Source organism: Paramormyrops kingsleyae, chromosome 23 (genome assembly GCF_048594095.1).
Source record: "Paramormyrops kingsleyae isolate MSU_618 chromosome 23, PKINGS_0.4, whole genome shotgun sequence".
NCBI classification, from domain to species: Eukaryota; Metazoa; Chordata; class Actinopteri; order Osteoglossiformes; family Mormyridae; genus Paramormyrops; species Paramormyrops kingsleyae.
In genome coordinates this window covers 2,842,561-3,126,578 of record NC_132819.1, presented here as the reverse complement: position 1 = coordinate 3,126,578, position 284,018 = coordinate 2,842,561, and the positions used below count along the sequence as shown (strand labels likewise).

The following is a 284,018-nucleotide window of genomic DNA, read 5'->3' as shown; positions in this document are numbered from 1 at the left end:
ATGGGGCTGTCACGTGATGAATGAACGACTCAAACCCGATGACTGGAGAGATGAACTAATCAATTCTTTTTCCGGCTCAGACTGCCTTGGTTAGCTAATTGGGCTGTCACGTGATGAACGAATGACTTAAACCCGAAAACTTTTCAGATAAGAGGCGAGGTGAGCGAATCATAGACTAAAGACTCAGGTAAACAATGAATTAATATTTTCTGTTTCTTATAGCATTATAGTTTTGTCTTGTTTGTAGTGTGATCAACATTTGTGTAAGCAGTAGATCTGTCCTGCCAAGGAAGATCCGCAGAGACAATATCTGGCAACCAAGTTTATTAGGAATAGACTGAGGGGAGGTCGTGAGCCGTATCCAAGTCGTTGCCAGGGAACAGTAACCAAAGTCCAGTCCGTGATCCGATGCCGTTGTCGAGTAAGGGGAAGCCGAGGGTCGAGAAGCCAGTTGGTCAAGCCAATGACATGGGAGACGAACATGGGGAAGTCCACGGGGGGCGTCACGGGGAGGGTGGTCGGGAAGGAGGGCAGGGCCAGGAAGACGGAACGTAACTAGGGAGACAACGAACAATCAAAGCGCTCAGCATGTACATTACTACAATACGGTATTCCCCTCAGTTTCCGGCAATCATCGCCAGTCACGTGAGGTGGGCGTGACAGAACCCCCCCCCCTGACGGCCGCCTCCTGGAGGCCGCGGACGGGTTGGGGGACGGCCACGAGGCCTCGGGGCCGGGCGGTCTGGGTGTGACCTGTGGAATTGGAGGAGGAGGGAGGGATCCATGATGTCCTTAGCCGGCACCCAGCTTCTTTCCTCCGGGCCAAACCCCTCCCAATCCACGAGGTACTGGAGTTGGCCCCGTCGGCGGCGTGAATCCAGCAGGTCATGCACAGCGTATACTTCGTCACCCAACATGGGAGGCGGTGCGGGGTCCTCGTGGGAGACAGCTGGCGGATGGGCAAGACTATAACAGACAGGCTTGAGCAAAGATACATGAAAGGTGGGATTTATTCGGTACACCCGAGGGAGTTGAAGACGGTACATGACTGGACCTACCCGACCAGCAATCCGAAAAGGGCCGATGAACCTAGGGCCTAGTTTACGCCCTGCAGGAAGACGGAGATTCTTAGTGGCTAACCAGAACTTATCCCCCTCCTGAAAACGGGGTCCTGTTCTACGTTTGCGATCACCATAGAGTTTCATCCGCGTGGCCCCACATTCCAGGAGACGACGAGTTTGCTCCCACACCTCTCTGCCTCGTTGGTACCAGTCATCCAGGGCGGGGACATCGGCAGGTGTGGGGTTCCAAGGGAATAGGGGAGGCTGAAAACCAAGCACACACTGAAAGGGGGTCATACCTGTAACTGAGTGGGGTAAAGAGTTGTGGGCATATTCCGCCTAAGGGAGAAACCGAGACCACTCGCGGGGTTGGGAGCCGCACATGATCTGGAGCATCTTTCCCACCTCTTGGTTGGTACGCTCTGTTTGACCATTCGACTGTGGGTGGTAGGCTGAGGAGAGACTAAGTGAAATGTTCAATCGGGAGCACATGGCCCGGAATACTTTAGAAATAAACTGAGGTCCTCGGTCTGAGACTATATCTTCAGTTAAACCATAATAACGAAAAACTCCTTGTAACAACAGGTCGGCAAGCTCTAAGGAGGATGGTAGTTTGGGAAGTGGTATGAGACGACACATCTTTGAAAAGCGGTCAACAAGGGTTAAAATGGTAGTGTTCCCTCTGGAGAGGGGTAGGTCTGTGATGAAGTCCAATGCTATGTGCGACCAAGGGCGATTGGGAACTGGCAACGGCTTCAAGAGCCCTGAGGGTGAGCCAGAGATGCTCTTACTCTGGGCACATAACGGACAAGCCAGCACGTACCTCTCAGCCTCCTGGCGCCACCCTGGCCACCAGTAGTGCTTTTCAAGGAGGCGAGCAGTGACTTTGACTCCAGGGTGCCCAGACCCCAGGGAGGTGTGCACCCATTGAAGGACTTCGTTGCGCAGCTGGGAGGGTACGAAGGTCTTCTCTGGAGGACATTCGGGAGGCGGGGCAGAGTTACGATTATATTCCAGGAGGCGCTGCTCCAAGTCCCAGGTCACTGTACTCAAGAAACAAGAAGAAGGTAGAATGCGAGACACTGGGTTGGGGTTCTTCTGCGACGGGAAGCAGCTGTGCAACATCCACTTTGATGTTCTTAGCCCCAGGAAGGTAGGTGACCTGAAAGTTAAACCGGGTAAAGAACAGAGCCCAGCGTGCCTGTCAGCGTTCAGCCGTTTAGCCTCGCGGAGATACTGCAAATTACCTGGAAGGGATGCAGTGCCCCTTCCAACCAGTGCCTCCACTCCTCGAGAGCTTGCCTCCTTGGGGTCGGCGGTCCCGCCGGCGGGATCTGACAGAAATTTTGCAAAACCGTTTAAATAACTCCGCCAGTTTTTGTCATATACACATTTTAAAAATACCCTCAGTAACCTTGGATGGTCTACTTTTCAAATATATATAGGTGATACGAATTGAAAGAACAAGAGTGACTGACTTAAGCGTCTGCGTCTCGAAGCGGCTCTGATCGCCCACCCACTTGCAAATCGCGCTATTCGCATGATAATAACATGATAATCCGACAGTTAGTATTGGGTAAAGAAATATGTGAATACGCCCATTGTGACCGAAATAAACAAGAGCACATGTCTGGTTAGTGTTTACACTGATCGGCTACAATATAGCACACGGATACGTCTCTGCCGCTGAAGCTTTGCGCCAGTGTTGCCACTTTCAGCAGCGAAGCTCATACCTGCGTTCATGGCTCAGTGGGCTAAGCCTGTGTGCCTGCAATCACGTGGTCGCCGATTCAAACGCAGCGTATTTAGAACGTGAATAGCGATCTTCCGCTGAGAGCGGTCCTACACGCTCCCGACGCAAGTAAAACAAAGAAAGGTGACACGATTTGCTTTTTGCCTATTTAACCTAATTTTAAAAACTTTAATACTTCTGACAATGGAAGTTTTGAAAAGAAGACAGATAACGGATTTAGTCAGTGTTTTTTTCATGATTCTACATAATGATTTCAGTGAGATATAAACTGAAATACACGAGAAAGATACGCGGTCGATGATGCCCTCGTCCCCAGAGCGTCAATAATAGTCACTGCATCATATTTATCGCTTTCTATATTTATATAGTCACAGTTTTTCATTTTTCATTCCATCTATCAATGAACTGTGAAAGGGATTTTATTGTTGCTACTTTTCTTGCGTTTCAAATTGCCTTTCCAAAGTGATGGGTGTGGGGTGCAGTGACATTCCAGACTGATGGGCCATTGACAGCATGCAAACTACTACAGGTATGAGGACACCTATCTCATCAATATTCATTGTGAAGACCACTGACTTTGAGAAAAAGAGTGTCACTCCAAAGTTCTAACACTTTAGTAATCAAACCATATAAAATTTCTGAATGTCACTTTCACCTATGTGTAGCCAACCCCTGTGTCTATAAGCTTCAGAGCTCAAAAGTCTTACCTAGAAATGTCTATAATGTGATTTTTTACAATTTCTCAGCATGTCTGAAAATAGGTTTTTGAAAACTATATGTTTAAAGTTGATTTTAACAAAAAATAGAATAATAACATTCTAAGAGGTCTCAGATTATTGGTGCTGAGTTTGTGCTAAATAAAAGCAAATGTAACACTTTGGGATAAATGTTTTTTAGATAGGTGAAATATTTTTAAATGTCAAGGCATGTCAGACTACCCCGAAAGTGGAAAAGAGGCCTCAGGCCCCAGGGGGTTAATAGCCAACAATTCCCGATTACCCACATTATAGTTACATTCCGCGTCGGTCAGTTTCTTTGACAGAAATGCACACGGATGACGTTTACCTGACCTGGGATCCTCTTGGGTGAGCACTGCTCCAATGCCTACCTCGGATGCATCCACCTCTACCTGGAATGGTAGCTGAGGGTCAGGTTGTCGTAGGATGGGAGCAGAACAGAATCGTTGCTTCAAATCTTCGAAGTCAAGCATTGCTCCTGGGGTCCACTTCTCCAGGAGAGATAACATAACCGAGGAATTTAATTGTGCTGCAATGAAACTCACATTTCTCACCTTTTACATAGAGTTGATGTTCTCGGAGTCTTTGTAGTACCTGTTTGACATGCCCCACATGTTGGTCCTCTGTATCTGAATAAATCAAGATATCGTCAATATATGTAATCACACAATTATGCAACATATCTCGAAACACTTCATTAATGAAGGACTGAAACACAGAGGGACTATTAGCAAGTCCGTAAGGCATCACGAGATACTCATATTGTCCCGTAGTAGTCATAAACGCTGTCTTCCATTCATCTCCTTTCTTGATCCTAATGAGGTTATAGGCGCTTCTCAGATCTAGCTTTGAAAAAACCCGGGCTGAGCGAAGTTGTTCCAAGGCTGAGGGGATAAGAGGGAGAGGTTCTCTACGCTTTATGGTGACCTTATTGAGCCCTTGATAATCTATACAAGGTCGTAAGCCGCCATCTTTCTTGGGCACGAAAAAGAACCCCGAAGCAAATGGGGAGGTAGAGGGGCGAATAATTCCCTGTTTTAGGGACTCTTGCACATATGTTTTCATGGCCTCCTCTTCAGACGTCCATGAGGTGGAACAGCACCCTCTACAAGATCGATGGCACAATCGGATGTACGATGAGGCGGGAGACCATAGGCTTGTGCTATACTAAAGACATCCTGAAAATCCCTGTAGGGTTTGGGTATACCTGAAAGATCCTCTGGTAGGGGGCTCTCAACAGAGGAGACTCGGCAGGGTAGGGAAAGACATTCCAGAAAACATTCAGATGACCATGCTTGAAACTCTCCGGTTCTCCAATCTATTGCCGGGTTGTGCCATCTTAACCATGGAAATCCTAGAATGATCTTATCTCATATGGAGGGAACAACAAGTAATTGGGTCAGCTCCACATGGAGAACCCCAACCTTTAGGGTTAGTGGTGCTGTGCGGTGAGTAATTAACCCAGAAGGGAGCGGTTCTCCATCCACACCTCGCACCAGCAATGGTTGTGGCATTATCAGGGAATCTGATAATGTTGAGCAAATGCGATATCTAAGAAGTTACCAGCAGCTCCTGAATCCACCAAACCCATACCTTTCACCCCTTTCGTTTCCCAAAAAAGAACAACTGGCACTGTTAACTGTGTCTTGGTAAGGTCTGGCGGAACTAATGTTCTTACCTGAGTCTCTTCAGGGCAGCTTCGGGTGGGACGCTTTGGGCATGCACGCATGAAATGCCCCGTTTCTCCGCAGTAAATGCACAACCCCCGATTGCGGCGTCTCTCACGCTCTTCCGGGGTAAGGGGCGCACGTCCCAAAACCATCGGTTCCGGTTCCGTGGGGTGCGCCAGCGGGGTCAGGTTCATTCCTTTCCGAACGCACCGTTGATCTGTGCTGTTCACGGAGAGCGGTGTCCAGGGTTATGGAGAGGCGCACATATTCCCCGAAGGTCCGGGTGGCTCCCCAACATGTTAGTTCGGCTCGTAATTCCGGGCGAAGAGCGCGATGATAGATTGTTTGTAAACAGTCGGTGGTCCAATCCAAACTGGCTGCCAGGGTTCGAAATTCCAAGGAGAAATCTGCCGCCGAGCGATTTCCCTGACGTAGATCTAAAAGCAAATCTCCAACATTACGCCCTACAGCTGGATGATCAAATATTTCTTTAACTCTCTGGGGTCGAGTATGTCGTCGGCGACATCGCGTACTTTTCGCATCTATTTCAGTTTATATCTCGCTGAAATCTTAATGTAGAATCATGAAAAAAACGCTGGCTAAATCCGTAATCTGTCTTCTTTTCAAAACGTCCATTGTCGGAAGTATTAAAGTTTTTTTAACTAAGTTAAAATCGGCAAAAAAGTAAACCATGTCATCTTACTTTGTTTTACCTGCATCGGGGGCGTGTAGTACCGCTCTCACCCGAAGATCACTATTCACATTATAAATAGCCGCATTAGCGCGTATTCAAATCGAATTCGCATGGTAATTTGATTAACAGCGCAACGGTGAAACGCGATCCAGATACATCCCCTTCAGCGCCATAAAAGGGGGTTGGGGACGTGCCCAGGTGACAATGGCTCATTCATACACATGAAAGTTGCTACATATTCAATGAAAGGAGCCAGAAATAGTGACATGAGTTAGGTTTTTCTTATTTATTTATCCAAATGAATGTTGCATCTACACCATTCAGTCATGTTCATGTAGCCAAGACTTTGGTGATCAGATATCTGGGATCAAAACAAACTGCCAGCATTGCTTACTATGTACTTTTATAATGTTTCTGCAAGTGTTCCAAACTGCATTTTGCAATGTCTATACTTTGATGTCAAATTTCAAACTTAACAAAAATCTGACATATTTACAATATATATTAAAATAAAGATGAGTGTAATGGCAAAACAAATATATAAGAAATAATTTATTTGCCATGAATTAAGTTTATGATATTTGAAGAAATGTGTGATCATGCCCCAGTCAGTGAAAGTGTGTTTCCTACCCCTAGACCCCAAAGGGTTAAAAGCTGTTTGGAAGTCTCGAGCAGAGTGCAGCAGAGGGCTATCCTCGGACCAGAGAGCGGTCACCCAGGTAAGAGCCTTACCACACAGCAGGGATATCACGAAGTGGACGCGATCCTGATCGGAGGGGAACTGGTCCGGGTGATGTTCTATGTATAACCCGCACTGCATTAAGAAGGCTTTGCAGTGATCGGGGTTTCCGTCGTATCGGTTCGGCAGGGCTACCAGTACAACTGAGCGCAGTGGAGAGGTAGGGATCGGTACCGCAGCCGCTCCAGAAAGCTGCAGTTGTCTCACTACATCTGTTAAACGCGAGATCTGAGCCTGCGCCTGCTGAAATTGGTCCTGGACGTCTTGCGGATCCATGTTACTGGCGAGGTATTCTGTCCTGCCAAGGAAGATCCGCAGAGACAATATCTGGCAACCAAGTTTATTAGGAATAGACTGAGGGGAGGTCGTGAGCCGTATCCAAGTCGTTGCCAGGGAACAGTAACCAAAGTCCAGTCCGTGATCCGATGCGGTTAAGCCGAGGGTCAAGAAGCCAGTTGGTCAAGCCGATGACACGGGAGACAAACACGGGGAAGTCCACGGGGTGCGTCACGGGGAGAGTGGTCGGGAAGGAGGGCAGGCAGGAGTCGAGGAAGGAGCGGGCAGGGCCAGGAAGACGGAACGTAACTAGGGAGACAACGAACAATCAAAGCGCTCAGCATGTACATTACTACAATACCTCGCACCAGACTGATGTCAGTGCGAGGTTTAAATACGGTATTCCCCTCAGTTTCCGGCAATCATTGCCAGTCACGTGAGGTGGGCGTGACAAGATGTGTTAGGGAGGTAACAGGTAACATTTTAATTATATTTTGCTAAAATGAACGAAATGACTCGAAAAAAGATTCGTTCATTTTGCTGAACGAGACTAAAAGGTCCGAGTCGGTAAAATGATCCGAACTTCCCATCACTACTTCTGATTGGTTATCCTGTCTCGTCTACATTTGCAGCCAATTCTGCTAATTAACTTGCCGGTGAGGTCTGAGTTTCTATTGCAGGCAATGGCAGATAAGCAAAGGAATGCATTCCATTGCTGAAATATAAAAAACATTTCCGATACATTACGGAAAAAGGCACAAATTTAACTGTGCAATGCAGTGCGTGTTTACCGGCTGTAAAGATGTTGTCGACATCTAATGTACCATCAGTGTTTCAGTCAACATTGTCTTAAATTTTTCTTGCAATTTTATGCAAAACAGAAGACGTGAAGACATACGGATTTGAGAAAATCGTGCGACCTCTTTTGCAAGATCTCCAAACTTTGGAACAGCAAGGTTTGTATGTCCAACAACTTGGAACATTCCTTAAAGCTGATAATCTTGCCGCACATTCCATGGCTGGATTCGTTGAGAACTTTTCAGGCGAGTATTGTTGTCGATTTTGTACAGCTTCTCGTGCAAATTCTCAGACCACTGAAGTGAAGGGAGGTGAATTCAAACTTCGGACTGCAGAAGAGCACCAAGGACACGTGAAACTTGCTACAGAGAAAGATGTAAATGTCATGGGTGTAAAAAAACCATGTGTTTTCAGTGAAAACTTTAGCTACTTTAATGTTACAACAGGCTATCCTCCTGATTTGGCTCATGATCTTTTTGAAGGCAGTTGAGCTAGCAGAGTGCTTTACTGAGTGAGAGGTATGTCTTTAATGTCATGTCAGCTTGCTTGGATGTTGTTATAATTCTAAACTATGATTTGAAGTAGGGATGTCCCAAACAGGTTTTTTTAACCTTGAGTCCGAGTCATTTGATTTTGAGTATCTACCGATACCGAGTCCCGATCCGATACTTCTATAATACATAAAAAAAGAATAAAGAAGAGCGAAGAAACAGATCCAGGATGTTCCTTATTTTTTATTTCATTCATCTTATTTTAACATTCAACAACTCTGTTAACAAACAGAGCACTTCTGTGAGGTAGCTTGAACAATCAAGTAATAAATAACATAAATATCTCCAGACCACAGGCATATTCGCGCTTTCCGCTTCAAGCTGCTTCCGTGTACTAATGCTGCATTCCATTTGCCTCGGGATCTGATTTTCGGATTCCGATATTACGTCACATCCGCTAAAAACTCGGGAAAACCGAGTCGGATACGTTCCATTAGCCACAGAAGTAGCAATACCATGAACCCATATGAAAAAGCAAGATTTTTTGCTTAGCCGGACAACTTGTCGGATTTAAGGTACCTCAGTTTAAATGGCCTTTATCTTCGTTCACTTACAATTAGCCCGAACTACTTTAAATCCGACAAATAATCCAACTAATCATGAAATCCAATTCTAGACCGGTTAATTGGTAGCCATTGTTAGCAATATCACTTGATAACACATTACACGCGGTGCTTCACGTATAAAACTCCGTAGCAACACGTCCACAGATACAGTAAGTTGGACGGTATAGTTTGTGCGACCGATTTAATGAGCCACAAATGAGAAGTAATGCTTAAACAGGATAAAACTACAACTTTCCCTTCTGTTGATAAAGGACACAGCCATCTTGGATTCTGAACTCGGATCCTCTGTGCCTTCCGAGATATATGGCGTTAAATTAGTGCCAAAACTCGCGCGCATAAAAACCACGCGCGCGTATGCGCTCGCGAGCAGAAAACCCATCCTCTCTACGCGCTCGCGTTTGCACAGCACTCGCTTGCTCGCTCGATCGGCGTTACATTAGTGCCAAAAGTCCAACCACGCGCGCGTGTGCGCTCGCGAGCTGAAAACCCATCCTCACTACGCGCTCGCGTTCACTGGACCCCATCTACGCGCTCGCGTCTGCACAGCACTCGCTCGCTCGACAGGATGAATTTTGACACTTTGGAGGCGGGAACAGTGGCTAATGGCTCCGCTTCTTTGATTGGTCTTTTTAACACCCTCAGTCTCCGCCCTCTGAGCCCCTTCTTGGCGGCAGAATCCGGAAGATGTAGGAGAAAGCAGAGGTAAAGTGAACAGTCACCTCGACAATAATGTGGGAAACCGTTTATGGTGATCACGTCTGTCTGGGTGAAATAGATCGCTATAAGCAGATGATGATTATAACCGATTTTTTTCTTTGTGTCTGGCAGTTTGCCATCTAATAGACATTTTATATGATATAATATATTTATCACATATATTTATATATATAATGTGTATATATATAACATGAATATATCGCAATTAAAGTCTCTACTGAATTTTATTGACTTTCAAAATATAGTACAAATGTTTCAAACGCTTTTCAAATTACAGTACTGTACAAATTAAATTATTAATTTGTGTATAATTCAAATACGCTTATTGTACTTTCACTGTTGCATCTCGCTGGCTCGTCTTTGGCAGTTAATCATAAGCTTTGATGAGTATATATTTGTCATTGAGGGAAAATTTCTTTTTTCCCGCCATATTTTCTATATATGCACGGAGCATTAGCCTCAGGTAACTAGCCAGAAGCACACGGGGCTATCAAAGTGATGGTTTAAAAAAAGTAATTTTAATTTTTCCGTATGTTGTCATGTATAAAAATACCCAAAATGAACACTGCGGACTACTTGATTACTATAAGCGAATTATTTAAACAGTATTTATACAGGAATGATTCTGTTCCAAGCTTCTTGATCCATATAAGCCCGGCCTATTCATATGGCTGATACCTGATCCATCTAATGGATCAGTGCATTGAAAGATCTTTTTTATTCTGTTTAGTGCACTTTGAGATGTGTCTAGGTCACATATGACCAAAATATTTTTCTTATTTCAAAAGTGGAAAAAAGTATTGCTACCTCCTCAGATTATGTTCAGTTGTAGCTTTTTAAAATAATGTACCTTGATTTGTGTTTGTTTAAAATTCTATTACCTGCTGCTTACTGGGCCGCTGAAAACGTCTGGCCCAGCTCAATTTCTTGGTTTGAAAATCTGGCCCAACTACTTTCCAGACCTGGACAAGCTCTGCTGAATCATACACTAATGTTATTTTGTTATGTGGGCTGTTGTGATAGGGAGATTTGCAGGATGCTGCACGACGGGTGGTGTCCCTGCTGCAGAATGCCCTGTCTGATCCAGCACCTAGAGACAGTGAGGGTTGTTGTTAGCACCATAATATTGTCTATAAGCAATCTGTTATTTCTTAACAAATTTAATTGTAACGTATTTCATGACACTATATTAAAGCAACAGTGCTGTCAGTAGGAGCTATAAAAAACAGCATATGTTGATGATAGATTAACATTTTATGTAATTGATTATTCAGAGGGTAGTCCTTGTAACATTGGCAGATATGTAGTTTTTTGTGTTTGAAATGATAATGAGTTTCTGCAGATTCTACAAACCAGAGGCACACTGGACAAGGACTTCTACAGCAGAATAACACCTTAGAGCAGAACATGGCAAGGTTTGTCATATTCAGGCAATAGTTTGTGCTGATTTGAATTTTTATGATTATTTCAATGTTAATCTTATATGTAGTGCTTTACATTACCTACATTGCACTACTGTTACACTTTCTCATGTCTTATTTTACTCTTTTATAGATCCTTCCCAGGACTGTTTGGCAAAAAAATGTCAGGCAAAAAGAGACCAAATTCTGCCTTTAATGACTTAAAAAGAAGGCTCAGTGAAATGTTTTCCAGTACAATTTTACATGGTTAACAAATATATGGAGAAGACACCAACAACATCCGACGAATTAAAACTTCTACAGGCCGGGATGGGTCGGAAAACCATCAATGTCCCAGAGGATGCTGACCATTCATGGGTAAATTGTAACAGAATGTCAGGATTTTTTTAAGTCACCATGGCATTTACATGTTCATTTAATTGCATTGGTCACACATTGTACTGAAATGAACATAATCTTCTTAAATAGTTTGATAAAGCTGTTAAAGTTGATGTGTATTTTGATATATTTTTGATGTTATCAAGCTTTGTGAGTTTACTTTTATCATTCACCTCAATGTAAACTAATTTACACTTTGACTAAAAACATTTGCATAGTTGAAGCTGTGTAATTAATAATTGCATTAGTGCTATTTCATACCAGTCAGAGGTAATCTATTGTTATCTTGAGTTACAGTGGACTTTTTATTCGAAATGTAATATTTAATGAAAGTGGTAATACTTTTAATAATTTAGTATTAACCATTACTCATAAGGGGTAGGTTGATGAGCAATGAACTCTTATGCAATGATGCCATGTTTGTAACATATGTCTTTTGGTGTGGGAGGAAATAGGAGTAAATTTTCCTTGACAGATAGATTGCTAATAAAAATAATGTACACGTTATACACTGGTTTTTCTTTAACAAAAGACTTTCATTATATAATGTATACACAGCTGTCCAGAAAACTTGAAGAGAACTACCCTAAAATGGCAGAATTGAAAGGGTCATGGATGTTATTTAAGGCTGTTGGTAAGATATTGAAGCTTCCTGTCTTTATCTGCTGCCTTATGTGCATTGTGTAATGGCAAATTTCATTGATTTTTTTCAGTTGCACAAATAATAAATTGATTTTCTTGTAGGAGGGTCTGGACAAAGAAAATTGTGTATCGTGCCCCCTGAGGCAGAAGGTTATGCAGGTGTTTACCTCAATACAGTTTCATGTGGGAAGTCAACACTGTACATAGTACCACTCCAAGGATCTCTTGATACTTCCCCTCTTCCCTACTCCACAAAGGAGTTTGAAAAAATGCCTAAAGCAACATGCCATACCTGTTCAGTTACCCTGCCAGTCCAGTTACTAGCTGCACATGTGGCATCTTGTGAGAAATTCTCAAATGACACCAAGGAACAGGCAAGGAATATTTTGCTGTTGATTCTAAATTAAGTTGAATAGATCTTTGTTGTCCTGTGGTTCATTTATTATTATTTTTTTCAGACTGAAGATTTTCAGGAGTCCCTAGATAAGAATCCTGCCATGGATGTAATCCTGGAAAACACCCTGGACCATACTCCTACTATTGACTTGTCTGTGACAGTAAGTCTGTTTATGAAAAATGCAAATATAAAGTCAGAAATCTGTTCCAAATTAGTTAGCCTATCCACCCATCAGCCCATCCAACACTTTGGTCCACAGCAACATGTACTCAAACCTGCTGGTTGGATTGTCACAAAATTTAGCACATTTGAACATCTCTGTGTATGTACCTTCTTGATTTGTTTGACTCTTTACTTCACTACCCTCAGGCGACATTTTGGTGTGTACACAGTATTAATGTGTTTATTCATACTCGGGTATATTCTAGACAACCTGTCCCATTTGTGAGCAAATTTACCCCAGTGACTTTCTGGAAGTCCATGCAAGCTTCTGTGGTGAAAGGTATTTCAGTTTCCTCATGCATCATTTTCTGAAGCAAAATGTTTTGTATTGCACTGTTCTTTTATCTTGCCATGCTGGTGACTGTATATCAGTTTTTAGTATGAGTAATGTGTAGCATGTACTCCTACAGAACCTTTGATGAAATGGAGGTCATCGATTTAGATAAAAAAACTGATGGAACAGAGATATGTCCAAAACGATTTAAGGGACATGAAGAGACTAAAAGGTACTTAACAAAGCTTTCTTCTGAAAGTGTGATCAATTTTACACTAATAATATGAAACTTTCCCAAATTATGAAGTGTAATTATTTCTCTTTTCCCAATATTACTATAAGCGTTGCTGATGTTGTCAAAAGCCTTACTGAAAGGGTGGATGAAAATGGCATATTCAGCATTTGTGTTACAAGGGATCAAATGCTTGAAAGAGGCATAAAACAATGGCAGCGCCAGAAAAAATCTTCCCCTAAACATCCCCTCAGAGTTTCTTTTATTGGAGAGGCTGGCATTGACAATGGGGCTCTGAGGAAGGAATTTTTAACTGGTATGTTGTTTTCTTTTTCTTTTTTTCTTTGTTTTGGATCTTCACAATAAATTTTGTGCTTTATGAACTTGCATGACGTGACATTCATCAGTCTTACAAATGTTGTCAAGCATTTAGATGGTTGTTACCTATGTATTTTATGCTTAATGATCTCTATTTCCCTGTTCTAAAAAGAAATGATGGCAGGAATAGAGAAGCGGTTCTTTGATGGAGGGGATAATGGCAAAAACCCTAAGTACTCAATGACAGACCTGGACAAACACAACTTCAAGTGGGTTATAAAAGATATACATTGAAATTACAGCGTAACACTTTTTTATATATCCAATCCATGTTAGGCAAGCATTTCCCACTACGTTCACATGCACACAGATACGCACATTACAAGACATGTATTGATTCAGAAAAGATTAACATTAGTTTGACTACATAAGGAGTTTTCCTCAGATATTCTACAGATCATTGTATTTTTCTCTCACAAGCAACATCACTGTTCACTCTCCTGAAATATAGCTGTCCATTGTGCAGGAATATTTTGTTTATTTTTTGGGGGCGGGGGGGATTGCAGGACTGTTGGAGAGATATTTGCTGTCAGTATTGCACAGGGTGGACCACCTCCAAACTTTTTAATGCAGTGGTGCTACAACTACATATCAACTGGAGAAGTGGATCAGGAAGCAATAAGTGAAAGGGATGTTACAGACCCTGAACTAATACAACTAATAAAAGAGGTAGATCATTTAAATGTGGGGAAAATTGCACTGTGAATCATCATTTCATGTCTAAGTGATGTAAATTGTTCAAGTGTTATGATTATTAATTCCATGCTTTTCTGTCAATGAAGATACTTCATTTCAAAATAAAAATGGACATTTTATTCTCGAAAAATCAGTTGACTCAAACACTAAACTGAACTCATTATGGTGTAGGTGTGAAGTTAAGTGTGGTTTTGTGTCTTTCAAAGATTGAGGCAGCTGACAATACAACCCTAATGGAGTTCACAGACAGGATTTTGTCATGTGGATACACAGGGGCAGTGTCCACCCAAAGAAAAGAAGACATTGTGCGGTAGGACAATTCCTTTAATGTAGGTTCAACTTCTAGATTTGGATTTGTTTTTTTTTATTTAATTATATTTCACTTTTTGTTACAGCTCATTAGTCCTACACTCCACAGTGAGGTTACTTCCCATGCTCCAGCAAATCTGCTCTGGAATGAAACTGTATGGTCTCCTCAGCTTGGTCCACCAAGAAACTGACATCTGCAGACAGCTGTTTGTTCCCGGGTCTTTTTCCAAGGCAATAAATATTGTCCATTGAAATATCTGCATTGAATCATCTAAGAAATATTTTTTTCAAATAAAAATCTGGATGACTTCTATTCTTTCTTTCTTCAATTAAGATGGATTCTGATTTTCTAGTGAAGTCACTATCACCTGTCTTCAGTGAGAAGGGTACAATGAGGCATCAGAGAGAGTCCAAAGTGGTCAACTTTTTGCAGGACTTCATACAGGACTTGGAAGATGAAGGTAAATGATTTGTATACATTAATGTCATACAACAGTAGAGAATGCTAACTTTTCTGATGACATTTCTGTTGCATGATTCACTTTGGAAAACATACAAATGAAATGTATTTGAAAGAATTTATATTTCTTTAGAATTTTTGCAATCATATCACTTCATGCTTGGACAGCAAACAAAGGGAATTGTAAAATCTTATTGACAAGTGACAATGCTTTTAATCATCCTTTATAATAAACTTGGCTAACAATGATTTCTTAAATTACTTTTTCAGAAGAAGAGGGTAAAAATAACAGAGAAGACATGCCTGAAGAGACCAAGAGTGAGGATGAAGACATCATGAAGACAGAAAGACATACCAACAACATGAACATTACTGTAGGCAAGTTCTGCCAGTGGCTGACAGGACTGGGTCATATCCCACTAAGTCATTCAGATAGGGAAGGTTTCAGAATTATCATAGAATTTGACCATGACTGCCAGGTGCGTTATGGGACACATCATAGCATCTGCTATCCTGTAGTTAATGCATGTTCATGCTCAGTCACATTCCCAATAGCACACCTGAGTACATACGTAGAATTCAAAAATATAATCTCACAGGCGATTGTCCATGGCTATGAATTTGGCCGCTGTTAGGAACTGAATGTTCCAGCTCACTTTTTCTTTTTGGTCAGGTCTACTCTAAACACATTACACTTGACAAGTACAAAGATTTACAAATGATGCTGAAATTGATGATTGCAAAGTTAGAGCACAATATTAAGTACAGGATGTATGATTTCATAAACAAAACTTTGTAGTTTTTAGTAGCACTTTATTATGGTTAAGCAGTATATACAGTTTCAATGCATTTTCAGTAATTTTTCTGCTGTTTTTCATGTACATTTTTCTGTAAGGATTCTGAAGCATTTTAAGGATTTCAGTCTATCAGAATAATTGTGCCATGAAATAAAAATGTAAAACAAAGGTTGTGTACAATAATTCAAACAGGACATGTCCAAAGACATAAGTTAACAGACAAAATTCCTTAGCGCGTGAATGACAGTTAAAGAGATGACCTGAACGAAGCAGTGTGTGTTTGTGATGAGTCCAGTGGGAGTGGCAGAACTGAACAGGTTTTTAAGTTTGAGCCTGCAGTCGTTTTATATGCTCATAGCAAACAGTGTATAGCTGTTCATCAGTAATGTTTCGGTCAGTAGGATCAACCAAAGTTTGGAGTTCATTCATCTCCTCCTCAGTCAGAGGGCACTCATATTCAGGCACTACAACACCAGTTTCTGAGTCAAGGCCATCGTAGTCAACAACAGTCTCCCAGTCAATGTCTGGCTCTTGTAGGTCCTATAAATTTATCAGAAGACATAACAAATCATAGCTTTCATGTGGTAACAATACTGTATATTTCAGTTTACTCACAAGATCAACAATTATATGGTTATGATATGTACATTTAAGATAACTCATCATAGAGCATTGCTTATGAAACACATTTAGTATGTGTACTTTGATATTTTGTATTTGGAAACAACCACACTGTAGAAGAAACACTTACCGCAAGGTTCTCAGAATGGACATTAGTGTTTAGCATTTGTGAAATCTCCCAGATCTGTGCTGGACTCCAGTTTCCCTCAGTACGTAGTGAATGGTGGTTCCAGGCTTCAGTGAATATTTCCAAGTCTCTTTTGATTCGTGGAAGAAATGTATAATGTACACAGAATATGTCATGTGTACAGGAGATGTCCAGGAGGTCATTTTCTTCAAGGGACTGTAAAAGGTTGTAGTATTTTGATGACACTGAGATCCACACATCTCGCCATAACCGTTCTATCCTAAGGTTAAAACAAAATAAAATAATTTCCATTAACATGTAGGAAAACATGACATTGTGTCCAAGTCTAGCAGAAAATTAATATAATGGAAAAACTATGTTAGTGCATCACTAATACGTGGTATAATTGCATGCAGCACAAATGTAGCACTAACCAAACACTGTATTTTTTATCTGAAGCTGTTAGTGGGGCCAGCTTCACTTAGCTTAACTAGCGACTCTTATCTTAGCCTTCTTCCACTATCTAGCTAATAACTGCAACAAGTATTTGTGGATTTTCTTCTACAGATCAGCTGTGGTATGAATTGGACGAAAATCCGCGTGATCCACAAGTAGGCAGGAAGTGATCCACAAATCTTTAACTATCCACAAAAATACAGAGCGATTTGTACAACTGAAATGGGTTGTGCACATTTGTGAATGTGGATCACGCAACATTTGTAACTTTGCTCCTATTTATTTGTAGATTTTGTCCAATTCATATTGTCGTTGATCTGTAGAGAGAAATCCACAAATATGAGCTGCAGTTATTAGCTACATATTGGAAGAATGCTAAAATAAGAGTTGTTAGTTAAGCTAGCCCCACTGCAATCAGCACAAAGACCTCACTTTCTTTCGTGCACAGAAATCAAAAGGAATGTGGCTGTAGGTCAATGGCTAAAACACTCCCACTGTGCTTTCATAAACCGGTCAGTACAGATCTAATTTGCGTACTGAAATCTTTCAAATTGTCAGTCTTTCAATTAATAATATGTCATTCATTAAATGTGTCAATAAACAATGAAATAATTTTTTCAATACTAAATTGAATGGACAATAGATTGACACGAAATAATTAAAGATATGTCACAAAAGATCCTCCATAACACTGACCACAAAAGATCCTCCATAACCACTAAAATTTGAACTGCTAGTAACATGTGTATGTGTGTGTATATATATATATATATATATATATATATATATATATATATATAGAATTTTGTGAGATTATGGAAATGTGATGTTACTAATAAATTTTCAAGTTCAAAGTGAATGTCTGGGTAATCAAATAGATAAAACTTCTGGTTCACAAGCTCTCCCCATCTACTTACAGTAGGAGAAAAACAAAGCATAGGGCATTGGCCAAACCAGTTCTATCAACTAATTTATTAGATATGTGCCAAACTGTACATTGTGGGTAATAGTATTCTATATAACTTCTTCATAAACATGTACTGCTTAGGGAATGCAATTATTCCAACTGTTTTTGTTATCAGTCAGCATTTAAATAACCTTACAAACCTGATTCCATACAGATATATTGGAATAAATAAAATGAAATGAAAAAAATATCAGGGATACGCTATGGAAGTAAAGAAATATGAATCATACCTTTGATTGTGCACACTTTTTCCTGAGATGAAGCTGTTCCGATCATTGCCACGGACAGTGAACATAAACCGGGCGATGTCCACATTCTCCACTCCTTGGTCAGCTCTTACCCTGAAATCACAGTAATCATAGTGAGATTAACAGAACAACTAATTTTTGATTATGGCTCTGTAACCTCTTAGATACATCAATACTACCCTCAAGAAGTTATATTAGTGTTGGTAAATGTGATCAAAATTCTTGTTAAATTTAATCAAAAAAATGCAAGCCATTCAAGTCCCCTGACCTAGTCACAACTAAAAATGTGGGGTGCAACAAAAAAGTTCCCACAAGCAAGGACTATGAGTTTCTGTAAGGTGGAATGGTGTGAAATATGTTCCCATACTGCTATTGTCCTGGCAAAGGGAGGGTACATGAAGTAATGAATGTAGAGTTGCCAATATTTCTAAAAAGTTTTCCAATAAATGTATTTTTCATGGCATTTTGCTTTGAGGAAACTGAACAGGTAAATGGCAGTTTTATGTACTTTTTGGAGTGTATTTTCAAACTGGTATAGAGCAAATAGATTTTTAATTGATCTACATTGCCAAGACTTTTAGAGGATACACTAGCTGTGTACCAGTGTAAAGCACACTACCTTGAGGGTAAGCCATGTCGCTGCGTTGCATCCAGGAAGAACTGAAATGCAGTTGATGCACAGTTGTTTGTGGCCACATTCAAGTACAATATCTACAAAAGTAAATAAAGTTTAAACCAATTAAAAGGCATCAAAGATGTATGTGTATACCAAGAAAACAGTGGTCAGACAAATAGGGTAGCTGGTTTATTATTTGTAGGTTATTGCTAAATTTGGCCCCCTTTTCAGTCCTTTGACATAATTAGCCTCTGCCTCCTCATGTTGTGCAGCCCTCCACTGTTACTTTCCTGTTAGCTTGGGGCATAACCACAAAATGACAAAGTCCAGTTAAAGTACAGAAAGACAAAAAGTACTACAAAGTCATTAGTGGGCTGAAACTCATGATTATCAAAGCTTCTAAATGTTTTACAGAATACACAACGTTTATATAGCCAGTGCACAGCATGTGGAATTACTAAGATATTACTAAGTCAGGTACCTTTCTTGAAAAACCATCCACTCCTCCAAATATCACAATGTTGTATCTGTGAAGCGATAAAAAGTATAAAATATTATTTATATTTTAAATGAAATCACAGAAATTGTGTAGATGCATTTAAAAGGGTTAGAGAGGAATCCCCTTTGAGAACTTTCCAAAGGTTTCTTGTCTTTCTTTTCTCTTTTGTTTTGATAGAATTTTTCTTGTATATTTTTTAAAATAAAAACTTCCACTTCAAAAATTTACTGTGAACATACACAATCATCATTGTGCGTGTTAAGTAATCCTTGTGATATGTTGTGCACAGCTAACAAAAAAGAGAAAAATGCAAAACCAAAGGAAGGCTTTCTTTTCTCTTAAAAGTCTGTTTTCTAAACAAACTGAGAGTCAGTTAAGGGGAGTTCATTATCAGTATTGTTGCTGGCATTTCTGAAAATGTTCCAATTTTAGTCAAGTGGCTACTTTTCAAATGCAGTCCCTGGCCAAGATGAAGAGGGGGGGTGACGATTTGTGGTAATAACTATTTCCTGCTGAAAAACACTGGTAAACTATCCACGTCTCTGAATACCTGCGAGTCCTGAGACCTCCATAACACATAGATACAAGTTGCCAGTGTTCATCGGCAGGAAATCTTCTCCAAAGCCCCACCACCACCTCACACCAATTCACCCAGGGCTGTAGTTGAACAAACTTCAAATAAATTTGACATGAATACAAACCGGATCAACTTGTGGTTCGTGTCCACATGTACCAGAGACAAGGGCCCTGGTACAGAGTACACTCTGCGTACTGCACAGCCAAGACTTGTCAACCTTGAGATGATGCCCATGGAATCAACCCTATGCATGGAGGCTGCAACTCTTCTCCACTGAACCCTGTAGCCCATTGACTGCAGCCTCCCTCTGACCATCCTGTAGCCTGCATTTGGTAAATCATTCTTGACAGAAGCAACCAAATTGTCAAGTTCCTCATCACTGATGGAATTATATGTGTCCCTAACACAGAGCTCATACTCTTTCATTCGTCTTAAGATTGTTCTTCTTGAAACACCCATCAGTGTGGCTATGCAAGGCACAGGAAGTTGAGTATGGAGCATTTCCTTCAAACGTTGTTCTTCAATCAAAATTTTGGGTCGTCCATTGGTGGCAGTGACTTCCTGTGTGACGCATGGGGCTGGACGTTCCAGATATCCCCTCACAAGGTCAAAGAGTTCTTGCAAAGCCAGGGTGATAGCAGGAGGTACTTCGATGTGATTAGATAGGGCTTGCAGAAGATACAGCTCCTGACGACAAAGGAACTCCAGGTAATCCAAATTTAGTGGAGTCTCGCTGAATCCCATTTCTATTTTATGCAAAAGACTTTCGAGAAGGTGGTATCTGAGCTGTTCACAGAACAAAATATAATTAATGAGGTGTCAAAATCTTGTCTTTGATACACACACTAGGCCTACCATTCAAAAGTTTTAATTATAAAAATGAAATGTTTTTGTTTTGTGAGGTGCCTGTTCATGTATGATGATGTAGTGGCTGCTCTGTTTGATCGTGGTAAACCTTTTCACAAACAATATAAGTTAAGTAGTATAACATTAGATCTTAGGACCAGAGTCTGTTAAATAAAATCAATGAAAAACACTTACTCAGTGGAGATTAAAATGTAGCAAGCAGACAACTTTATGGCTTTAATAATGAGTGTATTTAGCAGCTACAATGACAAAAGATATTAAAAACCTCTCCATTCTAATGGTAATTTTATAAACATGAATAGATAGCACTTAAGCTGGTTTCGCCTGTAGTGCGCTAACACTAACCCGAGAACTAATATCTGAGGAGCACTCTTCTCAGGATTTGAATTTATTACATTGGGTTTGTTATCTTGTATGGAAAAAGATATGCCTTGTTGTTCATAATGCAATTTACCCTACATTGGCCCATTCCTTTATAAACGGTAAAACGAAGCGGGAAATTCCCACATTATTTTTATTTATTTATTTTTTTTTTTTTTTTTTTTTTTATTGCCCACCACCACCAAATTCCCACATTATGATAGCAGACTGTGCCGGAATAAATAAAATTGCACGAGATACCAGCTATCCCGCATTGAATTTCAAGCTCTGCTTTAATTAAGACACACACACGAATCCAATTACCATCTCGAACGTGGAATATGAAAAAATCTCTGAGAGATGTGAACTCAGTGTAAAACTTACTTGCTCCGACATCATGACAGCGTGAATCCCACATCCACTGGTCAGTTATCTTCATCTTCTACCAAAGCAAATAGCCAATCGTAGTCAATTTTCAAAAAGACCAATCAAAGAAGCGGAGCCATTAGCCACTGTTCCCGCCTCCAAAGTGTCAAAATTCATCCTGTCGAGCGAGCGAGTGCTGTGCAGACGCGAGCGCGTAGATGGGGTCCAGCGAACGCGAGCGCGTAGTGAGGATGGGTTTTCAGCTCGCGAGCGCACACGCGCGCGTGGTTGGACTTTTGGCACTAATGTAACGCCGATCGAGCGAGCGAGCGAGTGCTGTGCAAACGCGAGCGCGTAGAGAGGATGGGTTTTCTGCTCGCGAGCGCATACGCGCGCGTGGTTTTTATGCGCGCGAGTTTTGGCACTAATTTAACGCCATAGATATTTCTCGGATCTCCGAGAAATGGGAGCGCGCATGTCGTCACTTCCGGCTTTGAAACTCGGAATCCGTGTTCCAAGGGCAAATGGAATGCATGAATTATTTTTCCACAAAAAACAAAGCGCATGTTCGCTTGAAAAGTTAACAAATGGACAATGGCTTAAGGAAAACAAGTATCAACTTTAATAAATAAGTAAAACATAAAATACTAACCCTTTTTCCGCACACACGACATCAGGGTAGGATAAAATATTAGGCATGTGCTCCTAGCAGGAAAACATGGCCGCTTTGAGTTGTGCACATGCGCAGTAACAACGGGTAGGACAGCTTGATAGGTAGGACGTTTTGTCAGAACACCTGTTAAACAATAGCGTCTCTGCAACAAAGTGATGTCATGCTGCACGTGTTGCTGTTTCTGTGATGAGTCAAGAGGTCTAACTCTGTGCCACCGCATAACTATAGATGTGTTTAAAAATAATGAGAATATATATACATATTGTCACGATCCGCTCCGTCCGCTCCTAGTGTGTGCCACGCCCCCTCATTATCCACGTGTACTTCCCCAATTGTGCCCAGCTGTTTCCTGTTTCTTTTGCCTTGTTCTCTGTATATCAGTCCACGTCTCCCCTTGTTCCCCAGATCGTGCATTGTATTGTCGTGTATCGTCCGTCCATGTCCGTATTTTGCACATTAAACCCTGCTTACCTGACGTCCTGGCTTGCGCTCCTGCTTCCCTGCTTGCCTCTGTCTCCGATCGTGACACATATATATGTGAGTCCTGATCGGGAGGTAACGTCCGATTCCGATCGAGTATGAAACCACGTGATTTGAAGTACTTTAGATGTAATTCAGGTTTGTTCATTTATAGTAAATGTGTGTTATCTGTGAGTGCTGGTAAAGGAAGTGTATGATGATGTCCTGTCAAAAATTTACCAGCACCCTGATTTCTCTCTCTCTCTTTTTTTTGTTTTGTTTGGAAATTGTACCAGGTATCTGCGGAATTCAGCAGGATTACAACAATTCCTTTGGTGTCCATATTCATGGGTCAGCTTGATCATTTCTCCTCCCAGCTCCTCAAAAATTTCAAAAAGAAAGGAGGAGCAGCCGCACAGAAGATCACAGACATCCTGTCAGTTTTGGATCAGGTATGTTCTCTAAATTCATCATCAATTCTCATAATTCATAATAGGCTAAACTTATATTTCATCCAAATATGATTATTTTGTTATTTTTAACTCATCCTTCATTCAATATTTTTTATACTAAAATTATGGATTAAAAGTTAAAGGTGAATTGTCGTTCTTAGGCTCCAAATATCATGTTTTTTTTTATTTTGAATCATCAATGACTTTCTGCCTCTCATACATTAACAGAGTTGTTTTTGCAACTACAATTAGAACAGCTCAGTCATTCAAGGTTATTGTGTATCCCATGCAGTGCTTCTGATTTGGGACCATTGGTTGATGGACACACTTGACTTTCGTAAAATACAGCAGTGGGATAATTTGCATAATGCTACTTAAATTTAAGACATACAGCAAAAAGTACTAATTCTCATTTCATTTTGATTAGAGCATCACCATTGGAAAAAAAGTGTGAATGCATCCAGAAAGCCGTAGGGTGTACTCACACTAGGCAGTTTGAACTGTGCCCGAGTTCGTTTGACTAGTGTGAATGCTCCGAACCATGCCCGGGCGCGGTTCGTTTAGCCGTCCCTGGCCCACTTGGAAGAGGTGTGCCAGAGCACAGTTCAGTTGTACTCGGGCGCGGTTTGCATGTAGTGTGAGCGCTAACCGTGCTGGAGCACGAAACAGGATGCGTGACGTCACGTTTTTGCGACACTCCAAAACCAACATGGCGGGGAAAGGGTCACATTAGTCTATGGCAGAGGTGCAATGTTTGTTGGAAATTTGGGCAGATGAGAGCATACAAGAACAGCTGGACAAAACGCATAAAAATGATGGGATTATCTTCTTAATTGTGGATACCAAAGAACCACCGAGCAGTGTCGAGACAAGGTTAAAAAACTGCGGGCACAGTATTTAAAGGTACGGGATGCACTCTGTAAATCTTGCAGCTCTGCAGACGAAAAAGATAAATTCCAATGGTATGACGCTGTCGACAGCATAATCGGCAGCAAACCATCTAGCCAACCGAATGTGTTGGAGTCCCATCCGCGAAGATTGCTGGATTCTACGTCATCTGATACGGAGGACACAGGACTGGAGAGATCCCTGAGCTGTGAGTAACGTTAACATACATACCAGTTCCATTTGATAGCTATTCTGTTGATTTAGTATGTGCATGTCCCTAAAGTAAATTATACAAGGTTTTACTACGAATCCAACCAAGAAACCATGGTTACTTTAGTAAAACCTTGGTTTCCACAAATTGACCATGGGTATGCTGATAAAATTGGGTTTTACTACAAAAAGAAAACATTACATTTTCATAAGGGATGTTTGTTTACTGTTATTAAAATTCTTACATTTATGTTTATTTTTCTTTTATTTCAACAGTTACATCACTCAATTCAGATTCAACAATCGCTTCAAACACTGGTGATGAGACACAGGACACAACAGATAAGACTGAACCTGAGACAATACCTTCAGAACAAGGCAAAAAGAGGAAGAGAAAGGTAGAAGTAAGTGACACGATGACTGCCTTTCTAGACATGCAGAAACAACATCATGAAGAATTCATGCAAGGGGAGCACCTGCGTTACCAGAAAGAAAAAGAAATGCTTGATAACTGGATGAAGGCTCAAGTACAGATGAAGGAGCATCGACTGCAACTGCAGAGGGAGGAACACCAAGAAACAAACATGATGTTCCTGCAAACCATGAACAGACTGTTTGATGCCATGATTCCTTCACGCTCTCATCACCATACCTATGCTCACCATCCCTCTCCTCATGCTCCTCCTCCTACACCTCCTCCCGCTACTCCTCCTCCTCAGCTGCAGTATCCGTACCATGCTGAGACATCATCACCCTACTCTGAGGATGATAACTCTACACATGTTTATTGCAACCTGTAAAGGCACAGTTGAACAGGTCCATGTTTTTGTTACTGTGTTTAAAATTAGCATTTTATTATAAGGGTTAAGTTTTTTTTTTAGTTTTTATTAATAACATGTTTGTAATAGGTAAATATGACCAAAAGTTGTTTAATTTTCTGTAGCATATATTTACTATGCACTTTACACTAACACTATGCACTACCTCGAACCTCTACAACATATACCACACACTTCCATAAATTATACACAACACACACTAGGTATAGTTCTCTCAAAACTTTCCATATACACTCACTGGAGTTCACACAAACTTTTTGAATTGTATTGAATAATGACACTCAGGTATGTCTGCAAATTGAAGGAAAGTATACTGCAAGCAAATTTTCATTTTTGAGAAAACTTCTTTCCCAGAAGTGCCTTGATATATAGCACTTTGTATTTGATTTGTTTTCTTATTTTGTTTCACTACTGCACATGGTTGTGTTCTGTGAAGTACTGTTTTTTCCTGTGGGAAGTGCATCTGAGTTTATGAATAAAACATTTTGGGCATTATCTTATGCTTTGCGTGTTATTAGCAAATAACCCCTGCACTGTTCTTGAAATGAACAATATGACTTTATTGACAACAGCACAAAAATAGGTCACATTAAACCAATAAGTGCATACAATAAATATATATGCACTGAATATAGTAGCAGCATGACACAAAAGTATGAAATGAAAACCATCCTCCTGAAATATAAAATCTCTCTCTACAGATTTGAGAAATATGAACACAATGCATCTCTGGTGGCATTTCACCTAGTGGCTGAATTAAGAGGATTCCATCCACTGTTCACATTTTCCTCTTCAGCAGCAATGTCCTCACATTCCTCACCATTTACTTGACAAAAGTTGTGAAGCACGCAACAGGCACTGATAATTGTGTTTATGTTGTCTATGCGGCAATCACACCTCTTCATTAAGCATCTCCACCTTCCTTTCAGGAGGCCAAAAGCCCTTTCCACAGTCATCCGTGCCTTGCTGAGGCGGTTGTTGAAGGTGGTCTGTGCAGGGGTTGTTTGTTGATTTTCTGGATATGATTTCATCAACCATGGCAGTAATGGATATGCAGCATCCCCCAAAATCACCACTGGCATATCTGCTCCTTCAAACCTCTCTGTTATCTGAGGGAACAGGGTATTACTCTGACCCCTCTCAAACAAGGATGAATTTGCAAAAACTCTTGCATCACAAACCTTGCCCGGCCATCCCACATTAATGTCCCAGAACATAAGTCGATGGTCAACCACACCTTGCAGAATAACAGAGTAGAAACCTTTCCGGTTGTAGTAGTCTGCAGAGCTTACAGGCGGAGCTAAAATCTCAATATGAGTGGCGGCGTGTACACACCATGAGGCTCAGTGTCTCTCCAGTTTCTGCAGTTTTGCAGTATTTTTCTTGCTCATCTCGGGTCTGTTCGTGCAGAACTGTAGTGCCTTTACATCGTACACCCGACAGGAGCTTTTGGATATTGGTTTGTATATTCCCGACAGTTTTATTAGCAACTATCGACTCGTCCCTGAGATCGCCAGAACATCCGAGGCAAATCTACTCCTTCAAACCTCTCTGTTATCTGAGGGAACAGGGTATTACTCTGACCCCTCTCAAACAAGGATGAATTTGCAAAAACTCTTGCATCACAAACCTTGCCCGGCCATCCCACATTAATGTCCCAGAACATAAGTCGATGGTCAACCACACCTTGCAGAATAACAGAGTAGAAACCTTTCCGGTTGTAGTAGTCTGCAGAGCTTACAGGTGGAGCTAAAATCTCAATATGAGTGGCGGCGTGTACACACCATGAGGCTCAGTGTCTCTCCAGTTTCTGCAGTTTTGCAGCATTTTTCTTGCTCATCTCGGGTCTGTTCGTGCAGAACTGTAGTGCCTTTACATCGTACACCCGACAGGAGCTTTTGGATATTGGTTTGTATATTCCCGACAGTTTTATTAGCAACTATCGACTCGTCCCTGAGATCGCCAGAACATCCGAGGCTGTGCACCCTACCCGGCCGGGCGGAAGTGCTCGTAGGCAGCGTCGAGACCATAAACAGAGACGAGGGAAGCGCGGAGGACTAAGAGCTAAGCTAAAGCTAACACCACACCGGCTCTCTTTACCCAGCATTTTCCTTGCCAATGTTTGGTCGCTGGTGAACAAAATGGATGAGATTCGACTCCGCATCAACCACAGCAAGAGACTCTGGAACTGCAATGTCATGATTTTCACCGAAACATGGCTAAACAGCGATATATATCGTACAATGCTATTGCTCTAGCTGAGCACCAAACATTCCGGGCAGACAGAACGGCGGATGACTCCGCTAAGACCAGAGGCAGAGGATTGTGCATTTATGTTAACAATGCTTGGTGTACGAACTCTGTTATTATTAGGAGACACTGCTCAGCTAGCCTAGAGTTTCTCATGGTTAAGTGTAGACCGTTTTATCTGCCACGGGAATTCACCTCCACTATTATAACTGCCGCTTACATTCCTCCCGACGCTGATGCCAAGCTTGTTATGAACGAACTTCACGCGGCCATCAGCAAACAACAAACTGGTCAGCCGAAGGCTGCTTTTATTGTTGTGGGGGATTTTAATCACTCCAACTTAAAGACAGTACTCCCGAAATTTCACCAAAACATTTTCTGTCACACCAGAGGAAACAAAACTTTAGACCATGTATACACAAACATGGCTGAAGCCTATTCTGTGACCCCCCTCCCCCACTTGGGACAATCAGACCACCTTTCTCTGTTCCTCACCCCCAAGTATTCACCCCTCATCAACCGTGTGAAGCCATCAGTGAAGACCATCAAAGTGTGGCCAGCGGGGGTAGACTTCACACTCCAGGACCGGTTTCTACACACGGACTGGAGTATGTTTGCTACTCAGGCCACCTGTGGCTCTCACACGAACATAGCCAGCTACACTTCCTCTGTTCTGGATCACATCAACACTACCATAGACAGTGTTTCAAACCAGAAGCAGATCACCATATACCCAAATCAGAAGCAATGGATGAACAGGTAGGTGCGTATCCTGCTACAGGCACGCAACACTGCCTTCAGATCAGGTGATGCACAAGCCTACAGCACTTCCAGGGCTAATCTGAAGAGGGGCATCAAAAAGCCTAAGCACTGCTACAAACTAAAGCTAGAGGAGCACTTCTCAAACTCTGACCCTCGACGCATGTGGCAGGGCATCCAGGCCATCAGTGACTACAAACCCAGCCACTCCACCCCCGCAGCCACTAATATCTCCTTTCTGAATGAGCTTAATGACTTTTATGCTCGCTTCGAGAGAGACAATGAAGAAACTGCCACCAAGATCACCTCCTCAACCGACCACTCACCCATCACACTTACCTCCTCTGATGTCTACACCGCACTGAGCCGGATCAATGCGCGCAAGGCTGCTGGCCCAGACGGTAACCCTGGGCGCGTACTGAGGGCATGTGCAGAGCAGCTCGCTGGGGTATTCACAGACATTTTTAACATGTCCCTTGCCCAAGCAGCTGTACCAGCATGCTTTAAATCTACCTCTATTGTGCCAGTGCCGAAACACTCTAGCCCAACATGCCTGAATGACTACCACCCTGTAGCACTCACACCCATCATTATGAAGTGCTTTGAGCGGTTGGTCCTGACACACCTAAAGGATTTTCTCCAATCCTCACTGGACCCACACCAGTTTGCTTACCGTGGCAACAGGAGCACAGATGATGCAGTCTCCATAGCGCTGCACTCTGTACTCACACACCTGGACAGTGCAAACACCTATGCACGAATGCTGTTTGTTGACTTTAGCTCAGCATTCAATACTGTCTTACCCTCTAAGTTAATCACCAAACTTAGAGACCTGGGCCCCCATGTATAAACGGTGCTTACGCACAAAAATGTTGCGCACGCCCATTTCCATGCTCAGGTCGAGATGTATTTAAAAAGTAAACTTGGAGTACCGCCACGTACATTCTCACGGCAACCCCAGACAAGGCGTACGCAAGTTTCTGCTCGATTTGGCAAACTGGAGGCACCTACTGGCAAAAGAGTGCTACTGCAGTTTCACTGTGTCAGACTCACAATCATGACGCTGACTTTATCAAATACACCGACATTAATTGTATGTTGTTTACAAATGTACGGCAGCTGATTTTTTTAAAATCAATTTGTAACAATAAAACTGTGCAGAAAATGACTGAACTATTACAACTACCATGGCAGCTCTTGCGTTATTGGAAGACATAGCTTATAATGATGATGATGACTGGCTTCTAAGTCGATTAAGATTTCAAAGAGCAATCCTTTTGGAGCTGTGTGCTAAACATTACAGTATTACAAAAGCAGACGATGAGGAATTACGCTATAGGCTACCTGTTCCTTTACAAGTTCTGTCCACTCGTGGGTTCTTAGCCACAGGTGCTTTTCAGCGAGAACTTGTGGACCGATCGGGTATTTCTCAGTCAATTCTGAGTCGCGCCATGCCGGCTGTATGGGACGGCATAATTCGCTTGTCACCCAGATATATAAAATTTCCTTACACTGTGGTTGAACAGGCAAATATTAAAGCGCAATTTGCAGCGATGTCCGGTTTTCCCAACGTAGTCGAAGCTATCGACTGCGCGCACATTGCTATAACCTTCAGTGAACGAATTTGCTTATGTAAATGGAAAGCACTTTCACTCTATTAATGTACTCTATTAATGTATTGGGGGCACCTCTTGTACTGTTGTCTGTAAGAATAAACAAACAGAATAAACGAAAGTAACACCGCATCTGCGCCCTACGCGTTATTCATAAACACGCAAGTAAGGTCAGTTTTAAGGTGAGCGGCCGCTCGTTTTTCCCGCCGTCGATTTTAATGTCCTACCACTTCTTTTTAATTTCGGCCACCGTGCGAATTTCGGAACCAACACTTTAAACTGACTCCGCCACGCTGTGCCACTCCGTAAACTTTCGTTTATTGCTGATGCCACTTATACCACCAAATAATATCACTTTTCTTTTCTCGGTTTCTGTTAACATGACCTCCACTTCGCACTCGCTGAAATACTTCTTTTTCCCTCGTGGTTTATCCATTGTTGTTTAAGAACAACATAGAACAAAGCGGGCGTTTATATAGATTTACATATGCAAATATACATAATTATGGGCGGGTCGGGGGGGGTGGCTGTGGGCTCGTTCACGTACGTAAAATTTCACGCTCATTCGGATTTATAAAAGGAATGTGCGTAGATCTGTGCTTACGCACAGTTTTATGCATCTGGATTTTTTCTTGTTTACGCACATTCCTAGTTTTGTCCGTACGCCATGTTTTAGTGCGAATTCTACGCACGTCGTTATACATGAGGCCCCTGGACATTAATACCTCAATCTGCAACTGGATTATGGATTTTCTGACCAACAGACCTCAGCATGTTAGGTCAGGCCACATCTGCTCCGCTACCGTCACGCTCAACACTGGTGTACTACAGGGCTGTGTGCTGAGCCCCTTCCTTTACTCCCTCTTCACCCACGACTGCAGGCCTGTACAGGGATCCAACACCATCATCAAATTTGCAGATGATACTACGGTGATCGGTCTAATCAGCAACAACGACAAGACTGCCTACAGAGAGGAGATCAAGCACCTGGCCACTTGGTGCACGGACAATAATCTGCTCCTTAACACCACTAAGACCAAGGAGCTCATTGTGGACTTCAGGAAGGGAAGAAGAGGTTCACATGAACCCATTTACATCAACGGGATGGCTGTTGAACCTGTCTCATCCTTCAAGTTCCTGGGGACCCACATTTCAGAGGACCTATCCTGGACCACCAACACCTCTAGCCTGGTCAAGAAGGCTCACCAGCGCCTCTTCTTCTTGAGAACACTTAAGAAGAACCAGCTGTCCTCAGCCACCCTGGTGAACTGTACAATAGAAAGTATCCTAACCAACTGTGTAACAGTTTGGTACGGAAACTGCTCTGTTGCTGAGCGTAAGGCACTGCAGCGGGTGGTGAAAACTGCCCAGCGCATTATAGGGACTCCACTTCCAGCCATTGAGGACATCCAGAAAAAACACTGTATGCGTCGAGCACGCAGTATTCTTAAGGATTACTCTCATCCCGCCCACAAACTGTTTTCTCTCCTGCCTTCCGGTAGGCGCTTCAGGTGTCCCAGGTCAAGAACCAGCAGACTAAGGAACAGCTTCTTTCCCAGAGCGGTCTCCTTATTGAACTCTGCCCCCCACTGACACCTGCCCCCCCTCACACACTCCTATACTCTCTCCATTATCATTGCACTATTTAATTTTTAATGCACTACACTGTACATACATATTTGGAAAGCAATATCCATTGCACAATACAGTTGTAATTTTCTGATTATATATATCTGTAAATGTCTATGTGTAAATTCCTGTTTCTAGAAATAGCAATCTGTATCTAAAAATAGCAATCTGTACATTATGTTCATATCTATCGGCAATTCCTGATCACAGTTAATAGCAACCTGTATATATTGTTCATCTATAAGTAAATTTCTGATTATAGTCACTAGCAATCTGTATATTATGCTCACAGTATATCCATCTGTAAATATTACCCTTACCTTCTCCCTGCACATATCCCATTTAAGTGCACTTATAACTTATACCTTATCCTGCACTCACTGCTTATTGCACTCCTGGTTATTCCTAAACTGCATTTCGTTGCCTTGTACTTGTACATGTGTAATGACAATAAAGTTGAATCTAATCTAATCTAATCAATAGCTCCTCCACATTGTGGGAAGCCCCACCTGCCTACTGTATATATAGGTAGAAACTAAATATATTTTTACAGCTTCGTGATACGAATAGAAAGAACAAGAGTGACTGACTTAACCAGTGGTCACTAAGAGCTGTATTGTCATTAGGGGAAGAAATTGAATACTCCACTTGTCGGTGGTCATATTTTAATAAGGACATGGAAGAATGGCATCCTTGTGGTGCTGCTTGGCAGATGGCTCTCCAAAGCGGCCATGATCGTATAGTGGTCAGTACTCTGCGTTGTGGCCGTAGCAACCCTGGTTCGAATCCGGGTCACGGCAGGTGAAAGGAAAACTGCGCTCTACCAGTTAATACATCATAAAACGGAATTTGCGGCCAGTGGTGGAAATATGACAAAATTCAAAGAGTAATTGGTGACTATGTATAATTCAATAGCGCACAATGGCACGAAGATAAGTTGAATGGATTGATTTCTGTTCCAATGATCCACTCTCGATTTGATTTTTCAAAACCTCGCGCTGTGCAGAATGTAATTGGTTAAGCAATAAGAACCTGGATCCGGGATGTGCCAGTTGCTAATTCGCTGTGGAACTGTCGTCCAGTACCTGTTTTATTACGTTTCAGAAAGCGGCCGATATCTTCCGAAAACAACGAATCAAACGAACAAACCATATCTGCTGAAAAGAGTGCAAGCTTCGTATATTTGAAATGTTGCGTATTAAAAAAAATCTTTTGGCAATGCATTATCATTTGATATAATGGTCATCACATATGAATTGTCCTCTGTGATATTCCATAGGTGGTGACTGTGTAAAATGGCAATGATCTCTCATTACATTAACCAGTGGTCACTAAGAGCTGTATTGTCATTAGGGGAAGAAATTGAATACTCTACTTGTCGGTGGTCATATTTTAATAAGGACATGGAAGAATGGCATCCTTGTGGTGCTGTTTGGCAGATGGCTCTCCAAAGCGGCCGTGATCGTATAGTGGTCAGTACTCTGCATTGTGGCCGCAGCAACCCCGGTTCACGGCAGGTGTATCGCCCGCTCATATTGGGTTTCCATGTGTTTACTTTCAAGTGGCTGCGTGGTTTTCTGGATACGCGCCATAAATGTTACAGGAGTCGTCGCTTTCTCGTCCTGTTTGCCTGTGGTGGTATTGATGTTCGACTTTTGACGGGCAGAATCTCAGTACATTCGAAGTTAGAAGCAAACAAGACGCACCTGAGTAAGGCAAGTCCCAAAGTGCTCATTTTTATGGAGTGAGATCACTGCCAAATATACGAGAGCGCAGATGCATAGCTAAACCGAGCAAAACAGACACTACGAGCGCACACTGCACCTTTGAAACGCCGATACTAGCGCTCGCTTCTCTCAGCCTCGCGCTCGATTCACCGTGTAGCGCTCGCTTCTCAATTTTCTGCTCGGTTCCGAAATCCCCGCGCGCTTCGCAATTTTCTGCTCGTTTTGTAATGAAAACAGCAAATTACGTCAGAGATTCAAGGCGTGGTAGCTGATTTCCGAGAATATCGATTGAAAGCGCGCCATTTCAGTATAGAGGAATCCAGACAAATTGCAAGTGACTTTAACTCTAATTTAAACGCTAATCGTGAGTTATATTTATATGTTACGTATGTAATATGGAAATTCACTGTTACCATAAACACATAATAAGTGATACAGTGATATAAACTTTCACAATGTGGGGCAATTTTAAGCACAAGATCAATGTAGTATTGCGATAGAAATGTAGCGTTGCAGAATATGGATAAGTGTTGTTATCGGCTAACATTGGTCATTTTTTTAGCTTAATATGAGTGATATTGTGACTACAGCTCAGAACTTAATTACTGCAATAAACAGTAATCTACAGACTACACGCCGTACAAATGTGGAACAACAGAGTCAACGATCCACCACATCGCAGAATTCTGCACGACAGCCTTCTGTCTACCAGGAAATGGCTAGGTTGTTATTATTGCTTTTTAAACTTCTATAACTTTGTCCAAATGCAGTATTAAGATTAAGGTTGTTTAATAATTGCTCATTTATGTTTAGGTCATTCCCAGGCTTGTTTCAAAAGGGTGCAAAGGGCAAGGCAAGGTTTACTCCTCAGAAGAGGAAGCTACCTAGGTCGACTCCAGTGTCCTTTTATCTTTTGCCAAAAAACACATCAAAAACACCAAAGGGAACTGATGAATTCAAATTAATTCAAGCTGGACTTCGGAAAAGGACTGTGATACTTAATGATGATATGGATCATGCTGAAGTATGTTTTTATTAATGATACAATGCTAAAATAGTATACATGCTTACATACATACCATATATATTTTACTTGTGACTTGTGACATACATACCATATATATTTTACTTGTGATGATTAGTGTACTAATTATATTTTATATGAAGGTGTCTTCATTGCTGTGTCAAGAATTCCCCAAAATGGAATGTTTGAAAGGAGGCAGGCTACTGTATAAAGCTATAGGTACTGAACAATAACGCACATGCTTAAAATGTGTAAAAGTACAAGTACTGGTTAAATATAATCCTTCAGTCCCTGCGAGCAAATGTGCATGTACAGTATATACATTTGGGTCCATAATCAAGTGCCCACTAGCCCAATACTCTCCCTCCTTCTCTCTCCCTTCTTCCCTCTTCCATCATTTCCTTTTAGGTGGAAGTGGACAGAGACCTCTGTCTGTAATTGCCCCAGAATCAGAGGGCTATACAGGAGGATTGGTCACAAAAGTGAGCTGTGGGGGCAAATCTATCATTTACATAGTACCGCTTCAAGTTGAAATTAACATGACCCCATTGCCTCCAAATGCTGAAGAATTTAAAAAAATGCCTAGAACATTGTGCACTAGGTGCAATGAAGAAATGCCACTGCAGGTCCTGGCTATTCATTACAAGTGCTGTAATACCAACAGTAGTGAAAGTACTTCTGACAATGAAACTACAACTGTGGATGCTGAAGAGTCTAGGAATCAAGCTGTGGTAAACCATTGTGTTTTTAAATACCTAAAAAAAACTTTATGGTAAAATGTCAATGCCCTTTTAAGATACAGTATTGGTGATCTGTAATTCTGTTTGACATAAGGAAAGTGACCATGAAATTGAGTTTGTCGCTGCTGTGCAAAATGGAGATCCATCGAACAAGGTTTGTACATTAACAACTTTAGTAATTTATTTATTTGACTATTATTTCTAGTAGTTCCACTCTTGCACCAGTTATTCAATTAACTGCTATTTACATATTTTTAGACCGAACAGAGTTGCCCAATTTGCCAGGAAAGCTTTCCCCTACATATTCTTGAGGTGCATGCAAATATATGTGGCGAGAGGTAAGCATGATTTAGGATGTATAAATCTATTGCATTTTTTTTTTTTAACAAAGAACAACAGCACATGTTGAAATAAAACATCTACTTTAGATGTTTATTGATGTTAATTGATCTGAATTTTACACATTGACAAACTTTCATATTTTATTTATTAAAGAATGAATGCGTCAAGTAATCTCATTTATTGATTTACTTATTTTATAATGCAGACCTACAGAAATATCAGACAGTTCAGAAGTGGGACAAGAAAGGCTGCAAGAAGCCATGTACTGGCGTTCCCAACCTGAGGTGCTGGAGGATCCCGTCGCCCTGGAACTAGCCACCCGGGGTGCGGACCTCCTCACGGAGGAGCGCCCTCCCGGACAGCAGTACCCGCTCGGGAGGGTAAGCAAATGCCTTCGCCGCCTGTGCGAGCGTCTCACTCAGCAGAGAGACGAGCGCGTCGCCGAGTGTCTAGGCGACGTGTTTGCGGCGGCTCCGCCTTCCGACGCGAACGGTAAAAAGAAGAGGCGAAGGGGAAAAGGGGAAGAAGCCACCCAGACGCTCTTCCTAGGAGCTTGCTCTCTTCTCCCTGCCTGGGACGACATCGCTGCTGCCCGCCTGGCCGGCTTCCATGCGGAGAAGCCACCTCCGCTGGAGGCTTATTTTTTATCGGCCGGAGCGCCTGCGTCTAGGTGGGATACGCGCCGTAAGGGACGCTATTCCTCGGGTCTCGAGAGCCCTTAAAGGGACAACGCCTTCTCGCTCGGCGCCCCTCTTGCCGCCCGTGCCGAATCTACCGGCCGCACTGCCTGCTCCGGACTTGCCGGCTACGCCGTCTGCTGCAGCTGCCGCCTCTCTGCCCGCGGCTCTGCCTGTTGCAGCTGCCGCCGCCTTGCCAGCGGCATCGCCTGTCCTGCCTGACCCGCCTACCCAGCCTGCGGTCCCTGCTGCTGCCGCCGATCTGCCCGCGGCTGTGCCGCCTGCTGCTGCCGCCGATCTGCCCACAGCACTGCCTGTTGCTGCTGCTGCCGCGATGCCAGCAGCACCGCCTGACCCGCCTGTCCTGCCGCACGCCCAAGGCGCCTGCCGAGGCGCCCCCTGCTGGCCGCACGCCCGCGGCCCTGCCTGAGGCCGCCTCTCCCTTCCTGCCCGCGGCCCTGCCTGAGGCCGCCTCTCCCGTCCAGCCCGACTCTCCTGTCCTGGCCTGTTCTGTTTCTCTGTCTTGTTTCCTGTGTCCCGTTGATGTCTTGCTTTTGTCTTTCAGGTTCTGTTCCCTCGTCCCGTCCGTCGCCTCCTCTCGGGCACGCCCGGTGTGCGCGCCTTTGGGGGGGGGTTCTGTCATGATCCACTCCGTCCGCTCCTGATGTGTGCCACGCCCACCTCGTTACCTCGTGTTCAGCCCTGAGTGTGATCACCTGTGTCCTGTTTGGTCTAGCTTGTCTTTTGTATTTAGTCCTCGTCTGAGTCAGTCTTCCCCAGATCTGTCATTGTATTGTCCGTAGATGTCCGTCTTTCGTGGAATAAACCCTATTTACCTTACTTCCTGGCTGCTCTCGCCTGCTTCCTTGCTCGCCTCCAAGCCGAACGTGACACTAATCATCGCAGAAATAAATTTGTAGTTTTTACAATAGGTTTAGATCATTGTATTCAGTTCCATTTTTTTCCATGTCTGTCCATATCTGGAGAGGATTTTAAGTATTTTAGTAGTGCCTTTCATTTATAATATGCTCATATTTTGTTTGGCAGATATATCTGAAATTCAAACCCAATTTTTTGAACCAAGCACTGACCAAAAAGGGAGGAATCCTGTCTACTCAATATCTGCCCGTGACCAGGGCTACTTCAGGTATTCAAAGCTAATTATAGCAGGTAACCATATTGTTACTAATACTTGTTGACTAACTTGATTTTGTGTGTGAATCTTAGGACTTTTGGAGAAATGTTTGCTGTAAGCTTGGCCCAAGGAGGCCCGCCTCCAAATTTTATGCGGAACTGGAGCTATATCTACCTTGCAACTGGAGATTTTGACAGATTAGTCCTTACCTCTGAAGACGTCACAGCTCAAGAATCCAGAGAACTGATTAGTAAGGTACATGTCTAGTTAAAATTTAAACATTGTTATAATTTAAATATTTAATTTGGTTTGGCTATGTATTGAAATAGAGTGATGTTTCAGGTCACACATGCCACCACAGAGGAACTGCCAGACCTTATTGATGACATATTATCCTGTGGATATACAGGTGTCATATGCCTAGGCAAAAAGGATGAAATTTTAAGGTTTGAGTATTTGCTTTTTTAAATATTCAAACAAAATTTCTCATTTTTGTTAATAACTGCTAGGTGATTGTGTATAACACATCTTTTTGTGTGGAGTTTAAGTCAAGGGAGGTGATGTTACACATATAATTCCTTGGTAAGACCCCACCTAGAATACTGTGTGCAGGTTTGGTGATGTGATGGTTACCGAACGGACCCTGTTTCATGGAAGGGGATTTGGCCAAGGAAAATCAGAGTCAGCATGAGAATAAACTAAATTTAATTTCAAGAAACCATTACAAAATACTCCATCCACTAGCCTGCAACGGACAAATTACAACAGTTGCAGAGCCTCTGGGCTCACACGCCACATAACAAAAGAGAAAAAAAACCTCCCCCCATAAGACTAGACAAGCAAACATATAGCAGGTGGCCAGTACCATTTACAAACCATAGTGAACACATAAATCAATTAACCCTCTAGACAATAATAAAAGACTAAGATAAAAGCACACTCTCTTACATATACAGATAAGCAAATTTCCTAAATAAATACAAAACCAATCCATTCCTTATAGCACATGAAAAGACACCATACAGAGGTAGTTTGGTCAAGGCCACCCCTGTCATCCCCCTGGCCATAATGAACATAGACTAGGCCAATTAGGCCCAGAACCAAATAATAAGGCTTTGCTTCCTGAGGGAACCCTTTTGCTGCCAGACTGAAACCAAAACACCCACCGCACCAAATGGTAATCCCTCTTGAACGCTTTCCCTGTGCGGTCACTCTGTGACCGTCACACCCCCCCCCCCCTTCCGGTCTCACGCTGGAAGGCGGGAGAGGAAATCAGCGGTAGCGTTACTCCGGCCAGGAATATGGCGGATAGCGAAACGATATGGCTGCATAGCCAAGTACCAGCGGGTAATGCGGGCATTAGAGTCCCGCATGCGTTCCATCCATTGCAGAGGCTGATGATCTGTCTCCAAAAGGAACTCGCGACCCAGGAGGTAGTACCTGAAGGTGTCAAGAGCCCATTTCACCGCCAGGCACTCCTTCTCAACTGTTGAATACCGGGTCTCCCTTGGATACAGTTTGCGGCTGATGTATGCCACTGGATGCCTCTGGTCCGTTTCCCCTTGGAGAAGCACCGCACCTATACCTGTGTCAGAGGCATCAGTCTGCAACACAAATGGCTCTTTGAAATTAGGACAGTACAATACAGGCTCATTACACAGCACGGTCTGTATGTCCTCAAAAGCCTTCCTGGCATCTTCAGACCACTGCACCTGGACTGGAGAAGTCTTGCGTGTCAAATCTGTAAGGGCAGCTGCCCTAACAGAAAAGTTGGGCACAAATCTTCTGTACCACCCGGCCATTCCCAGAAACGACCGTAATTGGGTCTTAGATTGAGGCAAGGGGCATCTCTGGATAGCCTCCAGCTTCTGCACCTGTGGCTTGATGACCCCCCCCCCCAATCACATAACCCAGGTACTCTGCCTCCCTCTTAGCCATGGCACACTTAGCAGGGTTGATGGTGAGACCTGCAGACTCAATCCTGCCCAGAACATCCTTCACGTGCTGGACATGATCTTCCCATGACGCGCTGTACACAATGACATCATCGAGATATGCCGCCGCGTAGCCATTGGTGCCAGCTAACACCTGGTCCATTAATCTCTGAAATGTGGCTGGGGCCCCATGCAGCCCAAAGGGCATTTTAGAAAAATGAAAGAGTCCCCAGGGTGTCCGAAATGCAGTCAGCTCCTTAACAGGATCACTAAGGGGTACCTGCCAATAACCTTTCGCAAGGTCCAGAGTAGTTACCCATTTGGCAGGTCCTAAAGAGTCAATGAGGTCATCAATTCGAGGGGTTGGATATGAATCAAATTTGGATACAGAATTTAAATACCTGAAATCAACGCAGAACCGGAGGGTCCCATCTTTCTTGGGTACCAACACTACCGGACTGCACCATTCACTTTTTGATCTTTCAATGATACCCATGGCCAGCATCTTATCGACCTCCTCCCTCAATCCAGCAAGGAGCCGTTCAGGGATGCGGTAGCTCATGCGTCGAGGTGCTGCACTCTCACAAAGGGTGATATGGTGGGTTACCAATGTGGTATGCCCTGGCTGCTCCTTAAACAGGGCTGGACCACAAAGACGGTTGATATCCGCTTGCTGAGCAGGGGAGAGATGGCTGAGGTCCAGGGCACCCCCCCTTGGCAAAGGTAGATACTGCTCCTCCACCTCATCCTCCTCTGGCACTCGTCGAATCATGAGTGCCTCAACACCCGAACCTGGTCGTTCCCGCCACTCTTTCAGAAGGTTGATATGCAAGACCCGCCTTGGGTGCTTCCGCCCCTGCCTAACAACCTCATAAGTTGTAGACCCCAACTTCCGAGTGACCTCAAAAGGGCCTTGCCATTTCGCCAACAATTTGCTTGAGTCGCTTGGCAACATCACCAACACCTTGTCACCTTCTGCAAAACTCCGAGAACGAGCCCTCTGATCATAATAAAACTTTTGACGCAGCTGAGCCTGTTCAAGATTTTGCTGTGCCAGTTCCGCCATACCCTTCAATCTTTCTCGCATCTGCAATACATATGAGAGGATGTTCTGCGGCTGTGGCAGGCCTTCATCCTGCATCCAGGTTTCTTTTAATAACGCCAGGGGTCCCCGCACATCACGGCCATACAATAACTCAAAAGGTGAAAATCCCGTCGAAGCCTGTGGGACCTCCCGATAGGCAAAGAGAAGATAGGGGAGCCAGTTGTCCCAATCTGCACCGGTTTCACTAACGAACTTCCGTAACATCTGCTTGAGAGTCTGATTAAACCGCTCGGTCAAACCGTCGGTCTGCGGATGATAGGGTGTGGTCCGTATGCCCTTGATCCCTAACAACCAATAAGCCTGCTTAAGGAGCTTGGACATAAAGTTAGACCCCTGATCAGTAATTATGGCCCTAGGGAACCCCACCCTTGAAAACAACTGCACAAGACAGGTGGCTACCGTCCTGGCCTTCACTGCTTTCAAAGCAAAAACCTCGGGGTACCTAGTGGCATAATCTGTGATGACCAACATAAATCTATTCCCAGTTTTACTGCGCTCCAGGGGACCTACCACATCCATCCCCAACTGCTCAAAAGGTGTCCCCACTACAGGAAGTGGCTCTAAGGGGACCTTTGGGGCACATCTGCTGGTAGTTTTCTGGCATTCAGGACACGTTTGACAGAACTCAGCAATGTCCTTGGCCATATTAGGCCAGTAGAAATAACGGCTGACTCGAGAGATTGTCTTCTGTCTGCCTAAGTGGCCTGCCCAGGGAATAGAATGACCTAGGTCAAGAACTACCCCCCTAACTTCCTGAGGGACTACCATCCTTGCCTCTGCCCCTCCCCCTTTAAACAGCACCCCATTCTTAATAACTAACCCCTGTCTAGGAGTCTCTCCCCCAACCCCACTAAGCTGCTCTGCCTGAGCCTGTTGATATAAGGGCCCAACATCCGAGTCCCGCTGCTGCATTAAACTCATATCCTGGGGAAGCTCTAAAGGAACCTCCAACAGCTCTGGACAAACCTCTTCTTGACCCTCAACTACCCCAAACTGAAACTTCTCCTGTCTCCTATGTCTCTTTGTCTTCCTGGTCTTCCCAGGCTGAGATTCACTGTCTGCATGATAAAAAGGCAACACAGAAAGCAGTACTTCTTCCTCACTCTTCTTGGCCATCGCCCTCGTCACTGTCATATTGCACTCACTGCCACCAGGTACTAAATCAAGCAAAAAGGGAAAGTCCTGCCCCAAAATCATCTGATATGGCAAATTATCCACCACCCCAACCTCCAGTAAGCAAGTCTGTCCCAAGACCTGCACATACACACTTGCAGTTGGATACATTCTCTCCTCCCCATGAACACACTTCAATTGGGTCATTGCAGAGTAGTTCCTTAGCTGTAATGGGACCAAGTCAGAAGACACTAAAGACTGCATACTGCCAGTATCTACCAGTGCCCTAATCTCCCTTCCATTCAGGACTACAGCATGACAATAGAGGGCTACAGGCTTCTTGGGAGAGCCAGGCCTAGGTACTGTACATATACACGATTGGTTAGCTGGGTTATTGGGGCATTTTGGTTTTATGTGTCCTTCCTGTCCACACTGATAACACACTGGTGGTTTGGCACCCCCAGTCTTCAATACAAGCTTCTGTTTGGACGGACCACTCCTATCAGCCACAGACATACCCTCACTGCTGCTCTTCTTCAAAGGTAGAGGCTGCTGGACGGACCTGTTGGAATCTCTATTCCCTCTCCACCGGGCATATGTCCAAGGCCGGGCTTTCTGCCGGGCCGCCACAAAGACGTCCGCCAAAGCAGCAGCAGCAGCAGCAGATGCAGGGTTACGTTCCTTAATCCACACCTGGAGTTCTGGAGAGACCAACCGCAGAAACTGTTCTAAAATAATCATCTCCCCAATCTCCTCTTTGGTCTGGCGTTGTGGCTGAACCCATCTCTGGTACAGATCGCGCAGACGGACGTAAAGCTCCTTTGGGGTCTCCTCTTCGCCCACCTCTGCTCCTCGGAACTGCAACCGATAAGTCTCCTGGTTAATATCATATTTCTCCAAGATAGCCTCCTTCAATAACGCATAACTTAAGGCGTCATCCTGGTCCATACTGACATAAGCAGCCCTAGCCTTGCCCGTCAGGAGGGGCGCTAATCTAACTGCCCAGTCAGTTGTCGGCCACTGACACGCCACAGCAATTCTCTCAAACATCACTAAATAGTGCTCAACATTATCAGTCTCACTCAATCGTTGCAGTCTAGGTTCCATCTCTATCTGGGCTCTAACTTGACTACTTGCCCAAGGTGCACCAGTGGGTGGTACTGGACGGCCCCCCATGGCTGACGTTCTCTCTGGTGCTTCAGACCCACCAGCAGCATTAGCAATAACCCCAGGGTCTGGTGTATTTCTTACATACACCTCCCGCTGTAGGAGGCTGAACTGGTGTTGCAATGATTTCCACCGAGTCTCCTGACGTGCTGCCTCTTGCTCCAGCTGGACATCTCGCGCCTGCTGCCATGCCATATGGCTACGGAACATGTCCCGCAGCTCCTGCAAAGAAGGATCTTCAGCTACACCGGCCAACACGGGTTCCATTTCACCCTCATCTTCACCTCCCATGGCCCCTGTCTCCTGCAGGCCAGTTTTTTTCTCTGCGGTGGTAAGTCTCTTTGGCGCCATGGCATCCACAGTCGAAGGCCAAAATGACGGTGCAAAAAGAGCACTACAAACAAATCACCAGTACCAAAAAAAAAAAAAAAAAAAAAACTCCAAAACTCACTACTGCCCTCTCATGGCCATCCCATTTCTGACACCAGTTGTGATGGTTACCGAACGGACCCTGTTTCATGGAAGGGGATTTGGCCAAGGAAAATCAGAGTCAGCATGAGAATAAACTAAATTTAATTTCAAGAAACCATTACAAAATACTCCATCCACTAGCCTGCAACGGACAAATTACAACAGTTGCAGAGCCTCTGGGCTCACACGCCACATAACAAAAGAGGAAAAAAAAACCTCCCCCCCATAAGACTAGACAAGCAAACATATAGCAGGTGGCCAGTACCATTTACAAACCATAGTGAACACATAAATCAATTAACCCTCTAGACAATAATAAAAGACTAAGATAAAAGCACACTCTCTTACATATACAGATAAGCAAATTTCCTAAATAAATACAAAACCAATCCATTCCTTATAGCACATGAAAAGACACCATACAGAGGTAGTTTGGTCAAGGCCACCCCTGTCATCCCCCTGGCCATAATGAACATAGACTAGGCCAATTAGGCCCAGAACCAAATAATAAGGCTTTGCTTCCTGAGGGAACCCTTTTGCTGCCAGACTGAAACCAAAACACCCACCGCACCAAATGGTAATCCCTCTTGAACGCTTTCCCTGTGCGGTCACTCTGTGACCGTCACAGTCACCATACCTCAAGAAGGACATTGCTGCCTTAGAAAAGGTGCAACGAAGAGCTACGAGAATGATTCCTGGTCTTAGAGGAATGTCTTATGAGGAGAGGTTAGCGGAACTGAATCTGTTTAGCCTTGAGCAAAGGAGACTAAGGGGGGATATGATTCAGGTCTATAAGATTCTAACGGGTCTGAATGCTGTTCAGCCAAATGACTATTTCAATATTAGTCTAAATACTAGAACTCGTGGCCATAAGTGGAAATTAGCGGGAGAACATTTTAAAACAAATTTGAGGAATCACTTCTTTACACAGTGTGTAGTTAGAGTATGGAATAGTCTTCCTGCTAGTGTAGTGGAAGCTAAAACCATGGGTTCCTTTAAATCAGAGCTAGATAAGATTTTAACAACTCTGAGTTATTAGTTAAGTTCTCCCCAAACGAGCTTGATGGGCCGAATGGCCTCCTCTCGTTTGTAAATTTCTTATGTTCTTATGTTTTCAAGTGACAGAGCCAGAGACTACATGTCCTCACATTGAAGCACTGTTTAATTTTTATTTCAGAACCATTGTTCTGCACTATCTTGCTCGACTGCTTCCAATGTTGCAGGATATGCGCAAAGGTTTGCAGCTGTACAACCTTCAAAAGGTGATGGAGCTGGACACTGAGCTTTGCCAGCCCTTGTTTGTTCCACTTGAGGATGACAAGGTAAATAACTTGTTTCCCAAAATAGCAGTTCTTTGTCACCCCTTATTAGAATCCCCATAACATATATAGATACTTTGTTGTTTTTTTAGTCATCCCAGTGCTTGTGCTTTTCTTTTATAGCCTGATGCAGACTTCATTATGGCACACTGCACACCCCACTTGAGCGAGAAAGGGATGATGAGGCATACACTTGAAATGGACATTCTTAACAACTTCCAAGATTTTCTACAGGAGGCAGAAGACAGTGGTAAGAGGCATCCTAGAAATACAAGACCAAGATTATCATTGTTAGTGCTATAAGTAGTGCAACAACTAAAACTTAGTTATTGATGGCACGAGATGTGGGCAGTGGTGGCTTGATGGTTAGGGTAGCGCACTTGTAATTGAAAGATTGCAGGTTCGAATCCCCCACCAGCAAGTCACCACTGAGGTACCTTGAGCAAGGTACCGTCTCCAAGCACTGCTCCCAGGGCGCTGAATTAGTTGCCCCCTGCTATGTCACGAAAGTCACATACTGTATGGGTCAAATGCAGAGGTCACATTTCATTTTTGTGTGCTGTGGTGTGTTGACAATGATCACTGATCTCTAAATTACAAGATGTTGCATTTCTAACAATTTGTGTGAAATACTTATGTAAATACAAATGATTTGTCTATCACTACTTAAAGTTAAAACTGATTGTGATTTATTAAATTATTAGGTGTGGGAACCGCTGCTCCAAAACAATGTGAGCTGATAGTTGAAGGTGAGGAATTGGACACAGAAGGGGAGCCCAATATACGAGGTCTAACAGTTCCAGCAATCCTTCAGTGGCTCACTGGCCAGGCACACAAACCAATACTGCCAAGTGAGAAAAACAGCTTTAAAATTCATATAAAGTTTAACCATGACTGTTACACTGAGCCCCATGCAATCTGCTTTCCAACCGTCACTGCCTGTAGCAACACTATTATGTTCCCAACTGCACATATGAAATCATATGCTGAATTTAGAAATGTAATGGCTCTAGCTCTGCGTTTTGGCAACACTTTTTCAAGAATATAAATCAGTGAATATTGTGTTTGAGGAGATTGGCTGACCAGATGTTGTTCATGTGTTAACCATGTTCCTTTATACAATTTTTGTACACAATATTTGTATGAAAAGAACTAAATCTGAAAAGTTTAACTGATTTAAGAGGCTGCAATCTATTTCATTTATTTCATTGATCAGTTGATCAAATTTGAGCTTAATGTAAAAAAGTATATTCTCAGAATATTTTATACAATTTACACAACATTTTGTATGTAAACTACAGTTATGTACAGTTATGTACATTTTATATTTTAAGTTTCATTAAGTGGCAAGGAATTGCTGTATGTACTGTAGCATATTCAAATAAATGTCCCTGCCGAAGCAATCAGAGGGTGATGTGGGGTCAAATGAAGATTGCAGCTGCTCCATTTCTTGAGGGGTAAATGGGATGTCCAGCTCTGCTACTTCAACTCCAGTGGATGCGTCATATGGAATTCCAGTACTTTCCCAGTCAATGTCATTGAACTCTGCATTCTGTAGTAACAGGTAAAGTACCAGTTAATTGGTGTTAATCGGTGGTTAATGTTATATCATTTTTAATTACTTTTATTACTACCTCTTCAAGATTTTCTTGACTGGTACAGGGGTTTTGCATATGACCCATAACCCATAACTGATTAGGTGTCAGATTTCCCTCTGTACGGAGTGGGTGGTTATCCCATCCTTCTTTGAATGTTACCAGGTCAGTGTTTAGGTGAAGGAGAAAGACATAATGAACACAAAACATGTGAACATTATTGAATCTATCAAGAAGCCCATCCTCTTCCAGACTGTGTAGCACTTCGTAGTAGATCTGTGTCACAGCTGTCCACACATCTCGCCACAATCTTTCGATTCTGGAATATTATTTAGGGAGAAATTGTATTAATGCTAATTTATCACCTCCTAAGACTTTTCCACAGTCATATGTTCCTCTGCATTGTTACCCTTTACCCCCCCCCCCCCTTTATAAATTGTCTGGACCACCACTGGACCATTTCTGAGAAAGCCTTATGTGGATAGTATAATATTCTAAGCAGCAACAGAAGAGCTGGGGTCTACAAAGTTGTACTCAAGCAACAAAACACACCAATGCTTCACAGCCATTTCAGTATCTCTTCTGTGCTGAGAACGTTTCAGCTCCCAAATAATACCTGCTCATTGCTGGTCCTGAGTCTGACTGAAGAGGTAAATTGGGTCTAACATGCAGATAAACAGATGGACTCGAGTCTCACTGTAAACTACAAAACTACACAGTGCACATATATGGTTGCATCAGGGACGGATTACGGACCATGCCAGCGGGGCCGCTGCCCAGGGGCCCTTGGGGTGCAGGGGGCCCGTGGGGCCCCTAGCCCAAAACAATTTGCAACGCTTATCAACAATGTATTTTCGTTTGTCTATTTTAGAGGGCCTACATTCTTTGATCCTCTGCCTACAAGGGCCCCTGACCCTATAGGGCCTCTGATGGAAACATGGAAGGAGGGCGTGTGGCTGCCAAGGGCCCTTGAATTGTGGTGGTTGTGGTGGTGGTGCTGGTGGTGGTGGTGGGGGTGGGGGGGCCCTCGCGAACGTTTTGCCCAGGGGCCCACACAACCCATAATCCGTCCCTGGGTTGCATGTATAAGTGGACAGTAATTGCAGATGCAGGGTAGGTGTCCTTAATACAGTTACCAGCGAGTGTATGTATACATGATTAATTACAATTCTATGCAATTTACATTGGTTATACTTTTATACCTTTGATTGTGGACACTTTTCCCGGACACAAAACTGCCCCGCCCTGTTCCCTGAACTGAAAACATGCAGCGAGCTATTCCAACGTTCTCCACTCCTTCATCACCTCTTACCCTGTAGCATAGCACAGAATTATACACATTTATTTATTATATTTATTTATCTATACATATCACTTACAGCTAACATTACAGGAATGTAAAAAGTTTTATAAATAAAAAAGAAAAGAAATGCACCTTGATGGCCAGCCAGTTTTCTGTACAGCCTCCAAAAAGAAACTGAGAGCAGTGCTTGATTGGTTGTTGTTTGCAGCTTTTAAATACATCATGTAGTAAAATGTTATTTACCAAGTGGTAAGTTATATCATACAGCATTCAGCCTGACAAAAACATACAGTATGTAAGCCTCTCTCTCTCTACCAGATGCAGTCTTATACAACAGTCCCTACTAGGGCTGGGTATTGTGACCAATTCGGCGATTCGATTCGATTCTTATTTTTATGGTTTTGATTTGATTTCGATTTTGATTCGATATCGATTAGCTATCAATATTTCATTTAAAAAGTTAGTTTTGCAGACATGGGATCCATATTTTGATATAAATGCTGGTAACTGAAACTCTCCTACTGAAATACACATCTACATTAATAATAGGGTGCACACAGTTGTTTATTTTAAACAACTTTTATTTTAAATGAACACTGTAACAAGAAGTCATAAATATGTGTATCCATTGTACACCATGTAAACAAACTGCAAAATGCACATTACTGTAAAAAAATAAAAAGACAACAGTGCAACAGTGAAATCTATTAAGAACTTCAAACATGTTTAAGAAATAAAACATTTTTCTAAATTCAAAACGTTCAAAACAGGCCCATCATAAAGCCCTTGTCTGCGTATACAAAACATTCTAACTGTCCATAAAACTAACAGTTCTGAACTACAGCCTAATCATTTTTGATCACCAGATTTTTCTGCAAAAAAAGCAGCTGATCAACATGTTCTGATCTAAGGCAGCTCCTTTGTGCTGTGATTAGATCACCAGTGGTTGAGAAAACTCTCTCAGCAGGAACACTAGTTCTGGGCACACAAAGATACCGCTTTGCTTGTTGTGCTAGACGAGGATACTCTTCTGCATGCATCTTCCACCAGATTAGTGGATTTTCAGAGAGTAGAACAGGTTTGACTTCCCTGTACCTTGCCACTTCCTCTTTTACCATTTCAGTCACAGTTTTCTTTGATGCTGAGGCTTCTTCTTTGTACACTGGTCCAAGGGGATCCATCAGAGCAGATGTCTTTGGCTTCTTGGGGGATGTGGGAGCTTCTGCATCTCTCACATCATTCTGTTGAACAGTGTTCCATCAGTTCCTTGCTGCATAAAGATAAAACAATTAAAAAGTTACATGTAAAATATAATTATTATAATAATAAATTATCACAAAGAAAATATCATTTAGAAGTTCTGATCAAAATGAACCAAAAACACTAATTTGTCTCAACACTGGTACAACTTACATTCAGTGTTTTCATTTGCTCCAGACAAACAATGTCCCTCATCAGCCTTAAAAAATGTGTTGTCACGGTCCTCTTCAGACAAGAAGGGAAGGGCCTTAAAACGAGGATTTAGTGCTGATACTGTATACAATGTGGCCTTCAGGCCAGCATATCTTAAAGAGATCCACATTATTTTAATCACTTTTTGTCATATGCAGTTATACATTCATAAGTTGTTTTAATCTATGTATGGTTGTAAATGTATTTAATGCATGTAATCTACATTTAGTTTATATAGAGTTTATAAATCAACAATACTAAAGAATAAAAAAGTTCTATAAACATACTTTGACATTAGGTTGTCATGCATAGTGGATTTAACATCCTTGATGATTATGGAGTCGCTGGGTGCAATTCTCATCTCCTGTAACAGCTGTGCATGCAGGGGACCAATGACTGATAAAGTTGGTGAGCATTCCTCAGACATGACTAGTGTGGCAGCTTTCATGGGATTCAGAGCCTTCACTACATCTTCTATTGCCGTTATGTCACCTTCTGACAAAGTGCAAAGATCTTTCTCATTTCTGCGAACCTCAGGTGAGAGCAGCGCTGCGGATATGGCTGGCTGCTGTTCTAGGAACCGTTCTAGCATCTCCAGTGCGCTGTTCCACCGAGTTACGACGTCAGTCTTCAGCTTATGCGAGGGTAGGTCCAGTAGCTTTTGTTTGACTTTCAGAGTATGGCTCACGATGCAGCTTCGATGAAAAAAGGCACTGACTCGTCTCACTTTGCCAAGCAATTGAGTCACTTTTGGAAGTTTAAGTGCTGCTTGCGATGCTAAGTTCAGCGTGTGTGCATAGCAACCGACATGAAGCACATTCATTAGCTCCGCCGCTCTGACCATATTCGCTGCATTGTCGGTAACCAGAGGCGGTTCTTTCTGGGTAATATTCCACTCATGTAAGGCCTCATCCAACAGTGCTGCGATGTTACTTGCTGTGTGACTGGTGTGGACAGCCCGGGTTTGCAAAACATGCGACACGAGTGTCCAGTCACTTGCAATATAGTGACATGTTATGGTGACATACGAGACAGTCGCCCTTGATGTCCAGCTGTCACACGTAAGGGCAACTCGTTCTGCTGACTGGAGAGATGCTGCGACATTTGTCTTAACTTCTGCATACTTTTTCGGGATTACCATTTCACTGAGGCACTTGCGCGTTACCATCACGTAGCGTGGTTCCAAAACTTTAATAAGATTTTGAAAACCCTCGTTCTCAACGATATTGTAGGGGCGTAAATCCTTGCAAATCAGCATGGCAATGGCCTCTGTTATTTTCTTAGCGCGAGGTGAATCTGACTGTAGTTTGCAAGCAAACGCAACATCTAGCCGTTGCTGCCCAGAATCAGAAAAACCAAACAGCTTGTCAGCGTGTCGTCTGGACAGGTGGTTTCGTAGGTTTGTTGTGTTGTTGCAGAATCTTAGCTCTTGCGGGCACAACTTGCAAACGACGGTAGTTTTGTCGAACTCATCTTTACCGTCACTGCCTTTGAACATGAAATACTTCCATACCTCAGACTTTAATTTCGCCGGGGCTGGCTTCAATTAGCTGTCGTGACCTACCGCCATGATGATCCTCTGTTTTTTTTTTTGTTTTTTTAGTGGAGCAATTCGAAAGATGGTGACACCTTCAGGACAAGAGGTGAATATTCATATCCTCGTACGTGAAGCACGCGCATTAAGAATCGATTCAGGGATTTCCCGAATCGATATCGTTGCGTTAAACTGAAGATCGATTAAAATCGGAAAATCGATATTTTTTACCCAGCCCTAGTCCCTACTCTGGGAAATTACGTTTTTTTTTTTACTTCAACATGTTGGAAATAATAAAACATAAAATTATGGCACACAAAAAATCATTTCAACTGATCCACTGTCATTTCTTCTGCCAAAGAGGGTGTTACTAACCAAGTGTTCAAACTTTGCACAAAGTAACACTGACTTTTGTACAAAGGTGCTATATTTATGGATGGATGGAAGTTATATTACCTTAATTTCATTTGAAAATTTTATAATACTGTTGCCCTGGTCAAATTTGCGTAAGGCTGTATAATATAACAACAAACTCAATTAGTAATAAAGTATTCTTTAAATACCTTTCTGGAGTACCCATCCACTCCACCAAATATGTTAAGTATGTTGTACCTTTAGGGGAAATAACATTTTGCTGAGTAATTGATTTTACCTTTTACTCAATCATTGGTAACTATATTTTTGAGTTAAGTTTAGTGTTATTGTAGCACTTCTGGGAAATTTTTGCAAGTCATGCATTAAGGATTAACATAAAAGCAAACCCACCTGATTAATTTATGGTTAGTGTCCACATGGACTAGGGAGAGTGGTCTGCGGACACAGTATTGCCTTCTTACTATGCATCCTATCTGGGTCATCCTGGCTAAGACCCCAACAGAATCTACCCTGTGCATTGCAGCTTTAATTCGCTCCCACTGAATACGATGACCTTCAGCCTGCAAACAGCCTTTGACTAGTCTATAGCCAGCATGTGGTAGATGTGCTTTAATAGTAGTAATTTTGCCATCAAGTTCTTGGTCTGACATAGTACTATACAGTGTCTTGGTTGAAATGCCACATTCTTTCATTCTTCTGAAAATTGTTCTCTGACTGAGCTCAAGTAAATTAGCTATGCAGCTGACAGGTAAAGGGATTTCAAAAAGACATGTTAAAAAAGCTGCAGAGAAAGCAAACTTAGGTCGCCCTCTTTCCCCTTGCTCCAATGTAAAAACTACAGGATATCTCTCATTTTCAATGCCTGCACGCACAAGCCCATGTAGCTGTACAAGACCATCTCTTATGGCCGTTCTAATATACTGTGTCGCAGAATTTCCTAAACAGTTGAAACAGATAACAGAATATCAGTGCAAGTTATCAAGCTTGGTACTTAGCTCGAACAAACATCAACTCCGTAACATTAAATAGTTGTATATAACCGGATAAATAATGAAATAAAGTAATGTAGTAAATAAAGTTTACTTCTAGTAAACATTGAAGTCCGCCTTAAAATTAATGACAGAAAAGGATTGAAAACACTGCAGTTTTACCTGTTCCATAACATCCACTTTCAATTGATATTCTCGGAAATCGGCTACCACGCCTTGAATCTCTGACGTAATTTCCTGTTTTAATTGCAAGAGCGCCTGGCTGCAGACACTGTAGGTGTGGAGCTCCACACTAAGCGGAAACACGTCACCTCCACACTAAGCGGAAACACGTCATCTCCTCCACGGTAGGCGGAAACACGTGATCTGCATAGATTCAGTGGAAACCGCGCAAGTGGATCGTAAAGGTTGGTACAGAGTCATTCATATACAAATGTGCTGTTAGTAATTTAGTAATTCTAGTAATCAACTAGTCTGCTTAAACTGATCATGTTGGCACTTTGTATGCGTAACAACATGGAATATTTAAAACGAAGGACATTTTTAAACTTGTTTTTTTTTGTCGTGCTCCATGGCAGAGAAACACACCGATGTTTGTTTCCTGGCCCTGGTTTAAGTAAGAGAGCTGGCTTAAGGGCTTCTGTGAGCGACATGACCAAAAATATCTCTAAACCACATTTTGCATTAGAATGAGTTATTGTTGGAATATAGTGGTCAGTTTCAAATGCATTTGTTTTTTGTTTCCTATTGAACAAATTCACTTCACTACTTTTCATTGTCTGTAACATCAATGTACATTGTTCCATTTACTGCATATTGCGCTTTATTCATGTCTCTCATTCCACCTGCATCGACGTTGTAAAGTGCTTCAGAAAGAGATTTATATATTTATAAATACTTCTATTCTTTATTCTTTTCTCTAATGCTTTTTTATTGCCCAGTTTTTAGTTGGCCTTTGTTAAATTGTATGTGTTGTATGTCAATACATACGTATGTCACAATTAAAAGTCTTGTAAAGTATCTTTTTGTATAGATCTTTCTCCCCAAATCTTCATTTGGTTCTTTCATGTTATTCTGCTAAATCGTTATCACGAAGCACAGTGGTTTTAAACAGTAATTGTTACCAGTGTAACATTGAGAAATCACTATTACATGCTAAGTGTAATGTGTTATTTCTGCTAAAACCTGAACTGGTTTCTTTTTTTTTTACATCCAAAATGTATTTGATCTCATAATTTCAACTTAATCTGTTGTCTAGTACCGTTTCTCTGCTCCCTCAATGTGGTCAGTAGAATAAGGGTCTCGGCACTTTGAAGAACATACAGTAGCATAAAGTAGCATCAAAATAGTTCAAATGTGTATATGGTGTTCATTATTTTATTTATGCTTTTGTTAACATGTACACTCTGTTAGATAAATTGATTGCATTCTATACAACTACGTTTAAATGACATGTGTTTTTTTTTTCTCTCTTACAGACAAAATTATATGCCGGTGCAGGCTGCCATGTAGGAGGACAGGACACTTTCACTGCCCTGTCTGTAACAGGACAATCATACGGCGCTGGGATATGGCAAGGCATTTATTATCATGTCAGCATTCTTCAATACCAAGTCAGCCACCACTGTCAGGACTGCTCCCCGCTGCACTCCCCGAGGAGCCCCGTCTCCCTCCCGCTGCACTCCCCGAGGAGCCCCGTCTCCCTCCCGCTGCACTCCCCGAGGAGCCCCGTCACCCTCCCGCTGCACTCTGTCCAGTGTCTAAACAGTCTTCTGAACCTTTGGTAGAACATTCATATGCTCTTCCCTCTGTGCTTAATGAAACTGTGGCTTATGGGAAGTCAATAAGAATGAAATGCCCTCACTGTGGTCTTAGTCTTCTTAAAAAAAACTTAAAGGCTCACATGATGAGGAGGCATTCAAGCAGATCACTGGATGTTTACCTGGCTTGTCATCTGCAGTGTGTTTGTGTAGATGAGACTACTGGCTTATTTGCTGTGCAGAGAACTGGCCATGGGTTTTCTGTGCCAGTTCTCGTTCAGAGGAAAACATGGGGGAGATCTCACAATGTCAGATGTGAGCTGGAGGAATGTCAGCAATATCAGTTGCTGGCTCAGCGGAGCGGACTAGGCTACAGTTTATGTGAGCACATTCGCTCACTAGATTACTGTAGAGAAACTGTGAAAGGTATTTCTTCAAGCTATTTTGATGGAAATGGTGGTTCTGAAATTCTTCGGAGAGGACAAGGCTGCGGCATGCTTAAGGAGACAGAAAGCTGCCCAGATGACAAATGTTCCACTTTGTGTGAGGGTAGATTTTGGTGGATCCTCCTCACAGATATGTTTCTCTGTACTTGAGCCTGAAATACACAGTTTCTGCCGTCTTGGCAGAATATTTGTGACTTACAATGCTCAGAGGAATACCTGGCATTGTGCTTGTGCAAAGCCACGGATATCATGCCCTCATAAAAGCATTGCTAAATGGCATCTCTTTCAGACAGAGAGAGACCTCTTCCAGTCAAATGTGCCATCATCAGGCCCCCCATCACTGATGACTCAGGAGGGTTCTTCCTGTGAGGACAATGCTGCTGCGGTATATCCGCTATATATTTAAAGAGAAAAAAATTCTTCAATCTCTTCCAGAAGATGTCATGTCACAGAAAATGGAACATCAGAGACAGCTCATTCCTTTTGAAACTCTGTGCCAGCTGTGCCCAGACTACCCTAAACTTGACGAGGCTGTTCTAATTACTAATAAAGCAAGGATTGTCAGCATGATGGGAATGATTGAGAGTAAGTTGTAATGAATCAGATTAAATCTCAGTGTGGAATTATGACTTATAATTGCTCCTATACTAATGTTTTGAAAATAATGTGGTTTGTCTTTAACAGATGTTTCAACATACCATAGATTGTGTCCTCAGTGCCACATGGTGTACAAATCAACGATGCTGTCTTTAGATGAGAGTTTCACACATTAATAGGGTTTTCAAAATCTAGTGTTTAACATAAAGCAGCATTAAAAATCAGTTTATAAATTATGCCAACCTGAAAATAAAACTGAAATTGCTATATATGACACACTTTAACCAACTGCGAGCATGTGACTGTACTTTTACATTTTGTTGTGTCCAGGCCGTGTTCCTAAGGCCGTGTTCCTAAGGCCGTGTTCCTAAGGCTTGTACTTAAAGTTGGTGCTATTAGCAAATAGCATTTCACACCCATCATGATGATGTCTGTTAACTTGTGAATGTAATTGTCTTGGAAAAAAGGAATCTTACAGTGAAGATCTTTCCAGGGCAGTGGTCAGAAAAAAATAGGTTTGACTTGAAGGTATGTAATGGTGTGAGTGTATGGTGAATTACATGAATTACGCTAGTCGTCTTTTAAGGGATTTTATTAATGAACCTTTATTTTCTCTGTAATAAAGGATTTTCCGAGCCAAGACTTTGGAATTGACTGTGGGATCTTCATGCTAATGGTTATTTTTCTGTTATTAAGTTTTCCTTGAGATCCATACAAAAGTTAAATTAAGCTCCAAAACAATGTAATTTTTATTTTTTGTCCCAAACAGTCTGCTCTCTACGTGGCACTGGATGCACCATTTGATTATACTATAGTAAGTATCTTATTTCATTTGAGAGCAATGGAGTCTTGAATCTTTTGAAAGTTGTTAAACATGTTTCATATTGATATTTTACAGTCAGACATGCCCTACTTGCGGAAATGGTGGTGCTTGCTGTTGATGGAGAACTTTGATCTCAGGAGGTATTTATATTTTGGCTTCTGTGCTATATTGTCTCAAGGTTTAGACACATTAACAATATCAAAATTTTCTGTTAAGCTATGGCAAGCTTTTTGCACACTGGAGAGAGGACGCCAAAGCTGTGCTTCAAGGACAACATGTGCCCATTTTCAGACTGAAAAAGCGCAAGTTACCGGAAGTCAGTCAGGTCAGTATTCACTTTAAACATTAGTGTAATTAAATGGTTAGTGACTTGACTCACTGTTAAAATAACCATTCTGCTTCAGAGAATATCTAAGTTTTTATCCCCATTTGCTTGACACAGGAGCCAGCAGTTGTTCAAGATCTGCATACTGCTGTGCAGTGGGTTGTCCAAAATAAGGCGCTTTTCCATGAACACGTAACCATGCCAAAATATCTGTCCTTAAATAAAGTGGACCAGCAGAGAGTCTTAAGAGAGATGCTGGAGGAAGAAGACACTGAAGCAAGGGACTTCTTCATCTTTGTTTTTCAGTGTGCGGAGGACATGGAGGTCTTTCTACAGGCATGTGTTGACGAGCAGGGGCTAAGGGTCAATGCTATGTTTGAAAAATAATGGACGGAGGAAGGCACTGGCTGTTTGTTTTTTTCAATGTAAATAAAAAGTTACAATTAAACTTATTTCAAAATTTTGTTCACTTGTTTCCATGTTCATACTTATAGTTGAACTTTATTGATCCCCATGGGGAAATTATACTACTAGAATTTAAAATAAAAGATTACAGTACAAATGTAACAGCATTGTTTATACTTGTAACATTAAAAAGCTTAGTTGTTATTAACAGTAATGTATTAGCTTATAATCAATAATATTTTTATACATTTTACGAATTAAAAACACTTAATTAGAACCATGTTTATTTCTCAGCATCATCAACAGTAACAAAAACGCAGTTTAGTTTTCGCTGTCAAAGTCGATTGTTCTTAATTTGTCTATTTTAAGTACATCCTATATTTTTTAAACCTTTTATTCCAATATATTGCAATACGGGATACAACACAAAAACATTTCTCGTGTGACGTAACTGTGTTCAAATTTGAAGTCACGTGTTTCCGCTTACTGTGGAGCTAAACGTGTTTCCGCCTACTGTGGAGCTCCACAGTGTCTGCAGCCAGACCCTTCTCCAAACTCCACACACAGAGATGAGAATCCCAGGCCCGAATGTGTGCGCCGAGGAGGCTACCCATTTTGTCATTACGCTGTATTATTGCTCATACTGTATGCTTACCGTGAAGACATGAACATCAGTGACACTACCGTTAAAATTGTTATTGTAATAATATAATAATTTAATTTTGGTTTTGAAATACATTTTGAAACCATTTTACATCTCATTATATAGTAGTTATTTAATAGTTGATTTACTTGATTTGGTGATTAAACAAACTACATCTTGATGTTTCCATAAATATTTTTATTTCAGAAATGTTTTTTTTTGTCAATGAACAATAATTAATAATTAACAATAATTAATGTTTAACATTAACTGTTAGAATATTTTGGTAACACCTTTGCAAACATTCAAGTAAATGTATAAAAGACCAAAGTGCTTTGAAATGTGCACCATCTACGATACAGTATTAATTAAGCAATCAAAATGTATCGAGTCTTGCTGACAGCCCGAATGGTCATTTGGGTAGTAGAATTTCACAGTATAGAGCAATATATTTCAACCATTTTTGAGCCACAGCACATTTTTTTACACTGAAAAAAATCCCCCAGCACACCACCAACCAAATATGTTACAAAATGACACTATTGTAGCCTAGTAATGAGAAAATAGTCTCTCAATTTATTTATACTCGCTCAGTGTGAAACCTGAACCTGTTTGGATGAACACAAAGCTGATATCCTGGCAGGAATTGAAGACAGACACACAAAGCTCTTCCTCAGCAGCTCTCAGTCTCTGTTATTAGTTTTTATGAGTCAGGCTTGAAAAGCTCAGCTCACACAGATATGTCGTGAGAAATGGAGTAATGTTGAAATAGCTTTGTTTGTTTAGAATACATCACCATTACAGCACAGACACTCGATAATGGCATTTATAATGGCATTATTTGCAAATAATAATTTTCAAAAAAGTTTTTTAGACCAATTAAGTGAAATTGGATAATTTCCCACGGTACACCTTACACTAGTGTGCCGTGGCACAGTGGTTGAAAATCACTGGTATAGAGTATAGACTGACTGCTATAGTAATTTACAATATAAGAAAAGAACAACAATTACTTTACTCAGTGTACTATGGCAGTGTATTGAATATGATACTAAGATGATACAGAGACATGCATTACATAGTAAATGCTGAGGGGCACTATAGCTGAAAAGGTGTAAGTGATAAGAGGAAACGAAAACTGCGTTCTACCAGTTAATACATCATAAATCGGAATTTGCGGCCAGTGGTGGAAATGTGGCAAAATTCAAAGAGTAATTGGTGACTATGTATAATTCATTAGCGCACAATGGCACAAAGATTAGTTGAATGAATGGATTGATTTCTGTTCCGATGAAGCACTCTCGCTTTGATTTTTCAAAAACTTCGCGCTGTGCAGAATGTAATTGGTTAAGCAATAAGAACCTGGATCCGGGATGTGCCAATTATAAATTCGGTGTGGAACTGTCGTCCAGTACCTGTTTTTTTACATTTCAGAAAGCGGCCGATATCTTCCGAAAACAACGAATCAAACGAACAAACCAAATCTGCTGAAAAGAGTGCAAGCTTCGTATATTTGAAATGTTGCTTATTAAAAAAAATCTTTTGGCAATGCATTATCATTTGATATAATGGTCATCACATATGAATTGTACTCTGTGATATTCCATAGGTGGTGACTGTGTAAAATGGCAATGATCTCTTATTACATTAACCAGTGGTCACTAAGAGCTGTATTGTCATTAGGGGAAGAAATTGAATACTCCACTTGTCGGTGGTCATATTTTAATAAGGACATGGAAGAATGGCATCCTTGTAGTGCTATTTGGCAGATGGTTCTCCAAAGTGGCCGTGATCGTATAGTGGTCAGTACTCTGCGTTGTGGTCGCAGCAACGCCGGTTTGAATCCGGGTCACGGCAGGTGTATCGCCCACTCATATTGGGTTTCCATGCGTTTACTTCCAAGTGGCTACGTGGTTTTCTGGATACGCGCCATAAATGTTACAGGAGTCGTCGCTTTCTCATCCTGTGTAGATGTGCGTATATAGACCACAGACACGCACCAGCTGTGTAGCGATTAGTCTGGTTCCTTTATTCAGTACCCGCACAATCCAATTCCTTTCTTTTTACTTCCCTATCCCAGCCTGCACTCGCCACTGATGTCACTTCCTAAATAGGGATGGTTTTCGTGGTATCAGTAACCAATCTACATCCCCCTTCTTGAAGACTGAATAACGTGGGGGTTCCATATGCATAGACTCCCAACAAATGTTAGAAGGGTGAAACATGCCAACAGGACCATCGCAACTCAAGTGGAGAAGTAGGAACACATATATGTCACAAAAGTAACAACTCATAGAATACAACAGTTAACAACTCAAGCACACATTAGCGTGCCACGGTTCAAGAGTAGACCATGTAGTCCTTGTATCTTGGGTTGGGTTTCGATACTCTCCCCGAGCGTGTGATGACTACAGGTTCATCTGCCTGCACCACTGCTGGTTCAACAATAGCGGCCCTTGTGTCTGGTGGGGGCTCTGCAGTGGTCGATGAAGATCCAGCGACAGCAGGAGGGACGAAACTCTCAGGTGTTTGGAGGAGGCAGCACCTGTTTCTCACATACGTAGCATCTCCATCCCGGACCTGGTAGCTGTTAGGCTGCCGCGCTCGTCCAAGTACTGTTGCTAATCTGTCATATCCTCTGTATGTTTGCACTCGTACTGTTTGTCCTGTGTGCAACGGGACCAGCGGTCTGGCTGATCGATCATAGTGTGCTTTTCCCCTATATCTGGCCTGCATTAGAGCCGCCTGAACTTGAGTTTCTACCTTGGGGACATACATGACCTTGGTCATGGGAATGAGTGCCTTGGTGCGCCGAGAAAGCAGACGTTGGGCTGGCGATGCCAGTCCATCCCTTGCAGTGTTGCGTAGGTTCAGCAGAGCTGCATACATGTCTGTGCCATCACGTGTGCATTTCTCCAGCAGGTGTTTAGCTGAGCGCACGGCTCTCTCAGCTAGGCCATTCGATTGGGGATGGTAAGGACTGCTGGTGACATGGCAAAAGTCCCATTCCTTGGCAAATTCCTGGAACACCCTACTTGTGAATGAAGTAGCGTTGTCAGTCATTAGTTGTTGTGGGGCCCCATGTGTGGCGAAGTGGCGTTTAAGTTTGTTTATCAAGGTGGCACTGGTTGTGTTAGGGAGTTGGTCTATCTCGAACCAGCCAGAGTAGGAATCAACCAATGCAAGGTAAGCTTTTACTTTCTTTTAGCCCGGCGTTGCTGTACACGCGCTATTCGCGCTTGAACTTTACCCAGTTGTCGGCAATGTTTTCATCAAAGACGAGCGGGTCAATACGGCGTAGTCCCTGAGCCATGGTTCGTAGTAGCTGTCTTCTGACACCATGTAGATGTGCGTATATAGACCACAGACACGCACCAGCTGTGTAGCGATTAGTCTGGTTCCTTTATTCAGTACCCGCACAATCCAATTCCTTTCTTTTTACTTCCCTATCCCAGCCTGCACTCGCCACTGATGTCACTTCCTAAATAGGGATGGTTTTCGTGGTATCAGCAACCAATCTACATCCTGTTTGCCTGTGGTGGTATTGATGTTCGACTTGATGGGCAGAATCTCAGTACATTGGAAATTAGAAGCAAACAAGATGCACCTGAGTGTAACCTTGGGCTGCAAGGTTACGCAAGAACCAGACTACACCACCCACCCAAGGCCCTGCCCCTTAGGATGTATAATTAACCCCCAGAACATCCACCCGCAGCCACCTTGCATGAACACAGAGACGCATATCCCAGAATTAAAAAGTTTATTAACACAATATTTAAAACCTCCAAGCCGATAAACAATTATCAGCATATAACACCACTAAAACCAGAACATGACAAATAGGGGTTGAGAGCAAAACCCAGGCACTGGTGGCCCAGCTCTATAATCCTGCCTTGACCCCTTAGCCAGCCAGGGAAGGTGCTTACCTGGAGGAAAAAGGAAAGAGGAAACGCCACACACATACACACCAAGGACTCACATATCCAAGTGGGAGTTAACACCAAAAATCACAGCAAACCACATCCTGGAGTTAGTACCTATAATTCACCCCACATTCACTCCATGCAGTGCAGGAAACAACCTCCAGCTCCCAAACTCCAGCACCACATTCACTGGCTCTATAGATGGGGAAACGGTCAATAAAATACCCTCAAGACCCCCACCCACTATACCAGCCAGTACCCAGTTAGCCCTGATAACCACCCCTTATTCACAAGCATACCAGTACAACCCACATAATCTTACAAAACAATCAAAACAGCAGTGACAGTCTCCTGAGCAGCAGCATAAGCCCAGATACTTGTCACCCCGCACCCATCCTGGCACCGCAGCCCGGACCCGGAACCAACCGCTCACCACAATTCCCGTCGCTCACAGGAGTGTCACAGCAACAATCGGACCACCCCCCCGCACCGGCTTCCACCGCTTTTATCCACGCCGATCCTAATTAATTGCATGCGCGGCTGTTTCTCCCCGATTAAAACTTCGTTGTGGAACACCCCCAATTATCTGCTGAACAGCCTCTCGTGCATGCAACCCGATAAGGGATCCGTGGGTGACGTCATCCCTAGCAATCACCGGTTACATTCTACCCCCTCCACTTGAATCGACGTCCCGTCGATCCCACTCCCGTAACCCCACGGAAGACAAACAAGTCAATCCCCGGAAACCCTAAGACTCACATCCAAAGGCCCCCGAAGTTGCAGCCCCAATGCTAGTGCTCACCATAGAGACTGGAAGGCGATGCGGATTAGAATGTTGCCCCGCCGTTACCTGAGTACTCCGGCGCAGGGCTCCAGCCCCAATCATGGTAGATTGACCATCAAGGGACCAAACACATGCTCCTGCACCTGGTCTGAGGTCCTCAGCCCCAAGGTCAACTTCCTGTACCCCAGTAGAACAGGGCCTAGGCAGTGCCCTTGTTGACTCCACCTCAGATACCCCTGGCAAAGGCACGATCACCCCCGAAACTGACCCTTCATCATGATCAGCCATGTCCGGCCGGCCAAGATCCCCATCCACTGGTCCCCTGGATTCTTCCATGGGCCCCCGGGTAAGATGCTTGCTCAACAAAACACCCTTTATCATGGTCCGGTGTACCTGCTGTACCTGTTCCAAATCCTGAATGGGTGCCACGGTATACACTACTCCTCCAGGAGCAGGCGCTCGCAACAATTGGTACACCACTGGGGACCAAACATCCTGGATTTTATTACGGCCCCGCACTGAATGGTTACGCAGACACACCAATTCACCCACCTCCAATGGTGCACACAGTGCCCTTGAGTCATGCCTTGCTTTCCGATGGTCGGCTGCACGTCTCAACTTCCCCCGGACGCTACTGAAAGCCACCTCTGATGTTCCTGCACTAGGGGTGTGCAAAGCAGCCGGTATTTGTATCTGTATTTGTATTTGTTGAGGGGGGAAAAGTATTTGTATTTGTATTCGTATTCGAGTAAAATTCAAAATAGGCGTAAAAATCCAGTTTTTTTGCGTTGCACTTATAATTTACGCTATAGTGTAAGTATTCTTTAATTATAATTATGGATATGCAGTAGACAGAGTAACTTAAACGTACCATATACTGTAACTCCTACAAGTGCATACAATTCGACACAACTACACAAGCATTGTTTTAACCTTTTTAACCAAACGTTAACGTTACTCTGTCAACAGCCTATTGTCTAAATTACCGAGCTAACAGAGCTACGTAAACAGAGCGAACATGAGAGCACCTGACTGCAGACGTCAATAATGCAGCGTAATGGAATAATCTCCCGATCAAACTCCGCTTCCGGAAAGTTATAAACTGCCTCCGGAACCCAGTTAAGGTACAAAAATCTATTCAACAAAAATAGTGATACAGTTAAGTCTTTTTTTCGCTCAGCCGAGCCTTCTCTGTTGCTGTGTGGAGCAGCCTGTGTCAGTCACCTCTTTTACTCCCCTCCCCGACTCCTGAACTCACTCACTCATCCGGGCATGCACTGCGGTCTCAAGAGGAAACGCAGCTTTTTAATATAAAGTTTTTCTTGTTCCCGAATACAAATATTTTTTAAAGTATTTGTTCGAAATAAGTATTCGTAAAAAACACATTATTTGTGCCTTTCCGAATACCGTATTCGGGTTCGGCTCCACCCCTATCCTGCACCCACTCACACATAGTACCCCTCCACGGTTCTGACCTACCCAAAAGAAAATCCACTGGTAACTGAGGTTCCTGGCCAAACATCAGAAAGTGTGGAGACTCACCAGTAGTCTGATGTGGGGTTGTGTTATAACTAAACACCAGCTGTGGAAGATACTGTGGCCAGTGGCTCTTCTGTTCTGTCGACAGGATACGTAATAAGTTATGCATTGTGCGATTGAAGCGCTCGCACTGACCATTCCCTTGTGGATGATAAGGGGTAGTGCGAGTCTTCTGGATATTATACAAATCACACAACTGACGGACAATCGCACTCTCGAAACACCGACCCTGATCGGAATGGAGCCTTGCTGGAACTCCAAAACGATAGAACCATTCCCTAAGGAGAACACCAGCCACAGTAGAAGCTCGCTGGTCCCGAGTGGGTATAACCTGGGTGAACTTGGAAAACACATCAGTTAATACCAACACCTGTTCCAACCCATCCCTAGAGGGCTCCAGAAACGAGAAGTCTATGGCTAACACTTCATTTGGCCTATTTGCCAACAAATGGCCCATCGGAGCCCGTCCCTGTGTCTGGGAAGATTTAGCGAGTGTACAACGCTCACATTGTTCACACCATTCCCTAATGTCCTTTGCCATCCCTGGCCACAAACACCTCTGGCGGACCAAATCCGCTGTCCGCTCATTGCCCTGATGTCCCTGGGCGTCATGCAACTGGTGCAAAACCTCTTTCATTAAAGATGCCGGGAGCAGGAATTGCAACCACCCTTCTCCCCCATCAGGCCTAAAGACCCTACGGTGCAGGAGACCATCTGCCACTATGAGGCGGTCCCACTCCCGCAACAACATTCGTGTGGCTGGCGGCAACCCCTCTCGTTCTCCTCGACTCTGCTTACACCCTGCCACCCAAAAAGGAAGAACAGCACTAATGATAGGATCCATCTCCTGAAGCTTCCTCAACTCAGCCGAGGAACGCTGCGGGAGCACTATTATAGCCGACTGCGTCACTGGTGGCACCCTTCCCGACATGGCCTCCTGTAGGGGAGATGGCAACACCCCCTCCGGGAAAACTGATACCAAACGCTCGGAATTAGACTCTAGTCGTTGCCGTGACAGAGCATCAGCATTGCCATTAGTTCTATCAGGCCTATAGCGAACCGAAAAATTAAATGCTGCCAGTTCAGCCACCCACCTCTGCTCAGTTGCCCCTAATTTAGCAGTACTCATGTCTTAAAGGATTGTTATCAGTCCATACTACACACTGTTGGCCCCATAAATATTCCCGGAATTTATCTGTCATTGCCCACTTCAACCCCAAAAATTCCAGCTTCATAGAGCTGTACTTCCTCTCAGCTGGGTTGAGGCTCCGGCTAGCATACGCCACAGGACGCACCTTTCCCTCCTGCTCTTGTGAGAGCACAGCCCCCAGTCCATGATGACTAGCGTCCACCTCCAAAATAAAAGGCAGAGAAAAATTTGCAAAAGCCAGAGTCGGGGCATTAACAATTCGTACCTTCAGCTGCTGAAAGCTCTCCTCGCATCCTTCTGGCCACACCTCCTCCAAACTCGACCTCTGGCCCCTACGACCCCTACCCCCACCTTGTTCTGCTACCAAGCGATGTAGGGGGGCCGCCAGTCTTGCAAATGCCTCTACGAAACGCCGATAATAACTGCCGAAACCCAGGAAAGACCGCAATTCCTGGATATTCCTCGGCCTAGGCCAGTTTGCTACTGCAGACACCTTCTCTGGGTCAGTAGAGATGCCGTCACAGGAGATACGATGGCCAAGGTAGCGCACCTCCTTCCTAAAAAAACAACACTTCTCCAAATTAGCCTTCACTCCCTCCCTCTGTAATCGTCCCAACACCAACTCCAAGCGCTTCAAATGTTCACCTGCATCAGAGGAAAAGATGATAATGTCATCCAAGTACAACCATAATGACTGCCCATTCTGGTCCCCAAATATCCGCTCCATCAATCGCTGGAACGTACTAGGCGCATTACACAACCCAAAGGGCATTTGATTAAATTCAAATAACCCAAAGGGGGTACAAAAAGCTGTCTTAGGACGATCACTCTCCGTAACAGGGATTTGATGGTATCCGCTGGACAAATCAATGGTTGAAAACCACTGAGCCCCAGATAAAGAATCTAGCGTCTCCTCAATACGAGGCAGAGGGAATGCATCCCTACGAGTTTTGCTGTTCAACTGCCGATAATCCACACACATCCTCAAGCGGCCATCTTTCTTTTTCACCAGCACAATAGGAGAGGCAAAGGGGCTACAACTCTCTCGGATAACTTGGCTATCTAACAGTTGATGAATATGAGCCCTCACAGCCTCATAGTCCGACGGGGGGATACGTCTAAACCTTTGTCTCACAGGCTTATCATCCATAAGGGGAATATCGTGTGACAGGAGCGTAGTACATCCCAAGTCACTCTCCGATGACGAAAACACTCCAGCATATTGCCTCAACAAACCCCTAACACTTTCCTGCTCCAATGAAGGTAATGCTGACAGATCAAGTCCCTGAATTTGCTCCAACACTGGATGGTAACCACCCATATGGGCATTCATAGAAAGGGCTACCCCACTAGGGCGGTCCACGGCACTATGGAAAATTTTTAATTTAATTAAAACCCACCTCCACAAGTTTAAATATGTTCTATCAGATGTAGTAAAGATATGATGTAAATATGGAGCAAATTGAACTACATTTAGAGGTCGCTCAAGGTCCCACAAGTTTGTTGTGGACTCAGATTAAGACAATTTGCCAAAATTCCAGGGTAAAATCAAATGAAAAAATTATCATCTCTTTAATTGCAAGCTCATTGGGTAAAACTGGTGATTAGAAACACCATTCGTAATTAAATAGCTATTCATTGTTGTGTTTTCATACTAACTATCAGCCAGGTTTGAAATTGTTAATTTGGTATTGCGCAAAAACATGCAAATTGTACTATTGAGTTAAAACTTCGTCACAGTATAGTGAATAGTGATTATTTACTGATCTTTGCTAAATCTGAAGTTTTCATCAGTGGCTGTGAGTTATTTTAAGACACTTTAGGACAGTAATGGCACAAACTAGAAGCAGTGCTGAAGTTTGGCTGCTAGGAAAGGGTACAGATGGATGCGATGCGGATACAGTACGATGGATGGCAAAAGCAATCTACAGTCTCAAGTTGTTATTGTTCCAGCATCAGTTCACTTTGACTAGCAAAGAGAAAAACAGTGTGAAGGAGCTAGCCATTTTCATGAGCCTTGTCTATGTCCGGTTTTGGCATGAAGCTCCCCTTGCTAGACAGGCACCACTGAATGACATGCAGCTTCTGGAGTCGCTTATGACTTATCCAAACAAAACAATTGCGAAGGCTGCCAGAGATACATTTAGTCGACACCTTTGGTACTTCTCAGAGATTCTCGTTGGGCTGTCTTTCTTCGATGACAGAATTGGGGCAGATGTGAGAACACAGATGGTGGCAAACCTCCAAATTCCGGTGTCCGATGAGTCCGTGAAACGTCTTGACAGTCCACCCGAGCCATTGTCAGCCAATGGTTTAGCGAGTTGTGTAACACAAAGGACTGCTGCAATCTTTGATGTACTGTCATTAAATGGGAAGATGAAGGCGCAAAATTTCTTGGCTAAGGACCCAAGAGAATGGAATGACGACCCTTCGTACCAGGAACTTCAAGTAGCAGCGTCAAAAATGAAGGTCGTGAATGATTGTGCAGAGAGAGCCATTGCATTGATGCAGCAATACAATTCATCCCTGACCAAGAACGAGGAGCAGAAGCAGTATCTCCTACGTTTGGTTGAAAGACACAGAAAGAAATATCCAACCTGCGACCCTTCTGAAAACGGAGTCGGGACAGCAACAGTGCGACACTGATGATAAAGAACATTAGAACGTTATGGGACAATATATAACAGTAAGAGTCCAGACAACCTGAATCCAAGATAGTATCAGCTAATTTGACATGTTTCTTCTGTTCTTTTTCACTCATGGAAATTCTAATTCTGTTTACTGCATGTCTTCCTTGTTTTATTGCATACAATTACACAATACAATATAGCTGTTGCAGTGTTGCATTACTACCAGCTTGAGCGACCTCTAAATAATGACCAATCATAATAAAATTTGGCAGACACATTTGTAATAAGGGGAAGAATAAAATTAGGGTTGTGGAGGGAAAGCTGTGTGAAGTTGTTAATTTTGGACCACCCTACTACCCCACCCAAGGTACTCTCTTCCCCAGGGAGCTGATTTACCGGCCCCAACCTCTCGGTCACCCCGGGAGGCAGACTTACTACTTGGGCCTGTGTCACTATACCCACTGGACAGCGCGGATAAAGAATGGCCATGGTTTTATTGATGTTCAAAATAGGAACATACACAGTCCCCTTATATATTCTGAGGAAGGCTGGAAGGGGCAACAAACTACTTGGGAGCTGCCGAGCTGCACTGGGGGGTTCAAATAACACTTCCCCTAAAGCTCCACCCAACTTCTCGGCGCAGGTTGCTGCAACAAACTTAACTGTTCCCCTAGGTATATAGACAGCCTTTCGGCCTCTTACTTTTGCCAGTCCCGTGGGGTGAGGGTCATTAACCCTTTGGGGTCTAGGGGTAGGAAACACACTTTCACTGACTGGGGCATGATCACACATTTCTTCAAATATCATAAACTTAATTCATGGCAAATAAATTATTTCTTATATATTTGTTTTGCCATTACACTCATCTTTATTTTAATATATATTGTAAATATGTCAGATTTTTGTTAAGTTTGAAATTTGACATCAAAGTATAGACATTGCAAAATGCAGTTTGGAACACTTGCAGAAACATTATAAAAGTACATAGTAAGCAATGCTGGCAGTTTGTTTTGATCCCAGATATCTGATCACCAAAGTCTTGGCTACATGAAGATGACTAAATGGTGTAGATGCAACATTCATTTGGATAAATAAATAAGAAAAACCTAACTCATGTCACTATTTCTGGCTCCTTTCATTGAATATGTAGCAACTTTCATGTGTATGAATGAGCCATTGTCACCTGGCCACGTCCCCAACCCCCTTTTATGGCGCTGAAGGGGATGTATCTGGATCGCGTTTCACCGTTGCGCTGTTAATCAAATTACCATGCGAATGCGATTTGAATACGCGCTAATGCGGCTATTTAGAATGTGAATAGCGATCTTCAGGTGAGAGCGGCACTACACGCCCCCGATGCAGGTAAAACAAAGTAAGATGACATGGTTTACTTTTCTGCCGATTTAACCTAATTAAAAAAACTTTAATACTAGACGTTTTGAAAAGAAGACAGATTACGGATTTAGCCAGCGTTTTTTTCATGATTCTACATTAAGATTTCAGCGAGATATAAACTGAAATAGACGCGAAAAGTACGCGATGTCGCCGACGACATACTCGACCCCAGAGAGTTAACTTGAGCTTGCTGGCAGAACTGGAACACCTCCCTCCACCGTTGAACCTCTGGACCAAGGGTGGAACCATCAAAAAGGGCTGAACCATGCTGGATAAATAATTCAGTATAGCATTCCCTGATCACATTCATTCCCAGCACCCCTGGTGTATTAGAACCATGCGGCCCAGGAGGATCCCTAACCACCAACCAGCCTCTCTTTGGTAGATGTTTACCCAAAACCTCAACTGCCAACTCAACATAACCCACATATGGTATTTCAAGACCATTTGCTGCCTGTAAATGCAACCAATTACAATCTTTCAGTTGGCCCTGCATGCGCTCCCGGAAGAGACTCTCTGGTAGGGTTGACACCATTGACCCTGTATCTAATAAACACTTCACCCCTACCCCCCCCACTTTAACAGTTACAGTAGGGCACTGACCTACCAACAAGGAAATGGCCTGACTTACCGGGGTAGGCCGACTAGAGCCAATGTTGCCCCCTTCCATTGAGTGGCTCAGCGCATTGGAGGGGCCTAGTTTTCCGGCGGCTGGGATGTAATACCGGCTTGACCAGCAGATACCCGAAGACCTGGCAACTCAACCCGTTCATTGTCACACTCCCGTGCATAGTGGCCTGGCTGCTGACACCTACGACAAATAACAGTACCAGAGCGACTCTGGCCCATCGGCCGCTGCGAAACTGATAGGGCAGAAACACTTTTGGTCTGGAAATTCAATTGCTCCTGGTGTTTTAGCAACATCCTCTTTAGCTCGGCTAACTCTACACCAGTGGGCCCGGGAGGTAAAGGCTCAACCTTAGGCGAGGGTTAAGTGTAATGCATAGCACACAGCGAGGGCACAGAATAACTCCTACCCCTCCCACATTCACTGGGCCTCCCCTCCCGCTCCCATCGGATGGATCAAGCATGGACAGCTGGGGGGCCTGGCGAACAAAGCGCTTCAACTCCCTACACAGAGCTGGGTCATACACATACTCCACAAACTGATCACGCAACAACATATCAGAATTAGGGACAGAATCAGGAGCACATTGCGACACTTTATCCATCAAGGAACAAAGAGCATGAGAATATTCCTGTAATGATTCTCCCTCCTGTTTACGTGAAAAGAAACCCTCCTGTAACTCAACATAGGACTAAACACAACCATACAATTCCTTCAAAATAATGGCTATTACAGCAGGGTCCTCCCTTTCAGCCCTACTCCAATACCGAATTTCAGCCTTAGCCTCCCCATCTAGATGATCATACATAAAATAAGCTTCCTCCAATCCATTCAGATATCGGGCCCTCACGCTGGCCTTTACCTCCTCCAACCATTCATCCACCCCAATCCCAAAAGTTCCCCGAAACACTGGGCCCCTCCGCTCCCTAGATATATACAACCGTTCTATCCCAGTGTTAACCAAATGCCCTTCAGTCCTTGCCGTTGAACCGCTAGTGCTGGGCTGTATCGGGGCACACTCCCGCCGAAGATGTTCATTCTCGGCCTGCAGCTGTTGCACCAAGTCCTTGACTCCCTGAACCTCTTCAGACATGGCTCCTCTCCACAAACACACTGCAGAATATGAATCAATTCCAGCCCCAGCCAGTACAGGTAATACCCGTCGATGGGCCACTGCTGTTTTGCCTACCAATCAAATCAATCCAACAAACAAAACACACCAAAAACTGGGATACTTGTCTCTGGTAAGAAAATGCGGATCCTGCCGACTGTGCCAGATTGTAACCTTGGGCTGCAAGGGTTACGCAAGAACCAGACTACGCCACCCAAGGCCCTGCCCCTTAGGATGTATAATTAACCCCCAGAACTTCCACCCGCAGCCACCTTGCATGAACACAGAGACGCATATCCCAGAATTAAAACAGTTTATTAACACAATATTTGAAACCTCCAAGCCGATAAACAATTATCAGCATATAACACCACTAAAACCAGAACATGACAAATAGGGGTTGAGAGCAAAACCCAGGCACTGGCACCTTAGCCAGCCAGGGAAGGTGCTTACCTGGAGGAAAAAGGAAAGAGGAAACGCCACACACATACACACCAAGGACTCACATATGGTAAATGGTAAATGGACTGCATTTATATAGCGCTTTAACGAGTACCAAAGCGCTTTACAGTTATGCCTCACATTCACCCAACCACACTCACATTCACACACCGGTGGCGGAGGCTGCCATGCAAGGCGCCAACCAGCTCACCGGGAGCAATTTGGGGTTCAGTGTCTTGCTCAAGGACACTTCGATGGAGTCAGGAGGACCCAGGGCTTGAACCTGCAACCCTCCGGTTGCCGAACGGTAGCGCTACCTCCTGCACCACCATCGCCCAAGTGGGAGTTAACACCAAAAATCACAGCAAACCACATCCTGGAGTTAGTACCTATAATTCACCCCACATTCACTCCATGCAGTGCAGGAAACAACCTCCAGCTCCCAAACTCCAGCACCACATTCACTGGCTCTATAGATGGGGAAACGATCAATAAAATACCCTCAAGACCCCCACCCACTATACCAGCCAGTACCCAGTTAGCCCTGGTAACCACCCCTTATTCACAACCATACCAGTACAACCCACATAATCATACTAAACAATCAAAACAGGCAAAACAGCAGTGACAGTCTCCTGAGCAGCAGCATAAACCCAGATACTTGTCACCCAGCACCCAGCCTTGCCTCGCAGCTCAGACCCGGTGTTCCGGGCAATTCAGTTTCCCTATGTTTCCCCTTGAAATGCGCGTTCACGATCTAATTTGAAATCAATACGCTAGATGGCAGACTTCCGAGAATTTCAATCCTGGTTTTGAAGCCTTTCTATATACATAAGTATTCCATTCACCATACACGTTTTAAACGTCAAGTGACCACGATTGTATTTCTTTCCTGTTTATATATCATTGTGTATTATACCACATTTACAATAAATTAAAAAAGACATACGTTAATAAACAGCTGTCATGAAATGCTCGTATCGTCTTGGAAGAATTTGCTTCTATAACACGATTGCTATGAACCAACACATAAATAATGACTCGTATAAATAGATTTACACTGCTCATAATCCAAACTATCATATTGATCTACATACAGAAGTTCGTGATACTGGATTTTAATTTTTTTTTTTCTATTATTATTGATTATTATTAAGTACTGATTGGTTACACTGAGCTGTCTATGCATCCATGTGATACTGGCAGTGAAATACTCTCCAATGTACCACTCTCACTGATAATATACAGGGGAAACCAATCTGCCCAGTGGCCAGGCAAAATGGTTCCCCCCTGCTATAAGGTATAAGCAGTAATTCCCACGCACTATATTATCAAAGACAAATGCAATATTACAGTTGTTTTACTATGTACAATCATTTATTCTTGAACATATTTTTTAAACTTTGAGATTTGAACATCTGAACAACACACAAAAACAAAAATATCTTTTAAATTAAAAAAATATGTATAGCATCTTGAATGTCTTAGACCTTTTTATTCACACAACATAAAAAATCCAGGTCTGTTGACTGAAAATAAAGAAAAACAACATAGTATCTTGAATGTTTAGACCTGTTTTTCAATGCAACACAAAAACATCCATCTCCGCTGAATTAAAATAATATATATATATATATATATATATATATATATATATATATATATATATATATATATATATATATATATATCTCTTCAGGTTTGCAGTCCTTTTAATGTACATAACACACACACAAAAACAATGGCCCGCTGAATTAAAATAAATAAATAAGTAAATAAATAGACAGATAAATAAATAAATAACACAACATAAAGCAACACTCTGGTCTGTTTAATTTAAATAAATAAAATTCCAAAATAATACGCTGAATTGTTCAGGCCTTTTTATTAACACCAGCCACAAAAAAAGTCCAGGTCTGTTGATGGGCTGCCAGCACAAGACAGATGGAACCACTTGTCGCATCCATTACAGGCAATCTGGGTGAAAGTAGAAATTATTGACATAGAAAAAATAATTTAAAAAACATCGTAGCTCATATAATTTGAACTTTTTTGGGTCAACCTCAGTGACATCCTAATAGAAGCAGATCTATGCTGAAAATAGTTATTTGTTAGCAAAATGCTGACAGGAACCATTGTTATGGTTATACTAATGTCTTTCATATAAGTACCTAATTAGCAGCAGTTCCATGGCACATATAAATAAATTAAAACTGAACATTTTAAGTGTGAAGAAAAATGTCCTATTCTTAGATAAGCTAAAAGAAAAGCTGTTAGTAATGTAGTTATCAGTCTTTGTGTCCAGTATTACTGAGTAAAATGTAAAGTGAATATATCAATTCTGCCATACCCATGAGTTGTCGCCATTTATTTCACCACAGGTACAACAGACTTCGCTCAAGTCATCTGTTATGTGCAACAAGAAATACAATTATTCGTAGTACAATATTGAAAGCATTCAGTGCGTGTGCTTATTTTTTCACCTTGGAAGAAGCAGCAGATTACTTTACAGTTATCACCAGAAAAACAATTATTTACATGTTTGCAGCATATGCAATAAAAAATGTATGCTACAACAGATAGCCAGACTGACTGAGATACAATCTTGACAGTATTTACCTGATTCTGCCAGAACACATCTTGCGATTTCTTTCCTGAATCCGTCAATAGTCTTGTGTGAATTGCAAAACCACAAAGGGATGCCTTTCAGTAGTCGTTCTGCAAACTGGCAAGATTACGTCATTAGTAAGGCTTCTCTTCTAGACAAAATGCATACCTGAGTACTTTCTTCTTACCTTACACACAAATACTCCACAAGATGTTCCATCCTTCTGTAAGGAGTGTGGAGATGTGTCACACCTCCAGTGTGACACATTGCAGCCTTTATTCCTCATAAAGGCTCTGTAAAAAAGAAAAAAAACTCAACTTTTTTATACCTGGCATGAGTAAGTAAAGTAATTTCAGTCTCAAATTGTGTAAAGAATTTGCTGGAACTCATACATTTGAAAGTAAGCACTTCTTGATTAAATTTGACACATGACCTAAACATTTTCCATGCTGTATCACCAGTTCTGTCATGAGGTTTGCCTAATATGTCTTTTCCCTTACTGCACCAGAAATGTTAAGAAGAAGACTCCTCATGCCCTGCCTCAACATTTACAGCATTTAGCTGATGCTCTTATCTAAAGTGACATACATTCTGTGATTATAAGGAGGGTCTCCCTGAATTAAATAAGGGTTGCTCAGGGCCACAATGACTGGTATGGGAATCAAACTTAGATAGTTGCCTGCTTTAACCATTAGACTATTTCCAGCAACAAATAAAAGAAGATGTATTTGTGTGACAGGATATATGCCAAATATTTTTAGTAAATGAATTTCATTTCCTGGCCTCTAGGTTCTTATGGTACAACGTAGCTCATCTTTCTTACCTTGTGGCATCAAGACACTTTGATATCTTGGCCTTTGACTCTCCCATTGAATCCAAAAGAACTGTTTTTTTGAGGGATGGATACATAGCCTAAAAGAAAAAAAACAAAACATGGTATATCTGAATAATTTGTTAAATAAATTGAGCTAAATGATTCTGTTTAATAAATTCATTCATATTTAATCATGCAAACTTTAAGCATAATCATTACAAGTCATTATACTTACAGCAAGACTCCAGTGTCCATGTTCACCTATAACCCCAAGAATGATTTCGAATTGGGTAGGGTCCCACTAAATAAAAGAGACAATGCATTTTATATACACTAGTTTAATATTCTATTCTATCTAGTCCAACACATTTCATAACATTGAACAGGATATCAGGTCATTCAAAACATGTAAATGATTGGAAATTTACCTTTCTAAGGATATTATATGATTGTCGCCATACTTTTCTCATGGCAAATGAATCAATCAGGAAAGCCTTTTCCTCTTTCTCCTGGTTGTTCTTCCTCACCATAGCATATATGTATGCATTTATAACCTTTGAGACAATTTAAAATATTCACATAAAAGCGACAGATTTCAGTTAATTCTGTTGCCCAAAATAGTTCAAATAAATGTCCTAACCTCACTCTCTAGTTCTCTTCCAGGTGCCAAACGTGCAATGTCAAAACTGAACACTTTGTAGGCCCCAATTCTGGACAATATCACACATCTATTGTCAGTCGAACTGGTTGACCAAGCCTGTTCAATGCCTAAAAAATAAGTTACATAAAAGTTAGACATGCGAGTCTGTAGATAACATATAATAATATAGAACATTTCAAGAAAAACTTTATTGAACACCAGATAAAGATGTTGTTTTCAAAGAATGCTTTGTCTACTTACTCTTATCAAATTTGGAGAGAGACGATCCAGGAGAATGAAGGCTGAGGTCTGCGGGTCCAGCAGAGGGAGGGTTGAGGTCTGCGGGTCCAGCAGAGGGAGGGCTGAGGTCTGCGGGTCCAGCAGAGGGAGGGTTGAGGTCTGCGGGTCCAGCAGAGGGACTGCTTGGGTCTCCAAGTTCAGTAGAGGGAGGGCTTGGGTCTGCAGGTCCTTCAGAGTGAAAGCTTGGGTATGTGCTTTTATCTACTGGACCCACAGAAGCACCAGAGGGATATAGTCTATGTGGGACACGTGGACTGTCTTCCATGTAATGGATCAAGTGATCCAGGTTTATTTTGCTAAATTTGATCCCTTGGTCATTAATCAAGTCAGCATTCTTTCCTTGAATTTCTGTTATTTTAAATGGCCCAAGAAGATCTGGATCTAATTTTCCTCCCTTTCTTTGCTGACTTCTTATGTTTTTCCTGAGCACTTTATCCCCCACTTTAAAATTATGAGATGTCATACCCCTATGTTGGTCCGTTTTGGCTTTTATTTTTTGTCTTGATGCTTTCATATTTTTTTTGACCACTTCAAAGACCTTTTCCTGCAGCTGAAGAGCAGGGTTGACAGCCTCAATCTGAATGGCTTGCTCCACTGTTTCATTGACCTTTATTAAATGCATAAGACATAACGAAATTAAAAAGAAGATATTTTTGCATAAATGTAACTTTTAAAATAAACTGAATATGTACTCACTTCGAATGTTTGTGGGACCTCCGAAAAGTATCGTGCTTCCCTTCCAAAAAGCAAATAGTAAGGGGAGTATTGAGTTGTAAGTTGCTTTTTGGTTCTTATGCTGAATGTAACGGCATCCAGATAGCGATCCCATTGGTTTGGTTCACCTTGACAAAGCTTTGCCAAAGCCCTGATTAACACAACATTAACAGTTAATTAATATAAGAATTAAGTAATATAACATGATGAATGTCATGTACAGTACATACACATATACATACACCGGTTCACAAATCCACAGTTCGGATCATATCATGGTTTTGGGGCACAGTTCGGTTCACTCACAACACACACACACACCTCTGTATGGTCCCATTCATTTTTTCAACCAAACCATTGGTCTGGGGATGGTATGGAGAACAAAAACTCCGGTCGATTCCAAAGATGCTGCAGACTTCTTTGTTGACCTAGTTAAGAATATATATGTTAATTTTTTTCGATTCATAATAAATACTATGATCTGCAAAATAAATTACCACTAAATGTAGATTGAGGTTACTTTGATGTTAAGTAAACACCAACGATTAGAACGGGATCAGCATTTCACACTAAAGTATAATCTTTAATAACTTGTTAAGAACAAGTATATATAGCCATGGAAAAAATTTAGAGACCACTTCACTTTTCTTCGTGTTCATTGCTTTTACAATTTGTTGGAGTGTGTCTGTATAAAATGTAAATGTTACTATTGTTCTATACACTATTGACCACACCCAGTTCAAAATTGCAAATTTAAAAAAAGGTTTGGAAAAAATAATAAATAGCAAATGTATATAATGTATTATACTTAGGAAATGACAAACTAAACAACACTCATACATATATATATAAATATCTAACCTTGTTTACAAATTCCCTTCCCTGATCTGTCAGAATCCTTTTTGGTGCACCAAATCTGTAGCAAAAGTTCACTATGCACATAGTGACATCTTCAGCATTTTTCGATTGCAGTGGAAATGTTTCCACCCACTTCGTGAAATAATCTATCAGCACACATATGTACTGGTTTCCCCTGTCCGTCATGGCCAATTTGCCCACAAGATCCATGCCAATTAACTCCCATGGTTCAGTTACCTGTCAGACAAAATGTCATATATCAAAAAATATATCAGTTGTTCAATTTAAAAGTCATCCAACATACTAATCAAAAATCAAATAATGAAGACTTACAATGATGGGTGTGTGCTCTTCTATGGATTTGACAGTCTTCTTTGATTGACATTCTGAGCATTGTTTAATCTGTAGTTAGAAAAAGAACATCTATTATGTTATTAAGAGAAAACATATTAGAAATAAAAATAGTGAATTATAGTGCATTCCTGAATTAATTCAGTAAAGTGCCATAGGTTGTTATACATTGCACGCAAAGTATTGAATGAAGCTCTAAGTTCAGGATTAATAACATACTTTTGTTGTTACTCTATGTAAAAGACTAAAAATAATATTAACAGTAATACAATGAATAACCCAAACTGATATTAATAATAACATCAAAACACAGATTAATTTAAGCACCTTGCAAGACATTTTTCCTTATGTCAGAAGGTCACGATGAAGTGTTTAAACTATGGTTTTGTAAGCTGTAGCATTACTGTACATGATTCATAAATGCTATTATTGATTCATTTTAGCCTGTGTGTAGTAATTACTTTTTATTGGTGGGTGGTAATGAACAATATTTAGTCCAACTTTTACACTTGTCTGTGATGATTTAAAAACTGTGCAGTATCACAGTGCAGTTATTTTTTGTCAGTGGGACAAGATAACTGTTAATATAATAATGTACAAGAAAAAAAGAACTAACCCAGTTTCGAATATCAACTGTCATCCCAGGCCAATAATATCTATTGCAAATGGCGTCTTCGGTTTTATCCTTTCCACCGTTTCCACCTGTTGCACTAGCATGAAACTCCCTGAAAACAGTCTGCCTCGTCAGCGCCTTTCACAACCTTTACTAAATGTTCTTGACCCGTTTCCTTGTGTCGATTATAAAACAGGGCTCCATCTGTAGATTGGAAAAAAAAGACTAAATGATGATTTGTAATTAATTTATGATTTGTGATTCTACCGTACAGCACAACAGACCTATGAACTCTATCAAGGGATTATGTTTACCTTGCATGGGTGTCGCTGCCATTAAATCTGAGGGGGACGTGTCCCCCCCACATTTAAGTTAAAATATTAGTTCACCCAGACCCCCCGCCAGTGTGTCCCCGCCACATTCAAAATGTTTCTGACGCCCCTGCTTCCTCGTACAACATATTTCCGTGCTCGGCGCCGAATAACAAATTTTTCTGCCTTGCTTAATTGCTTGGGATAATTCCCCGTAGAGATGTAAGTCAATAAAATCTCGAATTGTACTGGATCCATCTTCCAGAAATGCTGCGCAGCACACAAAAACACAAGCCTAATGTTGTGCACCTTTTCGATATCTCGGGCCTATTTGCAGCATATGTATTAGTGCGTCGGTGAATCACGTTCTAAGAAGCGCAGTTAAAGCGCAGTGAAAAAACGTGTGTTACAATGTTACCATTCTATCAAAAATGTAAAAAAACATTTATGTCACTTGGTTAAATACATTATCAAAATTAAATTGCACATATCTGGCAATGGTGTATGCAGGGTTCCTGATTTTAGAATAATGTAAAATATATATGTAAATAGTACACTGTAACTGGCGCATTAGAATCAATGTTTATGTGTTACAGTTGTATATAAATTAGTGCCGATATAACTGTCAGTATCACATGGACCTATAGACAGTTCAGTGTGCTCAATATAGTGCCCGGGAATTACTGCTTATACCTTATACCAGGGGGGAACCATTTTGCCTGGCCACTGGGCAAATCGGTTTCCCCTGTATATTAGCAATGAGAGTGGTACATTGGAGAGTATTTCACTGCCAGTATCACATGGACCTATAGACAGATCAGTGTGCTCAATATAGTGCCTGGGAATTACTGCTTATACCTTATAGCAGGGGGGAACAATTTTGCCTGGCCACTGGGCAAATCGGTTTCCCCTGTATATTAGCAGTGAGAGTGGTACATTGGAGAGTATTTCACTGTCAGTATAACATAGACCAATAGATAGATCAGTGTGCTCAATATAGTGCCTGGGAATTACTGCTTATACCTTATAGCAGGGGGGAACAATTTTGCCTGGCCACTGGGCAAATCGGTTTCCCCTGTATATTAGCAGTGAGAGTGGTACATTGGAGAGTATTTCACTGTCAGTATAACATGGACCTATAGCCAGATCAGTGTGCTCAATATAGTGCCTGGGAATTACTGCTTATACCTTATAGCAGGGGGGAACCATTTTGCCTGGCCACTGGGCAAATCGGTTTCCCCTGTATATTAGCAGTGAGAGTGGTACATTGGAGAGTATTTCACTGCCAGTATCACATGGACCTATAGCCAGATCAGTGTGCTCAATATAGTGCCTGGGAATTACTGATTATACCTTATAGCAGGGGGGAACCATTTTGCCTGGCCACTGGGCAAATTGGTTTCCCCTGTATATTAGCAGTGAGAGTGCTAGGGGAAACATAGGGAAACTGAATTGCCCGGAACACCTGTTCCAACCGCTCACCACAATTCCCGTCGCTCACAGGAGTGTCACAGCAACAATCGGACCACCCCCCCCCCCATACCGGTGTTCTGTCATTTCATCCTACTTATTGAAACGTCCTACATAAGGCTACTACGCATGCGCACTGCCATATTTTTTTTTCGTGGCTACACGCCCATAAATGCATGCTACCATCGCGCACCTCTCGAAGTTTTGTGGAAGTAGTTGAAGGAAAACACGGTAACTACAGCACCAAATACTTTTTTTCATATTTGTGTAACTGTAATTGAAACATGTAAACGATTATATAATACTGTGTAGTGTTAATTTCGTCACCTATTTTTAATTTAGTCTTAGTCTTGTGCCAAATGTCCTTGGTGGACAGTCACAGTTAGGAGCAGCAAAATACGGAAAAAAAACAAAAAACTGTGCTCTGCATATTAGCAATTATGTAAGTTGCTAAACGGCGGTAGCAAGGATGCTTTTGGGAAATGCACCAAATATACGCACAGTATAAACTACACGCTTAAACCCAAACTAAGATGTACACTGTACAATATACATGCACACTATGCAATTTAGAATGCACCAAAAAATTGCTCGTTTTCATAAAGTTGAAATGACATGAGTAACATTGCACATTCTCATCAGATTATCACCTCATCAGATTATCCTACCACCAGTGTTTTGCCCTCCATCCATCCATCCATCCATCCATTATCCAAACCGCTTATCCTTACTGGGTCGCGGGGGGTCCGGTGCCTATCCTGGAAGCCACGGGCACGAGGCAGGGAACAACCCTGGATGGGGGGCCAGCCCATCGCAGGGCATACTCATACACCAGTCACTCACACATGCACACCTATGGGCAATTTGGCAACTCCAATCAGCCTCAGCATGTCTTTGGACTGTGGGGGGAAACCGGAGTACCCGGAGGAAACCCCACGACGACATGGGGAGAACATGCAAACTCCACACACATGTGACCCAGGCGGAGACTCGAACCCGGGTCCTGGAGGTGTGAGGCAACAGTGCTAACCACTGCACCACCATGCCACCCCGTGTTTTACCCTTTATATGATTATGACACTTTATTGTCCATAAATCACAGGTAGCATGTTCTGATAGCTCAGAAACACCCATCAGATTATCCTACCATCAGTGTATTACCCTTTATATGATTAATTATGACACTATATTGTCTATAAATCACAGGTAGCATGTTCTGATAGCTCAGAAACACCAATCAGATTATCCTACCATCAGTGTTTCACCCTTTATATGATTAATTTTGACATTATTGTCTATAAATCACAGGTAGCATGTTCTGACAGCTGAGAAACACCAATCAGATTATCCTACCACCAGTGTTTTACCCTTTATATGATTAATTATGACACTATTGTCTATAAATCACAGGTAGCATGTTCTGACAGCTCAGAAACACCCATCAGATTATCCTACCATCAGTGTTTTACCTTTTAACTCATTGCATGTGGTCTTTATTGGACTTTGCCATAATGTAATAAAAAATATACAAGATAAGATGAGATAATCCTTTATTAGTCCCACAAGTAGGAAATTGTTTTGTCACGGCAGAAAGTGGACAGTGCAAAAAGCAGCAAAGTTTAAAAAAAGAATAGAAGAAAAATAAAACACAAAAACCAACAGTATTTAAAAAAAATGTACACTATACACTCTGGAAACATAAATATAAAATATATACATGTATGTATGTGTATTTTGTGAATAGTTTATAATATATGGCCTGATTCTTTGTTATTCTTTGTTTGAAAATTGTATTATGTTTATACTAACAAGCAAAAACTGTTTATATTTTAGTTATGGAAGACAAGTGGAATGCCGTATATGACTACCTTTCTTTGGGAAAATATCCTCTGGGATATGATAAAGCCCAAAGACAAAATCTGCATAGATATGCATCGAAGTTCAAAATCAAAGGTTAGTCTCATTATGGTAACATTATAGTTTTTCTCTTAACATTGACATTAATTATGTTTGTCTTTTTATGTAGACGGAGATCTCCTCTATAGTAACAGAAGGGTGGTAAAGGAAAAACAAGAGGCAAGAAGGCTGTTTGAGGAGTTTCATTCTGCCCCAATTGGTGGACATACAGGCATTATAAAAACAAGAGTGGCCATGTGTTCGAGATTTTACTGGCAAGGCATGTCAGTAGACATAGAAAACTGGGTATGTTAAATGTACTCTACCCTGAAAATAATTACACGAGCAACATACTCATAATCATGTTTAAATACATTTGGTTTAAGGTTTTGGCATGTGACAGTTGTCAGAGAGTAGGAAAACCTCTGGCTGATGTGCAGCCACTGCAGTGTATCAAGGTAAACGCCTTCAAAACATCAAATTAATAGCAGCTAGCTAATGTATGATCTGTATGCGTTAATGCAAGTTATTGCTTTGATAGGTGTCTGAGGTTTGGGAGCTTATTGGGATTGATATTACTGGACCCCATCCAAAAACAACAGATGGATTCCAGTACATATTAACGGCAACAGACTACTTTTCAAAATGGGTTGAGGCCTTTCCCTTAAAGACCAAGTCTGCTGCTGAAGTTACAAGACATCTGTGCACACTTATATACAGACATGGATGCCCTAAACGAATCCTTTCAGACCAGGGTAGAGAATTTGTAAATGAAGTAAGTTGGATGGTTAATGTAAATATATTTGTTCAGTTGCCTTAAAGTATATTTGTTCATATATTATATATATTGTTAATTACTTTTATCTTCATATAGCTCAACCAAAGGCTTTGTGAAATGCTTAGCATAGAAAGGAGCGTCACAGCAGCATACCATCCGCAGACAAACGGTTTGGATGAAAAAACCAATGACAACATCAAAAGGTATATAAAATAATTGTCACATACACACATATATGTATGTGTGTGTGTATATACACACACATACATATACATACATATATATATATATATATATATATATATATATATATATATATATATATATGTGTGTGTGTGCCAAATGTTGTGGTCACACCAGAGGAGCTGAATTAACCACACTGAAAAAAATAATTAGCTGATTTTACTCAAAAATATAGTGCACCATTTTTGCACCCTTGTTTTTAAGTATACTCTACATAAAATTTTAGGTAACTTTTACTTAGAAAACTTAAACTGACACTACCAAAGAATATGTATTCAATTTAATGTCTTTACTTAAAAATTTATATTTCTCCAGCCAATGAAATTAAGCAGGTTCATTTAGATTTCCTTAATATTTAAAGATACATTTGAGTAACAATCTGAGTTATTACTATTACCACCATAACTACTACTTTAATGACTACTGCTACTACTTAAAATAGCAGGTGAATGTTAACATGGAAAATAATTTTAAACATCACAACACAAAGTCTTCAACTTCAAATCTGTATTAATTTATTTTCTGAAAATACAAAATGGTATACAGTACAGCCTTTCCTTTAGCAGCCAATGAAATTAAATGGTGAAAATTTTTTTTTAATACCATTTCAATACCATTTTTCTTATAACTCAAAACAAAAATGTTACCGTTCTGGTACATAAGTATGTCTGCAACTGAAACACAAACTTGCAATGTAGTAAAATCCCTTTAATGACTGCCCACTGAAAACCTCTTACGTTTTTGGAAGAATTCAAATGTGTATCTCAGTGGCTTGGGAAAGCTCAGATTAATCACATACATCAGGCCAAGAAGGATGACACGTGCATTTGGGACACTTGTAATCCTGCCATCACCTGTGTCCCCTCAAACAATCCCTGTCTCTAACGGACTGAATTCTGCAAAGCCCCCTTTGCTTACAATCTTCAGAGTGTGGTGTTTCAGGTCATCAGGGTTCAGGTCGCCATGAGTATCCTGAAATAAACAAACATAATGAACAGCTTTATTATATGATAACATTGCTAAGCCAAAAATCTAATTCAATGGGAATGCAATACAAATCTGCGCAGATTCAATAGCAGTAGCCATAGCGTTTTTAGTGGAATCTGCTTCCTTCATTCACTCGACAAATGTTGTTTGCATGTCTAACGTTTAAAATTAAAGTAAAAGTTATACAGCCGGTGTTCTGGGAATCCATCCTACCCGACAAACCATCCTACCCGTCGTTTCTGCGCATGCGTGCGTATGCGCACATCAGGAAATGCCATTTTCTGAGATCCGCCCGTAATTCCATGCTACTCCGTTTTTATATTTGGAAAATAGGTAAGTTTTAGTACATTACTGACGTGGATACTTGATTCATTTTAAGCCATTGTGAATGTTTGTTCATTTCAACCTGGTGTTCATTTTGTTGGCCTTTAATATTGGTCCTAATTGGACACATTTGATGTTATCGAGAAAGTTAGCAACTTTGCAGTTGTTTCTTGCTGAGTGAGAAGACTATTGTATTCTAATTAATTAATATGTGTATGATATATTAAGCCTATTTAGGTCATGTGGTTATTTAATACATTGAATTATGTACATTGTTTGCTGCACATATTGAAGCTCAAAAGAAAATGTCTATTTACATTCGTAGATATGGAGGAGAAATGGGAAGAGATTTCCCTGTTAATTTCTGCTGGGTCCTACCCTATAGAATATGACAAGGCACAGAGGCAAAACCTCAGAAGATATGCCTCAAAATTCAGCCTGAAGGGTGAGTAATTTATTGTTAATACTAACAACTCATATATTTGGTTAAATACATTTGTAAATTTTTTTTTCTGTAGATGGAGAACTCTTTTTTGGAAGTCGAAGAGTAGTGAAAACCAAGGATGATGCCAGGAGGATCTTTCAGGAGTTTCATTCATGTCCAATTGGAGGACACACTGGCATACACAAAACACTATCTGCCATGTGTTCCAGATTTTACTGGTTTGGCATGACAGTTGACATTAAAAATTGGGTATGTATTACCTGTTTGTATTGTAGTTAAATAGTGTTTAAAATGAGTGAATTGTTTTTTATAGCAGTTAAAAGACGAACTGTACACTAGCAAATTCTAAATAAATATGTGTAAATAATTAGTTACATTAATAACCTGCAGAGAATATTGCATTAAGTAATTTTATTAAATCATGTTGAACATTTATGTGATCTCCATAAATATTTTACCTTAAAGATTCAGGAATGTGACCAGTGTCAAAAAGTTGGGAAACCACTGACTGCTGTGCAACCGTTGCAGTGCATTGAGGTAAATAGTTTTAGCTTAATAATAGAAATGTTAATGCATACATTATACAAATTATCCTTTTGTCCTTGATAGGTGTCTGATGTGTGGGAACTAATTGGAATTGATCTTACTGGACCTCTTCCAAAAACTTCCAACGGCTTCCAGTACATTCTCACTGCAACCGACTACTTTTCTAAATGGGTCGAGGCTTTTCCATTAAAAAGTAAATCTGCATCTGAGGTAGCCCAGCACTTATGTGCCATTATATATAGACATGGCTGCCCCAAAAGGATTTTGTCGGACCAAGGCAGAGAGTTTGTGAATGAAGTAAGTGTTAAATTATATTTTAGTTACCTTTTTTACTTGACCTCCCTGGGGTCAATGTTTTTGTGTGCTTGAATGTGTATAAGAACCTTGTTTTTGTCTCTTGAAGCTCAACTCTGGTCTTTGCAAGCTGTTGAAAATTGAGAGAAGTGTCACAGCAGCATACCACCCACAGACAAATGGCCTCGATGAAAAGACCAACGACAACATAAAAAGGTATGCCTAATATTTGTATGTAACTGTTTTAATAAAATTTATATTATTAAAACTTAATTGTTACTTAACTTTAATTAAGTCATTTCAATACTTCAAATTAAAGTTTCATTACTGTGTTTACATATTTCTTTGCCTGCATTTAGAGCCCTCCGAAAATTGGTAAATGACCAGCAGAATAACTGGGATGTGTATCTAGATGCCACACTGTTTTCACTGAGGTCAAAAATACACACCACAACAAAACACACACCGTTTTTTTTGATGTATGGAAGAGAAGCAATATTTCCATCGGAAGTTCCAGTTGAAGTACTGGTGAGTGTTTGAGTGCTTTCTATGTCAGAACTAGGAATATAAACAAATGAAATTGTATTTTTCTTAAATGGTTTGAGAATCAGATTTAATCTTTCTGCTTTTAATTGCTAATTCCTATAAAATTTTAGATTTCCAACATCAATTTGCCACAGGAAACAAGATACAGTGACTATGTACAGTCTAAAAGTGACACGCAAAGTGTAGTTAAAAAAACTGCACAAGAAAACATTGCAAAGTCCCAAGACAAGCAAAAGGGTGCATATGCCAAGCGGGTCCTGAAAAAGTACAAAAATGTTGTGTACAATGTGGGAGATGAAGTTCTTCTTCTGAACATGAGGAAACGTGGAAGAAAAGGAGGAAGACTTGAACCTGATTTTTCAGGTCCCTACACAATTGAAGACATCTGTGGCAAATGTGTTAGACTGAAAAATGCTGAGGGAATTACTTTAAACACTCATTACAGTATTGACCACATTAAGCCATATAGAAGAAGCCACCAGGTCAGCTCAACTCCAACTCAGCCTGTAAAGAGTAGCCCAACTTTTAATATACCTCCTTGCAGTCCTACAGTCGACCCTCAGGATCATCAATTGCTGCAAGTTAACAGACCCTCTGTTATACAGTGGGCACCCAAAACAGCTGAGGTAAAATCAACACAAGCACCAGAGCAGCTTGTACCAGTGACCCCCCAGAAACTAAGCACGCAAGAAAAAGGTGGCATAGCTAAAAGTCTCATTCTGACCGGTTGGTCATTTGTTGCCAGTTTGGCTAGTTGGAATGTTTTATTTACTTCTATCTTGCTACTTGACCTGTTGGTCAAATTTTGGCTTTCTGATTTACAGAAAGCCACTCCCCTCTGGCATGTTTATTGTGTTGGCCCGTTGGCCCTCTGGCATGTTTATTGTGTTGGCCCGTTGGCCCTTGTCTGCTTGTGGCCCGTTGGCCCTCGACCCAGATTTTCAACAGGAAACTCTTATTACTAAACAAACCTATCATATGTTTTGTTTTTAGTGAAGTGGCTTTGGGCTGCAAAAGACACTGGGCGTGTGGAGGCAGTCGTAGGACCATACAAATTGTATGACTCTTCATTTCGCACGCTGGAGGACAGTGGGTGGCTTTCTGATGAGGTAAGCGTTAGGTAAGTTATCATTTATGATGCTGGTGGTGGTGTGTATAGTGTATAAATAATCTTTTTAATTTTTTTTTTTATCAATACAGGTCGTTGACGCATACCTGCACTGCCTCATTAGGAAACAAAAGGCAAGTAAGAATTATGTATGCCCAGATATTTCCGAAATTTTTTTTTGATTGTTTTCTAACTTTTTTAAATGCTTGCATTTTTCAGAAACCTGTGCATCAGTTATCTTGCGTTGTTGCAACCTCACTGTTTTCTGGGCAGTTTAAAAGTGTCAGCAAGGTAACTTGGATGTTGTATAGGTAGTACATTACATAAATGAATCCAAACCTTTATAAACTTGCTTAAAAAAATTCCACAGATGATGTTTCCAGCTGAGGACATTTGGTTGTGCCCACTGAACTTCGGTGCACACTGGATCCTTGTGGTACGTGTTCACACTTCATGTGATTATTTTTCAAGCGGCATACTTTTGTTTTGAAAATGTTTATAATTGATAATGTTTACTTAAGTGAGTTTAATAAAAAAAATTAAATACAACTTTTATTTTAGGTTGTCACAATGTCCTCCAAATCTGTACTGCTGTTAGACCCCCTCGGAAATGAAGGTGTATATGAAAGGAAAATTATGCGTAACTGGAGGTATTCATCATACTATAATAACGTTTTTTCTAGAACAAAATGCTGGCTGGATTAAAAACTGCTTTTCTTTATTAGGAATTTTCTGAGGATGAAAGGGATGGAAGACTCCCGAGTGGAGTGGAAAATGCAGACTCTGCAACACAACAAGCAGCAAGACTCCAGCAGTTGTGGAGTTTTAGTGTTCAAGGTACTTATTAAGCAATTGTATTTAATTATGGCTAACTAGAATTAAGATAATAACTTACGATGAATAAATTACAGTTTGCAGAACACTACCTTCTGAGTGGAGAGGTCACTAAGGTGCTGTGTAGTCCAGAAGCCATTGGTCTGCAGCGTACAGAAATAGCTTGCGAACTGCTAGAACATCAAGGTATGCTCAGCCATGTCCTTTTGTATTACAAGTAGTTGCAATTTAAAAAACTGTTTGGTTAAACACCAATGTGTTTCTAGGTAATGCTGAGGACTATTGTGTGGTTTGTTCCATGCTGGAAGTTGATGCTGATTCCAGTCTGATTGAAATGGTAAAACAAAATGAACACCAAAAATGCATAATGGTCATTATTTTCTAATCATATTTATAATGTTAGTTAACACACTCACATATACTATAACCCCCCTGCCCCTTCTCCCTCTTCAGGTGCAGTGTGACTTTTGTCGCAGATGGGCACATTTCGGATGTGCTCAATATAATAGAAGCCAGTTGAACTACATGTGTGTCAAATGTACATAATTTATTAAGAATACTGTTTCTTTTCCCCATCTTTCTCCTTGTGTGCTGTTGTATGTGTAAATATTATATATATCTGTAAATATGTATTATATGTATCTGTAAATATGTTCAGTAAATATGCTGTAAATCAGTCTAATGGATGAAGTTCATTGTCAAAGTTTGTACATTAAGGTGTTCCAATCACTTCCATGGCAACAGGTGTAAAACTTCAAGCACCTTGGCATGCAGACTGCTTCTACAAACAAGTGGCAAACCGTCCTACCTATATGGATATGAGCTTGAAGCATACTCTGACAGGTAAAATAAAGTGGCAAACCGTCCTACCTATATGAATATGAGCTGGAAGCATACTCTGACAGGTAAAATTAAGTGGCAAACCGTCCTACCTATATGAAAATGAGCTTGAAGCATACTCTGACAGGTAAAATTAAGTGGCAAACCGTCCTACCTATATGAAAATGAGCTTGAAGCATACTCTGACAGGTAAAATAAAGTGGCAAACCGTCCTACCTATATGGATATGAGCTGGAAGCATACTCTGACAGGTAAAATAAAGTGGCAAACCGTCCTACCTATATGGATATGAGCTTGAAGCATACTCTGACAGGTAAAATTAAGTGGCAAACCGTCCTACCTATATGGATATGAGCTTGAAGCATACTCTGACAGGTAAAATTAAGTGGCAAACCGTCCTACCTATATGGATATGAGCTGGAAGCATACTCTGACAGGTAAAATTAAGTGGCAAACCGTCCTACCTATTTAAATTGATGCTTGACAGCAGAAATGTGCATAAACTACATCCGGTAGGACGGTTTGCCAAAGTAGGATGGTTTGTCAGACGTAACCGTTAAATTATCCTACCGGTAGGATGGTTTGCCAAAGTAGGACGGTTTGTCAGAACACCGGCTAACTAGCAGAAGCATTAAGTAAGTGCAGGTTACCAGTGATTGATTGGCACGCACAGCTAATGCTTATGATTAAAATTAAAACATGTTAACGATATTCGTGTTAGTAGCTGGAAGGTCAGTTTAAATACTATTCAAATATCAACTCGACTATATTAAACAATTCGGTCTTTACTAATTTTAGTGACTCAGGTCGCTGCGAGTTTATGTTGCTCTTAAATCCTGGTCGGCACAGCATTTTTATCAGCGCGGTATACACGAGTTATAGCAAATAATTAAATCAATTCTAAAAACTGATCCGACTTTGAATTTACAGTTACAGTTAAACCGATTTTAATTTACAAGCCAGTAGCTCAAGCTACCTTATATTTCCCGCCGAGTCAGCCAACTGCAGACAAATTCTGTGCAGTGAAAATACCTTTTTAGTGTAGATGCACACTAACATATAATATGCATGCTTATTTTTAAAATCAAAATCCCTTCTTTACCTTAAACACGTCAAAATGAAGAGTCAGTCTGCTCTTACCTGTAAAATCATTCGTTGGTAAGCATGTCATCCAAACGTTTTCTTCGCCCTAACTTTCTGTGACGTGTAACCCCAAGAAGCCTCAAATTTATTAGTAGCGTTTACACAAAATTTTGAGTGTAATAAAAATCCCAAATATTGGGCTACACATACTCGTTTAATTAAATACATTTAATAAAATGGCATTTTAGGCAAAATCTACTCATTTTAAAGAGCTAAGATTACTAAAGTCAAGAATCATTTTTTTCAGTGCATGCTTGTGACAAAAAGAGAAGTGAAAGTGTAAGATTAAAAATCTTGCTATTCTTATTGATATTACTACAATTTTTATGTTTAATTCTTTCTCCTTTTTAATTCAGATTTTAGTTTTTTCTTTTTTTCCCCCTAAAGGTCTCTCTGGTATATCTTCTGAACTTGTCCTTTTTAATTTTGTATGACAAGTTTATTCTCTGACCTAGTGTACGATAAGGTAGCTTGAGAACAAAGATGGCGTGTTCTGTTTCTTTAATACTCGCCGTTGCTTATGCCCATAAATTACCTGTCATCCTAACTGTCATTGTCTTCCATTTTTTCCCTTTTTACATTTTAGAGCTCTGAAGAAAATTGTGAACAAGCAACAGAATGACTGGGACGTCTTTTTGGAGGCTACTCTATTTTCACTGAGGTCTAAGATGCACACCACCACAAAGGTCTCACCATTCCGATTGATGTACGGAAGAGAGGCTGTGTTCCCTTCGGAAGTCCCTCCTGAATTGCCAGTGAGTTCTTCCCATAAATTAGTTAGTTTTCTTTTTCATACATTTCTATTAAATTGTTTCATAATAAATAATGTTTTTATTTTAAACTTATAAAACCACTTTTTGAAAAGAGTATGTCACTACATCCATGTGGCCATCCAGCCACAAACATCTCAACAGATCATTTACTGGATGAAAAAAATAACATGTATAGAATTATTCTTATTACAGTGCATGCTCTTTTATTCTTTTTATATTTCTTTGTTTAAAGAAATAGGCATGGAAGCTAAAGGTACCATAACAAACTGTTGGTTTTTTGGTTGACCAGTTGGTCATTTGTTCCAAGTTCCAAGCCTGCCCCACGTGTTCATCTTTTGAGTAGTGGCATTACAATAGGGAAAGAGGAGTTGACCCGGGACACTCTGGAGAGACTATGTCTCTCAGGTGGCCCGGGAACGATTCGAAATCCTCCCAGAAAAGCTAGAGGAAATGTCTAGGGAGCGGGAAGTCTGGGCATCTCTACTAAGGCTGCTGCCCCCTGATAAGCAGCAGAAGATGAATGAATGAATGGCTGTATGCAGAATAATAATGGTTAGTGTCGTGTGTAGTTACCTGGCAAAGGCTTATCTTGAGTCAGGACAAAAATTAGATTAAATTTTCTTTTCATTACACATCTTTAAATACAGGGTAACAAGATACATTTTAGCATCTATTCAGAAGTGCAAAGAGCATATATTCATTCATCTTCTACCCCTTAGTCCCTGTAGGGGTCGGGGGGCTGGAGCCTATCCCAGTTATGGGTGAAGGTGGGGTTCACCCAGGACAGTCGCCAGCACGTCACAAGGCCACACACATAGACAAGCAATCATACACACTCACACCTAGGGGCAATTAAGTGTGTTCAGTTAACCTATCCCCAATTAACACATGTCTTTGGCATGTGGGAGGAAACCGGTGTACCCAGAGGAAACCCATGCAGGCACGGGGAGAACATGCAAACTCCACACAGGGTGAACCTGCACCCGACCTCCTTGCTGTGAGGTGGGGATAAATTAGCATTAATATACAATAAACCACTGCTTTTCTGGCTATACTGGCATCCCTGACAGTCAGTTAATTTCATACTGTCATGAATGTTGGTTAGCGAACAGCTTGGTAAGTTGTCACATCATGAACAAATTGTCTAAAAAAAAGAACTACAACTCCTTTTACAGTAAAGAAGCTTTGGGCTGCAGAGGATGATGGTCGAGTAGAAGCAGTTGTTGGTCCCTATAAGCTACATGATACCTCGATTCGAACACTGCAAGGCACTGAGTGGCTGGCTGATGAGGTAAGTGTGTTATACAGATCACAATTCATTTCACAATGACCGCACGAAGGGGTTCGCATGCTGTTATAAGCTGTCTAGTTTTGGAGAATCGGTGCCTCCTACTGCCTCATCTTGTCTTATGATATCATTGCCAAGCCTGCTCAAGCTACCATGTTTTAAATTCGGATATGCTTTCTGTCCACAATAATTGTGTATTTGCCATTTCTATAGGTTGCACCGATATGACAAAAGTTCTGCCCTCTCACCAACAAGGCTCTTTTTGTCTGCAGAACTGTCACTCACTCTATATTTTGTTTTTCACCGGTCTTCTGCTGCTGCGCATGAAAATCATAATTCGGTTGTTTGATGTGATCATTACCTGAATTTCATTCAAATTTTCTTTAATACAGGTTATCGATGCATATCTGTCCCACTTCTTGGAAAATGTACAGGTAAAAGTATATTTCATGCTTTGTTATTAAAATACTCTATATAATCTATAATACTCTGTATTATGAAGATCATTTCCCCTAGACACCTGTACACCAGCTTTGTGCAGTGATTGCATCATCATTGTTTGCTGGGCAGTTCCTTAGTCTCAAAAAGGTAATTTGGCTGAAGGCTTCTATTTTTTATCAAGATGTATGAATTATAATGATTGAGAACCATCACTAACTATTGCACTTGTTATGCAGATGAAATGGCCTGTTCAGGACATTTGGTTGTGCCCCGTGAATTTTCGAGCACATTGGATTCTTGTGGTGTGTGCCTTAATTACTAAACTATTATGAGAAAAAAAGTGTATATGATAGTTAAAATACAAGCATATATATTATTTATTGAAACACAAACTGTTCACTCTAACTGCCAAAGATTTATGTTTTGAAGATTGTGAGAATGTCCCAAAAAACCCTTCTGCTGATTGACCCTTTTGGTAATGAAGGCTATTATGAAAGGAAAGTTCTGCGGAACTGGAGGTACCATTTATAAATTCTGTACTCTTAATTATGTGATTTGTTAAAATCAGCTTTGGAGTGTCATATTCTTACTTCTTTTAATAATCTTTAGAAATTTTTTGAAGATGAGAGGATTTGATGCCCAAAAAGGACAGTGGTGTGTACAGACCTTGCAACACCAAAAGCAGCTTGATGGCAGCAGTTGTGGGGTTCTCATATTGCGGGTAATCATGTGGGTTTTTTTCCTTGTGGATCAATATAACTACATTTGCATTAACTAAAATTGATATTAATATTTGCAGTTTGCTGTGGATTACCTTTTGAGAGGGAACATTTCTGAGGTGCAAACAACTGAGGAAGCTGTGAGGTCTGCACGACTTGAAATAGCGTGTGAACTACTTGAATGTAAAGGTGAGGCAGACTAGTGTCCTGGAAAGTGAATGGTGATTTACCAATGTTTCACTGTCTGAGTGTGCAGATGTTTCTTACATTTCATTGCAAAGTACAAAAGCATTTTTATATTTCTAAACATTACATTTCTAGTGAAAGTTTTGTAGTTATGATTATGTGATTATGTAAGAGAGCAGTTTCCAGGCAAAAATACATTGAAGGTTCCTGGGTTTTGAAAAAATTACAACATTGTTAACAACGTGTGACAGCTAACGGTTCCAGAAGAACCCTGGCTCTTTCTGCAATATGCTGAGTAAAACCTACAAACTTCTTTTGAATTGTGAGGGAAATTTATCTAAGAATCATTCACTAAAGAAAAGAAGTCTATCTTTCAGAGATCATACTTTTGAGCATGTGTATGATTTTAGGATTCAGTGGCTTTGTATTATAATTTGATAATTATGGAATTTAATAAATTTATTACCTATGCATTCTCTCCTCTGAATCTGTTTTTAGGAAATGCAGCAGACTACTGTGTGATTTGTTCCATGCTGGACTCAGATCAAGATCACAGCTTCATTGAAATGGTAAAATTTTCACATTAAACTTGATAACTTTGGGCATTTGAGGACATATTGTTAAGATATTGGATTCGCTTTCAATATTTACATCTTATAACTCTAATTACACCTTTCCAGGTGCAGTGTGACGTGTGCCAGAGATGGGCACATTTTAAATGTGCTACATATGAACCAGAACTTGATGGCAACTATTCGTGCAAGAAATGTATGCACCATTGAACACCTTTTACAAGTGCACTTTTGTACTTAAAAAAAAAAAAACATTTTTATTGTTTTACTGGTTAACAACTTTGTTTGATATATTTAAATTTAACTTAAACTTGGGTTTTAATGCTTTTCATTTTGTTAACAATGTTGAATTTTTCTATTGAATAGTTTGTATTAAATGGTGAAAGTGCATCGAGTCTAAGCTTGTTCAAGTCTGAATTTATAACAATGCTTTTTTTAAGTTGTCAAGAAACACCATAATTCATGTTCTGGATTTTGATAATGTGTTAAGATTTTGAAAGATTGCCCACCCTTACTCAAAGACACCCGGAGCCATGAGAGCAAGTAGAGCTAGTGAATATGACTATATTTATCATTACTGTAATTTTCCTCAAATATATACTTTTCCCAATACATCATATCGTCATTACTTCAGGAACACAGAAGTTTATTGCATATTTTATTGCAAAGACAGCATAATTAGCCATAGTTCATTTACTGCTGTGCAGTAATTACATTGAATTAACAGCATTTGTAGTTGAATTGTGAAAATGTCACATGTATTTTCCTGTGGTGCCCACCCCTATTGAAAAATGGTTACATCCATCAGAACATCAGTGTTTTATCTTGAATTATGACTCTTTACTGTTCATGAACCACAGGTACCATGTTCTGATGGGTGTTTCTGAGCTATCAGAACATGCTACCTGTGGTTTATGGACAATAAAGTGTCATAATTAATCATACAAAGAGTAAAACACTGATGGTAGGATAATCTGATGGGTGTTTCTGAGCTGTCAGAACATGCTACCTGTGATTTATAGACAATATAGTGTCATAATTAATCATATAAAGGGTAATACACTGATGGTAGGATAATCTGATGGGTGTTTCTCAGCTATCAGAACATGCTACCTGTGATTTATAGACAAAGTGTCATAATTAATCATATAAAGGGTAAAACACTGATGGTAGGATAATCTGATAGGTGTTTCTGAGCTATCAGAACATGCTACCTGTGATTTATAGACAATACAGTGTCACAATTAATCATATAAAGGGTAAAACACTGATGGTAGGATAATCTGATGGGTGTTTCTGAGCTATCAGAACATGCTACCTGTGATTTATAGACAATACAGTGTCACAATTAATCATATAAAGGGTAAAACACTGATGGTAGGATAATCTGATGGGTGTTTCTGAGCTATCAGAACATGCTGCCTGTGATTTATAGACAGTATAATAGTATAATTATGATATAAACAAGTTACGCATCGCATTTGTAGAGCTTGCTGAAACTAGGCAACACCCCCAGTAGGATTTTTTGATAGCGCAGCAAAAACCGATAGATATCACTATAAAAACATGCTGCGGTAGGAAAATCTGACAAGGTAGGACAATCTGACAGAACACCTGTTTCCACCGCTTTTTTCCACGCCGATCCTAATTAATTGCGTGCGCGGCTGTTTCTCCCCGATTAAAACTTCGTTGCGGAACACCCCCAATTATCTGCTGAACAGCCTCTCGTGCATGCAACCCGATACGGGATCCGTGGGTGACGTCATCCCTAGCAATCACCGGTTACATGAGTAAGGCAAGTCCCGAAGTGCTCATTTTCATCACTATAGCTGAAAAGGTGTAAGTGATAAGAGGAAAGGAAAACTGCGTTCTACCAGTTAATACATCATAAAACGGAATTTGCGGCCAGTGGTGGACATATGGCAAAATTCAAAGAGTAATTGGTGACTATGTATAATTCATTAGCGCACAATGGCACAAAGATTAGTTGAATGAATGGATTGATTTCTGTTCCGATGAACCGCTCTCGATTTGATTTTTCAAAACCTCGCGCTGTGCAGAATGTAATTGGTCAAGCAATAAGAACCTGGATCCGGGATGTGCCAGTTATAAATTCGGTGTGGAACTGTCGTCCAGTACCTGTTTTATTACATTTCAGAAAGCGGCCGATATCTTCCGAAAACAACGAATCAAACGAACAAACCATATCTGCTGAAAAGAGTGTAAGCTCCGTATATTTGAAATGTTGCGAATTAAAAAATTTTTTTTGGCAATGCATTATCATTTGATATAATGGTCATCACATATGAATAGTCCTCTGTGATATTCCATAGGTGGTGACTGTGTAAAATGGCAATGATCTCTTATTACATTAACCAGTGGTCATTAAGAGCTGTATTGTCATTAGGAGAAGAAATTGAATACTCCACTTGTCGGTGGTCATATTTTAATAAGGACACGGATGAATGGCATCCTTGTGGTGCTGGATGGCTAATGACTGTCCAAAGCGGCCGAGACCGTATAGTGGTCAGTACTCTGCGTTGTGGTCGCAGCAACACCGGTTCGAATCCGGGTCACGACTTTTGACGGGCAGAATCTCAGTACATTCGAAATTAGAAGCAAACAAGATGCACTTGAGTACGGCAAGTCCCGAAGTGCTCATTTTCATCACTATAGCTGAACACGTGTAAATGATAAGGGGAAACGAAAACTACGTTCTACCAGTTAATACATCATAAAACGAAATTTGCGGCAGTGGTGGAAATAGGGCAAAATTCAAAGAGTAATTGGTGACTATGTATAATTCATTAGCGCACAATGGCACAAAGATTAGTTGAATGAATGGATTGATTTCTGTTCCGATGAACTGCTCTGGATTTGATTTTTCAAAACCTCGCGCTGTGCAGAATGTAATTGGTTAAGCAATAAGAACCTGGATCCTGGATGTGCCAGTTGCTAATTCGCTGTGGAACTGTCGTCCAGTAGGGTGATTTAAGGGTGATTGGGACATAAGGTTGAATGGGACAGTATAGCCATACAGATTTTATTTTTTTGCCTGATGAGTGAAAATATATGTTTTTTTTGGCCAAGTCCTTTCTTTGAGACTATTTAATCAATATTGCATGCCCTCATTGGTGTGACATCATCTCACTGGGCGGGGCAAGCCTCAAACAGGGAGTTGATGCTGCAGCACATGAGGTGAGGAAATGACATAAGCTTTTGCTAGTTTTCATAATAAGGTAATAAAATTGTTATATCTAAAATATAACAGAAACCTTTGATGGAAACATGAATATGATGTACTACTGCAACAAAATTAGTAAAAAGTTTGTTAATATCATGTTTTAATTTTTAGTATTAGGTGGGTTTTATTTTGTCCCATCCACCCAAACGCAATTTGGGTGGATGGGACAGCATGGTTTTGGGTGATTGGGACAGTGCTAAAAAGCTATGCTAATCAAGAAAAAGATTAAGCTTTATATAGAAAATCATTGTGTATGCTCTGTATGCCTCCTCATTTGTGCAACCCCTAATCAACCACAAAAATCTTACAGTAGTACACCGTATTCATGTTGCGGCCGATATCTTCCGAAAACAACGAATCAAACGAACAAACCATATCTGCTGAAAAGAGTGCAAGCTTCTTATAGTTGAAATGTTGCGTATTGAAAAAAATCTTTTGGCAATACATTATCATTTGATATAATGGTCATCACATATGAATTGTACTCTGTGATATTCCATAGGTGGTGACTGTGTAAAATGGCAATGATCTCTTATTACATTAACCAGTGGTCACTTAGAGCTGTATTGTCATTAGGGGAAGAAAATGAATACTCCACTTGTCGGTGGTCATTTTAATAAGGACATGGATGAATGGCATCCTTGTGGTGTTGTTTGGCTAATGACTGTCCAAAGCGGCCGTGATCGTATAGTGGTCAGTACTCTGCGTTGTGGTCGCAGCAACCCCGGTTCGAATCCGGGTCACGGCAGGTGTATCGCCCACTCATATTGGATTTCAATGCATTTACTTCCAAGTGGATGCGTGGTTTTCTGGATACGCGCCACAAATGTTACAGGAGTCTTCGCGTTCTCATCCTGTTTACCTGTGGTGATATTGATGTTGGACTTTTGACGGGCAGAATCTCAGTACTTTGGAAATTAGAAGCAAACAAGATGCACCTGAGTAAGGCAAGTCCCGAAGTGCTCATTGTCATCACTATAGCTGAAAAGGTGTAAGTGACAAGAGGAAAGAAAAACTGCGTTCTACCTGTTAATACATCATAAAACGGAATTTGCGGCCAGTGGTGGACATATGGCAAAATTCAAAGAGTAATTGGTGACTATGTATAATTCATTAGCGCACAATGGCACGAAGATAAGTTGTATGAATGGATTGATGTCTGTTCCGATGATCCAATCTCGCTTTGATTTTTCAAAACCTCGCGCTGTGCAGAATGTAATTGATTCAGCAATAAGAAGCTGGATCCGGGATGTGCCAGTTATAAATTCGGTATGGAACTGTCGTCCAGCACCTGTTTTTTTACATTTCAGAAAGCGGCCGATATCTTCCGAAAACAACGAATCAAACGAACAAACCATATCTGCTGAAAAGAGTACAAGCTTCTTATAGTTGAAATGTTGCGTATTGAAAAAAATCTTTTGGCAATACATTATCATTTGATATAATGGTCATCACATATGAATTGTACTCTGTGATATTCCATAGGTGGTGACTGTGTAAAATGGGAATGATCTCTTATTACATTAACCAGTGGTCACTAAGAGCTGTATTGTCATTAGGGGAAGAAAATGAATACTCCACTTGTCGGTGGTCATTTTAGTAAGGACATGGATGAATGGCATCCTTGTGGTGTTGTTTGGCTAATGACTGTCCAAAGCGGCCGTGATCGTATAGTGGTTAGTACTCTGCGTTGTGGCCGCAGCAACCCCGGTTCGAATCCGGGTCACGGCAGGTGTATCGCCCACTCATATTAGATTTCAATGCATTTACTTCCAAGTGGATGCGTGGTTTTCTGGATACGCGCCACAAATGTTACAGGAGTCTTCGCGTTCTCATCCTGTTTACCTGTGGTGATATTGATGTTGGGCTTTTGACAGGCAGAATCTCAGTACTTTGGAAATTAGAAGCAAACAAGATGCACCTGAGTAAGGCAAGTCCCGAAGTGCTCATTGTCATCACTATAGCTGAAAAGGTGTAAGTGACAAGAGGAAAGAAAAACTGCGTTCTACCAGTTAATACATCATAAAACGGAATTTGCGGCCAGTGGTGGACATATGGCAAAATTCAAATAGTAATTGGTGACTATGTATAATTCATTAGCGCACAATGGCACGAAGATAAGTTGTATGAATGGATTGATTTCTGTTCCGATGATCCAATCTCGCTTTGATTTTTCAAAACCTCGCGCTGTGCAGAATGTAATTGATTCAGCAATAAGAAGCTGGATCCGGGATGTGCCAGTTATAAATTCGGTATGGAACTGTCGTCCAGCACCTGTTTTTTTACATTTCAGAAAGCGGCCGATATCTTCCGAAAACAACGAATCAAACGAACAAACCATATCTGCTGAAAAGAGTGCAAGCTTCTTATAGTTGAAATGTTGCGTATTGAAAAAAATCTTTTGGCAATACATTATCATTTGATATAATGGTCATCACATATGAATTGTACTCTGTGATATTCCATAGGTGGTGACTGTGTAAAATGGCAATGATCTCTTATTACATTAACCAGTGGTCACTTAGAGCTGTATTGTCATTAGGGGAAGAAAATGAATACTCCACTTGTCGGTGGTCATTTTAATAAGGACATGGATGAATGGCATCCTTGTGGTGTTGTTTGGCTAATGACTGTCCAAAGCGGCCGTGATCGTATAGTGGTCAGTACTCTGCGTTGTGGTCGCAGCAACTCCGGTTCGAATCCGGGTCACGGCAGGTGTATCGCCCACTCATATTGGATTTCAATGCATTTACTTCCAAGTGGATGCGTGGTTTTCTGGATACGCGCCACAAATGTTACAGGAGTCTTCGCGTTCTCATCCTGTTTACCTGTGGTGATATTGATGTTGGACTTTTGACGGGCAGAATCTCAGTACTTTGGAAATTAGAAGCAAACAAGATGCACCTGAGTAAGGCAAGTCCCGAAGTGCTCATTGTCATCACTATAGCTGAAAAGGTGTAAGTGACAAGAGGAAAGAAAAACTGCGTTCTACCTGTTAATACATCATAAAACGGAATTTGCGGCCAGTGGTGGACATATGGCAAAATTCAAAGAGTAATTGGTGACTATGTATAATTCATTAGCGCACAATGGCACGAAGATAAGTTGTATGAATGGATTGATGTCTGTTCCGATGATCCAATCTCGCTTTGATTTTTCAAAACCTCGCGCTGTGCAGAATGTAATTGATTCAGCAATAAGAAGCTGGATCCGGGATGTGCCAGTTATAAATTCGGTATGGAACTGTCGTCCAGCACCTGTTTTTTTACATTTCAGAAAGCGGCCGATATCTTCCGAAAACAACGAATCAAACGAACAAACCATATCTGCTGAAAAGAGTACAAGCTTCTTATAGTTGAAATGTTGCGTATTGAAAAAAATCTTTTGGCAATACATTATCATTTGATATAATGGTCATCACATATGAATTGTACTCTGTGATATTCCATAGGTGGTGACTGTGTAAAATGGGAATGATCTCTTATTACATTAACCAGTGGTCACTAAGAGCTGTATTGTCATTAGGGGAAGAAAATGAATACTCCACTTGTCGGTGGTCATTTTAGTAAGGACATGGATGAATGGCATCCTTGTGGTGTTGTTTGGCTAATGACTGTCCAAAGCGGCCGTGATCGTATAGTGGTTAGTACTCTGCGTTGTGGCCGCAGCAACCCCGGTTCGAATCCGGGTCACGGCAGGTGTATCGCCCACTCATATTAGATTTCAATGCATTTACTTCCAAGTGGATGCGTGGTTTTCTGGATACGCGCCACAAATGTTACAGGAGTCTTCGCGTTCTCATCCTGTTTACCTGTGGTGATATTGATGTTGGGCTTTTGACAGGCAGAATCTCAGTACTTTGGAAATTAGAAGCAAACAAGATGCACCTGAGTAAGGCAAGTCCCGAAGTGCTCATTGTCATCACTATAGCTGAAAAGGTGTAAGTGACAAGAGGAAAGAAAAACTGCGTTCTACCAGTTAATACATCATAAAACGGAATTTGCGGCCAGTGGTGGACATATGGCAAAATTCAAATAGTAATTGGTGACTATGTATAATTCATTAGCGCACAATGGCACGAAGATAAGTTGTATGAATGGATTGATTTCTGTTCCGATGATCCAATCTCGCTTTGATTTTTCAAAACCTCGCGCTGTGCAGAATGTAATTGATTCAGCAATAAGAAGCTGGATCCGGGATGTGCCAGTTATAAATTCGGTATGGAACTGTCGTCCAGCACCTGTTTTTTTACATTTCAGAAAGCGGCCGATATCTTCCGAAAACAACGAATCAAACGAACAAACCATATCTGCTGAAAAGAGTGCAAGCTTCTTATAGTTGAAATGTTGCGTATTGAAAAAAATCTTTTGGCAATACATTATCATTTGATATAATGGTCATCACATATGAATTGTACTCTGTGATATTCCATAGGTGGTGACTGTGTAAAATGGCAATGATCTCTTACTACATTAACCAGTGGTCACTTAGAGCTGTATTGTCATTAGGGGAAGAAAATGAATACTCCACTTGTCGGTGGTCATTTTAATAAGGACATGGATGAATGGCATCCTTGTGGTGTTGTTTGGCTAATGACTGTCCAAAGCGGCCGTGATCGTATAGTGGTCAGTACTCTGCGTTGTGGTCGCAGCAACCCCGGTTCGAATCCGGGTCACGGCAGGTGTATCGCCCACTCATATTGGATTTCAATGCATTTACTTCCAAGTGGATGCGTGGTTTTCTGGATACGCGCCACAAATGTTACAGGAGTCTTCGCGTTCTCATCCTGTTTACCTGTGGTGATATTGATGTTGGACTTTTGACGGGCAGAATCTCAGTACTTTGGAAATTAGAAGCAAACAAGATGCACCTGAGTAAGTGCTCATTGTCATCACTATAGCTGAAAAGGTGTAAGTGACAAGAGGAAAGAAAAACTGCGTTCTACCAGTTAATACATCATAAAACGGAATTTGCGGCCAGTGGTGGACATATGGCGAAATTCAAAGAGTAATTGGTGACTATGTATAATTCATTAGCGCACAATGGCACGAAGATAAGTTGTATGAATGGATTGATTTCTGTCCCGATGATCCAATCTCGCTTTGATTTTTCAAAACCTCGCGCTGTGCAGAATGTAATTGGTTAAGCAATAAGAACCTGGATCCAGGATGTGCCAGTTATATATTCGGGGTGCAACTGTCGTCCAGTACCTGTTTTTTTACATTTCAGAAAGCGGCCGATATCTTCCGAAAACAACGAATCAAACGAACAAACCATATCTGCTGAAAAGAGTGCAAGCTTCTTATAGTTGAAATGTTGCGTATTGAAAAAAATCTTTTGGCAATACATTATCATTTGATATAATGGTCATCACATATGAATTGTACTCTGTGATATTCCATAGGTGGTGACTGTGTAAAATGGCAATGATCTCTTACTACATTAACCAGTGGTCACTTAGAGCTGTATTGTCATTAGGGGAAGAAAATGAATACTCCACTTGTCGGTGGTCATTTTAATAAGGACATGGATGAATGGCATCCTTGTGGTGTTGTTTGGCTAATGACTGTCCAAAGCGGCCGTGATCGTATAGTGGTCAGTACTCTGCGTTGTGGTCGCAGCAACCCCGGTTCGAATCCGGGTCACGGCAGGTGTATCGCCCACTCATATTGGATTTCAATGCATTTACTTCCAAGTGGATGCGTGGTTTTCTGGATACGCGCCACAAATGTTACAGGAGTCTTCGCGTTCTCATCCTGTTTACCTGTGGTGATATTGATGTTGGACTTTTGACGGGCAGAATCTCAGTACTTTGGAAATTAGAAGCAAACAAGATGCACCTGAGTAAGGCAAGTCCCGAAGTGCTCATTGTCATCACTATAGCTGAAAAGGTGTAAGTGACAAGAGGAAAGAAAAACTGCGTTCTACCAGTTAATACATCATAAAACGGAATTTGCGGCCAGTGGTGGACATATGGCAAAATTCAAATAGTAATTGGTGACTATGTATAATTCATTAGCGCACAATGGCACGAAGATAAGTTGTATGAATGGATTGATTTCTGTTCCGATGATCCAATCTCGCTTTGATTTTTCAAAACCTCGCGCTGTGCAGAATGTAATTGATTCAGCAATAAGAAGCTGGATCCGGGATGTGCCAGTTATAAATTCGGTATGGAACTGTCGTCCAGCACCTGTTTTTTTACATTTCAGAAAGCGGCCGATATCTTCCGAAAACAACGAATCAAACGAACAAACCATATCTGCTGAAAAGAGTACAAGCTTCTTATAGTTGAAATGTTGCGTATTGAAAAAAATCTTTTGGCAATACATTATCATTTGATATAATGGTCATCACATATGAATTGTACTCTGTGATATTCCATAGGTGGTGACTGTGTAAAATGGGAATGATCTCTTATTACATTAACCAGTGGTCACTTAGAGCTGTATTGTCATTAGGGGAAGAAAATGAATACTCCACTTGTCGGTGGTCATTTTAGTAAGGACATGGATGAATGGCATCCTTGTGGTGTTGTTTGGCTAATGACTGTCCAAAGCGGCCGTGATCGTATAGTGTTTAGTACTCTGCGTTGTGGCCGCAGCAACTCCGGTTCGAATCCGGGTCACGGCAGGTGTATCGCCCACTCATATTAGATTTCAATGCATTTACTTCCAAGTGGATGCGTGGTTTTCTGGATACGCGCCACAAATGTTACAGGAGTCTTCGCGTTCTCATCCTGTTTACCTGTGGTGATATTGATGTTGGGCTTTTGACAGGCAGAATCTCAGTACTTTGGAAATTAGAAGCAAACAAGATGCACCTGAGTAAGGCAAGTCCCGAAGTGCTCATTGTCATCACTATAGCTGAAAAGGTGTAAGTGACAAGAGGAAAGAAAAACTGCGTTCTACCAGTTAATACATCATAAAACGGAATTTGCGGCCAGTGGTGGACATATGGCAAAATTCAAATAGTAATTGGTGACTATGTATAATTCATTAGCGCACAATGGCACGAAGATAAGTTGTATGAATGGATTGATTTCTGTTCCGATGATCCAATCTCGCTTTGATTTTTCAAAACCTCGCGCTGTGCAGAATGTAATTGATTCAGCAATAAGAAGCTGGATCCGGGATGTGCCAGTTATAAATTCGGTATGGAACTGTCGTCCAGCACCTGTTTTTTTACATTTCAGAAAGCGGCCGATATCTTCCGAAAACAACGAATCAAACGAACAAACCATATCTGCTGAAAAGAGTGCAAGCTTCGTATATTTGAAATGTTGCGTATTGAAAAAAATCTTTTGGCAATACATTATCATTTGATATAATGGTCATCACATATGAATTGTACTCTGTGATATTCCATAGGTGGTGACTGTGTAAAATGGCAATGATCTCTTATTACATTAACCAGTGGTCACTTAGAGCTGTATTGTCATTAGGGGAAGAAAATGAATACTCCACTTGTCGGTGGTCATTTTAATAAGGACATGGATGAATGGCATCCTTGTGGTGTTGTTTGGCTAATGACTGTCCAAAGCGGCCGTGATCGTATAGTGGTCAGTACTCTGCGTTGTGGTCGCAGCAACTCCGGTTCGAATCCGGGTCACGGCAGGTGTATCGCCCACTCATATTGGATTTCAATGCATTTACTTCCAAGTGGATGCGTGGTTTTCTGGATACGCGCCACAAATGTTACAGGAGTCTTCGCGTTCTCATCCTGTTTACCTGTGGTGATATTGATGTTGGACTTTTGACGGGCAGAATCTCAGTACTTTGGAAATTAGAAGCAAACAAGATGCACCTGAGTAAGTGCTCATTGTCATCACTATAGCTGAAAAGGTGTAAGTGACAAGAGGAAAGAAAAACTGCGTTCTACCAGTTAATACATCATAAAACGGAATTTGCGGCCAGTGGTGGACATATGGCAAAATTCAAAGAGTAATTGGTGACTATGTATAATTCATTAGCGCACAATGGCACGAAGATAAGTTGTATGAATGGATTGATTTCTGTCCCGATGATCCAATCTCGCTTTGATTTTTCAAAACCTCGCGCTGTGCAGAATGTAATTGGTTAAGCAATAAGAACCTGGATCCAGGATGTGCCAGTTATATATTCGGGGTGCAACTGTCGTCCAGTACCTGTTTTTTTACATTTCAGAAAGCGGCCGATATCTTCCGAAAACAACGAATCAAACGAACAAACCATATCTGCTGAAAAGAGTGCAAGCTTCTTATAGTTGAAATGTTGCGTATTGAAAAAAATCTTTTGGCAATACATTATCATTTGATATAATGGTCATCACATATGAATTGTACTCTGTGATATTCCATAGGTGGTGACTGTGTAAAATGGCAATGATCTCTTACTACATTAACCAGTGGTCACTTAGAGCTGTATTGTCATTAGGGGAAGAAAATGAATACTCCACTTGTCGGTGGTCATTTTAATAAGGACATGGATGAATGGCATCCTTGTGGTGTTGTTTGGCTAATGACTGTCCAAAGCGGCCGTGATCGTATAGTGGTCAGTACTCTGCGTTGTGGTCGCAGCAACCCCGGTTCGAATCCGGGTCACGGCAGGTGTATCGCCCACTCATATTGGATTTCAATGCATTTACTTCCAAGTGGATGCGTGGTTTTCTGGATACGCGCCACAAATGTTACAGGAGTCTTCGCGTTCTCATCCTGTTTACCTGTGGTGATATTGATGTTGGACTTTTGACGGGCAGAATCTCAGTACTTTGGAAATTAGAAGCAAACAAGATGCACCTGAGTAAGGCAAGTCCCGAAGTGCTCATTGTCATCACTATAGCTGAAAAGGTGTAAGTGACAAGAGGAAAGAAAAACTGCGTTCTACCAGTTAATACATCATAAAACGGAATTTGCGGCCAGTGGTGGACATATGGCAAAATTCAAATAGTAATTGGTGACTATGTATAATTCATTAGCGCACAATGGCACGAAGATAAGTTGTATGAATGGATTGATTTCTGTTCCGATGATCCAATCTCGCTTTGATTTTTCAAAACCTCGCGCTGTGCAGAATGTAATTGATTCAGCAATAAGAAGCTGGATCCGGGATGTGCCAGTTATAAATTCGGTATGGAACTGTCGTCCAGCACCTGTTTTTTTACATTTCAGAAAGCGGCCGATATCTTCCGAAAACAACGAATCAAACGAACAAACCATATCTGCTGAAAAGAGTGCAAGCTTCGTATATTTGAAATGTTGCGTATTGAAAAAAATCTTTTGGCAATACATTATCATTTGATATAATGGTCATCACATATGAATTGTACTCTGTGATATTCCATAGGTGGTGACTGTGTAAAATGGCAATGATCTCTTATTACATTAACCAGTGGTCACTTAGAGCTGTATTGTCATTAGGGGAAGAAAATGAATACTCCACTTGTCGGTGGTCATTTTAATAAGGACATGGATGAATGGCATCCTTGTGGTGTTGTTTGGCTAATGACTGTCCAAAGCGGCCGTGATCGTATAGTGGTCAGTACTCTGCGTTGTGGTCGCAGCAACTCCGGTTCGAATCCGGGTCACGGCAGGTGTATCGCCCACTCATATTGGATTTCAATGCATTTACTTCCAAGTGGATGCGTGGTTTTCTGGATACGCGCCACAAATGTTACAGGAGTCTTCGCGTTCTCATCCTGTTTACCTGTGGTGATATTGATGTTGGACTTTTGACGGGCAGAATCTCAGTACTTTGGAAATTAGAAGCAAACAAGATGCACCTGAGTAAGTGCTCATTGTCATCACTATAGCTGAAAAGGTGTAAGTGACAAGAGGAAAGAAAAACTGCGTTCTACCAGTTAATACATCATAAAACGGAATTTGCGGCCAGTGGTGGACATATGGCAAAATTCAAAGAGTAATTGGTGACTATGTATAATTCATTAGCGCACAATGGCACGAAGATAAGTTGTATGAATGGATTGATTTCTGTCCCGATGATCCAATCTCGCTTTGATTTTTCAAAACCTCGCGCTGTGCAGAATGTAATTGGTTAAGCAATAAGAACCTGGATCCAGGATGTGCCAGTTATATATTCGGGGTGCAACTGTCGTCCAGTACCTGTTTTTTTACATTTCAGAAAGCGGCCGATATCTTCCGAAAACAACGAATCAAACGAACAAACCATATCTGCTGAAAAGAGTGCAAGCTTCTTATAGTTGAAATGTTGCGTATTGAAAAAAATCTTTTGGCAATACATTATCATTTGATATAATGGTCATCACATATGAATTGTACTCTGTGATATTCCATAGGTGGTGACTGTGTAAAATGGCAATGATCTCTTACTACATTAACCAGTGGTCACTTAGAGCTGTATTGTCATTAGGGGAAGAAAATGAATACTCCACTTGTCGGTGGTCATTTTAATAAGGACATGGATGAATGGCATCCTTGTGGTGTTGTTTGGCTAATGACTGTCCAAAGCGGCCGTGATCGTATAGTGGTCAGTACTCTGCGTTGTGGTCGCAGCAACCCCGGTTCGAATCCGGGTCACGGCAGGTGTATCGCCCACTCATATTGGATTTCAATGCATTTACTTCCAAGTGGATGCGTGGTTTTCTGGATACGCGCCACAAATGTTACAGGAGTCTTCGCGTTCTCATCCTGTTTACCTGTGGTGATATTGATGTTGGACTTTTGACGGGCAGAATCTCAGTACTTTGGAAATTAGAAGCAAACAAGATGCACCTGAGTAAGTGCTCATTGTCATCACTATAGCTGAAAAGGTGTAAGTGACAAGAGGAAAGAAAAACTGCGTTCTACCAGTTAATACATCATAAAACGGAATTTGCGGCCAGTGGTGGACATATGGCAAAATTCAAAGAGTAATTGGTGACTATGTATAATTCATTAGCGCACAATGGCACGAAGATAAGTTGTATGAATGGATTGATTTCTGTCCCGATGATCCAATCTCGCTTTGATTTTTCAAAACCTCGCGCTGTGCAGAATGTAATTGGTTAAGCAATAAGAACCTGGATCCAGGATGTGCCAGTTATATATTCGGGGTGCAACTGTCGTCCAGTACCTGTTTTTTTACATTTCAGAAAGCGGCCGATATCTTCCGAAAACAACGAATCAAACGAACAAACCATATCTGCTGAAAAGAGTGCAAGCTTCTTATAGTTGAAATGTTGCGTATTGAAAAAAATCTTTTGGCAATACATTATCATTTGATATAATGGTCATCACATATGAATTGTACTCTGTGATATTCCATAGGTGGTGACTGTGTAAAATGGCAATGATCTCTTACTACATTAACCAGTGGTCACTTAGAGCTGTATTGTCATTAGGGGAAGAAAATGAATACTCCACTTGTCGGTGGTCATTTTAATAAGGACATGGATGAATGGCATCCTTGTGGTGTTGTTTGGCTAATGACTGTCCAAAGCGGCCGTGATCGTATAGTGGTCAGTACTCTGCGTTGTGGTCGCAGCAACCCCGGTTCGAATCCGGGTCACGGCAGGTGTATCGCCCACTCATATTGGATTTCAATGCATTTACTTCCAAGTGGATGCGTGGTTTTCTGGATACGCGCCACAAATGTTACAGGAGTCTTCGCGTTCTCATCCTGTTTACCTGTGGTGATATTGATGTTGGACTTTTGACGGGCAGAATCTCAGTACTTTGGAAATTAGAAGCAAACAAGATGCACCTGAGTAAGGCAAGTCCCGAAGTGCTCATTGTCATCACTATAGCTGAAAAGGTGTAAGTGACAAGAGGAAAGAAAAACTGCGTTCTACCAGTTAATACATCATAAAACGGAATTTGCGGCCAGTGGTGGACATATGGCAAAATTCAAATAGTAATTGGTGACTATGTATAATTCATTAGCGCACAATGGCACGAAGATAAGTTGTATGAATGGATTGATTTCTGTTCCGATGATCCAATCTCGCTTTGATTTTTCAAAACCTCGCGCTGTGCAGAATGTAATTGATTCAGCAATAAGAAGCTGGATCCGGGATGTGCCAGTTATAAATTCGGTATGGAACTGTCGTCCAGCACCTGTTTTTTTACATTTCAGAAAGCGGCCGATATCTTCCGAAAACAACGAATCAAACGAACAAACCATATCTGCTGAAAAGAGTACAAGCTTCTTATAGTTGAAATGTTGCGTATTGAAAAAAATCTTTTGGCAATACATTATCATTTGATATAATGGTCATCACATATGAATTGTACTCTGTGATATTCCATAGGTGGTGACTGTGTAAAATGGGAATGATCTCTTATTACATTAACCAGTGGTCACTTAGAGCTGTATTGTCATTAGGGGAAGAAAATGAATACTCCACTTGTCGGTGGTCATTTTAGTAAGGACATGGATGAATGGCATCCTTGTGGTGTTGTTTGGCTAATGACTGTCCAAAGCGGCCGTGATCGTATAGTGTTTAGTACTCTGCGTTGTGGCCGCAGCAACTCCGGTTCGAATCCGGGTCACGGCAGGTGTATCGCCCACTCATATTAGATTTCAATGCATTTACTTCCAAGTGGATGCGTGGTTTTCTGGATACGCGCCACAAATGTTACAGGAGTCTTCGCGTTCTCATCCTGTTTACCTGTGGTGATATTGATGTTGGGCTTTTGACAGGCAGAATCTCAGTACTTTGGAAATTAGAAGCAAACAAGATGCACCTGAGTAAGGCAAGTCCCGAAGTGCTCATTGTCATCACTATAGCTGAAAAGGTGTAAGTGACAAGAGGAAAGAAAAACTGCGTTCTACCAGTTAATACATCATAAAACGGAATTTGCGGCCAGTGGTGGACATATGGCAAAATTCAAATAGTAATTGGTGACTATGTATAATTCATTAGCGCACAATGGCACGAAGATAAGTTGTATGAATGGATTGATTTCTGTTCCGATGATCCAATCTCGCTTTGATTTTTCAAAACCTCGCGCTGTGCAGAATGTAATTGATTCAGCAATAAGAAGCTGGATCCGGGATGTGCCAGTTATAAATTCGGTATGGAACTGTCGTCCAGCACCTGTTTTTTTACATTTCAGAAAGCGGCCGATATCTTCCGAAAACAACGAATCAAACGAACAAACCATATCTGCTGAAAAGAGTGCAAGCTTCGTATATTTGAAATGTTGCGTATTGAAAAAAATCTTTTGGCAATACATTATCATTTGATATAATGGTCATCACATATGAATTGTACTCTGTGATATTCCATAGGTGGTGACTGTGTAAAATGGCAATGATCTCTTATTACATTAACCAGTGGTCACTTAGAGCTGTATTGTCATTAGGGGAAGAAAATGAATACTCCACTTGTCGGTGGTCATTTTAATAAGGACATGGATGAATGGCATCCTTGTGGTGTTGTTTGGCTAATGACTGTCCAAAGCGGCCGTGATCGTATAGTGGTCAGTACTCTGCGTTGTGGTCGCAGCAACCCCGGTTCGAATCCGGGTCACGGCAGGTGTATCGCCCACTCATATTGGATTTCAATGCATTTACTTCCAAGTGGATGCGTGGTTTTCTGGATACGCGCCACAAATGTTACAGGAGTCTTCGCGTTCTCATCCTGTTTACCTGTGGTGATATTGATGTTGGACTTTTGACGGGCAGAATCTCAGTACTTTGGAAATTAGAAGCAAACAAGATGCACCTGAGTAAGGCAAGTCCCGAAGTGCTCATTGTCATCACTATAGCTGAAAAGGTGTAAGTGACAAGAGGAAAGAAAAACTGCGTTCTACCAGTTAATACATCATAAAACGGAATTTGCGGCCAGTGGTGGACATATGGCAAAATTCAAATAGTAATTGGTGACTATGTATAATTCATTAGCGCACAATGGCACGAAGATAAGTTGTATGAATGGATTGATTTCTGTTCCGATGATCCAATCTCGCTTTGATTTTTCAAAACCTCGCGCTGTGCAGAATGTAATTGATTCAGCAATAAGAAGCTGGATCCGGGATGTGCCAGTTATAAATTCGGTATGGAACTGTCGTCCAGCACCTGTTTTTTTACATTTCAGAAAGCGGCCGATATCTTCCGAAAACAACGAATCAAACGAACAAACCATATCTGCTGAAAAGAGTACAAGCTTCTTATAGTTGAAATGTTGCGTATTGAAAAAAATCTTTTGGCAATACATTATCATTTGATATAATGGTCATCACATATGAATTGTACTCTGTGATATTCCATAGGTGGTGACTGTGTAAAATGGGAATGATCTCTTATTACATTAACCAGTGGTCACTTAGAGCTGTATTGTCATTAGGGGAAGAAAATGAATACTCCACTTGTCGGTGGTCATTTTAGTAAGGACATGGATGAATGGCATCCTTGTGGTGTTGTTTGGCTAATGACTGTCCAAAGCGGCCGTGATCGTATAGTGGTCAGTACTCTGCGTTGTGGTCGCAGCAACCCCGGTTCGAATCCGGGTCACGGCAGGTGTATCGCCCACTCATATTGGATTTCAATGCATTTACTTCCAAGTGGATGCGTGGTTTTCTGGATACGCGCCACAAATGTTACAGGAGTCTTCGCGTTCTCATCCTGTTTACCTGTGGTGATATTGATGTTGGACTTTTGACGGGCAGAATCTCAGTACTTTGGAAATTAGAAGCAAACAAGATGCACCTGAGTAAGTGCTCATTGTCATCACTATAGCTGAAAAGGTGTAAGTGACAAGAGGAAAGAAAAACTGCGTTCTACCAGTTAATACATCATAAAACGGAATTTGCGGCCAGTGGTGGACATATGGCAAAATTCAAAGAGTAATTGGTGACTATGTATAATTCATTAGCGCACAATGGCACGAAGATAAGTTGTATGAATGGATTGATTTCTGTCCCGATGATCCAATCTCGCTTTGATTTTTCAAAACCTCGCGCTGTGCAGAATGTAATTGGTTAAGCAATAAGAACCTGGATCCAGGATGTGCCAGTTATATATTCGGGGTGCAACTGTCGTCCAGTACCTGTTTTTTTACATTTCAGAAAGCGGCCGATATCTTCCGAAAACAACGAATCAAACGAACAAACCATATCTGCTGAAAAGAGTGCAAGCTTCTTATAGTTGAAATGTTGCGTATTGAAAAAAATCTTTTGGCAATACATTATCATTTGATATAATGGTCATCACATATGAATTGTACTCTGTGATATTCCATAGGTGGTGACTGTGTAAAATGGCAATGATCTCTTACTACATTAACCAGTGGTCACTTAGAGCTGTATTGTCATTAGGGGAAGAAAATGAATACTCCACTTGTCGGTGGTCATTTTAATAAGGACATGGATGAATGGCATCCTTGTGGTGTTGTTTGGCTAATGACTGTCCAAAGCGGCCGTGATCGTATAGTGGTCAGTACTCTGCGTTGTGGTCGCAGCAACCCCGGTTCGAATCCGGGTCACGGCAGGTGTATCGCCCACTCATATTGGATTTCAATGCATTTACTTCCAAGTGGATGCGTGGTTTTCTGGATACGCGCCACAAATGTTACAGGAGTCTTCGCGTTCTCATCCTGTTTACCTGTGGTGATATTGATGTTGGACTTTTGACGGGCAGAATCTCAGTACTTTGGAAATTAGAAGCAAACAAGATGCACCTGAGTAAGGCAAGTCCCGAAGTGCTCATTGTCATCACTATAGCTGAAAAGGTGTAAGTGACAAGAGGAAAGAAAAACTGCGTTCTACCAGTTAATACATCATAAAACGGAATTTGCGGCCAGTGGTGGACATATGGCAAAATTCAAATAGTAATTGGTGACTATGTATAATTCATTAGCGCACAATGGCACGAAGATAAGTTGTATGAATGGATTGATTTCTGTTCCGATGATCCAATCTCGCTTTGATTTTTCAAAACCTAGCGCTGTGCAGAATATAATTGATTCAGCAATAAGAAGATGGATCCGGGATGTGCCAGTTATAAATTCGGTATGGAACTGTCGTCCAGCACCTGTTTTTTTACATTTCAGAAAGCGGCCGATATCTTCCGAAAACAACGAATCAAACGAACAAACCATATCTGCTGAAAAGAGTGCAAGCTTCTTATAGTTGAAATGTTGCGTATTGAAAAAAATCTTTTGGCAATACATTATCATTTGATATAATGGTCATCACATATGAATTGTACTCTGTGATATTCCATAGGTGGTGACTGTGTAAAATGGCAATGATCTCTTATTACATTAACCAGTGGTCACTTAGAGCTGTATTGTCATTAGGGGAAGAAAATGAATACTCCACTTGTCGGTGGTCATTTTAATAAGGACATGGATGAATGGCATCCTTGTGGTGTTGTTTGGCTAATGACTGTCCAAAGCGGCCGTGATCGTATAGTGGTCAGTACTCTGCGTTGTGGTCGCAGCAACCCCGATTCGAATCCGGGTCACGGCAGGTGTATCGCCCACTCATATTGGATTTCAATGCATTTACTTCCAAGTGGATGCGTGGTTTTCTGGATACGCGCCACAAATGTTACAGGAGTCTTCGCGTTCTCATCCTGTTTACCTGTGGTGATATTGATGTTGGGCTTTTGACAGGCAGAATCTCAGTACTTTGGAAATTAGAAGCAAACAAGATGCACCTGAGTAAGGCAAGTCCCGAAGTGCTCTTTGTCATCACTATAGCTGAAAAGGTGTAAGTGACAAGAGGAAAGAAAAACTGCGTTCTACCAGTTAATACATCATAAAACGGAATTTGCGGCCAGTGGTGGACATATGGCAAAATTCAAATAGTAATTGGTGACTATGTATAATTCATTAGCGCACAATGGCACGAAGATAAGTTGTATGAATGGATTGATTTCTGTTCCGATGATCCAATCTCGCTTTGATTTTTCAAAACCTCGCGCTGTGCAGAATGTAATTGATTCAGCAATAAGAAGCTGGATCCGGGATGTGCCAGTTATAAATTCGGTATGGAACTGTCGTCCAGCACCTGTTTTTTTACATTTCAGAAAGCGGCCGATATCTTCCGAAAACAACGAATCAAACGAACAAACCATATCTGCTGAAAAGAGTGCAAGCTTCTTATAGTTGAAATGTTGCGTATTGAAAAAAATCTTTTGGCAATACATTATCATTTGATATAATGGTCATCACATATGAATTGTACTCTGTGATATTCCATAGGTGGTGACTGTGTAAAATGGCAATGATCTCTTATTACATTAACCAGTGGTCACTTAGAGCTGTATTGTCATTAGGGGAAGAAAATGAATTCTCCACTTGTCGGTGGTCATTTTAGTAAGAACATGGATGAATGGCATCCTTGTGGTGTTGTTTGGCTAATGACTGTCCAAAGCGGCCGTGATCGTATAGTGGTCAGTACTCTGCGTTGTGGTCGCAGCAACCCCGGTTCGAATCCGGGTCACGGCAGGTGTATCGCCCACTCATATTGGATTTCAATGCATTTACTTCCAAGTGGATGCGTTGTTTTCTGGATACGCGCCACAAATGTTACAGGAGTCTTCGCGTTCTCATCCTGTTTACCTGTGGTGATATTGATGTTGGGCTTTTGACAGGCAGAATCTCAGTACTTTGGAAATTAGAAGCAAACAAGATGCACCTGAGTAAGGCAAGTCCCGAAGTGCTCATTGTCATCACTATAGCTGAAAAGGTGTAAGTGACAAGAGGAAAGAAAAACTGCGTTCTACCAGTTAATACATCATAAAACGGAATTTGCGGCCAGTGGTGGACATATGGCAAAATTCAAAGAGTAATTGGTGACTATGTATAATTCATTAGCGCACAATGGCACGAAGATAAGTTGTATGAATGGATTGATTTCTGTTCCGATGATCCAATCTCGCTTTGATTTTTCAAAACCTCGCGCTGTGCAGAATGTAATTGATTCAGCAATAAGAAGCTGGATCCGGGATGTGCCAGTTATAAATTCGGTATGGAACTGTCGTCCAGCACCTGTTTTTTTACATTTCAGAAAGCGGCCGATATCTTCCGAAAACAACGAATCAAACGAACAAACCATATCTGCTGAAAAGAGTGCAAGCTTCTTATAGTTGAAATGTTGCGTATTGAAAAAAATCTTTTGGCAATACATTATCATTTGATATAATGGTCATCACATATGAATTGTACTCTGTGATATTCCATAGGTGGTGACTGTGTAAAATGGCAATGATCTCTTATTACATTAACCAGTGGTCACTTAGAGCTGTATTGTCATTAGGGGAAGAAAATGAATACTCCACTTGTCGGTGGTCATTTTAGTAAGAACATGGATGAATGGCATCCTTGTGGTGTTGTTTGGCTAATGACTGTCCAAAGCGGCCGTGATCGTATAGTGGTCAGTACTCTGCGTTGTGGTCGCAGCAACCCCGGTTCGAATCCGGGTCACGGCAGGTGTATCGCCCACTCATATTGGATTTCAATGCATTTACTTCCAAGTGGATGCGTTGTTTTCTGGATACGCGCCACAAATGTTACAGGAGTCTTCGCGTTCTCATCCTGTTTACCTGTGGTGATATTGATGTTGGACTTTTGACGGGCAGAATCTCAGTACTTTGGAAATTAGAAGCAAACAAGATGCACCTGAGTAAGGCAAGTCCCGAAGTGCTCATTGTCATCACTATAGCTGAAAAGGTGTAAGTGACAAGAGGAAAGAAAAACTGCGTTCTACCAGTTAATACATCATAAAACGGAATTTGCGGCCAGTGGTGGACATATGGCAAAATTCAAAGAGTAATTGGTGACTATGTATAATTCATTAGCGCACAATGGCACGAAGATAAGTTGTATGAATGGATTGATTTCTGTTCCGATGATCCAATCTCGCTTTGATTTTTCAAAACCTCGCGCTGTGCAGAATGTAATTGATTCAGCAATAAGAAGCTGGATCCGGGATGTGCCAGTTATAAATTCGGTATGGAACTGTCGTCCAGCACCTGTTTTTTTACATTTCAGAAAGCGGCCGATATCTTCCGAAAACAACGAATCAAACGAACAAACCATATCTGCTGAAAAGAGTGCAAGCTTCTTATAGTTGAAATGTTGCGTATTGAAAAAAATCTTTTGGCAATACATTATCATTTGATATAATGGTCATCACATATGAATTGTACTCTGTGATATTCCATAGGTGGTGACTGTGTAAAATGGCAATGATCTCTTATTACATTAACCAGTGGTCACTTAGAGCTGTATTGTCATTAGGGGAAGAAAATGAATACTCCACTTGTCGGTGGTCATTTTAATAAGGACATGGATGAATGGCATCCTTGTGGTGTTGTTTGGCTAATGACTGTCCAAAGCGGCCGTGATCGTATAGTGGTCAGTACTCTGCGTTGTGGTCGCAGCAACCCCGGTTCGAATCCGGGTCACGGCAGGTGTATCGCCCACTCATATTGGATTTCAATGCATTTACTTCCAAGTGGATGCGTGGTTTTCTGGATACGCGCCACAAATGTTACAGGAGTCTTCGCGTTCTCATCCTGTTTACCTGTGGTGATATTGATGTTGGACTTTTGACGGGCAGAATCTCAGTACTTTGGAAATTAGAAGCAAACAAGATGCACCTGGGTAAGGCAAGTCCCGAAGTGCTCATTGTCATCACTATAGCTGAAAAGGTGTAAGTGACAAGAGGAAAGAAAAACTGCGTTCTACCAGTTAATACATCATAAAACGGAATTTGCGGCCAGTGGTGGACATATGGCAAAATTCAAATAGTAATTGGTGACTATGTATAATTCATTAGCGCACAATGGCACGAAGATAAGTTGTATGAATGGATTGATTTCTGTTCCGATGATCCAATCTCGCTTTGATTTTTCAAAACCTCGCGCTGTGCAGAATGTAATTGATTCAGCAATAAGAAGCTGGATCCGGGATGTGCCAGTTATAAATTCGGTATGGAACTGTCGTCCAGCACCTGTTTTTTTACATTTCAGAAAGCGGCCGATATCTTCCGAAAACAACGAATCAAACGAACAAACCATATCTGCTGAAAAGAGTGCAAGCTTCTTATAGTTGAAATGTTGCGTATTGAAAAAAATCTTTTGGCAATACATTATCATTTGATATAATGGTCATCACATATGAATTGTACTCTGTGATATTCCATAGGTGGTGACTGTGTAAAATGGCAATGATCTCTTATTACATTAACCAGTGGTCACTTAGAGCTGTATTGTCATTAGGGGAAGAAAATGAATACTCCACTTGTCGGTGGTCATTTTAATAAGGACATGGATGAATGGCATCCTTGTGGTGTTGTTTGGCTAATGACTGTCCAAAGCGGCCGTGATCGTATAGTGGTCAGTACTCTGCGTTGTGGTCGCAGCAACCCCGGTTCGAATCCGGGTCACGGCAGGTGTATCGCCCACTCATATTGGATTTCAATGCATTTACTTCCAAGTGGATGCGTGGTTTTCTGGATACGCGCCACAAATGTTACAGGAGTCTTCGCGTTCTCATCCTGTTTACCTGTGGTGATATTGATGTTGGGCTTTTGACAGGCAGAATCTCAGTACTTTGGAAATTAGAAGCAAACAAGATGCACCTGAGTAAGGCAAGTCCCGAAGTGCTCATTGTCATCACTATAGCTGAAAAGGTGTAAGTGACAAGAGGAAAGAAAAACTGCGTTCTACCAGTTAATACATCATAAAACGGAATTTGCGGCCAGTGGTGGACATATGGCAAAATTCAAAGAGTAATTGGTGACTATGTATAATTCATTAGCGCACAATGGCACGAAGATAAGTTGTATGAATGGATTGATTTCTGTTCCGATGATCCAATCTCGCTTTGATTTTTCAAAACCTCGCGCTGTGCAGAATGTAATTGATTCAGCAATAAGAAGCTGGATCCGGGATGTGCCAGTTATAAATTCGGTATGGAACTGTCGTCCAGCACCTGTTTTTTTACATTTCAGAAAGCGGCCGATATCTTCCGAAAACAACGAATCAAACGAACAAACCATATCTGCTGAAAAGAGTACAAGCTTCTTATAGTTGAAATGTTGCGTATTGAAAAAAATCTTTTGGCAATACATTATCATTTGATATAATGGTCATCACATATGAATTGTACTCTGTGATATTCCATAGGTGGTGACTGTGTAAAATGGCAATGATCTCTTATTACATTAACCAGTGGTCACTAAGAGCTGTATTGTCATTAGGGGAAGAAAATGAATACTCCACTTGTCGGTGGTCATTTTAGTAAGAACATGGATGAATGGCATCCTTGTGGTGTTGTTTGGCTAATGACTGTCCAAAGCGGCCGTGATCGTATAGTGGTTAGTACTCTGCGTTGTGGCCGCAGCAACTCCGGTTCGAATCCGGGTCACGGCAGGTGTATCGCCCACTCATATTAGATTTCAATGCATTTACTTCCAAGTGGATGCGTGGTTTTCTGGATACGCGCCACAAATGTTACAGGAGTCTTCGCGTTCTCATCCTGTTTACCTGTGGTGATATTGATGTTGGGCTTTTGACAGGCAGAATCTCAGTACTTTGGAAATTAGAAGCAAACAAGATGCACCTGAGTAAGGCAAGTCCCGAAGTGCTCATTGTCATCACTATAGCTGAAAAGGTGTAAGTGACAAGAGGAAAGAAAAACTGCGTTCTACCAGTTAATACATCATAAAACGGAATTTGCGGCCAGTGGTGGACATATGGCAAAATTCAAAGAGTAATTGGTGACTATGTATAATTCATTAGCGCACAATGGCACGAAGATAAGTTGTATGAATGGATTGATTTCTGTCCCGATGATCCAATCTCGCTTTGATTTTTCAAAACCTCGCGCTGTGCAGAATGTAATTGGTTAAGCAATAAGAACCTGGATCCAGGATGTGCCAGTTATATATTCGGGGTGCAACTGTCGTCCAGTACCTGTTTTTTTACATTTCAGAAAGCGGCCGATATCTTCCGAAAACAACGAATCAAACGAACAAACCATATCTGCTGAAAAGAGTGCAAGCTTCTTATAGTTGAAATGTTGCGTATTGAAAAAAATCTTTTGGCAATACATTATCATTTGATATAATGGTCATCACATATGAATTGTACTCTGTGATATTCCATAGGTGGTGACTGTGTAAAATGGCAATGATCTCTTACTACATTAACCAGTGGTCACTTAGAGCTGTATTGTCATTAGGGGAAGAAAATGAATACTCCACTTGTCGGTGGTCATTTTAATAAGGACATGGATGAATGGCATCCTTGTGGTGTTGTTTGGCTAATGACTGTCCAAAGCGGCCGTGATCGTATAGTGGTCAGTACTCTGCGTTGTGGTCGCAGCAACCCCGGTTCGAATCCGGGTCACGGCAGGTGTATCGCCCACTCATATTGGATTTCAATGCATTTACTTCCAAGTGGATGCGTGGTTTTCTGGATACGCGCCACAAATGTTACAGGAGTCTTCGCGTTCTCATCCTGTTTACCTGTGGTGATATTGATGTTGGACTTTTGACGGGCAGAATCTCAGTACTTTGGAAATTAGAAGCAAACAAGATGCACCTGGGTAAGGCAAGTCCCGAAGTGCTCATTGTCATCACTATAGCTGAAAAGGTGTAAGTGACAAGAGGAAAGAAAAACTGCGTTCTACCAGTTAATACATCATAAAACGGAATTTGCGGCCAGTGGTGGACATATGGCAAAATTCAAATAGTAATTGGTGACTATGTATAATTCATTAGCGCACAATGGCACGAAGATAAGTTGTATGAATGGATTGATTTCTGTTCCGATGATCCAATCTCGCTTTGATTTTTCAAAACCTCGCGCTGTGCAGAATGTAATTGATTCAGCAATAAGAAGCTGGATCCGGGATGTGCCAGTTATAAATTCGGTATGGAACTGTCGTCCAGCACCTGTTTTTTTACATTTCAGAAAGCGGCCGATATCTTCCGAAAACAACGAATCAAACGAACAAACCATATCTGCTGAAAAGAGTGCAAGCTTCTTATAGTTGAAATGTTGCGTATTGAAAAAAATCTTTTGGCAATACATTATCATTTGATATAATGGTCATCACATATGAATTGTACTCTGTGATATTCCATAGGTGGTGACTGTGTAAAATGGCAATGATCTCTTATTACATTAACCAGTGGTCACTTAGAGCTGTATTGTCATTAGGGGAAGAAAATGAATACTCCACTTGTCGGTGGTCATTTTAATAAGGACATGGATGAATGGCATCCTTGTGGTGTTGTTTGGCTAATGACTGTCCAAAGCGGCCGTGATCGTATAGTGGTCAGTACTCTGCGTTGTGGTCGCAGCAACCCCGGTTCGAATCCGGGTCACGGCAGGTGTATCGCCCACTCATATTGGATTTCAATGCATTTACTTCCAAGTGGATGCGTGGTTTTCTGGATACGCGCCACAAATGTTACAGGAGTCTTCGCGTTCTCATCCTGTTTACCTGTGGTGATATTGATGTTGGGCTTTTGACAGGCAGAATCTCAGTACTTTGGAAATTAGAAGCAAACAAGATGCACCTGAGTAAGGCAAGTCCCGAAGTGCTCATTGTCATCACTATAGCTGAAAAGGTGTAAGTGACAAGAGGAAAGAAAAACTGCGTACTACCAGTTAATACATCATAAAACGGAATTTGCGGCCAGTGGTGGACATATGGCAAAATTCAAATAGTAATTGGTGACTATGTATAATTCATTAGCGCACAATGGCACGAAGATAAGTTGTATGAATGGATTGATTTCTGTTCCGATGATCCAATCTCGCTTTGATTTTTCAAAACCTCGCGCTGTGCAGAATGTAATTGATTCAGCAATAAGATACTGGATCCAGGATGTGCCAGTTATATATTCGGGGTGCAACTGTCGTCCAGTACCTGTTTTTTTACATTTCAGAAAGCGGCCGATATCTTCCGAAAACAACGAATCAAACGAACAAACCATATCTGCTGAAAAGAGTGCAAGCTTCGTATATTTGAAATGTTGCGTATTGAAAAAAATCTTTTGGCAATACATTATCATTTGATATAATGGTCATCACATATGAATTGTACTCTGTGATATTCCATAGGTGGTGACTGTGTAAAATGGCAATGATCTCTTATTACATTAACCAGTGGTCACTAAGAGCTGTATTGTCATTAGGGGAAGAAAATGAATACTCCACTTGTCGGTGGTCATTTTAATAAGGACATGGATGAATGGCATCCTTGTGGTGTTGTTTGGCTAATGACTGTCCAAAGCGGCCGTGATCGTATAGTGGTCAGTACTCTGCGTTGTGGTCGCAGCAACCCCGGTTCGAATCCGGGTCACGGCAGGTGTATCGCCCAGTCATATTGGATTTCAATGCATTTACTTCCAAGTGGATGCGTTGTTTTCTGGATACGCGCCACAAATGTTACAGGAGTCTTCGCGTTCTCATCCTGTTTACCTGTGGTGATATTGATGTTGGACTTTTGACGGGCAGAATCTCAGTACTTTGGAAATTAGAAGCAAACAAGATGCACCTGAGTAAGGCAAGTCCCGAAGTGCTCATTGTCATCACTATAGCTGAAAAGGTGTAAGTGACAAGAGGAAAGAAAAACTGCGTTCTACCTGTTAATACATCATAAAACGGAATTTGCGGCCAGTGGTGGACATATGGCAAAATTCAAAGAGTAATTGGTGACTATGTATAATTCATTAGCGCACAATGGCACGAAGATAAGTTGTATGAATGGATTGATTTCTGTTCCGATGATCCAATCTCGCTTTGATTTTTCAAAACCTCGCGCTGTGCAGAATGTAATTGATTCAGCAATAAGAAGCTGGATCCGGGATGTGCCAGTTATAAATTCGGTATGGAACTGTCGTCCAGCACCTGTTTTTTTACATTTCAGAAAGCGGCCGATATCTTCCGAAAACAACGAATCAAACGAACAAACCATATCTGCTGAAAAGAGTGCAAGCTTCTTATAGTTGAAATGTTGCGTATTGAAAAAAATCTTTTGGCAATACATTATCATTTGATATAATGGTCATCACATATGAATTGTACTCTGTGATATTCCATAGGTGGTGACTGTGTAAAATGGCAATGATCTCTTATTACATTAACCAGTGGTCACTTAGAGCTGTATTGTCATTAGGGGAAGAAAATGAATACTCCACTTGTCGGTGGTCATTTTAATAAGGACATGGATGAATGGCATCCTTGTGGTGTTGTTTGGCTAATGACTGTCCAAAGCGGCCGTGATCGTATAGTGGTCAGTACTCTGCGTTGTGGTCGCAGCAACCCCGGTTCGAATCCGGGTCACGGCAGGTGTATCGCCCACTCATATTGGATTTCAATGCATTTACTTCCAAGTGGATGCGTGATTTTCTGGATACGCGCCACAAATGTTACAGGAGTCTTCGCGTTCTCATCCTGTTTACCTGTGGTGATATTGATGTTGGACTTTTGACGGGCAGAATCTCAGTACTTTGGAAATTAGAAGCAAACAAGATGCACCTGAGTAAGGCAAGTCCCGAAGTGCTCATTGTCATCACTATAGCTGAAAAGGTGTAAGTGACAAGAGGAAAGAAAAACTGCGTTCTACCTGTTAATACATCATAAAACGGAATTTGCGGCCAGTGGTGGACATATGGCAAAATTCAAAGAGTAATTGGTGACTATGTATAATTCATTAGCGCACAATGGCACGAAGATAAGTTGTATGAATGGATTGATTTCTGTTCCGATGATCCAATCTCGCTTTGATTTTTCAAAACCTCGCGCTGTGCAGAATGTAATTGATTCAGCAATAAGAAGCTGGATCCGGGATGTGCCAGTTATAAATTCGGTATGGAACTGTCGTCCAGCACCTGTTTTTTTACATTTCAGAAAGCGGCCGATATCTTCCGAAAACAACGAATCAAACGAACAAACCATATCTGCTGAAAAGAGTACAAGCTTCTTATAGTTGAAATGTTGCGTATTGAAAAAAATCTTTTGGCAATACATTATCATTTGATATAATGGTCATCACATATGAATTGTACTCTGTGATATTCCATAGGTGGTGACTGTGTAAAATGGGAATGATCTCTTATTACATTAACCAGTGGTCACTAAGAGCTGTATTGTCATTAGGGGAAGAAAATGAATACTCCACTTGTCGGTGGTCATTTTAGTAAGAACATGGATGAATGGCATCCTTGTGGTGTTGTTTGGCTAATGACTGTCCAAAGCGGCCGTGATCGTATAGTGGTTAGTACTCTGCGTTGTGGCCGCAGCAACTCCGGTTCGAATCCGGGTCACGGCAGGTGTATCGCCCACTCATATTAGATTTCAATGCATTTACTTCCAAGTGGATGCGTGGTTTTCTGGATACGCGCCACAAATGTTACAGGAGTCTTCGCGTTCTCATCCTGTTTACCTGTGGTGATATTGATGTTGGGCTTTTGACAGGCAGAATCTCAGTACTTTGGAAATTAGAAGCAAACAAGATGCACCTGAGTAAGGCAAGTCCCGAAGTGCTCATTGTCATCACTATAGCTGAAAAGGTGTAAGTGACAAGAGGAAAGAAAAACTGCGTTCTACCAGTTAATACATCATAAAACGGAATTTGCGGCCAGTGGTGGACATATGGCAAAATTCAAAGAGTAATTGGTGACTATGTATAATTCATTAGCGCACAATGGCACGAAGATAAGTTGTATGAATGGATTGATTTCTGTCCCGATGATCCAATCTCGTTTTGATTTTTCAAAACCTCGCGCTGTGCAGAATGTAATTGGTTAAGCAATAAGAACCTGGATCCAGGATGTGCCAGTTATATATTCGGGGTGCAACTGTCGTCCAGTACCTGTTTTTTTACATTTCAGAAAGCGGCCGATATCTTCCGAAAACAACGAATCAAACGAACAAACCATATCTGCTGAAAAGAGTGCAAGCTTCTTATAGTTGAAATGTTGCGTATTGAAAAAAATCTTTTGGCAATACATTATCATTTGATATAATGGTCATCACATATGAATTGTACTCTGTGATATTCCATAGGTGGTGACTGTGTAAAATGGCAATGATCTCTTACTACATTAACCAGTGGTCACTTAGAGCTGTATTGTCATTAGGGGAAGAAAATGAATACTCCACTTGTCGGTGGTCATTTTAATAAGGACATGGATGAATGGCATCCTTGTGGTGTTGTTTGGCTAATGACTGTCCAAAGCGGCCGTGATCGTATAGTGGTCAGTACTCTGCGTTGTGGTCGCAGCAACCCCGGTTCGAATCCGGGTCACGGCAGGTGTATCGCCCACTCATATTGGATTTCAATGCATTTACTTCCAAGTGGATGCGTGGTTTTCTGGATACGCGCCACAAATGTTACAGGAGTCTTCGCGTTCTCATCCTGTTTACCTGTGGTGATATTGATGTTGGACTTTTGACGGGCAGAATCTCAGTACTTTGGAAATTAGAAGCAAACAAGATGCACCTGGGTAAGGCAAGTCCCGAAGTGCTCATTGTCATCACTATAGCTGAAAAGGTGTAAGTGACAAGAGGAAAGAAAAACTGCGTTCTACCAGTTAATACATCATAAAACGGAATTTGCGGCCAGTGGTGGACATATGGCAAAATTCAAATAGTAATTGGTGACTATGTATAATTCATTAGCGCACAATGGCACGAAGATAAGTTGTATGAATGGATTGATTTCTGTTCCGATGATCCAATCTCGCTTTGATTTTTCAAAACCTCGCGCTGTGCAGAATGTAATTGATTCAGCAATAAGAAGCTGGATCCGGGATGTGCCAGTTATAAATTCGGTATGGAACTGTCGTCCAGCACCTGTTTTTTTACATTTCAGAAAGCGGCCGATATCTTCCGAAAACAACGAATCAAACGAACAAACCATATCTGCTGAAAAGAGTGCAAGCTTCTTATAGTTGAAATGTTGCGTATTGAAAAAAATCTTTTGGCAATACATTATCATTTGATATAATGGTCATCACATATGAATTGTACTCTGTGATATTCCATAGGTGGTGACTGTGTAAAATGGCAATGATCTCTTATTACATTAACCAGTGGTCACTTAGAGCTGTATTGTCATTAGGGGAAGAAAATGAATACTCCACTTGTCGGTGGTCATTTTAATAAGGACATGGATGAATGGCATCCTTGTGGTGTTGTTTGGCTAATGACTGTCCAAAGCGGCCGTGATCGTATAGTGGTCAGTACTCTGCGTTGTGGTCGCAGCAACCCCGGTTCGAATCCGGGTCACGGCAGGTGTATCGCCCACTCATATTGGATTTCAATGCATTTACTTCCAAGTGGATGCGTGGTTTTCTGGATACGCGCCACAAATGTTACAGGAGTCTTCGCGTTCTCATCCTGTTTACCTGTGGTGATATTGATGTTGGGCTTTTGACAGGCAGAATCTCAGTACTTTGGAAATTAGAAGCAAACAAGATGCACCTGAGTAAGGCAAGTCCCGAAGTGCTCATTGTCATCACTATAGCTGAAAAGGTGTAAGTGACAAGAGGAAAGAAAAACTGCGTACTACCAGTTAATACATCATAAAACGGAATTTGCGGCCAGTGGTGGACATATGGCAAAATTCAAATAGTAATTGGTGACTATGTATAATTCATTAGCGCACAATGGCACGAAGATAAGTTGTATGAATGGATTGATTTCTGTTCCGATGATCCAATCTCGCTTTGATTTTTCAAAACCTCGCGCTGTGCAGAATGTAATTGATTCAGCAATAAGAACCTGGATCCAGGATGTGCCAGTTATATATTCGGGGTGCAACTGTCGTCCAGTACCTGTTTTTTTACATTTCAGAAAGCGGCCGATATCTTCCGAAAACAACGAATCAAACGAACAAACCATATCTGCTGAAAAGAGTGCAAGCTTCGTATATTTGAAATGTTGCGTATTGAAAAAAATCTTTTGGCAATACATTATCATTTGATATAATGGTCATCACATATGAATTGTACTCTGTGATATTCCATAGGTGGTGACTGTGTAAAATGGCAATGATCTCTTATTACATTAACCAGTGGTCACTAAGAGCTGTATTGTCATTAGGGGAAGAAAATGAATACTCCACTTGTCGGTGGTCATTTTAATAAGGACATGGATGAATGGCATCCTTGTGGTGTTGTTTGGCTAATGACTGTCCAAAGCGGCCGTGATCGTATAGTGGTCAGTACTCTGCGTTGTGGTCGCAGCAACCCCGGTTCGAATCCGGGTCACGGCAGGTGTATCGCCGACTCATATTGGATTTCAATGCATTTACTTCCAAGTGGATGCGTGGTTTTCTGGATACGCGCCACAAATATTACAGGAGTCTTCGCGTTCTCATCCTGTTTACCTGTGGTGATATTGATGTTGGACTTTTGACGGGCAGAATCTCAGTACTTTGGAAATTAGAAGCAAACAAGATGCACCTGAGTAAGGCAAGTCCCGAAGTGCTCATTGTCATCACTATAGCTGAAAAGGTGTAAGTGACAAGAGGAAAGAAAAACTGCGTTCTACCAGTTAATACATCATAAAACGGAATTTGCGGCCAGTGGTGGACATATGGCAAAATTCAAACAGTAATTGGTGACTATGTATAATTCATTAGCGCACAATGGCACGAAGATAAGTTGTGTGAATGGATTGATTTCTGTTCCGATTATCCAATCTCGCTTTGATTTTTCAAAACCTCGCGCTGTGCAGAATGTAATTGATTCAGCAATAAGAAGCTGGATCCGGGATGTGCCAGTTATAAATTCGGTATGGAACTGTCGTCCAGCACCTGTTTTTTTACATTTCAGAAAGCGGCCGATATCTTCCGAAAACAACGAATCAAACGAACAAACCATATCTGCTGAAAAGAGTGCAAGCTTCGTATATTTGAAATGTTGCGTATTGAAAAAAATCTTTTGGCAATACATTATCATTTGATATAATGGTCATCACATATGAATTGTACTCTGTGATATTCCATAGGTGGTGACTGTGTAAAATGGCAATGATCTCTTATTACATTAACCAGTGGTCACTAAGAGCTGTATTGTCATTAGGGGAAGAAAATGAATACTCCACTTGTCGGTGGTCATTTTAATAAGGACATGGATGAATGGCATCCTTGTGGTGTTGTTTGGCTAATGACTGTCCAAAGCGGCCGTGATCGTATAGTGGTCAGTACTCTGCGTTGTGGTCGCAGCAACCCCGGTTCGAATCCGGGTCACGGCAGGTGTATCGCCCAGTCATATTGGATTTCAATGCATTTACTTCCAAGTGGATGCGTTGTTTTCTGGATACGCGCCACAAATGTTACAGGAGTCTTCGCGTTCTCATCCTGTTTACCTGTGGTGATATTGATGTTGGACTTTTGACGGGCAGAATCTCAGTACTTTGGAAATTAGAAGCAAACAAGATGCACCTGAGTAAGGCAAGTCCCGAAGTGCTCATTGTCATCACTATAGCTGAAAAGGTGTAAGTGACAAGAGGAAAGAAAAACTGCGTTCTACCTGTTAATACATCATAAAACGGAATTTGCGGCCAGTGGTGGACATATGGCAAAATTCAAAGAGTAATTGGTGACTATGTATAATTCATTAGCGCACAATGGCACGAAGATAAGTTGTATGAATGGATTGATTTCTGTTCCGATGATCCAATCTCGCTTTGATTTTTCAAAACCTCGCGCTGTGCAGAATGTAATTGATTCAGCAATAAGAAGCTGGATCCGGGATGTGCCAGTTATAAATTCGGTATGGAACTGTCGTCCAGCACCTGTTTTTTTACATTTCAGAAAGCGGCCGATATCTTCCGAAAACAACGAATCAAACGAACAAACCATATCTGCTGAAAAGAGTGCAAGCTTCTTATAGTTGAAATGTTGCGTATTGAAAAAAATCTTTTGGCAATACATTATCATTTGATATAATGGTCATCACATATGAATTGTACTCTGTGATATTCCATAGGTGGTGACTGTGTAAAATGGCAATGATCTCTTATTACATTAACCAGTGGTCACTTAGAGCTGTATTGTCATTAGGGGAAGAAAATGAATACTCCACTTGTCGGTGGTCATTTTAATAAGGACATGGATGAATGGCATCCTTGTGGTGTTGTTTGGCTAATGACTGTCCAAAGCGGCCGTGATCGTATAGTGGTCAGTACTCTGCGTTGTGGTCGCAGCAACCCCGGTTCGAATCCGGGTCACGGCAGGTGTATCGCCCACTCATATTGGATTTCAATGCATTTACTTCCAAGTGGATGCGTGATTTTCTGGATACGCGCCACAAATGTTACAGGAGTCTTCGCGTTCTCATCCTGTTTACCTGTGGTGATATTGATGTTGGACTTTTGACGGGCAGAATCTCAGTACTTTGGAAATTAGAAGCAAACAAGATGCACCTGAGTAAGGCAAGTCCCGAAGTGCTCATTGTCATCACTATAGTTGAAAAGGTGTAAGTGACAAGAGGAAAGAAAAACTGCGTTCTACCTGTTAATACATCATAAAACGGAATTTGCGGCCAGTGGTGGACATATGGCAAAATTCAAAGAGTAATTGGTGACTATGTATAATTCATTAGCGCACAATGGCACGAAGATAAGTTGTATGAATGGATTGATTTCTGTTCCGATGATCCAATCTCGCTTTGATTTTTCAAAACCTCGCGCTGTGCAGAATGTAATTGATTCAGCAATAAGAAGCTGGATCCGGGATGTGCCAGTTATAAATTCGGTATGGAACTGTCGTCCAGCACCTGTTTTTTTACATTTCAGAAAGCGGCCGATATCTTCCGAAAACAACGAATCAAACGAACAAACCATATCTGCTGAAAAGAGTACAAGCTTCTTATAGTTGAAATGTTGCGTATTGAAAAAAATCTTTTGGCAATACATTATCATTTGATATAATGGTCATCACATATGAATTGTACTCTGTGATATTCCATAGGTGGTGACTGTGTAAAATGGGAATGATCTCTTATTACATTAACCAGTGGTCACTAAGAGCTGTATTGTCATTAGGGGAAGAAAATGAATACTCCACTTGTCGGTGGTCATTTTAGTAAGAACATGGATGAATGGCATCCTTGTGGTGTTGTTTGGCTAATGACTGTCCAAAGCGGCCGTGATCGTATAGTGGTTAGTACTCTGCGTTGTGGCCGCAGCAACTCCGGTTCGAATCCGGGTCACGGCAGGTGTATCGCCCACTCATATTAGATTTCAATGCATTTACTTCCAAGTGGATGCGTGGTTTTCTGGATACGCGCCACAAATGTTACAGGAGTCTTCGCGTTCTCATCCTGTTTACCTGTGGTGATATTGATGTTGGGCTTTTGACAGGCAGAATCTCAGTACTTTGGAAATTAGAAGCAAACAAGATGCACCTGAGTAAGGCAAGTCCCGAAGTGCTCATTGTCATCACTATAGCTGAAAAGGTGTAAGTGACAAGAGGAAAGAAAAACTGCGTTCTACCAGTTAATACATCATAAAACGGAATTTGCGGCCAGTGGTGGACATATGGCAAAATTCAAAGAGTAATTGGTGACTATGTATAATTCATTAGCGCACAATGGCACGAAGATAAGTTGTATGAATGGATTGATTTCTGTCCCGATGATCCAATCTCGCTTTGATTTTTCAAAACCTCGCGCTGTGCAGAATGTAATTGGTTAAGCAATAAGAACCTGGATCCAGGATGTGCCAGTTATATATTCGGGGTGCAACTGTCGTCCAGTACCTGTTTTTTTACATTTCAGAAAGCGGCCGATATCTTCCGAAAACAACGAATCAAACGAACAAACCATATCTGCTGAAAAGAGTGCAAGCTTCTTATAGTTGAAATGTTGCGTATTGAAAAAAATCTTTTGGCAATACATTATCATTTGATATAATGGTCATCACATATGAATTGTACTCTGTGATATTCCATAGGTGGTGACTGTGTAAAATGGCAATGATCTCTTACTACATTAACCAGTGGTCACTTAGAGCTGTATTGTCATTAGGGGAAGAAAATGAATACTCCACTTGTCGGTGGTCATTTTAATAAGGACATGGATGAATGGCATCCTTGTGGTGTTGTTTGGCTAATGACTGTCCAAAGCGGCCGTGATCGTATAGTGGTCAGTACTCTGCGTTGTGGTCGCAGCAACCCCGGTTCGAATCCGGGTCACGGCAGGTGTATCGCCCACTCATATTGGATTTCAATGCATTTACTTCCAAGTGGATGCGTGGTTTTCTGGATACGCGCCACAAATGTTACAGGAGTCTTCGCGTTCTCATCCTGTTTACCTGTGGTGATATTGATGTTGGACTTTTGACGGGCAGAATCTCAGTACTTTGGAAATTAGAAGCAAACAAGATGCACCTGAGTAAGGCAAGTCCCGAAGTGCTCATTGTCATCACTATAGCTGAAAAGGTGTAAGTGACAAGAGGAAAGAAAAACTGCGTTCTACCAGTTAATACATCATAAAACGGAATTTGCGGCCAGTGGTGGACATATGGCAAAATTCAAATAGTAATTGGTGACTATGTATAATTCATTAGCGCACAATGGCACGAAGATAAGTTGTATGAATGGATTGATTTCTGTTCCGATGATCCAATCTCGCTTTGATTTTTCAAAACCTCGCGCTGTGCAGAATGTAATTGATTCAGCAATAAGAAGCTGGATCCGGGATGTGCCAGTTATAAATTCGGTATGGAACTGTCGTCCAGCACCTGTTTTTTTACATTTCAGAAAGCGGCCGATATCTTCCGAAAACAACGAATCAAACGAACAAACCATATCTGCTGAAAAGAGTGCAAGCTTCTTATAGTTGAAATGTTGCGTATTGAAAAAAATCTTTTGGCAATACATTATCATTTGATATAATGGTCATCACATATGAATTGTACTCTGTGATATTCCATAGGTGGTGACTGTGTAAAATGGCAATGATCTCTTATTACATTAACCAGTGGTCACTTAGAGCTGTATTGTCATTAGGGGAAGAAAATGAATACTCCACTTGTCGGTGGTCATTTTAATAAGGACATGGATGAATTGCATCCTTGTGGTGTTGTTTGGCTAATGACTGTCCAAAGCGGCCGTGATCGTATAGTGGTCAGTACTCTGCGTTGTGGTCGCAGCAACCCCGGTTCGAATCCGGGTCACGGCAGGTGTATCGCCCACTCATATTGGATTTCAATGCATTTACTTCCAAGTGGATGCGTGGTTTTCTGGATACGCGCCACAAATGTTACAGGAGTCTTCGCGTTCTCATCCTGTTTACCTGTGGTGATATTGATGTTGGGCTTTTGACAGGCAGAATCTCAGTACTTTGGAAATTAGAAGCAAACAAGATGCACCTGAGTAAGGCAAGTCCCGAAGTGCTCATTGTCATCACTATAGCTGAAAAGGTGTAAGTGACAAGAGGAAAGAAAAACTGCGTTCTACCAGTTAATACATCATAAAACGGAATTTGCGGCCAGTGGTGGACATATGGCAAAATTCAAAGAGTAATTGGTGACTATGTATAATTCATTAGCGCACAATGGCACGAAGATAAGTTGTATGAATGGATTGATTTCTGTCCCGATGATCCAATCTCGCTTTGATTTTTCAAAACCTCGCGCTGTGCAGAATGTAATTGGTTAAGCAATAAGAACCTGGATCCAGGATGTGCCAGTTATATATTCGGGGTGCAACTGTCGTCCAGTACCTGTTTTTTTACATTTCAGAAAGCGGCCGATATCTTCCGAAAACAACGAATCAAACGAACAAACCATATCTGCTGAAAAGAGTGCAAGCTTCTTATAGTTGAAATGTTGCGTATTGAAAAAAATCTTTTGGCAATACATTATCATTTGATATAATGGTCATCACATATGAATTGTACTCTGTGATATTCCATAGGTGGTGACTGTGTAAAATGGCAATGATCTCTTACTACATTAACCAGTGGTCACTTAGAGCTGTATTGTCATTAGGGGAAGAAAATGAATACTCCACTTGTCGGTGGTCATTTTAATAAGGACATGGATGAATGGCATCCTTGTGGTGTTGTTTGGCTAATGACTGTCCAAAGCGGCCGTGATCGTATAGTGGTCAGTACTCTGCGTTGTGGTCGCAGCAACCCCGGTTCGAATCCGGGTCACGGCAGGTGTATCGCCCACTCATATTGGATTTCAATGCATTTACTTCCAAGTGGATGCGTGGTTTTCTGGATACGCGCCACAAATGTTACAGGAGTCTTCGCGTTCTCATCCTGTTTACCTGTGGTGATATTGATGTTGGACTTTTGACGGGCAGAATCTCAGTACTTTGGAAATTAGAAGCAAACAAGATGCACCTGAGTAAGGCAAGTCCCGAAGTGCTCATTGTCATCACTATAGCTGAAAAGGTGTAAGTGACAAGAGGAAAGAAAAACTGCGTTCTACCAGTTAATACATCATAAAACGGAATTTGCGGCCAGTGGTGGACATATGGCAAAATTCAAATAGTAATTGGTGACTATGTATAATTCATTAGCGCACAATGGCACGAAGATAAGTTGTATGAATGGATTGATTTCTGTTCCGATGATCCAATCTCGCTTTGATTTTTCAAAACCTCGCGCTGTGCAGAATGTAATTGATTCAGCAATAAGAAGCTGGATCCGGGATGTGCCAGTTATAAATTCGGTATGGAACTGTCGTCCAGCACCTGTTTTTTTACATTTCAGAAAGCGGCCGATATCTTCCGAAAACAACGAATCAAACGAACAAACCATATCTGCTGAAAAGAGTGCAAGCTTCTTATAGTTGAAATGTTGCGTATTGAAAAAAATCTTTTGGCAATACATTATCATTTGATATAATGGTCATCACATATGAATTGTACTCTGTGATATTCCATAGGTGGTGACTGTGTAAAATGGCAATGATCTCTTATTACATTAACCAGTGGTCACTTAGAGCTGTATTGTCATTAGGGGAAGAAAATGAATACTCCACTTGTCGGTGGTCATTTTAATAAGGACATGGATGAATGGCATCCTTGTGGTGTTGTTTGGCTAATGACTGTCCAAAGCGGCCGTGATCGTATAGTGGTCAGTACTCTGCGTTGTGGTCGCAGCAACCCCGGTTCGAATCCGGGTCACGGCAGGTGTATCGCCCACTCATATTGGATTTCAATGCATTTACTTCCAAGTGGATGCGTGGTTTTCTGGATACGCGCCACAAATGTTACAGGAGTCTTCGCGTTCTCATCCTGTTTACCTGTGGTGATATTGATGTTGGGCTTTTGACAGGCAGAATCTCAGTACTTTGGAAATTAGAAGCAAACAAGATGCACCTGAGTAAGGCAAGTCCCGAAGTGCTCATTGTCATCACTATAGCTGAAAAGGTGTAAGTGACAAGAGGAAAGAAAAACTGCGTACTACCAGTTAATACATCATAAAACGGAATTTGCGGCCAGTGGTGGACATATGGCAAAATTCAAATAGTAATTGGTGACTATGTATAATTCATTAGCGCACAATGGCACGAAGATAAGTTGTATGAATGGATTGATTTCTGTTCCGATGATCCTATCTCGCTTTGATTTTTCAATACCTCGCGCTGTGCAGAATGTAATTGATTCAGCAATAAGAAGCTGGATCCGGGATGTGCCAGTTATAAATTCGGTATGGAACTGTCGTCCAGCACCTGTTTTTTTACATTTCAGAAAGCGGCCGATATCTTCCGAAAACAACGAATCAAACGAACAAACCATATCTGCTGAAAAGAGTGCAAGCTTCTTATAGTTGAAATGTTGCGTATTGAAAAAAATCTTTTGGCAATACATTATCATTTGATATAATGGTCATCACATATGAATTGTACTCTGTGATATTCCATAGGTGGTGACTGTGTAAAATGGCAATGATCTCTTATTACATTAACCAGTGGTCACTTAGAGCTGTATTGTCATTAGGGGAAGAAAATGAATACTCCACTTGTCGGTGGTCATTTTAATAAGGACATGGATGAATGGCATCCTTGTGGTGTTGTTTGGCTAATGACTGTCCAAAGCGGTCGTGATCGTATAGTGGTCAGTACTCTGCGTTGTGGTCGCAGCAACCCCGGTTCGAATCCGGGTCACGGCAGGTGTATCGCCCACTCATATTGGATTTCAATGCATTTACTTCCAAGTGGATGCGTGGTTTTCTGGATACGCGCCACAAATGTTACAGGAGTCTTCGCGTTCTCATCCTGTTTACCTGTGGTGATATTGATGTTGGACTTTTGACAGGCAGAATCTCAGTACTTTGGAAATTAGAAGCAAACAAGATGCACCTGAGTAAGGCAAGTCCCGAAGTGCTCATTGTCATCACTATAGCTGAAAAGGTGTAAGTGACAAGAGGAAAGAAAAACTGCGTTCTACCAGTTAATACATCATAAAACGGAATTTGCGGCCAGTGGTGGACATATGGCAAAATTCAAAGAGTAATTGGTGACTATGTATAATTCATTAGCGCACAATGGCACGAAGATAAGTTGTATGAATGGATTGATTTCTGTCCCGATGATCCAATCTCGCTTTGATTTTTCAAAACCTCGCGCTGTGCAGAATGTAATTGGTTAAGCAATAAGAACCTGGATCCAGGATGTGCCAGTTATAAATTCGGTATGGAACTGTCGTCCAGCACCTGTTTTTTTACATTTCAGAAAGCGGCCGATATCTTCCGAAAACAACGAATCAAACGAACAAACCATATCTGCTGAAAAGAGTGCAAGCTTCTTATAGTTGAAATGTTGCGTATTGAAAAAAATCTTTTGGCAATACATTATCATTTGATATAATGGTCATCACATATGAATTGTACTCTGTGATATTCCATAGGTGGTGACTGTGTAAAATGGCAATGATCTCTTACTACATTAACCAGTGGTCACTTAGAGCTGTATTGTCATTAGGGGAAGAAAATGAATACTCCACTTGTCGGTGGTCATTTTAATAAGGACATGGATGAATGGCATCCTTGTGGTGTTGTTTGGCTAATGACTGTCCAAAGCGGCCGTGATCGTATAGTGGTCAGTACTCTGCGTTGTGGTCGCAGCAACCCCGGTTCGAATCCGGGTCACGGCAGGTGTATCGCCCACTCATATTGGATTTCAATGCATTTACTTCCAAGTGGATGCGTGGTTTTCTGGATACGCGCCACAAATGTTACAGGAGTCTTCGCGTTCTCATCCTGTTTACCTGTGGTGATATTGATGTTGGACTTTTGACGGGCAGAATCTCAGTACTTTGGAAATTAGAAGCAAACAAGATGCACCTGAGTAAGGCAAGTCCCGAAGTGCTCATTGTCATCACTATAGCTGAAAAGGTGTAAGTGACAAGAGGAAAGAAAAACTGCGTTCTACCAGTTAATACATCATAAAACGGAATTTGCGGCCAGTGGTGGACATATGGCAAAATTCAAATAGTAATTGGTGACTATGTATAATTCATTAGCGCACAATGGCACGAAGATAAGTTGTATGAATGGATTGATTTCTGTTCCGATGATCCAATCTCGCTTTGATTTTTCAAAACCTCGCGCTGTGCAGAATGTAATTGATTCAGCAATAAGAAGCTGGATCCGGGATGTGCCAGTTATAAATTCGGTATGGAACTGTCGTCCAGCACCTGTTTTTTTACATTTCAGAAAGCGGCCGATATCTTCCGAAAACAACGAATCAAACGAACAAACCATATCTGCTGAAAAGAGTGCAAGCTTCTTATAGTTGAAATGTTGCGTATTGAAAAAAATCTTTTGGCAATACATTATCATTTGATATAATGGTCATCACATATGAATTGTACTCTGTGATATTCCATAGGTGGTGACTGTGTAAAATGGCAATGATCTCTTATTACATTAACCAGTGGTCACTTAGAGCTGTATTGTCATTAGGGGAAGAAAATGAATACTCCACTTGTCGGTGGTCATTTTAATAAGGACATGGATGAATGGCATCCTTGTGGTGTTGTTTGGCTAATGACTGTCCAAAGCGGCCGTGATCGTATAGTGGTCAGTACTCTGCGTTGTGGTCGCAGCAACCCCGGTTCGAATCCGGGTCACGGCAGGTGTATCGCCCACTCATATTGGATTTCAATGCATTTACTTCCAAGTGGATGCGTGGTTTTCTGGATACGCGCCACAAATGTTACAGGAGTCTTCGCGTTCTCATCCTGTTTACCTGTGGTGATATTGATGTTGGGCTTTTGACAGGCAGAATCTCAGTACTTTGGAAATTAGAAGCAAACAAGATGCACCTGAGTAAGGCAAGTCCCGAAGTGCTCATTGTCATCACTATAGCTGAAAAGGTGTAAGTGACAAGAGGAAAGAAAAACTGCGTTTTACCAGTTAATACATCATAAAACGGAATTTGCGGCCAGTGGTGGACATATGGCAAAATTCAAAGAGTAATTGGTGACTATGTATAATTCATTAGCGCACAATGGCACGAAGATAAGTTGTATGAATGGATTGATTTCTGTTCCGATGATCCAATCTCGCTTTGATTTTTCAAAACCTCGCGCTGTGCAGAATGTAATTGATTCAGCAATAAGAAGCTGGATCCGGGATGTGCCAGTTATAAATTCGGTATGGAACTGTCGTCCAGCACCTGTTTTTTTACATTTCAGAAAGCGGCCGATATCTTCCGAAAACAACGAATCAAACGAACAAACCATATCTGCTGAAAAGAGTGCAAGCTTCGTATAGTTGAAATGTTGCGTATTGAAAAAAATCTTTTGGCAATACATTATCATTTGATATAATGGTCATCACATATGAATTGTACTCTGTGATATTCCATAGGTGGTGACTGTGTAAAATGGCAATGATCTCTTATTACATTAACCAGTGGTCACTAAGAGCTGTATTGTCATTAGGGGAAGAAAATGAATACTCCACTTGTCGGTGGTCATTTTAATAAGGACATGGATGAATGGCATCCTTGTGGTGTTGTTTGGCTAATGACTGTCCAAAGCGGCCGTGATCGTATAGTGGTTAGTACTCTGCGTTGTGGCCGCAGCAACCCCGGTTCGAATCCGGGTCACGGCAGGTGTATCGCCCACTCATATTAGATTTCAAAGCATTTACTTCCAAGTGGATGCGTGGTTTTCTGGATACGCGCCACAAATGTTACAGGAGTCTTCGCGTTCTCATCCTGTTTACCTGTGGTGATATTGATGTTGGACTTTTGACGGGCAGAATCTCAGTACTTTGGATATTAGAAGCAAACAAGATGCACCTGAGAAAGGCAAGTCCCGAAGTGCTCATTGTCATCACTATAGCTGAAAAGGTGTAAGTGACAAGAGGAAAGAAAAACTGCGTTTTACCAGTTAATACATCATAAAACGGAATTTGCGGCCAGTGGTGGACATATGGCAAAATTCAAAGAGAAATTGGTGACTATGTATAATTCATTAGCGCACAATGGCACGAAGATAAGTTGTATGAATGGATTGATTTCTGTTCCGATGATCCAATCTCGCTTTGATTTTTCAAAACCTCGCGCTGTGCAGAATGTAATTGATTCAGCAATAAGAAGCTGGATCCGGGATGTGCCAGTTATAAATTCGGTATGGAACTGTCGTCCAGCACCTGTTTTTTTACATTTCAGAAAGCGGCCGATATCTTCCGAAAACAACGAATCAAACGAACAAACCATATCTGCTGAAAAGAGTGCAAGCTTCGTATAGTTGAAATGTTGCGTATTGAAAAAAATCTTTTGGCAATACATTATCATTTGATATAATGGTCATCACATATGAATTGTACTCTGTGATATTCCATAGGTGGTGACTGTGTAAAATGGCAATGATCTCTTATTACATTAACCAGTGGTCACTAAGAGCTGTATTGTCATTAGGGGAAGAAAATGAATACTCCACTTGTCGGTGGTCATTTTAATAAGGACATGGATGAATGGCATCCTTGTGGTGTTGTTTGGCTAATGACTGTCCAAAGCGGCCGTGATCGTATAGTGGTCAGTACTCTGCGTTGTGGCCGCAGCAACCCCGGTTCGAATCCGGGTCACGGCAGGTGTATCGCCCAGTCATATTGGATTTCAATGCATTTACTTCCAAGTGGATGCGTTGTTTTCTGGATACGCGCCACAAATGTTACAGGAGTCTTCGCGTTCTCATCCTGTTTACCTGTGGTGATATTGATGTTGGACTTTTGACGGGCAGAATCTCAGTACTTTGGAAATTAGAAGCAAACAAGATGCACCTGAGTAAGGCAAGTCCCGAAGTGCTCATTGTCATCACTATAGCTGAAAAGGTGTAAGTGACAAGAGGAAAGAAAAACTGCGTTCTACCAGTTAATACATCATAAAACGGAATTTGCGGCCAGTGGTGGACATATGGCAAAATTCAAAGAGTAATTGGTGACTATGTATAATTCATTAGCGCACAATGGCACGAAGATAAGTTGTATGAATGGATTGATTTCTGTTCCGATGATCCAATCTCGCTTTGATTTTTCAAAACCTCGCGCTGTGCAGAATGTAATTGATTCAGCAATAAGAAGCTGGATCCGGGATGTGCCAGTTATAAATTCGGTATGGAACTGTCGTCCAGCACCTGTTTTTTTACATTTCAGAAAGCGGCCGATATCTTCCGAAAACAACGAATCAAACGAACAAACCATATCTGCTGAAAAGAGTGCAAGCTTCGTATAGTTGAAATGTTGCGTATTGAAAAAAATCTTTTGGCAATACATTATCATTTGATATAATGGTCATCACATATGAATTGTACTCTGTGATATTCCATAGGTGGTGACTGTGTAAAATGGCAATGATCTCTTATTACATTAACCAGTGGTCACTAAGAGCTGTATTGTCATTAGGGGAAGAAAATGAATACTCCACTTGTCGGTGGTCATTTTAATAAGGACATGGATGAATGGCATCCTTGTGGTGTTGTTTGGCTAATGACTGTCCAAAGCGGCCGTGATCGTATAGTGGTCAGTACTCTGCGTTGTGGTCGCAGCAACCCCGGTTCGAATCCGGGTCACGGCAGGTGTATCGCCCACTCGTATTAGATTTCAATGCATTTTCTTCCAAGTGGATGCGTGGTTTTCTGGATACGCGCCACAAATGTTACAGGAGTCTTCGCGTTCTCATCCTGTTTACCTGTGGTGATATTGATGTTGGACTTTTGACGGGCAGAATCTCAGTACTTTGGAAATTAGAAGCAAACAAGATGCACCTGAGTAAGGCAAGTCCCGAAGTGCTCATTGTCATCACTATAGCTGAAAAGGTGTAAGTGACAAGAGGAAAGAAAAACTGCGTTCTACCAGTTAATACATCATAAAACGGAATTTGCGGCCAGTGGTGGACATATGGCAAAATTCAAAGAGTAATTGGTGACTATGTATAATTCATTAGCGCACAATGGCACGAAGATAAGTTGTATGAATGGATTGATTTCTGTTCCGATGATCCAATCTCGCTTTGATTTTTCAAAACCTCGCGCTGTGCAGAATGTAATTGATTCAGCAATAAGAAGCTGGATCCGGGATGTGCCAGTTATAAATTCGGTATGGAACTGTCGTCCAGCACCTGTTTTTTACATTTCAGAAAGCGGCCGATATCTTCCGAAAACAACGAATCAAACGAACAAACCATATCTGTTGAAAAGAGTGCAAGCTTCGTATAGTTGAAATGTTGCGTAAAGAAAAAAATCTTTTGGCAATACATTATCATTTCATATAATGGTCATCACATATGAATTGTACTCTGTGATATTCCATAGGTGGTGACTGTGTAAAATGGCAATGATCTCTTATTACATTAACCAGTGGTCACTAAGAGCTGTATTGTCATTAGGGGAAGAAAATGAATACTCCACTTGTCGGTGGTCATTTTAATAAGGACATGGATGAATGGCATCCTTGTGTTGTTTGGCTAATGACTGTCCAAAGCGGCCGTGATCGTATAGTGGTCAGTACTCTGCGTTGTGGTCGATATAATATACGGCAGGTGTATCGCCCACTAGTATTAGATTTCAATGCATTTACTTCCAAGTGGATGCGTGGTTTTCTGGATACGCGCCACAAATGTTACAGGAGTCTTCGCGTTCTCATCCTGTTTACCTGTGGTGATATTGATGTTGGACTTTTGACGGGCAGAATCTCAGTACTTTGGAAATTAGAAGCAAACAAGATGCACCTGAGTAAGGCAAGTCCCGAAGTGCTCATTGTCATCACTATAGCTGAAAAGGTGTAAGTGACAAGAGGAAAGAAAAACTGCGTTCTACCAGTTAATACATCATAAAACGGAATTTGCGGCCAGTGGTGGACATATGGCAAAATTCAAACAGTAATTGGTGACTATGTATAATTCATTAGCGCACAATGGCACGAAGATAAGTTGTGTGAATGGATTGATTTCTGTTCCGATTATCCAATCTCGCTTTGATTTTTCAAAACCTCGCGCTGTGCAGAATGTAATTGATTCAGCAATAAGAAGCTGGATCCGGGATGTGCCAGTTATAAATTCGGTATGGAACTGTCGTCCAGCACCTGTTTTTTTACATTTCAGAAAGCGGCCGATATCTTCCGAAAACAACGAATCAAACGAACAAACCATATCTGCTGAAAAGAGTGCAAGCTTCGTATATTTGAAATGTTGCGTATTGAAAAAAATCTTTTGGCAATACATTATCATTTGATATAATGGTCATCACATATGAATTGTACTCTGTGATATTCCATAGGTGGTGACTGTGTAAAATGGCAATGATCTCTTATTACATTAACCAGTGGTCACTAAGAGCTGTATTGTCATTAGGGGAAGAAAATGAATACTCCACTTGTCGGTGGTCATTTTAATAAGGACATGGATGAATGGCATCCTTGTGGTGTTGTTTGGCTAATGACTGTCCAAAGCGGCCGTGATCGTATAGTGGTCAGTACTCTGCGTTGTGGTCGCAGCAACCCCGGTTCGAATCCGGGTCACGGCAGGTGTATCGCCCAGTCATATTGGATTTCAATGCATTTACTTCCAAGTGGATGCGTTGTTTTCTGGATACGCGCCACAAATGTTACAGGAGTCTTCGCGTTCTCATCCTGTTTACCTGTGGTGATATTGATGTTGGACTTTTGACGGGCAGAATCTCAGTACTTTGGAAATTAGAAGCAAACAAGATGCACCTGAGTAAGGCAAGTCCCGAAGTGCTCATTGTCATCACTATAGCTGAAAAGGTGTAAGTGACAAGAGGAAAGAAAAACTGCGTTCTACCAGTTAATACATCATAAAACGGAATTTGCGGCCAGTGGTGGACATATGGCAAAATTCAAACAGTAATTGGTGACTATGTATAATTCATTAGCGCACAATGGCACGAAGATAAGTTGTGTGAATGGATTGATTTCTGTTCCGATTATCCAATCTCGCTTTGATTTTTCAAAACCTCGCGCTGTGCAGAATGTAATTGATTCAGCAATAAGAAGCTGGATCCGGGATGTGCCAGTTATAAATTCGGTATGGAACTGTCGTCCAGCACCTGTTTTTTTACATTTCAGAAAGCGGCCGATATCTTCCGAAAACAACGAATCAAACGAACAAACCATATCTGCTGAAAAGAGTGCAAGCTTCGTATATTTGAAATGTTGCGTATTGAAAAAAATCTTTTGGCAATACATTATCATTTGATATAATGGTCATCACATATGAATTGTACTCTGTGATATTCCATAGGTGGTGACTGTGTAAAATGGCAATGATCTCTTATTACATTAACCAGTGGTCACTAAGAGCTGTATTGTCATTAGGGGAAGAAAATGAATACTCCACTTGTCGGTGGTCATTTTAATAAGGACATGGATGAATGGCATCCTTGTGGTGTTGTTTGGCTAATGACTGTCCAAAGCGGCCGTGATCGTATAGTGGTCAGTACTCTGCGTTGTGGTCGCAGCAACCCCGGTTCGAATCCGGGTCACGGCAGGTGTATCGCCTAGTCATATTGGATTTTAATGCATTTACTTCCAAGTGGATGCGTTGTTTTCTGGATGCGCGCCACAAATGTTACAGGAATCTTCGCGTTCTCATCCTGTTTACCTGTGGTGATATTGATGTTGGACCTTTGACGGGCAGAATCTCAGTACTTTGGAAATTAGAAGCAAACAAGATGCACCTGAGTAAGGCAAGTCCCGAAGTGCTCATTGTCATCACTATAGCTGAAAAGGTGTAAGTGACAAGAGGAAAGAAAAACTGCGTTCTACCAGTTAATACATCATAAAACGGAATTTGCGGCCAGTGGTGGACATATGGCAAAATTCAAAGAGTAATTGGTGACTATGTATAATTCATTAGCGCACAATGGCACGAAGATAAGTTGTATGAATGGATTGATTTCTGTTCCGATGATCCAATCTCGCTTTGATTTTTCAAAACCTCGCGCTGTGCAGAATGTAATTGATTCAGCAATAAGAAGCTGGATCCGGGATGTGCCAGTTATAAATTCGGTATGGAACTGTCGTCCAGCACCTGTTTTTTTACATTTCAGAAAGCGGCCGATATCTTCCGAAAACAACGAATCAAACGAACAAACCATATCTGCTGAAAAGAGTGCAAGCTTCTTATAGTTGAAATGTTGCGTATTGAAAAAAATCTTTTGGCAATACATTATCATTTGATATAATGGTCATCACATATGAATTGTACTCTGTGATATTCCATAGGTGGTGACTGTGTAAAATGGCAATGATCTCTTATTACATTAACCAGTGGTCACTAAGAGCTGTATTGTCATTAGGGGAAGAAAATGAATACTCCACTTGTCGGTGGTCATTTTAATAAGGACATGGATGAATGGCATCCTTGTGGTGTTGTTTGGCTAATGACTGTCCAAAGCGGCCGTGATCGTATAGTGGTTAGTACTCTGCGTTGTGGCCGCAGCAACCCCGGTTCGAATCCGGGTCACGGCAGGTGTATCGCCCACTCGTATTAGATTTCAATGCATTTACTTCCAAGTGGATGCGTGGTTTTCTGGATACGCGCCACAAATGTTACAGGAGTCTTCGAGTTCTCATCCTGTTTACCTGTGGTGATATTGATGTTGGACTTTTGACGGGCAGAATCTCAGTACTTTGGAAATTAGAAGCAAACAAGCTTCGTATAGTTGAAATGTTGCGTATTGAAAAAAATCTTTTGGCAATACATTATCATTTGATATAATGGTCATCACATATGAATTGTACTCTGTGATATTCCATAGGTGGTGACTGTGTAAAATGGCAATGATCTCTTATTACATTAACCAGTGGTCACTAAGAGCTGTATTGTCATTAGGGGAAGAAAATGAATACTCCACTTGTCGGTGGTCATTTTAATAAGGACATGGATGAATGGCATCCTTGTGGTGTTGTTTGGCTAATGACTGTCCAAAGCGGCCGTGATCGTATAGTGGTTAGTACTCTGCGTTGTGGCCGCAGCAACCTCGGTTCGAATCCGGGTCACGGCAGGTGTATCGCCCACTCTTATTAGATTTCAATGCATTTACTTCCAAGTGGATGCGTGGTTTTCTGGATACGCGCCACAAATGTTACAGGAGTCTTCGAGTTCTCATCCTGTTTACCTGTGGTGATATTGATGTTGGACTTTTGACGGGCAGAATCTCAGTACTTTGGAAATTAGAAGCAAACAAGATGCACCTGAGTAAGGCAAGTCCCGAAGTGCTCATTGTCATCACTATAGCTGAAAAGGTGTAAGTGACAAGAGGAAAGAAAAACTGCGTTCTACCAGTTAATACATCATAAAACGGAATTTGCGGCCAGTGGTGGACATATGGCAAAATTCAAACAGTAATTGGTGACTATGTATAATTCATTAGCGCACAATGGCACGAAGATAAGTTGTATGAATGGATTGATTTCTGTTCCGATGATCCAATCTCGCTTTGATTTTTCAAAACCTCGCGCTGTGCAGAATGTAATTGATTCAGCAATAAGAAGCTGGATCCGGGATGTGCCAGTTATAAATTCGGTATGGAACTGTCGTCCAGCACCTGTTTTTTTACGTTTCAGAAAGCGGCCGATATCTTCCGAAAACAACGAATCAAACGAACAAACCATATCTGCTGAAAAGAGTGCAAGCTTCGTATATTTGAAATGTTGCGTATTGAAAAAAATCTTTTGGCAATACATTATCATTTGATATAATGGTCATCACATATGAATTGTACTCTGTGATATTCCATAGGTGGTGACTGTGTAAAATGGCAATGATCTCTTATTACATTAACCAGTGGTCACTAAGAGCTGTATTGTCATTAGGGGAAGAAAATGAATACTCCACTTGTCGGTGGTCATTTTAATAAGGACATGGATGAATGGCATCCTTGTGGTGTTGTTTGGCTAATGACTGTCCAAAGCGGCCGTGATCGTATAGTGGTTAGTACTCTGCGTTGTGGCCGCAGCAACCCCGGTTCGAATCCGGGTCACGGCAGGTGTATCGCCCACTCATATTAGATTTCAATGCATTTACTTCCAAGTGGATGCGTGGTTTTCTGGATACGCGCCACAAATGTTACAGGAGTCTTCGCGTTCTCATCCTGTTTACCTGTGGTGATATTGATGTTGGGCTTTTGACAGGCAGAATCTCAGTACTTTGGAAATTAGAAGCAAACAAGATGCACCTGAGTAAGGCAAGTCCCGAAGTGCTCATTGTCATCACTATAGCTGAAAAGGTGTAAGTGACAAGAGGAAAGAAAAACTGCGTTCTACCAGTTAATACATCATAAAACGGAATTTGCGGCCAGTGGTGGACATATGGCAAAATTCAAATAGTAATTGGTGACTATGTATAATTCATTAGCGCACAATGGCACGAAGATAAGTTGTATGAATGGATTGATTTCTGTTCCGATGATCCAATCTCGCTTTGATTTTTCAATACCTCGCGCTGTGCAGAATGTAATTGATTCAGCAATAAGAAGCTGGATCCGGGATGTGCCAGTTATAAATTCGGTATGGAACTGTCGTCCAGCACCTGTTTTTTTACATTTCAGAAAGCGGCCGATATCTTCCGAAAACAACGAATCAAACGAACAAACCATATCTGCTGAAAAGAGTGCAAGCTTCTTATAGTTGAAATGTTGCGTATTGAAAAAAATCTTTTGGCAATACATTATCATTTGATATAATGGTCATCACATATGAATTGTACTCTGTGATATTCCATAGGTGGTGACTGTGTAAAATGGCAATGATCTCTTATTACATTAACCAGTGGTCACTAAGAGCTGTATTGTCATTAGGGGAAGAAAATGAATACTCCACTTGTCGGTGGTCATTTTAATAAGGACATGGATGAATGGCATCCTTGTGGTGTTGTTTGGCTAATGACTGTCCAAAGCGGCCGTGATCGTATAGTGGTTAGTACTCTGCGTTGTGGCCGCAGCAACCCCGGTTCGAATCCGGCTCACGGCAGGTGTATCGCCCATTCATATTAGATTTCAATGCATTTACTTCCAAGTGGATGCGTGGTTTTCTGGATACGCGCCACAAATGTTACAGGAGTCTTCGCGTTCTCATCCTGTTTACCTGTGGTGATATTGATGTTGGACTTTTGACGGGCAGAATCTCAGTACTTTGGAAATTAGAAGCAAACAAGATGCACCTGAGTAAGGCAAGTCCCGAAGTGCTCATTGTCATCACTATAGCTGAAAAGGTGTAAGTGACAAGAGGAAAGAAAAACTGCGTTTTACCAGTTAATACATCATAAAACGGAATTTGCGGCCAGTGGTGGACATATGGCAAAATTCAAAGAGTAATTGGTGACTATGTATAATTCATTAGCGCACAATGGCACGAAGATAAGTTGTATGAATGGATTGATTTCTGTTCCGATGATCCAATCTCGCTTTGATTTTTCAAAACCTCGCGCTGTGCAGAATGTAATTGATTCAGCAATAAGAAGCTGGATCCGGGATGTGCCAGTTATAAATTCGGTATGGAACTGTCGTCCAGCACCTGTTTTTTTACATTTCAGAAAGCGGCCGATATCTTCCGAAAACAACGAATCAAACGAACAAACCATATCTGCTGAAAAGAGTGCAAGCTTCGTATAGTTGAAATGTTGCGTATTGAAAAAAATCTTTTGGCAATACATTATCATTTGATATAATGGTCATCACATATGAATTGTACTCTGTGATATTCCATAGGTGGTGACTGTGTAAAATGGCAATGATCTCTTATTACATTAACCAGTGGTCACTAAGAGCTGTATTGTCATTAGGGGAAGAAAATGAATACTCCACTTGTCGGTGGTCATTTTAATAAGGACATGGATGAATGGCATCCTTGTGGTGTTGTTTGGCTAATGACTGTCCAAAGCGGCCGTGATCGTATAGTGGTCAGTACTCTGCGTTGTGGTCGCAGCAACCCCGGTTCGAATCCGGGTCACGGCAGGTGTATCGCCCAGTCATATTGGATTTCAATGCATTTACTTCCAAGTGGATGCGTTGTTTTCTGGATACGCGCCACAAATGTTACAGGAGTCTTCGCGTTCTCATCCTGTTTACCTGTGGTGATATTGATGTTGGACTTTTGACGGGCAGAATCTCAGTACTTTGGAAATTAGAAGCAAACAAGATGCACCTGAGTAAGGCAAGTCCCGAAGTGCTCATTGTCATCACTATAGCTGAAAAGGTGTAAGTGACAAGAGGAAAGAAAAACTGCGTACTACCAGTTAATACATCATAAAACGGAATTTGCGGCCAGTGGTGGACATATGGCAAAATTCAAAGAGTAATTGGTGACTATGTATAATTCATTAGCGCACAATGGCACGAAGATAAGTTGTATGAATGGATTGATTTCTGTTCCGATGATCCAATCTCGCTTTGATTTTTCAAAACCTCGCGCTGTGCAGAATATAATTGATTCAGCAATAAGAACCTGGATCCAGGATGTGCCAGTTATATATTCGGGGTGCAACTGTCGTCCAGTACCTGTTTTTTTACATTTCAGAAAGCGGCCGATATCTTCCGAAAACAACGAATCAAACGAACAAACCATATCTGCTGAAAAGAGTGCAAGCTTCGTATAGTTGAAATGTTGCGTATTGAAAAAAATCTTTTGGCAATACATTATCATTTGATATAATGGTCATCACATATGAATTGTACTCTGTGATATTCCATAGGTGGTGACTGTGTAAAATGGCAATGATCTCTTATTACATTAACCAGTGGTCACTAAGAGCTGTATTGTCATTAGGGGAAGAAAATGAATACTCCACTTGTCGGTGGTCATTTTAATAAGGACATGGATGAATGGCATCCTTGTGGTGTTGTTTGGCTAATGACTGTCCAAAGCGGCCGTGATCGTATAGTGGTCAGTACTCTGCGTTGTGGTCGCAGCAACCCCTGTTCGAATCCGGGTCACGGCAGGTGTATCGCCCACTCATATTAGATTTTAATGCATTTACTTCCAAGTGGATGCGTGGTTTTCTGGATACGCGCCACAAATGTTACAGGAGTCTTCGCGTTCTCATCCTGTTTACCTGTGGTGATATTGATGTTGGACTTTTGACGGGCAGAATCTCAGTACTTTGGAAATTAGAAGCAAACAAGATGCACCTGAGTAAGGCAAGTCCCGAAGTGCTCATTGTCATCACTATAGCTGAAAAGGTGTAAGTGACAAGAGGAAAGAAAAACTGCGTTCTACCAGTTAATACATCATAAAACGGAATTTGCGGCCAGTGGTGGACATATGGCAAAATTCAAACAGTAATTGGTGACTTTGTATAATTCATTAGCGCACAATGGCACGATGATAAGTTGTATGAATGGATTGATTTCTGTTCCGATGATCCAATCTCGCTTTGATTTTTCAAAACCTCGCGCTGTGCAGAATGTGATTGGTTAAGCAATAAGAAGCTGGATCCGGGATGTGCCAGTTATAAATTCGGTATGGAACTGTCGTCCAGCACCTGTTTTTTTACATTTCAGAAAGCGGCCGATATCTTCCGAAAACAACGAATCAAACGAACAAACCATATCTGCTGAAAAGAGTGCAAGCTTCGTATAGTTGAAATGTTGCGTATTGAAAAAAATCTTTTGGCAATACATTATCATTTGATATAATGGTCATCACATATGAATTGTACTCTGTGATATTCCATAGGTGGTGACTGTGTAAAATGGCAATGATCTCTTATTACATTAACCAGTGGTCACTAAGAGCTGTATTGTCATTAGGGGAAGAAAATGAATACTCCACTTGTCGGTGGTCATTTTAATAAGGACATGGATGAATGGCATCCTTGTGGTGTTGTTTGGCTAATGACTGTCCAAAGCGGCCGTGATCGTATAGTGGTCAGTACTCTGCGTTGTGGTCGCAGCAACCCCGGTTCGAATCCGGGTCACGGCAGGTGTATCGCCCAGTCATATTGGATTTCAATGCATTTACTTCCAAGTGGATGCGTTGTTTTCTGGATACGCGCCACAAATGTTACAGGAGTCTTCGCGTTCTCATCCTGTTTACCTGTGGTGATATTGATGTTGGACTTTTGACGGGCAGAATCTCAGTACTTTGGAAATTAGAAGCAAACAAGATGCACCTGAGTAAGGCAAGTCCCGAAGTGCTCATTGTCATCACTATAGCTGAAAAGGTGTAAGTGACAAGAGGAAAGAAAAACTGCGTACTACCAGTTAATACATCATAAAACGGAATTTGCGGCCAGTGGTGGACATATGGCAAAATTCAAAGAGTAATTGGTGACTATGTATAATTCATTAGCGCACAATGGCACGAAGATAAGTTGTATGAATGGATTGATTTCTGTTCCGATGATCCAATCTCGCTTTGATTTTTCAAAACCTCGCGCTGTGCAGAATATAATTGATTCAGCAATAAGAACCTGGATCCAGGATGTGCCAGTTATATATTCGGGGTGCAACTGTCGTCCAGTACCTGTTTTTTTACATTTCAGAAAGCGGCCGATATCTTCCGAAAACAACGAATCAAACGAACAAACCAAATCTGCTGAAAAGAGTGCAAGCTTCGTATAGTTGAAATGTTGCGTATTGAAAAAAATCTTTTGGCAATACATTATCATTTGATATAATGGTCATCACATATGAATTGTACTCTGTGATATTCCATAGGTGGTGACTGTGTAAAATGGCAATGATCTCTTATTACATTAACCAGTGGTCACTAAGAGCTGTATTGTCATTAGGGGAAGAAAATGAATACTCCACTTGTCGGTGGTCATTTTAATAAGGACATGGATGAATGGCATCCTTGTGGTGTTGTTTGGCTAATGACTGTCCAAAGCGGCCGTGATCGTATAGTGGTCAGTACTCTGCGTTGTGGTCGCAGCAACCCCTGTACGAATCCGGGTCACGGCAGGTGTATCGCCCACTCATATTAGATTTTAATGCATTTACTTCCAAGTGGATGCGTGGTTTTCTGGATACGCGCCACAAATGTTACAGGAGTCTTCGCGTTCTCATCCTGTTTACCTGTGGTGATATTGATGTTGGACTTTTGACGGGCAGAATCTCAGTACTTTGGAAATTAGAAGCAAACAAGATGCACCTGAGTAAGGCAAGTCCCGAAGTGCTCATTGTCATCACTATAGCTGAAAAGGTGTAAGTGACAAGAGGAAAGAAAAACTGCGTTCTACCAGTTAATACATCATAAATCGGAATTTGCGGCCAGTGGTGGACATATGGCAAAATTCAAACAGTAATTGGTGACTTTGTATAATTCATTAGCGCACAATGGCACGATGATAAGTTGTATGAATGGATTGATTTCTGTTCCGATGATCCAATCTCGCTTTGATTTTTCAAAACCTCGCGCTGTGCAGAATGTGATTGGTTAAGCAATAAGAACCTGGATCCAGGATGTGCCAGTTATATATTCGGGGTGCAACTGTCGTCCAGTACCTGTTTTTTTACATTCCAGAAAGCGGCCGATATCTTCCGAAAACAACGAATCAAACGAACAAACCATATCTGCTGAAAAGAGTGCAAGCTTCGTATATTTGAAATGTTGCGTATTGAAAAAAATCTTTTGGCAATACATTATCATTTGATATAATGGTCATCACATATGAATTGTACTCTGTGATATTCCATAGGTGGTGACTGTGTAAAATGGCAATGATCTCTTATTACATTAACCAGTGGTCACTAAGAGCTGTATTGTCATTAGGGGAAGAAAATGAATACTCCACTTGTCGGTGGTCATTTTAATAAGGACATGGATGAATGGCATCCTTGTGGTGTTGTTTGGCTAATGACTGTCCAAAGCGGCCGTGATCGTATAGTGGTCAGTACTCTGCGTTGTGGTCGCAGCAACTCCGGTTCGAATCCCGGTCACGGCAGGTGAATCGCCCACTCATATTGGATTTCAATGCATTTACTTCCAAGTGGATGCGTGGTTTTCTGGATACGCGCCACAAATGTTACAGGAGTCTTCGCGTTCTCATCCTGTTTACCTGTGGTGATATTGATGTTGGACTTTTGACGGGCAGAATCTCAGTACTTTGGAAATTAGAAGCAAACAAGATGCACCTGAGTAAGGCAAGTCCCGAAGTGCTCATTGTCATCACTATAGCTGAAAAGGTGTAAGTGACAAGAGGAAAGAAAAACTGCGTTCTACCAGTTAATACATCATAAAACGGAATTTGCGGCCAGTGGTGGACATATGGCAAATTTCAAACAGTAATTGGTGACTTTGTATAATTCATTAGCGCACAATGGCACGATGATAAGTTGTATGAATGGATTGATTTCTGTTCCGATGATCCAATCTCGCTTTGATTTTTCAAAACCTCGCGCTGTGCAGAATGTAATTGATTCAGCAATAAGAAGCTGGATCCGGGATGTGCCAGTTATAAATTCGGTATGGAACTGTCGTCCAGCACCTGTTTTTTACATTTCAGAAAGCGGCCGATATCTTCCGAAAACAACGAATCAAACGAACAAACCATATCTGCTGAAAAGAGTGCAAGCTTCGTATAGTTGAAATGTTGCGTATTGAAAAAAATCTTTTGGCAATACATTATCATTTCATATAATGGTCATCACATATGAATTGTACTCTGTGATATTCCATAGGTGGTGACTGTGTAAAATGGCAATGCTCTCTTATTACATTTACCAGTGGTCACTAAGAGCTGTATTGTCATTAGGGGAAGAAAATGAATACTCCACTTGTCGGTGGTCATTTTAATAAGGACATGGATGAATGGCATCCTTGTGGTGTTGTTTGGCTAATGACTGTCCAAAGCGGCCGTGATCGTATAGTGGTCAGTACTCTGCGTTGTGGTCGCAGCAACCCCGGTTCGAATCCGGGTCACGGCAGGTGTATCGCCCACTCATATTAGATTTTAATGCATTTACTTCCAAGTGGATGCGTGGTTTTCTGGATACGCGCCACAAATGTTACAGGAGTCTTCGCGTTCTCATCCTGTTTACCTGTGGTGATATTGATGTTGGACTTTTGACGGGCAGAATCTCAGTACTTTGGAAATTAGAAGCAAACAAGATGCACCTGAGTAAGGCAAGTCCCGAAGTGCTCATTGTCATCACTATAGCTGAAAAGGTGTAAGTGACAAGAGGAAAGAAAAACTGCGTTCTACCAGTTAATACATCATAAAACGGAATTTGCGGTCAGTGGTGGACATATGGCAAAATTCAAACAGTAATTGGTGACTTTGTATAATTCATTAGCGCACAATGGCACGATGATAAGTTATATGAATGGATTGATTTCTGTTCCGATGATCCAATCTCGCTTTGATTTTTCAAAACCTCGCGCTGTGCAGAATGTGATTGGTTAAGCAATAAGAAGCTGGATCCGGGATGTGCCAGTTATAAATTCGGTATGGAACTGTCGTCCAGCACCTGTTTTTTTACATTTCAGAAAGCGGCCGATATCTTCCGAAAACAACGAATCAAACGAACAAACCATATCTGCTGAAAAGAGTGCAAGCTTCGTATAGTTGAAATGTTGCGTATTGAAAAAAATCTTTTGGCAATACATTATCATTTGATATAATGGTCATCACATATGAATTGTACTCTGTGATATTCCATAGGTGGTGACTGTGTAAAATGGCAATGATCTCTTATTACATTAACCAGTGGTCACTAAGAGCTGTATTGTCATTAGGGGAAGAAAATGAATACTCCACTTGTCGGTGGTCATTTTAATAAGGACATGGATGAATGGCATCCTTGTGGTGTTGTTTGGCTAATGACTGTCCAAAGCGGCCGTGATCGTATAGTGGTCAGTACTCTGCGTTGTGGTCGCAGCAACCCCGGTTCGAATCCGGGTCACGGCAGGTGTATCGCCCAGTCATATTGGATTTCAATGCATTTACTTCCAAGTGGATGCGTTGTTTTCTGGATACGCGCCACAAATGTTACAGGAGTCTTCGCGTTCTCATCCTGTTTACCTGTGGTGATATTGATGTTGGACTTTTGACGGGCAGAATCTCAGTACTTTGGAAATTAGAAGCAAACAAGATGCACCTGAGTAAGGCAAGTCCCGAAGTGCTCATTGTCATCACTATAGCTGAAAAGGTGTAAGTGACAAGAGGAAAGAAAAACTGCGTACTACCAGTTAATACATCATAAAACGGAATTTGCGGCCAGTGGTGGACATATGGCAAAATTCAAAGAGTAATTGGTGACTATGTATAATTCATTAGCGCACAATGGCACGAAGATAAGTTGTATGAATGGATTGATTTCTGTTCCGATGATCCAATCTCGCTTTGATTTTTCAAAACCTCGCGCTGTGCAGAATATAATTGATTCAGCAATAAGAACCTGGATCCAGGATGTGCCAGTTATATATTCGGGGTGCAACTGTCGTCCAGTACCTGTTTTTTTACATTTCAGAAAGCGGCCGATATCTTCCGAAAACAACGAATCAAACGAACAAACCATATCTGCTGAAAAGAGTGCAAGCTTCGTATAGTTGAAATGTTGCGTATTGAAAAAAATCTTTTGGCAATACATTATCATTTCATATAATGGTCATCACATATGAATTGTACTCTGTGATATTCCATAGGTGGTGACTGTGTAAAATGGCAATGCTCTCTTATTACATTAACCAGTGGTCACTAAGAGCTGTATTGTCATTAGGGGAAGAAAATGAATACTCCACTTGTCGGTGGTCATTTTAATAAGGACATGGATGAATGGCATCCTTGTGGTGTTGTTTGGCTAATGACTGTCCAAAGCGGCCGTGATCGTATAGTGGTCAGTACTCTGCGTTGTGGTCGCAGCAACCCCGGTTCGAATCCGGGTCACGGCAGGTGAATCGCCCACTCATATTGGATTTCAATGCATTTACTTCCAAGTGGATGCGTGGTTTTCTGGATACGCGCCACAAATGTTACAGGAGTCTTCGCGTTCTCATCCTGTTTACCTGTGGTGATATTGATGTTGGATTTTTGACGGGCAGAATCTCAGTACTTTGGAAAATAGAAGCAAACAAGATGCACCTGAGTAAGGCAAGTCCCGAAGTGCTCATTGTCATCACTATAGCTGAAAAGGTGTAAGTGACAAGAGGAAAGAAAAACTGCGTTCTACCAGTTAATACATCATAAAACGGAATTTGCGGCCAGTGGTGGACATATGGCAAAATTCAAACAGTAATTGGTGACTTTGTATAATTCATTAGCGCACAATGGCACGATGATAAGTTGTATGAATGGATTGATTTCTGTTCCGATGATCCAATCTCGCTTTGATTTTTCAAAACCTCGCGCTGTGCAGAATGTGATTGGTTAAGCAATAAGAACCTGGATCCAGGATGTGCCAGTTATATATTCGGGGTGCAACTGTCGTCCAGTACCTGTTTTTTTACATTCCAGAAAGCGGCCGATATCTTCCGAAAACAACGAATCAAACGAACAAACCATATCTGCTGAAAAGAGTGCAAGCTTCGTATATTTGAAATGTTGCGTATTGAAAAAAATCTTTTGGCAATACATTATCATTTGATATAATGGTCATCACATATGAATTGTACTCTGTGATATTCCATAGGTGGTGACTGTGTAAAATGGCAATGATCTCTTATTACATTAACCAGTGGTCACTAAGAGCTGTATTGTCATTAGGGGAAGAAAATGAATACTCCACTTGTCGGTGGTCATTTTAATAAGGACATGGATGAATGGCATCCTTGTGGTGTTGTTTGGCTAATGACTGTCCAAAGCGGCCGTGATCGTATAGTGGTCAGTACTCTGCGTTGTGGTCGCAGCAACTCCGGTTCGAATCCGGGTCACGGCAGGTGTATCGCCCACTCATGTTGGATTTCAATGCATTTACTTCCAAGTGGATGCGTGGTTTTCTGGATACGCGCCACAAATGTTACAGGAGTCTTCGCGTTCTCATCCTGTTTACCTGTGGTGATATTGATGTTGGACTTTTGACGGGCAGAATCTCAGTACTTTGGAAATTAGAAGCAAACAAGATGCACCTGAGTAAGGCAAGTCCCGAAGTGCTCATTGTCATCACTATAGCTGAAAAGGTGTAAGTGACAAGAGGAAAGAAAAACTGCGTTCTACCAGTTAATACATCATAAAACGGAATTTGCGGCCAGTGGTGGACATATGGCAAAATTCAAACAGTAATTGGTGACTTTGTATAATTCATTAGCGCACAATGGCACGATGATAAGTTGTATGAATGGATTGATTTCTGTTCCGATGATCCAATCTCGCTTTGATTTTTCAAAACCTCGCGCTGTGCAGAATGTGATTGGTTAAGCAATAAGAACCTGGATCCAGGATGTGCCAGTTATATATTCGGGGTGCAACTGTCGTCCAGTACCTGTTTTTTTACATTTCAGAAAGCGGCCGATATCTTCCGAAAACAACGAATCAAACGAACAAACCATATCTGCTGAAAAGAGTGCAAGCTTCGTATATTTGAAATGTTGCGTATTGAAAAAAATCTTTTGGCAATACATTATCATTTGATATAATGGTCATCACATATGAATTGTACTCTGTGATATTCCATAGGTGGTGACTGTGTAAAATGGCAATGATCTCTTATTACATTAACCAGTGGTCACTAAGAGCTGTATTGTCATTAGGGGAAGAAAATGAATACTCCACTTGTCGGTGGTCATTTTAATAAGGACATGTATGAATGGCATCCTTGTGGTGTTGTTTGGCTAATGACTGTCCAAAGCGGCCGTGATCGTATAGTGGTCAGTACTCTGCGTTGTGGTCGCAGCAACCCCGGTTCGAATCCGGGTCACGGCAGGTGAATCGCCCACTCATATTGGATTTCAATGCATTTACTTCCAAGTGGATGCGTGGTTTTCTGGATACGCGCCACAAATGTTACAGGAGTCTTCGCGTTCTCATCCTGTTTACCTGTGGTGATATTGATGTTGGACTTTTGACGGGCAGAATCTCAGTACTTTGGAAATTAGAAGCAAACAAGATGCACCTGAGTAAGGCAAGTCCCGAAGTGCTCATTGTCATCACTATAGCTGAAAAGGTGTAAGTGACAAGAGGAAAGAAAAACTGCGTTCTACCAGTTAATACATCATAAAACGGAATTTGCGGCCAGTGGTGGACATATGGCAAAATTCAAACAGTAATTGGTGACTTTGTATAATTCATTAGCGCACAATGGCACGATGATAAGTTGTATGAATGGATTGATTTCTGTTCCGATGATCCAATCTCGCTTTGATTTTTCAAAACCTCGCGCTGTGCAGAATGTGATTGGTTAAGCAATAAGAAGCTGGATCCGGGATGTGCCAGTTATAAATTCGGTATGGAACTGTCGTCCAGCACCTGTTTTTTTACATTTCAGAAAGCGGCCGATATCTTCCGAAAACAACGAATCAAACGAACAAACCATATCTGCTGAAAAGAGTGCAAGCTTCGTATAGTTGAAATGTTGCGTATTGAAAAAAACTTTTGGCAATACATTATCATTTGATATAATGGTCATCACATATGAATTGTACTCTGTGATATTCCATAGGTGGTGACTGTGTAAAATGGCAATGATCTCTTATTACATTAACCAGTGGTCACTAAGAGCTGTATTGTCATTAGGGGAAGAAAATGAATACTCCACTTGTCGGTGGTCATTTTAATAAGGACATGGATGAATGGCATCCTTGTGGTGTTGTTTGGCTAATGACTGTCCAAAGCGGCCGTGATCGTATAGTGGTCAGTACTCTGCGTTGTGGTCGCAGCAACCCCGGTTCGAATCCGGGTCACGGCAGGTGTATCGCCCAGTCATATTGGATTTCAATGCATTTACTTCCAAGTGGATGCGTTGTTTTCTGGATACGCGCCACAAATGTTACAGGAGTCTTCGCGTTCTCATCCTGTTTACCTGTGGTGATATTGATGTTGGACTTTTGACGGGCAGAATCTCAGTACTTTGGAAATTAGAAGCAAACAAGATGCACCTGAGTAAGGCAAGTCCCGAAGTGCTCATTGTCATCACTATAGCTGAAAAGGTGTAAGTGACAAGAGGAAAGAAAAACTGCGTACTACCAGTTAATACATCATAAAACGGAATTTGCGGCCAGTGGTGGACATATGGCAAAATTCAAAGAGTAATTGGTGACTATGTATAATTCATTAGCGCACAATGGCACGAAGATAAGTTGTATGAATGGATTGATTTCTGTTCCGATGATCCAATCTCGCTTTGATTTTTCAAAACCTCGCGCTGTGCAGAATATAATTGATTCAGCAATAAGAACCTGGATCCAGGATGTGCCAGTTATATATTCGGGGTGCAACTGTCGTCCAGTACCTGTTTTTTTACATTTCAGAAAGCGGCCGATATCTTCCGAAAACAACGAATCAAACGAACAAACCATATCTGCTGAAAAGAGTGCAAGCTTCGTATAGTTGAAATGTTGCGTATTGAAAAAAATCTTTTGGCAATACATTATCATTTGATATAATGGTCATCACATATGAATTGTACTCTGTGATATTCCATAGGTGGTGACTGTGTAAAATGGCAATGATCTCTTATTACATTAACCAGTGGTCACTAAGAGCTGTATTGTCATTAGGGGAAGAAAATGAATACTCCACTTGTCGGTGGTCATTTTAATAAGGACATGGATGAATGGCATCCTTGTGGTGTTGTTTGGCTAATGACTGTCCAAAGCGGCCGTGATCGTATAGTGGTCAGTACTCTGCGTTGTGGTCGCAGCAACCCCTGTACGAATCCGGGTCACGGCAGGTGTATCGCCCACTCATATTAGATTTTAATGCATTTACTTCCAAGTGGATGCGTGGTTTTCTGGATACGCGCCACAAATGTTACAGGAGTCTTCGCGTTCTCATCCTGTTTACCTGTGGTGATATTGATGTTGGACTTTTGACGGGCAGAATCTCAGTACTTTGGAAATTAGAAGCAAACAAGATGCACCTGAGTAAGGCAAGTCCCGAAGTGCTCATTGTCATCACTATAGCTGAAAAGGTGTAAGTGACAAGAGGAAAGAAAAACTGCGTTCTACCAGTTAATACATCATAAAACGGAATTTGCGGCCAGTGGTGGACATATGGCAAAATTCAAACAGTAATTGGTGACTTTGTATAATTCATTAGCGCACAATGGCACGATGATAAGTTGTATGAATGGATTGATTTCTGTTCCGATGATCCAATCTCGCTTTGATTTTTCAAAACCTCGCGCTGTGCAGAATGTGATTGGTTAAGCAATAAGAACCTGGATCCAGGATGTGCCAGTTATATATTCGGGGTGCAACTGTCGTCCAGTACCTGTTTTTTTACATTCCAGAAAGCGGCCGATATCTTCCGAAAACAACGAATCAAACGAACAAACCATATCTGCTGAAAAGAGTGCAAGCTTCGTATATTTGAAATGTTGCGTATTGAAAAAAATCTTTTGGCAATACATTATCATTTGATATAATGGTCATCACATATGAATTGTACTCTGTGATATTCCATAGGTGGTGACTGTGTAAAATGGCAATGATCTCTTATTACATTAACCAGTGGTCACTAAGAGCTGTATTGTCATTAGGGGAAGAAAATGAATACTCCACTTGTCGGTGGTCATTTTAATAAGGACATGGATGAATGGCATCCTTGTGGTGTTGTTTGGCTAATGACTGTCCAAAGCGGCCGTGATCGTATAGTGGTCAGTACTCTGCGTTGTGGTCGCAGCAACCCCTGTTCGAATCCGGGTCACGGCAGGTGTATCGCCCACTCATATTAGATTTTAATGCATTTACTTCCAAGTGGATGCGTGGTTTTCTGGATACGCGCCACAAATGTTACAGGAGTCTTCGCGTTCTCATCCTGTTTACCTGTGGTGATATTGATGTTGGACTTTTGACGGGCAGAATCTCAGTACTTTGGAAATTAGAAGCAAACAAGATGCACCTGAGTAAGGCAAGTCCCGAAGTGCTCATTGTCATCACTATAGCTGAAAAGGTGTAAGTGACAAGAGGAAAGAAAAACTGCGTTCTACCAGTTAATACATCATAAAACGGAATTTGCGGCCAGTGGTGGACATATGGCAAAATTCAAACAGTAATTGGTGACTTTGTATAATTCATTAGCGCACAATGGCACGATGATAAGTTGTATGAATGGATTGATTTCTGTTCCGATGATCCAATCTCGCTTTGATTTTTCAAAACCTCGCGCTGTGCAGAATGTGATTGGTTAAGCAATAAGAACCTGGATCCAGGATGTGCCAGTTATATATTCGGGGTGCAACTGTCGTCCAGTACCTGTTTTTTTACATTCCAGAAAGCGGCCGATATCTTCCGAAAACAACGAATCAAACGAACAAACCATATCTGCTGAAAAGAGTGCAAGCTTCGTATATTTGAAATGTTGCGTATTGAAAAAAATCTTTTGGCAATACATTATCATTTGATATAATGGTCATCACATATGAATTGTACTCTGTGATATTCCATAGGTGGTGACTGTGTAAAATGGCAATGATCTCTTATTACATTAACCAGTGGTCACTAAGAGCTGTATTGTCATTAGGGGAAGAAAATGAATACTCCACTTGTCGGTGGTCATTTTAATAAGGACATGGATGAATGGCATCCTTGTGGTGTTGTTTGGCTAATGACTGTCCAAAGCGGCCGTGATCGTATAGTGGTCAGTACTCTGCGTTGTGGTCGCAGCAACTCCGGTTCGAATCCGGGTCACGGCAGGTGTATCGCCCACTCATGTTGGATTTCAATGCATTTACTTCCAAGTGGATGCGTGGTTTTCTGGATACGCGCCACAAATGTTACAGGAGTCTTCGCGTTCTCATCCTGTTTACCTGTGGTGATATTGATGTTGGACTTTTGACGGGCAGAATCTCAGTACTTTGGAAATTAGAAGCAAACAAGATGCACCTGAGTAAGGCAAGTCCCGAAGTGCTCATTGTCATCACTATAGCTGAAAAGGTGTAAGTGACAAGAGGAAAGAAAAACTGCGTTCTACCAGTTAATACATCATAAAACGGAATTTGCGGCCAGTGGTGGACATATGGCAAAATTCAAACAGTAATTGGTGACTTTGTATAATTCATTAGCGCACAATGGCACGATGATAAGTTGTATGAATGGATTGATTTCTGTTCCGATGATCCAATCTCGCTTTGATTTTTCAAAACCTCGCGCTGTGCAGAATGTGATTGGTTAAGCAATAAGAACCTGGATCCAGGATGTGCCAGTTATATATTCGGGGTGCAACTGTCGTCCAGTACCTGTTTTTTTACATTTCAGAAAGCGGCCGATATCTTCCGAAAACAACGAATCAAACGAACAAACCATATCTGCTGAAAAGAGTGCAAGCTTCGTATATTTGAAATGTTGCGTATTGAAAAAAATCTTTTGGCAATACATTATCATTTGATATAATGGTCATCACATATGAATTGTACTCTGTGATATTCCATAGGTGGTGACTGTGTAAAATGGCAATGATCTCTTATTACATTAACCAGTGGTCACTAAGAGCTGTATTGTCATTAGGGGAAGAAAATGAATACTCCACTTGTCGGTGGTCATTTTAATAAGGACATGTATGAATGGCATCCTTGTGGTGTTGTTTGGCTAATGACTGTCCAAAGCGGCCGTGATCGTATAGTGGTCAGTACTCTGCGTTGTGGTCGCAGCAACCCCGGTTCGAATCCGGGTCACGGCAGGTGAATCGCCCACTCATATTGGATTTCAATGCATTTACTTCCAAGTGGATGCGTGGTTTTCTGGATACGCGCCACAAATGTTACAGGAGTCTTCGCGTTCTCATCCTGTTTACCTGTGGTGATATTGATGTTGGACTTTTGACGGGCAGAATCTCAGTACTTTGGAAATTAGAAGCAAACAAGATGCACCTGAGTAAGGCAAGTCCCGAAGTGCTCATTGTCATCACTATAGCTGAAAAGGTGTAAGTGACAAGAGGAAAGAAAAACTGCGTTCTACCAGTTAATACATCATAAAACGGAATTTGCGGCCAGTGGTGGACATATGGCAAAATTCAAACAGTAATTGGTGACTTTGTATAATTCATTAGCGCACAATGGCACGATGATAAGTTGTATGAATGGATTGATTTCTGTTCCGATGATCCAATCTCGCTTTGATTTTTCAAAACCTCGCGCTGTGCAGAATGTGATTGGTTAAGCAATAAGAACCTGGATCCAGGATGTGCCAGTTATATATTCGGGGTGCAACTGTCGTCCAGTACCTGTTTTTTTACATTCCAGAAAGCGGCCGATATCTTCCGAAAACAACGAATCAAACGAACAAACCATATCTGCTGAAAAGAGTGCAAGCTTCGTATATTTGAAATGTTGCGTATTGAAAAAAATCTTTTGGCAATACATTATCATTTGATATAATGGTCATCACATATGAATTGTACTCTGTGATATTCCATAGGTGGTGACTGTGTAAAATGGCAATGATCTCTTATTACATTAACCAGTGGTCACTAAGAGCTGTATTGTCATTAGGGGAAGAAAATGAATACTCCACTTGTCGGTGGTCATTTTAATAAGGACATGGATGAATGGCATCCTTGTGGTGTTGTTTGGCTAATGACTGTCCAAAGCGGCCGTGATCGTATAGTGGTCAGTACTCTGCGTTGTGGTCGCAGCAACTCCGGTTCGAATCCGGGTCACGGCAGGTGTATCGCCCACTCATGTTGGATTTCAATGCATTTACTTCCAAGTGGATGCGTGGTTTTCTGGATACGCGCCACAAATGTTACAGGAGTCTTCGCGTTCTCATCCTGTTTACCTGTGGTGATATTGATGTTGGACTTTTGACGGGCAGAATCTCAGTACTTTGGAAATTAGAAGCAAACAAGATGCACCTGAGTAAGGCAAGTCCCGAAGTGCTCATTGTCATCACTATAGCTGAAAAGGTGTAAGTGACAAGAGGAAAGAAAAACTGCGTTCTACCAGTTAATACATCATAAAACGGAATTTGCGGCCAGTGGTGGACATATGGCAAAATTCAAACAGTAATTGGTGACTTTGTATAATTCATTAGCGCACAATGGCACGATGATAAGTTGTATGAATGGATTGATTTCTGTTCCGATGATCCAATCTCGCTTTGATTTTTCAAAACCTCGCGCTGTGCAGAATGTGATTGGTTAAGCAATAAGAACCTGGATCCAGGATGTGCCAGTTATATATTCGGGGTGCAACTGTCGTCCAGTACCTGTTTTTTTACATTCCAGAAAGCGGCCGATATCTTCCGAAAACAACGAATCAAACGAACAAACCATATCTGCTGAAAAGAGTGCAAGCTTCGTATATTTGAAATGTTGCGTATTGAAAAAAATCTTTTGGCAATACATTATCATTTGATATAATGGTCATCACATATGAATTGTACTCTGTGATATTCCATAGGTGGTGACTGTGTAAAATGGCAATGATCTCTTATTACATTAACCAGTGGTCACTAAGAGCTGTATTGTCATTAGGGGAAGAAAATGAATACTCCACTTGTCGGTGGTCATTTTAATAAGGACATGGATGAATGGCATCCTTGTGGTGTTGTTTGGCTAATGACTGTCCAAAGCGGCCGTGATCGTATAGTGGTCAGTACTCTGCGTTGTGGTCGCAGCAACCCCGGTTCGAATCCGGGTCACGGCAGGTGTATCGCCCACTCATATTGGATTTCAATGCATTTACTTCCAAGTGGATGCGTGGTTTTCTGGATACGCGCCACAAATGTTACAGGAGTCTTCGCGTTCTCATCCTGTTTACCTGTGGTGATATTGATGTTGGACTTTTGACGGGCAGAATCTCAGTACTTTGGAAATTAGAAGCAAACAAGATGCACCTGAGTAAGGCAAGTCCCGAAGTGCTCATTGTCATCACTATAGCTGAAAAGGTGTAAGTGACAAGAGGAAAGAAAAACTGCGTTCTACCAGTTAATACATCATAAAACGGAATTTGCGGCCAGTGGTGGACATATGGCAAAATTCAAACAGTAATTGGTGACTTTGTATAATTCATTAGCGCACAATGGCACGATGATAAGTTGTATGAATGGATTGATTTCTGTTCCGATGATCCAATCTCGCTTTGATTTTTCAAAACCTCGCGCTGTGCAGAATGTGATTGGTTAAGCAATAAGAACCTGGATCCAGGATGTGCCAGTTATATATTCGGGGTGCAACTGTCGTCCAGTACCTGTTTTTTTACATTTCAGAAAGCGGCCGATATCTTCCGAAAACAACGAATCAAACGAACAAACCATATCTGCTGAAAAGAGTGCAAGCTTCGTATATTTGAAATGTTGCGTATTGAAAAAAATCTTTTGGCAATACATTATCATTTGATATAATGGTCATCACATATGAATTGTACTCTGTGATATTCCATAGGTGGTGACTGTGTAAAATGGCAATGATCTCTTATTACATTAACCAGTGGTCACTAAGAGCTGTATTGTCATTAGGGGAAGAAAATGAATACTCCACTTGTCGGTGGTCATTTTAATAAGGACATGGATGAATGGCATCCTTGTGGTGTTGTTTGGCTAATGACTGTCCAAAGCGGCCGTGATCGTATAGTGGTCAGTACTCTGCGTTGTGGTCGCAGCAACCCCGGTTCGAATCCGGGTCACGGCAGGTGAATCGCCCACTCATATTGGATTTCAATGCATTTACTTCCAAGTGGATGCGTGGTTTTCTGGATACGCGCCACAAATGTTACAGGAGTCTTCGCGTTCTCATCCTGTTTACCTGTGGTGATATTGATGTTGGACTTTTGACGGGCAGAATCTCAGTACTTTGGAAATTAGAAGCAAACAAGATGCACCTGAGTAAGGCAAGTCCCGAAGTGCTCATTGTCATCACTATAGCTGAAAAGGTGTAAGTGACAAGAGGAAAGAAAAACTGCGTTCTACCAGTTAATACATCATAAAACGGAATTTGCGGCCAGTGGTGGACATATGGCAAAATTCAAACAGTAATTGGTGACTTTGTATAATTCATTAGCGCACAATGGCTCGATGATAAGTTGTATGAATCGATTGATTTCTGTTCCGATGATCCAATCTCGCTTTGATTTTTCAAAACCTCGCGCTGTGCAGAATGTGATTGGTTAAGCAATAAGAACCTGGATCCAGGATGTGCCAGTTATATATTCGGGGTGCAACTGTCGTCCAGTACCTGTTTTTTTACATTTCAGAAAGCGGCCGATATCTTCCGAAAACAACGAATCAAACGAACAAACCATATCTGCTGAAAAGAGTGCAAGCTTCGTATATTTGAAATGTTGCGTATTGAAAAAAATCTTTTGGCAATACATTATCATTTGATATAATGGTCATCACATATGAATTGTACTCTGTGATATTCCATAGGTGGTGACTGTGTAAAATGGCAATGATCTCTTATTACATTAACCAGTGGTCACTAAGAGCTGTATTGTCATTAGGGGAAGAAAATGAATACTCCACTTGTCGGTGGTCATTTTAATAAGGACATGGATGAATGGCATCCTTGTGGTGTTGTTTGGCTAATGACTGTCCAAAGCGGCCGTGATCGCATAGTGGTCAGTACTCTGCGTTGTGGTCGCAGCAACTCCGGTTCGAATCCGGGTCACGGCAGGTGAATCGCCCACTCATATTGGATTTCAATGCATTTACTTCCAAGTGGATGCGTGGTTTTCTGGATACGCGCCACAAATGTTACAGGAGTCTTCGCGTTCTCATCCTGTTTACCTGTGGTGATATTGATGTTGGACTTTTGACGGGCAGAATCTCAGTACTTTGGAAATTAGAAGCAAACAAGATGCACCTGAGTAAGGCAAGTCCCGAAGTGCTCATTGTCATCACTATAGCTGAAAAGGTGTAAGTGACAAGAGGAAAGAAAAACTGCGTTCTACCAGTTAATACATCATAAAACGGAATTTGCGGCCAGTGGTGGACATATGGCAAAATTCAAACAGTAATTGGTGACTTTGTATAATTCATTAGCGCACAATGGCACGATGATAAGTTGTATGAATGGATTGATTTCTGTTCCGATGATCCAATCTCGCTTTGATTTTTCAAAACCTCGCGCTGTGCAGAATGTGATTGGTTAAGCAATAAGAACCTGGATCCAGGATGTGCCAGTTATATATTCGGGGTGCAACTGTCGTCCAGTACCTGTTTTTTTACATTTCAGAAAGCGGCCGATATCTTCCGAAAACAACGAATCAAACGAACAAACCATATCTGCTGAAAAGAGTGCAAGCTTCGTATATTTGAAATGTTGCGTATTGAAAAAAATCTTTTGGCAATACATTATCATTTGATATAATGGTCATCACATATGAATTGTACTCTGTGATATTCCATAGGTGGTGACTGTGTAAAATGGCAATGATCTCTTATTACATTAACCAGTGGTCACTAAGAGCTGTATTGTCATTAGGGGAAGAAAATGAATACTCCACTTGTCGGTGGTCATTTTAATAAGGACATGGATGAATGGCATCCTTGTGGTGTTGTTTGGCTAATGACTGTCCAAAGCGGCCGTGATCGTATAGTGGTCAGTACTCTGCGTTGTGGTCGCAGCAACCCCGGTTCGAATCCGGGTCACGGCAGGTGAATCGCCCACTCATATTGGATTTCAATGCATTTACTTCCAAGTGGATGCGTGGTTTTCTGGATACGCGCCACAAATGTTACAGGAGTCTTCGCGTTCTCATCCTGTTTACCTGTGGTGATATTGATGTTGGACTTTTGACGGGCAGAATCTCAGTACTTTGGAAATTAGAAGCAAACAAGATGCACCTGAGTAAGGCAAGTCCCGAAGTGCTCATTGTCATCACTATAGCTGAAAAGGTGTAAGTGACAAGAGGAAAGAAAAACTGCGTTCTACCAGTTAATACATCATAAAACGGAATTTGTGGCCAGTGGTGGACATATGGCAAAATTCAAACAGTAATTGGTGACTTTGTATAATTCATTAGCGCACAATGGCTCGATGATAAGTTGTATGAATCGATTGATTTCTGTTCCGATGATCCAATCTCGCTTTGATTTTTCAAAACCTCGCGCTGTGCAGAATGTGATTGGTTAAGCAATAAGAACCTGGATCCAGGATGTGCCAGTTATATATTCGGGGTGCAACTGTCGTCCAGTACCTGTTTTTTTACATTTCAGAAAGCGGCCGATATCTTCCGAAAACAACGAATCAAACGAACAAACCATATCTGCTGAAAAGAGTGCAAGCTTCGTATATTTGAAATGTTGCGTATTGAAAAAAATCTTTTGGCAATACATTATCATTTGATATAATGGTCATCACATATGAATTGTACTCTGTGATATTCCATAGGTGGTGACTGTGTAAAATGGCAATGATCTCTTATTACATTAACCAGTGGTCACTAAGAGCTGTATTGTCATTAGGGGAAGAAAATGAATACTCCACTTGTCGGTGGTCATTTTAATAAGGACATGGATGAATGGCATCCTTGTGGTGTTGTTTGGCTAATGACTGTCCAAAGCGGCCGTGATCGCATAGTGGTCAGTACTCTGCGTTGTGGTCGCAGCAACTCCGGTTCGAATCCGGGTCACGGCAGGTGAATCGCCCACTCATATTGGATTTCAATGCATTTACTTCCAAGTGGATGCGTGGTTTTCTGGATACGCGCCACAAATGTTACAGGAGTCTTCGCGTTCTCATCCTGTTTACCTGTGGTGATATTGATGTTGGACTTTTGACGGGCAGAATCTCAGTACTTTGGAAATTAGAAGCAAACAAGATGCACCTGAGTAAGGCAAGTCCCGAAGTGCTCATTGTCATCACTATAGCTGAAAAGGTGTAAGTGACAAGAGGAAAGAAAAACTGCGTTCTACCAGTTAATACATCATAAAACGGAATTTGCGGCCAGTGGTGGACATATGGCAAAATTCAAACAGTAATTGGTGACTTTGTATAATTCATTAGCGCACAATGGCACGATGATAAGTTGTATGAATGGATTGATTTCTGTTCCGATGATCCAATCTCGCTTTGATTTTTCAAAACCTCGCGCTGTGCAGAATGTGATTGGTTAAGCAATAAGAGCCTGGATCCAGGATGTGCCAGTTATATATTCGGGGTGCAACTGTCGTCCAGTACCTGTTTTTTTACATTTCAGAAAGCGGCCGATATCTTCCGAAAACAACGAATCAAACGAACAAACCATATCTGCTGAAAGAGTGCAAGGTTCGTATATTTGAAATGTTGCGTATTGAAAAAAATCTTTTGGCAATACATTATCATTTGATATAATGGTCATCACATATGAATTGTACTCTGTGATATTCCATAGGTGGTGACTGTGTAAAATGGCAATGATCTCTTATTACATTAACCAGTGGTCACTAAGAGCTGTATTGTCATTAAGGGGAAGAAAATGAATACTCCACTTGTCGGTGGTCATTTTAATAAGGACATGGATGAATGGCATCCTTGTGGTGTTGTTTGGCTAATGACTGTCCAAAGCGGCCGTGATCGTATAGTGGTCAGTACTCTGCGTTGTGGTCGCAGCAACCCCGGTTCGAATCCGGGTCACGGCAGGTGAATCGCCCACTCATATTGGATTTCAATGCATTTACTTCCAAGTGGATGCGTGGTTTTCTGGATACGCGCCACAAATGTTACAGGAGTCTTCGCGTTCTCATCCTGTTTACCTGTGGTGATATTGATGTTGGACTTTTGACGGGCAGAATCTCAGTACTTTGGAAATTAGAAGCAAACAAGATGCACCTGAGTAAGGCAAGTCCCGAAGTGCTCATTGTCATCACTATAGCTGAAAAGGTGTAAGTGACAAGAGGAAAGAAAAACTGCGTTCTACCAGTTAATACATCATAAAACGGAATTTGCGGCCAGTGGTGGACATATGGCAAAATTCAAACAGTAATTGGTGACTTTGTATAATTCATTAGCGCACAATGGCTCGATGATAAGTTGTATGAATCGATTGATTTCTGTTCCGATGATCCAATCTCGCTTTGATTTTTCAAAACCTCGCGCTGTGCAGAATGTGATTGGTTAAGCAATAAGAACCTGGATCCAGGATGTGCCAGTTATATATTCGGGGTGCAACTGTCGTCCAGTACCTGTTTTTTTACATTTCAGAAAGCGGCCGATATCTTCCGAAAACAACGAATCAAACGAACAAACCATATCTGCTGAAAAGAGTGCAAGCTTCGTATATTTGAAATGTTGCGTATTGAAAAAAATCTTTTGGCAATACATTATCATTTGATATAATGGTCATCACATATGAATTGTACTCTGTGATATTCCATAGGTGGTGACTGTGTAAAATGGCAATGATCTCTTATTACATTAACCAGTGGTCACTAAGAGCTGTATTGTCATTAGGGGAAGAAAATGAATACTCCACTTGTCGGTGGTCATTTTAATAAGGACATGGATGAATGGCATCCTTGTGGTGTTGTTTGGCTAATGACTGTCCAAAGCGGCCGTGATCGCATAGTGGTCAGTACTCTGCGTTGTGGTCGCAGCAACTCCGGTTCGAATCCGGGTCACGGCAGGTGAATCGCCCACTCATATTGGATTTCAATGCATTTACTTCCAAGTGGATGCGTGGTTTTCTGGATACGCGCCACAAATGTTACAGGAGTCTTCGCGTTCTCATCCTGTTTACCTGTGGTGATATTGATGTTGGACTTTTGACGGGCAGAATCTCAGTACTTTGGAAATTAGAAGCAAACAAGATGCACCTGAGTAAGGCAAGTCCCGAAGTGCTCATTGTCATCACTATAGCTGAAAAGGTGTAAGTGACAAGAGGAAAGAAAAACTGCGTTCTACCAGTTAATACATCATAAAACGGAATTTGCGGCCAGTGGTGGACATATGGCAAAATTCAAACAGTAATTGGTGACTTTGTATAATTCATTAGCGCACAATGGCACGATGATAAGTTGTATGAATGGATTGATTTCTGTTCCGATGATCCAATCTCGCTTTGATTTTTCAAAACCTCGCGCTGTGCAGAATGTGATTGGTTAAGCAATAAGAACCTGGATCCAGGATGTGCCAGTTATATATTCGGGGTGCAACTGTCGTCCAGTACCTGTTTTTTTACATTTCAGAAAGCGGCCGATATCTTCCGAAAACAACGAATCAAACGAACAAACCATATCTGCTGAAAAGAGTGCAAGCTTCGTATATTTGAAATGTTGCGTATTGAAAAAAATCTTTTGGCAATACATTATCATTTGATATAATGGTCATCACATATGAATTGTACTCTGTGATATTCCATAGGTGGTGACTGTGTAAAATGGCAATGATCTCTTATTACATTAACCAGTGGTCACTAAGAGCTGTATTGTCATTAGGGGAAGAAAATGAATACTCCACTTGTCGGTGGTCATTTTAATAAGGACATGGATGAATGGCATCCTTGTGGTGTTGTTTGGCTAATGACTGTCCAAAGCGGCCGTGATCGTATAGTGGTCAGTACTCTGCGTTGTGGTCGCAGCAACCCCGGTTCGAATCCGGGTCACGGCAGGTGAATCGCCCACTCATATTGGATTTCAATGCATTTACTTCCAAGTGGATGCGTGGTTTTCTGGATACGCGCCACAAATGTTACAGGAGTCTTCGCGTTCTCATCCTGTTTACCTGTGGTGATATTGATGTTGGACTTTTGACGGGCAGAATCTCAGTACTTTGGAAATTAGAAGCAAACAAGATGCACCTGAGTAAGGCAAGTCCCGAAGTGCTCATTGTCATCACTATAGCTGAAAAGGTGTAAGTGACAAGAGGAAAGAAAAACTGCGTTCTACCAGTTAATACATCATAAAACGGAATTTGTGGCCAGTGGTGGACATATGGCAAAATTCAAACAGTAATTGGTGACTTTGTATAATTCATTAGCGCACAATGGCTCGATGATAAGTTGTATGAATCGATTGATTTCTGTTCCGATGATCCAATCTCGCTTTGATTTTTCAAAACCTCGCGCTGTGCAGAATGTGATTGGTTAAGCAATAAGAACCTGGATCCAGGATGTGCCAGTTATATATTCGGGGTGCAACTGTCGTCCAGTACCTGTTTTTTTACATTTCAGAAAGCGGCCGATATCTTCCGAAAACAACGAATCAAACGAACAAACCATATCTGCTGAAAAGAGTGCAAGCTTCGTATATTTGAAATGTTGCGTATTGAAAAAAATCTTTTGGCAATACATTATCATTTGATATAATGGTCATCACATATGAATTGTACTCTGTGATATTCCATAGGTGGTGACTGTGTAAAATGGCAATGATCTCTTATTACATTAACCAGTGGTCACTAAGAGCTGTATTGTCATTAGGGGAAGAAAATGAATACTCCACTTGTCGGTGGTCATTTTAATAAGGACATGGATGAATGGCATCCTTGTGGTGTTGTTTGGCTAATGACTGTCCAAAGCGGCCGTGATCGCATAGTGGTCAGTACTCTGCGTTGTGGTCGCAGCAACTCCGGTTCGAATCCGGGTCACGGCAGGTGAATCGCCCACTCATATTGGATTTCAATGCATTTACTTCCAAGTGGATGCGTGGTTTTCTGGATACGCGCCACAAATGTTACAGGAGTCTTCGCGTTCTCATCCTGTTTACCTGTGGTGATATTGATGTTGGACTTTTGACGGGCAGAATCTCAGTACTTTGGAAATTAGAAGCAAACAAGATGCACCTGAGTAAGGCAAGTCCCGAAGTGCTCATTGTCATCACTATAGCTGAAAAGGTGTAAGTGACAAGAGGAAAGAAAAACTGCGTTCTACCAGTTAATACATCATAAAACGGAATTTGCGGCCAGTGGTGGACATATGGCAAAATTCAAACAGTAATTGGTGACTTTGTATAATTCATTAGCGCACAATGGCACGATGATAAGTTGTATGAATGGATTGATTTCTGTTCCGATGATCCAATCTCGCTTTGATTTTTCAAAACCTCGCGCTGTGCAGAATGTGATTGGTTAAGCAATAAGAGCCTGGATCCAGGATGTGCCAGTTATATATTCGGGGTGCAACTGTCGTCCAGTACCTGTTTTTTTACATTTCAGAAAGCGGCCGATATCTTCCGAAAACAACGAATCAAACGAACAAACCATATCTGCTGAAAGAGTGCAAGGTTCGTATATTTGAAATGTTGCGTATTGAAAAAAATCTTTTGGCAATACATTATCATTTGATATAATGGTCATCACATATGAATTGTACTCTGTGATATTCCATAGGTGGTGACTGTGTAAAATGGCAATGATCTCTTATTACATTAACCAGTGGTCACTAAGAGCTGTATTGTCATTAAGGGGAAGAAAATGAATACTCCACTTGTCGGTGGTCATTTTAATAAGGACATGGATGAATGGCATCCTTGTGGTGTTGTTTGGCTAATGACTGTCCAAAGCGGCCGTGATCGTATAGTGGTCAGTACTCTGCGTTGTGGTCGCAGCAACCCCGGTTCGAATCCGGGTCACGGCAGGTGTATCGCCCACTCATGTTGGATTTCAATGCATTTACTTCCAAGTGGATGCGTGGTTTTCTGGATACGCGCCACAAATGTTACAGGAGTCTTCGCGTTCTCATCCTGTTTACCTGTGGTGATATCGATGTTGGACTTTTGACGGGCAGAATCTCAGTACTTTGGAAATTAGAAGCAAACAAGATGCACCTGAGTAAGGCAAGTCCCGAAGTGCTCATTGTCATCACTATAGCTGAAAAGGTGTAAGTGACAAGAGGAAAGAAAAACTGCGTTCTACCAGTTAATACATCATAAAACGGAATTTGCGGCCAGTGGTGGACATATGGCAAAATTCAAACAGTAATTGGTGACTTTGTATAATTCATTAGCGCACAATGGCACGATGATAAGTTGTATGAATGGATTGATTTCTGTTCCGATGATCCAATCTCGCTTTGATTTTTCAAAACCTCGCGCTGTGCAGAATGTGATTGGTTAAGCAATAAGAACCTGGATCCAGGATGTGCCAGTTATATATTCGGGGTGCAACTGTCGTCCAGTACCTGTTTTTTTACATTCCAGAAAGCGGCCGATATCTTCCGAAAACAACGAATCAAACGAACAAACCATATCTGCTGAAAAGAGTGCAAGCTTCGTATATTTGAAATGTTGCGTATTGAAAAAAATCTTTTGGCAATACATTATCATTTGATATAATGGTCATCACATATGAATTGTACTCTGTGATATTCCATAGGTGGTGACTGTGTAAAATGGCAATGATCTCTTATTACATTAACCAGTGGTCACTAAGAGCTGTATTGTCATTAGGGGAAGAAAATGAATACTCCACTTGTCGGTGGTCATTTTAATAAGGACATGTATGAATGGCATCCTTGTGGTGTTGTTTGGCTAATGACTGTCCAAAGCGGCCGTGATCGTATAGTGGTCAGTACTCTGCGTTGTGGTCGCAGCAACCCCGGTTCGAATCCGGGTCACGGCAGGTGAATCGCCCACTCATATTGGATTTCAATGCATTTACTTCCAAGTGGATGCGTGGTTTTCTGGATACGCGCCACAAATGTTACAGGAGTCTTCGCGTTCTCATCCTGTTTACCTGTTCTCATCCTGTTTGTGATATTGATGTTGGGCTTTTGACAGGCAGAATCTCAGTACTTTGGAAATTAGAAGCAAACAAGATGCACCTGAGTAAGGCAAGTCCCGAAGTACTCATTGTCATCACTATAGCTGAAAAGGTGTAAGTGACAAGAGGAAAGAAAAACTGCGTTCTACCAGTTAATACATCATAAAACGGAATTTGTGGCCAGTGGTGGACATATGGCAAAATTCAAACAGTAATTGGTGACTTTGTATAATTCATTAGCGCACAATGGCTCGATGATAAGTTGTATGAATCGATTGATTTCTGTTCCGATGATCCAATCTCGCTTTGATTTTTCAAAACCTCGCGCTGTGCAGAATGTGATTGGTTAAGCAATAAGAACCTGGATCCAGGATGTGCCAGTTATATATTCGGGGTGCAACTGTCGTCCAGTACCTGTTTTTTTACATTTCAGAAAGCGGCCGATATCTTCCGAAAACAACGAATCAAACGAACAAACCATATCTGCTGAAAAGAGTGCAAGCTTCTTATAGTTGAAATGTTGCGTATTGAAAAAAATCTTTTGGCAATACATTATCATTTGATATAATGGTCATCACATATGAATTGTACTCTGTGATATTCCATAGGTGGTGACTGTGTAAAATGGCAATGATCTCTTATTACATTAACCAGTGGTCACTAAGAGCTGTATTGTCATTAGGGGAAGAAAATGAATACTCCACTTGTCGGTGGTCATTTTAATAAGGACATGGATGAATGGCATCCTTGTGGTGTTGTTTGGCTAATGACTGTCCAAAGCGGCCGTGATCGCATAGTGGTCAGTACTCTGCGTTGTGGTCGCAGCAACTCCGGTTCGAATCCGGGTCACGGCAGGTGAATCGCCCACTCATATTGGATTTCAATGCATTTACTTCCAAGTGGATGCGTGGTTTTCTGGATACGCGCCACAAATGTTACAGGAGTCTTCGCGTTCTCATCCTGTTTACCTGTGGTGATATTGATGTTGGACTTTTGACGGGCAGAATCTCAGTACTTTGGAAATTAGAAGCAAACAAGATGCACCTGAGTAAGGCAAGTCCCGAAGTGCTCATTGTCATCACTATAGCTGAAAAGGTGTAAGTGACAAGAGGAAAGAAAAACTGCGTTCTACCAGTTAATACATCATAAAACGGAATTTGCGGCCAGTGGTGGACATATGGCAAAATTCAAACAGTAATTGGTGACTTTGTATAATTCATTAGCGCACAATGGCACGATGATAAGTTGTATGAATGGATTGATTTCTGTTCCGATGATCCAATCTCGCTTTGATTTTTCAAAACCTCGCGCTGTGCAGAATGTGATTGGTTAAGCAATAAGAACCTGGATCCAGGATGTGCCAGTTATATATTCGGGGTGCAACTGTCGTCCAGTACCTGTTTTTTTACATTTCAGAAAGCGGCCGATATCTTCCGAAAACAACGAATCAAACGAACAAACCATATCTGCTGAAAGAGTGCAAGGTTCGTATATTTGAAATGTTGCGTATTGAAAAAAATCTTTTGGCAATACATTATCATTTGATATAATGGTCATCACATATGAATTGTACTCTGTGATATTCCATAGGTGGTGACTGTGTAAAATGGCAATGATCTCTTATTACATTAACCAGTGGTCACTAAGAGCTGTATTGTCATTAAGGGGAAGAAAATGAATACTCCACTTGTCGGTGGTCATTTTAATAAGGACATGGATGAATGGCATCCTTGTGGTGTTGTTTGGCTAATGACTGTCCAAAGCGGCCGTGATCGTATAGTGGTCAGTACTCTGCGTTGTGGTCGCAGCAACCCCGGTTCGAATCCGGGTCACGGCAGGTGTATCGCCCACTCATGTTGGATTTCAATGCATTTACTTCCAAGTGGATGCGTGGTTTTCTGGATACGCGCCACAAATGTTACAGGAGTCTTCGCGTTCTCATCCTGTTTACCTGTGGTGATATCGATGTTGGACTTTTGACGGGCAGAATCTCAGTACTTTGGAAATTAGAAGCAAACAAGATGCACCTGAGTAAGGCAAGTCCCGAAGTGCTCATTGTCATCACTATAGCTGAAAAGGTGTAAGTGACAAGAGGAAAGAAAAACTGCGTTCTACCAGTTAATACATCATAAAACGGAATTTGCGGCCAGTGGTGGACATATGGCAAAATTCAAACAGTAATTGGTGACTTTGTATAATTCATTAGCGCACAATGGCACGATGATAAGTTGTATGAATGGATTGATTTCTGTTCCGATGATCCAATCTCGCTTTGATTTTTCAAAACCTCGCGCTGTGCAGAATGTGATTGGTTAAGCAATAAGAACCTGGATCCAGGATGTGCCAGTTATATATTCGGGGTGCAACTGTCGTCCAGTACCTGTTTTTTTACATTCCAGAAAGCGGCCGATATCTTCCGAAAACAACGAATCAAACGAACAAACCATATCTGCTGAAAAGAGTGCAAGCTTCGTATATTTGAAATGTTGCGTATTGAAAAAAATCTTTTGGCAATACATTATCATTTGATATAATGGTCATCACATATGAATTGTACTCTGTGATATTCCATAGGTGGTGACTGTGTAAAATGGCAATGATCTCTTATTACATTAACCAGTGGTCACTAAGAGCTGTATTGTCATTAGGGGAAGAAAATGAATACTCCACTTGTCGGTGGTCATTTTAATAAGGACATGTATGAATGGCATCCTTGTGGTGTTGTTTGGCTAATGACTGTCCAAAGCGGCCGTGATCGTATAGTGGTCAGTACTCTGCGTTGTGGTCGCAGCAACCCCGGTTCGAATCCGGGTCACGGCAGGTGAATCGCCCACTCATATTGGATTTCAATGCATTTACTTCCAAGTGGATGCGTGGTTTTCTGGATACGCGCCACAAATGTTACAGGAGTCTTCGCGTTCTCATCCTGTTTACCTGTTCTCATCCTGTTTGTGATATTGATGTTGGGCTTTTGACAGGCAGAATCTCAGTACTTTGGAAATTAGAAGCAAAGAAGATGCACCTGAGTAAGGCAAGTCCCGAAGTGCTCATTGTCATCACTATAGCTGAAAAGGTGTAAGTGACAAGAGGAAAGAAAAACTGCGTTCTACCAGTTAATACATCATAAAACGGAATTTGCGGCCAGTGGTGGACATATGGCAAAATTCAAACAGTAATTGGTGACTATGTATAATTCATTAGCGCACAATGGCACGAAGATAAGTTGTATGAATGGATTGATTTCTGTTCCGATGATCCAATCTCGCTTTGATTTTTCAAAACCTCGCGCTGTGCAGAATGTAATTGATTCAGCAATAAGAAGCTGGATCCGGGATGTGCCAGTTATAAATTCGGTATGGAACTGTCGTCCAGCACCTGTTTTTTTACATTTCAGAAAGCGGCCGATATCTTCCGAAAACAACGAATCAAACGAACAAACCATATCTGCTGAAAAGAGTGCAAGCTTCGTATAGTTGAAATGTTGCGTATTGAAAAAAATCTTTTGGCAATACATTATCATTTGATATAATGGTCATCACATATGAATTGTACTCTGTGATATTCCATAGGTGGTGACTGTGTAAAATGGCAATGATCTCTTATTACATTAACCAGTGGTCACTAAGAGCTGTATTGTCATTAGGGGAAGAAAATGAATACTCCACTTGTCGGTGGTCATTTTAATAAGGACATGGATGAATGGCATCCTTGTGGTGTTGTTTGGCTAATGACTGTCCAAAGCGGCCGTGATCGTATAGTGGTCAGTACTCTGCGTTGTGGTCGCAGCAACCCCGGTTCGAATCCGGGTCACGGCAGGTGTATCGCCTAGTCATATTGGATTTCAATGCATTTACTTCCAAGTGGATGCGTTGTTTTCTGGATGCGCGCCACAAATGTTACAGGAATCTTCGCGTTCTCATCCTGTTTACCTGTGGTGATATTGATGTTGGACTTTTGACGGGCAGAATCTCAGTACTTTGGAAATTAGAAGCAAACAAGATGCACCTGAGTAAGGCAAGTCCCGAAGTGCTCATTGTCATCACTATAGCTGAAAAGGTGTAAGTGACAAGAGGAAAGAAAAACTGCGTTCTACCAGTTAATACATCATAAAACGGAATTTGCGGCCAGTGGTGGACATATGGCAAAATTCAAACAGTAATTGGTGACTATGTATAATTCATTAGCGCACAATGGCACGAAGATAAGTTGTATGAATGGATTGATTTCTGTTCCGATGATCCAATCTCGCTTTGATTTTTCAAAACCTCGCGCTGTGCAGAATGTAATTGATTCAGCAATAAGAAGCTGGATCCGGGATGTGCCAGTTATAAATTCGGTATGGAACTGTCGTCCAGCACCTGTTTTTTTACGTTTCAGAAAGCGGCCGATATCTTCCGAAAACAACGAATCAAACGAACAAACCATATCTTCTGAAAAGAGTGCAAGCTTCGTATATTTGAAATGTTGCGTATTGAAAAAAATCTTTTGGCAATACATTATCATTTGATATAATGGTCATCACATATGAATTGTACTCTGTGATATTCCATAGGTGGTGACTGTGTAAAATGGCAATGATCTCTTATTACATTAACCAGTGGTCACTAAGAGCTGTATTGTCATTAGGGGAAGAAAATGAATACTCCACTTGTCGGTGGTCATTTTAATAAGGACATGGATGAATGGCATCCTTGTGGTGTTGTTTGGCTAATGACTGTCCAAAGCGGCCGTGATCGTATAGTGGTTAGTACTCTGCGTTGTGGCCGCAGCAACCCCGGTTCGAATCCGGGTCACGGCAGGTGTATCGCCCACTCATATTAGATTTCAATGCATTTACTTCCAAGTGGATGCGTGGTTTTCTGGATACGCGCCACAAATGTTACAGGAGTCTTCGCGTTCTCATCCTGTTTACCTGTTCTCATCCTGTTTGTGATATTGATGTTGGGCTTTTGACAGGCAGAATCTCAGTACTTTGGAAATTAGAAGCAAACAAGATGCACCTGAGTAAGGCAAGTCCCGAAGTGCTCATTGTCATCACTATAGCTGAAAAGGTGTAAGTGACAAGAGGAAAGAAAAACTGCGTTCTACCAGTTAATACATCATAAAACGGAATTTGCGGCCAGTGGTGGACATATGGCAAAATTCAAATAGTAATTGGTGACTATGTATAATTCATTAGCGCACAATGGCACGAAGATAAGTTGTATGAATGGATTGATTTCTGTTCCGATGATCCAATCTCACTTTGATTTTTCAAAACCTCGCGCTGTGCAGAATGTAATTGATTCAGCAATAAGAAGCTGGATCCGGGATGTGCCAGTTATAAATTCGGTATGGAACTGTCGTCCAGCACCTGTTTTTTTACATTTCAGAAAGCGGCCGATATCTTCCGAAAACAACGAATCAAACGAACAAACCATATCTGCTGAAAAGAGTGCAAGCTTCTTATAGTTGAAATGTTGCGTATTGAAAAAAATCTTTTGGCAATACATTATCATTTGATATAATGGTCATCACATATGAATTGTACTCTGTGATATTCCATAGGTGGTGACTGTGTAAAATGGCAATGATCTCTTATTACATTAACCAGTGGTCACTAAGAGCTGTATTGTCATTAGGGGAAGAAAATGAATACTCCACTTGTCGGTGGTCATTTTAATAAGGACATGGATGAATGGCATCCTTGTGGTGTTGTTTGGCTAATGACTGTCCAAAGCGGCCGTGATCGTATAGTGGTTAGTACTCTGCGTTGTGGCCGCAGCAACCCCGGTTCGAATCCGGGTCACGGCAGGTGTATCGCCCACTCATATTAGATTTCAATGCATTTACTTCCAAGTGGATGCGTGGTTTTCTGGATACGCGCCACAAATGTTACAGGAGTCTTCGCGTTCTCATCCTGTTTACCTGTGGTGATATTGATGTTGGACTTTTGACGGGCAGAATCTCAGTACTTTGGAAATTAGAAGCAAACAAGTTGCACCTGAGTAAGGCAAGTCCCGAAGTGCTCATTGTCATCACTATAGCTGAAAAGGTGTAAGTGACAAGAGGAAAGAAAAACTGCGTTTTACCAGTTAATACATCATAAAACGGAATTTGCGGCCAGTGGTGGACATATGGCAAAATTCAAAGAGTAATTGGTGACTATGTATAATTCATTAGCGCACAATGGCACGAAGATAAGTTGTATGAATGGATTGATTTCTGTTCCGATGATCCAATCTCGCTTTGATTTTTCAAAACCTCGCGCTGTGCAGAATGTAATTGATTCAGCAATAAGAAGCTGGATCCGGGATGTGCCAGTTATAAATTCGGTATGGAACTGTCGTCCAGCACCTGTTTTTTTACATTTCAGAAAGCGGCCGATATCTTCCGAAAACAACGAATCAAACGAACAAACCATATCTGCTGAAAAGAGTGCAAGCTTCGTATAGTTGAAATGTTGCGTATTGAAAAAAATCTTTTGGCAATACATTATCATTTGATATAATGGTCATCACATATGAATTGTACTCTGTGATATTCCATAGGTGGTGACTGTGTAAAATGGCAATGATCTCTTATTACATTAACCAGTGGTCACTAAGAGCTGTATTGTCATTAGGGGAAGAAAATGAATACTCCACTTGTCGGTGGTCATTTTAATAAGGACATGGATGAATGGCATCCTTGTGGTGTTGTTTGGCTAATGACTGTCCAAAGCGGCCGTGATCGTATAGTGGTCAGTACTCTGCGTTGTGGTCGCAGCAACCCCAGTTCGAATCCGGGTCACGGCAGGTGTATCGCCCACTCGTATTAGATTTCAATGCATTTACTTCCAAGTGGATGCGTGGTTTTCTGGATACGCGCCACAAATGTTACAGGAGTCTTCGAGTTCTCATCCTGTTTACCTGTGGTGATATTGATGTTGGACTTTTGACGGGCAGAATCTCAGTACTTTGGAAATTAGAAGCAAACAAGATGCACCTGAGTAAGGCAAGTCCCGAAGTGCTCATTGTCATCACTATAGCTGAAAAGGTGTAAGTGACAAGAGGAAAGAAAAACTGCGTACTACCAGTTAATACATCATAAAACGGAATTTGCGGCCAGTGGTGGACATATGGCAAAATTCAAAGAGTAATTGGTGACTATGTATAATTCATTAGCGCACAATGGCACGAAGATAAGTTGTATGAATGGATTGATTTCTGTTCCGATGATCCAATCTCGCTTTGATTTTTCAAAACCTCGCGCTGTGCAGAATATAATTGATTCAGCAATAAGAACCTGGATCCAGGATGTGCCAGTTATATATTCGGGGTGCAACTGTCGTCCAGTACCTGTTTTTTTACATTTCAGAAAGCGGCCGATATCTTCCGAAAACAACGAATCAAACGAACAAACCATATCTGCTGAAAAGAGTGCAAGCTTCGTATAGTTGAAATGTTGCGTATTGAAAAAAATCTTTTGGCAATACATTATCATTTGATATAATGGTCATCACATATGAATTGTACTCTGTGATATTCCATAGGTGGTGACTGTGTAAAATGGCAATGATCTCTTATTACATTAACCAGTGGTCACTAAGAGCTGTATTGTCATTAGGGGAAGAAAATGAATACTCCACTTGTCGGTGGTCATTTTAATAAGGACATGGATGAATGGCATCCTTGTGGTGTTGTTTGGCTAATGACTGTCCAAAGCGGCCGTGATCGTATAGTGGTCAGTACTCTGCGTTGTGGTCGCAGCAACCCCGGTTCGAATCCGGGTCACGGCAGGTGTATCGCCTAGTCATATTGGATTTCAATGCATTTACTTCCAAGTGGATGCGTTGTTTTCTGGATGCGCGCCACAAATGTTACAGGAATCTTCGCGTTCTCATCCTGTTTACCTGTGGTGATATTGATGTTGGACTTTTGACGGGCAGAATCTCAGTACTTTGGAAATTAGAAGCAAACAAGATGCACCTGAGTAAGGCAAGTCCCGAAGTGCTCATTGTCATCACTATAGCTGAAAAGGTGTAAGTGACAAGAGGAAAGAAAAACTGCGTTCTACCAGTTAATACATCATAAAACGGAATTTGCGGCCAGTGGTGGACATATGGCAAAATTCAAACAGTAATTGGTGACTATGTATAATTCATTAGCGCACAATGGCACGAAGATAAGTTGTATGAATGGATTGATTTCTGTTCCGATGATCCAATCTCGCTTTGATTTTTCAAAACCTCGCGCTGTGCAGAATGTAATTGATTCAGCAATAAGAAGCTGGATCCGGGATGTGCCAGTTATAAATTCGGTATGGAACTGTCGTCCAGCACCTGTTTTTTTACGTTTCAGAAAGCGGCCGATATCTTCCGAAAACAACGAATCAAACGAACAAACCATATCTTCTGAAAAGAGTGCAAGCTTCGTATATTTGAAATGTTGCGTATTGAAAAAAATCTTTTGGCAATACATTATCATTTGATATAATGGTCATCACATATGAATTGTACTCTGTGATATTCCATAGGTGGTGACTGTGTAAAATGGCAATGATCTCTTATTACATTAACCAGTGGTCACTAAGAGCTGTATTGTCATTAGGGGAAGAAAATGAATACTCCACTTGTCGGTGGTCATTTTAATAAGGACATGGATGAATGGCATCCTTGTGGTGTTGTTTGGCTAATGACTGTCCAAAGCGGCCGTGATCGTATAGTGGTTAGTACTCTGCGTTGTGGCCGCAGCAACCCCGGTTCGAATCCGGGTCACGGCAGGTGTATCGCCCACTCATATTAGATTTCAATGCATTTACTTCCAAGTGGATGCGTGGTTTTCTGGATACGCGCCACAAATGTTACAGGAGTCTTCGCGTTCTCATCCTGTTTACCTGTTCTCATCCTGTTTGTGATATTGATGTTGGGCTTTTGACAGGCAGAATCTCAGTACTTTGGAAATTAGAAGCAAACAAGATGCACCTGAGTAAGGCAAGTCCCGAAGTGCTCATTGTCATCACTATAGCTGAAAAGGTGTAAGTGACAAGAGGAAAGAAAAACTGCGTTCTACCAGTTAATACATCATAAAACGGAATTTGCGGCCAGTGGTGGACATATGGCAAAATTCAAATAGTAATTGGTGACTATGTATAATTCATTAGCGCACAATGGCACGAAGATAAGTTGTATGAATGGATTGATTTCTGTTCCGATGATCCAATCTCACTTTGATTTTTCAAAACCTCGCGCTGTGCAGAATGTAATTGATTCAGCAATAAGAAGCTGGATCCGGGATGTGCCAGTTATAAATTCGGTATGGAACTGTCGTCCAGCACCTGTTTTTTTACATTTCAGAAAGCGGCCGATATCTTCCGAAAACAACGAATCAAACGAACAAACCATATCTGCTGAAAAGAGTGCAAGCTTCTTATAGTTGAAATGTTGCGTATTGAAAAAAATCTTTTGGCAATACATTATCATTTGATATAATGGTCATCACATATGAATTGTACTCTGTGATATTCCATAGGTGGTGACTGTGTAAAATGGCAATGATCTCTTATTACATTAACCAGTGGTCACTAAGAGCTGTATTGTCATTAGGGGAAGAAAATGAATACTCCACTTGTCGGTGGTCATTTTAATAAGGACATGGATGAATGGCATCCTTGTGGTGTTGTTTGGCTAATGACTGTCCAAAGCGGCCGTGATCGTATAGTGGTTAGTACTCTGCGTTGTGGCCGCAGCAACCCCGGTTCGAATCCGGGTCACGGCAGGTGTATCGCCCACTCATATTAGATTTCAATGCATTTACTTCCAAGTGGATGCGTGGTTTTCTGGATACGCGCCACAAATGTTACAGGAGTCTTCGCGTTCTCATCCTGTTTACCTGTGGTGATATTGATGTTGGACTTTTGACGGGCAGAATCTCAGTACTTTGGAAATTAGAAGCAAACAAGTTGCACCTGAGTAAGGCAAGTCCCGAAGTGCTCATTGTCATCACTATAGCTGAAAAGGTGTAAGTGACAAGAGGAAAGAAAAACTGCGTTTTACCAGTTAATACATCATAAAACGGAATTTGCGGCCAGTGGTGGACATATGGCAAAATTCAAAGAGTAATTGGTGACTATGTATAATTCATTAGCGCACAATGGCACGAAGATAAGTTGTATGAATGGATTGATTTCTGTTCCGATGATCCAATCTCGCTTTGATTTTTCAAAACCTCGCGCTGTGCAGAATGTAATTGATTCAGCAATAAGAAGCTGGATCCGGGATGTGCCAGTTATAAATTCGGTATGGAACTGTCGTCCAGCACCTGTTTTTTTACATTTCAGAAAGCGGCCGATATCTTCCGAAAACAACGAATCAAACGAACAAACCATATCTGCTGAAAAGAGTGCAAGCTTCGTATAGTTGAAATGTTGCGTATTGAAAAAAATCTTTTGGCAATACATTATCATTTGATATAATGGTCATCACATATGAATTGTACTCTGTGATATTCCATAGGTGGTGACTGTGTAAAATGGCAATGATCTCTTATTACATTAACCAGTGGTCACTAAGAGCTGTATTGTCATTAGGGGAAGAAAATGAATACTCCACTTGTCGGTGGTCATTTTAATAAGGACATGGATGAATGGCATCCTTGTGGTGTTGTTTGGCTAATGACTGTCCAAAGCGGCCGTGATCGTATAGTGGTCAGTACTCTGCGTTGTGGTCGCAGCAACCCCAGTTCGAATCCGGGTCACGGCAGGTGTATCGCCCACTCGTATTAGATTTCAATGCATTTACTTCCAAGTGGATGCGTGGTTTTCTGGATACGCGCCACAAATGTTACAGGAGTCTTCGAGTTCTCATCCTGTTTACCTGTGGTGATATTGATGTTGGACTTTTGACGGGCAGAATCTCAGTACTTTGGAAATTAGAAGCAAACAAGATGCACCTGAGTAAGGCAAGTCCCGAAGTGCTCATTGTCATCACTATAGCTGAAAAGGTGTAAGTGACAAGAGGAAAGAAAAACTGCGTACTACCAGTTAATACATCATAAAACGGAATTTGCGGCCAGTGGTGGACATATGGCAAAATTCAAAGAGTAATTGGTGACTATGTATAATTCATTAGCGCACAATGGCACGAAGATAAGTTGTATGAATGGATTGATTTCTGTTCCGATGATCCAATCTCGCTTTGATTTTTCAAAACCTCGCGCTGTGCAGAATATAATTGATTCAGCAATAAGAACCTGGATCCAGGATGTGCCAGTTATATATTCGGGGTGCAACTGTCGTCCAGTACCTGTTTTTTTACATTTCAGAAAGCGGCCGATATCTTCCGAAAACAACGAATCAAACGAACAAACCATATCTGCTGAAAAGAGTGCAAGCTTCGTATAGTTGAAATGTTGCGTATTGAAAAAAATCTTTTGGCAATACATTATCATTTGATATAATGGTCATCACATATGAATTGTACTCTGTGATATTCCATAGGTGGTGACTGTGTAAAATGGCAATGATCTCTTATTACATTAACCAGTGGTCACTAAGAGCTGTATTGTCATTAGGGGAAGAAAATGAATACTCCACTTGTCGGTGGTCATTTTAATAAGGACATGGATGAATGGCATCCTTGTGGTGTTGTTTGGCTAATGACTGTCCAAAGCGGCCGTGATCGTATAGTGGTCAGTACTCTGCGTTGTGGTCGCAGCAACCCCGGTTCGAATCCGGGTCACGGCAGGTGTATCGCCCACTCGTATTAGATTTCAATGCATTTACTTCCAAGTGGATGCGTGGTTTTCTGGATACGCGCCACAAATGTTACAGGAGTCTTCGAGTTCTCATCCTGTTTACCTGTGGTGATATTGATGTTGGACTTTTGACGGGCAGAATCTCAGTACTTTGGAAATTAGAAGCAAACAAGATGCACCTGAGTATGGCAAGTCCCGAAGTGCTCATTGTCATCACTATAGCTGAAAAGGTGTAAGTGACAAGAGGAAAGAAAAACTGCGTACTACCAGTTAATACATCATAAAAAGGAATTTGCGGCCAGTGGTGGACATATGGCAAAATTCAAAGAGTAATTGGTGACTATGTATAATTCATTAGCGCACAATGGCACGAAGATAAGTTGTATGAATGGATTGATTTCTGTTCCGATGATCCAATCTCGCTTTGATTTTTCAAAACCTCGCGCTGTGCAGAATATAATTGATTCAGCAATAAGAACCTGGATCCAGGATGTGCCAGTTATATATTCGGGGTGCAACTGTCGTCCAGTACCTGTTTTTTTACATTTCAGAAAGCGGCCGATATCTTCCGAAAACAACGAATCAAACGAACAAACCATATCTGCTGAAAAGAGTGCAAGCTTCGTATATTTGAAATGTTGCGTATTGAAAAAAATCTTTTGGCAATACATTATCATTTGATATAATGGTCATCACATATGAATTGTACTCTGTGATATTCCATAGGTGGTGACTGTGTAAAATGGCAATGCTCTCTTATTACATTAACCAGTGGTCACTAAGAGCTGTATTGTCATTAGGGGAAGAAAATGAATACTCCACTTGTCGGTGGTCATTTTAATAAGGACATGGATGAATGGCATCCTTGTGGTGTTGTTTGGCTAATGACTGTCCAAAGCGGCCGTGATCGTATAGTGGTCAGTACTCTGCGTTGTGGTCGCAGCAACCCCGGTTCGAATCCGGGTCACGGCAGGTGTATCGCCCACTCATATTAGATTTTAATGCATTTACTTCCAAGTGGATGCGTGGTTTTCTGGATACGCGCCACAAATGTTACAGGAGTCTTCGCGTTCTCATCCTGTTTACGTGTGGTGATATTGATGTTGGACTTTTGACGGGCAGAATCTCAGTACTTTGGAAATTAGAAGCAAACAAGATGCACCTGAGTAAGGCAAGTCCCGAAGTGCTCATTGTCATCACTATAGCTGAAAAGGTGTAAGTGACAAGAGGAAAGAAAAACTGCGTTCTACCAGTTAATACATCATAAAACGGAATTTGCGGCCAGTGGTGGACATATGGCAAAATTCAAACAGTAATTGGTGACTTTGTATAATTCATTAGCGCACAATGGCACGATGATAAGTTGTATGAATGGATTGATTTCTGTTCCGATGATCCAATCTCGCTTTGATTTTTCAAAACCTCGCGCTGTGCAGAATGTGATTGGTTAAGCAATAAGAACCTGGATCCAGGATGTGCCAGTTATATATTCGGGGTGCAACTGTCGTCCAGTACCTGTTTTTTTACATTCCAGAAAGCGGCCGATATCTTCCGAAAACAACGAATCAAACGAACAAACCATATCTGCTGAAAAGAGTGCAAGCTTCGTATATTTGAAATGTTGCGTATTGAAAAAAATCTTTTGGCAATACATTATCATTTGATATAATGGTCATCACATATGAATTGTACTCTGTGATATTCCATAGGTGGTGACTGTGTAAAATGGCAACGATCTCTTATTACATTAACCAGTGGTCACTAAGAGCTGTATTGTCATTAGGGGAAGAAAATGAATACTCCACTTGTCGGTGGTCATTTTAATAAGGACATGGATGAATGGCATCCTTGTGGTGTTGTTTGGCTAATGACTGTCCAAAGCGGCCGTGATCGTATAGTGGTCAGTACTCTGCGTTGTGGTCGCAGCAACCCCGGTTCGAATCCGGGTCACGGCAGGTGTATCGCCGACTCATATTGGATTTCAATGCATTTACTTCCAAGTGGATGCGTGGTTTTCTGGATACGCGCCACAAATGTTACAGGAGTCTTCGCGTTCTCATCCTGTTTACCTGTGGTGATATTGATGTTGGACTTTTGACGGGCAGAATCTCAGTACTTTGGAAATTAGAAGCAAACAAGATGCACCTGAGTAAGGCAAGTCCCGAAGTGCTCATTGTCATCACTATAGCTGAAAAGGTGTAAGTGACAAGAGGAAAGAAAAACTGCGTTCTACCAGTTAATACATCATAAAACGGAATTTGCGGCCAGTGGTGGACATATGGCAAAATTCAAACAGTAATTGGTGACTTTGTATAATTCATTAGCGCACAATGGCACGATGATAAGTTGTATGAATGGATTGATTTCTGTTCCGATGATCCAATCTCGCTTTGATTTTTCAAAACCTCGCGCTGTGCAGAATGTAATTGGTTAAGCAATAAGAACCTGGATCCAGGATGTGCCAGTTATATATTCGGGGTGCAACTGTCGTCCAGTACCTGTTTTTTTACATTTCAGAAAGCGGCCGATATCTTCCGAAAACAACGAATCAAACGAACAAACCATATCTGCTGAAAAGAGTGCAAGCTTCGTATATTTGAAATGTTGCGTATTGAAAAAAATCTTTTGGCAATACATTATCATTTGATATAATGGTCATCACATATGAATTGTACTCTGTGATATTCCATAGGTGGTGACTGTGTAAAATGGCAATGCTCTCTTATTACATTAACCAGTGGTCACTAAGAGCTGTATTGTCATTAGGGGAAGAAAATGAATACTCCACTTGTCGGTGGTCATTTTAATAAGGACATGGATGAATGGCATCCTTGTGGTGTTGTTTGGCTAATGACTGTCCAAAGCGGCCGTGATCGTATAGTGGTCAGTACTCTGCGTTGTGGTCGCAGCAACCCCGGTTCGAATCCGGGTCACGGCAGGTGTATCGCCCACTCGTATTAGATTTCAATGCATTTACTTCCAAGTGGATGCGTGGTTTTCTGGATACGCGCCACAAATGTTACAGGAGTCTTCGAGTTCTCATCCTGTTTACCTGTGGTGATATTGATGTTGGACTTTTGACGGGCAGAATCTCAGTACTTTGGAAATTAGAAGCAAACAAGATGCACCTGAGTATGGCAAGTCCCGAAGTGCTCATTGTCATCACTATAGCTGAAAAGGTGTAAGTGACAAGAGGAAAGAAAAACTGCGTACTACCAGTTAATACATCATAAAACGGAATTTGCGGCCAGTGGTGGACATATGGCAAAATTCAAAGAGTAATTGGTGACTATGTATAATTCATTAGCGCACAATGGCACGAAGATAAGTTGTATGAATGGATTGATTTCTGTTCCGATGATCCAATCTCGCTTTGATTTTTCAAAACCTCGCGCTGTGCAGAATATAATTGATTCAGCAATAAGAACCTGGATCCAGGATGTGCCAGTTATATATTCGGGGTGCAACTGTCGTCCAGTACCTGTTTTTTTACATTTCAGAAAGCGGCCGATATCTTCCGAAAACAACGAATCAAACGAACAAACCATATCTGCTGAAAAGAGTGCAAGCTTCGTATATTTGAAATGTTGCGTATTGAAAAAAATCTTTTGGCAATACATTATCATTTGATATAATGGTCATCACATATGAATTGTACTCTGTGATATTCCATAGGTGGTGACTGTGTAAAATGGCAATGCTCTCTTATTACATTAACCAGTGGTCACTAAGAGCTGTATTGTCATTAGGGGAAGAAAATGAATACTCCACTTGTCGGTGGTCATTTTAATAAGGACATGGATGAATGGCATCCTTGTGGTGTTGTTTGGCTAATGACTGTCCAAAGCGGCCGTGATCGTATAGTGGTCAGTACTCTGCGTTGTGGTCGCAGCAACCCCGGTTCGAATCCGGGTCACGGCAGGTGTATCGCCCACTCATATTAGATTTTAATGCATTTACTTCCAAGTGGATGCGTGGTTTTCTGGATACGCGCCACAAATGTTACAGGAGTCTTCGCGTTCTCATCCTGTTTACGTGTGGTGATATTGATGTTGGACTTTTGACGGGCAGAATCTCAGTACTTTGGAAATTAGAAGCAAACAAGATGCACCTGAGTAAGGCAAGTCCCGAAGTGCTCATTGTCATCACTATAGCTGAAAAGTTGTAAGTGACAAGAGGAAAGAAAAACTGCGTTCTACCAGTTAATACATCATAAAACGGAATTTGCGGCCAGTGGTGGACATATGGCAAAATTCAAACAGTAATTGGTGACTTTGTATAATTTATTAGCGCACAATGGCACGATGATAAGTTGTATGAATGGATTGATTTCTGTTCCGATGATCCAATCTCGCTTTGATTTTTCAAAACCTCGCGCTGTGCAGAATGTAATTGGTTAAGCAATAAGAACCTGGATCCAGGATGTGCCAGTTATATATTCGGGGTGCAACTGTCGTCCAGTACCTGTTTTTTTACATTTCAGAAAGCGGCCGATATCTTCCGAAAACAACGAATCAAACGAACAAACCATATCTGCTGAAAAGAGTGCAAGCTTCGTATATTTGAAATGTTGCGTATTGAAAAAAATCTTTTGGCAATACATTATCATTTGATATAATGGTCATCACATATGAATTGTACTCTGTGATATTCCATAGGTGGTGACTGTGTAAAATGGCAATGCTCTCTTATTACATTAACCAGTGGTCACTAAGAGCTGTATTGTCATTAGGGGAAGAAAATGAATACTCCACTTGTCGGTGGTCATTTTAATAAGGACATGGATGAATGGCATCCTTGTGGTGTTGTTTGGCTAATGACTGTCCAAAGCGGCCGTGATCGTATAGTGGTCAGTACTCTGCGTTGTGGTCGCAGCAACTCCGGTTCGAATCCCGGTCACGGCAGGTGAATCGCCCACTCATATTGGATTTCAATGCATTTACTTCCAAGTGGATGCGTGGTTTTCTGGATACGCGCCACAAATGTTACAGGAGTCTTCGCGTTCTCATCCTGTTTACCTGTGGTGATATTGATGTTGGACTTTTGACGGGCAGAATCTCAGTACTTTGGAAATTAGAAGCAAACAAGATGCACCTGAGTAAGGCAAGTCCCGAAGTGCTCATTGTCATCACTATAGCTGAAAAGGTGTAAGTGACAAGAGGAAAGAAAAACTGCGTTCTACCAGTTAATACATCATAAAACGGAATTTGCGGCCAGTGGTGGACATATGGCAAAATTCAAACAGTAATTGGTGACTTTGTATAATTCATTAGCGCACAATGGCACGATGATAAGTTGTATGAATGGATTGATTTCTGTTCCGATGATCCAATCTCGCTTTGATTTTTCAAAACCTCGCGCTGTGCAGAATGTGATTGGTTAAGCAATAAGAACCTGGATCCAGGATGTGCCAGTTATATATTCGGGGTGCAACTGTCGTCCAGTACCTGTTTTTTTACATTCCAGAAAGCGGCCGATATCTTCCGAAAACAACGAATCAAACGAACAAACCATATCTGCTGAAAAGAGTGCAAGCTTCGTATATTTGAAATGTTGCGTATTGAAAAAAATCTTTTGGCAATACATTATCATTTGATATAATGGTCATCACATATGAATTGTACTCTGTGATATTCCATATGTGGTGACTGTGTAAAATGGCAATGATCTCTTATTACATTAACCAGTGGTCACTAAGAGCTGTATTGTCATTAGGGGAAGAAAATGAATACTCCACTTGTCGGTGGTCATTTTAATAAGGACATGTATGAATGGCATCCTTGTGGTGTTGTTTGGCTAATGACTGTCCAAAGCGGCCGTGATCGTATAGTGGTCAGTACTCTGCGTTGTGGTCGCAGCAACCCCGGTTCGAATCCGGGTCACGGCAGGTGAATCGCCCACTCATATTGGATTTCAATGCATTTACTTCCAAGTGGATGCGTGGTTTTCTGGATACGCGCCACAAATGTTACAGGAGTCTTCGCGTTCTCATCCTGTTTACCTGTGGTGATATTGATGTTGGACTTTTGACGGGCAGAATCTCAGTACTTTGGAAAATAGAAGCAAACAAGATGCACCTGAGTAAGGCAAGTCCCGAAGTGCTCATTGTCATCACTATAGCTGAAAAGGTGTAAGTGACAAGAGGAAAGAAAAACTGCGTTCTACCAGTTAATACATCATAAAACGGAATTTGCGGCCAGTGGTGGACATATGGCAAAATTCAAACAGTAATTGGTGACTTTGTATAATTCATTAGCGCACAATGGCACGATGATAAGTTGTATGAATGGATTGATTTCTGTTCCGATGATCCAATCTCGCTTTGATTTTTCAAAACCTCGCGCTGTGCAGAATGTGATTGGTTAAGCAATAAGAACCTGGATCCAGGATGTGCCAGTTATATATTCGGGGTGCAACTGTCGTCCAGTACCTGTTTTTTTACATTCCAGAAAGCGGCCGATATCTTCCGAAAACAACGAATCAAACGAACAAACCATATCTGCTGAAAAGAGTGCAAGCTTCGTATATTTGAAATGTTGCGTATTGAAAAAAATCTTTTGGCAATACATTATCATTTGATATAATGGTCATCACATATGAATTGTACTCTGTGATATTCCATAGGTGGTGACTGTGTAAAATGGCAATGATCTCTTATTACATTAACCAGTGGTCACTAAGAGCTGTATTGTCATTAGGGGAAGAAAATGAATACTCCACTTGTCGGTGGTCATTTTAATAAGGACATGGATGAATGGCATCCTTGTGGTGTTGTTTGGCTAATGACTGTCCAAAGCGGCCGTGATCGTATAGTGGTCAGTACTCTGCGTTGTGGTCGCAGCAACTCCGGTTCGAATCCGGGTCACGGCAGGTGTATCGCCCACTCATGTTGGATTTCAATGCATTTACTTCCAAGTGGATGCGTGGTTTTCTGGATACGCGCCACAAATGTTACAGGAGTCTTCGCGTTCTCATCCTGTTTACCTGTGGTGATATTGATGTTGGACTTTTGACGGGCAGAATCTCAGTACTTTGGAAATTAGAAGCAAACAAGATGCACCTGAGTAAGGCAAGTCCCGAAGTGCTCATTGTCATCACTATAGCTGAAAAGGTGTAAGTGACAAGAGGAAAGAAAAACTGCGTTCTACCAGTTAATACATCATAAAACGGAATTTGCGGCCAGTGGTGGACATATGGCAAAATTCAAACAGTAATTGGTGACTTTGTATAATTCATTAGCGCACAATGGCACGATGATAAGTTGTATGAATGGATTGATTTCTGTTCCGATGATCCAATCTCGCTTTGATTTTTCAAAACCTCGCGCTGTGCAGAATGTGATTGGTTAAGCAATAAGAACCTGGATCCAGGATGTGCCAGTTATATATTCGGGGTGCAACTGTCGTCCAGTACCTGTTTTTTTACATTTCAGAAAGCGGCCGATATCTTCCGAAAACAACGAATCAAACGAACAAACCATATCTGCTGAAAAGAGTGCAAGCTTCGTATATTTGAAATGTTGCGTATTGAAAAAAATCTTTTGGCAATACATTATCATTTGATATAATGGTCATCACATATGAATTGTACTCTGTGATATTCCATAGGTGGTGACTGTGTAAAATGGCAATGATCTCTTATTACATTAACCAGTGGTCACTAAGAGCTGTATTGTCATTAGGGGAAGAAAATGAATACTCCACTTGTCGGTGGTCATTTAAATAAGGACATGGATGAATGGCATCCTTGTGGTGTTGTTTGGCTAATGACTGTCCAAAGCGGCCGTGATCGTATAGTGGTCAGTACTCTGCGTTGTGGTCGCAGCAACCCCGGTTCGAATCCGGGTCACGGCAGGTGTATCGCCGACTCATATTGGATTTCAATGCATTTACTTCCAAGTGGATGCGTGGTTTTCTGGATACGCGCCACAAATGTTACAGGAGTCTTCGCGTTCTCATCCTGTTTACCTGTGGTGATATTGATGTTGGACTTTTGACGGGCAGAATCTCAGTACTTTGGAAATTAGAAGCAAACAAGATGCACCTGAGTAAGGCAAGTCCCGAAGTGCTCATTGTCATCACTATAGCTGAAAAGGTGTAAGTGACAAGAGGAAAGAAAAACTGCGTTCTACCAGTTAATACATCATAAAACGGAATTTGCGGCCAGTGGTGGACATATGGCAAAATTCAAACAGTAATTGGTGACTTTGTATAATTCATTAGCGCACAATGGCACGATGATAAGTTGTATGAATGGATTGATTTCTGTTCCGATGATCCAATCTCGCTTTGATTTTTCAAAACCTCGCGCTGTGCAGAATGTAATTGGTTAAGCAATAAGAACCTGGATCCAGGATGTGCCAGTTATATATTCGGGGTGCAACTGTCGTCCAGTACCTGTTTTTTTACATTTCAGAAAGCGGCCGATATCTTCCGAAAACAACGAATCAAACGAACAAACCATATCTGCTGAAAAGAGTGCAAGCTTCGTATATTTGAAATGTTGCTTATTGAAAAAAATCTTTTGGCAATACATTATCATTTGATATAATGGTCATCACATATGAATTGTACTCTGTGATATTCCATAGGTGGTGACTGTGTAAAATGGCAATGCTCTCTTATTACATTAACCAGTGGTCACTAAGAGCTGTATTGTCATTAGGGGAAGAAAATGAATACTCCACTTGTCGGTGGTCATTTTAATAAGGACATGGATGAATGGCATCCTTGTGGTGTTGTTTGGCTAATGACTGTCCAAAGCGGCCGTGATCGTATAGTGGTCAGTACTCTGCGTTGTGGTCGCAGCAACTCCGGTTCGAATCCCGGTCACGGCAGGTGAATCGCCCACTCATATTGGATTTCAATGCATTTACTTCCAAGTGGATGCGTGGTTTTCTGGATACGCGCCACAAATGTTACAGGAGTCTTCGCGTTCTCATCCTGTTTACCTGTGGTGATATTGATGTTGGACTTTTGACGGGCAGAATCTCAGTACTTTGGAAATTAGAAGCAAACAAGATGCACCTGAGTAAGGCAAGTCCCGAAGTGCTCATTGTCATCACTATAGCTGAAAAGGTGTAAGTGACAAGAGGAAAGAAAAACTGCGTTCTACCAGTTAATACATCATAAAACGGAATTTGCGGCCAGTGGTGGACATATGGCAAAATTCAAACAGTAATTGGTGACTTTGTATAATTCATTAGCGCACAATGGCACGATGATAAGTTGTATGAATGGATTGATTTCTGTTCCGATGATCCAATCTCGCTTTGATTTTTCAAAACCTCGCGCTGTGCAGAATGTGATTGGTTAAGCAATAAGAACCTGGATCCAGGATGTGCCAGTTATATATTCGGGGTGCAACTGTCGTCCAGTACCTGTTTTTTTACATTCCAGAAAGCGGCCGATATCTTCCGAAAACAACGAATCAAACGAACAAACCATATCTGCTGAAAAGAGTGCAAGCTTCGTATATTTGAAATGTTGCGTATTGAAAAAAATCTTTTGGCAATACATTATCATTTGATATAATGGTCATCACATATGAATTGTACTCTGTGATATTCCATATGTGGTGACTGTGTAAAATGGCAATGATCTCTTATTACATTAACCAGTGGTCACTAAGAGCTGTATTGTCATTAGGGGAAGAAAATGAATACTCCACTTGTCGGTGGTCATTTTAATAAGGACATGTATGAATGGCATCCTTGTGGTGTTGTTTGGCTAATGACTGTCCAAAGCGGCCGTGATCGTATAGTGGTCAGTACTCTGCGTTGTGGTCGCAGCAACCCCGGTTCGAATCCGGGTCACGGCAGGTGAATCGCCCACTCATATTGGATTTCAATGCATTTACTTCCAAGTGGATGCGTGGTTTTCTGGATACGCGCCACAAATGTTACAGGAGTCTTCGCGTTCTCATCCTGTTTACCTGTGGTGATATTGATGTTGGACTTTTGACGGGCAGAATCTCAGTACTTTGGAAAATAGAAGCAAACAAGATGCACCTGAGTAAGGCAAGTCCCGAAGTGCTCATTGTCATCACTATAGCTGAAAAGGTGTAAGTGACAAGAGGAAAGAAAAACTGCGTTCTACCAGTTAATACATCATAAAACGGAATTTGCGGCCAGTGGTGGACATATGGCAAAATTCAAACAGTAATTGGTGACTTTGTATAATTCATTAGCGCACAATGGCACGATGATAAGTTGTATGAATGGATTGATTTCTGTTCCGATGATCCAATCTCGCTTTGATTTTTCAAAACCTCGCGCTGTGCAGAATGTGATTGGTTAAGCAATAAGAACCTGGATCCAGGATGTGCCAGTTATATATTCGGGGTGCAACTGTCGTCCAGTACCTGTTTTTTTACATTCCAGAAAGCGGCCGATATCTTCCGAAAACAACGAATCAAACGAACAAACCATATCTGCTGAAAAGAGTGCAAGCTTCGTATATTTGAAATGTTGCGTATTGAAAAAAATCTTTTGGCAATACATTATCATTTGATATAATGGTCATCACATATGAATTGTACTCTGTGATATTCCATAGGTGGTGACTGTGTAAAATGGCAATGATCTCTTATTACATTAACCAGTGGTCACTAAGAGCTGTATTGTCATTAGGGGAAGAAAATGAATACTCCACTTGTCGGTGGTCATTTTAATAAGGACATGGATGAATGGCATCCTTGTGGTGTTGTTTGGCTAATGACTGTCCAAAGCGGCCGTGATCGTATAGTGGTCAGTACTCTGCGTTGTGGTCGCAGCAACCCCGGTTCGAATCCGGGTCACGGCAGGTGAATCGCCCACTCATATTGGATTTCAATGCATTTACTTCCAAGTGGATGCGTGGTTTTCTGGATACGCGCCACAAATGTTACAGGAGTCTTCGCGTTCTCATCCTGTTTACCTGTGGTGATATTGATGTTGGACTTTTGACGGGCAGAATCTCAGTACTTTGGAAAATAGAAGCAAACAAGATGCACCTGAGTAAGGCAAGTCCCGAAGTGCTCATTGTCATCACTATAGCTGAAAAGGTGTAAGTGACAAGAGGAAAGAAAAACTGCGTTCTACCAGTTAATACATCATAAAACGGAATTTGCGGCCAGTGGTGGACATATGGCAAAATTCAAACAGTAATTGGTGACTTTGTATAATTCATTAGCGCACAATGGCACGATGATAAGTTGTATGAATGGATTGATTTCTGTTCCGATGATCCAATCTCGCTTTGATTTTTCAAAACCTCGCGCTGTGCAGAATGTGATTGGTTAAGCAATAAGAACCTGGATCCAGGATGTGCCAGTTATATATTCGGGGTGCAACTGTCGTCCAGTACCTGTTTTTTTACATTCCAGAAAGCGGCCGATATCTTCCGAAAACAACGAATCAAACGAACAAACCATATCTGCTGAAAAGAGTGCAAGCTTCGTATATTTGAAATGTTGCGTATTGAAAAAAATCTTTTGGCAATACATTATCATTTGATATAATGGTCATCACATATGAATTGTACTCTGTGATATTCCATAGGTGGTGACTGTGTAAAATGGCAATGATCTCTTATTACATTAACCAGTGGTCACTAAGAGCTGTATTGTCATTAGGGGAAGAAAATGAATACTCCACTTGTCGGTGGTCATTTAAATAAGGACATGGATGAATGGCATCCTTGTGGTGTTGTTTGGCTAATGACTGTCCAAAGCGGCCGTGATCGTATAGTGGTCAGTACTCTGCGTTGTGGTCGCAGCAACCCCGGTTCGAATCCGGGTCACGGCAGGTGTATCGCCGACTCATATTGGATTTCAATGCATTTACTTCCAAGTGGATGCGTGGTTTTCTGGATACGCGCCACAAATGTTACAGGAGTCTTCGCGTTCTCATCCTGTTTACCTGTGGTGATATTGATGTTGGACTTTTGACGGGCAGAATCTCAGTACTTTGGAAATTAGAAGCAAACAAGATGCACCTGAGTAAGGCAAGTCCCGAAGTGCTCATTGTCATCACTATAGCTGAAAAGGTGTAAGTGACAAGAGGAAAGAAAAACTGCGTTCTACCAGTTAATACATCATAAAACGGAATTTGCGGCCAGTGGTGGACATATGGCAAAATTCAAACAGTAATTGGTGACTTTGTATAATTCATTAGCGCACAATGGCACGATGATAAGTTGTATGAATGGATTGATTTCTGTTCCGATGATCCAATCTCGCTTTGATTTTTCAAAACCTCGCGCTGTGCAGAATGTGATTGGTTAAGCAATAAGAACCTGGATCCAGGATGTGCCAGTTATATATTCGGGGTGCAACTGTCGTCCAGTACCTGTTTTTTTACATTCCAGAAAGCGGCCGATATCTTCCGAAAACAACGAATCAAACGAACAAACCATATCTGCTGAAAAGAGTGCAAGCTTCGTATATTTGAAATGTTGCGTATTGAAAAAAATCTTTTGGCAATACATTATCATTTGATATAATGGTCATCACATATGAATTGTACTCTGTGATATTCCATAGGTGGTGACTGTGTAAAATGGCAATGATCTCTTATTACATTAACCAGTGGTCACTAAGAGCTGTATTGTCATTAGGGGAAGAAAATGAATACTCCACTTGTCGGTGGTCATTTTAATAAGGACATGGATGAATGGCATCCTTGTGGTGTTGTTTGGCTAATGACTGTCCAAAGCGGCCGTGATCGTATAGTGGTCAGTACTCTGCGTTGTGGTCGCAGCAACCCCGGTTCGAATCCGGGTCACGGCAGGTGTATCGCCCACTCATATTGGATTTCAATGCATTTACTTCCAAGTGGATGCGTGGTTTTCTGGATACGCGCCACAAATGTTACAGGAGTCTTCGCGTTCTCATCCTGTTTACCTGTGGTGATATTGATGTTGGACTTTTGACGGGCAGAATCTCAGTACTTTGGAAATTAGAAGCAAACAAGATGCACCTGAGTAAGGCAAGTCCCGAAGTGCTCATTGTCATCACTATAGCTGAAAAGGTGTAAGTGACAAGAGGAAAGAAAAACTGCGTTCTACCAGTTAATACATCATAAAACGGAATTTGCGGCCAGTGGTGGACATATGGCAAAATTCAAACAGTAATTGGTGACTTTGTATAATTCATTAGCGCACAATGGCACGATGATAAGTTGTATGAATGGATTGATTTCTGTTCCGATGATCCAATCTCGCTTTGATTTTTCAAAACCTCGCGCTGTGCAGAATGTGATTGGTTAAGCAATAAGAACCTGGATCCAGGATGTGCCAGTTATATATTCGGGGTGCAACTGTCGTCCAGTACCTGTTTTTTTACATTCCAGAAAGCGGCCGATATCTTCCGAAAACAACGAATCAAACGAACAAACCATATCTGCTGAAAAGAGTGCAAGCTTCGTATATTTGAAATGTTGCGTATTGAAAAAAATCTTTTGGCAATACATTATCATTTGATATAATGGTCATCACATATGAATTGTACTCTGTGATATTCCATAGGTGGTGACTGTGTAAAATGGCAATGATCTCTTATTACATTAACCAGTGGTCACTAAGAGCTGTATTGTCATTAGGGGAAGAAAATGAATACTCCACTTGTCGGTGGTCATTTTAATAAGGACATGTATGAATGGCATCCTTGTGGTGTTGTTTAGCTAATGACTGTCCAAAGCGGCCGTGATCGTATAGTGGTCAGTACTCTGCGTTGTGGTCGCAGCAACCCCGGTTCGAATCCGGGTCACGGCAGGTGAATCGCCCACTCATATTGGATTTCAATGCATTTACTTCCAAGTGGATGCGTGGTTTTCTGGATACGCGCCACAAATGTTACAGGAGTCTTCGCGTTCTCATCCTGTTTACCTGTGGTGATATTGATGTTGGACTTTTGACGGGCAGAATCTCAGTACTTTGGAAAATAGAAGCAAACAAGATGCACCTGAGTAAGGCAAGTCCCGAAGTGCTCATTGTCATCACTATAGCTGAAAAGGTGTAAGTGACAAGAGGAAAGAAAAACTGCGTACTACCAGTTAATACATCATAAAACGGAATTTGCGGCCAGTGGTGGACATATGGCAAAATTCAAAGAGTAATTGGTGACTTTGTATAATTCATTAGCGCACAATGGCACGAAGATAAGTTGTATGAATGGATTGATTTCTGTTCCGATGATCCAATCTCGCTTTGATTTTTCAAAACCTCGCGCTGTGCAGAATATAATTGATTCAGCAATAAGAACCTGGATCCAGGATGTGCCAGTTATATATTCGGGGTGCAACTGTCGTCCAGTACCTGTTTTTTTACATTTCAGAAAGCGTCCGATATCTTCCGAAAACAACGAATCAAACGAACAAACCATATCTGCTGAAAAGAGTGCAAGCTTCGTATAGTTGAAATGTTGCGTATTGAAAAAAATCTTTTGGCAATACATTATCATTTGATATAATGGTCATCACATATGAATTGTACTCTGTGATATTCCATAGGTGGTGACTGTGTAAAATGGCAATGATCTCTTATTACATTAACCAGTGGTCACTAAGAGCTGTATTGTCATTAGGGGAAGAAAATGAATACTCCACTTGTCGGTGGTCATTTTAATAAGGACATGGATGAATGGCATCCTTGTGGTGTTGTTTGGCTAATGACTGTCCAAAGCGGCCGTGATCGTATAGTGGTCAGTACTCTGCGTTGTGGTCGCAGCAACTCCGGTTCGAATCCGGGTCACGGCAGGTGAATCGCCCACTCATATTGGATTTCAATGCATTTACTTCCAAGTGGATGCGTGGTTTTCTGGATACGCGCCACAAATGTTACAGGAGTCTTCGCGTTCTCATCCTGTTTACCTGTGGTGATATTGATGTTGGACTTTTGACGGGCAGAATCTCAGTACTTTGGAAATTAGAAGCAAACAAGATGCACCTGAGTAAGGCAAGTCCCGAAGTGCTCATTGTCATCACTATAGCTGAAAAGGTGTAAGTGACAAGAGGAAAGAAAAACTGCGTTCTACCAGTTAATACATCATAAAACGGAATTTGCGGCCAGTGGTGGACATATGGCAAAATTCAAACAGTAATTGGTGACTTTGTATAATTCATTAGCGCACAATGGCACGATGATAAGTTGTATGAATGGATTGATTTCTGTTCCGATGATCCAATCTCGCTTTGATTTTTCAAAACCTCGCGCTGTGCAGAATGTGATTGGTTAAGCAATAAGAACCTGGATCCAGGATGTGCCAGTTATATATTCGGGGTGCAACTGTCGTCCAGTACCTGTTTTTTTACATTCCAGAAAGCGGCCGATATCTTCCGAAAACAACGAATCAAACGAACAAACCATATCTGCTGAAAAGAGTGCAAGCTTCGTATATTTGAAATGTTGCGTATTGAAAAAAATCTTTTGGCAATACATTATCATTTGATATAATGGTCATCACATATGAATTGTACTCTGTGATATTCCATAGGTGGTGACTGTGTAAAATGGCAATGATCTCTTATTACATTAACCAGTGGTCACTAAGAGCTGTATTGTCATTAGGGGAAGAAAATGAATACTCCACTTGTCGGTGGTCATTTTAATAAGGACATGTATGAATGGCATCCTTGTGGTGTTGTTTGGCTAATGACTGTCCAAAGCGGCCGTGATCGTATAGTGGTCAGTACTCTGCGTTGTGGTCGCAGCAACCCCGGTTCGAATCCGGGTCACGGCAGGTGAATCGCCCACTCATATTGGATTTCAATGCATTTACTTCCAAGTGGATGCGTGGTTTTCTGGATACGCGCCACAAATGTTACAGGAGTCTTCGCGTTCTCATCCTGTTTACCTGTGGTGATATTGATGTTGGACTTTTGACGGGCAGAATCTCAGTACTTTGGAAAATAGAAGCAAACAAGATGCACCTGAGTAAGGCAAGTCCCGAAGTGCTCATTGTCATCACTATAGCTGAAAAGGTGTAAGTGACAAGAGGAAAGAAAAACTGCGTTCTACCAGTTAATACATCATAAAACGGAATTTGCGGCCAGTGGTGGACATATGGCAAAATTCAAACAGTAATTGGTGACTTTGTATAATTCATTAGCGCACAATGGCACGATGATAAGTTGTATGAATGGATTGATTTCTGTTCCGATGATCCAATCTCGCTTTGATTTTTCAAAACCTCGCGCTGTGCAGAATGTGATTGGTTAAGCAATAAGAACCTGGATCCAGGATGTGCCAGTTATATATTCGGGGTGCAACTGTCGTCCAGTACCTGTTTTTTTACATTCCAGAAAGCGGCCGATATCTTCCGAAAACAACGAATCAAACGAACAAACCATATCTGCTGAAAAGAGTGCAAGCTTCGTATATTTGAAATGTTGCGTATTGAAAAAAATCTTTTGGCAATACATTATCATTTGATATAATGGTCATCACATATGAATTGTACTCTGTGATATTCCATAGGTGGTGACTGTGTAAAATGGCAATGATCTCTTATTACATTAACCAGTGGTCACTAAGAGCTGTATTGTCATTAGGGGAAGAAAATGAATACTCCACTTGTCGGTGGTCATTTTAATAAGGACATGGATGAATGGCATCCTTGTGGTGTTGTTTGGCTAATGACTGTCCAAAGCGGCCGTGATCGTATAGTGGTCAGTACTCTGCGTTGTGGTCGCAGCAACCCCGGTTCGAATCCGGGTCACGGCAGGTGTATCGCCCACTCATATTGGATTTCAATGCATTTACTTCCAAGTGGATGCGTGGTTTTCTGGATACGCGCCACAAATGTTACAGGAGTCTTCGCGTTCTCATCCTGTTTACCTGTGGTGATATTGATGTTGGACTTTTGACGGGCAGAATCTCAGTACTTTGGAAATTAGAAGCAAACAAGATGCACCTGAGTAAGGCAAGTCCCGAAGTGCTCATTGTCATCACTATAGCTGAAAAGGTGTAAGTGACAAGAGGAAAGAAAAACTGCGTTCTACCAGTTAATACATCATAAAACGGAATTTGCGGCCAGTGGTGGACATATGGCAAAATTCAAACAGTAATTGGTGACTTTGTATAATTCATTAGCGCACAATGGCACGATGATAAGTTGTATGAATGGATTGATTTCTGTTCCGATGATCCAATCTCGCTTTGATTTTTCAAAACCTCGCGCTGTGCAGAATGTGATTGGTTAAGCAATAAGAACCTGGATCCAGGATGTGCCAGTTATATATTCGGGGTGCAACTGTCGTCCAGTACCTGTTTTTTTACATTCCAGAAAGCGGCCGATATCTTCCGAAAACAACGAATCAAACGAACAAACCATATCTGCTGAAAAGAGTGCAAGCTTCGTATATTTGAAATGTTGCGTATTGAAAAAAATCTTTTGGCAATACATTATCATTTGATATAATGGTCATCACATATGAATTGTACTCTGTGATATTCCATAGGTGGTGACTGTGTAAAATGGCAATGATCTCTTATTACATTAACCAGTGGTCACTAAGAGCTGTATTGTCATTAGGGGAAGAAAATGAATACTCCACTTGTCGGTGGTCATTTTAATAAGGACATGTATGAATGGCATCCTTGTGGTGTTGTTTAGCTAATGACTGTCCAAAGCGGCCGTGATCGTATAGTGGTCAGTACTCTGCGTTGTGGTCGCAGCAACCCCGGTTCGAATCCGGGTCACGGCAGGTGAATCGCCCACTCATATTGGATTTCAATGCATTTACTTCCAAGTGGATGCGTGGTTTTCTGGATACGCGCCACAAATGTTACAGGAGTCTTCGCGTTCTCATCCTGTTTACCTGTGGTGATATTGATGTTGGACTTTTGACGGGCAGAATCTCAGTACTTTGGAAAATAGAAGCAAACAAGATGCACCTGAGTAAGGCAAGTCCCGAAGTGCTCATTGTCATCACTATAGCTGAAAAGGTGTAAGTGACAAGAGGAAAGAAAAACTGCGTACTACCAGTTAATACATCATAAAACGGAATTTGCGGCCAGTGGTGGACATATGGCAAAATTCAAAGAGTAATTGGTGACTTTGTATAATTCATTAGCGCACAATGGCACGAAGATAAGTTGTATGAATGGATTGATTTCTGTTCCGATGATCCAATCTCGCTTTGATTTTTCAAAACCTCGCGCTGTGCAGAATATAATTGATTCAGCAATAAGAACCTGGATCCAGGATGTGCCAGTTATATATTCGGGGTGCAACTGTCGTCCAGTACCTGTTTTTTTACATTTCAGAAAGCGTCCGATATCTTCCGAAAACAACGAATCAAACGAACAAACCATATCTGCTGAAAAGAGTGCAAGCTTCGTATAGTTGAAATGTTGCGTATTGAAAAAAATCTTTTGGCAATACATTATCATTTGATATAATGGTCATCACATATGAATTGTACTCTGTGATATTCCATAGGTGGTGACTGTGTAAAATGGCAATGATCTCTTATTACATTAACCAGTGGTCACTAAGAGCTGTATTGTCATTAGGGGAAGAAAATGAATACTCCACTTGTCGGTGGTCATTTTAATAAGGACATGGATGAATGGCATCCTTGTGGTGTTGTTTGGCTAATGACTGTCCAAAGCGGCCGTGATCGTATAGTGGTCAGTACTCTGCGTTGTGGTCGCAGCAACTCCGGTTCGAATCCGGGTCACGGCAGGTGAATCGCCCACTCATATTGGATTTCAATGCATTTACTTCCAAGTGGATGCGTGGTTTTCTGGATACGCGCCACAAATGTTACAGGAGTCTTCGCGTTCTCATCCTGTTTACCTGTGGTGATATTGATGTTGGACTTTTGACGGGCAGAATCTCAGTACTTTGGAAATTAGAAGCAAACAAGATGCACCTGAGTAAGGCAAGTCCCGAAGTGCTCATTGTCATCACTATAGCTGAAAAGGTGTAAGTGACAAGAGGAAAGAAAAACTGCGTTCTACCAGTTAATACATCATAAAACGGAATTTGCGGCCAGTGGTGGACATATGGCAAAATTCAAACAGTAATTGGTGACTTTGTATAATTCATTAGCGCACAATGGCACGATGATAAGTTGTATGAATGGATTGATTTCTGTTCCGATGATCCAATCTCGCTTTGATTTTTCAAAACCTCGCGCTGTGCAGAATGTGATTGGTTAAGCAATAAGAACCTGGATCCAGGATGTGCCAGTTATATATTCGGGGTGCAACTGTCGTCCAGTACCTGTTTTTTTACATTCCAGAAAGCGGCCGATATCTTCCGAAAACAACGAATCAAACGAACAAACCATATCTGCTGAAAAGAGTGCAAGCTTCGTATATTTGAAATGTTGCGTATTGAAAAAAATCTTTTGGCAATACATTATCATTTGATATAATGGTCATCACATATGAATTGTACTCTGTGATATTCCATAGGTGGTGACTGTGTAAAATGGCAATGATCTCTTATTACATTAACCAGTGGTCACTAAGAGCTGTATTGTCATTAGGGGAAGAAAATGAATACTCCACTTGTCGGTGGTCATTTTAATAAGGACATGTATGAATGGCATCCTTGTGGTGTTGTTTGGCTAATGACTGTCCAAAGCGGCCGTGATCGTATAGTGGTCAGTACTCTGCGTTGTGGTCGCAGCAACCCCGGTTCGAATCCGGGTCACGGCAGGTGAATCGCCCACTCATATTGGATTTCAATGCATTTACTTCCAAGTGGATGCGTGGTTTTCTGGATACGCGCCACAAATGTTACAGGAGTCTTCGCGTTCTCATCCTGTTTACCTGTGGTGATATTGATGTTGGACTTTTGACGGGCAGAATCTCAGTACTTTGGAAAATAGAAGCAAACAAGATGCACCTGAGTAAGGCAAGTCCCGAAGTGCTCATTGTCATCACTATAGCTGAAAAGGTGTAAGTGACAAGAGGAAAGAAAAACTGCGTTCTACCAGTTAATACATCATAAAACGGAATTTGCGGCCAGTGGTGGACATATGGCAAAATTCAAACAGTAATTGGTGACTTTGTATAATTCATTAGCGCACAATGGCACGATGATAAGTTGTATGAATGGATTGATTTCTGTTCCGATGATCCAATCTCGCTTTGATTTTTCAAAACCTCGCGCTGTGCAGAATGTGATTGGTTAAGCAATAAGAACCTGGATCCAGGATGTGCCAGTTATATATTCGGGGTGCAACTGTCGTCCAGTACCTGTTTTTTTACATTCCAGAAAGCGGCCGATATCTTCCGAAAACAACGAATCAAACGAACAAACCATATCTGCTGAAAAGAGTGCAAGCTTCGTATATTTGAAATGTTGCGTATTGAAAAAAATCTTTTGGCAATACATTATCATTTGATATAATGGTCATCACATATGAATTGTACTCTGTGATATTCCATAGGTGGTGACTGTGTAAAATGGCAATGATCTCTTATTACATTAACCAGTGGTCACTAAGAGCTGTATTGTCATTAGGGGAAGAAAATGAATACTCCACTTGTCGGTGGTCATTTTAATAAGGACATGGATGAATGGCATCCTTGTGGTGTTGTTTGGCTAATGACTGTCCAAAGCGGCCGTGATCGTATAGTGGTCAGTACTCTGCGTTGTGGTCGCAGCAACTCCGGTTCGAATCCGGGTCACGGCAGGTGTATCGCCCACTCATGTTGGATTTCAATGCATTTACTTCCAAGTGGATGCGTGGTTTTCTGGATACGCGCCACAAATGTTACAGGAGTCTTCGCGTTCTCATCCTGTTTACCTGTGGTGATATTGATGTTGGACTTTTGACGGGCAGAATCTCAGTACTTTGGAAATTAGAAGCAAACAAGATGCACCTGAGTAAGGCAAGTCCCGAAGTGCTCATTGTCATCACTATAGCTGAAAAGGTGTAAGTGACAAGAGGAAAGAAAAACTGCGTTCTACCAGTTAATACATCATAAAACGGAATTTGCGGCCAGTGGTGGACATATGGCAAAATTCAAACAGTAATTGGTGACTTTGTATAATTCATTAGCGCACAATGGCACGATGATAAGTTGTATGAATGGATTGATTTCTGTTCCGATGATCCAATCTCGCTTTGATTTTTCAAAACCTCGCGCTGTGCAGAATGTGATTGGTTAAGCAATAAGAACCTGGATCCAGGATGTGCCAGTTATATATTCGGGGTGCAACTGTCGTCCAGTACCTGTTTTTTTACATTCCAGAAAGCGGCCGATATCTTCCGAAAACAACGAATCAAACGAACAAACCATATCTGCTGAAAAGAGTGCAAGCTTCGTATATTTGAAATGTTGCGTATTGAAAAAAATCTTTTGGCAATACATTATCATTTGATATAATGGTCATCACATATGAATTGTACTCTGTGATATTCCATAGGTGGTGACTGTGTAAAATGGCAATGATCTCTTATTACATTAACCAGTGGTCACTAAGAGCTGTATTGTCATTAGGGGAAGAAAATGAATACTCCACTTGTCGGTGGTCATTTTAATAAGGACATGGATGAATGGCATCCTTGTGGTGTTGTTTGGCTAATGACTGTCCAAAGCGGCCGTGATCGTATAGTGGTCAGTACTCTGCGTTGTGGTCGCAGCAACCCCGGTTCGAATCCGGGTCACGGCAGGTGTATAGGCCACTCATATTGGATTTCAATGCATTTACTTCCAAGTGGATGCGTGGTTTTCTGGATACGCGCCACAAATGTTACAGGAGTCTTCGCGTTCTCATCCTGTTTACCTGTGGTGATATTGATGTTGGACTTTTGACGGGCAGAATCTCAGTACTTTGGAAAATAGAAGCAAACAAGATGCACCTGAGTAAGGCAAGTCCCGAAGTGCTCATTGTCATCACTATAGCTGAAAAGGTGTAAGTGACAAGAGGAAAGAAAAACTGCGTTCTACCAGTTAATACATCATAAAACGGAATTTGCGGCCAGTGGTGGACATATGGCAAAATTCAAACAGTAATTGGTGACTTTGTATAATTCATTAGCGCACAATGGCACGATGATAAGTTGTATGAATGGATTGATTTCTGTTCCGATGATCCAATCTCGCTTTGATTTTTCAAAACCTCGCGCTGTGCAGAATGTGATTGGTTAAGCAATAAGAACCTGGATCCAGGATGTGCCAGTTATATATTCGGGGTGCAACTGTCGTCCAGTACCTGTTTTGTTACATTCCAGAAAGCGGCCGATATCTTCCGAAAACAACGAATCAAACGAACAAACCATATCTGCTGAAAAGAGTGCAAGCTTCGTATATTTGAAATGTTGCGTATTGAAAAAAATCTTTTGGCAATACATTATCATTTGATATAATGGTCATCACATATGAATTGTACTCTGTGATATTCCATAGGTGGTGACTGTGTAAAATGGCAATGATCTCTTATTACATTAACCAGTGGTCACTAAGAGCTGTATTGTCATTAGGGGAAGAAAATGAATACTCCACTTGTCGGTGGTCATTTTAATAAGGACATGGATGAATGGCATCCTTGTGGTGTTGTTTGGCTAATGACTGTCCAAAGCGGCCGTGATCGTATAGTGGTCAGTACTCTGCGTTGTGGTCGCAGCAACTCCGGTTCGAATCCGGGTCACGGCAGGTGTATCGCCCACTCATGTTGGATTTCAATGCATTTACTTCCAAGTGGATGCGTGGTTTTCTGGATACGCGCCACAAATGTTACAGGAGTCTTCGCGTTCTCATCCTGTTTACCTGTGGTGATATTGATGTTGGACTTTTGACGGGCAGAATCTCAGTACTTTGGAAATTAGAAGCAAACAAGATGCACCTGAGTAAGGCAAGTCCCGAAGTGCTCATTGTCATCACTATAGCTGAAAAGGTGTAAGTGACAAGAGGAAAGAAAAACTGCGTTCTACCAGTTAATACATCATAAAACGGAATTTGCGGCCAGTGGTGGACATATGGCAAAATTCAAACAGTAATTGGTGACTTTGTATAATTCATTAGCGCACAATGGCACGATGATAAGTTGTATGAATGGATTGATTTCTGTTCCGATGATCCAATCTCGCTTTGATTTTTCAAAACCTCGCGCTGTGCAGAATGTGATTGGTTAAGCAATAAGAACCTGGATCCAGGATGTGCCAGTTATATATTCGGGGTGCAACTGTCGTCCAGTACCTGTTTTTTTACATTTCAGAAAGCGGCCGATATCTTCCGAAAACAACGAATCAAACGAACAAACCATATCTGCTGAAAAGAGTGCAAGCTTCGTATATTTGAAATGTTGCGTATTGAAAAAAATCTTTTGGCAATACATTATCATTTGATATAATGGTCATCACATATGAATTGTACTCTGTGATATTCCATAGGTGGTGACTGTGTAAAATGGCAATGATCTCTTATTACATTAACCAGTGGTCACTAAGAGCTGTATTGTCATTATAGGGGAAGAAAATGAATACTCCACTTGTCGGTGGTCATTTTAATAAGGACATGGATGAATGGCATCCTTGTGGTGTTGTTTGGCTAATGACTGTCCAAAGCGGCCGTGATCGTATAGTGGTCAGTACTCTGCGTTGTGGTCGCAGCAACCCCGGTTCGAATCCGGGTCACGGCAGGTGTATAGGCCACTCATATTGGATTTCAATGCATTTACTTCCAAGTGGATGCGTGGTTTTCTGGATACGCGCCACAAATGTTACAGGAGTCTTCGCGTTCTCATCCTGTTTACCTGTGGTGATATTGATGTTGGACTTTTGACGGGCAGAATCTCAGTACTTTGGAAATTAGAAGCAAACAAGATGCACCTGAGTAAGGCAAGTCCCGAAGTGCTCATTGTCATCACTATAGCTGAAAAGGTGTAAGTGACAAGAGGAAAGAAAAACTGCGTTCTACCAGTTAATACATCATAAAACGGAATTTGCGGCCAGTGGTGGACATATGGCAAAATTCAAACAGTAATTGGTGACTTTGTATAATTCATTAGCGCACAATGGCACGATGATAAGTTGTATGAATGGATTGATTTCTGTTCCGATGATCCAATCTCGCTTTGATTTTTCAAAACCTCGCGCTGTGCAGAATGTGATTGGTTAAGCAATAAGAACCTGGATCCAGGATGTGCCAGTTATATATTCGGGGTGCAACTGTCGTCCAGTACCTGTTTTTTTACATTCCAGAAAGCGGCCGATATCTTCCGAAAACAACGAATCAAACGAACAAACCATATCTGCTGAAAAGAGTGCAAGCTTCGTATATTTGAAATGTTGCGTATTGAAAAAAATCTTTTGGCAATACATTATCATTTGATATAATGGTCATCACATATGAATTGTACTCTGTGATATTCCATAGGTGGTGACTGTGTAAAATGGCAATGATCTCTTATTACATTAACCAGTGGTCACTAAGAGCTGTATTGTCATTAGGGGAAGAAAATGAATACTCCACTTGTCGGTGGTCATTTTAATAAGGACATGGATGAATGGCATCCTTGTGGTGTTGTTTGGCTAATGACTGTCCAAAGCGGCCGTGATCGTATAGTGGTCAGTACTCTGCGTTGTGGTCGCAGCAACTCCGGTTCGAATCCGGGTCACGGCAGGTGTATCGCCCACTCATGTTGGATTTCAATGCATTTACTTCCAAGTGGATGCGTGGTTTTCTGGATACGCGCCACAAATGTTACAGGAGTCTTCGCGTTCTCATCCTGTTTACCTGTGGTGATATTGATGTTGGACTTTTGACGGGCAGAATCTCAGTACTTTGGAAATTAGAAGCAAACAAGATGCACCTGAGTAAGGCAAGTCCCGAAGTGCTCATTGTCATCACTATAGCTGAAAAGGTGTAAGTGACAAGAGGAAAGAAAAACTGCGTTCTACCAGTTAATACATCATAAAACGGAATTTGCGGCCAGTGGTGGACATATGGCAAAATTCAAACAGTAATTGGTGACTTTGTATAATTCATTAGCGCACAATGGCACGATGATAAGTTGTATGAATGGATTGATTTCTGTTCCGATGATCCAATCTCGCTTTGATTTTTCAAAACCTCGCGCTGTGCAGAATGTGATTGGTTAAGCAATAAGAACCTGGATCCAGGATGTGCCAGTTATATATTCGGGGTGCAACTGTCGTCCAGTACCTGTTTTTTTACATTTCAGAAAGCGGCCGATATCTTCCGAAAACAACGAATCAAACGAACAAACCATATCTGCTGAAAAGAGTGCAAGCTTCGTATATTTGAAATGTTGCGTATTGAAAAAAATCTTTTGGCAATACATTATCATTTGATATAATGGTCATCACATATGAATTGTACTCTGTGATATTCCATAGGTGGTGACTGTGTAAAATGGCAATGATCTCTTATTACATTAACCAGTGGTCACTAAGAGCTGTATTGTCATTATAGGGGAAGAAAATGAATACTCCACTTGTCGGTGGTCATTTTAATAAGGACATGGATGAATGGCATCCTTGTGGTGTTGTTTGGCTAATGACTGTCCAAAGCGGCCGTGATCGTATAGTGGTCAGTACTCTGCGTTGTGGTCGCAGCAACCCCGGTTCGAATCCGGGTCACGGCAGGTGTATAGGCCACTCATATTGGATTTCAATGCATTTACTTCCAAGTGGATGCGTGGTTTTCTGGATACGCGCCACAAATGTTACAGGAGTCTTCGCGTTCTCATCCTGTTTACCTGTGGTGATATTGATGTTGGACTTTTGACGGGCAGAATCTCAGTACTTTGGAAATTAGAAGCAAACAAGATGCACCTGAGTAAGGCAAGTCCCGAAGTGCTCATTGTCATCACTATAGCTGAAAAGGTGTAAGTGACAAGAGGAAAGAAAAACTGCGTTCTACCAGTTAATACATCATAAAACGGAATTTGCGGCCAGTGGTGGACATATGGCAAAATTCAAACAGTAATTGGTGACTTTGTATAATTCATTAGCGCACAATGGCACGATGATAAGTTGTATGAATGGATTGATTTCTGTTCCGATGATCCAATCTCGCTTTGATTTTTCAAAACCTCGCGCTGTGCAGAATGTGATTGGTTAAGCAATAAGAACCTGGATCCAGGATGTGCCAGTTATATATTCGGGGTGCAACTGTCGTCCAGTACCTGTTTTTTTACATTCCAGAAAGCGGCCGATATCTTCCGAAAACAACGAATCAAACGAACAAACCATATCTGCTGAAAGAGTGCAAGGTTCGTATATTTGAAATGTTGCGTATTGAAAAAAATCTTTTGGCAATACATTATCATTTGATATAATGGTCATCACATATGAATTGTACTCTGTGATATTCCATAGGTGGTGACTGTGTAAAATGGCAATGATCTCTTATTACATTAACCAGTGGTCACTAAGAGCTGTATTGTCATTAGGGGAAGAAAATGAATACTCCACTTGTCGGTGGTCATTTAAATAAGGACATGGATGAATGGCATCCTTGTGGTGTTGTTTGGCTAATGACTGTCCAAAGCGGCCGTGATCGTATAGTGGTCAGTACTCTGCGTTGTGGTCGCAGCAACCCCGGTTCGAATCCGGGTCACGGCAGGTGTATCGCCCACTCATATTAGATTTCAATGCATTTACTTCCAAGTGGATGCGTGGTTTTCTGGATACGCGCCACAAATGTTACAGGAGTCTTCGCGTTCTCATCCTGTTTACCTGTGGTGATATTGATGTTGGACTTTTGACGGGCAGAATCTCAGTACTTTGGAAATTAGAAGCAAACAAGATGCACCTGAGTAAGGCAAGTCCCGAAGTGCTCATTGTCATCACTATAGCTGAAAAGGTGTAAGTGACAAGAGGAAAGAAAAACTGCGTTCTACCAGTTAATACATCATAAAACGGAATTTGCGGCCAGTGGTGGACATATGGCAAAATTCAAACAGTAATTGGTGACTTTGTATAATTCATTAGCGCACAATGGCACGATGATAAGTTGTATGAATGGATTGATTTCTGTTCCGATGATCCAATCTCGCTTTGATTTTTCAAAACCTCGCGCTGTGCAGAATGTGATTGGTTAAGCAATAAGAACCTGGATCCAGGATGTGCCAGTTATATATTCGGGGTGCAACTGTCGTCCAGTACCTGTTTTTTTACATTCCAGAAAGCGGCCGATATCTTCCGAAAACAACGAATCAAACGAACAAACCATATCTGCTGAAAAGAGTGCAAGCTTCGTATATTTGAAATGTTGCGTATTGAAAAAAATCTTTTGGCAATACATTATCATTTGATATAATGGTCATCACATATGAATTGTACTCTGTGATATTCCATAGGTGGTGACTGTGTAAAATGGCAATGATCTCTTATTACATTAACCAGTGGTCACTAAGAGCTGTATTGTCATTAGGGGAAGAAAATGAATACTCCACTTGTCGGTGGTCATTTTAATAAGGACATGGATGAATGGCATCCTTGTGGTGTTGTTTGGCTAATGACTGTCCAAAGCGGCCGTGATCGTATAGTGGTCAGTACTCTGCGTTGTGGTCGCAGCAACTCCGGTTCGAATCCGGGTCACGGCAGGTGTATCGCCCACTCATGTTGGATTTCAATGCATTTACTTCCAAGTGGATGCGTGGTTTTCTGGATACGCGCCACAAATGTTACAGGAGTCTTCGCGTTCTCATCCTGTTTACCTGTGGTGATATTGATGTTGGACTTTTGACGGGCAGAATCTCAGTACTTTGGAAATTAGAAGCAAACAAGATGCACCTGAGTAAGGCAAGTCCCGAAGTGCTCATTGTCATCACTATAGCTGAAAAGGTGTAAGTGACAAGAGGAAAGAAAAACTGCGTTCTACCAGTTAATACATCATAAAACGGAATTTGCGGCCAGTGGTGGACATATGGCAAAATTCAAACAGTAATTGGTGACTTTGTATAATTCATTAGCGCACAATGGCACGATGATAAGTTGTATGAATGGATTGATTTCTGTTCCGATGATCCAATCTCGCTTTGATTTTTCAAAACCTCGCGCTGTGCAGAATGTGATTGGTTAAGCAATAAGAACCTGGATCCAGGATGTGCCAGTTATATATTCGGGGTGCAACTGTCGTCCAGTACCTGTTTTTTTACATTCCAGAAAGCGGCCGATATCTTCCGAAAACAACGAATCAAACGAACAAACCATATCTGCTGAAAGAGTGCAAGGTTCGTATATTTGAAATGTTGCGTATTGAAAAAAATCTTTTGGCAATACATTATCATTTGATATAATGGTCATCACATATGAATTGTACTCTGTGATATTCCATAGGTGGTGACTGTGTAAAATGGCAATGATCTCTTATTACATTAACCAGTGGTCACTAAGAGCTGTATTGTCATTAGGGGAAGAAAATGAATACTCCACTTGTCGGTGGTCATTTAAATAAGGACATGGATGAATGGCATCCTTGTGGTGTTGTTTGGCTAATGACTGTCCAAAGCGGCCGTGATCGTATAGTGGTCAGTACTCTGCGTTGTGGTCGCAGCAACCCCGGTTCGAATCCGGGTCACGGCAGGTGTATCGCCGACTCATATTGGATTTCAATGCATTTACTTCCAAGTGGATGCGTGGTTTTCTGGATACGCGCCACAAATGTTACAGGAGTCTTCGCGTTCTCATCCTGTTTACCTGTGGTGATATTGATGTTGGACTTTTGACGGGCAGAATCTCAGTACTTTGGAAATTAGAAGCAAACAAGATGCACCTGAGTAAGGCAAGTCCCGAAGTGCTCATTGTCATCACTATAGCTGAAAAGGTGTAAGTGACAAGAGGAAAGAAAAACTGCGTTCTACCAGTTAATACATCATAAAACGGAATTTGCGGCCAGTGGTGGACATATGGCAAAATTCAAACAGTAATTGGTGACTTTGTATAATTCATTAGCGCACAATGGCACGATGATAAGTTGTATGAATGGATTGATTTCTGTTCCGATGATCCAATCTCGCTTTGATTTTTCAAAACCTCGCGCTGTGCAGAATGTGATTGGTTAAGCAATAAGAACCTGGATCCAGGATGTGCCAGTTATATATTCGGGGTGCAACTGTCGTCCAGTACCTGTTTTTTTACATTCCAGAAAGCGGCCGATATCTTCCGAAAACAACGAATCAAACGAACAAACCATATCTGCTGAAAAGAGTGCAAGCTTCGTATATTTGAAATGTTGCGTATTGAAAAAAATCTTTTGGCAATACATTATCATTTGATATAATGGTCATCACATATGAATTGTACTCTGTGATATTCCATAGGTGGTGACTGTGTAAAATGGCAATGATCTCTTATTACATTAACCAGTGGTCACTAAGAGCTGTATTGTCATTAGGGGAAGAAAATGAATACTCCACTTGTCGGTGGTCATTTTAATAAGGACATGGATGAATGGCATCCTTGTGGTGTTGTTTGGCTAATGACTGTCCAAAGCGGCCGTGATCGTATAGTGGTCAGTACTCTGCGTTGTGGTCGCAGCAACCCCGGTTCGAATCCGGGTCACGGCAGGTGTATAGGCCACTCATATTGGATTTCAATGCATTTACTTCCAAGTGGATGCGTGGTTTTCTGGATACGCGCCACAAATGTTACAGGAGTCTTCGCGTTCTCATCCTGTTTACCTGTGGTGATATTGATGTTGGACTTTTGACGGGCAGAATCTCAGTACTTTGGAAATTAGAAGCAAACAAGATGCACCTGAGTAAGGCAAGTCCCGAAGTGCTCATTGTCATCACTATAGCTGAAAAGGTGTAAGTGACAAGAGGAAAGAAAAACTGCGTTCTACCAGTTAATACATCATAAAACGGAATTTGCGGCCAGTGGTGGACATATGGCAAAATTCAAACAGTAATTGGTGACTTTGTATAATTCATTAGCGCACAATGGCACGATGATAAGTTGTATGAATGGATTGATTTCTGTTCCGATGATCCAATCTCGCTTTGATTTTTCAAAACCTCGCGCTGTGCAGAATGTGATTGGTTAAGCAATAAGAACCTGGATCCAGGATGTGCCAGTTATATATTCGGGGTGCAACTGTCGTCCAGTACCTGTTTTTTTACATTCCAGAAAGCGGCCGATATCTTCCGAAAACAACGAATCAAACGAACAAACCATATCTGCTGAAAGAGTGCAAGGTTCGTATATTTGAAATGTTGCGTATTGAAAAAAATCTTTTGGCAATACATTATCATTTGATATAATGGTCATCACATATGAATTGTACTCTGTGATATTCCATAGGTGGTGACTGTGTAAAATGGCAATGATCTCTTATTACATTAACCAGTGGTCACTAAGAGCTGTATTGTCATTAGGGGAAGAAAATGAATACTCCACTTGTCGGTGGTCATTTAAATAAGGACATGGATGAATGGCATCCTTGTGGTGTTGTTTGGCTAATGACTGTCCAAAGCGGCCGTGATCGTATAGTGGTCAGTACTCTGCGTTGTGGTCGCAGCAACCCCGGTTCGAATCCGGGTCACGGCAGGTGAATCGCCCACTCATATTGGATTTCAATGCATTTACTTCCAAGTGGATGCGTGGTTTTCTGGATACGCGCCACAAATGTTACAGGAGTCTTCGCGTTCTCATCCTGTTTACCTGTGGTGATATTGATGTTGGACTTTTGACGGGCAGAATCTCAGTACTTTGGAAATTAGAAGCAAACAAGATGCACCTGAGTAAGGCAAGTCCCGAAGTGCTCATTGTCATCACTATAGCTGAAAAGGTGTAAGTGACAAGAGGAAAGAAAAACTGCGTTCTACCAGTTAATACATCATAAAACGGAATTTGCGGCCAGTGGTGGACATATGGCAAAATTCAAACAGTAATTGGTGACTTTGTATAATTCATTAGCGCACAATGGCACGATGATAAGTTGTATGAATGGATTGATTTCTGTTCCGATGATCCAATCTCGCTTTGATTTTTCAAAACCTCGCGCTGTGCAGAATGTGATTGGTTAAGCAATAAGAACCTGGATCCAGGATGTGCCAGTTATATATTCGGGGTGCAACTGTCGTCCAGTACCTGTTTTTTTACATTTCAGAAAGCGGCCGATATCTTCCGAAAACAACGAATCAAACGAACAAACCATATCTGCTGAAAGAGTGCAAGGTTCGTATATTTGAAATGTTGCGTATTGAAAAAAATCTTTTGGCAATACATTATCATTTGATATAATGGTCATCACATATGAATTGTACTCTGTGATATTCCATAGGTGGTGACTGTGTAAAATGGCAATGATCTCTTATTACATTAACCAGTGGTCACTAAGAGCTGTATTGTCATTAAGGGGAAGAAAATGAATACTCCACTTGTCGGTGGTCATTTTAATAAGGACATGTATGAATGGCATCCTTGTGGTGTTGTTTGGCTAATGACTGTCTAAAGCGGCCGTGATCGTATAGTGGTCAGTACTCTGCGTTGTGGTCGCAGCAACCCCGGTTCGAATCCGGGTCACGGCAGGTGAATCGCCCACTCATATTGGATTTCAATGCATTTACTTCCAAGTGGATGCGTGGTTTTCTGGATACGCGCCACAAATGTTACAGGAGTCTTCGCGTTCTCATCCTGTTTACCTGTGGTGATATTGATGTTGGACTTTTGACGGGCAGAATCTCAGTACTTTGGAAAATAGAAGCAAACAAGATGCACCTGAGTAAGGCAAGTCCCGAAGTGCTCATTGTCATCACTATAGCTGAAAAGGTGTAAGTGACAAGAGGAAAGAAAAACTGCGTTCTACCAGTTAATACATCATAAAACGGAATTTGCGGCCAGTGGTGGACATATGGCAAAATTCAAACAGTAATTGGTGACTTTGTATAATTCATTAGCGCACAATGGCACGATGATAAGTTGTATGAATGGATTGATTTCTGTTCCGATGATCCAATCTCGCTTTGATTTTTCAAAACCTCGCGCTGTGCAGAATGTGATTGGTTAAGCAATAAGAACCTGGATCCAGGATGTGCCAGTTATATATTCGGGGTGCAACTGTCGTCCAGTACCTGTTTTTTTACATTTCAGAAAGCGGCCGATATCTTCCGAAAACAACGAATCAAACGAACAAACCATATCTGCTGAAAGAGTGCAAGGTTCGTATATTTGAAATGTTGCGTATTGAAAAAAATCTTTTGGCAATACATTATCATTTGATATAATGGTCATCACATATGAATTGTACTCTGTGATATTCCATAGGTGGTGACTGTGTAAAATGGCAATGATCTCTTATTACATTAACCAGTGGTCACTAAGAGCTGTATTGTCATTAAGGGGAAGAAAATGAATACTCCACTTGTCGGTGGTCATTTTAATAAGGATATGGATGAATGGCATCCTTGTGGTGTTGTTTGGCTAATGACTGTCCAAAGCGGCCGTGATCGTATAGTGGTCAGTACTCTGCGTTGTGGTCGCAGCAACCCCGGTTCGAATCCGGGTCACGGCAGGTGTATCGCCCACTCATGTTGGATTTCAATGCATTTACTTCCAAGTGGATGCGTGGTTTTCTGGATACGCGCCACAAATGTTACAGGAGTCTTCGCGTTCTCATCCTGTTTACCTGTGGTGATGTCGATGTTGGACTTTTGACGGGCAGAATCTCAGTACTTTGGAAATTAGAAGCAAACAAGATGCACCTGAGTAAGGCAAGTCCCGAAGTGCTCATTGTCATCACTATAGCTGAAAAGGTGTAAGTGACAAGAGGAAAGAAAAACTGCGTTCTACCAGTTAATACATCATAAAACGGAATTTGTGGCCAGTGGTGGACATATGGCAAAATTCAAACAGTAATTGGTGACTTTGTATAATTCATTAGCGCACAATGGCACGATGATAATGTGGCAGGAGTGGTAAGGGGAAAGGCCCAAACCAACCACAGTAGCCTGACTACGCCACCCCAGGTCCTACTGCCCAGGGACATAAGAAAATAGTACTCAGGGGTCCAACAAAACGACCCACAGCTGACCACAAGTGGCCAGCAAAGTTCAACGGGAATTACACTTTTATTCAACTCAACACAACAGGATCAACCGGAAGTTAGAAACAATAAACAATGACAATAACCAAACCACAATTACATAATACATCAACACAAAATCACAACCCCAAACATCGCACAGCCCCGCATTTACAACGAAACAAAAACAAACACAGCAAATCACGTTCAAACACAGCAAAACTAATAAAAAAAACCCAAAACAAAACCAAAGACAAAACCCACCCCATAACCAACCGCAAACCACATAATGCTAGGTACCGGGGCTTACTCACGCACACAGATACTCATATCAAACCACACATAATAATAAAAAAAAGGAAAAGAAAAGACCAACTACTATAATCTAAAGACAGACAAGACAGCAGCCCAACCCACTACAAGCCACGAAAGGGGGAGGCTACCTACAAATAAAACAATACAAAAACACAAACCAATCAAACCTGCTGTCACAGCTCACAGTCATTAAAACTCCTGTCGACCTTATACCTACCAGAACCTGTAGCTGCCGCTTAGCCAGCCGTAATGAAAACACCAGGCTAACCACCCGCCTTAACCCAGGTCCACTACAAACATACAAAAACACAGGAATTAAAACGTAAAACCACAAACTAGATATCACCGAACGGCACATGCCTACCAGTACCATTGCGCGGGGAGGGGGGGGGGGACAGCAGTCGCTAAACGCAGACCGGACCAGTGGACAAACGCAGCGTCAGCCACGGCGTTTGGAGTCAATACGATACCTGCACTGGACCCCGCATAACCACTGCGTCCTACCTATAAACCCATCCCCAGTGCAGCTCTAATTAACCCCACTTGACCCTGAATACTTGCCACACCCCTCCCCACATCCACGTCAGCAGAAGCTAACCGGCACGTGACCGCACTTTATCTAAACTTCTCCAAACGCTCCGGTTACAATCTACCCCCACGTTCTTTATCGTCGACCCGACGATAAACTGCCTAGGGGTACGGCACTGCCCACAACCTAACGCAAGCTCACCACCTGCAACCTAAGTCCCTAAAGTTCCGCTGCCCCCGTATTCCAACTCTGTGCCACCCGAGGAAGATGGTGGACATTAGAATGCTGACCTGCCGTACTTCGGGTTGTCCTTCTAGCCGCGACCCCATGGTCAGATTGGTGCTCCACTGGCACTGCCGTTGACAGCGCCCCTATAGCCAAACCTGACGATAGAGGCGCAGCAAGGGTCAAGGGTAGGGGTTGTTCCTGTACTGGATCAATCAGCCTTGGGGCGGAAGCCATGGCCACTGTAGAGGGAAGATGCATGGACCCAGGCGAAACAAGACCCTCAGCTGACTGACGTGGATGGTGAACATCAGTCACCTCCACCCACACCCCTTCACTTAACTCTTCCTCCGGAACTGGCCCGGGACAAGGGGAATGCTCGTCCTGGAGATCTTTATTAGGCTCCACTCCCCGTCTAGCCTTCAACATAACACGATGAACGTGTCGAATTTTGCACAAATCATTCACAGGTGCTATAGTATAAACGGCCCCACCACTTTCGGGTGCCCGTAATACCCGATTCACGGTGGGACTCCAAAGGTCATGGATTTTATGGCGTCCCTTCATCCCATGGGCCCGTAGGTACACAGTCTGGCCTTCGGATAGAAGATCTTCCCTCACACCACGATTGTGCCGCTCCTTCCGTTGAGCCGCTGCAATGGTCAAATGCCCCTTAGCCTTGGCAAACGCTACCTGAAGCCGGCCCTGATGCTCCTGAACCCAATCATGTACAGTGCCCGCCTCTGGTTCCCGCACCCTTCCCAGCAGAAAGTCAACTGGCAACTGAGGGTCCCGCCCAAACATTAGGAAGAAGGGAGATTCTCCTGTTGATTGGTGTGGGGTGGTATTATAACAAAAAACCAACTGGGGAAGATAGGAAGCCCAATCTCTCTTCCTAGTATCTGGCAGAGTGCGCAACAGATTGTGCATAGTCCTATTGAACCGTTCACACTGCCCGTTACCAGCCGGATGATATGGTGTAGTACGGGACTTAATAACTCCATACAAAATGCAAAGTTGCTGGATCAGGGCTCCTTCAAAACTGCGCCCCTGATCAGAATGGAGGCGACTTGGTACACCAAATTTAAAAAACCACTCATTCACCAAGACTCGAGCTGATCTCGAGTTGGCACTGCCAATGTATACTTGGTGAAAACGTCAGTAAGGACCAGGACATTTTCCATCCCATTCCGGGAGGGTTCCAAGACTGTAAAATCAACAGCCAAAATCTCATTCGGTTGCGACGCCAACACATGCCCCATATAGCTTACAGTCCTCACGCCGGAATCCTTGGCCACTTGGCAACGGCTACATTCCTGACACCACTGCTTTACCTCTCCTGTCATCCCTGGCCAAAAACACCGCTGACGAACCAGCTCCAGCGTCCGTTCCACTCCCTGATGCCCATGATTTTGATGAAGGTGAGTCATCACTTCGGGCCGCAATACCGCCGGCACCACAAGTTGAAGGATCTCTTCCCCCCCATCGGAGCGATAGATCTTCCGATACAGCAACCCATCTTCCTCCACTAAACGGTCCCACTGCCGCAGAAGGGCCAATGAGGTGGCCGATAACTGTCGACGCTCGATGGCATTAGGCCGTTGCTCCTGCCTCCAAAAATGAAGAACTGCATTAATATCTGGGTCTGCCATCTGTAAAGCGCCCATCTCCAGAGTTGTGTGAGACGGAAAAACAGGGACCACTGTGTGACTGGACTGTGTAGGTTGCTGCACTGAGGCCACCATGTGCAGCAAACCCGGCAGCCCGGTTCCCCGCACCCCCGCAACTTGTTCTTCAGCCCGTCCCCACGAATATTGTCTGGAAAGGGCATCTGCGTTTTTATTACTCCTGCCTGAACGGTAACGAATCTCATAGTCAAACAGGGCAAGTTGGGCCACCCACCGCTGTTCCGTAGCCCCCAACCTCGCAGTAGCCAAATGGCTAAGGGGGTTGTTATCAGTGTAAATTATACACTTATGCCCAAGCAAGTACTCGTGAAATTTTTCAGTAACCGCCCACTTAAGTGCCAAAAACTCCAATTTCATGGAGCTATAGTTCGACATATTCCTCTCAGGAGGCCGCAAACCCCGACTAGCAAATGCAATAGGCCTAACCTGGCCCTCCTGCTCTTGGGAAAGGACCGCACCCAAACCCCCAAAACTGGCGTCCACCTCTAGAATGAAGGGCAAGGAAAAGTTAGCATACGACAGTACTGGGGCAGTAATCAATTTAGCCTTAAGGCCCTCAAAACTTCTCTCACATTCCTCACTCCAACAAAGGGAAAAGTCCCGCCCTGACCCCTTCCGGGACTTTGTCCCTACCAATTCTGCCACCAACCTGTGCAGGGGTGCTGCCAATTTTGCAAAGCCCTCTACAAACCGACGGTAATAGCCGGCGAACCCAAGAAAGGACCGAAGCTCCGATACCTGGCCAGGGCGGCACCAGTTTGCCACGGCCTCAATCTTCTTAGGGTCTGTAGAAACCCCAGCCCCCGAGATGACATGGCCCAGATAATTCACTTCCGATTTACAGAACGCACACTTTTCCAACTTCGCCTTTAACCCCTCCCTCTGTAGTCGCTGCAACACTACTTCAAGACGCTCTAAATGCTGCGAAATGGTGGACGAAAAAATGACCACATCGTCAAGGTACAGAAGCAGCGACTGACAGTTCTGATCCCCAAAAATCCTCTGCATGAGTCGCTGGAAAATACTTGGGGCATTGCACAACCCAAAGGGCATGCGGTTGTACTCAAAGAGCCCAAATGGAGTGCAAAAAGCCGTTTTCGGCCTGTCCCTCTCCAAAACTGGAACCTGGTTATATCCACTAGCCAGGTCCATGGTGGAAAACAGACAGGCTCCCGATAATGCATCCAAAGACTCCTCAATCCGAGGAAGGGGGAACGCATCCTTGCGAGTCTTTGCATTCAATCGCCGATAGTCCACGCATAAGCGAAGGCTACCATCCTTCTTCCGAACCAAAACGATGGGGGAAGCATAGGGGCTACAACTCTCTCTAATGACCTGTGCCTCCAGTAACTGGTTAATATGTGATTTAACCACATCATACTCAGAGGGGGGCAGTCGTCTGTAACGCTGCCTGACTGGAATCTCATCCGTTACAGGGATCTCATGAGAGATGAGGTTGGTACAACCCAAGTCCCCCTCATGAGCAGAGAAAACATCTTGATACCTTATCAGCAAAGATGTTACCCGTTCCTTATCTGCCTCAGTAAGAGTGGCTAAATCAAGGGACTCAATCTGACTCAGCATCGAGATACACTCAGGCTGAGTAAATTCAACAGCTTCCACCGCCCGAACCTCGGCCACTTCCGTAGGCAGACTCACAACGTCTACTTGACTCAGGGTGCCCAAAACGGTATGAGGATACAACAGAACATCGACATTCCCCACATTAACGATCGGGACGTACACTGTTCCCCTGAAGGCCCGCACCAGTGCCGGAGAGGTCAACAACCCGGCGGGCAACCCAACAGCGGAAGGCTCAAACAGAGCAGGGGTATCCGAACTTTGGGAAGAGCATGTTGCGGCAACAAACTTGGTTACACCCCCCGGGATACGAGCGGCCCGCCCCCTACGTGACTTCACCCTCGACCCAATCTGAGCCCAAGGGACTGAATAGTGACACTGCTGTAAAGCTTGAAAAATAGGACTCGGAGCCTGAGACACTAAGGGCAACTGAAACAGAGCGGGTCCATGCTGACCAAACAAAGATTCATAGCACTTGCTAATTATATTCATGCCCAGGACACCAGGTACCTTCGGGTTCCCCGGAAGATCCTTGACAACTAAAACCCCACAACCTGATATATGTTTCCCACAAAGGGAGACATCAAGTTCCAGATAACCTACATAAGGAATGGCCAAGCCATTAGCCGCTCGAAGCTGCAGCCACTGACAAGACTGTAAACGATCCTGGCCCCATGGTTTAAAATGCTGCAAAAAAAAACTTTCTGCAATAGTGGACACCATAGACCCCGTATCCACCAAGCAAGGGACACTAACCCCCCCAATGGTAACATTAAGGTGAGGACAGGAGGACATCAATTTAGATGCTGTACTTCCCCCATCCAACCCAAGCCCTGAGCCCATCACTACCCCATCTGAACTGTGGCTCAGCAATTCAGTGGGCATTAGTTTTCCGACCCCTGAATGGAACTAAGGGGCCTGTTAGTCTCGCCTGTAGACAGCACAACAGAAGCTGAACGGGGCCGGACGGGAACTCGCTCCCCGTCACATTCTCTAGCAAAGTGACCCGGACGTTGACACCTCCTACATATCACCGCACCATCACGCAATGACCTAACACGCCTCTGTCCTTCTTGCAATGAAGCAATACTCTGAGTCAGCTGCGTGAGCTGGTCCTGTTGACATTTAAGGATATCTTTTAGCTCAGCCAGTTCAGATCTCGAGATTGCATTGGGGACAGGACGATGGCCCCCCTGCACCTTATACTGATGGCCATAAACCGTTGGCACAGAGTGACTACGCCCCCTGACGCCTCCCGGTATACCTTCCCGCTCCCATCGTAAAGCCTCCCCACGTACCTCTAATAGAGTAACCGTGGGCTGACGCCGCACCAATTGCCTAAGTTCCCTACGAAGGGACCCATCATACACATGCTCAATAAATTGATCACGTAACATTGCCTCGGCATTAGATATAACATGTGGGGCAGCTTGCTTGACCCTTCTCATGAGGTTCATCAGGGCTAGGGAAAACTCCAACAAACCCTCACCATCCTGTTGCTTTCTAGAAAAGAAAGCCTCCTGTAACGCCACATAGGACTGGGAGCAACCATACAAATCATGCAATATGGCCAATACTTTTTCGGGATCCTCCCGCTCAACTAAAGGACGATATTTAATCTCTTCCCGTGCTTCCCTTTCCAAATGGTCAAAAATAAAGAAAGCTTGGTCTGCTCTAGAAAGGTGACGAGCCCTCATACAAGCTCGCACCTCCTCCTCCCACTCATCAATACCAGTGTTGTTTTCGTCAACGATGACGATGACGAAATCATTTCGTTGACGCCACTTTTTTTCATGACGATAACGAGACGGTGACGAGATAAACACTGCTCTTTGATGACTAAAACATGACGAGACTTGTGTGAGTTTTCGTTGACGAGACGAGAATGGACGAAAATGTTAGTGGGTGGTCTGTCAGACGTTTAAAATGCATGACATTTCTGCTTATTGTGCGTGTCAATTAAAACCTAAAAAGTATCTGTTGCTGCATTCTATCCTTGTTTGGTCACGCCCATCACCTGGCATGCAGCGCACAACGTGCTCAACACGTCACACTGTTGTCACTCATCACAGACAATGGACCACAATGGCGGCAGTTTCAACACAGGGGCTTGGTGGTCGCAAACGTAGAGACGACATATGGGTGTATTTTAAATATAACCCAGCAGATAATAAAACAGAGTGTATTGTGAAGGAAGACGGTGACAAATGTGGCCACAAAGTAGGCGGAAAAAATACGACCAACCTTAAGCGGCACCTGAAGGCTCACCACAAGGATATTTTTTCGAAGGTAAGTTACAAGTGCTGTTAACATATCATATAGCCTATGTAACGTTACAATGTTACTCGACAATCGGCTCGTGATAAATTTCATAGTAAGCTTATAAATTAGTAAGTTTTCCACATACTCCTGCCGCAAATGGGCTGCTAACTTCAGGCTAAAGTTAGCTTGTGTTACGCTAACGTCAGTTCATTGTGTGTGTGTTACTTTAGCAGCATGTTTAGCCATGTTTACATTCAGTGGCGGCGTGGTCATCTCTTTGTGTGTCTATGTTCTGTCAGCGTGTAACTTGATATGTTAAACAGGTCGAGTTATTGTTATACGAAGAGTCTGCTAGCTTCAGTCTAAAAGCCACAATTGCTGAAGTAGAATGTTTTTGTTTTTGGCTTTTTTGGAGTAATGAACATTGATTCCACTGTTACCACTTTATCTGTGTGTAATGCACAATCATTAGATCAGAAAGTATTTGCAGTTGGGTGGAAACCTTATATGTCTAAAACCATTCCTTTATTATTGTAATTATTGGTGAAAATATCTGATCTGCAAGCTCACAATGTGTTGAACTTATAGATCTGCTGCTATTCTCACAACTTATGTGTGACACTGCCCAGCAGCAATTTCCAATACTTATTGACCTAAATTAATTTGTTAAAAGACTATACTTCTTTTTTCTTTTTTTTGACTAAAACTAGACTAAAACCTTTGAGTTTTTGTCGACTAAAACTGGACTAAAACTATCACATATAGAAGTGACAAAAATTTGACTAAAACTAATAAGCATTTTAGTCCAAAAGACTAAGACTAAGACTAAATCTAAGATGGTTGTCAAAAACAACACTGATCAATACCAATACCAGAACCACCCCCAAACGTCGGACATTTCCTGTCGCGCGGCACAAATACCAATCTTTCAACCAATGGACCACAACTTGCAGATTGCGGTGGTGGGGCAGGTCCATCCGAGATGGCTGTAGAGGTGGACGCAGAAGTCTCCATTCCCATGATGCCCCTCTCTGTACGCAATCGTTCGTTATCAGCCTTGAGTTGAATGACCAGGTCTCTAAGACCCTGCATTTCTTCCTCCATCTTTGCCGCTCCTCTTCTCAACAACAAAGGGAGGATGCGGTGAGAAGACTACCTGTTAAGAGAGCCAGACTGCAAAAACTCCAAACCGCCGTCTTCAGACCGACTGCTGTCTTGTCTTTTAGTCCTAATCCTACACATACACATCACCAAAAAGACAACTGATAAAAAAACACATCCACGATGTTACCGGGTCGCAGATCCTGCCGACTACGCCAGATTGTGGCAGGAGTGGTAAGGGGAAAGGCCCAAACCAACCACAGTAGCCTGACTACGCCACCCCAGGTCCTACTGCCCAGGGACATAAGAAAATAGTACTCAGGGGTCCAACAAAACGACCCACAGCTGACCACAAGTGGCCAGCAAAGTTCAACGGGAATTACACTTTTATTCAACTCAACACAACAGGATCAACCGGAAGTTAGAAACAATAAACAATGACAATAACCAAACCACAATTACATAATACATCAACACAAAATCACAACCCCAAACATCGCACAGCCCCGCATTTACAACGAAACAAAAACAAACACAGCAAATCACGTTCAAACACAGCAAAACTAATAAAAAAAACCCAAAACAAAACCAAAGACAAAACCCACCCCATAACCAACCGCAAACCACATAATGCTAGGTACCGGGGCTTACTCACGCACACAGATACTCATATCAAACCACACATAATAATAAAAAAAAGGAAAAGAAAAGACCAACTACTATAATCTAAAGACAGACAAGACAGCAGCCCAACCCACTACAAGCCACGAAAGGGGGAGGCTACCTACAAATAAAACAATACAAAAACACAAACCAATCAAACCTGCTGTCACAGCTCACAGTCATTAAAACTCCTGTCGACCTTATACCTACCAGAACCTGTAGCTGCCGCTTAGCCAGCCGTAATGAAAACACCAGGCTAACCACCCGCCTTAACCCAGGTCCACTACAAACATACAAAAACACAGGAATTAAAACGTAAAACCACATACTAGATATCACCGAACGGCACATGCCTACCAGTACCATTGCGCGGGGAGGGGGGGGGGGACAGCAGTCGCTAAACGCAGACCGGACCAGTGGACAAACGCAGCGTCAGCCACGGCGTTTGGAGTCAATACGATACCTGCACTGGACCCCGCATAACCACTGCGTCCTACCTATAAACCCATCCCCAGTGCAGCTCTAATTAACCCCACTTGACCCTGAATACTTGCCACACCCCTCCCCACATCCACGTCAGCAGAAGCTAACCGGCACGTGACCGCACTTTATCTAAACTTCTCCAAACGCTCCGGTTACAATAAGTTGTATGAATGGATTGATTTCTGTTCCGATGATCCAATCTCGCTTTGATTTTTCAAAACCTCGCGCTGTGCAGAATGTGATTGGTTAAGCAATAAGAACCTGGATCCAGGATGTGCCAGTTATATATTCGGGGTGCAACTGTCGTCCAGTACCTGTTTTTTTACATTTCAGAAAGCGGCCGATATCTTCCGAAAACAACGAATCAAACGAACAAACCATATCTGCTGAAAAGAGTGCAAGCTTCGTATATTTGAAATGTTGCGTATTGAAAAAAATCTTTTGGCAATACATTATCATTTGATATAATGGTCATCACATATGAATTGTACTCTGTGATATTCCATAGGTGGTGACTGTGTAAAATGGCAATGATCTCTTATTACATTAACCAGTGGTCACTAAGAGCTGTATTGTCATTAGGGGAAGAAAATGAATACTCCACTTGTCGGTGGTCATTTTAATAAGGACATGGATGAATGGCATCCTTGTGGTGTTGTTTGGCTAATGACTGTCCAAAGCGGCCGTGATCGCATAGTGGTCAGTACTCTGCGTTGTGGTCGCAGCAACTCCGGTTCGAATCCGGGTCACGGCAGGTGAATCGCCCACTCATATTGGATTTCAATGCATTTACTTCCAAGTGGATGCGTGGTTTTCTGGATACGCGCCACAAATGTTACAGGAGTCTTCGCGTTCTCATCCTGTTTACCTGTGGTGATATTGATGTTGGACTTTTGACGGGCAGAATCTCAGTACTTTGGAAATTAGAAGCAAACAAGATGCACCTGAGTAAGGCAAGTCCCGAAGTGCTCATTGTCATCACTATAGCTGAAAAGGTGTAAGTGACAAGAGGAAAGAAAAACTGCGTTCTACCAGTTAATACATCATAAAACGGAATTTGCGGCCAGTGGTGGACATATGGCAAAATTCAAACAGTAATTGGTGACTTTGTATAATTCATTAGCGCACAATGGCACGATGATAAGTTGTATGAATGGATTGATTTCTGTTCCGATGATCCAATCTCGCTTTGATTTTTCAAAACCTCGCGCTGTGCAGAATGTGATTGGTTAAGCAATAAGAACCTGGATCCAGGATGTGCCAGTTATATATTCGGGGTGCAACTGTCGTCCAGTACCTGTTTTTTTACATTTCAGAAAGCGGCCGATATCTTCCGAAAACAACGAATCAAACGAACAAACCATATCTGCTGAAAAGAGTGCAAGCTTCGTATATTTGAAATGTTGCGTATTGAAAAAAATCTTTTGGCAATACATTATCATTTGATATAATGGTCATCACATATGAATTGTACTCTGTGATATTCCATAGGTGGTGACTGTGTAAAATGGCAATGATCTCTTATTACATTAACCAGTGGTCACTAAGAGCTGTATTGTCATTAGGGGAAGAAAATGAATACTCCACTTGTCGGTGGTCATTTTAATAAGGACATGTATGAATGGCATCCTTGTGGTGTTGTTTGGCTAATGACTGTCCAAAGCGGCCGTGATCGTATAGTGGTCAGTACTCTGCGTTGTGGTCGCAGCAACCCCGGTTCGAATCCGGGTCACGGCAGGTGAATCGCCCACTCATATTGGATTTCAATGCATTTACTTCCAAGTGGATGCGTGGTTTTCTGGATACGCGCCACAAATGTTACAGGAGTCTTCGCGTTCTCATCCTGTTTACCTGTGGTGATATTGATGTTGGACTTTTGACGGGCAGAATCTCAGTACTTTGGAAAATAGAAGCAAACAAGATGCACCTGAGTAAGGCAAGTCCCGAAGTGCTCATTGTCATCACTATAGCTGAAAAGGTGTAAGTGACAAGAGGAAAGAAAAACTGCGTTCTACCAGTTAATACATCATAAAACGGGATTTGCGGCCAGTGGTGGACATATGGCAAAATTCAAACAGTAATTGGTGACTTTGTATAATTCATTAGCGCACAATGGCACGATGATAAGTTGTATGAATGGATTGATTTCTGTTCCGATGATCCAATCTCGCTTTGATTTTTCAAAACCTCGCGCTGTGCAGAATGTGATTGGTTAAGCAATAAGAACCTGGATCCAGGATGTGCCAGTTATATATTCGGGGTGCAACTGTCGTCCAGTACCTGTTTTTTTACATTTCAGAAAGCGGCCGATATCTTCCGAAAACAACGAATCAAACGAACAAACCATATCTGCTGAAAGAGTGCAAGGTTCGTATATTTGAAATGTTGCGTATTGAAAAAAATCTTTTGGCAATACATTATCATTTGATATAATGGTCATCACATATGAATTGTACTCTGTGATATTCCATAGGTGGTGACTGTGTAAAATGGCAATGATCTCTTATTACATTAACCAGTGGTCACTAAGAGCTGTATTGTCATTAGGGGAAGAAAATGAATACTCCACTTGTCGGTGGTCATTTTAATAAGGACATGGATGAATGGCATCTTTGTGGTGTTGTTTGGCTAATGACTGTCCAAAGCGGCCGTGATCGTATAGTGGTCAGTACTCTGCGTTGTGGTCGCAGCAACCCCGGTTCGAATCCGGGTCACGGCAGGTGTATCGCCCACTCATATTGGATTTCAATGCATTTACTTCCAAGTGGATGCGTGGTTTTCTGGATACGCGCCACAAATGTTACAGGAGTCTTCGCGTTCTCATCCTGTTTACCTGTGGTGATATTGATGTTGGACTTTTGACGGGCAGAATCTCAGTACTTTGGAAATTAGAAGCAAACAAGATGCACCTGAGTAAGGCAAGTCCCGAAGTGCTCATTGTCATCACTATAGCTGAAAAGGTGTAAGTGACAAGAGGAAAGAAAAACTGCGTTCTACCAGTTAATACATCATAAAACGGAATTTGCGGCCAGTGGTGGACATATGGCAAAATTCAAACAGTAATTGGTGACTTTGTATAATTCATTAGCGCACAATGGCACGATGATAAGTTGTATGAATGGATTGATTTCTGTTCCGATGATCCAATCTCGCTTTGATTTTTCAAAACCTCGCGCTGTGCAGAATGTGATTGGTTAAGCAATAAGAACCTGGATCCAGGATGTGCCAGTTATATATTCGGGGTGCAACTGTCGTCCAGTACCTGTTTTTTTACATTTCAGAAAGCGGCCGATATCTTCCGAAAACAACGAATCAAACGAACAAACCATATCTGCTGAAAAGAGTGCAAGCTTCGTATATTTGAAATGTTGCGTATTGAAAAAAATCTTTTGGCAATACATTATCATTTGATATAATGGTCATCACATATGAATTGTACTCTGTGATATTCCATAGGTGGTGACTGTGTAAAATGGCAATGATCTCTTATTACATTAACCAGTGGTCACTAAGAGCTGTATTGTCATTAGGGGAAGAAAATGAATACTCCACTTGTCGGTGGTCATTTTAATAAGGACATGGATGAATGGCATCCTTGTGGTGTTGTTTGGCTAATGACTGTCCAAAGCGGCCGTGATCGTATAGTGGTCAGTACTCTGCGTTGTGGTCGCAGCAACCCCAGTTCGAATCCGGGTCACGGCAGGTGTATCGCCCACTCATATTGGATTTCAATGCATTTACTTCCAAGTGGATGCGTGGTTTTCTGGATACGCGCCACAAATGTTACAGGAGTCTTCGCGTTCTCATCCTGTTTACCTGTGGTGATATTGATGTTGGACTTTTGACGGGCAGAATCTCAGTACTTTGGAAATTAGAAGCAAACAAGATGCACCTGAGTAAGGCAAGTCCCGAAGTGCTCATTGTCATCACTATAGCTGAAAAGGTGTAAGTGACAAGAGGAAAGAAAAACTGCGTTCTACCAGTTAATACATCATAAAACGGAATTTGCGGCCAGTGGTGGACATATGGCAAAATTCAAACAGTAATTGGTGACTTTGTATAATTCATTAGCGCACAATGGCACGATGATAAGTTGTATGAATGGATTGATTTCTGTTCCGATGATCCAATCTCGCTTTGATTTTTCAAAACCTCGCGCTGTGCAGAATGTGATTGGTTAAGCAATAAGAACCTGGATCCAGGATGTGCCAGTTATATATTCGGGGTGCAACTGTCGTCCAGTACCTGTTTTTTTACATTTCAGAAAGCGGCCGATATCTTCCGAAAACAACGAATCAAACGAACAAACCATATCTGCTGAAAAGAGTGCAAGCTTCGTATATTTGAAATGTTGCGTATTGAAAAAAATCTTTTGGCAATACATTATCATTTGATATAATGGTCATCACATATGAATTGTACTCTGTGATATTCCATAGGTGGTGACTGTGTAAAATGGCAATGATCTCTTATTACATTAACCAGTGGTCACTAAGAGCTGTATTGTCATTAGGGGAAGAAAATGAATACTCCACTTGTCGGTGGTCATTTTAATAAGGACATGGATGAATGGCATCCTTGTGGTGTTGTTTGGCTAATGACTGTCCAAAGCGGCCGTGATCGTATAGTGGTCAGTACTCTGCGTTGTGGTCGCAGCAACCCCGGTTCGAATCCGGGTCACGGCAGGTGTATCGCCGACTCATATTGGATTTCAATGCATTTACTTCCAAGTGGATGCGTGGTTTTCTGGATACGCGCCACAAATGTTACAGGAGTCTTCGCGTTCTCATCCTGTTTACCTGTGGTGATATTGATGTTGGACTTTTGACGGGCAGAATCTCAGTACTTTGGAAATTAGAAGCAAACAAGATGCACCTGAGTAAGGCAAGTCCCGAAGTGCTCATTGTCATCACTATAGCTGAAAAGGTGTAAGTGACAAGAGGAAAGAAAAACTGCGTTCTACCAGTTAATACATCATAAAACGGAATTTGCGGCCAGTGGTGGACATATGGCAAAATTCAAACAGTAGCCTAATTGGTGACTTTGTATAATTCATTAGCGCACAATGGCACGATGATAAGTTGTATGAATAGATTGATTTCTGTTCCGATGATCCAATCTCGCTTTGATTTTTCAAAACCTCGCGCTGTGCAGAATGTAATTGGTTAAGCAATAAGAACCTGGATCCAGGATGTGCCAGTTATATATTCGGGGTGCAACTGTCGTCCAGTACCTGTTTTTTTACATTTCAGAAAGCGGCCGATATCTTCCGAAAACAACGAATCAAACGAACAAACCATATCTGCTGAAAAGAGTGCAAGCTTCGTATATTTGAAATGTTGCGTATTGAAAAAAATCTTTTGGCAATACATTATCATTTGATATAATGGTCATCACATATGAATTGTACTCTGTGATATTCCATAGGTGGTGACTGTGTAAAATGGCAATGATCTCTTATTACATTAACCAGTGGTCACTAAGAGCTGTATTGTCATTAGGGGAAGAAAATGAATACTCCACTTGTCGGTGGTCATTTTAATAAGGACATGGATGAATGGCATCCTTGTGGTGTTGTTTGGCTAATGACTGTCCAAAGCGGCCGTGATCGTATAGTGGTCAGTACTCTGCGTTGTGGTCGCAGCAACCCCGGTTCGAATCCGGGTCACGGCAGGTGTATCGCCGACTCATATTGGATTTCAATGCATTTACTTCCAAGTGGATGCGTGGTTTTCTGGATACGCGCCACAAATGTTACAGGAGTCTTCGCGTTCTCATCCTGTTTACCTGTGGTGATATTGATGTTGGACTTTTGACGGGCAGAATCTCAGTACTTTGGAAATTAGAAGCAAACAAGATGCACCTGAGTAAGGCAAGTCCCGAAGTGCTCATTGTCATCACTATAGCTGAAAAGGTGTAAGTGACAAGAGGAAAGAAAAACTGCGTTCTACCAGTTAATACATCATAAAACGGAATTTGCGGCCAGTGGTGGACATATGGCAAAATTCAAACAGTAATTGGTGACTTTGTATAATTCATTAGCGCACAATGGCACGATGATAAGTTGTATGAATGGATTGATTTCTGTTCCGATGATCCAATCTCGCTTTGATTTTTCAAAACCTCGCGCTGTGCAAAATGTGATTGGTTAAGCAATAAGAACCTGGATCCAGGATGTGCCAGTTATATATTCGGGGTGCAACTGTCGTCCAGTACCTGTTTTTTTACATTTCAGAAAGCGGCCGATATCTTCCGAAAACAACGAATCAAACGAACAAACCATATCTGCTGAAAAGAGTGCAAGCTTCGTATATTTGAAATGTTGCGTATTGAAAAAAATCTTTTGGCAATACATTATCATTTGATATAATGGTCATCACATATGAATTGTACTCTGTGATATTCCATAGGTGGTGACTGTGTAAAATGGCAATGATCTCTTATTACATTAACCAGTTGTCACTAAGAGCTGTATTGTCATTAGGGGAAGAAAATGAATACTCCACTTGTCGGTGGTCATTTTAATAAGGACATGGATGAATGGCATCCTTGTGGTGTTGTTTGGCTAATGACTGTCCAAAGCGGCCGTGATCGTATAGTGGTCAGTACTCTGCGTTGTGGTCGCAGCAACCCCGGTTCGAATCCGGGTCACGGCAGGTGTATCGCCCACTCATATTAGATTTCAATGCATTTACTTCCAAGTGGATGCGTGGTTTTCTGGATACGCGCCACAAATGTTACAGGAGTCTTCGCGTTCTCATCCTGTTTACCTGTGGTGATATTGATGTTGGACTTTTGACGGGCAGAACCTCAGTACTTTGGAAATTAGAAGCAAACAAGATGCACCTGAGTAAGGTACGTCCCGAAGTGCTCATTGTCATCACTATAGCTGAAAAGGTGTAAGTGACAAGAGGAAAGAAAAACTGCGTTCTACCAGTTAATACATCATAAAACGGAATTTGCGGCCAGTGGTGGACATATGGCAAAATTCAAACAGTAATTGGTGACTTTGTATAATTCATTAGCGCACAATGGCACGATGATAAGTTGTATGAATGGATTGATTTCTGTTCCGATGATCCAATCTCGCTTTGATTTTTCAAAACCTCGCGCTGTGCAAAATGTGATTGGTTAAGCAATAAGAACCTGGATCCAGGATGTGCCAGTTATATATTCGGGGTGCAACTGTCGTCCAGTACCTGTTTTTTTACATTTCAGAAAGCGGCCGATATCTTCCGAAAACAACGAATCAAACGAACAAACCATATCTGCTGAAAAGAGTGCAAGCTTCGTATATTTGAAATGTTGCGTATTGAAAAAAATCTTTTGGCAATACATTATCATTTGATATAATGGTCATCACATATGAATTGTACTCTGTGATATTCCATAGGTGGTGACTGTGTAAAATGGCAATGATCTCTTATTACATTAACCAGTTGTCACTAAGAGCTGTATTGTCATTAGGGGAAGAAAATGAATACTCCACTTGTCGGTGGTCATTTTAATAAGGACATGGATGAATGGCATCCTTGTGGTGTTGTTTGGCTAATGACTGTCCAAAGCGGCCGTGATCGCATAGTGGTCAGTACTCTGCGTTGTGGTCGCAGCAACCCCGGTTCGAATCCGGGTCACGGCAGGTGTATCGCCCACTCATATTAGATTTCAATGCATTTACTTCCAAGTGGATGCGTGGTTTTCTGGATACGCGCCACAAATGTTACAGGAGTCTTCGCGTTCTCATCCTGTTTACCTGTGGTGATATTGATGTTGGACTTTTGACGGGCAGAACCTCAGTACTTTGGAAATTAGAAGCAAACAAGATGCACCTGAGTAAGGTACGTCCCGAAGTGCTCATTGTCATCACTATAGCTGAAAAGGTGTAAGTGACAAGAGGAAAGAAAAACTGCGTTCTACCAGTTAATACATCATAAAACGGAATTTGCGGCCAGTGGTGGACATATGGCAAAATTCAAACAGTAATTGGTGACTTTGTATAATTCATTAGCGCACAATGGCACGATGATAAGTTGTATGAATGGATTGATTTCTGTTCCGATTATCCAATCTCGCTTTGATTTTTCAAAACCTCGCGCTGTGCAGAATGTGATTGGTTAAGCAATAATAGGCCGTAAGGTGAAGCAGCTTTTCGTTTCATTCCGTTCCCATATATGGGGCACTGCATTCTTTTTATTCCAATAAAAGGATCAATTAGTATAGAATGAAAAAATAAAAGTTCTCCATGTATAATCCAGCAGTTATTTTTTTACAAGTATATAAAGTTGGCAATAGTCCCATCCTCGCGTAATCATTTTTTAAATGTGAGAGATGCGGCTTCGCGTCACGTGCTTGCCGCTAGACCAATGAGATGGCATAACGTCGGAACGACATGTAAACATGGTCCAAGATGGCAGCGCCCTTGTCGTCACTATCGAGTAGCGAAGAGGATGAAATTATTGTCAGACCTCCACCAAAAATCAGTAAAAGGGTTTATAAACAATGCTATATGCATCTCACGTCCATAAAAAAAGAAGAAACGAAGGATTTTACACGCACACGGTGGGATACATTTAGAAACTGCATCAAACGGTGGCTTGACTTGCAGGGTGAGAGTCAGAAAATAGCAGAAACATACAAACATTGTCTAGAAATCGAGTTTGACCGAAGACGCAGGGTTTCACTCCACTTGCTACCGGCGTTTTATTGACAAAAAGCGCTTGGATGCGGCCGAGAAACGAGTTTCACGGCGCCCTGAAGCTGGTGATGATCATAACACAGACCAGTCTGTGTCATCGGGAAATAGTATTTCGTCAACGTATTGCCCAACAAAAAAACTTAGGTCCAGTACCGGACTGCCGATAGCTTGTTCGGGTCCTGTACTTCCTGATTTGTGCATAATTTGCAAGAAAACGGACAAGTACATCACTGTGGCAGGCAAACGCCAGACGGACAATCTTTCACAAGCGGAGACGCTGTCGGCAGGTATAAAGCACACAAGCACACGTTTGAACTTAGTTATATGCCATATGCTGAGAACCATAACTAACTTTCAAATACATCAATATTTACATTACATGTACATTATAATGTTTATAGTGCAGTCAGTTTTTGCATACACATATGCATGAACAGTCAGAACTGTTATGTTTTTTTAAATACATATTTATTACAGGCCAGTTGCTCAAAGCAGCTGAGATGAAGGAAGACACTAGCATTCTTGTGCATATTAAAGACAAAGACTGTGTGTCTCTGGAAGTACGATATCACAAGTCCTGTTACAGACAGTACACCAGGTTCTTGACAAAGTCTACTGGAACAAATACACAGACCTCAGAAGAACAGTAAGTTGTTATATTGCATTTAAAAATAATAATAATTTCTACCATAGATTCCATGCTGAATCCTTTTGACTCACCAATATGGCATTGTGTGTCTTAGCTCTGGAATAGTTGCAGCTGAAGAAATTATGACGGATTTGCTCAAAGCTTCAGAAAAGGGGGAAAGTGCTGTTCAGGAATTTATGGACCAAAGACTGCTATCACCATCAGTTGACGTATTTGCCCCCATCAAAAAACTAAAACTAAAGACATTCAGTGATCAAGCCAAGACAAAGAAGAAATCTGCAGCAGGCAAGGAAGTAATTCTACGTGCAGACAAGAAGCTTTTCTCCTGACTGCTCGTCATAGGTCAAAGAAGAAAGACAGACTTGAGGGAAATTCTCTCCTACTCCTTGGGAACTGTGTCATATCCTTTATCAAGTGCTGATGGTTCTCTTGCAAAAACAAACAAATCAGCTGTCATGGATGTTCTGGAAACCAAAGGTGGAGACTGTTTAGTTGACAGAGTACCAGTAAATGGAGCTATACTTTTTGATGGCATGGCAGTCATTCAAGCCATTCAGTCCATACCAAGTACCTTCGGGGAGCTTGCTGACACTATACTACAGTACTTAGTCAAGCTTGCTCTCAAGCACAACTGTACACGGATAGATTTTGTGATAGACAAGTATCCAGAAATTAGTATTAAAAATGTAGAACGATCACGCAGAGCTGTTGGTGGCACACAACAGGTAAAAATTTATGGACGGGTTCAAAAGACACCAACACAATGGAAGAAGTTTCTGTCGGATGGGACAAACAAAGAAGCACTGGCAGAATTCCTCTATGTAATGTGGCGAGACGCTGATCTTACCATTTTAGGTAAGGACTTACATTTATACATAACACATGGAGACCTGTGTCACTGCATGGCTGTAACAGAGGGTTTACAAACTGTCAGTGCTGTTGAAAATCTGACATGTGATCATGAGGAATGTGACACCAGGTTGTTTTTTCATGCAAAACATGCTGCACAGGAACACCAAACTGTAGTCATCAAGAGCCCTGATACTGATGTGGCAGTGATTGCATTAAGTCTGCAGCCAGATTTACCATGCAGATTGTATTTTTTTCACTGGGGTTGGCAACAAAACGAGGATCACTGACTTATGTAAGGTGTCATCAGCTCTCGGCAACAGTGTATGTTTGGCACTTATTGGGATCCATACCTTCTCAGGCTGTGACTCTACAAGTGCCTTTTATGGCAAGGGGAAAAAAAAGTCATTTTCTGTTGCTTGCGAGAAAGAGGAATACCTGACTGCATTTAGAAATCTGGGTAGCAGTTTTAATTTGGACCAGTCTACCTTTGAAGTGCTTTGCAAATATGTCTGTCACCTATATGGCCAATCATGTGCTAAAAGTCTGAACGATGCACGATACAAAGCATTCTGCATGGCATCATCAGCTTTACCAGAACGATCCATGCCTCCGACAAGTGATGCTTTGTACCAACACTGCAAAAGGGCAAACTACCAAGCAGCCATAATGAAACATTCTCTGAAACGTCTCAGTGACGTGGATGACTAGAAATCCAGCCCCTGATAGTGTGTTGCAGGTTGTCCACTGCAGTTGCAAGCAAGGCAAATGTGAGACTGGAAGATGTTCCTGTATGTCTGCAAATCTGTCCTGTACAGATTTATGCCTCTGTCTCAATTGCACAAATGTTTTCCAGGAAACAGAGGAAAGAGCTACATGTGAAGATGGTTCTGATGATAGTGATAAGGATAGTAGTGATGAGTAAAGGTGATCTGTGTCACAAGTTACTTGGATTTGAGCTGTAATGAAGCTGCTGTAAAATGTTTAATATTTGTCGTTATTGAAAAATTAGTGCAGCAGTCCAGCATTTCAAGTCATTTTAGCCAACTTGGACCAAAAACTGTTTTTATCTTTAATTTTGTGTGATTCCTAAGTGCCTACTGAACATTTTGATGAATAAAACATAACAAAAATGTTTAAGGTTCAATTTGTTCTTCAGTTTTATTTGGTGCCAATCGGTGAAGTTGAAGTGCGTTATAAAAAAAAATTGCATTATTTCATGGTCTTCCTTCAAAATTGAGTTGATTAATGCACCAATACTTGTCTCAGATATGTAGCTACATGTATAAATGTGGATTTGACATATATTTTGTTTTGATTAAATGCGTATTAATAAAGTTACAGGCCAAACTAGCAGCATGAGATTTTCGTTTTTTGTAAATTCCTAATTATACACATTTTTGCATCCTGACAAAAAACTGCAGTATTTTTTGTGGAGAACTTTTAACATAGAATCCATAAGACTGTTGTCTATCCAGAAATTCATTTAAAAAGTAGTGCCCAGACGTGGGAACGAAAAGTGATTTCTAGCCACTTTTTCTAGGTTCACCTTATGGCCTAATAAGAACCTGGATCCAGGATGTGCCAGTTATATATTCGGGGTGCAACTGTCGTCCAGTACCTGTTTTTTTACATTTCAGAAAGCGGCCGATATCTTCCGAAAACAACGAATCAAACGAACAAACCATATCTGCTGAAAAGAGTGCAAGCTTCGTATATTTGAAATGTTGCGTATTGAAAAAAATCTTTTGGCAATACATTATCATTTGATATAGTGGTCATCACATATGAATTGTACTCTGTGATATTCCATAGGTGGTGACTGTGTAAAATGGCAATGATCTCTTATTACATTAACCAGTGGTCACTAAGAGCTGTATTGTCATTAGGGGAAGAAAATGAATACTCCACTTGTCGGTGGTCATTTTAATAAGGACATGGATGAATGGCATCCTTGTGGTGTTGTTTGGCTAATGACTGTCCAAAGCGGCCGTGATCGTATAGTGGTTAGTACTCTGCGTTGTGGCCGCAGCAACCCCGGTTCGAATCCGGGTCACGGCAGGTGTATCGCCCACTCATATTAGATTTCAATGCATTTACTTCCAAGTGGATGCGTGGTTTTCTGGATACGCGCCACAAATGTTACAGGAGTCTTCGCGTTCTCATCCTGTTTACCTGTGGTGATATTGATGTTGGACTTTTGACGGGCAGAATCTCAGTACTTTGGAAATTAGAAGCAAACAAGATGCACCTGAGTAAGGTACGTCCCGAAGTGCTCATTGTCATCACTATAGCTGAAAAGGTGTAAGTGACAAGAGGAAAGAAAAACTGCGTTCTACCAGTTAATACATCATAAAACGGAATTTGCGGCCAGTGGTGGACATATAGCAAAATTCAAAGAGTAATTGGTGACTATGTATAATTCATTAGCGCACAATGGCACGAAGATAAGTTGTATGAATGGATTGATTTCTGTCCCGATGATCCAATCTCGCTTTGATTTTTCAAAACCTCGCGCTGTGCAGAATGTAATTGGTTAAGCAATAAGAACCTGGATCCAGGATGTGCCAGTTATATATTCGGGGTGCAACTGTCGTCCAGTACCTGTTTTTTTACATTTCAGAAAGCGGCCGATATCTTCCGAAAACAACGAATCAAACGAACAAACCATATCTGCTGAAAAGAGTGCAAGCTTCGTATATTTGAAATGTTGCGTATTGAAAAAAATCTTTTGGCAATACATTATCATTTGATATAGTGGTCATCACATATGAATTGTACTCTGTGATATTCCATAGGTGGTGACTGTGTAAAATGGCAATGATCTCTTATTACATTAACCAGTGGTCACTAAGAGCTGTATTGTCATTAGGGGAAGAAAATGAATACTCCACTTGTCGGTGGTCATTTTAATAAGGACATGGATGAATGGCATCCTTGTGGTGTTGTTTGGCTAATGACTGTCCAAAGCGGCCGTGATCGTATAGTGGTTAGTACTCTGCGTTGTGGCCGCAGCAACCCCGGTTCGAATCCGGGTCACGGCAGGTGTATCGCCCACTCATATTAGATTTCAATGCATTTACTTCCAAGTGGATGCGTGGTTTTCTGGATACGCGCCACAAATGTTACAGGAGTCATTAGCGCACAATGGCACGAAGATAAGTTGTATGAATGGATTGATTTCTGTCCCGATGATCCAATCTCGCTTTGATTTTTCAAAACCTCGCGCTGTGCAGAATGTAATTGGTTAAGCAATAAGAACCTGGATCCAGGATGTGCCAGTTATATATTCGGGGTGCAACTGTCGTCCAGTACCTGTTTTTTTACATTTCAGAAAGCGGCCGATATCTTCCGAAAACAACGAATCAAACGAACAAACCATATCTGCTGAAAAGAGTGCAAGCTTCTTATAGTTGAAATGTTGCGTATTGAAAAAAATCTTTTGGCAATACATTATCATTTGATATAATGGTCATCACATATGAATTGTACTCTGTGATATTCCATAGGTGGTGACTGTGTAAAATGGCAATGATCTCTTACTACATTAACCAGTGGTCACTTAGAGCTGTATTGTCATTAGGGGAAGAAAATGAATACTCCACTTGTCGGTGGTCCATAAATTCCTGAACAGCACTTTCCCCCTTTTCTGAAGCTTTGAGCAAATCCGTCATAATTTCTTCAGCTGCAACTATTCCAGAGCTAAGACACACAATGCCATATTGGTGAGTCAAAAGGATTCAGCATGGAATCTATGGTAGAAATTATTATTATTTTTAAATGCAATATAACAACTTACTGTTCTTCTGAGGTCTGTGTATTTGTTCCAGTAGACTTTGTCAAGAACCTGGTGTACTGTCTGTAACAGGACTTGTGATATCGTACTTCCAGAGACACACAGTCTTTGTCTTTAATATGCACAAGAATGCTAGTGTCTTCCTTCATCTCAGCTGCTTTGAGCAACTGGCCTGTAATAAATATGTATTTAAAAAAACATAACAGTTCTGACTGTTCATGCATATGTGTATGCAAAAACTGACTGCACTATAAACATTATAATGTACATGTAATGTAAATATTGATGTATTTGAAAGTTAGTTATGGTTCTCAGCATATGGCATATAACTAAGTTCAAACGTGTGCTTGTGTGCTTTATACCTGCCGACAGCGTCTCCGCTTGTGAAAGATTGTCCGTCTGGCGTTTGCCTGCCACAGTGATGTACTTGTCCGTTTTCTTGCAAATTATGCACAAATCAGGAAGTACAGGACCCGAACAAGCTATCGGCAGTCCGGTACTGGACCTAAGTTTTTTTGTTGGGCAATACGTTGACGAAATACTATTTCCCGATGACACAGACTGGTCTGTGTTATGATCATCACCAGCTTCAGGGCGCCGTGAAACTCGTTTCTCGGCCGCATCCAAGCGCTTTTTGTCAATAAAACGCCGGTAGCAAGTGGAGTGAAACCCTGCGTCTTCGGTCAAACTCGATTTCTAGACAATGTTTGTATGTTTCTGCTATTTTCTGACTCTCACCCTGCAAGTCAAGCCACCGTTTGATGCAGTTTCTAAATGTATCCCACCGTGTGCGTGTAAAATCCTTCGTTTCTTCTTTTTTTATGGACGTGAGATGCATATAGCATTGTTTATAAACCCTTTTACTGATTTTTGGTGGAGGTCTGACAATAATTTCATCCTCTTCGCTACTCGATAGTGACGACAAGGGCGCTGCCATCTTGGACCATGTTTACATGTCGTTCCGACGTTATGCCATCTCATTGGTCTAGCGGCAAGCACGTGACGCGAAGCCGCATCTCTCACATTTAAAAAATGATTACGCGAGGATGGGACTATTGCCAACTTTATATACTTGTAAAAAAATAACTGCTGGATTATACATGGAGAACTTTTATTTTTTCATTCTATACTAATTGATCCTTTTATTGGAATAAAAAGAATGCAGTGCCCCATATATGGGAACGGAATGAAACGAAAAGCTGCTTCACCTTACGGCCTATTATTGCTTAACCAATCACATTCTGCACAGCGCGAGGTTTTGAAAAATCAAAGCGAGATTGGATCATCGGAACAGAAATCAATCCATTCATACAACTTATCATCGTGCCATTGTGCGCTAATGAATTATACAAAGTCACCAATTACTGTTTGAATTTTGCCATATGTCCACCACTGGCCGCAAATTCCGTTTTATGATGTATTAACTGGTAGAACGCAGTTTTTCTTTCCTAAGGATAGTAGTGATGAGTAAAGGTGATCTGTGTCACAAGTTACTTGGATTTGAGCTGTAATGAAGCTGCTGTAAAATGTTTAATATTTGTCGTTATTGAAAAATTAGTGCAGCAGTCCAGCATTTCAAGTCATTTTAGCCAACTTGGACCAAAAACTGTTTTTATCTTTAATTTTGTGTGATTCCTAAGTGCCTACTGAACATTTTGATGAATAAAACATAACAAAAATGTTTAAGGTTCAATTTGTTCTTCAGTTTTATTTGGTGCCAATCGGTGAAGTTGAAGTGCGTTATAAAAAAAAATTGCATTATTTCATGGTCTTCCTTCAAAATTGAGTTGATTAATGCACCAATACTTGTCTCAGATATGTAGCTACATGTATAAATGTGGATTTGACATATATTTTGTTTTGATTAAATGCGTATTAATAAAGTTACAGGCCAAACTAGCAGCATGAGATTTTCGTTTTTTGTAAATTCCTAATTATACACATTTTTGCATCCTGACAAAAAACTGCAGTATTTTTTGTGGAGAACTTTTAACATAGAATCCATAAGACTGTTGTCTATCCAGAAATTCATTTAAAAAGTAGTGCCCAGACGTGGGAACGAAAAGTGATTTCTAGCCACTTTTTCTAGGTTCACCTTATGGCCTAATATTTTAATAAGGACATGGATGAATGGCATCCTTGTGGTGTTGTTTGGCTAATGACTGTCCAAAGCGGCCGTGATCGTATAGTGGTCAGTACTCTGCGTTGTGGTCGCAGCAACCCCGGTTCGAATCCGGGTCACGGCAGGTGTATCGCCCACTCATATTGGATTTCAATGCATTTACTTCCAAGTGGATGCGTGGTTTTCTGGATACGCGCCACAAATGTTACAGGAGTCTTCGCGTTCTCATCCTGTTTACCTGTGGTGATATTGATGTTGGACTTTTGACGGGCAGAATCTCAGTACTTTGGAAATTAGAAGCAAACAAGATGCACCTGAGTAAGGCAAGTCCCGAAGTGCTCATTGTCATCACTATAGCTGAAAAGGTGTAAGTGACAAGAGGAAAGAAAAACTGCGTTCTACCAGTTAATACATCATAAAACGGAATTTGCGGCCAGTGGTGGACATATGGCAAAATTCAAACAGTAATTGGTGACTTTGTATAATTCATTAGCGCACAATGGCACGATGATAAGTTGTATGAATGGATTGATTTCTGTTCCGATGATCCAATCTCGCTTTGATTTTTCAAAACCTCGCGCTGTGCAGAATGTGATTGGTTAAGCAATAATAGGCCGTAAGGTGAAGCAGCTTTTCGTTTCATTCCGTTCCCATATATGGGGCACTGCATTCTTTTTATTCCAATAAAAGGATCAATTAGTATAGAATGAAAAAATAAAAGTTCTCCATGTATAATCCAGCAGTTATTTTTTTACAAGTATATAAAGTTGGCAATAGTCCCATCCTCGCGTAATCATTTTTTAAATGTGAGAGATGCGGCTTCGCGTCACGTGCTTGCCGCTAGACCAATGAGATGGCATAACGTCGGAACGACATGTAAACATGGTCCAAGATGGCAGCGCCCTTGTCGTCACTATCGAGTAGCGAAGAGGATGAAATTATTGTCAGACCTCCACCAAAAATCAGTAAAAGGGTTTATAAACAATGCTATATGCATCTCACGTCCATAAAAAAAGAAGAAACGAAGGATTTTACACGCACACGGTGGGATACATTTAGAAACTGCATCAAACGGTGGCTTGACTTGCAGGGTGAGAGTCAGAAAATAGCAGAAACATACAAACATTGTCTAGAAATCGAGTTTGACCGAAGACGCAGGGTTTCACTCCACTTGCTACCGGCGTTTTATTGACAAAAAGCGCTTGGATGCGGCCGAGAAACGAGTTTCACGGCGCCCTGAAGCTGGTGATGATCATAACACAGACCAGTCTGTGTCATCGGGAAATAGTATTTCGTCAACGTATTGCCCAACAAAAAAACTTAGGTCCAGTACCGGACTGCCGATAGCTTGTTCGGGTCCTGTACTTCCTGATTTGTGCATAATTTGCAAGATAACGGACAAGTACATCACTGTGGCAGGCAAACGCCAGACGGACAATCTTTCACAAGCGGAGACGCTGTCGGCAGGTATAAAGCACACAAGCACACGTTTGAACTTAGTTATATGCCATATGCTGAGAACCATAACTAACTTTCAAATACATCAATATTTACATTACATGTACATTATAATGTTTATAGTGCAGTCAGTTTTTGCATACACATATGCATGAACAGTCAGAACTGTTATGTTTTTTTAAATACATATTTATTACAGGCCAGTTGCTCAAAGCAGCTGAGATGAAGGAAGACACTAGCATTCTTGTGCATATTAAAGACAAAGACTGTGTGTCTCTGGAAGTACGATATCACAAGTCCTGTTACAGACAGTACACCAGGTTCTTGACAAAGTCTACTGGAACAAATACACAGACCTCAGAAGAACAGTAAGTTGTTATATTGCATTTAAAAATAATAATAATTTCTACCATAGATTCCATGCTGAATCCTTTTGACTCACCAATATGGCATTGTGTGTCTTAGCTCTGGAATAGTTGCAGCTGAAGAAATTATGACGGATTTGCTCAAAGCTTCAGAAAAGGGGGAAAGTGCTGTTCAGGAATTTATGGACCAAAGACTGCTATCACCATCAGTTGACGTATTTGCCCCCATCAAAAAACTAAAACTAAAGACATTCAGTGATCAAGCCAAGACAAAGAAGAAATCTGCAGCAGGCAAGGAAGTAATTCTACGTGCAGACAAGAAGCTTTTCTCCTGACTGCTCGTCATAGGTCAAAGAAGAAAGACAGACTTGAGGGAAATTCTCTCCTACTCCTTGGGAACTGTGTCATATCCTTTATCAAGTGCTGATGGTTCTCTTGCAAAAACAAACAAATCAGCTGTCATGGATGTTCTGGAAACCAAAGGTGGAGACTGTTTAGTTGACAGAGTACCAGTAAATGGAGCTATACTTTTTGATGGCATGGCAGTCATTCAAGCCATTCAGTCCATACCAAGTACCTTCGGGGAGCTTGCTGACACTATACTACAGTACTTAGTCAAGCTTGCTCTCAAGCACAACTGTACACGGATAGATTTTGTGATAGACAAGTATCCAGAAATTAGTATTAAAAATGTAGAACGATCACGCAGAGCTGTTGGTGGCACACAACAGGTAAAAATTTATGGACGGGTTCAAAAGACACCAACACAATGGAAGAAGTTTCTGTCGGATGGGACAAACAAAGAAGCACTGGCAGAATTCCTCTATGTAATGTGGCGAGACGCTGATCTTACCATTTTAGGTAAGGACTTACATTTATACATAACACATGGAGACCTGTGTCACTGCATGGCTGTAACAGAGGGTTTACAAACTGTCAGTGCTGTTGAAAATCTGACATGTGATCATGAGGAATGTGACACCAGGTTGTTTTTTCATGCAAAACATGCTGCACAGGAACACCAAACTGTAGTCATCAAGAGCCCTGATACTGATGTGGCAGTGATTGCATTAAGTCTGCAGCCAGATTTACCATGCAGATTGTATTTTTTTCACTGGGGTTGGCAACAAAACGAGGATCACTGACTTATGTAAGGTGTCATCAGCTCTCGGCAACAGTGTATGTTTGGCACTTATTGGGATCCATACCTTCTCAGGCTGTGACTCTACAAGTGCCTTTTATGGCAAGGGGAAAAAAAAGTCATTTTCTGTTGCTTGCGAGAAAGAGGAATACCTGACTGCATTTAGAAATCTGGGTAGCAGTTTTAATTTGGACCAGTCTACCTTTGAAGTGCTTTGCAAATATGTCTGTCACCTATATGGCCAATCATGTGCTAAAAGTCTGAACGATGCACGATACAAAGCATTCTGCATGGCATCATCAGCTTTACCAGAACGATCCATGCCTCCGACAAGTGATGCTTTGTACCAACACTGCAAAAGGGCAAACTACCAAGCAGCCATAATGAGACATTCTCTGAAACGTCTCAGTGACGTGGATGACTAGAAATCCAGCCCCTGATAGTGTGTTGCAGGTTGTCCACTGCAGTTGCAAGCAAGGCAAATGTGAGACTGGAAGATGTTCCTGTATGTCTGCAAATCTGTCCTGTACAGATTTATGCCTCTGTCTCAATTGCACAAATGTTTTCCAGGAAACAGAGGAAAGAGCTACATGTGAAGATGGTTCTGATGATAGTGATAAGGATAGTAGTGATGAGTAAAGGTGATCTGTGTCACAAGTTACTTGGATTTGAGCTGTAATGAAGCTGCTGTAAAATGTTTAATATTTGTCGTTATTGAAAAATTAGTGCAGCAGTCCAGCATTTCAAGTCATTTTAGCCAACTTGGACCAAAAACTGTTTTTATCTTTAATTTTGTGTGATTCCTAAGTGCCTACTGAACATTTTGATGAATAAAACATAACAAAAATGTTTAAGGTTCAATTTGTTCTTCAGTTTTATTTGGTGCCAATCGGTGAAGTTGAAGTGCGTTATAAAAAAAAATTGCATTATTTCATGGTCTTCCTTCAAAATTGAGTTAATTAATGCACCAATACTTGTCTCAGATATGTAGCTACATGTATAAATGTGGATTTGACATATATTTTGTTTTGATTAAATGCGTATTAATAAAGTTACAGGCCAAACTAGCAGCATGAGATTTTCGTTTTTTGTAAATTCCTAATTATACACATTTTTGCATCCTGACAAAAAACTGCAGTATTTTTTGTGGAGAACTTTTAACATAGAATCCATAAGACTGTTGTCTATCCAGAAATTCATTTAAAAAGTAGTGCCCAGACGTGGGAACGAAAAGTGATTTCTAGCCACTTTTTCTAGGTTCACCTTATGGCCTAATAAGAACCTGGATCCAGGATGTGCCAGTTATATATTCGGGGTGCAACTGTCGTCCAGTACCTGTTTTTTTACATTTCAGAAAGCGGCCGATATCTTCCGAAAACAACGAATCAAACGAACAAACCATATCTGCTGAAAAGAGTGCAAGCTTCGTATATTTGAAATGTTGCGTATTGAAAAAAATCTTTTGGCAATACATTATCATTTGATATAATGGTCATCACATATGAATTGTACTCTGTGATATTCCATAGGTGGTGACTGTGTAAAATGGCAATGATCTCTTATTACATTAACCAGTGGTCACTAAGAGCTGTATTGTCATTAGGGGAAGAAAATGAATACTCCACTTGTCGGTGGTCATTTTAATAAGGACATGGATGAATGGCATCCTTGTGGTGTTGTTTGGCTAATGACTGTCCAAAGCGGCTGTGATCGTATAGTGGTCAGTACTCTGCGTTGTGGTCGCAGCAACCCCGGTTCGAATCCGGGTCACGGCAGGTGTATCGCCCACTCATATTGGATTTCAATGCATTTACTTCCAAGTGGATGCGTGGTTTTCTGGATACGCGCCACAAATGTTACAGGAGTCTTCGCGTTCTCATCCTGTTTACCTGTGGTGATATTGATGTTGGACTTTTGACGGGCAGAATCTCAGTACTTTGGAAATTAGAAGCGAACAAGATGCACCTGAGTAAGGCAAGTCCCGAAGTGCTCATTGTCATCACTATAGCTGAAAAGGTGTAAGTGACAAGAGGAAAGAAAAACTGCGTTCTACCAGTTAATACATCATAAAACGGAATTTGCGGCCAGTGGTGGACATATGGCAAAATTCAAACAGTAATTGGTGACTTTGTATAATTCATTAGCGCACAATGGCACGATGATAAGTTGTATGAATGGATTGATTTCTGTTCCGATGATCCAATCTCGCTTTGATTTTTCAAAACCTCGCGCTGTGCAGAATGTAATTGGTTAAGCAATAAGAACCTGGATCCAGGATGTGCCAGTTATATATTCGGGGTGCAACTGTCGTCCAGTACCTGTTTTTTTACATTTCAGAAAGCGGCCGATATCTTCCGAAAACAACGAATCAAACGAACAAACCATATCTGCTGAAAAGAGTGCAAGCTTCGTATATTTGAAATGTTGCGTATTGAAAAAAATCTTTTGGCAATACATTATCATTTGATATAATGGTCATCACATATGAATTGTACTCTGTGATATTCCATAGGTGGTGACTGTGTAAAATGGCAATGATCTCTTATTACATTAACCAGTGGTCACTAAGAGCTGTATTGTCATTAGGGGAAGAAAATGAATACTCCACTTGTCGGTGGTCATTTTAATGACATGGATGAATGGCATCCTTGTGGTGTTGTTTGGCTAATGACTGTCCAAAGCGGCCGTGATCGTATAGTGGTTAGTACTCTGCGTTGTGGCCGCAGCAACCCCGGTTCGAATCCGGGTCACGGCAGGTGTATCGCCCACTCATGTTAGATTTCAATGCATTTACTTCCAAGTGGATGCGTGGTTTTCTGGATACGCGCCACAAATGTTACAGGAGTCTTCGCGTTCTCATCCTGTTTACCTGTGGTGATATTGATGTTGGACTTTTGACGGGCAGAATCTCAGTACTTTGGAAATTAGAAGCAAACAAGATGCACCTGAGTAAGGTACGTCCCGAAGTGCTCATTGTCATCACTATAGCTGAAAAGGTGTAAGTGACAAGAGGAAAGAAAAACTGCGTTCTACCAGTGTAGAAAAAGCTGTTAAATGAGTGTTTTGTTTAATTGTGCAGTGTTTTGATCAGGCATTGTTTCGGCCATTGGAGGCGTCACGCAGGACCCCACGTTGGTTTTTTCCCTCTTCTTCGCTTTCCTTTGGGCTGGATGCAGAGTTCAACGTAGTTATACAAAGTTTTGTTGGGTTTATGGTGTAGTTGTGCGTGCATGCTGAGTAAGTATGCAGTTCATTCGTACCGCAACTATGCTTTGGAACTGGAGCAAATGCTTATTGTTTTATACGTTTGTAATTTAAAATAAACATATCGCGCTGATCGCAGTTCGCGTTTTGCTGCGTTAATGCCGCTCAGTTTTGAGTATTGTATGTTTATTTTCGTTTTGTAATACAAATGGTTAATATAATTTAATATCTATATTTGTTTAATGTTTGTAAAACTATGTTACCCGTGAGCGGTAGTTATATGTTGATTCCTATGTTTTTATTTCTGTTTCAGTTAACCACAATTGCATAATCCCCCAACGAGTATCTGGACTGTTTTATGAGTGGTGTGTTAATGCGCTACTATCCAACTATAGGATAACCTGTCAAAAGTAGGCAAACAAACCCAGTGTTCTAATCGGACACTCTGTAAAGGTTACCACCAGGAGAGAATCGGCGTCCCCCTTTTTCTTAGACGACACTCTTTTACATGGTCCTTCGAGCCGGATAGGGTAAGTTTTACAGCAGTAATGATAGATGACAGAGAAGAGGATCTTGTCCTGAGTCAGGGGAGGCCTCGTAGAACAATTCGTCCTCCATGCTACCTAGACGAATACGAGACAGGCCATCATTACAGACAAAGAGGATTACCTGCATCATATCACCACCCTGATGCAAGAGAATATATGGCAGATAGTTTCTCGGCGCATGACCAGCCGAGAAATGAACACTCATCACCTGGCAGTGTCCCAGAATGGGTGAAGACACTCAGGGAAGAGAACAATCAGCTGAGGAGAGATATTCGTGAACTAATTGAGTGGCGTGCAACGCAGACTTCTCCAACTCATATCCAGTCAGCTCCTCCTCCTAGGCAGAGCCAATATGATGAGGAAAGAGCCTCAACCTCATCCAGTATCGGCCCCCCAATCTCCCAATATGGAGTCATGATGTCAGGCGATCAGTGGGATCCATGTCACGCAGGCCAACAGTCCAATCCAGTGCCTGGGGAGCATCAAGAGCCGTCAGTATGTGAGGGAGAAGAGGTAAATGAGATTGTGGAGCGGGTCAGGGATATTGCATTGCCACATAAGCAGTACCATTCATCTGGTTATGGACCACACCAGTCCCGACGATCATCTCGCCATGTGACTCCTGAACGCCATCATGGTAATTCATCTAGACGATACCGCGATAAATCTCTCGATCAGTATTATAAATTGGGAGCCCCACCCGGCCATCGCAGCATAGGTGATAATGAACAGGACCACAATCCTAGAAAGCCGGAACCTACACACTTACCTCATTATCACTCATATCAGTCACAGGGGAGAGAGTTGTTGTATCGTGGACCTAACCCCACGATTCCAGACTTCACAAAGGAAGATCCCCGTGAATTCCTGAGGCTAAAAGTAGCTCTTGAGAACCTGTTGCCTTTAGATCAGAACAGAACGCTTTAAATTTCAAATCCTGCTAGACCACCTGAAAGTGGAGGAAGCCCTGCTCATTGCAGATTCGTACAGCCACAGCAGATACCCTTACAGCGACACTATGGTCGCTCTGACAGAGCTCTATGGCCGGCCACACCAGTTAGCTCTTCAACGTATCTCCAAGGTAATGGATGAGCCTGCTATAAAGACTGGTGATACCAAGTCATTCCGTCTTTTCGCCCTAAAAGTGCGTGCTCTAGTTGGAATGTTGGAGCAGCTTGGCAGTGATGGGCGTACGGAGCTGAAATGTGGATCACACGTCTCTCGTCTTCTTGTTAAATTGCCACATGACTTGAGAGTTAGTTTCCGTAGGTTCATGACCCCCTATAGGGACATGATCCCCACGCTTGTGGATTTGGCAGATTGGTTAGAGGAGGAGGTGAGGATTCAAGTAGACTCCACGCAGCTTGGAAACCACCCCAACAGGGAAGCCCAGAGTCCTGGCAAGAGCCAACGCAAAGACAGGCGGTTTCCCCAGAAAATTGCAACTGTTCTCCATGGGAGTGAGCAACAAATTGGAGATAAGAAGGCCATCCATAGGCATCAAGGAACCCAAATGGAGGATAGAATGCTTAATGCCTCACCAGAGGACAAACAGCCGGAGAAAATAAAGAAATTCTGCCTGTTTTGTGATACTACCCAGCATTATCTGAACCAGTGTTCAAACTTCCAGATCCTTACAAAGGAGCAAGTGGATCAGTGGATCAGAAGAAATCATAGATGCTGGAGGTGCGGCAGAGGTCACTCGTCAGTGCAGTGCACACTGAGAGCCAAGTGCAAGAGATGTGATAAGCGCCATCTGGAGATTCTTCATGATGTCAATGAGGCTAACTATCGAAAGGGTACTGCAATAACCACAGAGCCCTCTGGACAGGTTATATCAGGAAGATCCTCTGCTGAGACGCTCTATGTGGACAGACCTACAGGTAGCAGGCAGGTGTTACTTAAGGTGATTCGAGTGATTCTTAGGAATGGGGAGAGCTCACTGGACACATATGCCCTTCTTGATGATGGGTCAGAGCGTACGATTTTATTGCACACAGCTGCCCAGCAACTTGGACTCAAAGGCATCCCAGAGGAATTGAATCTCCGCACGGTGAGACAAGATGTACGCACTGTCCATGGTGCTACAGTGTCATTTTCGTTAGCCTCAGCTACCCAGCCAGGTAAATCCTTTAGCATTACCCGAGCCTTCACAGCTGAAGAACTTGATCTTGGCCCACACTCATATAACATATCTATTTTGAAAGGAAAATACAAACATTTACGGAATATCCCTCTGAAGTCCCTCGTGCATGCACAGCCTCTCCTACTCATTGGATCCGATCATCCACACCTGCTAACACCCATAAAGCCAGTACGTCTGGGACCACCTGGAGGACTAGCTGCCATAAAAACACGGCTGGGGTGGGCACTGCAGGGTCCCTCCTTGCTTTTGCAGCACAGCTTTGCACCGCAGCAGTGCTTCCTTACATCAGTCATGCACTCGGAGCTGGACATTCTGCCCTACAGGAGTGAAAAGTCAGTGACTCGGTCCAAGCAAGATGTAGAAGCCATTAGAATGTTGGAGGACAAAACTGTACGGGTCAATGTTAGAAGAATCCAGAGGTATGCCACTCCGTTATTATGGAAAAGCAGCCTACCCCCCTTGGAAGCCCCAAAGGAAGCAGTGTTGGGGCATCTGCGCGGAACCGAAAGGTGGCTTGCTCACAATCCTGAGAAAACAACAGCCTACCAAAGAGAGATCAGTAAGTTATTAGAGGCTGGTTATGTGAGAAAAGTACTTCCGGATGAAGTGGCAGTTAGTCCAGGATGGTACATTCCGCATCACCTTGTAGAACACAATGGAAAGAACAGAATTGTTTTTAATTGTTCTTTCTCTTACAAAGGCATTAGCCTAAATGAGCATTTGTTGCCTGGACCTGTTCTGGGTGCAACCCTCTTGGGTGTTCTCCGTTTTCGAGAACACCACTTTGCTGTAAGTAGTGATATAAAGGGGATGTTCCATCAGGTGAGGCTTCTGCAGGAGGATCAAGCAGTGCTTAGATTCCTATGGAGAGACATGCGGAGGAACGACCCACCTGATGTTTACCAATGGCAAGTCCTCCCATTTGGAGCTACTTCTAGCCCCTGCTGTGCCACATTTGCCCTTCAGAAACATGTGATGGACCACACTGTACCTGGGGAGGATGTCCGCACATCAGTCAAGAAGTGCTTCTATGTAGACAATTGTCTGCAGAGTCTACCCTCTGCTGAAGAAGTGAAGCAGCTGGTACAGAAGCTCCGCCAGCTTTTAGCAGAAGGGGGTTTTGATCTAACACAGTGGGCCAGTAACTACCCAGACATCATCTGCCATTTACCTCAGGAGTCGAGATCAGAAAGTAGTGCTCTCTGGTTCATACAGGACAGTGCAGATCCTGAGGAACGGGCACTTCAACTCCTATGGCATCGTCAATCTGATATTCTAAACTACAAACATGATCTGCTAACTTCAGCTCAACCTACCATGCGTAGCATATATCGGATCTTGGCCAAGCAGTACGATCCGCTTGGTTTTCTTGTACCTTATACCACTAGAGCCAAAATCATTGTTCAGCAGTTATGGAGCAAAAAATGTGATTGGGATGACCCCAATTTGCCTGGAGACCTATTGCAGGCATGGAAAGTATGGGAAGAGGAGCTGGCACACCTTCCTAAGGTTATACTACCTAGATGTTACACCAGTAAGGAGTTAGATCACTCTACCTGTAGCCGCAGTGTTCACATCTTTACTGATGCCTCAGAAAGGGCATATGGATCAGTAGCCTATCTTCGTACGGAGGATATCACTGGAACTGTCCAGGTGGCATTTCTCACAGCTAGATCTAGGGTGGCTCCGAAACGCCAACAGTCAATCCCTAGATTAGAACTCTGTGCTGCACTTTCTGGAGCTCAACTGGCATCTCTTCTAGACCGAGAACTCACTCTTGTTATCTCTTCCTTTGTCTACTGGACAGATTCTATGACAGTGCTTACATGGCTGCAGTCTGAATCCTTCAGATATAAAGTCTTCGTAGGCACTCGAATTGCAGAAATACAAGAATTGACAGATGCACAGGCCTGGCGATACGTTGACTCCAGCAAGAATCCCGCTGATAACATTACTCACGGTATGACTTTAGCACAGCTGGCTGAAGTTAACCATTGGAGTCAAGGCCCAGCTTTCCTAAGAGAACCGGAAAGAGCCTGGCCACAGCGACCGAGGACAGCTCCACCTGAAATTAAAGAAGAGACTTCTGATGGGACGGCCTGACTCTGCACTCCCACAGGTTGTCTATCCTGAGTCGGAACTGCTAACTCGGCGAAGATGGAGGCACAGCCAGATTCTGGCTGACCAATTCTGGAGGGCCTTCATACGGTACTACTTACCAACTCTACAAATACGCCAGAAATGGCTCGTGGAGAAGAAGGACTTGGCTGTGGGAACCGTTGTGCTAGTGGTGGATCCTCAAGCTCCAAGAGCCCTTTGGCCAGTAGGGACAATTACATCAGTACATCCTGGGACAGATGGAAGAGTACGAACCGCCGAAGTGCTAGTTAAAGGGCGGAGTTACATAAGACCCATTTCACGCCTTATTGTTCTTCCTGCCCTTCCCAAGACCGTAGATTAGGTGTAACTTAGGATCAAATCTGTATAACAGATTTGGGGGCGGCTGTAGAAAAGGCTGTTAAATGAGTGTTTTGTTTAATTGTGCAGTGTTTTGAGCAGGCATTGTTTCGGCCATTGGAGGCGTCACGCAGGACCCCACGTTGGTTTTTTTCCTCTTCTTCGCTTTCCTTTGGGCTGGATGCAGAGTTCAACGTAGTTATACAAAGTTTTGTTGGGTTTATGGTGTAGTTGTGCGTGCATGCTGAGTAAGTATGCAGTTCATTCGTACCGCAACTATGCTTTGGAACTGGAGCAAATGCTTATTGTTTTATACGTTTGTAATTTAAAATAAACATATCGCGCTGATCGCAGTTCGCGTTTTGCTGCGTTAATGCCGCTCAGTTTTGAGTATTGTATGTTTATTTTCGTTTTAAGAACATAAGAACATAAGAAATTTACAAACGAGAGGAGGCCATTCGGCCCATCAAGCTCGTTTGGGGAGAACTTAGCTAATAGCTCAGAGTTGTTAAAATCTTATCTAGCTCTGATTTAAAGGAACCCATGGTTTTAGCTTCCACTACAATAGCAGGAAGACTATTCCATACTCTGACTACACGCTGTGTAAAGAAGTGCTTCCTCAAATTTGTTTTAAAATGTTCTCCCGCTAATTTCCACTTATGGCCACGAGTTCTAGTATTTAGACTAATATTGAAATAGTCATTTGGCTGAACAGCATCCAGACCCGTTAGAATCTTATAGACCTGAATCATATCCCCCCTTAGTCTCCTTTGCTCAAGGCTGAACAGATTCAGTTCCGCTAACCTCTCCTCGTAAGACATTCCTCTAAGACCAGGAATCATTCTCGTAGCTCTTCGTTGCACCTTTTCTAAGGCAGCAATGTCCTTCTTGAGGTACGGTGACCAAACCTGCACACAGTATTCTAGGTGGGGTCTTACCAAGGAATTATATAAGTGTAACATCACCTCCCTTGACTTAAACTCCACACATCTAGAGATATAACCCAACATTCTGTTCGCCTTTTTTATTGCTTCCCCACATTGGCGAGAGTGGGACATGGAAGCATCAACATACATACCGAGATCTTTTTCGTAATCAGCTACCTTTATTTCAGTGGAACCCATAAAATATCTGTACTGTATATTTCTGCTCCCTGCATGGATTACCTTACATTTATCTGTGTTAAATTTCATCTGCCAAGTATCAGCCCATTCGCTAATTAAATCCAGATCCCGTTGAAGCCTCTCTGCTGCTAGATTACTATCTGCTACCCCGCCCACCTTAGTGTCGTCTGCAAATTTAACCAGTTTACTGTATGTATTCGTGTCAATATCATTAATGTAAATTAGGAACAATAGTGGTCCTAAAATTGAACCCTGCGGTACCCCACTATAAACGGAGGCCCACTGTGACATAGTGCCTCTAATAACTACTCGCTGCTTCCTATCAGTTAGCCAGTTTTTGATCCAAGCTGCCACAGTTCCTAAAATTCCTGCAGCTTTAAGCTTTAACAAGAGCTGTTTGTGGGGGACAACATCAAAGGCTTTCTGGAAATCTAAGTAAATCACATCATAGGCCTTTTTGTGATCAATTTCACTTGTAGCTTCCTCAAAGAACTCAAGCAGATTCGTTAAGCAGGATCTACCTCTCCTAAATCCATGTTGGCTATCCTTTATAATGTTATTTGCATCTAGGTAATCTACCATTTTCACTTGAATTATAGCTTCCATTATTTTTCCAGTAATGCTAGTTAAACTGATTGGCCTATAGTTTGCTGGATTACTTCTATCCCCTTTTTTGAATATGGGTGTTATATTAGCATGCTTCCAATCTGATGGTACCACACCCGCAGATAACGATTTCTGGAATATTAAAGTCAAAGGTTGGCTAATAATATCCCTCATCTCTTTCAAGACTAAAGGTAAGATGCCATCAGGCCCCTGCGATTTATTTATTTTGAGTTTAGCTAGGCTTAGTATCACATCAACCTCAGTTATACATATATTGGTCATAGACGATGCTGTATTCGTATTAATTGGTGGTAAGTTAGTTGTGTTCTCTATTGTGAACACCCTTGAAAAATAATCATTAAACTCGTTTACCATATCAATTTCGTTATCAATTATAAGGCCCTTACTATCCTGCAAATTAGTGATTTCAGCTTTTAGTGCTCTCTTGGAGTTAAAATATTGGAAGAAACCTTTACTGTCATGCTTAGCCTCCAATGCAATTTTTCTTTCTACATCCCTCTTTGATAGCCTAATGTCATTTTTTAACTCTGCCTGTAGACTTAGATACTCCTGCTTGATTTTGAAATCATTAGTTCTTTTCCAGTTGTGGAACAGAGCCCTTTTCCTCCTGACTTTATTCTTAATTTCCTTAGTAAACCACCTTGGTTGTCGTTTCCTAGATTTAGTTTTGCTGATAACAGGTATGAAATCCTCTTGCACTTGCAACAATGTGCTTTTGAAAAATTCCCATGCCTCTTCAACTGTTTTGCTATTTAACTCTGTCCAGTTTACAGTTTCTAATTTCCGTCTCATACCATTAAAGTTAGCCTTCCTAACATTGTATACTTTTAATTTAGACTTTGCTCTTCGGACACTAAAATTAACCTCGAATTTAACCATGTTATGATCACTACCGTACAATGGGTCTAAAACCTCTAATTTTCCAATCCTATCCTGGTTATTACAAAAAACGAGATCAAGAAGGGCTTCTCCCCTGGTAGGAGTATTAACAAACTGAGTAAAAAAACAATCCTGTACTAATTCCACCATCTCAAGTTCATTTACAGAAGAGCCAGAGACTGTGTCCCACTGTATCCCAGGTAAATTAAAATCACCCATAACCACCACATAATTTTTATTACTCATAATCCTGATATCATCATATAATATTCTGCTTTCCTCTACAGCTACATTAGGTGCCCTATAACAAACCCCGACAATTAGGCCATTTGAATCTTTAGCATCAAGTTTGATCCATACAGCTTCTGAATTTTTATTTTTATCAGTGAGATCCCTTGCCTGCAAGTTTTCTTTTACGTATAATGCAACACCACCTCCCTTCTTGCCTATCCGGTCTCTACGGAACAACGTATAACCATCCATATTATATTCATCACCATCATTGTCACTCATCCATGTTTCAGTTATTCCTATAATGTCGTACACTGTAAACCCGAACAGTACTACTAACTTATAAAAAATGAGAACACCGTAATTAAAATCGGTTACATAGTTTATTGAACTTAAAACTATAGCTTTTTTTGAACTAATGACTTAATTTTAATTTTGCGTTGCTCATCATTTTTGAGTATACATTGCTACTGAAGTGATATTGTTAAGTATACGGTGTGACGTTCAATGACGTCATCTACGTCATGACGTACGCCATTGTTCTGACTGACGCTACCAGAAAACATAACCAAGATGGCGGATACTCGTGCGAGTCTGGAGTCTCTGGACGCACGTGGGGTGATTTGTAAGTAAATGTTTTTTTATCTGCTTTTTATTTTATCATAACTACAAGTATATCTTTTAAACATGTTTCATGTTTTGCTTTGTTGTCTTTTTACCGGTAACGTTAATGTCGAAAGCTCGACAAGCGTCTCTGCAGTGCTCTGCTTCGCGCGCATTTTTTAACCGTTAATCCCACTGCCATATTTCATTTAAATATAACGTTAATATTGTAATCAGTTAGTCGGCGAAATTCCTTAACTCATATTTTTTTATTCTGTTTTTGTTAAGCGATCTGTTCTGGAAAATGCGAATTTATGCTTGCCTTCAGCTGTTAATGTACTTGCGGCTAGCTGTAACTTTTATCCATTACGTTAAGGCTAATGACACAAAGTTAGCAATATATTGGAAAAATAGTTAATAATAAGAGTTGTGAAAACTAGGGATGGTAGAGACACCGGCAAGCTCGTATTAACATTTACATATTTTTGGCCTTGTAGGCTAAAGTGGATGCAGAGTCTGTGAACTTGGTAAGTATCATTTTTTCGTTTACTTTAGATATTTTAGCAGCTTCACACGTAACCCTGCATTGAATATTTATCTAATTTTGTACAGATCAAGTTAGCAATTGAGTGAAGTAGAATAACGTGTTGAGAGTTTACAAAGCAATGTACAAATTGTACAAAACAATGACTGAAATGTGCATTGGCTTTGGCCTCATTGGTCGACTTTGTAGCATTTGCCAGATTTATTATAATCATGAAAACTGAAATGCTGTTATTTTTTGTTTCCCTGTATACAGTAGATGTAGAGTCCCTGTTATTGTGAAGATCTGATTCAATTCCAGTGGTAAGTTACATAACACAATGTAACATTAAGGCTAAATTTCTTGGTTTTAAAATGAAAGTATTCACTCCAATTGTAGGGTTCAAAAAAATCAATGGAGTGGAAGTGCAAGTTGTGTGCTGTCTCCTCAGACACCCGGGCACAGTTATTTCGGCACTACCGTTTAAAGCACAGTCATTACTCACGAGTTAGCCCTTTGCCATGCCTCTATGACTCTTGCATTTGCACATTTCAGTCATTTAATGCACTGAAAATTCATTTGTCACGGATTCATAAAGACACACAAAGAACTCTTGATAGTGAAGGATCAAAAACAGGATCTTCATTTTTTACCTGTCCCTTGTGTGGCCTCAAAGAGCCCTTCTCAGAATCGAACATGTTCTGCCATTTAAGGAGCCACTTAAAGAACTATGAAAATGTGACATGCCCGTTTAAGAACTGTACCTACCACACCAATGTGTATTCATCATTTAATGCTCACAAAAGTAGGAAACATTCTGGAAGTTTAGACTTTTGTGATCATATTGTATCAATAGAAAATGATAGTTCCCTAGTCACAAGCACTGCAGACCTTAATGCAGATGATCCAGTTCCTTGTTGGATTGCGGACACTTCAACTTCTGTTCCTGAGGCTGAAAATGTTAACATCGGAGAGTTAAGAGCCCAGTTACACCATAATTTGTCTTCCCTGTTTCTGAAGATGCAAACTGTTCTTCATGTTTCTGACATGGCATGTCAGGAAATAGTTGATCATCTGACAGAGATATTTTCCTTATCGCAACCTCTTATCAAAGATACTATAAAAGAGATACTACAACAGCATCATGTATCTCCTACTGAAGCTGTCTTGAATGATTTGGTAAATGCTGTTAACGACACAAACATTTTTTTCAGTGCCACAGCTAAAGGTGAGGACTTGTCTTCAAATAAACGAAGAAAAACACATTTCGAAAAAACATTTCCTGTGGTAAAGCCAGTGCAGTACGTGTTGGAGCCTGGACACACAGTCGTTTATGTCCCAATACTTCAGATGATCCAGGAAATATTCAAACATACTGACGTCCTTGACCGAATAAAGGAAACAAAGGCATCACAAGAAGGTCATTATATGAGCCATAAAGATGGCAAGTATTTCCAGGAGAATACTTTGTTGTCATCCTCAGAACTGTCACTGCCATTGATTTTATACATAGATGATCTAGAAATTGCTAATCCACTTGGGACTTCACGTAAGATCCACAAACTCTGTTCAGTCTATTGGATGTTTGCTGATCTGCCATCTAAATATCGATCTGCACTGCATGTGATTCAGCTTGCTGCCCTATGTAAGGTACCAGACCTTCACAGCTGTGGCTATCAAAGAGCACTTTCTCCTTTGTTGCAAGACCTTGGCTGCCTTGAACATGATGGGGTTTTTATCGAGTCCCTTGGTCAGTCAGTACGGGGTACTGTTTCAATGGTTGTGGCTGACAATCTAGCAGCCCATTCCTTAGCAGGCTTTGTGCAGTCTTTCAGAGCTGGATATGTTTGTAGGTTCTGCAAAGCTACACGAGATGAGATTCAATGTTCTGCTGTTGGAGATGGCGAATTTACCCCAAGGACAAAAGCCAGCCATGATCATGACCTGCAGGATGTTTTACAAGGGGATGGTAACAGTCAGTTTGGTGTCCAAAGAGACTGTGTCTTGAGAGAGAGTTTGCAGTGTTTTCACACAATCACTGGTTTCCCGCCTGATGTCCTTCATGATCTTTTTGAAGGCATTGTTCCAGTGGAGTTGGCCCTGTGTATTCAGGAGATGATTAAGATCAAATATTTTACCCTGGAGTATTTGAACAAGACAATTGTGACATTCCCATACCAACATGCAGACAAGACTGACAAGCCACATCCCATTCCCAAGAACTTTGCAGGAAAGAAGACCATTGGTGGCAATGGTCACGAAAATCTTACATTATTGAGACTACTCCCATTGATGATTGGCAATATGGTTCCTGAGGAAGATGGTTTTTGGAATGTTTTGATGGATTTGAAGGAAGTTGTGGAAGTGGTGCTATCTCCAAAATTTGATGAAGATTCCATTCAGTATTTGCAAACTAAGATACAGGATCACAGACAAATCCTTCAAGAGGTTTTTCCAGAGTTCCGATTGCTCCCCAAGCATCATTATCTGGAGCATTATCCAGATCTCATACGTTGTTTTGGGCCTCTTGTCCATTTGTGGACATTGAGGTTTGAAGGTAAGCACCGTTTTTTCAAGCGTGTAATTCATGATACACAAAACTTCAAGAATGTGCTGAAAACACTAGCAACTCGGCATCAGCACATGGTGGCATACTTCCTCAATACACCATCATTCTTCAAACCACATCAGCAGATTACAGATGTCTCTTCTGTTTTGGAGTCATCACTTCCTGAAGTTGCAAAAGTTCACATTGAACAAAAAACAAACAGCAACATGATATACAGCACATCAAGGATCATTATTGATGGAACTAATTTTGATATTGGGATGTTTGTGTCTGTGGGACAGGAAGGGGGACTTCCCCAGTTTAGCAAAATTGAATCGATTCTCCTTGTTAACAATGATGTGACATTTTTTTGCCAAGAACACAAGTCATGGTACATTGAACACCTGAGGTCATATGAGCTTTCCCCAGGGAATATGACTGTCCACAGCCTATCCGAGCTGAATGACATTTTACCCCTCTATGCATACAGCGTTGAAGGAAAAGTGCTGTTGACACCCAAACGCTTCATACTTCTTCACTAATAGTGTACGTATGACTATTAATTTTAAACCAATTGCAGATTGTGACTGTAGTTCAGATTTTAATATTAAAAAAAAAACTGTTCGAATTTGATTTATTTTGTGGTCAGCAAAGCCTAAAAAAGCGAAATTCTGCAGTGCTTTATCCTTACATTCTAAGGTCTTTATACGAATCTGTCATAATATAATAGTGTGAGAATAACTTTAATTTTTGTATGTTTAAAAAATGTTTAAATATGCCATGCCTGTTTTCATCAATTGTTTTGTTTGTCTTCCAGACGATGGCAGCACCCCAGAAATTCATGCTGCGTGTTTACATTGCCACAGATATTGCAGTGAAAGTAACTTTGACTGGACGACCAGAATCAGTGGATGATCTAATTGCCATACTGCGAGAGAAAGTCAAACCAAGACTGGATTTTGAGTTTACCCTGCAGTATGAGGATGCAGATTTTAATGGACAACTGAGCTGTCTGATTGATATTCAAGAGTTACCAGAGAAGGGAACACTCAAAGTTGTTAGATCAGAATTTGCTACCAGCTCACTTCCAAGTTCTGATACAGAAATCCTTCCTCGTGTGCCTGTAAGCGAGCGTCGGAAGACCTGGCCTGACATTTTTCCTGTGCCTACTTTTTCCTATGAAGTCGAGCATGTGCTAGAAGAGGGAAATATTGCCTATGACAGATCTGGAAAGACACTGAAATTATCCAGGGCCCAAAAGCACAACATCCTAGAGAGCATGGCATCAGTAATCCATGGTTTCAAACCTTACCCAAGTGACAGGGATGTGGGTATGGCAGCAGAGGCTCTTGTTAAAGCTCATCCATCCCTTAAAGAACCTGGAAGTGAAAATGGATGGTATGGATGGAAGATAAGCCTTAAATTCAAAATGGGCAATTACCGTACCAAGCTAGCCAGATCTGGATGTCTGGAGGTGTCAGTCAACACAGGCAGAAGAAGTAAGAACAATCCTGACAAAGACCCTCCCCACTCCAACATAAAACGAGCAAGGCGAGCAGAAGTGAACTTCCTTCCAAATTTTCCAAAGGGACAAAACCAGGCCAGTTTGGAAGAAATGAGACTAGACATTCTACACGAAGTTGAGAAGAGTGAGAAAAACCTGTTGTTGATAGATAAACTTATGCAGGTGACATTTTCCCTTCGTCGCCAGGAGATTGTACAGGAAAACCCAATGTTGAAGAACTTCCTGGTGAAATGGCCAGCACTTCAGATTGAGTCGCAGGTAAAACATCTACATTTCTCTTTTCTGCCTCAACTTTAAATTATTTGTACGGCTCCAGCAAACACTAACAAACTAGTTTGTCAATGAGACTTTTGAACTATTGGGGTTTGTTGCTGTTTATTAGCATTTGTTGAAATTTGTTGAATATGTGTGAATTGGCCACTACTTAATCTTTCAAAGATAGCAAAAACTTTTTTGGAGAATAATGCTTAACTTCTATCAAGATGATTGCATTGTATGTTTCTCTAAGGCTGTTTTGATGTCATTTATACATTTTGGTTATTTATGATTTTGTAGGTTTGTGCAGAGTTTCATCGCATCACAAACACCAATCTTCGAAACCAGTTCTATGCCGAATTGGACAGGCATACGCCACAACTATTTGCCTTGTACAGGCAAAAAGCGTCACATACTGGCAAGGTCTCGGAGGTGCTGCGTGACATCCTCAGGATTTATGATCGTGAGGTGAGTTAAAGATAAAGACTGTACAACTCTAGTATCGAACCCAGAATAACTATGCTTGCTTGTTCATTGTTATTTTTGCTTGTCTTTCAAGGATATGCATGATATCAACATAAAGCACACTGTAGTTCTTCGTGCCCTAGCAGTATATTTACGTGAAGATGACCCACAGTTTTTTAAGACATGGAATGTAAGTATTCAGTGCACTCACCAAACAGGATCAGTTTTTGTGCTTACCAGGGTTTTTTTAGTCTTTGCTTCATTAACGAATTACCATAACAACATATATTCAACTTTTTTTCACTCTACTTTTGCAAATTCTTGCAAATTAGTTTTTAAATTTGGGCCAATTCAGTGTAAACTGAAAACGCCTGCCTAGTTAAGTATGATGCTATATTAAAGTGATAGTTAACCAAAAAATGCTGATGATGTAATTCATTACTAGACATGTTTACAGTTGGACCCTCTTTGTGCATTCCAGGTGGAGGAGTCGGATGAGCCAGACATCACTGGTACCCCTCTTGCCCTTGTGATGGAAGTCACTGAGAACACTGGTCCTGTCTGTTTCAATCCGGCAAGGACCGCTGTTGTGGTGGAAGATGAGTTTGTGCTGAGCAACATCCCCACGTTTCCTGAGGCCTTTGTGCTACTCTTTGGGTTAATGTATGCATTGCATTTGGATTACCCAAGAAAATTGATTCACACCTTCACATTCATCCAGAAAATACTGATGGGGCTTGATGATGGTAAACCTCTGAAACCCTGCTTACTCAATCTCAAAAATGAACTATTACGTACATTGTAGGCAAATTTCATCTTGTCAAAAACTGCTGTTTTAAGTGCTTGGATGTTTTCATTGGGTAGGTTGTGTCCTGGCCACCAAATATATATCGATTGCACTCTGGGTTTGTTAGTTCCTTCTAAGTAGTTCTGTAAGCGTATGTTGTAGAAAATGTAGTTCAAAGAATTTTTACATTTGGTATGTTGTCTTCTGCACCAAATCTACCTCAGTTGCACTTCTACAACAAAATTTTTTGCAATCAGATTGTATTTTTTTTTTCTAAGGTGTTTTACAAGTGTATATTGTTTAACCTGTAGTTTAAACATTTGGTAAGTTGTTAGATCTACCTCAGTTGCACTTGGAACATGTACACAATGGAACATGTACTGTAGTTTAAAGCATTTAAATGTTTACATTTACGTTTTGTACAATCAATCTCTTGTATATTTAATGCAACAAATACTTGGTTTTGAAATCAGGTATGTATTTTTTGTGTTTTGACATTCATTTATTGTTTTTATTTCCTATAAATTATAATTTTTATCATTTCTTTTTGGAGGAGCTTTATTTATTTGATTGTTTTTATTTATTTTGATTTGCCATGTTGCAAAATAATGGCCATGGGTGTAAAAAATTGTAATCAATGTTTTAAGTTTCTAATTTAATTTGTTACATGTTTACAGAGATTTATATAAACAGTCATACAAAACAAAGAATTTAATAGTAAATAAAAACCCTTTATATCAACAGTTCTGTGTGCACTTTTTAGTATTTTGAACTCAAATATGTATCAGGCTATGAGTTATTCAAAAGGAGTTTTATTTCTTGAATAAAATATTTTATTTATATAAGTGGTAATTAAAAATAATAAGTATTGAAAACATAAAAACTTTACATATGCTAAACTAAAGTTTTAAGTACACTGTAAGTTTAATGTAATTATAATTTTTTAGTATGTTTACTTAAAAAATCTTAGGTAATCAGTTTCCACAAACGTTTTGAGTACTCCGAACTTATCGGGTTTTACAGTGTAATTGTCTGAAGAAATTAAAGCCTCTAAGTCATTAATTTTGTTTCTAATACTCCTAGCATTCAAATACAGACCACTAATGGTAGGCCTTTTACAGTGTCTATTTTGTAATACAAATGGTTAATATAATTTAATATCTATATTTGTTTAATGTTTGTAAAACTATGTTACCCGTGAGCGGTAGTTATATGTTGATTCCTATGTTTTTATTTCTGTTTCAGTAAACCACAATTGCATAATCCCCCAACGAGTATCTGGACTGTTTTATGGGTGGTGTGTTAATGCGCTACTATCCAACTATAGGATAACCTGTCAAAAGTAGGCAAACAAACCTAGTGTTCTAATCGGACACTCTGTAAAGGTTACCACCAGGAGAGAATCGGCGTCCCCCTTTTTCTTAGACGACACTCTTTTACAACCAGTTAATACATCATAAAACGGAATTTGCGGCCAGTGGTGGACATATGGCAAAATTCAAAGAGTAATTGGTGACTATGTATAATTCATTAGCGCACAATGGCACGAAGATAAGTTGTATGAATGGATTGATTTCTGTTCCGATGATCCAATCTCGCTTTGATTTTTCAAAACCTCGCGCTGTGCAGAATGTGATTGGTTAAGCAATAAGAACCTGGATCCACGATGTGCCAGTTATATATTCGGGGTGCAACTGTCGTCCAGTACCTGTTTTTTTACATTTCAGAAAGCGGCCGATATCTTCCGAAAACAACGAATCAAACGAACAAACCATATCTGCTGAAAAGAGTGCAAGCTTCGTATATTTGAAATGTTGCGTATTGAAAAAAATCTTTTGGCAATGCATTATCATTTGATATAATGGTCATCACATATGAATTGTACTCTGTGATATTCCATAGGTGGTGACTGTGTAAAATGGCAATGATCTCTTATTACATTAACCAGTGGTCACTAAGAGCTGTATTGTCATTAGGGGAAGAAAATGAATACTCCACTTGTCGGTGGTCATTTTAATAAGGACATGGATGAATGGCATCCTTGTGGTGCTGTTTGGCTAATGACTGTCCAAAGCGGCCGTGATCGTATAGTGGTCAGTACTCTGCGTTGTGGTCGCAGCAACCCCGGTTCGAATCCGGGTCACGGCAGGTGTATCGCCCACTCACATTGGATTTCAATGCATTTACTTCCAAGTGGATGCGTGGTTTTCTGGATACGCGCCACAAATGTTACAGGAGTCTTCGCGTTCTCATCCTGTTTACCTGTGGTGATATTGATGTTGGACTTTTGACGGGCAGAATCTCAGTACATTGGAAATTAGAAGCAAACAAGATGCACCTGAGTAAGGCAAGTCCCGAAGTGCTCATTGTCATCACTATAGCTGAAAAGGTGTAAGTGATAAGAGGAACGGAAAACTGCGTTCTAACAGTTAATACATCATAAAACGGAATTTGCGGCCAGTGGTGGAAATATGGCAAAATTCAAAGAGTAATTGGAGACTTATGTATAATTCATTAGCGCACAATGGCACAAAGATTAGTTGAATGAATGGATTGATTTCTGTTCCGATGAAGCACTCTCGCTTTGATTTTTCAAAACCTCGCGCTGTGCAGAATGTATTTGATTCAGCAATAAGAACCTGGATCCGGGATGTGCCAGTTATAAATTCGGTATGGAACTGTCGTCCAGCACCTGTTTTTTTACATTTCAGAAAGCGGCCGATATCTTCCGAAAACAACGAATCAAACGAACAAACCATATCTGCTGAAAAGAGTGCAAGCTTCGTATATTTGAAATGTTGCATATTAAATACATTTTTTTGGCAATGCATTATCATTTGATATAATGGTCATCACATATGAATAGTCCTCTGTGATATTCCATAGGTGGTGACTTTGTAAAATGGCAGTGATCTCTTATTACATTAACCAGTGGTCACTAAGAGCTGTATTGTCATTAGTGGAAAAAATTGAATACTCCACTTGTCGGTGGTCGTATTTTAATAAGGACATGGAAGAATGGCATCCTTGTGGTGCTGTTTGGCAGATGGCTCTCCAAAGCGGCCGTGATCGTATAGTGGTCAGTGTTATGTCGGGCATTGCTACGACAATGCCGTGTCCAGATCCTTTTTATGTTTTACGGAAGTGACGGAAAAGTTAGTGTTTTTTTCCAGATGAAAACGGATTCATTCCGACAACAGTCTCGTCTGGTTTTGTCCGCTGCCAGAACATAACATTGGCGACGAGGATGGCTGACTGTTCGCTGCCCCCACCCTTCCCCTTTCTTGCTTTACCTGGTGAACCGCCTCTGCCGTGGAATCGCTGGATATCCTCGTTTGAAACGTACCTCCTTGCTGCAGGTGTTCCGGGCAATTCAGTTTCCCTATGTTTCCCCCTGAAATGCGCGTTCACGATCTAATTTGAAATCAATACGCTAGATGGCAGACTTCCGAGAATTTCAATCCGGGTTTTGAAGCCTTTCTATATACATAAGTATTCCGTTCACCATATACGTTTTAAACGTCAAGTAACCACGATTGTATTTCTTTCCTGTTTATATGTCATTGTGTATTATACCAGATTTACAATAAATTAAAAAAGACATACGTTAATAAACAGCTGTCATGAAATGCTCGTATCGTCTTGGAAGAATTTGCTTCTATAACACGATTGCTATGAACCAACACATAAATAATGACTCGTATAAATAGTTTGGATTATGAGCAGTGTAAATCTATCATATTGATCTACATACAGAAGTTCGTGATACTGGATTTTATTTTATTTTTTCTATTATTATTGATTATTATTAAGTACTGCTTGGTTGCACTGAGCTGTCTATGCATCTATGTTATACTGACAGTGAAATACTCTCCAAAGTACCACTCTCACTGCTAATATACAGGGGAAACCAATCTGCCCAGTGGCCAGGCAAAATGGTTCCCCCCTGCTATATTGTATAAGCAGTAATTCCCAGGCACTATATTGAGCACACTGATCTGTCTATAGGTCTATGTTATACTGGCAGTGAAATACTCTCCAAAGTACCACTCTCACTGCTAATATACAGGGGAAACCAATCTGCCCAGTGGCCAGGCAAAATGGTTCCCCCCTGCTATATGGTATAAGTAGTAATTCCCAGGCACTATATTGAGCACACTGATCTGTCTATAGGTCTATGTTATACTGGCAGTGAAATACTCTCCAAAGTACCACTCTCACTGCTAATATACAGGGGAAACCAATCTGCCCAGTGGCCAGGCAAAATGGTTCCCCCCTGCTATATTGTATAAGTAGTAATTCCCAGGCACTATATTGAGCACACTGATCTGTCTATAGGTCTATATTATACTGGCAGTGAAATACTCTCCAAAGTACCACTCTCACTGCTAATATACAGGGGAAACCAATCTGCCCAGTGGCCAGGCAAAATGGTTCCCCCCTGCTATATTGTATAAGCAGTAATTCCCAGGCACTATATTGAGCACACTGATCTGTCTATAGGTCTATGTTATACTGGCAGTGAAATACTCTCCAAAGTACCACTCTCACTGCTAATATACAGGGGAAACCAATCTGCCCAGTGGCCAGGCAAAATGGTTCCCCCCTGCTATATGGTATAAGTAGTAATTCCCAGGCACTATATTGAGCACACTGATCTGTCTATAGGTCTATGTTATACTGGCAGTGAAATACTCTCCAAAGTACCACTCTCACTGCTAATATACAGGGGAAACCAATCTGCCCAGTGGCCAGGCAAAATGGTTCCCCCCTGCTATATGGTATAAGTAGTAATTCCCAGGCACTATATTGAACACACTGATCTGTCTATAGGTCCATGTGATACTGACGGTTATATCGGCACTAATTTATATACAACTGTAACACATAAACATTGATTCTAATGCGCCAGTTACAGTGTACTATTTACATATATATTTTACATTATTCTAAAATCAGGAACCCTGCATACACCATTGCCAGATATGTGCAATTTAATTTTGATAATGTATTTAACCAAGTGACATAAATGTTTATTTACATTTTTGATAGAATGGTAACATTGTAACGCACGTTTTTTCACTGCGCTTTAACTGCGCTTCTTAGAACGTGATTCACCGACGCACTAATACATATGCTGCAAATAGGCCCGAGATATCGAAAAGGTGCACAACATTAGGCTTGTATTTTTGTGTGCTGCGCAGCATTTCTGGAAGATGGATCCAGTACAATTCGAGATTTTATTTACTTACATCACTACGGGGAATTATCCCAAGCAATTAAGCAAGGCAGAAAAATTTGTTATTCGGCGCCGAGCACGGAAATATGTTGTACGAGGTAACAGGGGCGTCAGAAACATTTTGAATGTGGCGGGGACACACTGGCGGGGGGTCTGGGTGAACTAATATTTTAAGTTAAATGTGGGGGGGGTCCAAACGAATAATTATGAAATGTGAGGGGGACACGTCCCCCTCAGATTTAATGGCAGCGACACCCATGCAAGGTAAACATAATCCCTTGATAGAGTTCATAGGTCTGTTGTGCTGTACGGTAGAATCACAAATCATAAATTAATTACAAATCGTCATTTAGTCTTTTTTTTCCAATCTACAGATGGAGCCCTGTTTTATAATCGACACAAGGAAACGGGTCAAGAACATTTAGTAAAGGTTGTGAAAGGCGCTGACGAGGCAGACAGTGTTTTCAGGGAGTTCCATGCTAGTGCAACAGGTGGACACGGTGGAAAGGAGAAAACCGAAGACGCCATTTGCAATAGATATTATTGGCCTGGGATGACAGTTGATATTCGAAACTGGGTTAGTTCTTTTTTTCTTGTACATTATTATATTAACAGTTATCTTGTCCCACTGGCAAAAATTAACTGCACTGTGATACTGCACAGTTTTTAATCATCACAGACAAGTGTAAAAGTTGGACTAAATATTGTTCATTACCACCCACCAATAAAAAGTAATTACTAAGTACTACAGACAGGCTAAAATGAATCAATAATAGCATTTGTGAATCATGTACAGTAATGCTACAGCTTACAAAACCATAGTTTAAACACTTCATCGTGACCTTCTGACATAAGGAAAAATGTCTTGCAAGGTGCTTAAATTAATCTGTGTTTTGATGTTATTATTAATATCAGTTTGGGTTATTCATTGTATTACTGTTAATATTATTTTTAGTCTTTTACATAGAGTAGCAACAAAAGTATGTTATTAATCCTGAACTTAGAGCTTCATTCAATACTTTGCGTGCAATGTATAACAACCTATGGCACTTTACTGAATTAATTCAGGAATGCACTATAATTCACTATTTTTATTTCTAATATATTTTCTCTTAATAACATAATAGATGTTCTTTTTCTAACTACAGATTAAACAATGCTCAGAATGTCAATCAAAGAAGACTGTCAAATCCATAGAAGAGCACACACCCATCATTGTAAGTCTTCATTATTTGATTTTTGATTAGTATGTTGGATGACTTTTAAATTGAACAACTGATATATTTTTTTGATATATGACATTTTGTCTGACAGGTAACTGAACCATGGGAGTTAATTGGCATGGATCTTGTGGGCAAATTGGCCATGACGGACAGGGGAAACCAGTACATATGTGTGCTGATAGATTATTTCACGAAGTGGGTGGAAACATTTCCACTGCCATCGAAAAATGCTGAAGATGTCACTATGTGCATAGTGAACTTTTGCTACAGATTTGGTGCACCGAAAAGGATTCTGACAGATCAGGGAAGGGAATTTGTAAACAAGGTTAGTTATTTATATATATATATATATATATATATATATATATATATATATATATATATATATATATATATATATATATATGTGTGTGTGTGTGTGTGTGTGTGTGTGTGTGTGTGTGTGTGTATGACTGTTGTTTAGTTTGTCATTTCCTAAGTATAATACATTATATACATTTGCTATTAATTATTTTTTCCAAACCTTTTTTTAAATTTGCAATTTTGAACTGGGTGTGGTCAATAGTGTATAGAACAATAGTAACATTTACATTTTATACAGACACACTCCAACAAATTGTAAAAGCAATGAACACGAAGAAAAGTGAAGTGGTCTCTAAATTTTTTCCATGGCTATATATACTTGTTCTTAACAAGTTATTAAAGATTATACTTTAGTGTGAAATGCTGATCTCGTTCTAATCGTTGGTGTTTACTTAACATCAAAGTTCTACATTTAGTGGTAATTTATTTTGCAGATCATAGTATTTATTATGAATTGAAAAAAATTAACATATATATTCTTAACTAGGTCAACAAAGAAGTCTGCAGCATCTTTGGAATCGACCGGAGTTTTTGTTCTCCATACCATCCCCAGACCAATGGTTTGGTTGAAAAAATGAATGGGACCATACAGAGGTGTGTGTGTGTTTGTGTGTGTGTGTGTGTGTGTGTGTGTGTGTGTGTGTGTGTGTGTGTATGTGTATATATATAATAGTGAGTGAACCGAACTGTGCCCCAAAACCATGATACGATCTGAACCGTGGATTTGTGAACCGGTGTATGTATATGTGTATGTACTGTACATGACATTCATCATGTTATATTACTTAATTCTTATATTAATTAACTGTTAATGTTGTGTTAATCAGGGCTTTGGCAAAGCTTTGTCAAGGTGAACCAAACCAATGGGATCGCTATCTGGATGCCGTTACATTCAGCATAAGAACCAAAAAGCAACTTACAACTCAATACTCCCCTTACTATTTGCTTTTTGGAAGGGAAGCACGATACTTTTCAGAGGTGCCACAAACATTCGAAGTGAGTAGATATTCAGTTTATTTTAAAAGTTACGTTTATGCAAAAATATCTTCTTTTTAATTTCGTTATGTCTTATGCATTTAATAAAGGTCAATGAAACAGTGGAGCAAGCCATTCAGATTGAGGCTGTCAACCCTGCTCTTCAGCTGCAGGAAAAGGTCTTTGAAGTGGTCAAAAAAAATATGAAAGTATCAAGACAAAAAATAAAAGCCAAAACGGACCAACATAGGGATATGACATCTCGTCATTTTAAAGTGGGGGATAAAGTGCTCAGGAAAAACATAAGAAGTCAGCAAAGAAAGGGAGGAAAATTAGATCCAGATCTTCTTGGGCCATTTAAAATAACAGAAATTCAACGAAAGAATGCTGACTTGATTAATGACCAAGGGATCAAATTTAGCAAAATAAACCTGGATCACTTGATCCATTACATGGAAGACAGTCCACGTGTCCCACATAGACTATATCCCTCTGGTGCTTCTGTGGGTCCAGTAGATAAAAGCACATACCCAAGCTTTCACTCTCAAGGACCTGCAGACCCAAGCCCTCCCTCTCCTGAACTTGGAGACCCAAGCAGTCCCTCTGCTGGACCCGCAGACCTCAGCCCTCTCTCTCCTGGACCCGCAGACCTCAGCCCTCCCTCTGCTGGACCCGCAGACCTCAGCCCTCCCTCTCCTGGACCCGCAGACCTCAGCCCTCCCTCTCCTGGACCCGCAGACCTCAGCCCTCCCTCTGCTGGACCCGCAGACCTCAGCCCTCCCTCTGCTGGACCCGCAGACCTCAGCCCTCCCTCTCCTGGACCCGCAGACCTCAGCCCTCCCTCTCCTGGACCCGCAGACCTCAGCTCTCCCTCTCCTGGACCCGCAGACCCGAGCCCTCTCTCTCCTGGACCCGCAGACCTCAGCCCTCCCTCTCCTGGACCCGCAGACCTCAGCCCTCACTCTGCTGGACCCGCAGACCTCAGCCCTCCCTCTCCTGGACCCGCAGACCTCAGCCCTCACTCTCCTGGACCCGCAGACCTCAGCCCTCCCTCTGCTGAACCCGCAGACCTCAGCCCTCCCTCTCCTGGACCCGCAGACCTCAGCCTTCATTCTCCTGGACCCGCAGACCTCAGCCCTCCCTCTCCTGGACCCGCAGACCTGAGCCCTCCCTCTCCTGGACCCGCAGACCTGAGCCCTCCCTCTCCTGGACCCGCAGACCTCAGCCTTCATTCTCCTGGATCGTCTCTCTCCAAATTTGATAAGAGTAAGTAGACAAAGCATTCTTTGAAAACAACATCTTTATCTGGTGTTCAATAAAGTTTTTCTTGAAATGTTCTATATTATTATATGTTATCTACAGACTCGCATGTCTAACTTTTATGTAACTTATTTTTTAGGCATTGAACAGGCTTGGTCAACCAGTTCGACTGACAATAGATGTGTGATATTGTCCAGAATTGGGGCCTACAAAGTGTTCAGTTTTGACATTGCACGTATGGCACCTGGAAGAGAACTAGAGAGTGAGGTTAGGACATTTATTTGAACTATTTTGGGCAACAGAATTAACTTAAATCTGTCGCTTTTATGTGAATATTTTAAATTGTCTCAAAGGTTATAAATGCATACATATATGCTATGGTGAGGAAGAACAACCAGGAGAAAGAGGAAAAGGCTTTCCTGATTGATTCATTTGCCATGAGAAAAGTATGGCGGCAATCATATAACATCCTTAGAAAGGTAAATTTCCAATCATTTACATGTTTTGAATGACCTGATATCCTGTTCAATGTTATGAAATGTGTTGGACTAGATAGAATAGAATATTAAACTAGTGTAGATAAAATGCATTGTCTCTTTTATTTAGTGGGACCCTACCGAATTCGAAATCATTCTTGGGGTTATAGGTGAACATGGACACTGGAGTCTTGCTGTAAGTATAATGACTTGTAATGATTATGCTTAAAGTTTGCATGATTAAATATGAATGAATTTATTAAACAGAATCATTTAGCTCAATTTATTTAACAAATTATTCAGATATACCATGTTTTGTTTTTTTCTTTTAGGCTATGTATCCATCCCTCAAAAAAACAGTTCTTTTGGATTCAATGGGAGAGTCAAAGGCCAAGATGTCAAAGTGTCTTGATGCCACAAGGTAAGAAAGATGAGCTACGTTGTACCATAAGAACCTAGAGGCCAGGAAATGAAATTAATTTACTAAAAATATTTGCCATATATCCTGTCACACAAATACATCTTCTTTTATTTGTTGCTGGAAATAGTCTAATGGTTAAAGCAGGCAACTATCTAAGTTTGATTCCCATACCAGTCATTGTGGCCCTGAGCAACCCTTATTTAATTCAGGGAGACCCTCCTTATAATCACAGAATGTATGTCACTTTAGATAAGAGCATCAGCTAAATGCTGTAAATGTTGAGGCAGGGCATGAGGAGTCTTCTTCTTAACATTTCTGGTGCAGTAAGGGAAAAGACATATTAGGCAAACCTCATGACAGAACTGGTGATACAGCATGGAAAATGTTTAGGTCATGTGTCAAATTTAATCAAGAAGTGCTTACTTTCAAATGTATGAGTTCCAGCAAATTCTTTACACAATTTGAGATTGAAATTAATTTACTTACTCATGGCAGGTATAAAAAAGTTGAGTTTTTTTTCTTTTTTAAAGAGCCTTTATGAGGAATAAAGGCTGCAATGTGTCACACTGGAGGTGTGACACATCTCCACACTCCTTACAGAAGGATGGAACATCTTGTGGAGTATTTGTGTGTAAGGTAAGAAGAAAGTACTCAGGTATGCATTTTGTCTAGAAGAGAAGCCTTACTAATGACGTAATCTTGCCAGTTTGCAGAACGACTACTGAAAGGCATCCCTTTGTGGTTTTGCAATTCACACAAGACTATTGACGCATTCAGGAAAGAAATCGCAAGATGTGTTCTGGCAGAATCAGGTAAATACTGTCAAGATTGTATCCCAGTCAGTCTGGCTATCTGTTGTAGCATACATTTTTTATTGCATATGCTGCAAACATGTAAATAATTGTTTTTCTGGTGATAACTGTAAAGTAGTCTGCTGCTTGTTCCAAGGTGAAAAAATATGCACATGCACTGAATGCTTTCAATATTGTACTACAAATAATTGTATTTCTTGTTGCACATAACAGATGACTTGAGCGAAGTCTGTTGTACCTGTGGTGAAATAAATGGCGACAACTCATGGGTATGGCAGAATTGATATATTCACTTTACATTTTACTCAGTAATACTGGACACAAAGACTGATAACTACATTACTAACAGCTTTTCTTTTAGCTTATCTAAGAATAGGACATTTTTCTTCACACTTAAAATGTTCAGTTTTAATTTATTTATATGTGCCATGGAACTGCTGCTAATTAGGTACTTATATGAAAGACATTAGTATAACCATAACAATGGTTCCTGTCAGCATTTTGCTAACAAATAACTATTTTCAGCATAGATCTGCTTCTATTAGGATGTCACTGAGGTTGACCCAAAAAAGTTCAAATTATATGAGCTAGGATGTTTTTTTAATTATTTTTTCTATGTCAATAATTTCTACTTTCACCCAGATTGCCTGTAATGGATGCGACAGGTGGTTCCATCTGTCTTGTGCTGGCAGCCCATCAACAGACCTGGACTTTTTTTGTGGCTGGTGTTAATAAAAAGGCCTGAACAATTCAGCGTATTATTTTGGAATTTTATTTATTTTAATTAAACAGACCAGAGTGTTGCTTTATGTTGTGTTATTTATTTATTTATCTGTCTATTTATTTACTTATTTATTTATTTTAATTCAGCGGAGCTGGATGTTTTTGTGTTGCATTGAAAAATAGGTCTAAACATTCAACAGACCTGGATTTTTTATGTTGTGTGAATAAAAAGGTCTGAGACATTCAAGATGCTATACATATTTTTTTAATGTAAAAGATATTTTTGTTTTTGTGTGTTGTTCAGATGTTCAAAAAATATGTTCAAGAATAAATGATTGTACATAGTAAAACAACTGTAATATTGCATTTGTCTTTGATAATATAGTGCCTGGGAATTACTGCTTATTCCTTATAGCAGGGTTAGGGTTTCCCCTGTATATTAGCAGTGAGAGTGGTACTTTGGAGAGTATTTCACTGCCAGTATAATATAGACCTATAGACAGATCAGTGTGCTCAATATAGTGCCTGGGAATTACTACTTATACAATATAGCAGGGGGGAACCATTTTGCCTGGCCACTGGGCAGATTGGTTTCCCCTGTATATTAGCAGTGAGAGTGGTACTTTGGAGAGTATTTCACTGCCAGTATAACATAGACCTATAGACAGATCAGTGTGCTCAATATAGTGCCTGGGAATTACTGCTTATACAATATAGCAGGGGGGAACCATTTTGCCTGGCCACTGGGCAGATTGGTTTCCCCTGTATATTAGCAGTGAGAGTGGTACTTTGGAGAGTATTTCACTGCCAGTATAATATAGACCTATAGACAGATCAGTGTGCTCAATATAGTGCCTGGGAATTACTACTTATACAATATAGCAGGGGGGAACCATTTTGCCTGGCCACTGGGCAGATTGGTTTCCCCTGTATATTAGCAGTGAGAGTGGTACTTTGGAGAGTATTTCACTGCCAGTATAACATAGACCTATAGACAGATCAGTGTGCTCAATATAGTGCCTGGGAATTACTACTTATACCATATAGCAGGGGGGAACCATTTTGCCTGGCCACTGGGCAGATTGGTTTCCCCTGTATATTAGCAGTGAGAGTGGTACTTTGGAGAGTATTTCACTGCCAGTATAACATAGACCTATAGACAGATCAGTGTGCTCAATATAGTGCCTGGGAATTACTACTTATACCATATAGCAGGGGGGAACCATTTTGCCTGGCCACTGGGCAGATTGGTTTCCCCTGTATATTAGCAGTGAGAGTGGTACTTTGGAGAGTATTTCACTGCCAGTATAACATAGACCTATAGACAGATCAGTGTGCTCAATATAGTGCCTGGGAATTACTGCTTATACAATATAGCAGGGGGGAACCATTTTGCCTGGCCACTGGGCAGATTGGTTTCCCCTGTATATTAGCAGTGAGAGTGGTACTTTGGAGAGTATTTCACTGCCAGTATAATATAGACCTATAGACAGATCAGTGTGCTCAATATAGTGCCTGGGAATTACTACTTATACAATATAGCAGGGGGGAACCATTTTGCCTGGCCACTGGGCAGATTGGTTTCCCCTGTATATTAGCAGTGAGAGTGGTACTTTGGAGAGTATTTCACTGCCAGTATAACATAGACCTATAGACAGATCAGTGTGCTCAATATAGTGCCTGGGAATTACTACTTATACCATATAGCAGGGGGGAACCATTTTGCCTGGCCACTGGGCAGATTGGTTTCCCCTGTATATTAGCAGTGAGAGTGGTACTTTGGAGAGTATTTCACTGCCAGTATAACATAGACCTATAGACAGATCAGTGTGCTCAATATAGTGCCTGGGAATTACTGCTTATACAATATAGCAGGGGGGAACCATTTTGCCTGGCCACTGGGCAGATTGGTTTCCCCTGTATATTAGCAGTGAGAGTGGTACTTTGGAGAGTATTTCACTGTCAGTATAATATAGACCTATAGACAGATCAGTGTGCTCAATATAGTGCCTGGGAATTACTGCTTATACCTTATAGCAGGGGGGAACCATTTTGCCTGGCCACTGGGCAGATTGGTTTCCCCTGTATATTAGCAGTGAGAGTGGTACTTTGGAGAGTATTTCACTGTCAGTATAATATAGACCTATAGACAGATCAGTGTGCTCAATATAGTGCCTGGGAATTACTGCTTATACCTTATAGCAGGGGGGAACCATTTTGCCTGGCCACTGGGCAGATTGGTTTCCCCTGTATATTAGCAGTGAGAGTGGTACTTTGGAGAGTATTTCACTGTCAGTATAACATAGATGCATAGACAGCTCAGTGCAACCAAGCAGTACTTAATAATAATCAATAATAATAGAAAAAATAAAATAAAATCCAGTATCACGAACTTCTGTATGTAGATCAATATGATAGATTTACACTGCTCATAATCCAAACTATTTATACGAGTCATTATTTATGTGTTGGTTCATAGCAATCGTGTTATAGAAGCAAATTCTTCCAAGACGATACGAGCATTTCATGACAGCTGTTTATTAACGTATGTCTTTTTTAATTTATTGTAAATCTGGTATAATACACAATGACATATAAACAGGAAAGAAATACAATCGTGGTTACTTGACGTTTAAAACGTATATGGTGAACGGAATACTTATGTATATAGAAAGGCTTCAAAACCCGGATTGAAATTCTCGGAAGTCTGCCATCTAGCGTATTGATTTCAAATTAGATCGTGAACGCGCATTTCAGGGGGAAACATAGGGAAACTGAATTGCCCGGAACACCGGCTTGGACGGCGTGTCAGACGGGAGGAAGCGCGCACTGCTGCTGCACTGCCTCGGGGCAGAGGGACAGCGCGTGTTCGGAACTTTTGCTACAACTACCAGGTATAACGAGGCGGTGACACTACTGGGGGACCATTTCGCTGCCCCGCAGAGCGCTCTTCTCCGTCGTGTTTTATTCAGGCGCCGACACCAACGAGCGGGGGAGTCGGTTTCTCAATACGTGGCCGATTTACGAGGCTTAGCGAGCGTATGCAAATTCGGAGCGCTACAAGATGAAATGGTTCGGGACCAACTCATTTTACACACGAACTGTGATCAGATTAGGGACAAGCTGTTGCTTGAAAATGAGGACCTGACACTAGTGTAAGAGTGTAATTTGGTTATGTTGATGGGGAAGTGGGTCTACTTTTCTGAGCTGGCGGATGGAGCGGAAGGGTGAGATGAGGGGCGGAGGAGAGAGATAGTTGAGTTGGCGCGGGAGCCGGGGATGCAGGAGGAAAAGTGTAGTGCAAGCCGGGAAAGTTTGTACTGTAATAAGGGGAGTAAATATATGGTTCTATCTTAATAACTATCGCCTGCCTCCTTATTAATCACGAAGCCAGAACGAACCCCAGCGATAGGTATAAAGGTAATATACCTGTGAGTTGACGAGGAGTAAGCGTCACACTGGTAGCAGCGGCGGTCGGTTTCATTGTTTGTTTTGTCCGCCTGTATTTCTTGCGGGCATATCTATTTCCACGAGCTCGGCTAGAAAACCTACACGCTACTTGGTTACGTGTTTTATCCCCGGTCGCCTGCACGAGATGCAACGGTACATGTCGGATGATGAGGAGGGGCCGCCCGTAGCGCCGCCCCAGCCGCTTCAGCAACAGGTCGGCGCAGACTACCGCTCGCAGGTACCGTTTCGAATCGACCTTCCTTCTCCTTTTACGGGAGATGGCACGGAGCCCTTCAGTGCATGGATTCGGCGATTCGAGGTAGCGCTGGATGTTTCTTTTACCCATTTTGATAGGGCTAAGTTGCTTGGTGCTAAGCTCAGCGGCTCTGCCTTTTCATATTGGCATAGCTTGCCGCCTGATGTCAAAGACAACTATGAGCTAGCGAAAGCTAGTTTATCGGCTGTTTTTGGACGGCTGCCTTTTCTGACAACGTTTCAGACACATCTTTATGCAAGGCCCCGTAAGCCGCAGGAACCGTTGGAGGTCTACGCTGCTGATTTAACTAACTTGGTCGCAGAGGCTTTTCCTCAATATTCGCCGTTTTACCTCCGGTTTGGAGCCTGCGCTGCAGCTCAAAATTCACGAGCATGGTGCATTAAGGTTGGATGCTGCACTAAAAGTGGCTACGCAGTGTGAACGTGCGCGTATGGCTCTTAATATGACCTCACCGGCCCCTGTACTCCCGGATGACCTACAGCTGCACGTTGGTTCTGTGACTGTCCCAGCTGCGGACTTGCCTGGCGCTCTCGCTGATCTCAGAGCAGAGTTTCGTGAGCTGAGGCAACTTTGCATAACCCAGAAGGATAGTGCTGTGGACAGGCTCTCACAGCAGGTTGCTGATCTCCAGCGAGGCATTGCCAATCTTTCATGTGTCAAGGGCGCTATTCTGCCCTTGACGACCGCTCCCGCCCAGCATGTCGGGTGCATTTCTCCCCGTCACGCCACCCTGACCGTGCCACGCACCCACACACCCAGGGAAACTCATAGAGGCTAGCATTGCGGACCGAATGCTAGTGTCTGAGGTTGATCGGGTCCATGCTGATTTCTCAACCGTTGCCCAGGGTCCACTGCCTACGCCCTTTATTCCAGTTACAGTCGCAGGCATGGCGTTCCATGCACTGGTGGACACCGGCTCTGGTTTATCTCTTATTACGCACGACTGCTTGAAGGCCATACCACCCCTAGCCTCACAGCCCATAACTAAGCCATGTGTCCTTGCTTCTTCGGTTACGGGTCATTTCCTGGATATGGTGGGTACTGTCACTGCCCCATTATGCCTGGGTGATTTGACCTTTACCCATGTATTTCATGTTGTGCGTGCCTCATGCCACCGCATAATTATAGGTTGGGACTTCCTCAGTCAGCATGACGCGACTGTCTCAGTGTCTGACGCGCACCTCAGGCTGTATGATACAATTGTGTCTTTTGCATCGCCCCAACAGCTCATTCCGGTTCAATGCCTGGCTGTTATCGCTAATTGTATCACAGTGCCCCCTTTGTCGGAAATGGTAGTTTTGGTCTCGGTGATTAGTGATAGCCTGGCCACCCCTCAGTATGACTCTTACGTGGGGATCCTCGAGCCTCAGCTAACCCCAACCACAACACTTGTGGTTGCTCGAACATTGACGTCTGTGACCCAAGGCCAGGGTATGGTCAGGGTAGTAAACCCCTCCCCGGCACCAGTTACCTTGGCGCAAAACTGCCCCCTGGGGTTAGTGTTCTCCATCACTGGCCGCCCTCAGGAAGAATATACTCTGGTTTCAGCAGTAGATGCTCATGAGGCTCCTCAGGACCCCCCGACACGGGTTGATCTGACTAAGACGTGCCTTGAGGTTGAGGACCGACTTCAGCTGGAGGCTTTACTGGTCGGATATGCCGATATTTTTAGTGTCCATCCTTACGATTATGGTCGTACAGACCTGGTCCACCACAGGATTGATACTGGCACGGCCCCACCTGTTAAGCTACGGCCATATCGTACATTCCCAGCCACCCAGGCTCTCCTTCAACGGGAGACACAGAAGCTCTTGGAGCAGGGTGTTATTGAAGAGTCTAATAGCCCGTGGTCCGCCCCAGTCGTACTGGTGCGGAAGAAAGACGGCACATACCGTTTTTGTGTGGACTATCGTCGCCTGAACACTGTCACTGTTAAAGACTCTCACCCTCTTCCACGTGTTGATGACACGCTGGATCGTGTGGCTGGTGCACAAATTTTTAGCACCTTTGATTTGACAGCTGGATATTGACAGATACCTCTTGACCCCAGTGATAAGGAAAAAATGTTTTTTTCGACGGGCACTGGTTTATTCCAGTTTCGTGTTATGCCTATGGGGATTTCGAACGCTCCCCCAAGCTTCCAGAGGCTTATGGAGTTAGTGCTGCGCGGTTTACACTGGAGCATTTGCTTGATATACTTGGACGATATAATTGTCTACAGTGGCAGTTTTGAGGAACACCTCAAGCACCTCCGGGAGGTCTTTGACCGTTTCCGCGCTGCGGGCTTGAAGCTTAAGCCATCAAAGTGTTGTCTGGCCCGCTCATCCGTCACATTCCTGGGACATCGCGTGTCCAGTGCTGGAGTGGAGCCTGACCCCTCCAACACATGCAAAGTGTCCACATGGCCAATTCCTCACTCCGCCACCCACATACGGGCGTTTTTGGGTCTCTGCTCCTATTACAGACGGTTCATTAAAGATTTTGCTCACATTGCAGAACCTTTGCATCGCTTGACCCATAAAGGGGTACCATTCGTATGGTGCGACAGGGCTGATGAGGCTTTTCGGTCCTTGAAAGGGGCCCTGACTTCCCCACCTGTCATGGCCTTCCCTGATCTCTCCATACCATTTGTTCTGCATACAGATGCTTCCCATCATGCGATAGGTTCGGTCTTATGCCAGGTCGTCGGTGGCACGGAACGTGTCATCTCATACGCCAGCCACGTACTCTCTGCCTCGGAGCGTAAATGGTCCACATTCGACAGGGAGCTCTATGCGGTCGTATGGTCCGTGCGGCACTTCCGTCACTATTTGGCATACCATCCCTTTACGATTGTGATGGATCATAAGCCGCTTGCTGGGCTCAAAAAGCTTCCCCTGGACCACGACCCCACGGGTAGACGTGCGCGCTGGGCTGTGGAACTTGACCTTTATGATTGGACCATCGTCCATCGAGCGGGTGCTAAGCACCTTAACGCCGATGCTATGTCCCGCCGCCCTGCAGAGGTCCCATCAGACATACCTTGTTTCCCAGATGCTTTTTGCCCGACTAGCGTTACGGTCGCCACTCAAACCTCTGCAGATTCTCCTACACTGCAGCCGGGGACTACACTAGTCGAGCCCATTGTCACCACGACGCCCACTTTTCTGGGTTGTGCCTTGCCGTACACCACTGCGGGCTTGGTGCAGATACATAGCGATCTGGAGTTAGGTAAGCACCAACGTGATGATCCAGATCTGGCGGTTGTGGTTGCTTGGTTGGAAAACGGCATGAGACCCCCCCTGTGGCGTCTGCGGGCTGCCTCCCCAACGTTGAGGAAGCTGTGGTCACAGTTTTCACGTCTCTCTCTGTGTGATGGCATTTTATGCCGGCATTTCTATCATCCAGCTAGGCGTGCTGTCTGCCATCAAGGGGTTGTGCCGAAATCCCTTGTTCCCAAGGTCCTGCACATGGTGTACGGTCACCCTGCGTCCGGTCACTTCAGTCATGCGAAAACGGTTGACAAGGTTACGCGTTCCTTCTATTGGCCTTACATGTCGTCTGACGTGGCACGTCACTGCCAGTGCTGTGCGGCTTGTCAGTCCCGGCGTTCCCCAGTCCCTCGCTTGCAGGCCCCCCTCGTCCCCATTTCTCCGGCCCACCCGTTTCAGATTGTCGCTGCCGACATAACAGAGCTGCCAGTGTCCTCTAAAGGGTACCGCTACGTGTTAGTCATGCTTGATCTCTACACGAAGTTTGTCAACCTGTATGCCCTGAAAGCAGCAGCACTACGACCGACACCTGAGATATGTCCCATACAAGGCCGGTGATCTGGTGTTGGTTGATGACCGAGCGCACCGTCGCAATAAGCTTGCGCCCCGCTGGGTTGGGCCCTATGTGGTGTTACGCGCCATGCCCATTAGGGATGGATTCCCCCCTGTCAATTTCCAAATCCGTAATCCCTCTCAGCCGAATAGCACACCAAAGGTTTTACATTACAACCGTCTCAAACCTTATCACACCGGCCCCAACTCCGTTCCATCTGCTGACCCTTTCACTACATTTATGCCACCCAGCCAACCTGTTGATTCGGGGTTACGTTGCCCCTTGTGGCCGTTGCCCTACCCTCAGTCACCTCAGTTTCCTACATCCCCTCCACAAACAGACAGTACCACGACCCAAACCTCTCCCCCACCTACTGCATCAGACACACATGGCCTTGGCCTGTCACCGGTACCACCACCTCCCTGCCTGATGCCACTGGTACGTCCCATGGGACTGGCCCCAGGAGTGGACCCTGTGCCTGATGTGCTTGCGCTGCCTCTGTGCGCAGCAGACGTGTCATCGGAGGCCGGGGACCTGACGCCTGCGTCGCAGTCCTCATTGACTCTCCCTCGCCGGACGACCCGCCTGCCGAGCCATCTTCGTGACTTCCAGCTGTATTAACAGAACTCAACACTCCGCCCTGTGTTGTATCTCTGACTGCTTTGGGCGTTATGTTTGGGGGTTCTGCTCGATGGGCGGATGTTCCTTACCCTTCGTTTACCCCAGGGCAATGACACCACGGCCTTTGTTTTGGCTGGTTCCTGTTGGGCTGTTGTTCCTAGGACTGCCAGTACTGTGTTGCCACCTTGTCACTCTTGTCCCCTTCTGTGAGTGCATCTTTGGCACTGTTCTCTCCCTTGATTTCTTTATTTGTTTTTATTTCTTTATTTTTTTTTTAAATGAGGACATTTCTTTGTGGGTAGAAGAGTATATGTAAGAGTGTAATTTGGTTATGTTGATGGGGAAGTGGGTCTACTTTTCTGAGCTGGCGGATGGAGCGGAAGGGTGAGATGAGGGGCGGAGGAGAGAGAGAGTTGAGTTGGCGCGGGAGCCGGGGAAGCAGGAGGAAAAGTGTAGTGCGAGCCGGGAAAGTTTGTACTGTAATAAGGGGAGTAAATATATGGTTCTATCTTAATAACTATCGCCTGCCTCCTTATTAATCACGAAGCCAGAACGAACCCCAGCGATAGGTATAAAGGTAATATACCTGTGAGTTGACGAGGAGTAAGCGTCACACTAGCTCAGGCTCTCAGGATAGCGCTGCAGGTCGAGTCTGCATTGGAATGCGCAGCCAATCTGTCTTCTCCCACATCGCTGTTGCCGAGTGATCAGCCACCGGATACAACCCAGTCTCATTCAGTGACTTCCCCCGCCAGTGCTGTTAACAGCTCAGATAGTGTCCAAGTAGCCTCACAACCTTATAATCGCTTACAGCAACCATGTGGGAACTGTGGCTCTCCCACACACAATTCACGAGCACAACTCTGTCCTGCCCGTGGGAAACTTTGCTCAAACTGTGGGAAGCTTAACCACTTCCGTAAAGTCTGTAGGTCTGCCCCAGCCAGTGCCCGGCAACGTCCAGCTGCACCTACTCCTGCAACGGTAATTCATAATGTCCACTCAGGATGAGCGTCACTCAAAACATGTTCATTAACAGTAGACAACATCACCTTACCCCTCCTCCTCGACACAGGAGCAACAGTTTCACTGCTGAATTTTGCAACTTGGAAACGCTTCTTCTCCCACAGGCCATTACAACCAGCCTCCACGACCCTGCGCGGCTATGGTAATGCTGAAATTGATATTCTGGGCTCTCTTCAGCTGCCTGTGAGGTATGGAGACAAAACCCTGCCGACATTCACATTCCACGTGTCACGCCACGGGGCCAATCTCCTTGGCCTTGACCTCTTCAATGGTCTAGGTTTCACTCTGTTAGACATGACGGGTTCAGAGATCCATGCGGTCACTAACCCCCGGCTGCAACAGTGGCCTTCTCTATTCAGTGGGCTGGGCTGCCTTACCGCCTTCACCCACCAACCCCTGGTGGACCCAACAGTAACGCCTATTATGCAGCCTCTCCGTCACTCTCCTCTGGCCCTGCGTGACGACATCTCTGCTGAGTTACAGCGCATGCTTGACGATGGCATAATTGAGCAGGTGAACGCTTCCCCTTGGATTTCCAATTTGGTTATGGCTAGGAAGAAGACTGGGGGGTTACGCATCTGCGTAGACCTCAGAGCAGTCAACAAAGCCATAATACCGGACAGATACCCATTGCCAACCACAGAGGAGCTCACCGCCCAGTTTCATGGGTCCACCGTTTTTTCTAAACTGGACCTCCGCCAGGGCTACCTCCAGGTGCCCCTACACCCTGACAGCCGCAACCTCATCGCCTTCGTTTCCCATAAAGGGGTCTTCCGCTACAAGCGCAGGGCTTTTGGCTTGAGTTCGGCTCCAAGTTGTTTCCAGAAGATTATGGGCTCCATCTTGGCTGGGATCCCAGGCGTGGCCGTCTACTTAGACGACATTGTTGTCCATGGCGCAACCACCTCAATTCATGACAAACGCCTCGACAGCGTCTTTGCCGCATTAGCTGAGCATCACCTCACGCTAAATGGGGAAAAGTGTGTTTTTGGGGCCTCAGCTATTCAGTATGTGGGGTTCCACCTCTCTGCTGAAGGCATACGCCCACTCCACTCCAACACGGAAGCCATCCTTCGGGTCCCAGAGCCCACTTCGCCTGCCCAGGTTGCCTCCTTCTTGGGCATGACGGCATATTACCTCAGATTCCTACCGCAGTATTCTGACACCACAGCGCCGCTGCGCAAACTGTTGAGAACTAATGAGCCCTGGATCTGGACGCCCGCCTGCTCTGACGCAGTGCACCGTCTGAAGTCGCAGCTCACCTCGCCACCTGTCTTGGCTCACTTTGACTCAGCCAGCCCTACCTTCGTCACCTGTGACGCCTCCATCTTTGCCGTCGGTGCCGTGATGTCCCAGCTCCAGGGGGGAGTGGAAAGACCAATTGCTTTTGCTTCCCGAGCGCTAAGTCCAACGGAACAGAAGTATTCTGTAGGGGAGCGAGAGGCCTTGGGATGCCTCTGGGCCTGTGAACGCTGGCACATATACCTCTATGGACGTAAATTTACATTGAGGACGGACCACCAAGCACTCACCACCCTCCTGGGTGCATCAGGCACTGGCCATAAACCACTCCGCCTTCATCGCTGGGCCGACCGCTTACAACAGTACAACTATCACCTGCAATTTACACCAGGCCGGGACAACGTAGTGGCTGACCTGCTATCTCGTTCACTTCCCAAGCCACCCTCACCTCAGGTCTCAGCCCCTGCGCATGACCAAGAAGAGCATGACCTCGTCCAACTTCTCCACGCTCCCCTTCAGGAGACAGTGTCACTGACGGAGCTCCGGGATGCCTCCGCAGCTGACCCTGTCCTCTCCTCTGTTTCACTGTTCGTCAAACAAGGCTGGCCCACGAAGGTGTCAGATGAGCTGTTCCCCTACTTCAGGATCCGTGAGGAGCTGGCATGCTGGAACGGCACGTGTGTCGCCAGAGGGCTCTGCACTGTGGTCCCGAGTGTTCTCCGTGAGCGTGTCCTCACTATGGCACACGAGGGCCACTTGGGCATAGTCAGGCTCAAACAATGATGCCGGGACCTTGTGTGGTGGCCAGGGATCGACAG

The 284,018-nt window shown here is 41.8% G+C and overlaps 3 protein-coding genes, 6 long non-coding RNA genes and 97 other non-coding genes across 109 annotated transcripts; 104 read left to right on the top strand and 2 right to left on the bottom strand.

Annotated features, from left to right (window-relative positions):
* Positions 1-13,049: 13,049 nt before the first annotated feature.
* Positions 13,050-13,716, top strand: LOC140581898 (uncharacterized). The gene is made up of 3 exons (XR_011984940.1): positions 13,050-13,128; positions 13,239-13,444; positions 13,619-13,716. It is a non-coding gene; the product is annotated as an uncharacterized lncRNA (long non-coding RNA).
* A 926-nt stretch (positions 13,717-14,642) lies between these two features.
* On the top strand, positions 14,643-15,789 carry LOC140582018 (uncharacterized). The gene is made up of 3 exons (XR_011985062.1): positions 14,643-14,742; positions 14,846-14,972; positions 15,242-15,789. It is a non-coding gene; the product is annotated as an uncharacterized lncRNA (long non-coding RNA).
* Positions 15,790-15,791: 2 nt separating this feature from the next.
* Positions 15,792-18,858, bottom strand: LOC140582017 (uncharacterized). The gene is made up of 4 exons (XR_011985061.1): positions 18,807-18,858; positions 18,170-18,280; positions 16,520-16,796; positions 15,792-16,308 (listed from the first exon to the last, which is right to left on the bottom strand). It is a non-coding gene; the product is annotated as an uncharacterized lncRNA (long non-coding RNA).
* Positions 18,859-37,051: 18,193 nt separating this feature from the next.
* Positions 37,052-45,422, top strand: LOC111838956 (uncharacterized). Its single transcript, XR_011985020.1, has 5 exons — positions 37,052-37,144; positions 37,232-37,335; positions 43,857-44,001; positions 44,122-44,248; positions 44,703-45,422. It is a non-coding gene; the product is annotated as an uncharacterized lncRNA (long non-coding RNA).
* Positions 45,423-54,550: 9,128 nt separating this feature from the next.
* Positions 54,551-55,593, top strand: LOC140577586 (structural maintenance of chromosomes protein 5-like). The gene is made up of 6 exons (XM_072705922.1): positions 54,551-54,577; positions 54,675-54,725; positions 54,819-54,863; positions 54,948-55,012; positions 55,089-55,197; positions 55,315-55,593. The coding sequence occupies exons 2-6, from the start codon at positions 54,717-54,719 to the stop codon at positions 55,582-55,584; spliced, it is 498 nt and encodes a 165-aa protein (XP_072562023.1). The 5' UTR covers positions 54,551-54,577; positions 54,675-54,716; the 3' UTR covers positions 55,585-55,593.
* Positions 55,594-74,936: 19,343 nt separating this feature from the next.
* Positions 74,937-76,789, bottom strand: LOC140581854 (uncharacterized). Its single transcript, XR_011984884.1, has 4 exons — positions 76,748-76,789; positions 76,114-76,182; positions 75,244-75,350; positions 74,937-75,073 (listed from the first exon to the last, which is right to left on the bottom strand). It is a non-coding gene; the product is annotated as an uncharacterized lncRNA (long non-coding RNA).
* Positions 76,790-90,451: 13,662 nt separating this feature from the next.
* On the top strand, positions 90,452-92,797 carry LOC140582002 (sentrin-specific protease 2-like). The gene is made up of 9 exons (XM_072706047.1): positions 90,452-90,573; positions 90,963-91,004; positions 91,087-91,158; positions 91,248-91,313; positions 91,441-91,529; positions 91,621-91,732; positions 91,811-91,919; positions 92,415-92,485; positions 92,597-92,797. Exons 4-9 carry the CDS (start codon positions 91,248-91,250, stop codon positions 92,696-92,698), a joined length of 549 nt encoding a protein of 182 aa, XP_072562148.1. The 5' UTR covers positions 90,452-90,573; positions 90,963-91,004; positions 91,087-91,158; the 3' UTR covers positions 92,699-92,797.
* Positions 92,798-96,408: 3,611 nt separating this feature from the next.
* Positions 96,409-96,480, top strand: trnah-gug (transfer RNA histidin (anticodon GUG)). Its single transcript has one exon. It is a non-coding gene; the product is annotated as a tRNA-His (tRNA).
* Positions 96,481-97,391: 911 nt separating this feature from the next.
* On the top strand, positions 97,392-97,463 carry trnah-gug (transfer RNA histidin (anticodon GUG)). Its single transcript has one exon. It is a non-coding gene; the product is annotated as a tRNA-His (tRNA).
* A 1,894-nt stretch (positions 97,464-99,357) lies between these two features.
* Positions 99,358-99,429, top strand: trnah-gug (transfer RNA histidin (anticodon GUG)). The gene has a single exon. It is a non-coding gene; the product is annotated as a tRNA-His (tRNA).
* A 911-nt stretch (positions 99,430-100,340) lies between these two features.
* Positions 100,341-100,412, top strand: trnah-gug (transfer RNA histidin (anticodon GUG)). Its single transcript has one exon. It is a non-coding gene; the product is annotated as a tRNA-His (tRNA).
* Positions 100,413-101,310: 898 nt separating this feature from the next.
* trnah-gug (transfer RNA histidin (anticodon GUG)) lies at positions 101,311-101,382 on the top strand. Its single transcript has one exon. It is a non-coding gene; the product is annotated as a tRNA-His (tRNA).
* A 2,864-nt stretch (positions 101,383-104,246) lies between these two features.
* On the top strand, positions 104,247-104,318 carry trnah-gug (transfer RNA histidin (anticodon GUG)). The gene has a single exon. It is a non-coding gene; the product is annotated as a tRNA-His (tRNA).
* A 1,881-nt stretch (positions 104,319-106,199) lies between these two features.
* trnah-gug (transfer RNA histidin (anticodon GUG)) lies at positions 106,200-106,271 on the top strand. Its single transcript has one exon. It is a non-coding gene; the product is annotated as a tRNA-His (tRNA).
* Positions 106,272-107,169: 898 nt separating this feature from the next.
* trnah-gug (transfer RNA histidin (anticodon GUG)) lies at positions 107,170-107,241 on the top strand. The gene has a single exon. It is a non-coding gene; the product is annotated as a tRNA-His (tRNA).
* Positions 107,242-109,135: 1,894 nt separating this feature from the next.
* trnah-gug (transfer RNA histidin (anticodon GUG)) lies at positions 109,136-109,207 on the top strand. The gene has a single exon. It is a non-coding gene; the product is annotated as a tRNA-His (tRNA).
* Positions 109,208-110,118: 911 nt separating this feature from the next.
* Positions 110,119-110,190, top strand: trnah-gug (transfer RNA histidin (anticodon GUG)). Its single transcript has one exon. It is a non-coding gene; the product is annotated as a tRNA-His (tRNA).
* Positions 110,191-111,088: 898 nt separating this feature from the next.
* On the top strand, positions 111,089-111,160 carry trnah-gug (transfer RNA histidin (anticodon GUG)). Its single transcript has one exon. It is a non-coding gene; the product is annotated as a tRNA-His (tRNA).
* A 1,894-nt stretch (positions 111,161-113,054) lies between these two features.
* trnah-gug (transfer RNA histidin (anticodon GUG)) lies at positions 113,055-113,126 on the top strand. Its single transcript has one exon. It is a non-coding gene; the product is annotated as a tRNA-His (tRNA).
* A 911-nt stretch (positions 113,127-114,037) lies between these two features.
* On the top strand, positions 114,038-114,109 carry trnah-gug (transfer RNA histidin (anticodon GUG)). The gene has a single exon. It is a non-coding gene; the product is annotated as a tRNA-His (tRNA).
* A 911-nt stretch (positions 114,110-115,020) lies between these two features.
* trnah-gug (transfer RNA histidin (anticodon GUG)) lies at positions 115,021-115,092 on the top strand. Its single transcript has one exon. It is a non-coding gene; the product is annotated as a tRNA-His (tRNA).
* Positions 115,093-116,003: 911 nt separating this feature from the next.
* On the top strand, positions 116,004-116,075 carry trnah-gug (transfer RNA histidin (anticodon GUG)). Its single transcript has one exon. It is a non-coding gene; the product is annotated as a tRNA-His (tRNA).
* Positions 116,076-117,969: 1,894 nt separating this feature from the next.
* trnah-gug (transfer RNA histidin (anticodon GUG)) lies at positions 117,970-118,041 on the top strand. The gene has a single exon. It is a non-coding gene; the product is annotated as a tRNA-His (tRNA).
* Positions 118,042-118,952: 911 nt separating this feature from the next.
* On the top strand, positions 118,953-119,024 carry trnah-gug (transfer RNA histidin (anticodon GUG)). The gene has a single exon. It is a non-coding gene; the product is annotated as a tRNA-His (tRNA).
* Positions 119,025-119,935: 911 nt separating this feature from the next.
* Positions 119,936-120,007, top strand: trnah-gug (transfer RNA histidin (anticodon GUG)). Its single transcript has one exon. It is a non-coding gene; the product is annotated as a tRNA-His (tRNA).
* Positions 120,008-120,918: 911 nt separating this feature from the next.
* On the top strand, positions 120,919-120,990 carry trnah-gug (transfer RNA histidin (anticodon GUG)). Its single transcript has one exon. It is a non-coding gene; the product is annotated as a tRNA-His (tRNA).
* Positions 120,991-122,884: 1,894 nt separating this feature from the next.
* On the top strand, positions 122,885-122,956 carry trnah-gug (transfer RNA histidin (anticodon GUG)). Its single transcript has one exon. It is a non-coding gene; the product is annotated as a tRNA-His (tRNA).
* Positions 122,957-123,867: 911 nt separating this feature from the next.
* trnah-gug (transfer RNA histidin (anticodon GUG)) lies at positions 123,868-123,939 on the top strand. Its single transcript has one exon. It is a non-coding gene; the product is annotated as a tRNA-His (tRNA).
* Positions 123,940-124,850: 911 nt separating this feature from the next.
* Positions 124,851-124,922, top strand: trnah-gug (transfer RNA histidin (anticodon GUG)). The gene has a single exon. It is a non-coding gene; the product is annotated as a tRNA-His (tRNA).
* Positions 124,923-125,833: 911 nt separating this feature from the next.
* On the top strand, positions 125,834-125,905 carry trnah-gug (transfer RNA histidin (anticodon GUG)). The gene has a single exon. It is a non-coding gene; the product is annotated as a tRNA-His (tRNA).
* A 911-nt stretch (positions 125,906-126,816) lies between these two features.
* On the top strand, positions 126,817-126,888 carry trnah-gug (transfer RNA histidin (anticodon GUG)). The gene has a single exon. It is a non-coding gene; the product is annotated as a tRNA-His (tRNA).
* Positions 126,889-128,782: 1,894 nt separating this feature from the next.
* trnah-gug (transfer RNA histidin (anticodon GUG)) lies at positions 128,783-128,854 on the top strand. The gene has a single exon. It is a non-coding gene; the product is annotated as a tRNA-His (tRNA).
* A 911-nt stretch (positions 128,855-129,765) lies between these two features.
* trnah-gug (transfer RNA histidin (anticodon GUG)) lies at positions 129,766-129,837 on the top strand. The gene has a single exon. It is a non-coding gene; the product is annotated as a tRNA-His (tRNA).
* Positions 129,838-130,748: 911 nt separating this feature from the next.
* trnah-gug (transfer RNA histidin (anticodon GUG)) lies at positions 130,749-130,820 on the top strand. The gene has a single exon. It is a non-coding gene; the product is annotated as a tRNA-His (tRNA).
* A 911-nt stretch (positions 130,821-131,731) lies between these two features.
* On the top strand, positions 131,732-131,803 carry trnah-gug (transfer RNA histidin (anticodon GUG)). The gene has a single exon. It is a non-coding gene; the product is annotated as a tRNA-His (tRNA).
* A 1,894-nt stretch (positions 131,804-133,697) lies between these two features.
* Positions 133,698-133,769, top strand: trnah-gug (transfer RNA histidin (anticodon GUG)). Its single transcript has one exon. It is a non-coding gene; the product is annotated as a tRNA-His (tRNA).
* Positions 133,770-134,680: 911 nt separating this feature from the next.
* Positions 134,681-134,752, top strand: trnah-gug (transfer RNA histidin (anticodon GUG)). Its single transcript has one exon. It is a non-coding gene; the product is annotated as a tRNA-His (tRNA).
* Positions 134,753-135,663: 911 nt separating this feature from the next.
* Positions 135,664-135,735, top strand: trnah-gug (transfer RNA histidin (anticodon GUG)). The gene has a single exon. It is a non-coding gene; the product is annotated as a tRNA-His (tRNA).
* A 911-nt stretch (positions 135,736-136,646) lies between these two features.
* On the top strand, positions 136,647-136,718 carry trnah-gug (transfer RNA histidin (anticodon GUG)). Its single transcript has one exon. It is a non-coding gene; the product is annotated as a tRNA-His (tRNA).
* Positions 136,719-137,629: 911 nt separating this feature from the next.
* Positions 137,630-137,701, top strand: trnah-gug (transfer RNA histidin (anticodon GUG)). The gene has a single exon. It is a non-coding gene; the product is annotated as a tRNA-His (tRNA).
* Positions 137,702-139,574: 1,873 nt separating this feature from the next.
* On the top strand, positions 139,575-139,646 carry trnah-gug (transfer RNA histidin (anticodon GUG)). The gene has a single exon. It is a non-coding gene; the product is annotated as a tRNA-His (tRNA).
* Positions 139,647-140,557: 911 nt separating this feature from the next.
* Positions 140,558-140,629, top strand: trnah-gug (transfer RNA histidin (anticodon GUG)). The gene has a single exon. It is a non-coding gene; the product is annotated as a tRNA-His (tRNA).
* Positions 140,630-141,540: 911 nt separating this feature from the next.
* trnah-gug (transfer RNA histidin (anticodon GUG)) lies at positions 141,541-141,612 on the top strand. Its single transcript has one exon. It is a non-coding gene; the product is annotated as a tRNA-His (tRNA).
* Positions 141,613-142,076: 464 nt separating this feature from the next.
* Positions 142,077-142,148, top strand: trnah-gug (transfer RNA histidin (anticodon GUG)). Its single transcript has one exon. It is a non-coding gene; the product is annotated as a tRNA-His (tRNA).
* Positions 142,149-143,059: 911 nt separating this feature from the next.
* trnah-gug (transfer RNA histidin (anticodon GUG)) lies at positions 143,060-143,131 on the top strand. Its single transcript has one exon. It is a non-coding gene; the product is annotated as a tRNA-His (tRNA).
* A 1,894-nt stretch (positions 143,132-145,025) lies between these two features.
* Positions 145,026-145,097, top strand: trnah-gug (transfer RNA histidin (anticodon GUG)). Its single transcript has one exon. It is a non-coding gene; the product is annotated as a tRNA-His (tRNA).
* A 1,894-nt stretch (positions 145,098-146,991) lies between these two features.
* trnah-gug (transfer RNA histidin (anticodon GUG)) lies at positions 146,992-147,063 on the top strand. The gene has a single exon. It is a non-coding gene; the product is annotated as a tRNA-His (tRNA).
* A 2,876-nt stretch (positions 147,064-149,939) lies between these two features.
* trnah-gug (transfer RNA histidin (anticodon GUG)) lies at positions 149,940-150,011 on the top strand. The gene has a single exon. It is a non-coding gene; the product is annotated as a tRNA-His (tRNA).
* A 911-nt stretch (positions 150,012-150,922) lies between these two features.
* On the top strand, positions 150,923-150,994 carry trnah-gug (transfer RNA histidin (anticodon GUG)). The gene has a single exon. It is a non-coding gene; the product is annotated as a tRNA-His (tRNA).
* Positions 150,995-151,905: 911 nt separating this feature from the next.
* Positions 151,906-151,977, top strand: trnah-gug (transfer RNA histidin (anticodon GUG)). The gene has a single exon. It is a non-coding gene; the product is annotated as a tRNA-His (tRNA).
* Positions 151,978-153,871: 1,894 nt separating this feature from the next.
* On the top strand, positions 153,872-153,943 carry trnah-gug (transfer RNA histidin (anticodon GUG)). The gene has a single exon. It is a non-coding gene; the product is annotated as a tRNA-His (tRNA).
* Positions 153,944-154,853: 910 nt separating this feature from the next.
* Positions 154,854-154,925, top strand: trnah-gug (transfer RNA histidin (anticodon GUG)). The gene has a single exon. It is a non-coding gene; the product is annotated as a tRNA-His (tRNA).
* A 3,860-nt stretch (positions 154,926-158,785) lies between these two features.
* Positions 158,786-158,857, top strand: trnah-gug (transfer RNA histidin (anticodon GUG)). Its single transcript has one exon. It is a non-coding gene; the product is annotated as a tRNA-His (tRNA).
* Positions 158,858-160,751: 1,894 nt separating this feature from the next.
* Positions 160,752-160,823, top strand: trnah-gug (transfer RNA histidin (anticodon GUG)). Its single transcript has one exon. It is a non-coding gene; the product is annotated as a tRNA-His (tRNA).
* A 911-nt stretch (positions 160,824-161,734) lies between these two features.
* On the top strand, positions 161,735-161,806 carry trnah-gug (transfer RNA histidin (anticodon GUG)). Its single transcript has one exon. It is a non-coding gene; the product is annotated as a tRNA-His (tRNA).
* Positions 161,807-163,700: 1,894 nt separating this feature from the next.
* Positions 163,701-163,772, top strand: trnah-gug (transfer RNA histidin (anticodon GUG)). Its single transcript has one exon. It is a non-coding gene; the product is annotated as a tRNA-His (tRNA).
* Positions 163,773-165,666: 1,894 nt separating this feature from the next.
* Positions 165,667-165,738, top strand: trnah-gug (transfer RNA histidin (anticodon GUG)). The gene has a single exon. It is a non-coding gene; the product is annotated as a tRNA-His (tRNA).
* Positions 165,739-167,632: 1,894 nt separating this feature from the next.
* trnah-gug (transfer RNA histidin (anticodon GUG)) lies at positions 167,633-167,704 on the top strand. The gene has a single exon. It is a non-coding gene; the product is annotated as a tRNA-His (tRNA).
* Positions 167,705-169,598: 1,894 nt separating this feature from the next.
* On the top strand, positions 169,599-169,670 carry trnah-gug (transfer RNA histidin (anticodon GUG)). Its single transcript has one exon. It is a non-coding gene; the product is annotated as a tRNA-His (tRNA).
* Positions 169,671-170,581: 911 nt separating this feature from the next.
* trnah-gug (transfer RNA histidin (anticodon GUG)) lies at positions 170,582-170,653 on the top strand. The gene has a single exon. It is a non-coding gene; the product is annotated as a tRNA-His (tRNA).
* Positions 170,654-172,559: 1,906 nt separating this feature from the next.
* On the top strand, positions 172,560-172,631 carry trnah-gug (transfer RNA histidin (anticodon GUG)). The gene has a single exon. It is a non-coding gene; the product is annotated as a tRNA-His (tRNA).
* Positions 172,632-173,542: 911 nt separating this feature from the next.
* On the top strand, positions 173,543-173,614 carry trnah-gug (transfer RNA histidin (anticodon GUG)). The gene has a single exon. It is a non-coding gene; the product is annotated as a tRNA-His (tRNA).
* Positions 173,615-174,537: 923 nt separating this feature from the next.
* trnah-gug (transfer RNA histidin (anticodon GUG)) lies at positions 174,538-174,609 on the top strand. The gene has a single exon. It is a non-coding gene; the product is annotated as a tRNA-His (tRNA).
* A 911-nt stretch (positions 174,610-175,520) lies between these two features.
* Positions 175,521-175,592, top strand: trnah-gug (transfer RNA histidin (anticodon GUG)). The gene has a single exon. It is a non-coding gene; the product is annotated as a tRNA-His (tRNA).
* Positions 175,593-176,515: 923 nt separating this feature from the next.
* trnah-gug (transfer RNA histidin (anticodon GUG)) lies at positions 176,516-176,587 on the top strand. Its single transcript has one exon. It is a non-coding gene; the product is annotated as a tRNA-His (tRNA).
* A 1,894-nt stretch (positions 176,588-178,481) lies between these two features.
* trnah-gug (transfer RNA histidin (anticodon GUG)) lies at positions 178,482-178,553 on the top strand. Its single transcript has one exon. It is a non-coding gene; the product is annotated as a tRNA-His (tRNA).
* Positions 178,554-179,464: 911 nt separating this feature from the next.
* trnah-gug (transfer RNA histidin (anticodon GUG)) lies at positions 179,465-179,536 on the top strand. The gene has a single exon. It is a non-coding gene; the product is annotated as a tRNA-His (tRNA).
* Positions 179,537-180,459: 923 nt separating this feature from the next.
* On the top strand, positions 180,460-180,531 carry trnah-gug (transfer RNA histidin (anticodon GUG)). Its single transcript has one exon. It is a non-coding gene; the product is annotated as a tRNA-His (tRNA).
* Positions 180,532-182,425: 1,894 nt separating this feature from the next.
* On the top strand, positions 182,426-182,497 carry trnah-gug (transfer RNA histidin (anticodon GUG)). The gene has a single exon. It is a non-coding gene; the product is annotated as a tRNA-His (tRNA).
* A 911-nt stretch (positions 182,498-183,408) lies between these two features.
* trnah-gug (transfer RNA histidin (anticodon GUG)) lies at positions 183,409-183,480 on the top strand. The gene has a single exon. It is a non-coding gene; the product is annotated as a tRNA-His (tRNA).
* A 911-nt stretch (positions 183,481-184,391) lies between these two features.
* On the top strand, positions 184,392-184,463 carry trnah-gug (transfer RNA histidin (anticodon GUG)). Its single transcript has one exon. It is a non-coding gene; the product is annotated as a tRNA-His (tRNA).
* Positions 184,464-185,374: 911 nt separating this feature from the next.
* trnah-gug (transfer RNA histidin (anticodon GUG)) lies at positions 185,375-185,446 on the top strand. The gene has a single exon. It is a non-coding gene; the product is annotated as a tRNA-His (tRNA).
* Positions 185,447-186,357: 911 nt separating this feature from the next.
* Positions 186,358-186,429, top strand: trnah-gug (transfer RNA histidin (anticodon GUG)). The gene has a single exon. It is a non-coding gene; the product is annotated as a tRNA-His (tRNA).
* A 1,894-nt stretch (positions 186,430-188,323) lies between these two features.
* Positions 188,324-188,395, top strand: trnah-gug (transfer RNA histidin (anticodon GUG)). The gene has a single exon. It is a non-coding gene; the product is annotated as a tRNA-His (tRNA).
* A 1,894-nt stretch (positions 188,396-190,289) lies between these two features.
* On the top strand, positions 190,290-190,361 carry trnah-gug (transfer RNA histidin (anticodon GUG)). The gene has a single exon. It is a non-coding gene; the product is annotated as a tRNA-His (tRNA).
* Positions 190,362-192,255: 1,894 nt separating this feature from the next.
* On the top strand, positions 192,256-192,327 carry trnah-gug (transfer RNA histidin (anticodon GUG)). Its single transcript has one exon. It is a non-coding gene; the product is annotated as a tRNA-His (tRNA).
* Positions 192,328-193,238: 911 nt separating this feature from the next.
* Positions 193,239-193,310, top strand: trnah-gug (transfer RNA histidin (anticodon GUG)). The gene has a single exon. It is a non-coding gene; the product is annotated as a tRNA-His (tRNA).
* A 911-nt stretch (positions 193,311-194,221) lies between these two features.
* Positions 194,222-194,293, top strand: trnah-gug (transfer RNA histidin (anticodon GUG)). Its single transcript has one exon. It is a non-coding gene; the product is annotated as a tRNA-His (tRNA).
* Positions 194,294-195,204: 911 nt separating this feature from the next.
* Positions 195,205-195,276, top strand: trnah-gug (transfer RNA histidin (anticodon GUG)). Its single transcript has one exon. It is a non-coding gene; the product is annotated as a tRNA-His (tRNA).
* Positions 195,277-196,187: 911 nt separating this feature from the next.
* trnah-gug (transfer RNA histidin (anticodon GUG)) lies at positions 196,188-196,259 on the top strand. Its single transcript has one exon. It is a non-coding gene; the product is annotated as a tRNA-His (tRNA).
* Positions 196,260-198,153: 1,894 nt separating this feature from the next.
* trnah-gug (transfer RNA histidin (anticodon GUG)) lies at positions 198,154-198,225 on the top strand. The gene has a single exon. It is a non-coding gene; the product is annotated as a tRNA-His (tRNA).
* A 911-nt stretch (positions 198,226-199,136) lies between these two features.
* On the top strand, positions 199,137-199,208 carry trnah-gug (transfer RNA histidin (anticodon GUG)). The gene has a single exon. It is a non-coding gene; the product is annotated as a tRNA-His (tRNA).
* Positions 199,209-200,119: 911 nt separating this feature from the next.
* trnah-gug (transfer RNA histidin (anticodon GUG)) lies at positions 200,120-200,191 on the top strand. The gene has a single exon. It is a non-coding gene; the product is annotated as a tRNA-His (tRNA).
* A 1,894-nt stretch (positions 200,192-202,085) lies between these two features.
* On the top strand, positions 202,086-202,157 carry trnah-gug (transfer RNA histidin (anticodon GUG)). Its single transcript has one exon. It is a non-coding gene; the product is annotated as a tRNA-His (tRNA).
* A 1,894-nt stretch (positions 202,158-204,051) lies between these two features.
* Positions 204,052-204,123, top strand: trnah-gug (transfer RNA histidin (anticodon GUG)). The gene has a single exon. It is a non-coding gene; the product is annotated as a tRNA-His (tRNA).
* A 1,896-nt stretch (positions 204,124-206,019) lies between these two features.
* trnah-gug (transfer RNA histidin (anticodon GUG)) lies at positions 206,020-206,091 on the top strand. The gene has a single exon. It is a non-coding gene; the product is annotated as a tRNA-His (tRNA).
* A 1,896-nt stretch (positions 206,092-207,987) lies between these two features.
* Positions 207,988-208,059, top strand: trnah-gug (transfer RNA histidin (anticodon GUG)). Its single transcript has one exon. It is a non-coding gene; the product is annotated as a tRNA-His (tRNA).
* A 910-nt stretch (positions 208,060-208,969) lies between these two features.
* On the top strand, positions 208,970-209,041 carry trnah-gug (transfer RNA histidin (anticodon GUG)). Its single transcript has one exon. It is a non-coding gene; the product is annotated as a tRNA-His (tRNA).
* Positions 209,042-210,934: 1,893 nt separating this feature from the next.
* Positions 210,935-211,006, top strand: trnah-gug (transfer RNA histidin (anticodon GUG)). The gene has a single exon. It is a non-coding gene; the product is annotated as a tRNA-His (tRNA).
* Positions 211,007-211,917: 911 nt separating this feature from the next.
* Positions 211,918-211,989, top strand: trnah-gug (transfer RNA histidin (anticodon GUG)). The gene has a single exon. It is a non-coding gene; the product is annotated as a tRNA-His (tRNA).
* Positions 211,990-212,899: 910 nt separating this feature from the next.
* trnah-gug (transfer RNA histidin (anticodon GUG)) lies at positions 212,900-212,971 on the top strand. Its single transcript has one exon. It is a non-coding gene; the product is annotated as a tRNA-His (tRNA).
* A 911-nt stretch (positions 212,972-213,882) lies between these two features.
* On the top strand, positions 213,883-213,954 carry trnah-gug (transfer RNA histidin (anticodon GUG)). Its single transcript has one exon. It is a non-coding gene; the product is annotated as a tRNA-His (tRNA).
* A 911-nt stretch (positions 213,955-214,865) lies between these two features.
* On the top strand, positions 214,866-214,937 carry trnah-gug (transfer RNA histidin (anticodon GUG)). Its single transcript has one exon. It is a non-coding gene; the product is annotated as a tRNA-His (tRNA).
* Positions 214,938-225,959: 11,022 nt separating this feature from the next.
* On the top strand, positions 225,960-226,031 carry trnah-gug (transfer RNA histidin (anticodon GUG)). The gene has a single exon. It is a non-coding gene; the product is annotated as a tRNA-His (tRNA).
* A 910-nt stretch (positions 226,032-226,941) lies between these two features.
* trnah-gug (transfer RNA histidin (anticodon GUG)) lies at positions 226,942-227,013 on the top strand. Its single transcript has one exon. It is a non-coding gene; the product is annotated as a tRNA-His (tRNA).
* A 1,894-nt stretch (positions 227,014-228,907) lies between these two features.
* Positions 228,908-228,979, top strand: trnah-gug (transfer RNA histidin (anticodon GUG)). Its single transcript has one exon. It is a non-coding gene; the product is annotated as a tRNA-His (tRNA).
* Positions 228,980-229,895: 916 nt separating this feature from the next.
* On the top strand, positions 229,896-229,967 carry trnah-gug (transfer RNA histidin (anticodon GUG)). Its single transcript has one exon. It is a non-coding gene; the product is annotated as a tRNA-His (tRNA).
* A 911-nt stretch (positions 229,968-230,878) lies between these two features.
* Positions 230,879-230,950, top strand: trnah-gug (transfer RNA histidin (anticodon GUG)). The gene has a single exon. It is a non-coding gene; the product is annotated as a tRNA-His (tRNA).
* A 5,526-nt stretch (positions 230,951-236,476) lies between these two features.
* Positions 236,477-236,548, top strand: trnah-gug (transfer RNA histidin (anticodon GUG)). Its single transcript has one exon. It is a non-coding gene; the product is annotated as a tRNA-His (tRNA).
* A 911-nt stretch (positions 236,549-237,459) lies between these two features.
* Positions 237,460-237,531, top strand: trnah-gug (transfer RNA histidin (anticodon GUG)). The gene has a single exon. It is a non-coding gene; the product is annotated as a tRNA-His (tRNA).
* Positions 237,532-240,457: 2,926 nt separating this feature from the next.
* trnah-gug (transfer RNA histidin (anticodon GUG)) lies at positions 240,458-240,529 on the top strand. The gene has a single exon. It is a non-coding gene; the product is annotated as a tRNA-His (tRNA).
* A 4,543-nt stretch (positions 240,530-245,072) lies between these two features.
* trnah-gug (transfer RNA histidin (anticodon GUG)) lies at positions 245,073-245,144 on the top strand. Its single transcript has one exon. It is a non-coding gene; the product is annotated as a tRNA-His (tRNA).
* A 908-nt stretch (positions 245,145-246,052) lies between these two features.
* trnah-gug (transfer RNA histidin (anticodon GUG)) lies at positions 246,053-246,124 on the top strand. Its single transcript has one exon. It is a non-coding gene; the product is annotated as a tRNA-His (tRNA).
* Positions 246,125-254,181: 8,057 nt separating this feature from the next.
* Positions 254,182-261,904, top strand: LOC111851796 (uncharacterized). 4 transcript variants are annotated; one of them, XM_072705691.1, is made up of 7 exons: positions 254,182-255,210; positions 255,686-255,715; positions 255,988-256,034; positions 259,077-260,042; positions 260,340-260,507; positions 260,599-260,694; positions 260,986-261,904. In XM_072705691.1, exons 4-7 carry the CDS (start codon positions 259,080-259,082, stop codon positions 261,307-261,309), a joined length of 1,551 nt encoding a protein of 516 aa, XP_072561792.1. In that variant the 5' UTR covers positions 254,182-255,210; positions 255,686-255,715; positions 255,988-256,034; positions 259,077-259,079; the 3' UTR covers positions 261,310-261,904. The 4 variants fall into 4 exon arrangements, with proteins under 4 accessions (XP_072561792.1, XP_072561790.1, XP_072561791.1 ...); XM_072705689.1 differs by adding an exon at positions 256,926-258,805 and having other exon boundaries at positions 254,182-255,715; XM_072705690.1 differs by having other exon boundaries at positions 254,182-255,715.
* Positions 261,905-263,367: 1,463 nt separating this feature from the next.
* On the top strand, positions 263,368-263,439 carry trnah-gug (transfer RNA histidin (anticodon GUG)). The gene has a single exon. It is a non-coding gene; the product is annotated as a tRNA-His (tRNA).
* Positions 263,440-271,180: 7,741 nt separating this feature from the next.
* LOC140581848 (uncharacterized) lies at positions 271,181-272,886 on the top strand. Its single transcript, XR_011984868.1, has 5 exons — positions 271,181-271,248; positions 271,779-271,884; positions 271,955-272,060; positions 272,274-272,329; positions 272,703-272,886. It is a non-coding gene; the product is annotated as an uncharacterized lncRNA (long non-coding RNA).
* Positions 272,887-284,018: the final 11,132 nt, after the last annotated feature.

Excerpts from the sequence above, each read along its gene's own strand:
- LOC111851796 (XM_072705688.1), top strand. The coding sequence starts at position 259,035 with ATGCCATGCCTGTTTTCATCAATTGTTTTGTTTGTCTTCCAGACGATG. Across the intron at positions 260,043-260,339 it reads CACTTCAGATTGAGTCGCAG|GTTTGTGCAGAGTTTCATCG; the intron begins GTAAAACATCTA and ends ATGATTTTGTAG. Across the intron at positions 260,508-260,598 it reads TCAGGATTTATGATCGTGAG|GATATGCATGATATCAACAT; the intron begins GTGAGTTAAAGA and ends TTGTCTTTCAAG.
- LOC140577586 (XM_072705922.1), top strand. Across the intron at positions 54,864-54,947 it reads CACCATTTGATTATACTATA|TCAGACATGCCCTACTTGCG; the intron begins GTAAGTATCTTA and ends GATATTTTACAG. Across the intron at positions 55,013-55,088 it reads GAGAACTTTGATCTCAGGAG|CTATGGCAAGCTTTTTGCAC; the intron begins GTATTTATATTT and ends TTTTCTGTTAAG.
- LOC140582002 (XM_072706047.1), top strand. The coding sequence starts at position 91,248 with ATGAAATGGCCTGTTCAGGACATTTGGTTGTGCCCCGTGAATTTTCGA. Across the intron at positions 91,530-91,620 it reads AAAGTTCTGCGGAACTGGAG|AAATTTTTTGAAGATGAGAG; the intron begins GTACCATTTATA and ends AATAATCTTTAG. Across the intron at positions 92,486-92,596 it reads ATCACAGCTTCATTGAAATG|GTGCAGTGTGACGTGTGCCA; the intron begins GTAAAATTTTCA and ends ACACCTTTCCAG.